Genomic DNA, 236,316 nt, shown 5'->3' on the forward strand with positions numbered 1-236,316 from the left:
GTAAATGCACTTAGAAACTGGGAGAATGAGTGGCAAATACAGGGATGGACATTTTTTCTTTCCAGGAGCAGTACTTTGAAAAATGTGCCAGGCCTGAAAGCAATTGCACTAGTCCAGACCTAGGGCCAAGTTCAGAGTCAGGGTAAGCTAGACTCTGTTACACTCAGAGGGCCAGATCCTCATCTTATGTAAATGGGAGCAGCTCCTCATCCAGACTCTCAGACTTAATTACACCCATTTTCCAGTATAAAAGGGAGTCTACACGGGTGTCATTTACATGCCAAAGAGTCAGAAGAAATTGGGGCGGGGAGGTGTGGGGGAAATTTAGTTTTACTTACACACTCCCGTTAGTGATCTTTCTTGCTACATTCCTTTTTTTGTGGCCTTAGCATGTGAGTTATACCAGCTTGACCTCCCTTTGGTCTCTTAGTGAACCAAATTCAGAGATGAGGAGTAAGCTAAATGTGGGTATAAGTTACTTGTTGGTAAATGGGTTGTCCCCATATAAATGGAAAGGAGTCTAAAGGACATCTAAGATGGTGTAACACGGAAGAAGCTATCACTTTGCCAGCTTAGACTCTTCTCTGGATGTGGCCCAAGATACCAGCTATCATAATGCACATAAAATACATTTTTGCTTTTACTCTGCTTCAGTTCTGAAATGACTAACAGCAGATCTCTCACAGAACATTGGAGATGGAGATTAATGCTTTAAACCCTTTGAAAGATGGGAGTTTAAGATGCTCTCAGAAAGTAGAAGCATTGGCTTCTAGCTTTAGTGGTTGCCAAGATAACAGATACTGAAGTCATGTCACAATTCTAATGAAAAAAAACCCAGCTGCTAGTTAGAATGATGTGATTATGAGGTCCCAACCTGACAAGCCTAGAAACAAATGCATTAAACCACTAGAAAGCCGAGCCTCCAGGCTTTCCAGACTATAAATGCATTCATATCTAACCATTATTGTTTGCGAGGATCCCACCATCTAGCAGTGCCTCTTTTGACAACGGTCCAACACACTTTGCCTTCCTTTGTCAAATATATCCTTAAATAAGATTACAGTTGGGAGATGTTTATATGCAGCCATGTGCTTTTAAAAAAATGTCTTATCTCTAGTCATTAGTATTTAGTAACTTGTGTAAATGGCCAGCAACCACAAAGCAAACAGCTGGGACCCTTGCCACTCAATTTGGTTATACACAAGCACTCTTTGATCCTTAAGGAAATGTGCAGTTTTCTCCTGCGTCAGAACAAACCATTAAGAAGGGTGTGAGTCTCAGACCTGTTCTAGCTTTTGTGAATAAAGGAGCTAGGCAGCAGCATGTGTGGGGGTTTGGGTTTTTTCACATGATCTCTAAATTTTAAATTCAGTTCAGTGGTTTGTGTTTCCTGCCACTCCTTCCTAACTTTTTCTTCTCCCACGGAGGTGGAGTCAACTGATCTCTACTTACCTCAAGGTCCCCTGTTGTAATGAATATCCTAGCCAAGGAGGACAGGATGTGGACCCATCAAAACTGCTCCTAAATGAGACAGAATAGTCACTTGAAGGAGCAATGGATGGCATCTCCCTCCCTTTCAAGAGCTGACTGTACTGCATCTACAGTGCTACTCATCATGGCTCACTCAAACAAGGGAACGAACCGTATGATGCATGTTGCTCCCCACATGATAAAGAAAAAGAACTAACATTTCACAAACTCAGAAAACTGACAGACAGTGATCACTTCTTCCACTACTTGAAAGAAACTCGGGGACGGACGTTAATAGAGCATACCCAAGCAGCAACATTACACAACAGTTTAGGGCAAAGAGTGAAGATACATTTATCCAGAACCAAGTATGGGGAATTGTGTTTTGCTACTCTACTCCTAAATTTCAAGGCCAGCGCCCTAGTTTTTGTTTGGTTTGGCTTTCATACAAGTTGAGACATTTTTCTGGTAAGGAAAAAACCTGGTGTATAGAGTTAAGAGATGGCATATTAAATGAATGATTGGTAACTGACTCAGCTCCTTACTGTGCTGCCATGTGAGACCAGGCTTCATGTCTCTTCCTGTTGGATTAATAAGGCCAGGGATCACAGCTCCTCTTGGATTTTGGCTGATAGTTATTGCTTCACCTTTACAATCTAGCCCTTGTCCTCCTCCCCCATCATTAATCCACATCCCTTCTGCCTCTTTTCTCAACCTAGACTATAAGCTCCTCTGGGCTGGGTCCTTGTATTTATTTGTAAAGGGCCATGCACACTGATGGCGCAGTAGGAATAACAATAAAATGCCCCTTTGGAGCGATACAGCAGAACAGATTAGAACTCAAGCCCTGAGGGTGTTGAGGTCATAAGAAAATAAGGTAACAAAGGTTTCTTTCATTCGACCTAAAGTCACCCACTTATGCAATGCAGCCACAGCTTAATTACCACGTCTCCCCCGAAGCACAACTGGTTTCTATTGACTTCCTAAAGACAGGAAAGTGAAATCAGTTTTAATTATGTCCAAACATTATTGCCTCAGCCAGATTATAAACCACTGAGCACTGGCAGAGCAGGCAAAATTGTCCGGAAATAAATCCACACCTTCCAGCCCCCTCATCCCATTGTCACTGCAGGTCTCATCCACCCTTATGGGCTAAGCACTTTTGCAATATGCCTGTTTGTTAAATTTGATCATAATTGTGAAACATTCTTAAATCTGCACTCCTGATCTGTATGTCATAGCAATAAACATTCTCATAGATATTTAAACAATGTACTCATTGCTGTGGTCCTGTAACAAAGAGTATTGCAATCAGATCCGCACAATGCAACCTGTTGAGTTTAGGCTGAATCTAAAGACACCCATCACTGTGATATCTAAGCATCAAATTCTTAATGAGCATATGCCTGTTATAACCTAAAACTCACTAAATTCCAGCTCTGGTGGCCTACCAACAGAAACCAGTTCCACTGGTACAGATCCTCAGTTGTAAATGCCCTATTAGCAATATTATCCCAACAGATGTTAATGACCCTGTCAACTACCTGGTACTTGGCGCATTCGGCCGTTTAGAGAACATACCCAACAACTATAAGTAAACAGCCAGCACAGAGCATCAGAGTGACATGTTCACAGAGGACCACTCTGCACTAGCTGAAGCTGACAAATGGTCTTCATGGGTAACCAAGTCAAGTTCATTGCTATAAGCTAGCCTGAAGGTGATAAGCACCTGGATTGCCCTGAAAAGAGTCCTGTCACAGAGTACTAGTGTGGTCTGTGAATTCCGTCCCACAATTGCTATGTAAACCTCGCAAGACTCATAAGCCAGGTGGACACAATTAAACCACCTCCACACAGCTTCTCCTTATTAAATGCAAAAAACACTCCCACACCTTCTGGCAAACTTGGGTTTATGCTGAAGCAAGACTACGGCCAGAGGAAACAGAGCTAGCAGGTCTCAAAAAGACAAGCAAAGTTGGGCTCCTCCTCCAGATATTATGGATGGTTTGTTGCCTTATTTCCCCACCAACCTTGCAGTGAATAGCACGAACTGAACAGTGTGCCCCTACAGTATATACGTTCAGCTTCAACTAATGGACACAAGCCATTTCCACAATTCCTTTTCCCTGTTCCTTGGGCAAAACCAATACGTGCCACTGGCCAATGTTCCTTCTAATTCTGTGTACAGAATTACAGGCTGACTGAGCACAGATTTAATACTTCTGAGTGCAGCTCCTTCATCCCTATTCACCTTCTCAGGACGTTTCCTCTCCATCCCCTACATTCAGTCTAACTCTTCTTAATCACTTCCGTCTTCCCGCAATCTTTCTTCATCTCTCTCCTCTCATTCACATACTCTTCCCCGCACCCCCCTTCACATTCATACACTGGCTAGCTCCCTGCACTTACTGTCCCCCATCCCAACATACACACACTCTCCATTTACAGATGGGTAGGGCTTGAAAATACTACAACTACTACCTTAAGGACAGAAGCCTAGTGGACATTAGAAAAAGGATTGCTGGTATACTAGAACAGCAAACCCTCCTAGTAGAGATGCTGCTTATACCACCAAAAGAGTGATTTTGCTGGTTTCCCTTATACCAGTTCCCCGAGTGAAAACCTATGCTGCAGAAGCATGTTTATGCTGGTGTAACTGCAGTGGTTATAGAGTAGGGTTTTTGCCAATATAACAGTGTCATTTAAAAAAAAAAAATCATGCCACTACCCAACACTGCTATGCTGACAAAAGTTTCTTGTGCAAACCTGGCCTATGCCTACAAACATAGGTGAAAATACCTGCACTTTAACACACACAACTAGCCACACTTCTATAATTTTTAAATGATTAGGTGCTGTTTGGGTGCTGCATTTAATTGTAGCAATCATCTTTCTATTTAATCAGTTCATTCTGACTCCTATGCTAAGCCTTGTCTACTGAAGCTCCACTGGTTTAACTTGAATTGGTTTAAAACTCAATTTAACTAACCAGTGTAAATCTGTGTGGACACTCATCAGCTTAAGGCTGTTTAGATCAAATTTAGCTCACACCTATAACTTTACAAGTAATACAAAAAATAAAATATAAATAAGTAAATAATATAGGTGTAAGCTAAACTGACACAAGCCAGGTTTAAGTCCATTTAAGAGTGTTCATACAGAAAGTGGCACCAGTTTAAGTAAACTGGTTTAGACTCACACCTTTAGTTAAACCTGTGCAACTTTGCATTTAGACCAGGACATTGTACTCCTGGCGTAGTTATCTCCTGTCCTTTTGCTAGATGTTCCTCCCCCTCCTGGCTTCACTCCATTTCTCCTTTCCTTTTATAAAGCATGTATCTTGCCGTGCACGTGCTGTTCCCTCTTTTCATTCTCTTTCCCTCCACTTTGCCCTGTTCCCCTTTCTTTCCTTACTTTATTTTCCATTCTCTATCATCTCCTGTATGTTTTCTCTCTCCTTTCTTCTCCCAAGGGTCTCAAAAACTTTATTCCCACATACACACACTCTTATCCACTGAAGCCACAGGTATCCCATGTAATTTTTTTTTACCGTTGTTTTGCAACTCAGCATGTCTAATAATTTACCAGAGTAAACAAACCCAAAAGGGGTGGATGAACAGATTCCATTTCGGTCCAGAGTAGGTCTGAAATTTGTTTTCCTTGTCTACAAGACGGCTGGCCAACACAGTTACAGCCTGGAATGAAGCTGTTTGCCCTCCTAGTAGCAGGCTGGATATAGGATACTGGGCTAGATGGACTACTGCTCTGACCAAATATGGCCATTCTTATGAATGCAGATATTACAGCAGTTTGGGGAAGTAGGACGGGACAGGAGATTTAAAAAATATTGTTGTAAGGAAATACAAAGATAATGAGCGAAAGCCTTATGTGTGGGTAACTCTTCCTCGCATGGGGAAGTTTAGGCCCTTCCTACAGCAATGAAAAGGCTCCTACCCAAGGTTCTCTACTACATGAAGGGTTAGACATTATAGTATTTGTTTATTTACATCTGTAATTTCAAGGGAGAGTGGTCCCTTCATTTTTCAGCATAAAATATAGGGAAGAAAACATTCCAATTAACAGTAAGAAGCCTGCTGTGAATGCCCCACAGAGCAATAAATAACCAGTGGGTTGCATCCAGGGATTGGTCATTTTATGCCTAACTTAAGCTCATCAATCACTCTTAAAGATGACTCATCAGACAGAAGTTTTGTGGTTAAAGTCTTATTTGGTGGTGTGCAACACTATCATGGCAAAAAGAACAGATTACAAAAATCACTTTAGATAATATATACAATATTGTTACATTGAAGAGACCCAGAATTCTGGATACCTCACACCCTACCTGGCAATTAGCCTAGGTATATTACCACCTGTCAGTTATTTTAGCACTTATATAGCACCATTCATCCAAGGATCTCAGAATGCGTCATACAAGTGGGCAAGCATTATTACCCACTGTACAAATAAGAAAGTTGAGGCACAGAGAGTTTTTCTTGATTAGAAAGAGTGGTCAAGTTCAGATCAGGCTTGGCTAATACAGGTTAGCGAAACCTGACTTTTTTTCCTAGTGTAGATGCAGGGTAACATCTTCTAGGCTACAATTTGACTAGCTAAATGTGTCTACAGTAGGAAAAGGGTCAAATTTAGGTTAGGCTCAGCTAGCACATTAGCTAAGTCCAAACTAAACTCAAGTACTTTTCCTAGCGGAGAGAACCCCAGAGAGGTTGAGTACCTTGTCCAACATCACACAAAGCAGATCACTGGCAGAGCTAGGAATTGAACCCACACTGCCAGAGCCCTGATCTGACTAGCAGACACACTGCCAGAGCCCTGATCTGACTAGCAGACCATGATACCACCTGGTAGATATTTGAAGCCATCACTCATGCAGATCAAGGAAGCTGAGGGAGGAAAACCACCAGCCAACATCCCTGCCAGGTTGATGGAAACTTCACGCAGTCAGTGTGAGCCATGTGCAAGAGTTGTATACATATATTCTTCACTTCCGAACACAACTCCCCATCCCCACTGAAGGAGCAGGCTCCCTGGAGCAGAGCATCTCCTTCCCATCACAGCCTACGGGGAAGCTTTCCTCTCTGCCAGCTCAGCCAGCTGCTTCTGGCGCCTCTCCACCACATCTTGACGCTTCTTCTCATAGCGCTCATACTCCCTAGCACGGAGCTCCTCCACCTCAGGGAAGAAGCGGTGCCTGAGACAGAGAAAGATGTCACCGCAGTGAAATGAGCGTGCCCCCGCCACATCCATCTAAGTCCCCCACACATGCTGAGCCCCTCCCTGCCGCCCAAGGCCCCCAGTATCCCCCCAGCTGAGCCCCCCCATCGCTGCCAGCCAAGCCCCCAGTGCCCCCCAAGCCCCCAGTGCCCCCCACACCGTTGAGACCCCCATCGCTGCCAGCCAAGCCCCCAGTGCCCCCCACACCGTTGAGACCCCCATCGCTGCCAGCCAAGCCCCCAGTGCCCCCCACACCGTTGAGACCCCCATCGCTGCCGGCCAAGCCCCCAGTGCCCCCCAATCCCTGCCAGCCAAGGCCCCCCAGCACCTCCCCTCCGCTCTCTGCCGGCCAAGTCCCTCCTCCCCGCACCTGTACGCGAAGGCGGTGGCCAACGCACACAGGATACTGCCGAAGAGGAGGGGCTTTGCCAGCCGCTTCCGCGCCGACATACGGCCCACCATGGCGGGTAGCAGCAAGGCCCCGTTACGCGCCTCGGGGCCTCCCGCCCTCCACAAACGTCACATCCGGCCGCGCGCTCAGCCTGGCCGCCTTTCTGTCAGGGTTGCCCTTACGTCATTTCCGCCCCGCTGCCTAGGTCTCCGTGCGTGTGGCGCTGGGAGCGGTTAGTGGCGCCGCGCGCGTGAGGACAGGGTGGCGGGGGAGCCTGGGGTGACAGAGCCAGGGGCCTGGTAGCAGCTCAGCAGGTCCCGTCCCGGGTCCCTGCCCTCCTAGTCTGTGCCCGGGGCATGTGGGCCGCTGCTGGGCTGAGAGCTGCGCCCCACAGGCCCTGACCCGACCGCCCACTGCTCGCAGGGCCTGGGACAGCGCTGGAGACGGTGTAAGGCCCGAGCTGGATTGCAAAGCAGGTTCCCCCTGTAACTGGTTCAGGAGGCACCTGGGTGGTGACCTGGACCACGTCGCAGTGTTGCCGGCTCTTCTGATTTTCAGTGGGAGTCTTGCAATAATTGGGGGTAGTTCTTAAAGCCCCAGCTCCTGGAGTCCTGTGACTATGTGAGAATCTTTCATTTTTAAAAAGGTCAGATTCTATCCCTAGTTGCGGAGAAAAACATGAAAATGTGATCCAGCCCCAGCCCCTAGTGCAGCCCAAAGGTTCAGAAACCTCAGATTTTTTTAAACCAATCTCATTTTTTTGTGCATCTTGACTCATAATTTTTGAATGTTTGGGATTGGCAATAGTGCATTTTAAGATTAGAGGGAGCTTCTGCCCCATTCAAACTGGCCTCATCTACTCTAGGGAAATCAACATAATAAATCCACCAAAGGTTGCAATGATGGAAACTGGAGTGTAGGTGAGGATCAGGGGTTTTTACCAGCATTCATCTAGCCCTACTCAGAAAAGAGTTAGAAGACACTACAGTAAAAACACTCATGGCTAGTCTATGCTACCACTAATGGAGCTGCACCTATGCTAGACCAAACATGGGACAATTATCAGTTATTCTCAGTGCAGATAAGGAATATTTAAACCCCACTGTAGCTAGCATGGTTCTGATCCAAACATGGACAGGGCCTGAGCTTGTAATCCTGCCACTTGCAGTTCCCTCAGTGAGTCTGAAGGGAGGCAAAAGAAAATCAATTGAATATTTTACACTTATTAAAATGTTTTTATTAACCTTGCAGTGAAACTGGGGCCATTCAGGACATTGTTGTGAACAAAACTTAATTTTCTGTCTCTAGCACCATGTCCCAGAAGCAGCGGGATCTGCTGGAACTGGGGCGGCTTGAATACTTGCAAGCGCTGGTCACCGAGTTCCAGGTAACAGAGAGTCCAGGTGAGCTTATAAACCTTTTTCTTTTTATTAAAGTATATTCCAAATGTCAGGATCATAACTGGCTCATCAGTTGCTGGTTGATTTTTTTTCTTCAGGAATTAGAGAGCCCAGCCCATCTCAGCTGCCTCTTTTGTCACCTAAATGCTGCTTATATATTGCAGAAGCCAAGGAGCAAGTACTGGCTAATCTAGCCAACTTTGCCTACGATCCCAAGAACTACGAATATCTCCGACAGCTTCAAGTCCTTGACCTGTTCCTAGATATGCTCACAGAGGATAATGAGACCCTTGTGGAGTTTGCAATTGGTAAGGAGTGGATTTAAAACTATTTGTAAAATGAACAATAGCAGTTCCAAGCACTGGTTGGATATATCGCTGCTTTGATTCTGTAGTCCACTTGAATTTGGGAGAGAGGATCAATCACACATGACAAGCCATCTGTGGCAGATGTTGAACAAACTACTTAATGCACTGCTGGAAGGCCCTCAGATACTATGGTGATGAGGACAGTATAAAAACCTATATAGAATACCTGGAACAGGTGAGAGAGATCAGGATAGGGGCTTGAGGTGAATTATTTCACGTTAAGGCAAGTCTCCCCTTCACTCCACTAACATGCTGCAGTGCTGAAAAATAAACAAACTTATTTATAAGACTAGGTAAAACCCTGAATATTGGAACAAAAACTCCAGTTCAATGGTAATTTGTAATGCATGTCCCTATTGTAATGATACAGTCATTGAGAACAACTAAGGTTTTTCCATAGAGCATGAGCAGGTCCAGTATTGTTACTATAGCTATTTTTGACAGTTAATCCTCTAAAAGGACCGGTTCTAAATAATATAATGAAGTCTTCTGAGGAATCCCATTAGAGCCAGTCAGGGTGGATTCAATACACACTGGGAGCCAGCCATGCCAAATTCAAATCCTGAATGGTTAGATGATGATGTAATGGCTAAATACACATAGCCCTGTGTACTTACCACAGCTTCCACTGACAGAGCTGCACTGGGGGTGTTATCAATCAAAATGTTGCTAGTATGGCTGCACCCTAAGTGCAAAGTGTTAGTACAGGATACATACTAGTATTTGCACCAATAGAAATAATATTTACAATATCTTAATTAGTATTAATAATGCCATGCTACTTCTAATAGCACCTCTCATAACTAACTAAGCCACAGGCCACTTAAGCCTGTGCAGTACAGAAGGTATTTCTAGGAATCTCACACTCTTTACTGGATTATAGCCACCGTAGAGGTGAAATAAGGCAGTTCCTTAACAGAAAACCAAGTCTTTTAACCAGAGGATTTTTAAATGACAAGTTCTGTTTGTTTAATCTCTTGTGAAAGATGTTACCTCCAACAGCATAGTGCCCCCTAATGTCATATAGGGGAATGAGTGCTTTGGTTGAAAAATCACCTTGACTTCTGAGAATAAACTTAGCCCGGGAGCAGGGGAGACACAGTTTTCCAACTACTATAAAAATATTCTGGGCAGTTGATTCTATATGGGGACAAGGGTCTCAGTGAAGTGCAAACCAGTATTTTGTTTCTGGTATTGTATGTACTTTATACCAGTAATAAGCACATTAAATTGGGTGGAATTAACACCTGTAGTTAGTTCAGTGCAAGTGTATGTATGGACACACTTATATCACAATAGTATGCTCTTGTGAACTAACTTAAGTAGGTTGTTGGGGTTTTTTTGTTTTTAAAGAAAACTGTTAGACTTGCTCTGAACTAACTAAAGGCATAAATGGCAACGATCAGTTATTTTGATCTCAGTTACCATGTAAACAAGTCCTAAGAAAGAGCTGAGGATCCTGGGTGAAGCAATGCCACTTAACCTCAACAGGGAGTTAGTTAGGTATTAGTAAGAGGAGGATCTAAGGTGGTGGTAGCTGGTGCCACACTCCCTCTCTTTTCTATTTCAGGTGGTCTTTGTAACCTCTGTCTGGATAAGACAAACAAGGACTATATTTTGGAGGCAGATGGGGTGGCACCTGTAATAAACTGCTTATCCAGCTCAAATGAGGAGACAGTGATGTCGGCAGTGACTACTCTGATGTACTTGACCATGCCACAGTCTCGCCAGCAGACCACGGCACTCCCGGTGGTGGAGTGCATGTTACGTTTCTCCCTCTCAGCTAACAGGAGGCTAAGCAACCTGGCAAGGGTCTTCCTTGAGGATTATTGTTCTCCTGTGCAGGTGGAGGAGGCCAGGAACCTGAGCAAACATACAGCTGTAGGGATCCCGCTCCCAAAGGACTGATGTAGTGCAGAGCAGAGGGAGTAGCTTGAGACTGTTATTGCGTGAGAAGAGATATTCTTGATTTCATCTTTAGAGCCCCCTCCACCTGCAGGACTGGTGAAACTAGTGAAAGACATTGCTAAAATTCTGCCTCAGTTTGAAAGGGGCAGGTGGGGAGCCAGGACATGGGTCCAGAAGTCAGGATTAGCAGCTAAACTGTTGTTAATACAAAACATATTATGGCTGTTAGAGAGCAGGCCAAGCAATTCCTGAACCATCACCCAAATAACCATTTCTGATGTTACCCTTCCCAGTGTGGTTGTCAGGTAACTTAAACACACAATTCTAACACAATTCTTTTGCATCACCTTCGCCGTAGCTGCAACTATTGCTGCCCGTCTTCTCAATGGTTATAGCTTTGAAATATGTTTAAATCATATGGTCTTTATTTCTCAATAGGAGAGAACACTCCTCCTTCCCCCTACAATTTGCAGTCTGATCACATACCTCAGGACTAAGTATGAGCCAGCATCCTCATACCACAGGCACCTGGCCAGTTAATTAGGATACAGGACTAGCCCTACTGATGTTAAATATCAATAGGAATAATATATTCACCACAACATAGCTGTTGAGAAAGATGCAGATTAAGATTTAAAAGGGAATACTAACAGCAGACTTCAGCTCAGAAGGACAACTGGTCTTGTGGTAGCTTTTGTAAAACTTCCTCTTACGTTCTTTATTAAGTGTAAACTGTTCTGGATCAGACATTCACCAACTACAGCATTTGCAACCTAAATCTTAGCAGCTCATATTAATGCAGGAGAACCAGGAAGTGAAACTATCTACTTTCATTATGAGCCAAGTAGGGTAAAAAGTGGAAGGGTGCTGAACAGCCAGTCTGGCTCAGTATGTGAGATTATTAAAATGGTTAAACTGTTGAAAACAAGATTTCCTTTCCTAACATGATGGTGTCCCTCATACTTACAGCTTCAGGTATTTGAGTGAATGGGCAGAGAGCAGAGTACTTTCATGGAGTTTTACAGCCCTACTTCCTCTTTCTAATTTCTTCATCCTCCCTTCCTGCCAACCCAAAACATGCTACCTAGCGTTATAAAGCAGCTGCTCATCTCTTGTCAAGTTTCTCCCTCCAAACGTCATTAATGACTCTCCATAAAGAGTCAGTAATTTAATTGCAACTACATTTCAGAAATAGTCTAAAGAAGACACAAATCTTAAAAAAATAAGCTTTGTATCTTTGGCCCTTAAAACTGCCCCTACCCAAGTCAGTGCACTTTCTTTAAATGGGATTTCGTTGCCAGTTCCTAACTTATCAGTTCCCATTGGCAGTGAGACTAGCATAGCATTCTTTTTCCACATTGTTTCTGCGTTTGCTTTCCACTATCCCCCTCCAGTCATCGGCCCACGACTGCAGCCGCCTGCGTGGGGTCTGAAGCTCTAGATGCTTGTTATGGCAGCAAGTGAACAAGATGTGTTCCCAGCTTGGCTTAGGCTCCGCACCTGAGAAGAGCCAGAATGGAAAGCTGAAGTTAGTCGTTCTTTTCTCCAAACAACAGTAAATCATCTGCTGTGAAATCTCCACCTCAAGTTTCCCAAACCTTTAATGGTGTCTTTGTCATCAACCAGGAGGTCAGCTGACACAACGGTTTTATCCCGGGTCAGAATCAGTCGCTCCACAAACTTAGGACCCAAGTATTTTTCCACCCAGCTGTACTGTTAGGGGAAGAAGTAGAGCATTAGAAGAATTTTACTTAGTAGCAAGTTTGACTATTTATAGTATAGTGATCTCATGCTACAGGCCCAAATCTCTTCTAGGAGTGTTATGAACCCTGCAGTTGGGCCGTGGTGCGGGCCACTAAAAGGACTGATGTGAACTGTACTTTCAGTGCTCTTCGCTCATGACTGCATTGGGTACCATGAAGTTACACTGGCGTAAAGCAGCATGAGAGGAAGTCAACCTAGGGCATATACCAGGCCCTTCATTATCTAACCCCAAAGTACTTGAGTAACCCCTCTCTCCCTACATTTCTGCCTGGCAGTGATCATCTCTCAATTTAGTCAGGATTTTCTCAGAGGAGGAGCCTCTGGCATGCAGTCCCGTCCCGGTGCAGTGCATTAGAAACCCCTTGGTTGCCTCTGGAGTATGCAGTGAGTCAAGGCAGCGTCTACTTGACCATATTGCATCTGTTCTTTTACCCTTCCCTACTCTTCCCATGCCATTTCTTGCAACTGTGGGTATGAGTTGCTGAAAGTTGTTGTTTGTTTGTCTGGTTTGGTTTTTAAGTTTTATATTCTGGCTTCCATTGCGTAAGACTCAGATGCCTTGCAAAAGGCATGACACAGTACTGCTCCTGGCCTTTTATACTTCCTCTCAGTCTGAAAAGCTGCCACTCATATGGAGTATTTTTGCATGCTGGGCCCTACAGACTTCACAGGCTGCAGCTTGGCTTTGTTCACATTGGTATGGTACTTGGGCATGTACTAACAGTTGAAAGAGGCTAGATTCTGCAATAGCAGTCTTAAAGCGAGGGTAGGGGGAGATCTCCAACCTTCTCCAGGATGCAGTGCTCATACTTCATCAGGGGGCTCGTGCAAATAAAAACTTCAGTGCTAAAAAGAAACAGCCCTGATTAGTAATCATCAAACATGGAGAATATAAAAGAGCTGTGTACTGCAAAGTGTCCTTACTCCTGCATATGGATCATTTCCTGCATGGCTTCAATGGCTCCTGGAATCGGCTCCAACCCCAGAAAGAAGCCAGGTGACTCATAGACACTGGCTACCTTAGCCTGGAAGAGAGATGAGGAGAATTAGCATTTTTTTTTATTGTAGGGTTCTGCATAATAGCTATTGAATTTACCCCAGGGGTGTTATTAAACATCAAAAGGATCTATTTTGTCCACATTTCAGAGGGAGATCAAGTGGCTGAGATAATTGGTAATGGGTTACACAGTCTCACCTACTGGTTGCCAGGACAAATCCAGGCCAAGCAGATAAAGACTGGAAGTTGTTACCATCTGGTGGCCTGTGTGAAGTGAGGAGTTGGATCTCATTCCAGTTCCAAGTAGATATATATCCACCTCATTACAAAAACAAACAAATGTGCCACCAGACGAACACCCCAGACCACCACACTATGATAATTGGCACCCTCAGCAGAGGGGTCAAGGACAGACTGGGACACAGAGACTCAGTCATCCTCATGCTTTGCCACTGATCCTGCCAGACCACAACTGAAGCATACTGGAGGGAGGGTTGCTGTGTTGCTCTCCATGCTGTTGTATATGTGCTCTCTAAAGCCTCAGGCAACAAGATTAAAATGTCTTAAGAGCAGATTCTGGCTTCAGTGTAACAGTTTCCCCATGGTGATAACATCAGTGCAAATTCTATTTTAAGATGTTTAAGTTAGTGGCAAAATGACCAAAGCCAGGAAATTCAAAGCTTAGATAGTTACTTGTACCGTGAGGGTCAGCGTAGGCAGTGTGAAGGCTGGGAAATTAGTCTCTAGAAAGTTCAGCAATGGAGTGGGGTGTTTCTAGCAGTCCTGTGCAATTCAGTGCTAGTGACTGGAGTCCCTCATCCACAGAACCAGTTCAGCAGTGAGAGCAACTGCACAAGCTTTGCCAACCCCATCTCACCTGACCCTGACAATAAAGGTGCCACTTAAAACCAATTGTGGTAGTGGGTTTTGGGAGGGGCACCTGTGCACTGGCAGAGACCCACCATAGGCCAGTCACCACCCACCTGGAACAAAGTGACTGGTTCAGATTTGAAAGACAACAGAGATGACAGGCTTTTCTGAAACAGGGATGAGAGGCTTGTCACTGACTGTTTGTTTCATATACCTGTAGCCAAGGGCCTGATTTTAGAGGCTGAAAGGGACCAGGCAGAACAATGATGAATGTAGTTTTTAATATAATGCAGCCTCCTCCTGTGACTTGCTGCCACAAAGACATTTCAATAATGCAGGGCATTTCCTGGTCCTTAATCCTCATTGCCCCTGCAAGGTAGATTTTATCCTGACTCTTCCAGATAAAGAAATGGAGATTAAAAGCACTTGTCTGTGGTCACTGCAAATGGCAGAACTGGCTCTGAGTCTGGTGAGGTCCTTGTTCCCAGTCTCATGCATAGTTGAGACCATGCTGACTTTTCTTGTCCGTTTCTGGAAGTAAATAAGTGACAGAATTATCACTGTGCTCTGGCCCCTTTGTGCTAGCTAGGTAGGCTGGAGAACAGTAGTGCTGCAAGTCAGGTAGAAGGCCGCTCTGGAGAACACCCAGCTCAGAGACTCTTACACCAGGTGCAGAGCCATCTCCAGCAGCCACAGGAGCAGGGACTGTTCTGGAACAGAGTGGAGGCAGGGAGGGGGTATGAATGAAGGTCCTGGCCAGGACAGACCAGCAGCCTGGTGATTCTGCTCCCCTGCTCATTGAAGGAGGGGAACAAGTTACAGCAGCCCTCATTTGCATGGGGGGACTCCACTGGCCCCCACAGCCCATTAGTATGGGAGCACAAGCTGCTTCCCCCTTGCTCCTGGTGCCTGTGTTCCAGGCACAGGGATGAGCCTGCTTGTAATAATATCAGAGTTTTATCTGCTTCTATTCCACGCTGTCCCTCCCCTGCCAGAAACAGGACACTCCTAGTCAGCTCCACAACTGACAGTTTTCAGGGTGGGGGAGAGAGGGGAAATTTACTGCTCATTTCTCAGCAAAAGGAGCAAGAGGCAGTGTTTTCATGCAGCTGCCCGAGCTGTGATGATGTGGGGAGGAGGGGGAATAACATGTGACAAAGACATTTTGCAGTTAATGGAAACCAGACCTTTAAAAGGAACAGAGGAAGCTTTTGACCTACATCCAGGCAGGGTTTAAAAGAGTGATCATAAGCTAGGAGAAAGTTCACTTTCAGAGGAGAATCGTTTAAGGGTAGCAAGGGCCTGAAGTGAGGCAAAGGCACAGAAAAGGTGAGTTAATACAGCTGTACTGTATGGTTTGCTATATGGTTCAGAGGCACCTTTGTCCCCTACGAAGAAGCTACACTGCCTGAGGTGGGGGTACAACCCTCCATTCATTTAGTGATGTGCTTCCTCCTCATTTAAAACACAGCAAACAAAATTAAAAGGGTCATTCATGCACCTTTTAGTTGGAAATAACTGGTCTGCATCCAACTCAACTTTTTTTTCTTTTTTTTTTTTTGGTAATTGACTTAAGACTGGGTGGTTGGTCAGTGACCTGGGTGAAATCACTTGGGGAGTCTCAGTGCTGGTGGTAGCCGAACGCTACTCACATCACAAAACCCACCACCACTCTTCACCCTCTCGTTAGCAATCACAATAGTCTAAAGGATTGAATAGAATGTGGGGACTAAGCTCCCACTCACACTTTGGGTAGGTTTACATGGGAGCTTGGGGTGTAGTTTCCAGCTCCAGGAGACATACATGCACTAGCCCTGATTGAGCTGGTGTTCTAAAAATAGTAGCTACGGTGGCATGAGTGTTGGGACAGGCTAGCTGCCCCAAGTACATGCCTAGGGTTTTAGACAGGATTGTACTTGGAGTGGCTAGCCTGTCATGCCACTTGCCTGCATTGCACTCACTCTGCAGCAGCAGCTCAGCTCCTCAGGTTTGGTCCGACAGCTCTTTCATCACCAAATTTTAGTGAGTGGTATTGCGTCCTGGTGCGCCATGTCACAATACAACTCAGTTTGGGGGCCTGCAGCAAACTGCCCCCTTCTCTTGGCTTCCCCAAGTTGTTGTTTGTTGAGTTATTTTTTTAAATACTTATTGCAACTCTAGGTATTCTTGTTATGTCTGCAGATGTCAAATCCTTTTATTGAATCTGGCTAAGCTAGGATCCAGGTGTTGTATTGTGAACACTTGTCAATTGAGAAGCAGAACCCAGATCGTTTCACACAGACAACTTGGCAGTCAAGTACAGTAAAGAGAAAGGAGTTAAACACAAATAACTTTTAAAAAACAAAGCATTTACAAAGTGGAATTAGGTCATCTTATATTGTGACCATTAATAGAAAGGAAACAACATTTAATATTAAAACAAGAATTAACAACTAAAACTTGGTAGTAGGCAATGGTTAAAGTTCAGAACAAATGGACAGTTAATAAAATACCTATTGATTAGGCAAGGATTAAAATACCAAACATTGACATTTAAACACCAAAAGGTACAAAATGGGATTCAGTAAAGGGGCAGAGTGGATTATTTAAATATGGAACTAAGACACGTGCCTATCATCAAATAAATTAAATCAGCGTAGCAGCTAGTACCCCCAGTCATGCTAGGTGGGGTACAGACACATACAAAGACATGGTACCCGCCCTGGGGCAGAGACAGTTTCTTCTTACATGCATGTACAACACCAAGCACATTTTGAGAACAACCACAATTAAAATTAACAGTAATCAGATGGTAACAGCTTTCTTTCATCCTGACCTCAGCTGGATTCAAACCAGTGATCTAGAGGGGACTGACTCTGTATCCCACTGGCACCCATGAGTTTTGGGGGCATGGGCAGTATTGGTATGGATCAGTAACAGGCTGACAGACCCACAAAAAGGCCACAATCCATCTTGCCACCATGAGGTGGATTACAGACTCACCACATAATAATGTATAGGCTAGCAACACGGACGAGCACTTAGCCTACTAGAAGAAAAATGTTTGCCCCAAAGCATTTGGATACCAGGGTCAGATTCACTCAGAGAACAAACTATTTTCATTTCAATTGGGTTGGGATCCTATTTACTTGAACGTAGGGGACAAGGAAGGTGCCAAAAAGTTTCTAGTATGACATTGTGCATCAACTATGAGAAAGGGACCGAAAGACTTTTTCCATTGGACCATATGAACTGGAACCATAAACTCACTGAACATTAAATCCCACCAAATGAGGGTAAATCCATCCTCATCATCGTAGTCACTCGTGCTCCACACCTGAACATAGCCATTATATGAACAACATACCCTCATATCTCAGTGTCTGTACTTTGACCCGTTAACCTTTTTCCCCCAGTCGGGGATATTGCAGATTATGTATTCCTTACACCATCCGATCCTAAATCTAACTTTGCACCTCTTGATAATCTGTACCTTATTCCCTGATAACCAGAAACTTCTACGCTTAAACTCTGTACCATTTTTTTATCATCTTCATAAAATTATTAAATCTGTTAAAAATAGCCATGAACTACAAACAAGTGAATAGCCTGATCAGATTAAACCTATGAAAAATCAGACCTGAATTGAGTGATCCAAGTACCTAGTTCTGGTGACAGAGAAAAAGAGGAACATGAATAATGGTCTTTTAACTGCCAGTTACAGGCATGGGTGGTTTTCTAGCCTATTTGGGACTTTAAAAATAGAAGCAGTGGATGTCTCAGGGAAGGTATGGGATGTGATTTGGTCCAGCACTCCTCTTACTATCTGTAGAGGGCATTAAATATTCTGTAAAGAAAAGAAGGCTTCAAATCCATGCTCCTAGTAGTTTTATTCTTTAATGTTTACAGTTTACTTAAAAAACAAACAAACACACAGCCACAACTCTCATTTTCCTCTGAATGCATGGGATGAAGTGGGCTGTAACTCACAAGCTGATGCTCAGATAAATTTGCTAGTCTCTGAGGTGCTACAAATCCGCCTTTTCTTCTTGCGGATACAGACTAACAGGGCTGCTACTCTGAAAACTCTCATTCAGTATCCGACATTAGGGGAATCCACCAAAGGCAATAGTTTAGGCTACTGGAAGCTTAAAAGATCTGGGTTCATTTGCAGCTTTAATACATTGTTTCCCGTAGCTGCTCTGTGCACTGCAGTTCCCTCCCCAGTACCCCCATCCCAGGTCTGGGGCGAGACTCAGCTAACCTCTATAGCGTACTTAGAGATCCTTGGATGGATGGTTTCATTACCGCTGCTGTGTAGCAATAACAGGTTGTCCGAGTGGGTGAATGAACGCAATGATGATGCTATAGTGGACAGATTTTCAGCTGGAGTATATTTTTACTGGCTGTGGCTGAGTGAGGAGGCAAGACTGTTCGTCCCGTCCCCGTCCCCCCCATCTTGGGAAGGGGCTGGCACGCTCACGGTGAGCCGATTATGCTACAACTGAAGGTTAACAGTGGTAGCATTCAACAATCCTCTCTACTACAGGGTCGCCTCCATTTTGCCCTTACCGGTAGTCTAGGAACAGCGCATTTCTCGCTCTCCACTAAAGCGGAGAGAACTGCTCAGTTGCCCCAAACGACACTCACGCTGCGCTCCTTCTGGGTTTGCTCTAAAGCCGATCCGCTGGGGTCGGACCGCCCGCCTTGCTCGGTGACACACCTACCCCGCATGACCACTCCCCCGCCCCGGCAGCCCGTCTGCCCAGACCGGGCACGCGGCCCCCGGCCCGCCGCGCAGTGCAGCGCACCGGCCAGCTGGGCGGATACTTCTGCCCACGCCCACTGCCCGCGACCCAGCTCCAGCCCCCGGCCTCTCACCGCCAGGTCCTCCCGCAGGCGGCGGTACTGGTCGCGGACCGAGAAGCCCCTCCGTTCCGCCAGCTCCACGTGGGGCTCCCCAGGGTAGCGGGCGAGGAAATGCCGCAGCACGCCGCCCTCGAAGTCCGCCAGCACCCCGTCCATGTCCACCAGCACGCGGAGGCGGGACGCGGTCGACCCAGCCATAGCGCTCGGGGCCGGCTGCCGGGTCTAGACTGGAACCCACGCGGTAGCAGCCGCCTCCTAGAGCCCCCAGAGGCTGTTAGTCAATAGGACTGGGCGGCGCTTGTCTTTATGAATATTCATCCGTCCCTGGCAAGCCGCCGGCGGCAGGGATCTGAGCGCTCGCGGCCCTGGGGGCTGCAGTGAAGCCCGGCCGGCGGGGCGCGCAGGCGGGGTTCCCAATGGATGGATGGATTCACGGAAGAGGCTGGGCTCCGGAGCAGCGAGTGGGGAAATCCTCCATCGCCGCAATCCGCTCCTGCAGATCGTGCCGAAGCTCAGCCGGGACCGGGTGCTCACCCGGGCCAGGTCCTGCTGGGGGGCTAGGACGTGGGGCTCGGGAGGTAGCAGGCTTGGCCAGATCAGTTGTGGGAGTGCTTTCTTGCCCATGCCTCTCCTGAAGTCATTAAACCACCAACCAACCCTGTGCTCCTGCAGCTGCCTGAACTTTAGGCCTAACCCGTTTCAGGCCTGGCTTCCAGGAGGCCCCACACTTCGTAGAGAAGAGAACTAGAGCTTTTCACCTACACAAGCTGAACCCATCACTGTTTGACCTAGCTGCACTATCCCTTCATGGGGCAGACTGAGAATTAGGAGGAGAGCAAACAAGTTTAAGTCTTTGCCCTTCCACAGCACTTGTTGAAGAGTCTCAACATCGTTACTTGACTTTTCCTAGTCTGTCCCAAAATCCAGTTAAGTTCTGATTTTAACACTGTTTGTTTTGCTCTTTCTGTGTGTAACACATGCCTGTATAGTGATGGAAGAGCAGGCTTGTGCTAAATCTGACCACTGCAAAGGAACTTCAAAGTGATGAAGCTAGACAAGGAATACTAGAGCCCCTTTTCTCTGTTCCATTTGAAAAAATTAAGAGGTTAGCATATATATATAAGAGGAAAAAAATAGCAACAAAATAAGTCTTGATATGCTTGCCTCTGGACCATAGTGATTGGTATCAAATTGGTCCATCAGCCACTTACTTCCCTTCCCCTCCCCTCCCACAGGAAAATGGCTGCAGAGAAGTAATGAGCCCGTGGAATTCATTGCCACAAGTTGTCATTTGACTAAGCTCTTAGTACCATTCTGAGAGAATTACACATCTAGTTACTTTTTAAAGGGAATGTAAGCCATTGTGCTTCAGATCATGGGCTAGCCCTAGCTGACAGGATACTAAGTAGGTGGAGTACAAGGGTGATCAGAGATGACCCTTCTACCATTTCTATCTGAACTCTGGTGAGATGTTCCTTGATTTACAACCTGCATGTGTTTTTGTTTATTTACATGGAGGTTAATTAAACTATTGCTATAACAACAGAGGGAAGCATTTCAAAGGAATGATCAGATATGCTGTACCAGTAGTAGAGAGAACACAGAAATAAAACCCACACAGGAAACACTGCTTCAAAACTTCTATATTATTTACTTTTAAGCAACAGTCCAGCTTTGTGAAGTTACAACACACATTTTAAAAGGATGAGATTTTCACCTCATGGTCAAGCACCAGCATGATCATGCACAGCATTGAGTCATTTATAATAAAATGCCCCTGTAATTTTCACTTGGTATGATCCACACCTCATTCTACCTTTACTGGATTAAGTTTCTGCTGTACACCCAAATCCCTCCCCAGTATTAGAACAGGCATCTCAGCCCTAAATATGGCACATGCCCGATTTCATAATGGTCCAACTCTAAGATACTCCTTATTAAAGGCAGCATGGCATACACTAGATCACACTTCTGTACTGTTCTTAGACATTTACCACATGGAAGTCAATTAAGTTTTGGATAACCAACAGTTGTGTGTGGTGAAGGGAGTCTGCTTTCGTTCATTGTTTGCTGGCCTGGTCAACTAGAATTCTAAACCCTTGTAAAGGCTGACTATAAGAGGTTCTAAAAATCTCCGTACAAAAACCCTCTAAGCACACTTAGAGCCAATTACTATCCCTCAAAGCTTTCCCTCATGTTTACTACTAGAAAACACATGTCATTTCCAGTAGATCCAGGGGAGACCAAACAGAAATTAAAAAAACTTGTTCTTTAAAAAAACAACAAAAAAAAAGGCAGTACATAAAGTGCTTCTTTTTAATGAAAGAAATTAGAGATGTACAGTCAGGCTCAAGTTGTGCAGTTCACAAGCATGGGGGAAAAGAAACAGACACGAGTTCAAAACAGTCAGAAAGGAACGGGTTTAACCGAGGATTAGGCTGGACTTTCCACCAGGTGGATTTCTCCTGGATGGTGCAGGTACTGGTGCTACTGGGCTAGGAACAGGTGCAGCAGGCAGGGTTTTTTCTTCACTCTGGCCTGGAGCAGCTTCTACATCAGCCTCAATGTTTTCTAGAAGAAAAGATTTTAGGGTGTTTGATATAGAAAAGAAGAAAGGGAAATCTGCTCTCTCAGGTACTCCCCCCTCCACTAGGGTACACCTCTCCCCCACGTTCTGCTTCAACACCTGCTGGCAAGACAGCATTAACTTTTTGGTGGGTAACACGTACATCTTCTTGAGAGACTACGGTCACATCGTACACTTGACTATAGTCATTTAGGGGCCAATTTAGTTCCATTGCCATCAAAACAGTACTTGCCCGCAATTCATGGCAAGAAGTAACCTGTTAGTATGATCATGCATAGGTGCTGTAACTAGGGGTGCCGCTGCACGCCCAGCTGGAAGTGGATTCCATTAGATATGGGGTTTACAGTTTGGTTCAATGAATCTCAGCATGCCCACTATACAAATTGTTTCGGCACCCCTGTGGTCATGCATGTTATGGATCATCAAACCTGTTAACGGCTTCTAGTGAAAAGTCTCAGCATGCGTTGAATACTAATGCAGATCTGAACCCGAGTTCTGCATTTAACAGTTTTAAATGCTACATTCACAGAATCTGGAGCCACAGAATCTAGGCTGAGTGAGATAAAATGCCTAATCCCTTCCTAAACCTCTGTGGTCTGTGTTTACAGTTTGTCTACAAGCCTCCAAAAATTCACATTAAAGTGTGTGGGCCTGCTTGAAAAGAGTGGGCCATTTCATCTAGTTCTAATGCTGTTAAAAGACCCTAAACAGGAACACACATGCAGGAACTCTACACATGTAGCACATTCATTAAAGTGCTGCTTGCTAGGGTATCAACTCTATTGAGTTTTCTATTCATTAGAGTCAGTTATGCAGCTTGTCTCATTGATAGCCATTTCTGGGGAAGAGGAGTTTTAATTAAGTGAATCTTTGTGCAAGGAGGGATGCACCTAGATCAGTTTCTGCTGCAGCCTGGGACAGCTTCCATGCAGTTGTCCCAGAACATCAGACCCTCTACTCTCTTAGGACAATCCACATAGTTAATCTACAATAAGTTTTCCTACAGACAGGAGTGTGAGAGGAAGGATGTCACATGTTTGATCAAAATCCAGCCATGTGTACCATGAAGTCCAGAAAAAAGCTAACAGAAAATGCATCCCCCTTCTTCCCCAAATTTATCAGTTATTTAGAGGTCTAGTCTTGATTACTTAGTTTATTTCAGTATTTTTGGAAGTATGAAGAGGATTGTGGGCTTTGCTGTTACTAAACAGAATAGGTCAAGGTTGAGTGGCAATAAGCATCAGTGGTAGCAAAAAACAAACAAACAAAAAAACCCACGAACCACACCTCCCCCCCACTCCTTTTGACAAGTCAATCAAGTCTCGTTTTGATGAAAGATTCCTGCTGGACAAAGATTATTATTCAGATCAGTAGACTAAATGAAAGGTATTTGATCAGCAAATTTTAATCAAGAGCACAGCTTTGAGCAGGGCATTTTAAACATCTTGAAGCAAACCTCACCTATATGAGACCCAGGGAAAAGAATTAATTCTTATGTCAGAAATATATAAAAAGTCCCAATGATCCAGCAGAGATTAAGAGTAACAGCTGTGTTAGTCTGTATTCGCAAAAAGAAAAGGAGTACTTGTGGCACCTTAGAGACTAACCAATTTATTTGAGCATAAGCTTTCGTGAGAGCTGTAGCTCACGAAAGCTTATGCTCAAATAAATTGGTTAGTCTCTAAGGTGCCACAAGTACTCCCTTTCTTTTTGCAAAGAGATTAAGCTCCTCTTATATAGTAAAATCCGCAGTAACAATGCATGATTTGAAACTGACTGGATAAATGGATACCACACTTTACAAAATCCTGCAGAATTACAGATTACATCCATATTCCTTTGAAGCAGCAGAATCTTGAAAGGGGTCACTATTTCAGACCAGTACACTACATACAATAGTATGTACAGGAAAGTCAAGCGCTATTTATTGCGATGGTGTTCTCAAGCTTTTCCAAGTCTTGATCATATCTTATATCTAAGTCTCATCAACGCTCCTATGGCAGCTGGAGCCACTGCTTGTGGATAAGTGGTTTACACTGATGTATCAGCTAGAAGTGAGATCCAGCAGCTCTCCAGGCCACTGACCAGTTTGGAGCCACTGGCTTAAGTAGACCCTGACAGTTTCTTCCTGACATTGTCAGAAAATAGCCCTAGTTAAAATATCAGTAAGACAAATTTATTTGAAAGAGCAAATGTGGATGTTAAAATGGAGAGGGAATCTACAATATAATGATTTACTTCCAGAGCCATTAGCTCATAGGCACATTTAAACCAGGCAGCAGACTTCTAAATTCTTTGGAAGCCTCAGGCTGACTCATGCTACCAACCTGCCACACTACTCAGCAGAACTGAGAAATATTATGACAGACTGCCGATTCATGTTGAGAACTGAATGCTCTCTTGTCTGCACTTGCAGCAAAGAGTAAATGAATCCTATGAACCCAGTTCTAGGAGCCATGATGCAGACAGATTATACCCCTTTGAAAACACGTTTTTCCTTGAGGACCCCATTCGATTTTGTCCTGAAGATATGCATGCAACCTGATCAATGTAAAACCAGGGTCTACTCCATGTAAGCAAAAACTAAAGATTTACTAAGCACTCACAGCAGCACTGTTCATCATAAAGCAGCTTATCTTAATTCAAAAGAGTAAAAAGAATTGTTCGGGGAGGGACTAGATTTGAATATGATCCATTTTAGAGAGTATCCTTTAAGAGACACTTACCCATTAGGATTTAGCGCCACCCCAAACTGAGATGGGGAACTTTAAATGCAGAGAGAAAGCTTTCCCCTTCAGAGGTGTCTAAACTCACTCCTCCATGAGCCGTTCAGAAACCAAAGACAGATAATACAATAAATATCAGAACAAGACTGGAAGTATGAGCAACGTGGGACATGGAACATTCACCTACATGACTGATGTAACATTTCACATGATAGGAATATCAAAAGACATTGTGAGATAGCTCAGTGACACTGCTGTGCAGTTCTGACCATACTCTATTTGCTTCGGGGTATCCACAGCAAACTGGTGGGGGGGAAGAAGAGGAGAAATTGAGTGATTTGCCAGGGTTCACAAGGGACTTTGTGAGATGCCTCCCTAGCATTTCTGCTCTTGCTTTGGAAGAGTGTAAGAACCTCTACAACTCACGTCAATGGCATTAGGTTTAAGTGTGAGTGGTTTGCCTGTGTCTTCACAACTTATTCTGGCCAGTCACAATAGTTTATTAAACTAAAACATTTCCACTAATGTTGCATCAGGAAAACCAACTCCAGTTCACTTGCCGCTTAAATAGCTGTTTACTTCACGGACATGGCCACCTACAAGAACTGAACCAAGAAGTGAGAAATGGGTTGACTGACTATCCAGAGCAATTGGAAGTAACTATTCCAGTAGCCCTGGGGTTTCAATTACAAGCAGAGCTACAAAATTAATATTTTGTACTAGTCAAATTTTCTGCTAGTAATGGTGTTGGTTGCACTGCAATGCTAATTAAACCACATTAGTAATGGCTCATAGGAAAACATTAAGGAAAGCTGCATAGTTGAGTCAGGGGCATTAGATACTCTTCCCACACCAACACTAGCTATATGGCTATCAGATGTCAAGCCCAGCCCATAGCTGCTACTTAAGAACAAAGAGGAAAGATTTTTCCTTCGGGAAATGTATCTATTAACAGGTTTGCTGATCTTTATCCTGAAGCTAAAGCTTACAGGTGTGAAAAGTAGCACGGAGGGAAGTACTGGGGTAAAAAGAAATGAGTATTTGTTCTAATCAGGAAATGGGCTATTTCTAGTGTAAATTTAAGAAGGTAGGAAAGGCATTAGACTTCAATCATGAATAGTCTTTTCCTCCAGGGTCTAGGTGAAGGTATGAATGCTTTTCCATATTTACATGGGCTATTTTGCTAATAATAAACTCCTGCTCAGCAAAACTAGTTGGTAAAAGACATTAAAAATAAAGAGTTAAGAATCACTTTACAACTATACTTGTTTTTGAGTCTTCCTGCCAATGTGTTATTTTTTGGCAATCATTTCTCTATGTTTAAAGAAATCTGTTGGTGTGAAAGGACCACATGGAAATGGAAACTGACTATACTGGTAGATCTGTGAAAATAATTACCAAGTGTCATCCAATACACAAAATTTAAAATACAGAAAACTTATCAGGTTATAAAAAACGCTTATTACAAGTATTGTTTAATTTGATGGTAACCATTTATATCCACCAAGGAAAGGCAAGTTTCCTACTTGAGTACCATCTGGCTTTTTCAAAGGACATTAGGCTTGCCCAATCCTGGAGAGGTTTTGTGTAAAGCATTTAAGACTATGTCCCTGCCAAAACGATACTGAGTGAAAAGATCGATTAACAGAGTTGAAGCTAAATCTATTTGGTCACTGAGGAACAGATTCAAGCTGCCAGTGCCCCTAATGACAGGCCACAAGGCTTTCAGTTACCTCCAGGTGGAGAAAAGGCACTATAAATCAGCTTCAGGAGGAAGCATGCCCTCAGTACATGAATAGCAAGGCTATTCAGATGATAGTCCAAATAAAGTAGAGTGCTAGACCAAGAGAAAAAACTATTAGCTTTATGAACTTGAAATCAGATTAAAAGTTTCATGAATACACATGAAAAAAGAGTGAGCCTAGGATTTCAAGGGGCTTGTTAAAAGATTACATGAATATTAATAGCACTTTCAATTTATAATCAAATACCAATTCCACTTAACAGTCACCCTCCTCAAGGGCCATAATTAAGAGCCTTAATGGGCATGGAGTAGACACCATTGCCCTAAGGAATCATGCACAAATCCCGATTGTTACTGAGTATCCATTTGGCTTAGTGAAGAAAGCTCAGCTTTGACAAAAATATGAGCCTTATGCATGCTCTGAAAGTTCTTTCTGGAAGCAGGAAACTGACTCATGTTCAAGTGTGGCTCTTTAAAGTGTTCAATTTCAAGTGTGCAAATCCTGTCTGATCAGAGGACAGTGTAAGGAGCTGCATATTCATTTTGGAACAGATTTGCAAGTTGCATTTTGCACTAAACAGATGGATTTTGCTTCTTGTGATTGCTGCCAACTTGGGACACTGGCAATTACCTTCACTCTGTCTCCATTTAGGAGATTTGCTGCAAGCAAATCCATATTGTGCACCTGGCTCAACAGCTAAGAAACCACTTTTGCCTGTATAACGGCATATACTGGACAAATAGCTACAAAGATCAGCAAGACAGTCACATTTCATCTCACTTTATTTTGAACTTACGCTAAATAAAACTAAACCCAGAACTTAATATTTACATGATGTCTGAACTCAGTATCTTTGAAGTGTCAGCAAAATGTTCAGAAACTAAAAGTCATTTACAAAGCTTCATCTACGTTGATTTTAAAATCCTAGTACTAATGATCCATTTGTGGCATCCCCGATAATTAAGGATGCTAATGATAAGTCTTAGAAAACTTCATAACTCCTATAGTCACACATTAAAGATTTATTTGATTTAGGTTAAATAAAATGTAGGTATTAAACTTAAAATGGTGCAGTGCAGCAGTTAATAGACCTAGGGATTGTCCCTCCTCAACTCTATTTCCCTTGTAATATTAGTCCCAAATGCAGACTTCTTGGCTCTAACTTTACTGCTGGCAAAAGAACAGGCTGTGACCCCAAATCCAATGGGTTAAAAAAAAAAAAAAAGCGGGGGGGAGGCATTCTGCAATTAGACTCCATCTACATCTAATCAAATATTGGAAATATTCAAGTCACCACCCTTTTGAAGGACCCAAGAGGTAACCACAGGCTGGATTATATTAGGTATCTCCTTCCAACACCTCAAATGCACCAGAACTTCATTTGTTCCTGAAAGACTTTACACAGGTTAGACACCAGAAAGGGACAGAGTTACTCACCAAAAGTTTCACCGCTTTCCCCATCCTACAAGAGACAACACATATTACTTCCTGTACTTTGCAATGCATTTTCAATATTAGATACAGTGTGCGGCACTGAACACCCAGGCCCCACCTAGCAACAACTGCTAAACAAAGCTAGTCTAGCATGCTTCTCTATGCCTAGCAGAGCCCTCTGAGTTGTGGGAATGCAGAAACAGGAAGCAATATTGGGATGCTGGATTTTCCAGATCAGATGTCAAGGCGGCACCGTGGACAATGCATGTATTCTGCTGATCAGAAGAAACATTGCCAGTCACACCTATGGAGGTTTCAGAGTAACAGCCGTGTTAGTCTGTATTCGCAAAAAGAAAAGGAGTACTTGTGGCACCTTAGAGACTAACCAATTTATTTGAGCATGAGCTTTCGTGAGCTACAGCTCACTTCATCGGATGCATACCGTGGAAACTGCAGCAGACTTTATATACACACAGAGACCATGAAACAATACCTCCTCCCACCCCACTGTCCTGCTGGTAATAGCTTATCTAAAGTGATCATCAAGTTGGGCCATTTCCAGCACAATTCCAGGTTCTCTCACCCTCTACCCCCCCCCGCCCCCACACACACACAAACTCACTCTCCTGCTGGTAATAGCCCATCCAAAGTGACAACTCTCCCTACAATGTGCATGATAATCAAGGTGGGCCATGTCCAGCACAAATCCAGGCTCTCTCACCCCCCCCCCCCCTTTTCCCGGGGACGGATGAACGGGGACACACACACACAAACAAACTCACTCTCCTGCTGGCAATAGCTCATCCAAACTGACCACTCTCCAAGTTTAAATCCAAGTTTAACCAGAACGTCTGGGGGGGGGGGGGGGGTAGGAGAAAACAAGGGGAAATAGGCTACCTTGCATAATGACTTAGCTACTCCCAATTTCCCCTTGTTTTTTCCTACCCCCCCCCCCAGACGTTCTGGTTAAACTTGGATTTAAACTTGGAGAGTGGTCAGTTTGGATGAGCTATTGCCAGCAGGAGAGTGAGTTTGTTTGTGTGTGTGTGTGTCCCCGTTCATCCGTCCCCGGGAAAAAGGGGGGGGGGGTGAGAAAGCCTGGATTTGTGCTGGACATGGCCCACCTTGATTATCATGCACATTGTAGGGAGAGTGGTCACTTTGGATGAGCTATTACCAGCAGGAGAGTGAGTTTGTGTGTGTGTTTTTTGGAGGGGGGTGAGAGAACCTGGATTTTTGCAGGAAATGGCCCACCTTGATTATCATGCACATTGTAGGGAGAGTTGTCACTTTGGATGGGCTATTACCAGCAGGAGAGTGAGTTTGGGGGGGGGGGGGGGCGGAGGGTGAGAAAACCTGGATTTGTGCTGGAAATGGCCCAACTTGACGATCACTTTAGATAAGCTATTACCAGCAGGACAGTGGGGTGGGAGGAGGTATTGTTTCATGATCTCTGTGTGTATATAAAGTCTGCTGCAGTTTCCACGGTATGCATCCGATGAAGTGAGCTGTAGTTCACGAAAGCTCATGCTCAAATAAATTGGTTAGTCTCTAAGGTGCCACAAGTCCTCCTTTTCTTTTTACACCTATGGAGGTGATCAATTCAACCAAATGTCTAGAATGACATTTTGCTAACCGATCAGGGAAACGAATTAGATATCTCTGTGTTTTTAAATACAGACATGTCTGTTTATAAGAGCATAGTGGTAAGGATTGAATGGGCATAGATGCTACTCACTCTAAAGGCCAGGATTACGACGACATGAAGAAACTTGTCTTGTGCCCATGTGTGCAAGAACCAGATGGCTAGAGCACTAGTGCAATACTGTTCATCTAACATCTTTCATTAGAAAGAGTTTACTTTGATAACTTTACACAAGTTACATTTTACAGCCATAAAGCAATGAAGTTAGTTTTAAATATATTGTGGGTAATTATTTTCAGTTTGTCCCCCTCTGCTTTAGGAAGCTTACCCCTCCTGACACTGGCTCTCTCAAAAGGTGGCTCACCTTCCACTCAGTCCCAATTACATTTTCTGTAACAGCATTGAAAATTTCCTTACTTGCTTTAGGAGATAGTTTAACACCAGGTTGGGGCCCAAAATTAAACTGTTGCTGGCAATCGATACACTACTAAGTCATTTCCTTGATGCAGATCAACCCTTTAACACAGTGAGCTAATGAGTCTTATCAGAATTGTGTGCGTGTTGCTAAGGTGTAAGCTGACACAGCTCCACTGATCTCAACATAATTATATGAGACAGGCTGAAGCATGTATATGTACCTCTTAAATTCTGGGCTGGACTATACTAGACAAGTTTAAACTGTTTGCAGATACAGCTACTGTGCAAGTGAAGGATTGTGTGTGAGGAATTATGTTCACAAAGTCAACCTCTGCAGGCTACAGAATATGTAATACAATTAAACAGCTAACAGAATTAAACCAAAACAGCTTACTTTGGTTTTCTGCTGTAATCACTAGATGAAATTTACAGCTGCTATGTTCCAATTTAGCAAGCAAGACATTTCCTACACACACAAATCTTGTTGTGGATCAAAAAAAGCCAACTTTAATCTGTCTTTGTGACTTAGATACCATTTAAAATCTGTATTTGCAAAAAGAGAAGGAGTACTTGTGGCACCTTCGAGACTAGCTGTAGCTCACGAAAGCTCATGCTCAAATAAATTTGTTAGTCTCTAAGGTGCCACAAGTCCTCCTTCTCTTTTTATTTAAATAGGAGTAACAGAAGGTCTCCAGACACTTATCTGTTGTCCTATCATCATACCTGGGGGCTATACTTTACCCAGTTTATCTTTTCTTGAAAATTACTGAATTTTAGATTGTGAGAGGACTAGTTTTTAGAATTGAATCACAGATGTGAAGTCTGCTTTAGCCCCCCCAATTTTGCTATCTGCAGAGAAGCTACTATTCTATATCTCATTTCTCCAGGATTTGGAATCACATACTAAGCAAAAACCTGTGCTAGTAGCATGGTTTTGTCGTCGTCCCCCTGGCCCCAAGAAGCCAGACCACATACAGAGGCTAGTGCATCTGCTGCTCCCTGTAGATGACAGCCATGGAACTCATTACACAAGCATCCAGGCTACTTGTTTTACACGCCAGCACAAAGCTGGCATCCCCAACACTTGTCCCCCCTTCCCCCCGCCGATTAAAGAGCCCTGCAGCTTGAACTTTACAAGCAAAAATGCTGGTAATGATATTGAACTTGTGGCTAAGGCACGGATTTCCTCACCATTACCGGATTTTAGGATGGGACAAGCCAGAAAGTTTTACTGAGCACCCAGTTTAAAAATAATCTCGAACTCTGTATTTAGTTTGAAAGCCCACAGCATGTTAGAGATGCAGGGAGATTTCATATTTTCTCCAAGTAGAAAGTAAGAGGCCACAATAAAGCCACCTACCTGCCTTTAAGCCCTTTTCCTACCATACAACCTTACTAGCAGTGGTTAAGCAGCCACAAGCACAGCACAAGCTTTTGATAGTCACTGACCTTTGGATCTACAGAGTCCCCACAGTTTGCATCAGAAGAGCTTTTCCTTTGGGGTCCAGACGGTTCAGAATCTTCTCTGACACCTCTGGGCATGGCCCCTGAAAGCAGAAGTTTGTCTTAGTTAGGATGTAAAGTCAGCCTACAAGAAAGCAGACTGGCACAGTTATCCAAAGCTTTATTTCTGATGAACTAGCAAAATCCTAGCAGGCCAAGATTTCATCCTAGGCATCTAGGCTTCTCATCACTGCAGTATTAAAATGCCTCACGAACATTAGTGAATCTATCCTCAGTGTCTCACCATCATGAAAGTAGTACTACTTTTTCCCCATTTACACAGAGAAACTAAGGTCCAAGATCACACAGAAAATGTGTGGCAGAGATGGGAGATTAATCCACATTGCCCAAATTCCAGGCCAGTGGTTTAACTACTAAGCCATCTTTCCTCTGTACTAGGAGTCATCAGTTGCATCCACTACAGGATGCTAATGATTCTGCTCCACAGTTCCAGGGGTCACCCACAGCCTTTTCCATAAAGCATTACAAAATTAGAATATAGTCACTAGAATAGACACTGAAACCAAAGTGAAGCTGTACCTGTTGAGCCATCCCTAGAAACTGGATTCTCTTCAGGAAGACCAAAGATGTTGGATGCCATTTTGTTCCTTCGCACAGGCTGCTCTTTTGGCAAATCAAAGCTCAAGTTGAAATTGGAACCTCCACCTGGAGGGCGCAATACCCTGGAGAAAGATTCACTGTGACAATCTTATATTTCAAGAGTTTTACCACCACTGTTACTGAAGTATTATACAAAAGGTGGTTGGGTAAGCAAAGGGATTGATGGCTCTGGGAACAGTAATATAATAGAATCACATGGGTTAAATTCAGCCCAGTTTCATAATGGTCTAAAAGCTACTCATAAGGCAGTTAGTTTTCACAATGAACCGGTGAATAACACTGACCAGCACTGCACTTGTTGGCACTCAGAAGCCAAGCACCAGATTGGCACCAAGAATGGGTTACAGTTGTAGTTCACTCCTGGACCTACAACATACTTCAGGGCAGCACAGACACATTTGTTCTGTCACTGCTATTCATATTTTTGGTAGCTAATCGGAGGACTGTAGAGATACTGTACAATTTACAACACTAAATATTAAAGACAGCCAAACAAGGAAAAACAGCCAGCTCCATTTATCCTTGTGTCCCAGGATCAGCGAAAGATGCTACATTTTTCAAACTCAGAGCCAAAAAAGCCTTCTATTTATCTTAGAGTCCAATCTTTCAACTGCTAAACAGCCAAATTCATTAGAACACCCCATCGAAATTAATCTTGAAATAAGCAATGTGGCAGAGACCAACATTTGACTCATGAACCACTGTACTATTTGCATGACTGATCATGTCTAGATTCCAGTCTATTTGTAACTGTTCCAACTTTTTTAAAACCCAAACATGCAGCAGGTTCCTGAATTAAAGAGATGAACCAAAAAGCTTTAAAGTAAAAATTGCCTGAGTGCCATCTGTATTGAGCAGGGATTATTAAGGGGCAGAGTTTAGCTGCAAAGCAAAAAAGTCCTGGCATGTCTATAGAGCTCAAAAATAAATAAATAAATAAATAAAATCTAGCAGTGAGATCTTGATCAGGAAGACACATGAAGAAGCCTGTTTGGTACCTCCTCCTGAAAGTCAAGAAGTGAAAGCAAGAAAGCTCAACACTTTTATGGCTGAAGGAATTCAAAGCTTATTTTCTTCAGCATAGCATCCCTTTAGCTCAACAAAAGTAACAGCTGAGGAAACCAAAGAAATCTCAGATTACCACCACTTATGAGGCTACATGAGAAACATGAACAGCGCTCAGTTGAAGTTCAAAATACTGACAAAGTTGTTGATTCAGGGTATCAAATGAAGTTGCTTTCATATAAAGTTCAGATCCAAGTTATGAAAAATGGACAGTCTATGATTCTACGATAGTGAAGTGGACAGCATCCCAATCCTTTTTCGTGCAGTTTCCCAAACTTTTGGTCCTTAGCCTACAGTAGAAAGAGGTCTGTAGAGTCTCACTATGCAAAAATTCAAACACAAATTCAAACACAGCTGGAATAGTGAGCCTTTGACTCAGATATGGCTGTTCACTGCCAGGAATTAATTCTGATCTTTCCAGACCTTAAGCCTACTACACTAAAGGCAGAACACAAGACATCACTTCTTTACCCTGCTAACCTCAAATACAGCATAAGAGCAAGCAACACAACACCTAAAAATTCATTTGTTTAATATCCTAGAACTGAACTGAGTTTTTAAACTTATTTGTAAGAAATCTTTAGCAGGGAAAACCTAACATTTGCACTGCTCCTTAGCGTATGGTGGGGGATTCTGTACAGCATCCAATTCTCCCCTACAAACAGAACATACAGTAGGGGAATCCACAGACTACCAAGTGGATCAAAAGTAACAGCTTTTAAGAATGCACATATACCTTTATGATTTCCTACTCCCCCTTTGTGAGTTATGTAGTTTGGTATAACTGTTCAGATATTCAATAGATTATTTTTAATGGACTCCTATATTTGATAGAGAAAAATTATCCTTCTAGGGAAAGTGTTCAAATGTGAAAACTTCCTTTATTGTCTTCCATATCATCAGTTGCCACATTTATTAGTTCTTAGAGCAGAGTGTTCAAACAAGGGCTTGCATCCACAACCCATATCCCCCCCACTTTACAGGGCAGTGACAATCATTTCCTCCGCAGACTTATGTCAAACAGACTTAAGACATCCTGGTGAATCAAGCAGAAATACAAAAGGGTAGCCAAGCGAATTGCTAAGCGTAGCTTCCATATAAGGTCTGATATTCTATTCAGTCACCCAGCTAAGGGTGAACTGAAATGCTTTTTAGTCGTCACCCAAATCCCAGGATTTTACATTTGCCCTGCAACAGCTGACAGCCACACTTTCAGAAAGGCACTGCTCGCTCTTTGCATGAAATCCAATGTGTAACAGGCTGAGAAACCAACATAAGCGCCATGAAGAAAAAGCTCTTGCAACAGAGAGACCTTTTAAATTCCCAAATCCTCAATAGGAAATTTCTGCATGTTTAAAACAATGACTTACCAAAAAACATCTGCCTCAGTTCCACCCTGCCCAGAATAGCATGATTTATACACTGCCTCATCTTACACTGCACCACTGAAATCCATGAGTTCAATTTAGTTTGAGAGGATTCTTATAGAATGCTATGCATTAAGTTCTCTTTGTTTCTAGACAAACCATGGCTTCCCTGATCTAGTAGCATGCTCTCTCTTGTCCCCTTATCCCTTTCTTTTTCTACAGCAGTCTCATAGCCCTTGTTTGCTGCCCCCTCAAAATGGCTCCCTATGTGGGAATCCCCCCCCCCTCCAAGAATAGCCAATGCAACACTGCAGGTTGTGATCAGTGGAGAAAGGATGTGCAGTGTAGTGCCTTCACTTTCCCCCAGCACTAGATCACGCTCTTTGAGATCTATCTGCCTGTAATCCATTTGAAATAACGGTACACAATGAGCTTAACAACATAGACACCTTAAACCCTGGCAGGATCAAATCTTCCATAAAGTTGCAGCAACTGTCTCCGAATAGGAGCAGCCTCTTAGATGAATGAATGCGTGATGAGTTACAAGTGTACCACTGCCCCCTGCTAAGGTTAACAGGTAGAGAGGCTACAGACAAGAGACAATAGAACCTGCTCCAGCCCCACCCAGTATGGGAAGCCCTCCCGGGGCAGCTCCGCTAGGGTAAGGAACAAGATACGAATAGCAAAGGCCAAGCGGCACAAGGGACTGCAGGGAGGACAGTGCCGGGGTTTTGGGGAGGGACTGAGAGGCGAATCCGGCTGCGTGGCTGGGCAGCGAGCTTCCTTCCTTTGTTCGGCGAGCAGCCACAGCCGCCCGCAGCAGCCCGGGGCGGGTCTGCCGCGCTCCCAGCCCTGCTGCTGCTCGTCCCCAGGCAACTGCGTCAGGGCTTCGCAGCGAGAAAGAGCGAATCCCACGGGCGGCACATGCCGGCTGGGTGCGGCCGTATCCCCGCCGCCTGCCAGCCCCGGGAGAGCAGCCCAGGCACCCGCACGGCTGAACCAGATCTTCCCCCCCCCCTCCAACCCCAGCTCCTGCCCCGGGGACGGGGCTTTAAAGCATCCTGCCTCCCCCTGAACCCCGGATGCACCCCATCCTTCGGGAGAGGGAGCCCCTCACCATTACCCCAGGGACGGGGGGGGGTCCCTCAGCGCCCGGCCCCCGCTGGCTCACTCCGGCGGCCCAGCCACTGGTCTTCCCCCCCTCCCCCCGGGGAAACGGTCCCAGAGACCAGTCAGCCCTGCCCCCGCCTGCCCCTGGAGCCCCGGGCCCCGCACCGCTCCCCCACGGCTCCGGGGCACGCACTGACCCCCATCACCGACCTGGAGCTGTTCCTGCCGTTGGGGTCCACGCCCTTGTAGGTGGTGGTGGTCGTCATGGCGGGGAGAGACAGGCGAACGCTCCGGAGCGAGAGGCCGGCAGGAGATAATTTGCACTCCCCGCCGCCGCCAACAAATGCCAGCCGCCGCCGCCGCCCCCTGCCCCAGCAGCTGGTTTTATACCCGCAAAAAGACGTGCCGCCCTCCGGCTATCTCATTGGACGGTTCAAACGCGATCCCATCCGCCATTGGGCGAAGAGCCGCCACTCTGTGCTTTGTCCGGCTTCAGCCTGTATTCTGAGTGGTAAGAGGCCGCCCTCTTTCCTATCCCTAAACTTGATTGGTTGAGAAATACGTCCTCTCGCAGACAATCGTCTGCCTTTGGTGCCGGGGTCCCTTTGTTGCTGAATGGAAAGATTGGCTGTCACTCACCTGAGTCCGTTCTGATTGGCTCAACTACATAAGGCCAGACAAATTCCCAGTCTCTCTCCACAGCTTTTTCCTTATGAGGGGGCAAAGTTGGAACTGCTGGATCCCCCACACAGCGAGTGACTGGGTCTGGCCTGGCTGCACTACAGTTTGAGATGTGGGCCCACAAATTTAATCTTTAACCCAAGCACCACCCTGCACCAAACGCCTCAAAACGGCTTTCATGCTGTTGGTGCTGTCTCAGAAAGTCACCACACCATGGTGTCATGATCTCATGCCATGTCATTGCCTCCAAAGGTCATATTCCTGTGATCCAATGTGAGGCCACCACCTCAAAACAGTTACACCAGCATACCCACCTAAGACTATCATCATGCTGTAACAAAGCAATGACTCCCACTGCCTCAAAATGCTACCGTTGTATTGCAGCAGGACGCCTCAAAACATTGTGATGAGATACAACAAGGTAGCACCATCTCAAGACCTGATCACACCAAGATAATCATAGTGCAGCCTCAAACATTCACACAAGTAGATCTACAACAGGACTTCAAAATGTAACACACCGTACTGATTGTGTGTCAAAAAATCCACATGATAATGCAGTGAGATGCTGCTGTTTCAGAATCTCATTCTGTTGCAATACATTGGCACTGCATCAAACCAGATTCTCTTCTATCTTATATAGGTTCTTATACCATGCTCATCACCATAATATCCAAGCACCTTCCAAAAGTGCATTAAGAAACATGACTAATATCTGTCACATATTTATTCTCTCATGACATCTCACAAAGTACCACGGGCAAATGGATATCCTGGAATGACCTTGCACCTAGTAATGTGTTATTTGGAAAATGCAAATCCTGACTGGCTAGTTAGTGCTCCATCCTGGGTAAATCACCCACTATACTTACATAGGTTAGAACTTTGTATCTGTCTAATCTCAAGTAATAGTAATATATAGTATTTCTAAAACACCTTCCATCCAAACATTTAAAACGCTTCATAAATATTAACTGATTAAATGTCCCAACCCCCCCCCCCCCCGGGGGGAGGGGGCAGGGGGAGATCACAAGTATTAGCCCAAATTTACAGATGGGGGGAAACAGGGACACAGAGAGACTCAATGACTTGACAAAGGTCACAAAGTAACACAGAATGGAGATCAGAAGCCAAATTTCCAGTCCCCCTTGCTTCTCTACTCCCCACCCTCAAAATCATGTGCCCCAACACAGCTACATGGCCTCCTTATCACAGTTCCTCATTCTTCCTGCAATAACAAAACAAACAAACAGAATGCATCTCTGGTCTGAATACACTGACTTTGGGGACGTTGTTACAGTAGAGATTAATCTGTCTATAGTGGTGTCACACCCACCTCTTGCAAGCACCCTTTCCAGTCGAGTATGTCTGCAGTTTTTTTTCCTCCGCTCTCAGTCCCCCCCCTCTCCCGGCATCAGCCGCTGCAGTCATCAGGCAAGCCTTTAGTGACTCAACCCTCCATCCAAGTTACACATAGTCCATGTACGAAACTAAATAAAACAAACCCCTCCTGGGGTATACTGTCCAACCGGGCCTATCCCAAAATCTTCCAAAACATCCTGCAGCTCTTTGGGCTCAATCCCTTCACAATCCAACAAACCCCATCACTTTACCCCTCTATTGACAACGTCTCTGCAGCCCTCCCTGATCCTCAGTCTGACCAGCAGGGCCTATCTGAGTACCTGACTAAGCAAGCTTATGTGCAAAGGTTCCTGTTCTGGGATGGAGCAGTACCCCCAGGACTTCCTCCCAAGTACCTAAAAGGTTTGTTACAAGGAAGAGAGAGAAAAATTGTTCTCCTTAACTTCTGAGGATAGGACAAGAAGCAATGGGCTTAAATTGCAGCAAGGGCAGTTTAGCTTAGACATTAGGAAAAACTTCCTGTCAGGGTGGTTAAGCACTGAATAAATTGCCTAGGGAGGTGGTAGAATCTCCATCATTGGAGATTTTTAAGAGCAGGTTAGACAAACATCTGTCAGGGATGGTCTATAAAATACTTAGGCCTGCCATGAGTGCAGGGGACTGGACTAGATGACCTCTCAAGATCCCTTCCAGTCATACAAGTCTATGACTCTTCACCTGACCTTTAGTCTTCTGGCCCTCTAGCTGAGTCAGTCTCTGTCTAGCCCCCTTCTAGGAGTAGGGTAACAGTTCTATGTTCAGTCCCTTCCCTGAGCCTGTCTAAAACTCCCTTCTCTCATGGTACAGCCACGTCCGCAGTGGTTATTGTGGGGGAGAACCTAGGCCCACCCACTACTCCAGGCCCCAACCCAGAAATCCTCTAAGTAGCAGCCACATCCCTTTAAATAACTGTCAATTCCCCACAACCCTTATCTTTGTTGAGTCCCTGCAGCCATCCAGCAGCACCTTCCTTGTTCCCCTGGTTCCTAGCAGCAACTACCTGCCTTGACCCTTACAGCCTGCCAGAACCACCTCTTCCTCTTCCAGTCCACAGCAGACTGAACTCCTGTTGGCCCTGCAGCTCCCTTTATACAGGCCTGCTGGGCCCTGATTGGCTTCATCCCATGCAGCTGCTCTAGGGAGCTTGGAGGACCCTCTCCACTGTCATTTTCTGTGGGTAGGGTGTGGTAGGGAGGAGGCTTCATGGCCTATTCCACCCCGTCATGCTGTCCCTCTGTAAATAAAGCACAATAATAATTACATAGAGAAAAGTATTAGATTAAAACATGATTAAATGTGGAAGTAATAAAAATTTTAAATGGTACTTTGTTTTATTGTTCCAGAATAGCCCATCACACTAGGGGATACAGACATGTACGGAGAAGAGACCACAATCTTGAATTCTATCTTAACAAAATCTCCCATTTTTATGTTCACTTTATATTTAAAATGTGAAGATCAAAAGATGATCATCTTCCTTTTAGCTCTGAAAACAAATAACTATATCCTTAGAAATCCACTAGTTTCTGATTGGTTGAAGCACAGAGAGTCAATTCTCTGGGCTAATCATAAAATATATTTTTATGAATGGTCCAGTAATGATCACCATATAATCAACATCCATCAGACAAAATGACAGCACTTACATTACACTGGCTAGGCCATATGAGTAATGAAGTGAAGTTACTGGAAAAGAATATTTTTGCAAGAAAAGTATCGGCTCTGAGCGTAGCTATCTTTTGCCAAGATGTTTATTTTATATCAGTATCTTAGCTTTGACTTTGTACATATTTTGCAGCATCAGAACATGCTATATTTTATTAGCATTACTTGATTTAATCAGCTTTTTTCTTGAAAGCCAACTTGAGAGCACGCTACATGCCAGTACAATCTGATATAAAAGAGATACTCTTCTTGAGGTATTCCTTGCCCCCTAGAAGTTAACAACTATTCAACATGTTCCATTTCAGAACATTCAGACAACAAGCACGTTATAATACTTTGCATTTCTAGGACCCCTTTCACACGAATATCTCAAAGCATTTAACAAACATGAATCCTCAAATCACCTGTTACATGGATAGATATTCTCATCATCCCCATTTTGCAGATAGAGAAACTAAGGCATAGAAGTTAAGGCCAACATTTTCAAACTTGTGTGCCTAAGGATCGACACTTAAATCCATAATTAGAGGCCTGAATAAAACGGCCTGATCTTTAGGTATTAAGTACCCAAAGCTCCCGCTGAAGTCAATGGGAGTTAGACCTCCAACTCAAGCCACTTTTCTTCAGGGTCCCTATATATGGATTTAAATCTCTAATTTTAGGCACTCAAGTTTGAAAATGTTGGCATAGGTTATTTGCCAAAGACAAGACTGAATCAGAACCCAGGACTCCTGCTAGTGCCCTATTTTAACTCCTAGATTACACATTTTTATTAAGACAACAGTTATGGGGAAATAAGTCTTAGGGTGTCCAAAAATTGACATTGCATATTGTTTGGTGGGATAGCCGTGATTTATGAAGAGCCAGTAAAATTAAACTGTATCTTACTGAGGATCTAATGCGGAGTCTGTTGCATTAAGATTTTTGTATTGAAGGAGGTCATGTGGTCCCTATTGTATGTAGCTAATATGCATTGCCTGCAACATTTCTATCCTTTATGGGTCTATTGACTTCATATCCTCATTAAGGAAACAAATTTGGGGGCTAAACTACATGACAATCACTTTAAAATAAGTGTTATTTAGATGTTTGAGTGAAATCTCAAAATGCCCAGTCCCTTGAAGATCCCAAATGTATCATATATACAAAAGACTGCTGTCTGCACTAGGAAAAGCATCTGTTGACCAATTCTCCTCTGCCTTTCTTCAAATGGGGTTGAAAACAGTTTGGCTGCTAGTGTAAACAGGAAAACCATTTGGATGGGGTCTGGACCTAGCAACCAAACCATTTTCATCCCTGACCCAGTTTTAACCAGTTTTTTGAAACAATGCTGAACATTTGTTCTGATCCACACTGGTAGAAAAGCCATGTCCAGATGAACCTGTTCCTGACACCCATCATCAGCAATAGGTTATTTTCCTCACACAGGCAGCACATTCAGACTGTGGGAAGCAGGACTCAACAGCAAAACCTCCAAGCTGTTTGGCAGTCTACAAAGGAAGTATCACTTAAGTCAAAAGGATACAAACTGCAAGAGCATACCAGGACAAATATCCTAAGGACAAGTTTGTGGACGTAAAAAGGATTTGATATGCTATCCCTGCTACATTTTATATGTTGGAATGAATAAGCGCCTTCTATTCATCAGTTTGCAAGACTAGTTGAGGGGAAAAAAAATCTCTGAAGGATTTGTGGACAATAGTTTTAGTTATCAAATGTTTTTAAGACAATAGGAGTTTGTACTCAAACAGTCATCTTCCAGTACTACTGAAGACAGCTGTTTGAGCAGACACTTTCAGGCAACATCAACTGGAGAATGAGGTACTAGACACAAAGAAATTGAAGTTAACCGATTGTGGCTTTTGTTTTAGTAACATGTTGAAATCCTTCTGCAAGGACTTAACATAAGATGTAGAGGGATATTCTTAAAGCTACAGCACCTGACTCATTGCTACAGAGAATTATATTTTTCCTCCCTCTTTTACACAGTGAAACATTTGTAAATTGGATATAAACCCATTTTAAAGGTCTAGTTTCCTTGACTACTCCCCTTGATATTGACAGGAATTCAATGGGCAGGTTAATGACAAATGCAGCACCATTGAACTTCTGTATGAGGTTTAAGGGATACCATACCACTTTTGAAAACATATGGGTGCTCCCTGCCTGTTTTTTTTGTTTTTGTTTTGTTTTGTTTATTTTTTTAACTCCTAACCCCTGAGGGAAGAAGGAACATAAATCAAAATGCAACTGGAAGTTTTCAGCCTACCTGTTGGCAGGAGAGATCAATAAATGAAATGTAAGAAGACCTCATCCTCTATTTTAGAAGCTTAAGCAAGTTCAAACAGATCTCTTCCGGATGAACAGAGAGCTTTTTCCAAAGAACTAAGTCTTGGCATGATACCATCCAGATGAAAGAAATTGTAGAGACTCGGGGTGGGTTTTCAGAAATGTTGGGCTAGACAAGTCTTTCCTGGCCAGGTTGAATGGCAGAGCTTTTGAAGCTCTCTCAGAATCCCACATAGGAATCTGAAGGAGGAAACAAAGACTAAACAGAGTCATTGAACTATTTTTTAAAAGGAATCATTTTGCCTGTGGCTCCAAATATAGAAATATCTGCAGCAAAGAGCAATTTCATCTCTGCAGGACAATGTAGATCAGAAGTGCAGTCCAGAACAAGTGCATGCTGAGGAAGGAAAGACTCTGCTTACTAGGACTGGGGATTCCTTAAAATTAACTGAAGTGGCCTACAACCAGAAACTAATACTCCCAATAGTTATTTGAAAAATTACCACAAAGCACAGGCTCGTTCAGTAGTTTATTCTTCACAGATGTTTATGAGTCCTCTGAAGGTGGGTAACAATGTGTTACCAGGTGATCTGAGAAAACACCATTCAATCATCTAACTTTTCTAAAGCATAGAGGCCATATCATTCTACCATACATGGAATCATTGTGAGTGAAATTATTTCATTTGCTTGGGCAGCAGGCAGAGGGATCACTCACACAATGATCAACTCTTGGGGCTATTTGTCTTCTTGCAAAAGCTGGTCATAAAGGACAGGGCTTTACTTCCTACTTCCTTTATGCATAAAGGACTATGACTAGCCAAAAGCCTTAGGAGACTCCTGGTGAAGTAGAACAGACCTAAAGCCAAACAGGAACATTCTATACAGACAGTGAAGGGAGAAAGTAATAAGAGATCTTCATGGTCTTTCATTGAAGTCTTGGATTACAGCTCCACTCCACTGTAGCCCTCATATTTTGTACTCTTCTTTGATATATGACTCAGTGCTTAAATGGGGCTTGGACTCTTTCTCTTTCACCCTGTAACACAGCATAATGTTGAAGCAGGGTTTGGAACCTTCTTTACAATAAATGAATGCACCCATGGACAGAGATCAAGTTTCTGATCTATCTTCTATACTTCATGGATTCTCACCTTGATATTCCAAACATATCTCCCCTAATCCACATTAATGTAAACTGAACACTCTTCCTACCTCAGTTTCCCCATCTGTAAAATGGGGACTATACTTATTTGCTTACCACATAGGGTATGTCTGCACTACAGCTGGTAGCCAACCTCCCAGCGTGGGCAGACAGACTTGCACTAGCAGAGCTCAAGTTGGGTGCTTCAAAATAGCAGTGTGGATGTTGCATCTCAAGATGACCCCTTAGTTTGAGTTCTGGTGGCTAGCCTGAGCCTCTGCCGGGGCTGCAACATCCAAGCTGGTATTTTCAGGGTACTAGCTCAAGCCCCACTAGTGCAAGTGTCTACCTGGGCTGAGAGGCTTGCTCCCAGCTGCAGCGTAGACATACCCATACAGGTATAGGCGTTTGAGGATTAAAGTTTGTAAATCGTTGTGGAGATATAAAGAGCTACAAGTGCTAAGTATTATCACTATGCAGAAAAATAAAGAAAAACTGATTATTTTAAACAAGAAGTTTATTTAAACAACAAGATGCTTTACTTGAAGGGAAAACTATCTAGGATCAATGTTTTTTGGAGTAATTTACCCCTACTTAGACAGAGATTGCTCTACATGTAACAGCTACGTACAAAAAAGTTATAAAATCGTCCTTGGTTTTACAATGATAAAAGAAAAACATTGAAATTATCCAATCAAACAAAGTATGCAATATTTTTGTTTGTCAACAGTGAGAGCAAAATAACTTACTGGAATATAAAGATAAAAGTTGAAGGAGCATGCCACGATGGAGAAAAGGGGTATTTTCACAGAACCAGTTTTTTTTCCCACCCCATCTCCGTTCCATGTTGATCAAAACATACCATTGGCCATTTAGTTAAAAAAAATATGCATTGTGTCTGTGCACATACACCAGTTACTTTATGTACAATAGAAGGAAGAGGGAAAAAGAGAGAAGAGAAAAAACTATACTGCAGTAGTCAGGATGTGGCTGAACCAAGTCTCATTTTTCTAATTGTGAATGTGTCATCTGTGGGAGCACAGTTCTGGAGAGGAAAGTAGCAGGTTCTCTTTTTAGTAGACTCCTCCTGTCTGCTGCTGGAACACATCAATTGTATCTTCATCCTCCATTTCCAACTGCATCAGAAAGAAAGAATTGTTTTCAGCTCAGCTGATTAAATATTAGACATATTTGAAATGTTCTTAGTTTCACATCTACCTCTAACCACAACTTAAAATCAGAACAAACTCCCAACGTATTGCATTCACCCTGCTTCATAGGAACATTACATTTAAAGAGTGATATAAAGAATGGTGGATAACTATTTAAAATAAAGTAAGATACATGAGTATAGTGATCTACTCCTCTCTAAAGGCCTCACAGACATTACTATGTTTTAATCTTCTTGCCTGCTCCATCAGACCACTTCATCCCTCCCATTTCCCTTAGAACACCACCTCCGTCCCACTTCGTGGTTGTTCAAACGCACAGCATCTAAGTGGCTTAAGCTACAGTACTAAAAGCAAATTATTATGGCCAAAGTCCCTACATCCAGTAAGTAACAAAAAAAGAAAATGGGATACCAGTTACTAAGTACGAAGAATTTGAGGATAGAGACTGTTTCTAGACATGTTATATGGTAAAGTAAATAAAGTACCAGAGTACTAAACTGCAGGCCATATTACTATAGCAGTCTTTTCTATAATGCAAGTCTCGCAACTGGCACTCTGGGGCCCTTACAGGTATGTTTACACCGCAAAAAAAGGCGCGCGGCATCAAGTCTAAGATCAGGTCTACAGTACATCGGAGCCGCTGCAGCACTTCTAGTGTAATTCTAAGGGCCAGATTCTGCATCTATCGAAAGTCCACAGTGTTTGCTGTTTTCAATAAACTGATTTAGCTTTAACATAGCATGCATAGAGAGGAGTACAAATTGCATATGATTTTAATTCTCAGCATTTCAGGTTCAATCAAAAGTTTAAATTTAAATAGCTAGAGTGGCAAAAGTCTGGAGACAACCACCCTATGACAACATTGGCAAAACTGTGAAGTCCCTTATTTATCATGAAACGGCATGCTGAAAGCGTGAACTTCAAACAGCATGCAATTCAGGGGCAACTGCTTGTATGCAACTATAGAGAACACTCCAGAAAGACATTCTTGGGCATCCCCACCCATTACTGCCACAGTGAACCAGCATCCTACATTACTGGATTGATTTTTGTCTTTAACTTACATACTTCAACCAGCCCAACTGCACAACATTTGGTAACTTCATATTACTGAGATACTAACAAACTAGAGATACTGGACAATAATTTTCACATTACAGCGTACAGTTCCACAATACAGAACCATCACCTGCCAGGCCTGTCAATATGCTAACGAACACAAATTATTATTTGAAGGAGAACACCAATACTTACCTGCCAGGACTATTAACCCACCACAATCATTGAACCCATAAAGTAATATCCTTACAGGGCTTAGAATCAGTAGAAGCTGTAAATCAACTTATCTGGCACTGTGGTGGTATAAAATTAATATTCTAGATGCAGAATACAGTGTGATTCTATTCCCAACAGTTCAGAACTAGTTACTGTAAAAGTCTGAAGTTATACCAATGGTCAAGTTCTGTTACTTAAGCATCAAGAGTTACATGGCTGTTTCTCTTTAGCAGTAGTGTTATACACAACTATTAATTTCTGTAGCAAACTTTAAGTATAATTTTTACCTGTGCAGGTGTATCTGTTTCATTGATTGGCTGCCCATCGAACCGGAATCTGATTTGCCTCATTGACAAACCCTGGCGCAAAGAGAAATAAGTGACATGTTAAAAAACTGTTCAGTCTTCACTCTGACTTGTAACTGGAGCTATGTTTTGATTATGACCTGTTTTGAATAACAAATTGCAATGTGTTTAGTTTCTGAAAGATGCATCATTGTCCCTACTAACTGGGCATTAAATAAAGTGTACTAGAAATCCCAAATCAAGTCCTGAAGGCCAGAAGCCACTGAAAAAAAATTTTTTTTTTTTTTACAAGAATTTTAAATAATTCAGTTGGAGGAAAGTTAGAAGTAGCACTTTGGGTGATAAGTGTCACAAGGGGAATAATATCCCTGCTCAAATGTTCAGCACAGCTCAATTTCACTTTCTTTAAAAGCAGCAATATTCTATGAACCCTTTCCTTCTTCTCATGGAAAGCCCACATCAATCTGTTAGTCTGAAGTGACTCAAGAAGTAGCTGATTAATCCTGAATGGTTACTTTTGGAATTAATTTAAACTTCCAGCATCTAATGCTGATATCAAGTCTAACCTCCTTATTGAATTTAAGAGACTCATGAGATGAAATTACAGAACCTTGACTATTTAGAACACACACAAGATGAGAAACCAGTAGAATGAACCATTTCAGAGAGCAAATGAAGTTAGGTTTTAAGGGAGTCATATACCTTCAGAGGGAGACTACCCAGATAAGATAATTTTAATTAAGAAATTTCTATTATCACTCTCACTAAAATCATTTGGCGACCCTTTCCATCCCCCAAAGTACTGTTTCTCATTCTCACGTGGGCTGACAGACTGAAAACAAACTAGCTAAATAGTAATCACAACTCTGCACTTTGTTTTCGAAGAGCATTACAAACTAAACTTCACAGCACCCTTCTTCAGCTGGCCTATCCTCATTCTACACATAGGGAAAGATTAAGGGTTGGTCTTCATTTAAAACTTATAGCAGCATGACTATGTCAGTCAGGGTGTGAAAACAAACATCTCTGAGCAACATAGCTTTGCTGACAAAACCCCTTGCGAAGATGCAACTATGACAAGAGAAGAGGGCTTCTGTTGGTATAGCTAACACTGTTTAGGGAAGTGGTGTTCCTACAATAGCCTAAAACTCCTTCTGTCAGTGTCCATTATGTCTATGTAGAGCAGACAGCCCAAGTGAGTTAGGAAAGGATACAGTCAATGGCAGAGCTCTGTTGTCTCAGCCTCCCAGTTCTGTCCTCCACCTAATATATACTGTCTAGTTTTCCTGTAGGAGTCCTGAGCATTCAGCAAGATTATTTGTTTTTCAAGTGAGGTTAATGTGGTGGAAAGTGCTGGACTGACAACCCTGATGAGTTAAGTCCTCAGTTAGCCACGGAACAGATATAGGAGAGGAAAAAGAAATCTGTTTGATTAATTACTTGTTATGGGGGATTGTGTTGCCAGGAAAAATGTTTTAGCAAGAATATTCAGATTAGCAACATCTTACCAATTTATAGTTCACAATGAAGGAATCTCCCCACTAGGGTAACATCTCACCTTGAAGGACTGAAATAAGTTTTCAGATTCTGGTATTGTTCATCCATAAGCTCATCTGAGTTTAAGATATAAGCCTGTGGCTGACCAAACAGAAAAGTGGCTCCAGAACCCTCTGCTGCATTTGCCGAATTTGGTTCAAGCTCCAGTGTCAAAGGACAGAGTGCTGCATATAGGCATCTTACTCAGCCCTTGGGATGAAGCAACTGATGTTGCCAGCCTCTTCAGGAAACTAAGTCTAGTTACTAAAATAGTGTATTTGAAGGGAAGGACTAACAAGAGATGGAAACTGGAGGCTCCACTCAAGAGAAAAAGAACATACTACTTTCTCTGATGTTGTGGATCTTATATGTTGCATTCTGAAAAAGTTAAGTTATTTTGTAGTGGTTCCTGGCAATTTTGTACGGGTCCCAAGTGAGACTTAACAGAAAAATATACATTTGAGAACTCCAATCTCACAAAGAGATGGATTTTTCTGCATTTCAATATATTGGAACAATTTCCAGTAATACATTCTTCCCAGAAACAAATGATCCTCAATAGCCTTGATCTTCTGAACCTATATCTGAAGACCATTATATACACTACATTACTTCTACTCTTTAAAGGTATCTAGTCCTCTGCATTGACTAGTTTTTGTGTCTTCTCAATATGCATGAAGTTTTTTGCTTCAACTTTATGTTTCTTAGCCAAAATTTTCAAGCTTGGGAGTCTACAGCTAGGCACATAAGTTCTGATTTTTAGAAGTGCAAAGCATTCACAGTCCTCAATGACTTCAGATGGAAGTTGTGGGATCTATGAAAGCACCTATGAAAAATCTGCCCACCTGTTTAGATGCTTAAATATTTAAATGGATATTTGTCTTTAGGCCTTCAAGTTTGAAAGTCATTGCCCTTGACTTGTGAACCCTTTAAAATAGTTGCTTACCTCATTTCCTATTTTAACAGGATTTTGTACGTTACTTTATTCAAAATCTGGTTTCTGCTCATTGCAAAAATTGCCTAAATCCTAGTACTCATCCTGCCTCAGAGCGAGGGATGGGCTAGAAGACCTCTTAAGGTTCCTTCCAGCCCTACATTTCTAGGATTCTGATGGATTATTTTTCTATGGGAAAGCCAGAGTTTCTTGCATGAATTTTAATTAAAGAAATATGAACTCAACAAGCATTTTATACTGACTAATGTGGATATGAATGATACTTTCCACACATAATTAATATCACCTTTCATCCAGAATTCTCAACACACTTTACAGCAGTTTGATATATCTCACAACACACCATGAAGGTGGTGATATCCATATTTTACAATGGGGAAAACTGAGGTCAGATAACTTACCTAAGATAACAATGAGCCATTAGCAGGGCTAGAAAAAAAGATTCAACTCAACCATTCACTAATTTATCCTCATAACACCTAGTGGGGTAAGGAAGGTGTATGGACGGCACTCCTTCCCTTACATACTGGGACAGAAAAGGAGTACTTGTGGCACCTTAGAGACTAACAAATTTATTTGACCATAAGCTTTCGTGAGCTACAGCTCACTTCATCGGATGCTGTAGCTCACGAAAGCTTATGCTCAAATAAATGTTAGTCTCTAAGGTGCCACAAGTACTCCTTTTCTTTTTGCGGATACAGACTAACACAGCTGCTACTCTGAATACTGGAACAGGGTGCTTATAGTGCAGTAGTATTCCTAAGTGAAAGGATGCACCATTCAAAATGGTCTCTGATTCTGTCAAGTGCAGTTGTCACTCAAACCAAATCCACTCTCACCATTAAGCAAGTCTGCTGAACTCCTCCTGCATAATACCTAGGTTTCCTGAGGCTCCCAAGATTAGCTCAAACCCGGACATGGAAAAAAGTACATTATAAGCACCTTTGATCATATGTTATACATTGAAATCATACAACTAAAGCAGAATAACTTAAATGAGACAAAAAGAAAAGGAGTACTTGTGGCACCTTAGAGACTAACCAATTTATTTGAGCATGAGCTTTCGTGAGCTACAGCTCACTTCATCGGATGCATAAGTGAGCTGTAGCTCACGAAAGCTCATGCTCAAATAAATTGGTTAGTCTCTAAGGTGCCACAAGTACTCCTTTTCTTTTTGAGAATACAGACTAACACGGCTGTTACTCTGAAACATGTCCTTAAATGAGACAATAGCTTTCATTTGATCTTATTGTATAAATCCCTTGAAATAATCCCATCTCAGCAGGAGAAAGACCGAATTGCTAGATTTAGGCCTGGCCTACACAGTGCTTGTATCAATGTATCTGTTTTGGGCAGGAATCTGATTTTTACTGAAATAGTTATACTGGCACAACATGCAATGTACATAGAGTTATAGAGGTATAAAGGTGTTTTAACTATACCAATATTGTTAAAGCTTGCATGTACAGATTAATGTTGAAAACAAGCCTTTTAGAGAAGGGGACTTTTAAAAAACACATCCATGAGAAACTTCTGGACCAAGTGTCTCAGACAACTTTTCCCACAACTATAGCAACAAAATAGGTGTCAGTAAATTTCTTAAAATAAGATGATATTTCAAGCTCTGGGTATTCAACTCATCAAAAAAATAGCTTCTCTGCTGTCATTCTTATTTCTGCAACCACTGTTTGAAAACTCCTTTCTTCCAATATCTATTTACAACTTATACGAAGACTCAGTTGTTTGTATGATAACAGACTACTTGTTTACTCAGATGAGTTACTTAATCCACTAGACAACTAATCCACTAGAGCAGAGGTTCTCAAACAGTGGTCCACAAGCTCCATTCATGTGGTCTACTGATAGTTCCCTCTAAGGTGCGTGCCTGGGCGGCCGAACATGAGAGAATGAAGGGCCACCCACCCAATTAGTAGAGCCATGCAGGCGTGGCTCCACTAATTAGGTACCTGGACCCTGGAGAAGATGCACATGTAAGGTGAGGTGGTGGCCTTGGGGGGAATAGCAGGTAGGCAGGAGGGAGGAGAAGTGGGGGGAGAAGACGGGGTGGGGGGAATTTGGGATGTGCAGGGCTGTGGCAGCCAGAGAAAGAGGCGACTTTCCCCAGCTCTGGGGCTGCAGCTGCCAGGGAGAGACGCCTCCTCTTTCCCAGCCCTAGCTCGGGGGTTGCCACAGCGGGGGAGAGGGCACATTCATCGCATTAGAAAGGTAAGACTACTGATATTAAAGTATGAGTTGTGCGCTTTTATTTGTAGAACAAAAAACGATTATTATTAAGGTTTTTTTTACATAGCGCTTTTATCCAAAGCGCTTTACAATAGTTAGCTAACAGTACAAACAACATTTGGAAAGATCATTAAGTGGTCCGCTGAGACCCTCAGCAATTTTCAAGTGGTCCATGAAAAAAAAAGTTTGAGAACCACTGCACTCCAGAAAATGAAACTGATCATAAAGTCCACCTGTTCTTTCCCAGCCCACCCCCATATACTTTTACATTTCAAAGAAATCTATGACCAGCTATTGGCACTTCCTATCTCAGTACAGTAAAACTAAGGCCACAAATCAGAAGTCTGAGATAAGATCAAGACCAAACAAACAACTGTTATAGAAGTACCATTATTACTGTTCAACTGCCTAGCCACACTTCCTTCTTCCACACCCTCTCTATGTTTTGGAAGATAGCAACATTAAAGCTGCCTTCCAACAGGAGGGGGCTGTAAAGGAGATAAAGATAATTTAACAAAAAGAAAAGGAGTACTAGTGGCACCTTAGAGACGAACCAATTTATCTGAGCATAAGCTTTCGTGAGCTACAGCTCACTTCATTGGATGCATCCGATGAAGTGAGCTGTAGCTCACAAAAGCTTATGCTCAGATAAATTGGTTCATCTCTAAGGTGCCACTAGTACTCCTTTTCTTTTTGCGAATACAGACTAACACAGCTGCTACTCTGAAAAGATAATTTAACTTTATCTATTTCTTGAAAACTTTCTTCCAGTCTATTTAGCAACAGACCCTTGAAGCAATACATATTCGGCAACGTGATATGTTTTGTTAAATATGCAATACTGTGATAAGACATTTACTGTCCTCATCCACCTTAATGAAGATGACCCCTCTTATGGACATTACTTCCTTTAGTGTTCACACAAGCACCTCACCTGTCGTTCACAATAAGCTTTCATTAGTTTACTAAGTGGCGTGTGCCTCTTAATCTTAAACTGCACCACAGACCCATCTTGCCCTGCCACCTTCAGATTAATGTGGTCATTGTTTTCAGTCTTCACTCCTTCCTGTTGAGGAGAAAAGAAAGAAAGGAGAGGTATGATTTAAAAAGTATGAAATAAGTTAACATTTTACCATGTGGCAACAGGCCATTACAGAGGAGCAAAAGTACTCTACAAGCATCACACTTTGAATTATGAAATAACGTTAGTCTTTCAATTTTCCTAGTGTGAAACTCTTCCTAATTTGGAAAAGCAAAAACCCAACAGTATTGAAATTAACAAATTCTTTCTAGGTCTACTGAAATTCATTAGTACAAACAACGGTGATGGAAGATAAACTTGAAAGGAAGACAGACACATACTAGCTGTTTAACTACAAAAATTCTTCAAAGCTAAAGAAATAAGAATATTGTTGTCATGTGTTCATATACAACAGTACATTTTATCCTTTTAAAGAAAACTAAATTTACATTTAGGATTATAATCTCAAATATCCTATAAAATCTCTCTCTCACTGTATTTCAACTAAACCAGTAAAGCTATTTCTGCCATTTACAGATTACAGGAAAGTTTAAATTTAACGTCAGTACCACAGCTCTCAAAAGGAAACAAGTTCAGACCTTGCATCTTGTTAGACTTCCATGAGAGTCCTTTAAAGTGATTAAGTCCTGAAACTGGCAGTTCTATTCTTTTTTAAACAAGTAGAAACAATTTAAACCTTCTGCTTCAATATAAACATATTATACACAAATAAAGCAAAAACTACTTTAGGGTTTTTATTTTCATACATTGATAGATTCCAAAGGCCAGAGGGATCCATTATGATCTAGTTCAGCCTCCACAAGCCATAGAATTTCTCCAAAATAATTCCTAGAGCTTATCTTTTAGAAAAAAACAAACCCAAACTCGATTTAAAAATTGTCAATGATGGAGACTCCACCATGACCCCTGGCAATTTGTTCCAATGGTTAATTACTCTCACCATTAAAAACGTATGCCTCATTTCCAAATAATTTGGGGGTGGGATGGGGGAGGGCGCTCTCTAATGCCAATGATAAAAAGCTACCCAATGCAATAACACAACAGGAGTCAGTTCAAACTAAGCATCAGACAGCTCTTTGAGGCCTTTGCGTTTAATAAAAAAGTAATACCAAAGACACTGAGCACAGGGGGCTGTGTTCCAGCTTCACCCCATGCCACCCTATTGGGCCAAGTCCTCCCAATTCCAGCCTCGCATAAGATTTCAGAAGAAACAAGGTATAAACAGGGGGCCAGGTCTGCGTGTGACAGATTCTCCAGCAAAAGGGGGGGTGGGGGGAGATAACCACAGCCTGCTGCCTAGGGAGAGTTACAGTCAGAGCCCTGGAGGAGAGGGAGGATGGGTCCTTTAAATGGGAGAGGCTTTTGGCGCCTTCAAACTCCATTTAAAATGAAAACGCAGCAGCAGGGACTCACAGGCTGCTCCATGCTGCTCTCATCCCCCCTGCCAGGCCGCTCAGAGCCTCCTGAGACCCGCCCAGGGCAAGGGGCGCTGGGCAGCAGGAGGCACAAAAGAGCGAGGCGGGGTTGGGGGGGGTGTTGATCAGCCTCCCCAGGCCCAGAAGAGCTGGGACCGCCGCGCTGTTTCAGGGTCCCTCCTTCCCAGGGGAGGCCTGGGCAACGCCAAGGCTGGGCTGAGCTGCCCCCCTCTCAGAGGGGGAGGGCTGGGAACTGCCTCAGCTCAGGGTAGGTGCGGGATGCTGCAGCCCGTCTCCCCCTGCAGAGCAAGGCCCGGGCCCACATGGGCGGAGGATCCAGCCCCTCGGGGAGGCGGGGGCCGCAGCCGCGCTTGGGCCTGCCTCCCTGGGGCAGGGGAGGAAGCACAGCTTCGGTTCGCCCCCCAGGGATCCCCCTGGCACGGAGCCAGGTCCTCCACCAGGGGAGACAGCGGGGCCGGGGCGGGCGGCCCTGCGGGGGCCGGAAAGCGGAGCACGAAGACGGCCAGGCCTGGTCGGAGGGGGGAGGAAAATGGCGCGCAGAGCCGGCGCGGCAGAGTCAGGGCTGCTCCCCCGCCAGGCCGGGGCCGGGCCTGACCTCTCCTTACCCCCGTTCGGGGGTTTCTCCCTCACCTTGGGCTTTTCGTCGGCCATGGCAAGTCAGTAGGGTCCGGGCCGCTCCGAGCGCTTCACAAAGGGGGGAGAAAGACCGAGCGAGGCGAAGAGAGAGAGAGGGGGAGGCTTGGGTGAGCGCGCACGCACTGCCGCGGGGCCGCGCCTTACCTTGCGTGCGCGCGCCCGCGCCGCCCCCCAGCCCGGGCCCCATTGGGTCCGGCCGCCGGGAGCGCGCTGATCCGTTACATAACACGGCTGAGAGAAGGAGCGTGCGCGCGCACGGGCATCTCCCAGCCCTGCGTGCGCGCCCCCCGCCCGGCCGGGCGCAATGGGCTGTGCCGTGCCCGTGCGGAGTGTATTGTCCTCTCAAAATGGCCGCCGGTCTGCGGCTACGGCCTCCATTTGCCCAAGTGCCCCACCACACACCCCTCTACCCTCCTATAGCAGCCTTCCTCAGCCTTGCGCACTGTGCAGGTCTGGCCCTAGGTGGGTCCCCTGAAGTCCCCTAGATACACACCCAGGGGCCAAGGGGGCTCCTAACCAGTCCCTCCTGGGCTACAGACCTGACTCAAGTCACTCCAAGGTTCACCACACTCCCCTCATATACAGCTCCTTCTGGGCCCACACATGCCCCTGATTCACATGTATCCCCAGCTGGAGTCCTAGCCACAATTGTACTGTGGCCCTCATACACTGCCATGTCCCCCATACCCCTTTATTCAGCCCCCTTTGCACAGCACCGTGTAGGCTCTCAATTCCCCCCTCCCTCCCCCGTCTTTGCTACACAGTCCTCTGAATGCCCCCTTGTAAACCCACCCTTGGACTACCATGTCCCTCAGGTACACCTGCATCTCCATACATAGGAAGGTGCAGGTAAGGGTGTACATACCTATATGCCACCCTGAACCCACATCTGCAGCACCACCCAGTCCCTGGCCTTTAGAGATATCACCCCCCATCACTGCTACCCCCAGCCACCCGCTTGCGCCTCTGCCATATAACTCTCACTTAGGCCTTGTCTACACTAAAACACTACAGCTGCACTAGCTTTGAAATCCTCCTCCCCAAGAGCTGTTAGCACTCAACAGAAGATTTTTTTCCATTGAACTGGTGCTGGCTACAGCCAGGGTTAGGTTGGTATAGATACATTTTTCAAGAGGTGTGGATTTTTCACACCCCGAGAGACACAGCTATACTGCTGTAAAATACTAATGTAGACCAAGCCCTGTACACCACTTTGTGGTTGTAATGCTATCATCCTTCCCATTTACTCCTATACTATTTCCCGACACAGTATTACCAGCTAGAGTAGCAAAGTCCCAATATAGTATCATTACATTGATCCTTTTCAAACCTTCTTGTCCAGTGCTTCTCAAATTTTTTTTTCCCGCAGACCATTTGAAAATCGCTGAGGGTCTCCGCAGACCACTTAATGATTTTTCCAAATGTTTGTACCATTAGCTAACTATTGTAAAGCGCTGTGGATAAAAGAACTATATAAAACCCCCCCATACTTATTTTTTTGTTCCACAAATAAAAGCACACAACTATTTTTAATATCAGTAGTCTTACCTTTCTAATGTGATGGATGTGCCTTCTCCCCACTGCTGCGGCAGCCCCCGAGCTGAGTCTGGGAAGGAGGGGTGTCTCTCCCCCCACTGCAGCCACAGAGCTGAGGCTGGGAAGAAGGGCTGTTTCTCCCTGGCAGCCGCAGCTCTGGAGCTAGGGAAAGTTGCCTCTTTCTCTGGCTGCTGCAGTCCTGCACATCCCAAATTCCCCCCCAACCCCTCTTCTCACCCCACTGCCCCCTCCTATTCCCCACAAGGTCACCACCTCACCTTATATATGCGTCTTCTCCACGGTCCAGGCACCTAATTAGTGGAGCCACGCCTGCATGCCTCCACTAATTAGGTGGGTGGCTCTTCATCCTCTGTGTAGTCGCCCAGACACGCACCTTAGAGGGAACTATCCACGGACCACCTGAATGGAGCTTACAGACCACTGGTGGTCTGCTGATCATGTTTGAGAACCTCTCTTCTATTCTTACCCTTTCTCATTGCTAGTGGAGGGTCCAATACATTATATAAAGTGTTTATAAGGGGCTAGTTCAATTGTGAAGGACAGAATTCTCCCACCTCAAGGAATTCTGTGCTGGCTTTCCTCTCAAGAAATCGTAGGCATAAATCAAATCTGGTGAGATTCTTTCAAATTTAGTAGCTTCTGCTGAAGTCATGGGGCCTGTCCTGCATGTACACCGAAGGCAGAATCTGACTCAATTTCAAAGTTTATTTTTCAGATCCTTGAACTCAGGAAGAATGTGATATGATACTTAGAAAAATCACTTGATAACAGATATACTGGGACTAACTCAGAGCATTCTATTGTGAATCTCATTGATTATTTGACCCTTTCAAGTCACTGCTGCCATGCTTAAAAATGTCCTGGGACATTCAGGTGTTTCAAATCCAGCTATACATCAGAGAACCAATGATGTCTCAGTATATTTTGCTGGATCCAAACGACTCACAGTGACCGTTGTCACACATGCCATCTGGAAATTCATCCAAGAATTTATCAAGGTGATGGGAGACACCCATGGAATTGATGTTTGCACTTGTGAGACCTTCAGCTGATATCTAACAGCCTGAGACTAGGTTCCATCAAAGCTGTTCTTGAGTCTTTAAAGTTTAGGTCTTGCTAATGGAACTGTTTTCATCATATCCAGCTGTTTCAAGACATACTTGGGCTATGAGGCAAAAAACAAAACAAAATGTGTACATTTTTAATACATAAAGTTTGTGGGAGGTGCATTTTAGGAGCAGATACATTACAAAAATTGCACAGATGAAAACATTGAAAGTTGTGCAATGTCAAATAAGAAAACTTCGATTCACCAGCAAAACTCAACCTTCCTTTCAGATTTCCCCAGTATTGTTTCACTATGGATGCTGCTCCCCTTTTTTTATCGTCTTTTGCCATGGATTTTTCTTCTCTATTAGTAGTCCGCTTCTCAAAGCCCATCTAACTTAGCCTTACACAAGGTTGGCTGCAAACTGAATTCTCACACCCACTTGTTAGGCGTTGTCTAGAAATTAAATCTTCACACTAAGCTAGGTCCAAGAGTTTGAGGTAATCACAGGGCATCAGACCTACAGGAGGGACTTGGCCTATTGAGTCATACACTCTGTGGATTGACTGACCACTACCTACATCCAGTGCAGGGAACATAAATTTGCTTTGGGGAGCTGCATTATAGTCTGGCCTCCCATGTACTGTAACATTTTCACTCTATCACAGCACTGATAGTAGGAATCTAACATCAGATACCATGCAACCTTCTGGTCTCAACATTCTACTCCTTTTCATGTTCAAGGGGCCCCAATATGGTGCCTTCATAACATGGCTTGGATACAAACACAGGAAAGACCAAACTGTATTTGAACACTACCAATGTACTATTCATTCTGTATCCTGCTATGGAACACTGCATTCAGTTCTGGGCAACACATTCTATCAGAAAGATACTGGCTACCTGGAGAGAGTCAGAGGTTGAATTGGGAAGGGAGTGGAAGTGAGACATTCTTCCAAGCTGTATCTGCTTGAGGCACAACAACACTCCACTCACAGTAGATTGGGCAGATCTTCCTACAATAACTGTTCTTTCTTACATGTTTTGATCAGAAGTTAGTTATCTTTTTTGTTCCATGTTTGTATATCAACAAGCGCAATAGGATCCTGGTCCATGACTGGGGCTCTTGGGGGGGGATGTTTATAATACAAACAAAATAATCTTTATGCTTCAGTCTATACTCCGAGACAAGAGGGAGTTCATATCTCAACTATTGTTCCAGGTTTTCTGTCAAATAGTCAACAGTTTGAAGATTAACTTAGTAATCAAGCACTCCAGACTTGTAGGCTTTTTTTTTTGTGTGTGTGTGTGTGTGTTAAACAAAAGATTAGATTCTGGAACTCAAGATGACCAGGTCCACAAAAGGTACAGTTTGCAAAGATGCTACAAGCTGATGCAATTCAACTGCCAGAGACAGTTGAGTTTCAGGATGCGAAGGGTTAACATGCAAGGAATAATTTAGAGATAAAAGGGAAGGCGTAACAAGAGTCCACAAATTCTCAAAGGATACCAACACTAAGGAGGGAACAAAATTCTTTAGCGATGTACAAAAGTGTATCTACCATAGAACCTCTATGAACAGAAATTCCATGCTTGAGCAGTATGAGAATACTACCAACAACCTGACCAAAATGGTGATGTGACTGTGAAATATGCAGGGAAATTAGAGAGGCTACAAAAACAGAAAACCCAGTAACAGGAGATTTCAACTATCCCTATATTGACTAAGTACATGCTACCTCAGGACCGGATGCAGAGATAAAATTTTTAGACTATATTAATGACTGCTTCTTGAAAGAGCTAGTCCTGGAACCCACAAAGGGAGAGGCAATTCTTGATTTGTCCCAAATGGAGGATAGGATCTGATCCAAGAAGTAAATATAGCTGAACCACTCAGTAATAGCAACCATAATACAATTAAATTTAACATCCTTGTAGAGGGGGAAATACCAAAGAAACCCACCACAGTAGACTTTTACCTCAAAAAGGGGAACTACACAAAAATGAGGAAGCTAGTTAAATAGAAATTAAAAGGAAGAGATACGAGAGTGAAATGCCTACAAGACACAGGGAAACTATTTAAAAACACCACAATAAAGGCTCAGACTAAAGGTATAATCTAGATTACAGGTAAATCTAGGTTTCAGAACCCAGGATGAATTTGCATTGTTGGTAGTTATTAAAAACTAATATGTACCTGTAAATTAATCAAATTTGACCTAGAAATCATAGACAATAAGCGAGTCTCCTCACAATGGTATTTTTATAGGGTCACATTTCAGATGGAACCATACTTTAATGCTTCATGTGATTAGCCAAAGTGCAGCCATATTAGCTTTTTAATAAGGAAATTTGAAACACTAAATAGACCTCTTCACAACCAGATCTCAGGATCTCTACATCATCCTGAGTTTCCCCTGAGCTCTCAGCTGCTTTTGAGACCATCTACCCTGCCTTCCTCCTCCAAATCTTCTCTTCCTACCTCTCTGGTTGTACCTTCAGTGACCCCTCTTACCACCCTGCTCCCCTAACTCCTTCCTAGTCTCCATTTAGACACCACAGTTTTCATGGTCCCTTCTCTTTACACTCCTTGGGTGACCTCTTCTACCCATACAGCTCCAATTACGTTGATGACTTGAAATTCTATCTTTCCACTTCTGACCTGACTCCCTCAATCCAATCCACACCTCAGTCTCTCTGATAGCTCTTCCTGGGTATTTCATGTCAATTTAAATCCATCCCGGTTAAAAGTGAACTAATTTTTTAATCACTACCTGTCACTATGAAAACACAAAACAACGAGGAATACTTGTGGCACCTTATAGATGAACAATTTTATTTAGCATAAGCTTTCATTGGCTAAAACCCACTTCATCAGATGCATGGAGTGGAAAATACAGTAGGAAGATATATGCTAAATAAAATTGTTCGTCTATAAGATGCCACAAGTACTCCTCGTTGTTTTTGCTGATACAGACTAACACAGCTACCACTCTGAAACCTATGAAAACACAATCACCTTCCTTGTTACTCAGACCAGTAACTTTGGAGAGCGCAGCAGGAGAGATGCATTTTTATCTCCTTTGCTATCCCTTGACCCACACGTCCATGCTGTGCCTAAATATGACTGCTTCTTCCATAACATTTCTAAAATCCTTTCTGTCCACACAGCTAAGACTCTTGTTCAGGACCTCATCTCCAAACTTGATTCCTCCTTTCCGACCTCCCCAAAACCAACATCACCCCATTTCTGTCCATACAGTTGCTAAGATCATCTTCCTTACCATGGGACCTCCCCACCCACTCCCATTCCACTGCATAAAGTCAAGCTTCTTGTTCTCATCAAAACTATTCACATCTTTGCCTCTCCCTACTTATCTGCCCTTCTGCTCTGGCAATGCTGCCTTAACCTGCTCTCTGTTTGTTTCTCCTACAAACAATTTTTGCACTTTATTCTATACTACCCCCTAACTATGAAAGAACTTGCCTGAACTGTGATGCCAGTGGTACTTGTTCTGGTGTAGGGGCTGAATCTGCTCTTAAAAGTTAAGATTTAAAGAATGATTCAAAGTTGATACCACAAATCATTAGAAATATTACATGGTCATATTCTCTTTGGGTTTCTTGGTTAGTGCTCGTGGATGACAAAAATTTTTTAAAAACCAAGGACATTCACAGACAAAAAATAATGTTAACAGAGTTCAACTTTAGAGAACATAGTAGTAGTTTAAGGATAAAATATATTAGAGGGATGTGCTATAATTGTCCCAAAATCAAGTGTTATAAATTCAGGAAATCAACCTAGAGCTCTAGATCTTGGGCTGCCAATGAGCTAGGAGCCAGGCAAGCTGCTGTGCGGTCAAGAAGTCCAGGCTCCTTTGAAGCCCCACCAGATGGGCTGCTGAGTAGCCAGCGGGTGAGGTGGCAGAAAGCCAGTCAGCTTTTCTGTCAGAACCTTCCCTGAGTTCCAGCAGAACTTTGTTGGAATTGAACCACCCCCATGGAACGTTTTGTTTTAGATGAATCAGCAAAATTCTGATGAAAATATGTTTTGTCGGAATTTTTCCAACCAGCTCTGTTAAGGTGTGGAAATACACAGTTAGACTCAGACTTTAAAGTCAGAAGGGACCATTATGATCATCTAGTCTGACCTCCTGCACAATGCAGGCCACAGAATCTCACCCACCCACTCCTGCAATAAACCTCTCATCTATGTCTGAGCAATTGAAGTCCTCAAATCATGGTTTAAAAACTGCAAGTTAAGGCACCCAACCAATCTTAATTCTGCCCTCTGCTGACACCATAAAGGGAAAACTTCTAACATGTCTTTAAAAAAAACAGTTTAATCTAATCTGGGACTACAAACAAAATATCTTAATCATAACATTAGTTATTGCAGAATGTCACTACAAGACAGAGTTAAGTTTGTTCATTTCCATATGTGGATTGTTTAGAAATTAAATGCTCTCATTTCAGTAAGAGCCATAGATATCACTCTGTCACGTGTCCTTTACAAATGTGCTGTACAATTTCGTGCTCATCTCATCAACATCTGAGAAAGATCTTATTTTGTTTCTGTCAAACTATGTTCTAAAGGGCAACAAAAATACCCTCATCCTTCCTTAAGTGTTGTGCCCAGAACTAGACAGTACTCCAGCTGAGACATCAGTACTGAATAGGACAATTATCTCTGTATCTCACATATACTCGTTAATACACCTCAATGATTTTAGCTTTTTTTCCACCTGCATGCCATTGACTCATTCAATTTGTGATCCACTATAACCTCCAGCTTTCACTTTGCATTAATTCTAGTTCTGTGCATGAAGTAGAAAATGCCACTCCAAACCTTCATCATTCACAATCAGACCCTCCGCCCCCCCCAACTTTATGAGATTGGTTTAGAAAGTATAAGATTTAAAAACTAATCAATCACTTCATTTTTCAACAAACTTCACATTTTCCAGGACACAATGCTTTTTTGCTTCTTGGCTAGGCAAGTGGTGAATTCAAGAAAGGGTTTGCTCTTTGTCATGTTCCCAGATAGCTTGAAAAGCTTCAAGGTCCCCAAAAAGGGCAAGATGAAGTTTCATGCTGACCTGACAACTCCCTAGCTTGGCCTAGGTAGGCATGGAGGCTAGGACCAGCACCCTCTGGCCTTGGCCAGATACTGCATGAAAGGCAAGGCCTGTCTGGGCATCTGGGGCTCTTAGAGAAGTTAACTGTCAGACCAAAGGAGGGGAGAACAGAGAACCTGAAATCCCATGCTAACTTCATGATCCCAAGTCAGCCTGGTGAGACGGATGGAGGCTAGTAATATTTCAAAGCGCCTAGCCATCTGCTGTCCTGTTTGTCATTGTTCAAGACCACCTGTGTAGGCACGGCAACCATTAAGAAGTTTCTCTGAGCCCCTTCGCAAGAAGAAAAATTTTAACAATGACGATCATAAATGGCGAGGCATATGCCAACTTAAGGTCCCCGGGTGGCAAGGGATGGATAACTACACTCTCCACACCTCAACTCACACAGATAATGATACCCATCAGTGGGCAGAATAGACTACCAGCAGCAAGGCCCAGGATGTGGAGCAGATCAGGCAGCCCCTCCATCACACCAATTTACTCCATCCTCCCCACCTATGCAGACGGAGAGAAAGACGAGGCCAGCAGACAGGGTTTCTGCCAGCCCTGCTGGGACAACCATCTCTCTCACCCCTGAGCTATTTCTGGGCTCACAGGGATGGGGAAGTACCCCCCCCCCCCACACACACACACACGGGAACACACCAACACCCCCGGCGCTCCCGCTCCATCCTGAGGGGGTGCGGCTGCCCACTGGCGCGATATGAAGGCGCCCTACAGCCGTCACCAGGATCAAGGGAGACAACCACAGCACGGGGCAACGTCCCGCCGCGAGCAGCTCAGCTGCCCTGCCAGCGCTAGGGAGGCACAACCAGAGGCCTGACCTACGGACAAGCCGGGCTCCCGAAGAAACCCCAGTAGCTGACCCAGGAAACGGGTAACAGCCGCCAACTACCCCACCCCCACTCCATCCACACACAACCATAGGCCCCATCACACACTGATTGACTGGCACGCCTCCGCCGACTCTCCCGCCTATATACCTTCGCGGGGCCCTTCCGGAGCCCGTCGCACCACCGGACTGTCCAGTTCAGGGCCTCCCCAAACGCAACATAAAGCCCACACAGGGAGGATTTATCCCCCCCACACACACTTTCTAACACACACTAGTCCCCACCCCGTCCCCGGGAGCTGATCGAGAGGGGAAGCTTGAAGCAGTGAGGGCCCGGAGGAGTAGAGTTCTGCAGGCATCGCCAGGGCAGCCCCGAACCAGGGGCCTCTGTCTCTGCGCGGCGCCCGGCCTGGCGCCTGGCGTTGGGCGGGGCTCCCTGGGTGCGGGCCATCTGTTGAGGCGGCGGAGCTCGTTCTCTTCCGCTGCCTGTCGCCGTCCCCGGCTCGGCGAACCCGCTGCTGACATGGAGGAGCTGGACGTGGAGCCGCCGCTTACTGTAGGGCAGAGCGAGCCCCCGTCTCCCGGGGGGGGGCGGACACCCTCTGCCAGGAGCACTAGGGTGGGGGAGGGTACGGGCAAGGGGGCACGCTGGGCAGAGGGGAGCGGCTGTGCGGGGCAGGGAACTGTTGTGGCTCACTTCAGCTTTTCGACCTCGGGAATGTGCATTACTGGTTGTCTTCCTTCATTAGCACAAATGAGTCCTCCCTCAAAAAGATGCAGGGATAATCGGAGCAGCACCCAGCACCCTTCTGCAGTAGATCTCAAAGTGCTTACAAGGGAGGGTAGTATCATTATCCCCATTTTACAGAAGGGAAAACTGAGGGCATGTCTCTACTGCATCTGAGAACAAGACTCCCAGCCCGTATAGACAGACTTGTGCTAATGGGGCTGGGCCTAGTGTAATAAAAATGGCTGTATAGATGAGCCTGTGGACCGAAGTTGGGAGGTTCACTCCCGGATGAAGGGTAAACATACCCTAGAAGGGGAAGAGGAATCCTGTTTGCCTGTTCAATTCTCTTAGAGAACAGCTGCATTCTTGACAAACCCTCTGCCCTATTTCCTAACAGCTGATTCCTGGGGTGGACTCCAACAGGAAGCAAATGTGTTTTGCCTGGGGACCTGGAGAGATGCTGGTGTATGAAACTTTGTTCCCAAAAGGTGGATAACTTCTTTTTCATTCTTGAGTGTTTATCTTGGTGGATTTTACTAACTACTAATGCAGAGTAAATAGGGGTATGCCTAACCTCAGGTGTTCAGAAATTGTGAGTTAGGTCCCAAAATAAATTAGCTTAAAATGAGATATCTGAAAATAAATTTGGGGTTCTTTTTATTTGCCTTTCCAAGAGTTTGGGGTACTCTCAGATCATGTTCTTTCAAGTTTTCTGCAACATGAGAGCTAGAAACTTCCTGGGCAGTCATTTGACTCCAGGAATTGAGGCTTCAAGAACACCATCAAATGGTGTCAGAGTTGAGAATTCAGTCAGTGTTTATAAAGCATAGGTGATCAGACTTAAGAATTAATATATTGAAGAGATTTGTATTTGCATTATTACACACAAATTATTAGCGGTTTTTGTTGGAATTGAGTTTTACAGAGTGTTTGATATTTTATCAGTAGTTCTGTGCCTCTTGCCCTGTTTTTGTGCTGACTCTTAGACTTCTTACCAAATAAATTGCTAGTTAATATTTTAAGAACCATTACTGTAGGCTTTAACTTTTGAAGGGTTGAGATGGATTATCTGCATTAGACACTGCAGAGCATTCATTTGGTTATTTTATGGTTTACATGCTTCATTTCAGAACATGCAGAGAAAAGGCCAGGCTGTCCCAACATTTTCATTGTTCGCAAAGATCAAGATGTGTACTCGCAGACCTTACGCAAACTCTTCAATGAATCCCATGGGATCTTTGTTGGACTCCAGAGGAGTGAGGAAGAGTTGGCTGGGAAGTCAAGGAAAGCACAGTGAGTAAACAGAAATGATAGATAGTTTTGAAACAAACAGAGAACATGTCAGCTTCCCTGTCCCCCATGGAGAACTTGTCAATAGTGAGGTGCAATTCAGATAGTCTGTTCTGTGCTACTTAATAGTGGAGGGTGAAGGCAGGTTGGGAAGGGTTCCCTCAGATCTGTTTCCCAAATAGTGTGGTGTCCATGCATCTCCTTAGGTGGTAACCTTGTGAGAGTTATTAAAGGTACAGTTCATACAGTACATACCTGTGTACATACCTGTTGTTCATTTTCTGAATTTATTAAAGAAACATATCTTATCTTGATTGTTCCCTTTATTTATACCCAGTCTCCTTCACTGTTGATGGATACTGCCTCATCTAGAGACATGAGGTAGGAGAGCAACTCCCCTTTGACCGGTGTATTTGCCTTTTACAGATTGTCTTGTTAGGAAGCGAGGCAAGGTGATACAATAATAATTATACTGTGCAGGAAAGGACCAATATGTTGCTCCCCTTCTACCAAACATATGAATCTATATCCAATGAGGAAGATAATGAAACTGAAATTCTCTCAGCAGCTGATCCTCTGTAATATTGTGAAACTAATGTTTCCAATATCCATTTTACAAAATTAGGCCCCAATCCGGCAAGTAGACAGACCTCTTGGCTGTGTGGAGCCCCACTGACTTCAGTATAGTGCAGAAGGGGTCTGCCTCTGCAGAGAAACGTGCAGAATCGGGGCCCTATTAGCCTATAGGTACAAGCTAACAATAAATAAATCTCTAAAGAAAGCCTTTGTATTCTTGGCAGATTGGTTCGAGTGAGTAAAAACTACCGTTCAGTCATAAGAGCCTGTATGGAGGAGATGCACCAGTTGGCTAGTAAGTTCTCCATTTAAGAAGAGACTGTATTCGAGACCATAAAAATAACATTTGCAATTTGTTATAACTGCTGTAAAAGTGTTTTCAGATTTCAGTAACTGTTGAGACTGCAGTTTCACTCCCTTGGTGCCATGTCAATTTGTAAACCTAGGGAGAGACTTTGTGCATTATTTTTTAATTGAATTTTCAAAATTTACTCTTGCACTCACTTTTTAAGATTCTTATTCTTTCTAATTTATTTCTCTACTCTTTGATTCCCTCCTTAATCTTTTCAGCTGCTTCACAAATCTGATGTTTTTCCTTTTCTCAAGATGCTTTGTAATCTCCCACTTCTAACTGCCTCAAACAGTCATTCTTATTGTCCCTCTGAGAATGCCAGGCTTCTCATTATTTATTTGTCACTCCATTAATTTAAGATTCCTTCTCATCTTCTCTGCTGGGAAATGCAGCTTCTAACTCTTAGAGTCAGAAGAGTAGGTAACCATACTGGATCATTATTACAAGTGTAATGTCCCTGTTTTGTTGTCACTTTTAGGCAGAGTCTGATGACAGTTGGTTCCATCCTTGTTCTGTTTAGTTAATAGGCTCTCTCTTGCATGTGGCACCCCATCTATAACTTTGCTGTCTTCCTTACTCCTACTCCTCTTGTACCGCTGAGCATCGTATATCATATATGTAATAATGACATTTAGCAGGACAGTTACCACAATCAATCAATGTTGAAATACAGTCCAGCAACCAAAATTGTTTCCAGATATAACATCATAGAAAGTCAGGTCAGGCTATGCGTGCTACCATAATGAGAGTAGATGTACTACCTCATCAAATCCACTGCCTTGTGGGTAGCCCGGGAGGGTGTAAGGCTAAGGGAGCAACCCCTGACAGAAAAGCCCCACTGCCTTGTTGAGGAATGCAGGGCTATGAGAGTAAACTCAGACAGAAAATCTGGAGTGGAGCCCTAAAGGCGGTCGGGTACTAATATTTTAGTATCTTTCCGGCAACTCCAGCAATAGATTGGGTACCAGATGTATTGGTTCTTCCTCTCGTCTGGATTTACCGGTGATGTCGAGGAGGGTGGGGGGGGCTGATGCATGGGCAACTCAGGACCTCCATATCATCCGTCCAGGCTTGTCCCTGGAGAGGTACTCCAGCTTCACCTCGAGCATCGACACGACACGGGAGGCAGCAGTCCACCAGTTCTAAGCTCTTACTCGGTTGGCATAGATCAGGGGCTGTCTCCAGTGGTGGGAGAGATCATCATATCTAACTAGACAACCACCGCCCGCATACAACTGGGCAGTCTCCAGACAATAGGGTGTTGTCCTGCCACAGTGTGCCTGCTTTAATGGGTGCTTGGAGGTTATCAAAACATCTTTAAATGTAACCGATATGGCAAAGATTGTCTCTCTCGAGTGGGTCTCTTCAGCCACGATCGCAGCTGCCATAAAATCAACTGAGTAAATTCTTTACCTCTCAGGGGTGCATACCCCTGGTCTCTCGAGACTGAAGGATGCTTACTACTATAACATCTTATGAATATTATCTTTTCACAGATCTCTCAGAATGATGTTATGCATTCTGTCACACTTATAAAAGAGATCAGAACTTATACAAAATTAATAAAAGGTGCTAAGTGACTAAGGAAATACCTAATAACATTTAAAAGTCTATGATAGCGAGACTGGAGAATGACCACACATATCACTGGATCCAAACGTGAAACTGCCTCATTTCTGAGCAGTGTCAGAGGGCTGGAAAAATGTTTTTGGGGTGTTTTGACTTCTTTCTCTCTTCCCTCAGTTTCTACCCGGGACCCTGAGCTGCAATGCCAGCACAGCACCCAGGTAATTTAAAAAACATTGTATTATGAAATCTAGTCACAACCGGAAAAAAAACCTATTGCCGGCAAATACACCAGGCAAGTGTGTTGTGACAATGATATGCTCTAAATCTGCTTCCTTAGTCTTTTGCGTTGGTGGTATAGGCAGCAATATGCTGCTAATGTTGCAAGAGACACAAGTTGTAGGAGTTATCTGAGAGCTGTGGTTGCTCTGATGTAATCTATGTATAGATCCAATTTTAGAGACCTCCGATACTGTCACCCTCTAACAAAGTCCAACCATGAACTAATACCCCAGCCTCCCCCCCCTCCCCCTTAGAGCCTACCTCTCTGATGTCCCACCCCAAAACTGCTGAGGCCTGTAGCGAGCCTTGAAATCATGCACTTGAAGCAATAGTGGAACTATTGTCCAGGAAGAGTAAAGAATGCAAGCTGTGGCATTATCTTGTCAGCATTAATGTTGCCATATTGGCCTTTTCTCTCTATCATAACTTTTCCTTGGGTTATAAATTCAGATCTAAGTTATCTTTATAGAACCAAAATAAACATTGTAGCTTTCAATTGAGGTCTCACTGAGAACCAAAATAAACATTGTAACTTTCAATTGAGGTCTCTTAGATTCCTGAGCTTTAATGTCAGAAAGAATTCCTGTACTATCTTAGTGTTGACCACAGATGGGAGATGTTTTATTTTAATGCGCAAGCAAAATATGGTATATTTTAATGTGCGAGCAGCATTGAAACTTCCTAAATCAAATATGTGGCCCAGTGTCTCATTTGACTACTGATCTTCTCTGAAATGTTAGTAAAACACTTCTGTCCAAAGTAGTAAACTTATCAGAGGAGTGGATAAGGAGGAAGGCTGATATTTGACATGTTGTGGTTCAGATGTCTCTTTGGTTGCTATGTTAGGAAACTCTGGAGTGATTGTTGCATGTGAAACCTGTACCTGTTGCTCCTCAGGTCTCTATTCTGTCCGCGATGGAGCTGATCTGGAACTTGTGTGAGATCCTTTTCGTTGAAGTAGTGCCAGGTGAGAATTGGAGTATGATGTTTTTGTTTGCATAGGTATTTGTTCTAGAAATGTATAACGTGCCCATCAGAACATATCTTGGCATGTCTCTAAAAGTCATACTAATGTTGCCAGGAAGTGGCAACAAACCCTACCCCTAATGCTTCCTGTCTAGGACAAGAGTTGTCTTCTCTGTCTTGCACTGTGCCCTAAACTAATAGAGCTCTTTCCCTTTTCTTTTCTGTTCCAGTTTTTGCCTTCCTCTGTACTACAGTGGAACTGGAGTGGGCTCATAGTACTTGAAATTAATAGAGAAGTGTGATATCAAACAGAATTTTTTTCTCAGGTTGTTGAATTTCAAGCATAAACAACCTCTAAGTACAAAATACTATTAAATTCATAAGCATAGACTATATATAAATGCTAAGTATCACTTACCCATTAGGGGCCACGTTCTTTGGTGCAGCTCCACTGATTTTAGAGTGTCTTCACTGACGTCAGTTGAATTACACCAGGAGAGGATTTGGCCTAGGATTTCAATCCAAGTTACTTTTTAGGCAGTCAAAATATGTAAACATATGATGCCTATTCACTCACACATTCCAGAAGAGAGGTTCTCAAACTGGTTTGTTGAGAGTAAATGAATTACCTGGTACTAGTTTTCCTCCTCGTTTCCAGCGAAGAGAAAACAGATTGGAGAGGAAAATAAAATGAAGAGTAAAACTATGTGCATCATGTGGCCAATATAAGATTATGATAATTATTCATCTTCTTGTTTTTGAAGTGCCTGTGACAAGTGACAACAATGTTGTTAGCTAGCAATCTTAACTAGCTTTGTTTTGTCTCTGTGTCATGGAGCAGGTTAATAGACAAAGGAGCAAATCCCCTTTCAGTCTGTAAAATTCTGAGTTTGTTAATTTGGCAGCAGCCTGCTGTTCTTCCAAGGCCTTTGGTGGATTGAGCCTGGCAGATAAAAATCCTATGAATGAGCCAGAGGACTAGGTAGACTTGTCCTCTGCTTTTGCCTGCGGGAAATATATTATGAAACTAATAATGTTAGAATCTTAAAACAACAGGGATCTGATGGAGAGATGTATTCTCTGCCTACAGCTGGTCATCTCCTGCTTCACCTTCTCGACTGGGTTCGTCTTCATATTTGTGACGTAGACAGCATGGTCCGTGAAGTTCTGAGCAGTGAAAATCCATCAAAACATAAAGACTTCTGGAATGCTGTGAGTAAAGAAATTAGTGCTCTCTCCATCAAAGGAGTTTATACATTTGCATGCGTGTTCTGTCCCTCCTTCCTCATGAGTGGCTTTGTACACTAGATTGCATCTCAGAAACTCACATTTGGCAGAGTTGCTAAAGCCATCATGAAGACTGTTACCTTCACCCCTAGAGAGGATTTCAGATCAAAATAGAGGCCAGGGCCAGCACAGTATAGGGATATGTTATAGGGCCACCCCACCTGGGGTGCCCTCCTGCAGCAGGACCTGGCATGACAGGTCCGTCCATAAAAGGACCAGTCTCTTTCAAAGTCTGATTCAAAAGCCCACCTTTAGGCATAATTAATTCCTGCACATATACAATAGTCTACAGTATAAAACCCTTCTCCCTGAAATCCACAAGTACAGCAGGTTCATAGCAGTTTTTCATGCCCCCTCCTGGGACACCATTTCCAGCTCACCCTCTTGAGGGAGAGTCCATCGCCAATCTTCTCTGTCTTTTCACCCTTATTCCAAGGCATCACTCTCCAGGCTATCCACCTGAGAGCTCCCAGTGTCAAACTTCCCCCCATGATGCTTCTCTGATCACTCCAAGTCTGAGAGAACTCCCTGCAGTGTTCCTCCCATGCAGGCCTCCCTGCCTGAGAGTCCTACCCATGCTCAAGGAATGTCCCTGCAGGACCAACCCCTTGTTCTGGGTGTGATTTCCCACAGTTCTCCATTCAGGAGTGTTGCAGGGGGTATTCCTGTAGTGTTTCATTCACCCCAGTCCCCCTGCCTGTGAGTCCTGCCCTTGCTCCTAGGATCCACCCTCCAGCATCAACCTTCTTGTTTTGGGTTTGGTTTCTCCTAACCAGGGCTGGTTCTTCCCCTGGTTCCTAGAGGCCTCTGCATGAACTGTGCTGTAACTTGGCAGGGGTTCCCCAGCTTTGGCCAGTCCCCACCACCAACATGCTTTACCTTCTTCCCGCTGGTTCTGTATACCAGCTCTCCTCTGCTACTTCTTTTTCTGTCTGGGTCTCTCCTCCCCAAGCAATTCTCATCTCCCCCTGTCTTGTCTCTCTCAGGCTCTTTTCCTGACTGATTCCTCCACTGTCTGTCTCTCCATTTATATGATCCAGGTGCATTTAAACTCAACTGGGAAGCAGCTGAGGAGTCATGGACTCTCCTCCCTCTTAAAGGGGCCCTTCACCCTGTGCCAGGAGGCTTGTGCTGTGCACGCATTTGAGTTAACAGGATCTGTAGTTTAAGCACTTTTGGCTCCTTTAACTTTTCTAAGCCACAAATGTTAACTCAGTTAAAATTCACCTTTGGTCTGATTCTGCATGAAGGTGGTGTCTCAGCATTGCTTCTGCTTGGTGCTCACAACTGTGGTGGTTTTTGCAGGTGGACATCTTCGTGCTGCAGGGCCGGATGGATGATGCACGGCACTTACTCTCTAAGGAAGCCAGTGCCAACCCCACGTCGATGGGCATGTGCAAAATTCTGGATGACCTGATGAAGAAGATGCCCATTCTTACTGTATGCATGCAGCAGCTTTCTCATACAGTTCCACTGGGGAATAATGCATGCAGTGGTCTGTAGTGGGGGTGGCATTTGTAGTCCACTCTGTATCATCTCACCTGTGGGCCACTATAACATAACATCCTGGCCTACTGACTACTAAAATGTCTGAATTCTGACGCCTTCTGGCTGAAACATACATGTTCTATAACAACCCAAAAGACCCATATGCAGGGAGAATGGCATATTATGTTAAAAGGTAACATGGCCTTGGCGGTGATTCCTGTTCTTACTCAACGCTGGGGAGGGGGAGTCATTTTTCTAGTTCTTCAGAATGTTCCAATTGACAGCTCTTATACAACCTCCCAGAGAACTTTCCTTGTAGATTTCACCCGCACATGCTGCAGTGGTCTTTTCATGGTGAAAAGGCAGCAGATGCTACATTGTGGTCCCCTGTGGGTTCCTGTACATTCTGTCACTTTGATATTTAAATGGCTGAAATGATGGAGAAGCTTGGTAGCAGCACACATCAAAATCCTTGCTGGGGGCCAGTGTTTTGTTCTGCCCATGAAAGTCTTGTTTGAGAGTCACACTGAATGACCATTGTAGAGGTTGGACTTTGCATTTGCTTTATGGTATGTATGTATCTTCCCGGTTCAGATTGGCAACACACAGACGTTGACTGAGATGGAACTGAAATGGCAGCATTGGCATGAAGAATGTCAGCGGTACCTCCAGGATGGGACCTTTGCTTCTAATCCCCACATGGAGTCCATCTGCAAGGTGTGTTGTGGCTGGGAAGGAAGGAGGTTATGGTCACACATTGGAAGGCACCAGTAGCCATCCACTGGGGATTGGGAGTGCTGTGTGGACACAGGTACGGTTGGTCTGCTGGTTAAAGCAGGAAATCTAGAGTGTTGGACTCTGCATGACTTTGGGCAAATGGCTTCCCCTTATTTCACCTCTCCATAAGTCGGGCAGCAATGCTGGTTATAGAATTGAGCTCACAGGCATGTTTCGAGGCCTGATTAACTGTTGTGAAACACTTTGAGGCTCTCTGCTGAAATCTGCTATCCTAAGTGCAAGGTTGATACCATCAGCTCAGACTCTCCCCTCAATACAATGCTTTGGTCAAGGGCGTGCCCAAGAGCTGCTGTTCTTTTCCTCTTAGTTATTTGGTTTTAATTAAGTTGTTGTTGATTGCATGTCCTGTTAAGGGCGTGATGCCAAGAGAAGCAGAGCTGAGGGATTAAAAGGAATGAAGCTAGTAATGAAGATGTGAGTCTTCGGGGGCTTATGGAGGTGTTTCTCTTTTGTGCTAGATCCTGCTGGGAGATGAGAACACCATACTGGAGAAGAAGGAGCTCATGACTACTTGGTACCACTTTCTGGTCACCCGACTTGTCTACTCCCATCCAACTGTGAAGCCAGTGGAACTTCGCTTCTACGCACAGGTAAGTCTGGGGTTATTGCATTCAAACCACATTGGGAGGGCTGAAATTTTACAGGGCCCAGATACTTGTGTGATTTTCCTACAGAGTTTGAAAGTGGAACAGCAACCTGCAGGGAGTTCCACACATGTGCTATGAGTAAAAAATTTGCAGCTGACCAAGAGTTTTCAGTGTGCCATGTAACTGGTTCAGTTTCTACGTGAATGTTGCAAACTGCAAATACCTATGCTAATTTCCTTAAGTCATAGCGTTGAATCTGTTCTAGGAAAACACAGATGAATCCTGTTTAACCCTTTCAGTCACTTTTTTTTGTTTATCTCTCAATCTCCCCCCCCCCCTAATTTTTTTCCAAAACGGTCTAAATAAGGCTGATGCAGCCAAACAAATTTCTTCTCCTGCACTGTCCCCATGGCCCTTTGCATTGACTGTGTCTTGTCTTTTTGGGGCTTCCACAGTCTAGCCTGAACCTGTTCCTGGGAGGAGAGAGCAGCCCTGAGCCTCTAGACAGCATCTTAATGGCAGCCTTTGAGTTCGAGATCCATCAAGTGATTAAAGAATGCAGGTTGAGTTTTAGTAAGACTTTGACTTCTTGGTTATACAGCACTGCTTCTCTGTGCCTTCAGTCCAACAGCAAGCTGGCATCTCTTGTGGAGAGGAGTCTGCCTGCATGTGAAGATATGTGCACATAAGAAGAATGATTGAGCCTTTCTGATCTACCTTTTAAAGACTTTGGCAAGAACACCTAAGGCCAGACAGCAATTAAAATACCATTCCATTAGGTCTGTGACATAGTGTCACTCGTCTGCAAGCCTGCTGGGTTAGGGCAGTGTGTTGCTTCTATGACAGTCGGAAATGTTGCCAGAAAACATAACATGTCACTTGTCAGTTACAGCAGTGTTTCTCAAACTGGGGTCTGTGAGGGTACTCCAGGGGAGTCTGCAGGCCCCACTGATCAACTCCTCACTCTCTCCCAGCGCCTCCTGCACCCTGGGGAACAGCTGTTGAACACTGGGAGGAGCAGGGATGGGGCATGCTCATGGGAGGGGGGCGGAATTATGTCTGGGACCACCAGCCCTGCTGATCAACTCTCCTCTCCCTCCCCCCCCGTGCCTCCTGCACACCAGGGAACAGCTGTTCAGTGGTGTGCAAGAGGCACTGGGAGGGGGAGGGAGGGACGGGGCATGCTATGAGAGGGGGCAGAAAGAGGGGGAGAAGAGGAGGTGCGCGGGGGGGGGAGGTGGGGACTCGGGGAAAGGGATGGAGCCTGGGGCTGAGAGAGGGGCTTGGCGATCTGTGAAAAATTTTAAATCAAAATAGGGGTCCTCGTCGGGTTGCTAAAGTTTGAGAACCACTGATTAACAGGCTGATATTTTCTTCCTTTGTTTTTTGTAAATGCAGCATCGCCCTGAGCAACTGGTGGTTTGTGGCTCATCTGGCTGACCTGCTGGATCACTGCAAACTCCTGCAGTCTCACAATCTCTAGTAAGTGCCTCTGCATTGTTTACTCAACTGTCCAGAGGCCAGAGGTAGAAATAAGGAGTGGTGATAGAAGGATAATGTAGTATTTTCTTGGTGAAGAACCACATATCAGAGATTCAGAGAGAGGGGATGTGCTGTATATTCCAGTGAAACCTGTGGAATAGAGAGGAAAATCCAAGTGCTGCAAGAAGTAATATTGCAGGAGAGAATGCCAACCTGCCACACCTCTGAGTTGATACTGAACCAGCGCCTCAGAGTGATGTTAGGGTCTTCTGTGCTGATGGCAGTGAAGTTTTTCCAGGTGAACTATAACTGACTGGTTATTAGAGATCTCATGGCACATTTTGAATGAAGTAGGAGTATTAATCCTCTTGCCTTTGCTAAATTCCAACTTGAGTAATTGCGTTCTATCTAAATTTCGCTTGCAGTTTCAGTTGGCTAAAGGATCTTCTAAATTATTTTTTAGCTGTGGAATGTTATGCAACAGCTGTGATGTCTCTCCCAAGAGGTGGCCGATTTTCAGTGGAGTTTGTAAACCACACTCAGATACTCTAGGATGAAAAGTATTTATTAACAATAGCTTCAGCAGAGTCTTTTCATTGAGATACAACCTTGCAGCTGTTAATGGGTGTGTACTGAGGGATCCCACTACAATAAAAAACCTTGATGTGCATGTGATGTAAAAAAATAGACTAGTTTAGAGACTTCTTAAAAAAACAAAAACAACTTGTAGCCTGGACTGTGTGAGACACTTAATAAATTATCAAAAAGAAAAGGAGTACTTGTGGCACCTTAGAGACTAACAAATTTATTTGAGCATAAGCTTTCATGAGCTACGGCGCAGTAGGTCTCGAAAGCTTATGCTCAAATAAATTTGTTAGTCTCTAAGGTGCCACAAGTACTCCTTTTTGCGGATGCAGACTAACATGGCTGCTACTCTGAATCCTGTCATTACTAAATTAGGTAATCACATGGTAGTCTGAGTATACGTTAGGATTAAAATGTGTTACTTTTCTGTTGCAGTTTTGGTTCCAATATGCGTGAATTCCTCCTGTTGGAGTATGCCTCCGGGCTCTTTTCCCATCACAGGTAACAACTCCTTCTCTGCTTTCAGATACCAGACTGACATTGGGCAACAAAAGAGAAACCTTCATGTTAATGATGTGAAAGGCAGCACAATTAAGTGGCTCGAGTTATGGAAAGGGATATCGATCAAGCTGTTTGACAAAGCCTTTGGGCTGCTTCTGCTAGAACCATGAATTAAAGAGGGAAGAGATCTATTAGAGTCCATCAAGTCCCTATACCATAGTTTTAGTGCTTTGTCTTTTCTAGTTATAAATGTCACAACCCAAAGTGTGCAGAGCAGCTGGTGCAGGCGGCGGTATTCCAGAGCGGTTACTATAGGATCAGTACTAGATAAAAAGTAAAAGCCAATTTAAGTCTCAAAGATGAGTGACCTAATCAGGGGTCTCCTACAGAGTGTTACTGTTCTTAATCTGGACTCAAATCCCTCTTGTGACTATAATAAAGTGCTTTAATTGAGAGTTCTCCTTAGAAGGAACATTTGACCTTTCCCTCCCCTCTTTTGTAGCCTGTGGCAGTTGGGGGTAGATTATTTTGATCATTGTCCAGAGTATGGCAAGGTTTACCTGGAGCTTCATATTGAGCGAATCCCCCTCAACACAGAGCAAAAAGCCCTCAAGGTGCTGAGGATCTGTGAGCAGAGACAGATGCACGAACAAGGTGACTAACTCTTCATGACATTTCCTTGCCTTATAGTGGCCTCGGTGTAACTACTAAAAACTGACTCTCCATTTCTCTCTTCTCCCCACTTCATCCCAAAGTTCGCAGCATCTGTAAAATCATGGCCATGAAAGCTGTGCGGAACAATCGCTTAGGCTCAGCACTGTCCTGGAGCATCCGAGCCAAGGACGCAGCGTTTGCTACGCTCATATCGGACAGGTGGGTCTTTGTTCTCTGAGCAGAACCTTTTAAAGACATTGCAGTAATGGTTGGGGGAGGGGACCACTGTCCTGAGAAGGCTCTTCTGAAGGCTAGTTGAGACAATCTGTTTTAGAATAGAACCTTCCTCCCCTTAGGACAAACTAGTGCAGCACCTGTGCTAGTGAATTAAATTCTTGATCCCTTTCAGAGACGAAGGATTATGCAATGTTTGCAACATCCTTCTTCCTTAGCTCTTTCTCTTTTCCTTACCACTCTCCTCCCCACCTTCTGCAATCCTGAGAGGACAAGAATAGGGAGATAAGACCTACAGATTGACTTAATCTTAGGTAACAGAGGAAGTTAACCTTATTTCACAGAGATCCTAGTTTTGAACTGAATAAACTATTCAGCACTTAATCTTGTGGGCAGTGAGGGGGCTGTACGGGAGGAGGAACACCCTACTAGTTTGAACACAGGGCTGGGAGAAAGGAGATCTGGTTTCCATTTCTGACCTGCTCTAGGCTTCCTGTGTGATCTTTGACAAGTCGTATCATATACCTGCCTCATTTTTTACAGCTGGAGGAAATGGGGAAAGTACCCGTGTCTCAGCTAGGATTAAACTGTAACTTTGAGATCAGTGGGTAGAAGATACTCTAGAACATTAGTTCCCAAACGTTTTGCTAAGGTGACCCACAAACTGCATTTTGTCTTTTTTTTTTTTTTTTGTGATCCACCATTACCTACATGCGCATTCTGCCCTGCCATCGCAATCCTAATCCTGGGCAGCTGGGTGGCACTGCAACCCTGTGTGCCAGGTCACAATGCCCCAGAGCAGGAGCTGGGCCCAGCCCCTGGGACAGGAGTTGACACTGTTGGGCGAGCGTGGGGCAGGCTTGATCTCCAACCTACACTCCTTGGGGGCCACCCTGCTCTCTGGGCTGGGAGAAGTGTATGTTTGCTTAGTGTCCTGTGACCCATCTAGAATCTTCCCACAACCCCCAGGACCCATTTGTTTGGGAAAAACTGCCATAGAAGCCCAAGGTATTATTTCACATTTCAGGGCTGAGTAACCTGAGAAAGGAGTGCTATTTTTGTCTTGTTTTAGGAGGGGGAGGGACTCTATTTACTTGAACAGAATGTGGAAGAAAACCAACCCAGGAAGCAGGCACTGAAAGCAGCAGCATAATAAAGGCTCCACTGGAAAAACTCTTAAGACTTAATTTGCTCCTGCTGCTTATCACCTCTTCTGTGCAGCAGAAAAACAAAGCCTTTGTTATGAGCTGGCAGAGCTGTTTATGCATCTCTTTGCCTCAGGACTGCTTGCTGTGCTGCTGCTGTTCCACCTTTGCTTTGAAAAACAAATCCTGGTGACTGCAAATATCCTGAACAAAAACAGAAATAAAGGGTGCATGGACGGGTGTATTAAACATACACAGTAACATCTGAATGGGCCCTGCCTCCGTGGACTGGTTTTGGCTCTTTGGGCAGGTGATTAAAACAGAGTGACATTGGGTAATTAAGCTTCTGGGAAGCGTAGGCTGAACCTGGTGAACACCAGTCTCTGACCTCCAGCGTGTGCCACTTCCCTGTAGGTTCCTGAAGGATTATTGTGAGAGGGGCAGCTTCTCAGACCTGGACCTTATCGACAACCTGGGGCCCTCCATGCTGCTCAGTGATCGGCTGACATTTCTTGGTAAGAATCTGCTGCCTGCAGACCCTTCCTAGAACTGCTTTAGAGTGGTGGTCACCCTGCAACCATTTCTCTGGAGCTGCTACTGGTTCTCTTAATTTCTTCTCCCCTTTACATCCTGAGTCCATTAGAGATGTCAGGGAGAGAGCAAATTACTGGGTGTGCTTTGGGGTGCCATCCTCTCGCTGTTGTTGGCAGACTGTTTTACCTCAAACTGCATTCGCAGAAGGTCTCTGATGTTCCACCGTTTGTGCCGGGCAGTCTAGGGCTCTGGGATTTATAAATCTAAACTAAAGTCTAACTCAGTAAGCATTTAGTTTTCCCATCTAGCGGTGCTTCCTGTGAGGAGTTAGTGTTCAGAACCTGGAAAAACGTATGTGCCGATTTTCCTAGATCCACACAAGGGCAACCCCCTTGTGCTAATTACCTTGCCCATAGGGTAGTTCTGCCCACTACTCAGAGCTCTCCAGAGTACATTTCCGCAGCTCTATTTGTTCCGCATGGAACTCCAAGCTCACAGTGAGGAGGAGTTGACTCCATACAGGAACTAGGGGGCTGGCCCTCTGCCAAATAGCACCGGAAGGGCTCCATCCGCTTCCTTTGTATATGCACAACTTCTTTCCCTTGGTGGCACCAAACCATACGCTGTCAATACCTGCCTGTCTTTTGGTGAAATCCCTTCCCTCCTCAATTAACCACTTCACTTCCTAGGTGTCAGATCTTCTCCTAACCAGGTCCTGGGGGTTCCGAGACTTGCAGGTTAACAAAGATCTAAATTTCCAATATAAGCAATCAGAAAAATCAATGCTTTCCGGAAAGCCTTTCAAACCCTGTTATGTTCTAAAGCAGGTCCACAGGGCAGAGGCCCATTTCTTCCCTTGCAGGCCACTTTTAAAGGAAATGGTGACTTGCAGAATGTGTTTGATTTTAAAACTGTTCTCTGAGCTATTCTGGAAGATGCTGCACAGACACTCGCTATATTGCCCTGAACAAAACTGGGGTGTTGTCCTTTAAGCAGGTTCAAGTGGTAAACATCAAAAAAAGGCAGTTTTCCTTCTGTTCTCACCCAGTATTTATTAAGCTATTTAGATGTATAAATTGTACAAGATTCCAGCGTCCCTCTTTAGCCCAGACCTGCCAAAGGGCCCAGTCTTCCACCCATTTAAGTTCTGGGAGTTGTACCACAGGCTTTGTATTAGCAGGATTACCCTCTTATTTTTTTTGTAACCAAAGCCTGGGATCTTCTGACTGCAACTAACGTTTTACTCCCCTCGCCCACCACACGCACAGGGAAGTACCGAGAATTCCATCGGCTGTATGGTGAGAAACGGTTCTCTGAAGCTGCCAAGCTGCTCCTGATGCTGATGACGGCTCGTATTGCTCCGTGTTCCTTCTGGATGACCTTGTTAATTGATGCTCTTCCCCTCCTGGAGCAAAAAGAGGTGAATGTGGGTTCTGATGCAACGGCAGAACCACCATACTTGTTGACCCACAGGCACCCCTCTTTTTCCTGACTGGAAGTAGGTGTACACAAATATGACAGGGAATCTCAGAACTACGTGTCCACCCCTCATGACTGACACAAGCGACTCTCCATACTTCTCATGCAAATGAGTTAGATTTGGCTGTTCAAGAAATGTGTGGCCATGTGAAAGTCATGGCCAGTGGTGGCGAGGAGTATGCAGAGGCACTTAGGACAAAATTAATCTCTGATGCACATCTTGTGAAATTCTTATGTTTACACTAGGATTGCAGGTGGTGAGGGATAGGGGTGTAAATCAGCACTAAATTCAGCCCTCTCCTTTCAAAGTAGCAGACTCTCAATGCATTGTTGAGGATTTAGGTTTGCTACAGACTTGCCCAGTTGTTTTTGGTGCTTGAATTTGGGATTTTCCAGTGTGCATTCCTCTGGCTTACGGTCCATCCAGAAAAGTACAGCCTTACAAGTGCAAGACCCACGATTTACCAGGTGTTAAGTGGTCCAAATGGAGTCATGGGCATGCAGAAGCATTCTCCACTCGTTGACCTATCCCTCTGGAGCCTCTCATTCTGGATCTCCTAGATAAGTGGTTAATGTTTTAAGCAAACAGTCTCTTTCCCACAGGTAATATTTTCAGCAGAGCAGACCTATGAATTGATGCGCTGCTTGGAGGACCTGACAGCTGGAAAGACAGACAACCAGAAACTCCAGGTAATGTTGGCCTGAGGTCAACTGGATGATTCAACTGGGGTAGCATGGGAAAGAGGAAGCAAGTCTCCATAAAACTATTCTTGTTTCTAGGTTGATGACTTTGAGACCACCAAGGTGGAAATCCTGAGACTTGCTCTTGCACGAAACCTTGCCCGAGCTATTGTCAAGGAGGGTACGTTGGAAGGATCATGAGAAGGGGCTACTGAAGTAACTGTGGCATACTGTACATAAAACTGACTGCTTTTCTAAGAATAAATGTCTTGTTTTGCATATTTCTAGCTGTTCTTGTGCCAGTGTTGTTTGTCTTCTCTAAATGTTGTTTTAAATGACAATGAACATGTAGGAAGTCTCCTCCCACTCCACATTCCTTTAGTGATAAACTGTCCCCAACATGCATTCTGTGGCCCTAGATTCCTGTGAAGGATTTGGTTGCTATAAGTCAGCTTGCAGGGGGATGCTTGCCCGGCTTACCTACATGGTTAGTCAAGTAGCTAAACGTGTAACATTTGCCTCTGATACCATTTCAGTTGTGTCATCTCTTGTAACTAGAACTGAATTTGAATAGCCCACCTTTCAAACCTGATGGATGTAGCAGACACCACCTCCTTGGGGTTGGTGGATTGAATCTCTTGGCTTCCACAAACGGCAACCTACTCCTTAGTTTGTCACAAAGTGTGGCACACAGAGCAAAGTAGGGAAAACAGTTTATTTAACATGCAGCAAAACAAATGCATTGGAGACATATTTACAATGACGGCTCAGTATGAAGCTGCAACCTCAACCTATGAACAAGTAACATTCATAAATAGTTTAATTTCCAAAGCTTGTACAATACTTTTCCCCGCAGTGAGACTATGGTACTTTGCCCTTTGACTGTACAGCATGGGCACTGTGGTGCCGTTAACAAGGAGGATGAAGCCATTCTGCAGAAAGCACTTGTGCTCTTCTGATTTCCTCACAGCCACCGTGAGAGTCACGTCTAGGCATCTAAAGCAGTGAAATCTGCTTCCTAACAATACGTTACAGCACCTGGGCAGACTTAAAGAGCTAAGCGAAGCCCCTAAATGTATTGTCTACAATGCCAGTGAGGCCCACGTTGAAAGCAGAAAGACTGTTCCTTGCTCACCACCTCTTTCCATCAGTTTAAGAACACAGCTGCTGCTTTTTTTTCAGGATCCAGGAGCATCTTCCACTCAAAGACAAGTGAGGAGGCCACACGCCTTGGTCCTGAGTGCCAAACCAGTGCTGACATTCAGCGAGCTGAGTTTGGATTTTTACTTCTACACTTACCTTTCAAGGGCTAGTGCCCCCTTCGCATCAGGGCATCTGCTGTGTCTTTCACGTCTCCTTGTGGTTCGTATTTCTCACTACTCTGAAGAAAAACATGGAGCCACAGTGGAAAGTATAAGATGGCTAGAAAGAATTCTGAGCTCTACTTACAGTAATGTGTTTTATAACCTCCACTAAATCCAGCAGCACTTCCTCATTTTAGCTTTATTCTTATAAGAGGCTGGAGTATCTTCCTGCTGTACTGAGTCTGGACAGTCAGGCTGACTATTCCCTTCACCATTTAAGAGCGGTTTGCCTGTACCTTGCACTGCTAGAAATACTTTGTCTAGTGTAATTAAGTTTCCATACAGCCACCCCACATGCTGTCTTCACAGGAGTGTAAGGTTACAGACTTAAAACAGGAAAAAATGCTTCTTTAAAACAATTTGCTAAAAGGTCACTGAAGGATTGTGTAGGTTTTAAATTAAGGGGGGTGGGGGAGACTGCTGGAATCAAACTTTCAGTGTATTGAACTACGTCTCCTAAGTCATGTAGATAGCGGGCTCACTCGGCTGAGCCCCATGATTTAAAAATACAGTTGGTTTTCCCCGTGTGGAGACAATTGCACTGAGCCACTTAATACTGGGAACAAATAAAATAGGGTTCTAAACCCAGCAGTGCACTGTCACAGCCTCGTGGATTCTGCCTTACTTTCGTCAATCTGCTCACTTATCATTAGATGTCCTCTAGCTCTACTATTTACATCTTGTATTCCTAGTCTTTTTGAGAGAACACACTATTCAACTTTAATAATAATAATACCGCCTGCACAAGGGAAACTGAGAGGCTTTTCTCCGTACCCCTGGTCCAGCCTCTGCACCTGATTAGTGGTTGCACTGAGGCTGCTGCACTGTAGTTGCCATCCTTTATCAGTGTAACCTATGCTGCCCACTCAAAGACAACTGGAGCCCTTTGGCCCTGTTGGTTTTACCTCCTCGCTACACACATTTCCTCTCCCCCATACTATGGAATGTGATGAAGGCAGAAGAATATTCAGTACAGGCATGTGAGTACAAAAATTAGCACAAGCTGCCTGGAAGACAGACAGTGCAGAGGCAGCTGGAAGTATAAAATAAAAGAAAGCAACTAAAGAGAGTGTCACACAATGCACAATTACTGTCTGAACGGGCAGCACTGGCTTAGGCTGGCCCTTGGAGAGGAGAACAGAGGGGGCAAGAAGTGTCATTTTACTGTAAAAAAACCCTCCCATCTTGGAGCCAATGGTTACTGCACAGCATGCCTAGAAGGTTCAGTTCTGGTGTCAATGAGACAATAGCCTTAGGGCAGGCACAGACATTAGGGTTCTGCACCAAGGAAACTCGGGATGGCATCATAACCCTACCAGCCTGTAGGCATCTCTGCACAACAGCAAGGGAGGAAGCCAACCAGTCCCCTTCTGGCTACAGGTCTCCCTTCCAGAACACCATAATTTCAAGTTTAATAACAAAGTGGAAGATAGAACCAGATTCACCCAGAGACCAAGATAAAGCAGCCAGCAAAGCCTCTCTCTGGCTGCCACTCAGTTCATTCTTGGCATAGATGCCCCGGGCCCACTTCAACCCGAGGTAAAACATTCCAGACTAAAGCTACAAGCGAAGTGGTCAGGACATGTAAACAAAGCTAAACATCACCAGTGGATAGCATGTGTGCCCCTTCCACGCCACATTCATTTCAGTCCCTTTGGGATCCTTGCCTGGTCCTCTCATGGAGACTGTGGCAGACTCGCTGGGTCATAGATTACCCCATTGATCTACTGGGGGAAACTGATCCACTTCCCCAACTTCTGTGCTGGGCTGGTCTCCCAAAGTGAAAGTCAGTCTGTACCTCAGCCTCACCTTCTCCTGCAAGGAAGAAGAAAAACAAGATGTTAAAGTAGCAGCCTGCCTTGGAGCAGGAAGGCCATGATATCAGTAGCAGCAGGAGAACAATGGTAGTGCTTCCAAATGACACACTTCTCTGTAATAACATTTTAGAGCCCACAACAGCTCTGTCTGGACACACCATATGGGGTAAGGGGCCAGCATATGTTAATGGAGCATTTCTAGATACTTAATAAGGCTGATTTATTTATTCTTTAGTTTGTAAATATGAGAGATCCATCTCTTGGAGTGAAACAGCAGAAGAAAAGCACTTACATTGCAATACAGATTCATTGTATACACTGACCAGCATTCGTAGTTCAGCTGCTTCCCAGTGATCCTACTGAACACATGCTTTAGTAGTGCTAAAAGAGTATGAAGCTTCAAAACAAAACTATACTGCAGGATGTAGAGGAAGGATAAAACCTGACAGATTCCTATTCCTTAGAGAATGACCCGGGGAAAAAGAAATCTGCCTTCCCCTGGTTACATGGCTTTTCTAGATATTCCACAAAGTGAGTTTATAGAAATCCAACAAAACCCCATTATCTTTGTACCTTGGGATCCAACACTTTTTAACTGATGCTGTAAATGCCACTTTTACCATAATCTTCAAAAATAGTAAGTAGCAAATGTCCAGGTTATCTGAAAAATCAAAAGACTACTTGAGTTCAGACTCTGAACTTTATATACTCTAGCAATGTAGGGCTGGAAGGGGCCTCAAGAGCTCATTGAATCCAGCATTCTGTACTGAGGAAGGACCTAGTAAACCTAGACCATCCCTGAGAGGTGTTTCTTCCAACCTGTTCTTAAAAACCTCCATTGATGGGGATTTCACTGCTTAGAAGCCTATTCCAAGACTTAACTACCCTTACAGTTAGAAAGTTTTTCCTAATATCTGACGTAAATCTCTTACTGCAGATTAAGCCCATTACTTCTTGCCCTACCTTCAGTGGACATGGAGAACATTTGATCACTGTCCTCTTTATAACAGCCCTTAACACATTTGAATACTGTTATCAGGCCCCGCCTCTGTTTTCTTGTTTCAAGACTAAGCATGCCCAGTTTTTTAACGCTTCCTCATAGATTGGCTTTTCTAAATTTTTCATCATTTTATTGTTCTCCTTCGGATTCTTTCCAATTTGTCCACATCTTTCCTGAAGTGTGGCACCCAGAACTGGATGCAGTACTCCAGCTGAGGTCTCACCACTGCCGAGTCGAGAGAAAAAATTACCTTCTGTGTCTTACATACAACAGTCCTGTTCATGTACCCCAGAAAAATAGCAGCTTTTTTTCCACAACGGCATCACATTGTTGGCTCCTATTCAAAATGTGATCCACTATAACCCCCAGATCCTTTTCAGCAGTGCTACCACCTAGCCAGTTATTCCCCATTTTGTAGCTGTGCGTTTGATTTTTGCTTCTTAAGTGTAGTACTTTGCACTTGTCTTTATTTAATTTAATCTTGTTCATTTCAGACAAACTCTCTCAATTTGTCAAGATTGTTTTGAATTCTAAGCCTGTCCTCCAAAGTACTGGCAACCCCTTCCAGTTTTGTGTCATCTGCAAATTTTAAAAGCATACTCTCCACTCCATTATCCAAGTTATTAATGAAAATATTGAATAGTAATGGACCCAGAACTGACCCTTGGGGACCCCATATGTGTCCCCTCCCCAGTTTGACAGCGAACCATTAATAACTACTATTTGAGTATGGTCTTTCAAGCAGTTGTGCACCCACCTCACAGAAAATTAATCTAGACCACATTTCCCTAGCTTGCTCATGAGAATGTCATGTGGGACTGTGTCAAAAGCCTTACTAAAATTAAGATATACCATGACTAATGCTTCTCCCGCATGCACTAGGCCAGTAACCCTGTCAAAGAAGGAAATTAGGTTGGTTTGGTCTGATTTGTTCTTGACAAATCCATGCTGGCTATTCCTTATAACCCTATTACCTTCTTGGTAATTACAATCTGATTGTTTAATAATTTGTTCCAGTACCTTTCCAAGGATCAAATTTAGGCTGACTGGTCTATAATTCCCTGGGGCCTTTTTGTTCCCCTTTCTAAAGGTATTATGTTCGCCCTTCTCCAGTCCTCTGAGTCCTCACCCTTCTTCCATGAGTTCTCAAAGATAATCACTAATGGCTCCAAAATTGCTTCAGCTGGTTCCTTAAGAGCCCTAGAATACATTTCATAAGGCCCTGCTGACTTGAATATATCTAACTTCTCTAAATATTCGTTAACCTATTATTTCCCTACTGTGGCTTGTGTTCCTTCCCCCTTGTTAATATTAGTTGTGTTGAGTATCTGATTTTGGAACATCTTATTCAAATAGATAGCACACAACTGGGATAGCAAGGTGCTCCAGGTAAATATGATAGCTGAATGCTTCTAGTATGATGATCAGAAGAGAGGGGGTTAACTATGTTATTTAAGTGGTCATAATTAAACTTCAGTTAATATCGCAAAGGTACAGGGGAGAAGGACCTTTCTAGGTGCTATTAGGTCAACTTAGTCTGGCTACAAACTCAATAAAGCAATAATATTTCTATTATACCCGATCACTTTTTACAATTCATGTCACCCTGTAAACTATCACCATATATAGTCACGTGAATGTTATCCCATAAGGGGTGAGGGAAGAGTCCCTGGTGGAGCCCTAACTGTTCCTTGCCACTGAAGTGTTAACATTATGGGGAATTGTACAGGAACTGATCTAGAAGGATTGCTGTGGAGTGAGGCAAAAGCACAGTCCATCTCTCCCTCCCCTGACTCTCTGTCCCTGGGGTGAGATACTGCTAATATACCAACATACTCCTCCGCGATGATTAATCTCACTCTGCCTCAAGACAGCACTCCAGGGTAATTCCTCTTTGGGGACAGACAATCACGCTTGTACAAATATTTAGTCTAAACCCACATGGAATTTGATCCTCATCAGATTCGTAAAACAACAAGAGAAGTCACTTTTGCTGAAGTTTTGAGCCCCTCTCACCTTCACAGGGTTTGCCAGCAGCATGACTTGGGTGATGGCAGCGGGTGCCTGGATGGGGTTGAATGGAGAAAGTTCTGTACCCGAGGGTGGCTGCAACTTCACTTTCATGGACTGCAAATGTGAAACAAAAGGAACCCTCAGGTACCATGACCTGCACTGGGGTAACAAAGGGTTTACGCACAGGCTGCACACCCAAGCTGTGTACATGAGCAAGTGTTCATTTGGGAGGAGCAGGGGACACAGATAAGCCTGGTCTATACTGAGCATATAGTCATAGGCACATACTAAAATAAATCAACACGGAGATAATGCACTGGCTGGGAAAACCATGACAGCACCTTTCTAGCACAGCGGTGTCCTTGGAAAGATTTTAATACAGATTCCCTAGCCCAGTGGTTTTCAAACTGGGTTGCGGAATGTGAGGCACTGGGTCGTGGTGGCTCTGGTCAGCACCACCAACCGGGCCATTCAAAGTCCCGTCGGCGGTGCTGCCTGGCTAAGGGAGGCTAGTCCCTACCTGTTCTGACACCACGCTGTGCCCCAGAAGCAGACAGCAGCAGGTCCGGCTCCTAGGCGGGAGGGAGGCCACGGGGCTTCCCATGCTGCTCCCACCCCGAACACCAGCTCCGCACTCCCATTGGCCAGAAACTGGCCAATGGGAGGTAGGGGGCGGTGCCTGCGGGCGAGAGCACCTCTGCCTAGGTGCTGGACCTGCTGCTGGCCTTTTCCGGGGTGCAGCACGGTCTGTGGTGCCAGCACAGGCAGGAAGCCTGCCTTAGCACCCCCGCTGCGCTGCTGATGGGGAGCCGCCTGAGGTAAGCCCCAACCCCACGCCACCCCAAACCCCTCATCCCCGGCCCCAGCCCAGAGCCTGCACCCCCAGTCCAGAGACCTGACCCCCTCCTGCACCCTGACCCCCTGCCCCAGCCCTGAGCCCTCCCAAACCAAAGCCCCCTCATGCACCCCAAACCCATCCCCAGCCCCATCCCACAGCTCTCAGCCGCGTGCCCCAATCCTGAGCCCCTCCCACACCCCAAACCCCTCATTCCCAGCTCTGCTGGGTCACGGGCATCAACAATTTTCTTCAACTGGATCGCCAGAAAAAAAGTTTCAAAACCACTGCCTTAGCCAATGCAGACAGAATACAACCAAGCTCCGAGCTGATGTTCAAACACTATAATCAGGCATCCAAAACTAGAGAGAGCAAAAATCAAAAGCTCACATTGAAACCTCTCCCAGGGCACAGCGCAAAATAATATTAGCCCCTGAAATTGTCTCGTTTTTGTCTCTTCCCCTTTCTAAAAACATGACCAGGAGCTACTTCCACTGGGGCTCTATGTCTTTCAATCCCCTTCTGTAAACTGGACACACCCCTCCCCACCCATTTGCTTTGTGTCTGCATTTTAGAAGCCAGCTTTCCTATTCTGTTGAATGACACTCTCTGACGTTGGTGGAGGAGGGATTTCAGAACATGGGATCATTGCCCCAATGTGATCAGAAAAGACAAGAGGAAAAGCCTTGTTAGATCTTCTAGTTCAATCCTGGCCAGGACAGGATTATTCCCCATTGTATATTTTCTGGTCGAATGTCCAGTTTAGTTTTAAATGTCCCTTTCAATGGGGTTTAAACCCACCATTTGGGAGTTTATTCCATTTGTTGATCGTGCTGTCAGGAAGCTGAGGCTTTAACCCAGTTACAGGGACATGGGTAGCTCTCAGCTACACCACAACTGTTGGCCAAGTTTTAACAGGATCCCTGATGCTGCTATGAGCTGACCTTACCCTGCAGGGGGTACATGCTCCCTACCAGCAGTATCTGTTGCTGTATGTTACTTAGGATACACAGAGACCGTCTCTCCTCTCTTCTAGGGCTCTTTGGAAGCAGAAAAAGTAGAGGCCCAAGAAAAGCTAGTATTGTAATGTCATGTCTGAGTCCCAGAGCTCACACCCATTGTGTCGAAGTATGATCCCAATCTATCTTTGAGTCTGTGTGTCCCTACCTTTGGTACTGCAGCCTGCAGTACAATGTTCTTCACAGGAAGAGGTGCTGTGTTTAACATGGACACCACCACAACCAGCACGTCTGACCTCCCCGGTGGGCACTCCTTGGCAAAGTGTAAGAGGATCCTGAACCCGTTCTTATCGTAGGCTGTCACTGGAAGAGCACGGCCTGGGGACGGAGGGAAGGGGAAGAGAAACACAAGACTATATATGTGGTAGGAAAAGCCAAACGTTTTGTGCTCTGAATGCAACAGAGCTGACAGAACAACCTACTTTATCCAAAGTCCAATCGCCTGTTCATCAGCACAGACACCCTGCATGTCGCTTTCCTGCTTAGCCAGGGCTGGACTGGGCTTTAACATAGCCCGATGGTTTTTAGGTAAAACACAGTGGAGGTGTGTAATGGCAGTAGCACAGGCAAGAAGCATAGTGGGGTGTGTGTCAAGATGACAGCACTGCTACACACTAGGGACCCTGGCTCAAAGCTAACCACGGTTTGCAGTATCAAGAGTGAGGCTCTTAGCACCTGGGTTGAGTGGCACGTTGCAGTGTGTTGTTTCAGAGCACTCCAGCGCTGTAAGTGGCAGCACAATCTCAGAGGCAACTGTCGGCTCTATTGTACGCATACGGCAGTATACCGAGAACACAGGCAGGGGATTCCAAGGAGAAACAGTAGTTTCAAATTAAGGGACTTAAAAACCTCTTGATTCTCTTGCTGGTTGGAAGGAGTTGGCCATAAAACCCTGGCCTGAGACCCTACAATCTTTTGCACATATTGTATTGTGGGCAGGACAGGACCACGTGAAAGAAAGTCCATTCCATGCTTAGCTGCCAACAGCCCCATCCTTGGGAACCAGAAAGCTACAACCAGAACTGGTTGCATAGCCTCCCTAAATGCGGTCTGTGCTGAGGGCTGGATTCTGCTCTCAGTTCCATCCCTGCAACCCCATAGACATGCTTCAGTGTTATCTGGGTGCTACAGAGAGAATTTGGCCCTATACCGCTAACTGACAACGTCTGAGAGTTAGAGTATTGGAACAGCAACAGTCCAGGATTGGGAGCAGGCTGAAAAGGGTCTGAGATACTTACTGGGTTTAATGGATTCCAGTGGAACATGGACATTGGCCAAAGAAGCATCAGGCCCTTTCAGAGGGCTGCCCTGCTGTTGGAATGAAGCTGGCTGGTATAGAGGGCTTCCTGAACCTGCCGTGCAGATGCTTGGAAAAGGAATAGTAGGGGCCACTGGAGCAGCAACTGGCAATCCTGTGGTGGATATTAAAGGGGCAGAGGTGACAGTGGCTGGCAAGGTAACCCCAGGGTGGAATACTGAGGGCGCTGACTTCACTTGGGCTGAAGGCCTAGGAGGGAGACAAAAACAGAAGTGGCAAATTAAGAACTATATTGGCTAGCGGAAGTGGCAGTGACAGCACTGAGCGTGAAGCAGGCTTTCACTCCATCTCCCGCACTACCAGAGACAATGGCAAATCACTAGAGTGAAACCAGGGGCCTGCAATCATACCCTCGTGTCGTGACACTGTAAAGTCTTCTGTGTTGAGCAGTGTTGGGCTGGGTGAACATTACGCAATGTTTCAGGGAGTGGTGGTGATTTGGGAGGTGTCACTCCTCTCCAAATCAGCAATGAGCCAGTGCCTCAGCATTGTGCTGGGACCCAATACTGCTGGAAGATGAGATGAAAACAAGGGTCCTGGTCACTTACGGTCATTTAAGGATCTCAGGGCACTTTTCACAAGAGTAGGCCCTGTTAGCCCCAGTGTTCTGGTCAACTTACCAATCTGCCTACCTAAACCATTGTGTAGTGTAGCTGTGCAGTGCAAAGCAGATGCTGTGCTTCACCACTGAGATGGCTGCATTTCAGTGGTGGGTCAGTGACCTTTGGGTATAATTTGTATATCAGTTTGTAAAGTGCTTGAGATCCTTCAAGAGGAGAGATGCTAAATAAATGTAAGACCATCACTATCCAACAGTAAACTTCCATCAAACTAGAGCGAGAAACAGGACATCCTTATTGTCAACCTGACAGCTATAGCAAGGATAACTTTCAAACGGGAGAGAGGAAGCAAAATCCAGGACTTTTACCCTTTGACCTCTTCAAGAAGATGTCCCAGTGCATCCATCTTATGCAAAGCATTGTCTCCCACGGCTGAACTGAGGTACTGAACTGGCATAGTCTTTGGCGGGTCCAGAGGGGCTGCTGGTCCAGCAGAGAACAAGAACGGGGCTGTATTAGGTGCAGGGATATGAGAGGCTGTGAAAGTGGAAGGCAGAGGCGCTGATGTTCCACACACAGACTGTGATGTGTGATGAAGAAGAGGGTTCACTGCAGTATTGCAGCCGACAGTCACCAGCTTCGGACTAAAGAAGTCAAGGTCCATTTGGTCATTCTGCAACAGAGGGGACAGGTGCATGCTATTAATTCCTGCCATGCCTTAGATACCATGGTAACTCATTGATATAGGCCTTACCCATTAGGACATGAAGGGGGAGGAAGCAAGCAGAAGAATATGTTGCATCTGTTGGACTACATCCAATTTGTAGTTTACTTGACAGCATATGGTGCTGTGCTCGACTGGATACTACTAGTGGAAAGGAGCTAAGTGGGGAGGAGTCAGAAGTTGAGGTGGCCATGTTTATTATGGGCATTTGGATGGGGATTCCTAAGGGCAGTATCCTAACAGAGCAGAGAAACTTACAATAGCCTACTCCTGGGGGAATTCTGTGCCACTGTGCATGTGCAGAAATGATGTTCCCCGCAGATTTCTTTGCTTTCATGCAGAAAAATGACTTTCTGACAGGGAAGCAAAGGGAAGCCACAAGAGCGGTCATCCAACCCTCCCCAGCAGTATGTTTTGGGTGCCCAGGGCAGCCAGCAGAGTGGTAAAACGCAGGGGGCAGGACTGGGGAAGACCTGGCTGTTGGCTCCTACCTTGCACTGAGCTCAGCTACTAGTCCTGGCTGTGCTGGGGAGGACGGGACTTGCAGAATTTTAAAATATTGTATGCAGAATTTTTATTTTTTTGGCATGGAATTTTTTAATTTTTTGGCGCAGAATGCCCTCAGGAGTAAATAGCCAGAGCAGAGGGGAGAGAAGATGGACAGTACATTTCAGCGTAGCAACAACTGAAGGGTGCTAACTGTTCATTCAGCAGTCCCAGTCTCCTGGGACGATGGACTCTGCCTTTGGCCTCCGAGTGTATTCAGTCCAGAATACAGCTATTCCCTTGCAAACTGGGTGCATCCCTTGTGTTTCTATTCAGTCTAGACTTACCGACATCCTCCCCATGTGAAAGGGTAGCTTTTGTATCAAGGTTTGTTAAGATACCAAAAAGCAGCACATACAAAGAAGGAAAGTGAAAGCAGAGATATCTTCTCTGTACTGGTTCAGATATCCCAGTTACACAAGGCCAGAGGCAAGACACAGGCCTTCACGTCTGGAAGTTATCATCTCTGGCCTGCGTGTGAGCACTCCCACAGGATATGGTAAAAGCATACATCGAGAGTGCTCAGAGATCTCCCACAATGACAGTCTTTCTGTCAATAAATCCCTCTCTTCGTACCTGGAACATATTCCACTGGTTGTTTTCCGTCGACTCTTTCACTGTACTGGGGGCTGGGTCATTCAGGCCTGAATGCAGAAGAAAAGATTTGGATACTGGAGTAAAATTGCAAAAATTCTCAACATTAAAGTCAAGAGGCAATAAGAAGGGGAGCTCGACGGCTAGTTTTTCTAACCCTCTCCCACCTCCTATAGGGTGTTTCACCACTGTGGTAAAACTACTCAGTTCAACTCTGTACAGTTTGAAAGCTTCATTAAAGAGACATGCACATTCCGTGTCAATGATCAGCCACAGGCTCAATGATCTAATGCAGGTATGTCCTGCACACACAGGCAACCTTCTCCATGCAGCACTTCCAATGTTCCTGTTTCCTGACCTGTAGCATCCTCTGTTATTCAGTATCAGAGTCCCAAAGGCAAGTACTGTGCAGGCTGCTGTATGCAGATTTGCTAATGCACTTTTCTTCTAAACATAGCACCCACTGCTATTTCAGTCCTGAAACTTGTAACCAAGTGTGGTGGTGGTTTTCTGATGTCAACAAGCACCCGTAGAGATTAGACTGGGATTACAACAAAGTCACTGCATTTGTGACCTACCCCTATTTCAGGAAGAGTCTCCAGAGGTTTTAACTCTAGCCTACTGCCAAATTCCCATTCACAGGGCCACTCTGTGGAGGGAGCTTCTTAGGTGTCCAGTGGATGATGACATCCAAAACAAACCAGAATAAGAAACCACAGAACTGGCAATCTATGGCTAGTACTGATACACTGTTCTCTGCAGCCCAGCTCAAGAACCAGGCTCCATGATAAAACCCTTTCCCCAGAACATACCCTAGCCACACCAGCCTCTTACCTAAACACAGCAGCTCCTCATCCAGCAAGAAGAGGGAACTGGCCGTGCTGCTCTGATGAGTCAGAGGAGCTTCTGCTTGGCTGGAGGACCGGCTCCGCGAGTGACCAAACTTTTGAGGAGGAGGTGGGAGGATGGGGATTTCTGATGAAGCTTGTGTCGGCACTAGCGTTAGTGTTGCAGGTGGCATTGGTGGTGGCGGGGTGCTGGAGATGTCCATGCCAGCGAGGTCAATGAGCGCACTGAGATTACTGGTGGGATCGCTCCCTGCAGAGATGGGGAGAAAAATTATAAGAGGGACTGCAGTCAGCTGGAGCAAAGGCTCTGAACAATGTGAAGGCAATAGCCAGGGCAAAGTTATCAGAGAGATGCTCTGGGTAAGGGGGTTTCTCTTTTAATCAGAATTTTGGACTCGTCAGAAGAAAGGAAACCTAGATATTTTCCACTGGAGGATTTGCTGTTACACTGCTACTGAGCTGGACACTGTATAGTTAGGAAACTTCTGTATAAAAAGAGGAGCCCAATCCAGCCACTGCTCTCTCCACTGCATGCACTATGTGTAGTGTAGCTGGCAATCCTTTCCATGCCTGCTTAGCTCTGGCTAGAACTTGGGAGACCCAGTGTGGTGACAATAGGCAGCACAGGTTGCACTCAGTCAAGGTGTTACTAGCGAGCCAAAAAGAACTACGGGCTTTCTCTGTGTCCAGAGTCCCCTTCAAGTTCATCACAAGCAAATCCTCACTCTTCCCTGTGACAAGGGACACCATTCTGTACAACGATCATTTCCCTCATGTTTTTCATCCAAGAATCTTAAGAGTGTTTTCCAAACAATAATTATGCCTCATGGCACCCCAGAGAAGTGGCTATTGTTAGTCCCATTTTCCTGATGGGGAAACTGAGGCAGATAGTGGCAGCATAAGGGACTTGCCTAAATTCACAAACTGAGTTGCTAGCAGAGCCAGAAACAGAACCCACATCCCTCGACTCCTAGGCCCTGCTCCAATCCCTTAGATAATGCTCCCAACCTTACATTTAAGCACAGAGAACAAGATAAACAATAAATGTATGTTAACTTCTCCCCTGATGGTATTTAACCCTTCAGGTGGGGCCAGGACGGTTGAATAATCTAACTAAAAGGTTGCATTCCACATCAGCTGTTAGTAATCCAGACAGGAAAGCCAAGGTCACATGCAGGTCTGCTTAGTCAGAACGTCACAAGTCATAAAGTTTCATTATTAAAAAGCCAGCAGTGCAAATGGCAGAGCCTCCCAAGTCAAAGCATTGTCACCGGTGGCTAGAATTATAAACTCATCCGTGTGTCCATCATGGCTGCTGTTTGGGAGCTGATTTGTCATTCCTACCTGGGAAGATTTTAGCCCAAACAGCTGATAATACTGTCCTTTACTGCAATTAATTGGACACCCTTCAAAAGAGGAAATTCAAAATGACAGGATTCAAAACCGAACCAAACAGATGGCTACTCACCTTCTGTTGCAGACAGTGTTGGGATATCCACTTCACCATTGATGACTTGACCCTCGATTATTTTTTTATAGGAATTTATTACCCAGGATAAATTGTCACTGGCCTGCAGAATTTCCCCTAGATGTGGGAGAGAGGCAAAAACTCCAGTAGAGATTTCAGTCACTTTGCTCTCTCTACTGCTTTGGATGCTCAATAATCATCATCAACAACAACCCATTATTTAGACTGCAAGTTCTTCAGGGCAGGGGCTGTCTGTGCAGCACCTCACACAATGGGGCCCCATTCTCAGCTGGCCCTGAGGCACTGCCGTAATAAATAATAACAACTCAGTGATTAGCTCCCATAGGGACATCTCCCCTCCTCTAAGAGCCGTATGCCCCCTACCTTGTGTTCACTGAGATCGTTTCCCACACAGCCTCCCTCCCTACCAATTCTTACTGCCAGGGCCCTGCTCTAATTTAGATTGTAAGCTTTAAGGGCCTTGGGTTTTTATCTGCCTGTTAGAGGCCACTCACATCCATGGAAGCACGGAAAGAAGTAATGTAACATTAATAGCCCCCTTGCTGTATCCCTGCACAGTTACTGGCCACACCAGCCTGGCTGCAAACTCCTCCTTAAGCCACATACCCTTCCCACCAAAAAGGGGAGATGGTTGTTTTACCCAAACTGCTGTCGTTATCCTCTGTTTCACTGGCCAGTTTGAATAACATCCGTCTTTTGGTTTCACACCTTTCGTAGAGCTCCTGGGAAGAGAGATCAGGAGAAAGCATCTTATTAGCCAAAAGCCATCGACAGCAACAAACCCTGCTCTTGCAGTCAGCATGAAATGATTCATCCGCATGGAAGTCCCAGTATGAAGGGAGACCCAGAGTCTTTTCTTGATGCGAGTGCTGGTCCAACTAGGTGTCCAAATTCCCCTTTCCCAGTCCCATAGGGAGCTATTCACCATTTTAGCAGCATAAGGAGACCAAGTCCGATCTACATTCTCAGTATAATAAAGATGAATACCAGCCAGTGGCATGCTATGTACACAAGGCACACACTACATGCCCAACTGGTTGTGCATTGTCCCACTGGCAGATCGCAGGACTCTTCTGTCCAGCCCTCAAGGGGGATGCCATTTTGTAAAGCTTGCTGTACTTGGAAGGTCATGCTGAATGGAGGACACCATTTGGACCACATAAGGCATGCAAGTGAGTTGTTGCATGTCTTATTACAAATGTCATGGCCTGCCACTGATATCATCAGTCCTCCATGCTATTGGCATTTATACTTAATTCTCTTTGTACTCCATATGCTGGACTATTTTAATCATCATCTCTGCTACAGTAGCTCCTTAAGACCCCAAATGAGGATGGGGTCCCATTGTGCTAGGTGCTGTACACTCCCTGCCCCAAAGAGCCTACGATCTAATTGGAAGAACGGAAGTATGGTCATCCCCATTTTACAGGTGGGGAACTGGGCACAAGGAAACCACATGACTTACTCAAAGTCAGAGCTGGGAACTGAATCCAGATCTCTTTAGTCCCAGTCAGTGCCATAACCAAAATTCCTGTCTTCAGTCCAGGGAGTGGTCCATGAGCACACAGGTCACTACCTCCACTCTGGTGGAGATGGGTTCAAGGAAGGGCAAGTTTCTGAATTAGTTGTGGGGTTTTTTTACCATCACCTGAGGTGCTCATGTATGTATCATTTTTATTTTTTATATTATAGAGTGAAATTTGCATGTACAGCCACAGAGAACCCCTGGTGGATTAAAAATCTGTGTCTATTATAGAAATTAAACCAATCTTTACAGTCCTTTTCGATTATTATTTTCTTGGTGCTCTCTCCATTAAATACAGTGTCGACAAGCTCTTCCCCTGAAGGGAAGGAAACCTTTTTGTTTGGATCAAAGATTGTAAGTTTATTTGAATATGGTCCTTTGAGAGATGACTTTTTCCACCACAAGCAGCGTGGCCAGTGGCACTGGGAATCAGAAAATGTGACTTCCTGATTCTGCCACTGACACACTGTGTGATCTCAACAAGTCATGCATTCTTGGTGTGCTCACTTTCACCACCTGTAAACAGAGATAGTGCCGTTAAGTACATAGTATTATCATCGCCAGCTGATTGTTCCCATAGATTGCTCTCAGCTCTGGTTGCTGCTCTTCATATCATTGACCACTTTGTTCTGTGTATTTGCAACTTTGTGCAAAGGTAAAGCTCCATAAAGTCTGGAAGAAGGAAATGCTGAAGGACTCCTATGCAGAGCGATGAGCTTGTACTCACCTTCATGAGCTCCTTATCAGCCTCCGACGAGTCCTCTTTGCTGTAGTGAAGCAGCATCTCATTCAGCAGCTTCACGTTGTTATTCACTTCCTCTAGAGTGTGCATGCGTTTTGTCACCTTCTGGATCCGAGCCTCATCCTTCAAGGTTTAAAACAAAAAGAGGAGAGTGAATCTTCCCACAAGATCTCAACAGCAGGAGCTCAGCTGTGAGTCGCATCAGATGAAATGCTGATGCGTATTTGAAATAGAGCTGGGCAGGAACTAGATTTTCTATTTTGCTGGAAATTCTGCAATTTCAAAAAAGCCTTCCATTCTGACACAGAACAAAACCAAAACAAATTCAAAACTTCTTGTGAAAGAAATTTAAAAACAAAATTGTTTAGGGTCAATTGAAATGTTTTGTTCCCATTTTGACTTTTTTAAATGTTATATTACACAACATAATATTTTTTAAAATTAAACAAAAAGGCATTTTGAAATAGAAAATCAAAACATTCCATTCCGAAGAGTTAGAATTGGAATATTGGAATGCTCCATTCTGTTTTTTCCCTAAACAAAATTTTGTTGAAATCAACACGTTTCCGCAAAATGATTCACTTTCAACAAATTGGCATTTTCCATTCCAAAAACATTCCATCAGAAAATTTCTAACCCATTCTAATTAGGCATGTATGCTGTCAAGGTTCCTTCCCCACTCTGAACTCTAGGGTACAGATGTGGGGACCTGCATGAAAGACCCCCTAAGCTTATTCTTACCAGCTTAGATTAAAAACTTCCTCAAGGTACAAACTTTGCCTTGTCCTTGAACCCTATGCTGCCACCACCAAGCGTGTTAAACAAAGAACAGGGAAAGAGCCCACTTGGAGACGTCTTCCTCACAAAATATCCCCCCAAGCCCTACACCCCCTTTCCTGGAGAAGGCTTGATAAAAATCCTCACCAATTTGCATAGGTGAACACAGACCCAAACCCTTGGCTCTTAAGAACAATGACAAAGCAATCAGGATCTTAAAAGAAGAATTTTAATTAAAGAAAAAGTAAAAGAATCACCTCTGTAAAATCAGGATGGTAAATACCTTACAGGGTAATCAGATTCAAAACATAGAGAATCCCTCTAGACAAAACCTTAAGTTACAAAAAGACACAAAAATAGGAATATACATTCTATTCACTGCAGCTTATTTACCAGCCATTTAAACAAAAGGAAATCTAATGCATTTCTAGCTAGATTACTTACTAACTTAACAGAAGTTCTGAAGAGCATTCCTGACCGGGTCTCGGCAAAAGCATCACACAGACAGACAGACCCTATGTTTCTTCCCCCACTCCAGCTTTTGAAAGTATCTTGTCTCCTCATTGGTCATTTTGGTAAGGTGCCAGCGAGGTTATCTTAGCTTCTTAACCCTTTACAGGTGAAAGGGTTTTGCCTCTGGCCAGGAGGGATTTTATAGTTCTGTACACAGAAAGGTGGTTACCCTTCCCTTTATATTTATGACATATGCTCTCCACCAAAGATAAGGGAGACCCCTCAATGTGATGCCTACAGTTGCATGGGAGCAGGGTTAACTTATACAGAAAAGAGATTCCAGTGACTTGTATTCTCTCCAAATTAGAAACTGTATTTCTCCTTGCCAGAACAACATTGGGTCACTTGAACTCCATGACGCCTGGATACTGGAGTGGATGGACACATCAGAATTTCATTAATAGGTAGGGTTGGATGTATATGTGCATGTAGACAACTTGCGATAAGTGCCAGATTGACGACCCTGGAGACAGTCCTCTGTATCCATAGATCAGATATTACAAAGACAGCAGCAATTCAAGCTTCTCCCTCACCAATCCCTGATGCAGAGTGCCCCCTTGAGGAGTGAGAAGGTAGTTCATTCCCCATGGTTCATTTGATCCTTGCCCTTTCTGCTATTATATTCCAACTAGGGAACCAGCTATAGAGGTTTTGTGATGCAAACACCTGCTAACTAGGACCCAGAGTGAAACTCACCAACAAATTCATTTCACACAGCCCACCCAACAGCCACTGGATGATATCAACTTTCAGTTACTATGGACTGGATGTGACTGGCAATCCTAAAGGTGAAAGGTTCTAGACTTCATTGCTAATTCCCTTGAGTCATTCAGTCCCCAAAGCTTCAAGCACAGATGAGCAGGCCGGTTTAAATAGTTGAACTAGTGCAATACTAATGGAGAGTGAAAGAACAAGTCCAGCGATTCTGCTGTTCACGAGTCACTAAAGCTGTGTACCAGCTGGTGTTAAAATGTTTACAAATGACAAAGCAAGCCCCTGATAATGATCATTACTACAGGGGTTTCTTAAATAATTCTATTGTGTTTTCTTACCTCTTTTACCATTGATTTAATAAGCTTGTTCGCCTCTTGTAAGTCATCTGGGTTTTTGCTTTTTAACAGTTTGGCTAAAAGCTGCAAGAAGAGAAGAGAACTTTTTAGGGAAAAGTAGCTTCTTAATAAAGGGAGGCAGAAAGATCATGTATCCAATGGCTGCTGCACTGGAGAAAGGGAAGTGGACAGTTCAGAGAAAGCAGACTTAGGTCAAAGCTTTTCCAACTACAGTAACTTCTTTAGGAGTCATTCAATGGATTTGCTATTTTGGTTTTTGTTAAATTACCAGATTTTCATTCATGTACAGTACAAGCACATTAGGATCTTGGAGACTTTCTGATACTAGACAAGAATTCCTCCCGGTGCAGAAAGGTGAAAAGCTTTTTCTCTCCTCCATTACAGCAGTTGGAGAGCGACTTAACTAGAAATGGCCAGACAGTGACAACACTGAGATGGTCTCTAACTCAGGATTTCAACTCTGAATCTCCAAGTGGTAAGAATCAAACCCACAGTCCAAGTGAAATCAGGCCCACATACCAGCAGATTAGAGCTGAGTCAGAGCACTTCCTTTTACTTTAAGTTGTTTTGTTTTGTTGGTGGGTATCAAGATTCCAGCCTTCACTTTACCTTGGATTTCTCCTCATCATCAAACACAGGGTTTTTTGGGCGAGGTGGTGGAGAGGGGATCAGAGTTCTATCCACTGGAATTACAGGGTCACACATAACAATACCTGAGAAGAAAGAGAAACGAAGTAGGTTTGTACATGCAGTCACTCAGGATAGTGCTAATATCTGTATACAGGCAGCACAGAGAGGGTGCAGCGCTGCTATTCACATACTGGGTTCAGAGGGAACATGCAGCCCAGCTCTTCGAACACTGAGATGGAAGGATATTTCAGTGAGGATTAATACAGCAGCAAAATCCCTGTGCATGTTATCTGGTGAACTGAGGGATGTTTTCCTTAGGGAAAGGCCAACACTCCAGGGGTTAGTTTGCCACATCCTTACAACCCACATAATCGATAGCTCTCCACTCTGGGTCTTTCTCCTTTCACATTGGCCTGGGAACTCCAATGTAAGGCCCCATGTAATCCTGCTTTATGCAAATCCAAAGCCATGTGTATTTTTAGCATAAGGGAAGCAGAACAGACAAGCAGAGAACAATAATGCAGGATGCGGTATCCACAGACTCAAGCCACTAGTTGGAGAAAGGATCAAGTTTCACAGCCAGGCCCCACCACAAAATCCTTAACTTTGCATTATACTCATAGAGGCTTCCGAAGGCAGACTCTTTGTGCTGAAGCTATGAGCGTCTCTTCTGACCACTTTAGGCCTTGCCTATGTGAAAAAGATGCTCTTATTTTGGTTTAAACCAGGCTTGTTTAGTTTAAATTAATTAGGAATCAATTTAAGCTAAATCAGGATAATTCACTCAAACTAAAATAAGAGCGTCTACACAGAGGTTTGCACTAACTAAATCAGCTTAAAAACCAATTTAAGTTAAACCAGTGTAAAATTCTCACATAGACTTTTCTAGGTCTTTTCTACCATCTGATTGAACAAGTCCTGCCCCCAGATACAGGCTGCTTTCTTGACTGACCCCACTTTGAGACATTCCTGCTTAAACATGTAGGGTGCAGGAATGCACGAATGAGAAGCTGCTTCCCACCTTGTCTCTTCAGCATATAGTAGGCATCTTTGATTTTGGATTCCTCTGGCAGTGCTACTGTCCAGCTGTACAGCAACTCAATAACTTTGGTTTTCACCTTCTCCGAGACTCTGTCTCCCAGGTACTGAGGGGGCAGGGGGAAGAAAGGAAAACATGTCACTCTCTCTCTCTCTCTTTGTAAAAAAAACAACAAAACAAAAAAAAATACCAACCCAACCACTCAATATGGGAATTCATTATGTGCTCATTAAAGTCTGTTTTCACATTAGATGGGAGTATGAATATCCCCCTGTATCCTGTCTGTGCTGATCTGGGATACAGTTTTGTAACACAGATGGCCAGGAGCACTCATCACTAACTACACTGATACAAGATGAAGTTTACCATGACATAAACCTCCCTTACCTCTTTAAAGTAATATTTACATTGTGTTTCATGATAAAACATCATCTTGTCTCCACCTGCCTGAGACAACATGAGACAAATTCAGTTTGGAGTTCTTCCATGGCTAAATGGGATGCTCTGGGCCCAGTCCTGCTCCCAGTGAAATCAGTAGGAGCTTTGCCAGTGACTTCAATGGAAGAAGGATCAAACCTCCTGTTAGTATCCAGTTGCTTTTGTTATAAGAAAATGATGGTGATGATAATACTTTGCACTGACATCACCTTTCACCAAAGAATCTCAAAATGCTTTCCAAACATGAATGAAGCCCCATAAGATCCCTAAAAGAAATGTAAGTATTACCCGCCTGCTACACTGATGCACAGAGAGGTTAAGTGACTTGCCCAAGACAACAAAGCAAGTCAGTAGCAGACCCAGGAACCAAACCCAGGAGCCCCAACTCCTAGTCCCTTTCTCTAACCATTGAATTACGATTCCTCTCCCTGCTGATGATCATGTTTAAACAAAATGAGTAACACAAGGTCTAAAAGTGCTTGCACCACATTAAGGGAATGAGCAATGCTAAGTATTGCACAAGCAATGAGAAACAACTGCTGCTTGCTGAGAGAACTAGTAATCACAGTGCAAAACACCCAGCAAACAAAAGCTACAGACTAATTCACACAGTGAGCCAGATACTGTGCTGCACACTTTGGGAGCTACTTGTGGTTTTAGAAAGGCCAGACTGTTACAAAATAGGTATAGAAAATAGCTTAAAGACTGACCTTTGGAGACACAACTTTTATTAACTCGTTTAAAAACCGAAACTTCCCTACTTCATTATGAAATCTTCTCCCACAGTTCTTCATACAAGCTTCCAGCACCTGTGTTCAAGCAACAGAAACAGGTGGTGAAATCAACACATCCCAAACCCAAACACATCCCACACAGCTGGTTTCTTCTAAGGGAGGCCCCAACTAGAACAGGTGACAGGTAAGGGTCACATTTCATTGAGATAGAGGAACTTCCACCCAAGGACACAAGGCTTGAACCCCACTTCTTTGACTGTGAAATTATCGAAACAGGCAGCTTCCCCAATCTCGAGAGAGCATGCTGAGGAGCCCTCTCCTGCGGAGGGGTGGCAGCGGTGGGAAAAAAAAAAACCTCCCTGAAGGTAACAAACCAAAGGACCTAGAGTGAAACTGAGTTTTTCTGGCTCCAATACAGTTAGTAAACTAACTCCATGCTTCAGTTACATGAGTCAAGTATCCTTCTTTCTTGGTCTTCCTCCCCTTGCAGAGGAGGAGAATTAAGGAGTTGATTGTGTCAGTTTCAGTGAGCATGGGAATGATGGTACTAGATAACCCCACTGAACAGTAGGGATCGCCCCCCCATAAATTCCTCATTGAAGAGCCCAGCTGGGCTCTGGGCTTTGAGAGAGGAGATAAGGACTACCTACTGTCAAGGCCTGGACTGCCTCCCATTCCTGGGGTGACTGGATTTTATGAGCCAGCAGTCTCACCGCTATCTGTGGACTGAAACAAACCAAGGTGCCACATTATAAATAAAACAGACACAGGGATTTTAGGACTTTCTAGACTTTCACAAAATCTTCTGATTAGACAAGTATGGTATCACAAAATTAAAAGGAAATGCCACTTTGCCCTTCTATAGCTTTACATCTTCAAAGCACTTTAACAAAATAATCCTTACAGCATCTATGTAAACTGGGGTGTTTACACATGTAAAAGGGGAACATGGTCTAGTGCACATGGTCTGGGCACAGGACTGGTAGCCAGGAATTCCTGAGATCTAATCCTGCTTCACTGAATGTTTCATGGTGTGGCCTTTAACCTTCTCTGTGCCTCACTTTGCTTTGTCTGCGGTAGAATAATACTTCCCTACTTTGCAGGAGTGCCATGACTCATGAGGGTTCGTTAGTTATTGTTTATAAAGTTTTCTAAAGATGTAAAGCTTTATATTAACTTGTAAATGGCTTAGTCAGAATGGAGAACACTCAATATATAAAAATTGCAGCCAGGGAGGTTGGACATTATCCTAACTATCATGGTAGTTAAACACTGGAATAAATTGCCTTGGAAGGTTGTATACTCTATCATTGGAGGTTAAGAGCAGGTTAGACAGGCACCTGTCAGGGAGGGTCTAGATAAATACTTAGTCTTGCCTTGAGTGCAGGGGACTGAACTAGAACTCTTGAGGTCTCTTCCAGTCCTATGATTCTGTGAAATATTCTATGAAAATAAATGATAAGGATTATTATCCCCATTTTACAGATTGAGAAATTGAGGCAGAGAGGTTAGGAAAGATTCCCAAGGCCAGATAAGCAGTCAACGTTAGAGGCAGGTTTAGAACTCATGTTTTCCTGGCACCCAATCCTGCGCTCAGATCACGTTGTTTTTCAAAAAAAGAGGAAGAGGTTTGCTATATGCTTCCACATTACCCTACTTCCTTTATGTTCATGTTTTCCTTGTAATATCAGCATACTTTTTCAACATAAAACATCAACAGCTGGACATAAAATTTTGTTTCAATTGAGAATGTTAAAATACAATACTATGTCTGACTGACTTGGAACACACACCCTTCAAGTTCTTTGTTGATCTGGTCACAGAACCCAATGATGTACTCCCAGTCTTCTTGCCTGTTAGACGGGTTGGTGGCTTTATCTTTAGTAAAAAAAATAAAAACAGAGAACACATATTACCAAAATACACGAAGCAGAATAACTGGCCTTTCCGAGGGAGAAGCGCCAACTGCCACCCATCAAAATTGAGAAATGAGTTCACAATTTCCATTCCCATATATTTGTGGGTGCTCAGTCAGGAAGGCGTGTCAAAGTCAAGTCAGGCCACCCAAAATTAGCAAAACACCTAATACAGTTTTCTGCAGAACCAGGCAACGAAGCTCATGTACTTACAGATTCAGTATTTTCTAGTTACTGAATAGAAGAGAACAACCTCACAGTCGTATCCCAGCTAGGCAGGCTTGCAATGTTGTCTCTCTCCTTTTTGCCCGTTTACTTAGGGCCAGAGCCTTCAATCCTGTTGTATGCAAATCTCCCTTTGCAGTCACTGGGAGTTTTGCATGTGTACAAATTGCAGGATCTGGGGTTTAACACAGTACATAGATCCTTTACCTTTGATGCCTTGTTCTTGGAATACCACAGAATTTATTAGATGCCTTTGCATTTCTTACTGGAAATGAGATTCACAATCCAGTTTGTCAATACCTTACTTTGGGATACTCCCTAGCTCACAAAGAAGCAGGTTGCAGAATCCTGAAGCTATTGAGATCTATTTTTGTTAAGAATTTATCTGCTCCGGATAAGTCAACTCAGATACAGTGACCAAGGCTCCCGCTTCAACCTAATTTTACAGCAGAGCCAACTGAGGCATGATTGTAGTCGAGCGGAAATTTGTTTGTTATAGGGGCAGCAACAACATGCTGCAGTTTTGCATTACCAATCCGGACTCTCTCCCTCCCGCAATGACTAAGTTATCAACAGCAGGAATCAATACCAAGGAAGAGAAATATGTTACAAATCCAGCTGAAATACCACAAATCAAACCATAGTGAAAGTATGTAAACATGCATGTACTGTAGTCTTAAATGCAAATGTAAAACAATAAGTTTAAGTGCACACTACTCTACAAACTGTCATTAAATATCAGCATTAATTTAGAAAAACACATCCTTCCACCGGTCCACTGCCATAAATATAACAATTGTCAAACTACTGCACTGAAACGTCTGTTTTAAAGTGCATCCGAACCCTCTTGCTGTTGTACTCCTACAGTTTCAGAGTAGCAGCCATGTTAGTCTGTATTCGCAAAAAGAAAAGGAGGACTAGTGGCACCTTAGAGACTAACCAATTTATTTGAGCATAAACTTTTGTGAGCTACAGCTCACTTCATCGGATGCAGTGAGCTGTAGCTCACGAAAGCTTATGCTCAAATAAATTTGTTAGTCTCTAAGGAGCCACTAATACTCCTTTTCTTATTCCTACAGTGTTTTCTTGGCTTTGCTTTCCCCAGAAAAATGCTCCCATAATCTCACAGGCCCCAGTCTTGTGAGATGCTCCACATATGTGGATCCCTGTGCCCAGGCTGAGCCCTAGTGGCTTCTATGGGACTCTGGGAGAGCAAAAGGGCACACACTACAAAGCTGCTTCCCTTAGTCTTTAAATTAAGCTACCGAGCTTTGTTTTAAACTCAAGAAAGTTTAGTTAAAAATGTAGTGCCATGTATTTGTTAAAAACACTAAAACCTTATTACCATGCCCTTGATTTCTAAACACCATGACAGCAGCATGAAAAACCAGGCTTACAAAACAGCCTGTTATCTTCATGTAAGCAAATCGGCATTCTGTATGGCTCTGTGTTCCAAAGCACCCTTCCATTGCTAGCGCCACCAGCTTGTGCTGCTCTTTGCATAATGCAGACTTAAGAAATATACAATGGGATGTACTATTATTACCAAAAAAACAACTAATTCCTTTCAATCAATGCACATTTGGGTGGCTGCGCAATCTGACACCAGGAGGGAGATCTGGTCTGGGCAATGAAACATAAATGACATTTCCACGGTAGTCACTCATTTTAAAGCTGCTCTGCTTTTTAACTCGAATGAATTCTCCCAACATCTCTTGGAATCTCAGAGGGTTGCATATTCTCAGTTTAGGCTTGGAGTCACCTCACAAGCCTTGTTGTTTTATACTCTGAACTCTCATGATAGTCAATTCCAATAAGAAGAGACACATTATTAGGGGGAGATTACATTCCATATACGGAAATCACCCCTTACAAATATCAATGTAATATCTGCATATCATCCTATTTCATAGACGTCAACATGCTCTATCAGAAATTCTGTCCTGGCCTGGAGAGTGAAATCCTCTGTCTACAGAGCAGGTAAAGTGCAGGCAGCAGCAGAACAAGCTTCCCCACGTTGCCTCATTAAGGTGCCTCAACCATGATCTGGAAGGGTCACCTCTAGGAGGAGAGATTTACTCCTTAGTGTTCTCAGTCCTTGGCCTCTCTGTTAATACTGCCAGACATGGATCCAGTTAGCACCCGTTGTGGAAGCAGATTTCATGTGAACACTTGGTCTACTAGGACACAAACTAAAACTTATCAGCTGATTTCACATCAACCACTGAACAGCCCTCGGTACATCTGAACCAGCACTTAGAGGAAAGGGCTCTAGAACACATTACCACAATCCCATCACCATCCAGCCCCTTGGCTTTTAGAAACTGAAACATTTGAGTCACACCTGATGGTATAATAATGTTATCTCATACCTGATCTGAGTGTCAAAGCCACTCAGCATTTCTTTGCTGTTCTAAATCCTGAAACACTAAAGAGGTGACACTCAGCTGTAAACCAAGGGTACCTACTTCATTTATATAACAATGCTTTTGAACCCTGGGGAACAGAGAACTTTAATTGTCTAATGAATTATTCATATTTTCACTGTTTTACTTCTCTGTTGAAAGAAGGAAAACTTACAAGCCAACATTCTAGATGCCTATTACCAGATTGAGGGCCTGAATTGGGATGCTCAGCTCCTAGCAGCTGTATGTCTGGTGTTCTCACTCTGTCTGTATCCCAGGTAGAATAAGCAGAATGCTAACTGATATAACATGGAAATAGTTGACAGCATTTACACACACTCACAGATATAGTAGGTTTTATCCCTCTTTCCCCTCCCTCTTCTTAGATTATGAGCTCTTTGGGGCAGTACACAATATATTTACTATATGTGTGGACAGTGTCTAGCACATCACGGAGGTAACTATAATATAAATAAGCTACCTTGTATGTGGGCATCAGACAGAGCAGACAGTGTTAAGTAAAAGGATCCAGCTGTGTGAGAGCAACTGAGATTCATTTATTAACCTCCTTCAGCTAAGGCTGGATGTGGAACCGCATGCAGGGAGAGAAAGAGCCCTGTCATCCCAACAGCCAAAAGTAGGAAGGGAGAGAGGATAAAGATGCTGGGTCATCACATATTGAAGCACATCTCCTGCTGCAGTGTGAGGACTGGAGGGTGAGATTACTGTGGCTTTGTGACTCCAATCTGATGACAGAATGGCTCTGCCACTCAGCTGAAGGGCAAGTGCCATTGATTCAGAAAATTCCTGGTAACACAAGTCATGTTCTGTCCTTTCCTTGATGTGGGAGGTTGGTCCATACTGCTGTATGGATTTTGCCCCTTCCTTCAGTAAGGACACAATGGGTACAAATCTTCTAGCTTAGCATCTAACACAACACTCTTTTTTATAGAAAGTTATCAGAAAAACAGTCTAAGCCAATGGTTCTCAAAGCTGGTCCACCAAGCTTGTTCAGGGAAAGCCCCTGGTGGGCCGGACCGGTTTGTTTACTTGCTGCGTCCGCAGGTTCGGCCGATTGCAGCTCCCACTGGCCGCGGTTCACCGCTCCAGGCCAATGGGGGCTGTGGGAAGGGCAGCCCCTTCCCACAGCCCCCATTGGCCTGGAGCGGCGAACCGCGGCCTGTGGGAGCCGCAATAGGCCAAACCTGCGGACGCGGCAGGTAAACAAACAGGTCTGGCCCACCAGGGGCTTTCCCTGAACAAGCAACGGACTGGCTTTGAGAACCACTGGTCTAAGCAGTTCCGCTTCCTAACCAAGTTTCCCACTCCCATAATCACACAATTACCATGAAGTAATGAACAGTTATACAGTGTCACACATTCCCCTCACCTTTATCCAACAGAACGGCCAAAAGGCACCAAGTACCTCTCCTGTATATCTCCATTGTGACCTTTTCCTCCCAAAACTCCACTTCCCTAAGGGAGGGCGTGTCATTTGGCAAAGACACCCGGACTCCCCGCACTAGCCCACATACATTTCTTCAATGGCCAACAGAAAATAAATTATCTGTGCTCCTCTACAATGGGAGGATTCTATAATCAGCCCAGCATGAGTCACTGTACCAGTGATCAAGCATAAACGTATTTTTTTAAATTAGGAAGCAACATTCAAGTCTTATATCTAGGCTTGGCATATTCCATTTTCATTTTTGTTGATAATTTAGATGGATAATATGTTTATTTTTAAGCTTTTCTATTTTTATTGATTTAAATATTCACACCTGTGGGAAATTATGCGGAGGGTCAGAAAATATGGGTCATCAGACAATAATTATTAAAAGACAGTAGACACTGCCATTCAAAAATATAAAGCTTTAGAATTATTAAAATGCAAATTTTCAATATCACACATAAAAATACACAAAGTAAATATCCTTAAATCAAACTCTATTAAGTTCTCAAGCAGTGTTTTTCTTACTTTGCCTTTCTGTACATTTCAATTATCATCCATGGAAATATTTTTGTCAGTTTGTGCATGTGAGGTGAAATCGACATTTACCAATAAAAAACAGATCCTTTCAAGCCCACTTATGTCCCATGAAAAATATGCCCTGCCCTCAGCCCCCAATCAGGCTCACGGAAGTTAGTGATATGGCCTATCTAGTTGTAAGTGACCAAGCCATAGGATATCCGGTCCCTCAACTTTCACTGTCTTAAAATTCAAACTATTGGGAAACTTTTCCTGCTACTCAACCTAAAATTTCCCTCATATTAGACATATTTTCATACATGAGCTGTATTCCATTAACCAGTTCTCTTTGGGGAGAGAAAGAGAGAGAGACTGGGTGTTTCTGATTATGTCACTGGCTATAATTAATACATAGCCAGAAAGATACTGACACATTGTGAGGAGCTCACAAGATCAGCCAAAATAATCAGCAGGCAAGAAGAAATGATGTAAAAGAAAAGACTAATAGCTAAAAACAACTGACATAACTACAGATATAGATGATAACATTCTACACCTATTTGAACAGTGTAAACACCATGCTGGAAGAGGAATTATTTAAGCTAATGTATGGAAATACAACTAGGAGTAATAGATTTTAGATTGTAAACTCTATAGGGTAGGGACTATGTTCTGTTCTACATTTGTACAGTACTAGACCCTGGTTGGGGCTTTTAGGCCCACTGTAACACAAATAAAGAAAGAAGTGGGATGAAATAAAGAAAGGGAAAAATCTAGGCAGTAAGATCTAGTGGCTTGTGGAGTAGTCTCCCTAAAGGAAGTGGTGGAAGCCCCAGACCTTGGAACATTTAAAAACAAATTATTACCATTATTATCATTTATTTGTATTGCAGCAGCACCTAAGAGCTCCAGACATGGACCAGGACCTCATTGTGCTAGACGCCGTACGAACACAGGACAAAAAGACAGTCAGATTGTACAGAATAATGTACAACTGGGAACTGTTCAGCACTGGCTGGGAGATGGACTAACCAAGACTTTTTCTACCTTAACCTTCCAGGATTCTGTGAATAGAGAGTGACTTGCCCTTAAAGATATGATTCCAAATACTGAAGTCTGTAACAGTTCCTGTTATAAAATCTTTTTAAAAGACAAACTCTATTTATTTCATCTGAAGCCTGTAAATCCTACTGTGAAATGATAGCTCTGAATAAGGCCTGGGTTTCCCATGACTGTATAACGTATCAGAGAGATACAGTCGGTGAGGTTGTAGCTGTTGTAGCTCAAAAGCTTCTCTCTTTCACTAACAGAAGTTGGTCCAATAAAAAATATTACCTCACCCACCTTTTTTCTCTGATATCCTGGGATCAACATGGTTACAACAACACGTATAAGGTATGACTGATTTAATGGAGAAAATCCGATAGGTGTGGACTAAGACAAATAGCACATTGTAATTGGCCAAGCGAAGCGAGGTCTCACATTCAACTCGGTGGCATTTCTCCGTCATCTATCTATTACAATAACTTTGAATGGTACACCTGATCTATTCCAAAATTTTAGGGAATGTTCTAGGCATCAGTGGGCAGAATCCTATTGTTTTAGGTGAAAATCAGAAAACTGGAAGGAGGAAATGGTAGGCACATGGAGCTCCTTCCAGCTAGTCAACAGACCCAGCTGCTTCAACCACCTCTGTAATTGTCTATATATCCAAGAACTAGTTGATGACACCAATTAACACTTTCCAGCAAAACTATCTCCCCCATCTCATCTCTGCCCATCCTTCCAATAGAGTTTAACATGTTGACACCCTGAATGACTTCCCATTCCCTCCCACAAAGAAATAATAATGGTGTGTAGAAGGCATTATAAAGGAACACACAGAGCTCCTCACATGGAGGGGTAGGGGGAGCACACAGAGCATTTAGTATGGGAGGGCAGAATGGGGGAAGGGGACATAAAGACCATGGAAATTGGAGGGCCCACAGAATCCCTGCTATAGTGGAGAAAAATGGGGGACAATGGTCTGGGGGGAGGTGGGACAGACAGAGCCCCTGACATGTGGCTGAGGGGGCAATGAGGGGGGACACAGACTTCTGTCACTGGAGAAGAAGAGGGCCCCAGTCATGGGGGCAGAGGGAGCACAGGGATCTCTAGCATAGGAAGAATGGGGGAGTATGGGGACACACACAGAGCTCCTGGCAAGAGGGGGTTGCAGAGAGTCCTTGAAATAGAGGAGGGTGGGAAAGCAGCACACAGGGAACCTGTGGAAGGGAATGGAGGAATGCAAGGAGCTCGGCTTACAAAAGCTACAAAGTGTGTGGCCACCTAGTACAGTATACTTTGCATATGAGAATCCAAACCACAGGGAAATTTAGAGAAGAAGTGAATACTGACCTTTTATAGCCAAAGAACTGGTAGTTTGGAGGAGGTGGGGAATGAGTAAAGAATTTCCCTGGTTCACAAATGAATCACCAAATAACAGGCCAGACCTGCTGTTGTGGCCACTGCAATTGCAGCTCTGGATTTCTGCTTCACTCATGCAGACACGATGAGTACATTGAACACTCAGTTGGACAAGTTATTGGTGGGGATATTTTTGAGAGGAGAATCATTCCTCCAGTGTGAATACATAACAAGCCGTCTCCCCTTCCGCCCCAGCTCTAGCAGAGAGCCAGTGTACAGAGTAAGTTCCTCCTTGGCATTACCCCATAAGCAGGCAATCCCCTTTAGCAACAGGGATGGTGGAGCGGTTGAGCAACAGGAAGTCAGTGGCAGGAAAGGGACAGGGAGTGAGTGACAGGGAGGCAGACAGAGAATGGGAAAAAGAAAAGGAGTACTTGTGGCACCTTAGAGACTAACCAATTTATTAGAGCATAAGCTTTCGTGAGCTACAGCTCACTTCATCAGATGCATATCGTGGAAACTGCAGCAGACTTTATATATACACAGAGAATATGAACCAATACCTCCTCCCACCCCACTGTCCTGCTGGTAATAGCTTATCTAAAGTGATCATCAGGTGGGCCATTTGATGATCACTTTAGATAAGCTATTACCAGCAGGACAGTGGGGTGGGAGGAGGTATTGGTTCATATTCTCTGTGTATATATAAAGTCTGCTGCAGTTTCCACGATATGCATCTGATGAAGTGAGCTGTAGCTCACGAAAGCTTATGCTCTAATAAATTGGTTAGTCTCTAAGGTGCCACAAGTACTCCTTTTCTTTTTGCAAATACAGACTAACACGGCTGTTACTCTGAGAGAATGGGAAAGAAAGCCAGGCAGTGAGAGAGAGAACAAGCCAAAACTGAGTGGGGCGAGTAGGTGGAGATAGCCAGCAGGCACTGGGAGAAGAGGGGACAGGCACAAGACAGGTCAAGTACATACTCAGAAATTATCAGACTTTCAATTTAAAAGCAATGAGGAAAGACTGTGCATGACTCTAGGTGGGGGCTGGAAAGGGGAAAAGGCAGCAGAGACAGCATCAGGCTATTAGATAACCTGACAGGGACTCAGAAATGGGCAGTAAGGACAAACAGACACATGGGATAAAACCCCAAATGCACTGGAAAGCCCTATTCCAGGCAGATGCTTGGTACATTGTTTATAAAACAGCTAGTGTAATAATAATTGCATTCATAATCATTTCCCTTTGCAAGAAACCAGAAGGCTCTGTCCATCTACACACAGAGAAAACACCTCTATAGCCCATCATGCTGCTAAGAGTATTTTTTCATGTGAGCTGGTGGAGGTGACAGAAAGTGGGTGGAGGGGGCATGGGCACAGAAGGGGAGAGGGAACTGGATATGGAGTGGGAGGGCATGGAATGGGCATGGGAGCATTTGGCAGAGGGGGAGACATAAGCAGAGAAGCAGGGAATGATGGATATGGGGGCAACAGGGGCATGGACAGGACGGGGGGGACACGGACAGGGAGACACAGGGGCATGGACAGGATGGGGGGGACACGGACAGGGGGACACAGGGGCATGGATCAGACGGGGGGGACATAGGGGCTTGGACAGGATGTGGGACACGGACCAGGGGACACGGGGGCATGGACAGGACAGGGGGACACGGACTGGGGGACAAGGGGGCATGGACAGGACAGGGGGACACGGACTGGGGGACAAGGGGGCATGGACAGGACAGAGAGACACGGACAGGGGACACAGGGGCATGGACAGGATGGGGGGGACACGGTCAGGGGGACACGGGGGCATGGATTGGACAGGGGGACATAGGAGCATGGACGGGATGGGGGGACACATGGATAGGATGGGGGGACAGGGGGACGCTGGGGCAGGGCTGGGGCAGTGGGTGGCAGACAGGGAGACACAGGGATGAAGGGGTACTGATGAGGCGGAGGGCTGCAGACAGGTCACCGACGGGGTAGAGTGGGGACTGGACAGGGGGACATGAGCTCCGAGAGCAGCAGTAAGGTGGGCACAGAGGCATGGAGGGGGCGGAGAGCAGCGGAAGAGGGGCGCGGAGGGGACATGGCCAGGGAGGGCGGCAGGCGGGTGCTGAGGGGACAGGGGCTGGGGGCCGCGGTCGGGGGACGGGACGGGAAGGGGATGGGGACGGGGGGTCACTCACTGAGCCAGGACTCCAGACTCTCCCCTTCCGCCTCCGCCATGTTGCCGGCCGGGCCCGAGACTCCGCCCCAGCCGCGCGAGAGCCGGGCCGGGCCGGGCCGGGCCGCGCTGGGGGAGGGGCGCAGGGGGCCCCGGCGCGGGCGGGGCGGCAGATCTGTGGGGCAGAGGAGCCTGCAGGGCGGGGGACTGGCCCCCTCCCCGCTGTGGCCCCCTCTAGTGCTGTTCTCAGAGGGTTTCATGAGCCTCCCGCAGCAGGCTGGGGGTATTCTAACTCCCAAGACCAAATGGCTAGTCAAAGCTCCCCCCCCCCCAACTCCTCGCCCTAGTGGGCCTGGGGCTCAGACATCCCTGATCAGTGGGTGCGCACAGCGCCCCAGGCTGAGCCGGGGCTGTTCTGATTTACTCACAGTACCCAGGAGCTCCCTCTACAACAGGCCCCAAAGCTTGCCATGCCAGGGTGCGTGCCCTATGGCAGCGGAGCTGACCCCTGAACTGGGTGGCAGAGCTTTTGGCCAGGGGAGCCGGCCCCAGAACTCAGGCCCCGGGGGCTAGTTTCGCCTGGGTTCTCTTATCCACAACACTAGCCTAACCGGCCAGTACGCAGCTATGTCTGAAGTGGAGCCCAGAGCCCCTTATGTGGCTTGGTTTTATTTATTTTGTCAACCTTAACTAACAAACTGAGGCCCCTTCCTGGCAAATAGGTCCCCGTCAGTGGACTCTGCACCTGTATGACTCCAGTTGCAGGACCAGAGCCTGAGTTGCTACCCAATTTTAGCTCAAAATCCAGTGGATGGAAACTCCATGCATATGGAAAATGCATATTTTGGACTTGAAATCTCTAAACTGTGGTCTGGTACGATGACAGTAATGTAAAAAGTGATCATAAGACAGGCTTACATTTCATCCTACCAAGACATCACACTGGACTAAAAGCACAGATGCTGGCACTTTGGGTGACATTTTCAAAAAGCCCAAGTGACTCATAGGACTTAGGCTCCTAAATAGTTTTTTGAAAATGAGATTTAAGCTCCTAATTCACTTTGCAAAAAGAAAAGGAGTACTTGTGGCACCTTAGAGACTAACAAATTTATTTGAACATAAGCTTTTGTGAGAATAATTCACTTTGGTATTTTTGAAAATATTACTTTTTGCTCCTTAATATGCAGAGCTGGTGCTGAGATATCCTGAGTGCTCCAGTCTGTCTCCACAGAGCACTATGCAGGGGTCAGGGCCCACAGAGATGTCTGCCAATGCTTAGCCTAGGGTTCTCAAACTTCATTGCTCTGCATCCCTCTTCTGACGACAAAGTTACTACATAACGCTTGGGGAGGGAGTGTGGGGGAGAAATGGAGACTGAGCCCCACTGGCCTGGTAGGGGGAAGAGGGAGCTGCAGCTGGAGCCCTGCCACCCCGGGTCGGGGTGGAACTCAGGATTCAGCTTCAGCCCTGGGTCCCAGCAAATCTAATGCTGGCCCTGTTGGCCACCCCTTTAAAATGGGCTCCCGACCCACTTTGAGGTCGTGCCCCCCCAGTTTGAGAACTGCCGCCAGACCGCTGGCTGAGATCAGATGCCAGTATTTGAAAGCTGTAAAGAGGGGGAAACTGAGTCACCATGCCTGATTCTGATCGCACACGGGGGTAAATCAGGATGCACTCCACCCCAGTCAATGGAGTTGCATTGGAGTAAAACTGCTATGAGAGGAGAATGAGACCCACATTTCACTCTACTGCAATACACATGACGGGGGGGGGGGAGTGACAGAGTGGGGAAAACAAGATCCTGCTACCACAGGAAAGCGGCCTGCCCCTCATCAGCTGCGCACGCAAGTGGCAACCGGGCGGGCAAGACACAGCAACGCAGGCTGCGGCCGGGCAGCCTGACGGGGTCCTGCAGCCCGGATGCAAGATGGCGGCTCCCACGGCGGGGCGGCTCGCGGCGCTGGGCCGTCGGCTGGCCGCTCCCGCGCGGGCCTGGCTGCCCGGGTAAGGAGCAGCCCGGCGGCGGAGGCTGGGCGAGGGCGGCGGGGCGCGGAGCGGAGCGGCTGGGGCAGCGTCACGCGCTGCTGGACGGGAGCCGCCGCCGCCCTGGGCTGCCCCCGCTGCCGGAGCAGGTTGTCCGGCAGCCTCGCTAGTCCCTGGTCTCCGGGAGGGGACAGGCCGCTCTCCCTCTCCCCAACTTCGGCCCTGCTGCCGGGGGAAGAGCGGGCAGCGGGACTGCCCCCCGACCTGGACATTCAGGGGCGCTGGAACAATTTGTATCGTGGGGGTGCTCGGCCATTGAACCAAACTAAACTCTGTATATCAGAGGTCCCCAAATTGTGGGGCGCGTCCCCCTTGGGGGGTGCAGAGGAACGTGGGGGCGGCGGGGGGCGTGGCTGGGAGCTAGGCCAGTCCCCATGGGGGTACCCAGCTCTGCTTCCGGTCTCACGTCCTTTCCTGTCCCAGGGCCCTGGCTGTGGCCTTGGCCCCCTTACTCCCATCTGCGCCCCCCTCTCCGGAGCTGCGGCCCTGCTCTGGGCCCGGGGGGGGGCACAGACAGGGGTTGGGGGGGTGTGACCCTGAAAACTTTGAGGACTACTACTGTATATCATAGAAACCACTTTAAGCAAGTATCCCTAGTTCCAGCACACATGGGGGACATATGTGTAAGGCCGGCCTCGGGCCCTGGCATCCTATGGGGGGAAAGGGTCATTCTAATGATGCTTAGTAAGGCGATGGCAATTCCTAGCTTCCAAGCTTTGTGCATGCACTAGCCACTCCGCGCAGCACCCCGGGGAGGATGGTAGGTGAGCAAGTGAGTGTGTTCTGGTGGTGGTGCCCCACTGCAGAGTAAGTGCCACTGTAGATTTTGGTCTTTTGAGTTGCCAAATCTCACTTATTATGGATTATTTTAAAATCATTTTTAGAGCATCCAGGGAGGATTTTGTTGGGTGTTTCAAGAAAAGGCTTGAAATCTTACTGACATTGACCTGGCTTTGCCTATTACGCCAGTGGAGTGATTTTTCTCAACATTTGCTCTGCTCTCAAAGCCTTTCTGCCCTTCATCTGTACTGCCTCTCAGGCCTGGAACCAATCTCCCCTCTCCTCATTCAAATCCCTTCTTGGAGCTTGCTTCTCTTTTAAAGCCCTTCCATTGCTATTCCACCAGTGAAAGATGTGGGCTAGTATAAGATGTATTGTTGCCCCTGTACTGCTAACAACTTAAAAAAAAGTTTCACTGTTAATGTGGCAGAGGCCTGTGCTTTTGGAGCAGGAGGATCTAAGGTCTAGCCCTACTGTTTCTATGAAGTTCTGAGCAGTCACGGTAGGCTGCACAAAAAACGTTTATTTTCCACTCCCTCTTGTGGGTAGCAGTCCATATCCTGTGGTCTGTTCTTTCACTATGTTTTTGGTCTGACTTTAGTCTCCCATCCTGCAACTGGTTTTACACAGGTGGAAATTTGCACCCATGCTGATCCAGTTGCAGGATTGGGATCTTTGATTTCAAAGGGTAACCAGGATCTTTGCTCCCGAGGGTAGGTACCTTGTCTCTGTATTTGTCTATAAAGCACTGTGCCCTCTAGTGTACCTCTAACAATAAGGTGGCAGACAACTGCAGGATAATTGTGATCAAAGCAATATTACTGAACTGGAGACTCTGATTTGTATGTTAAAGCTCAGGGCTGCCACTTCTGTTTTCTTCCTTGAACTTCAGTTGTATTTTTTGCTATTGCCATTCTTGTATGTACTTTTAATTACTATTATAACGTTCACAAGTGTACCCCACTTTAAATAATGAGCCGGATCCCATTTCCATTGAAGTTAAAAGGGACCAGGATTGGGACCAGAATTTTAAATTCCTCCTAGAATTGAACCCTTTTGCATTTATTATTCTGTGGATTGTATCATGGATACGTTACTAATGTTACATTATTTGGAGAGGCTTTGGTGGTAGGATCCAGAGGTAACCGTATTCTTCCTTTGTCCCTCCAAAAACCCCCATAGTTCCCTGTTAACAGTAACTAAAAGGGAAAACATCACCCTATTTAGGACCCCTGAACAAAGTACATCTATATAACTTTTGCTTTTACGGAGGAGCTGTTTTTAAGAAATGCTCCCTCCCCACCCCCCATATCTGTCAAAAGTATTAAGAACATAAGAATGGCCATACTGGGTCAGACCAGAGGTCCATCCAGCCCAGTATCCTGTCTACCGACAGTGGCCAATGCCAGGTGTCCCAGAGGGAATGAACCTAACAGGTAATGATCAAGTGATCTCTCTCCTGCCATCCATCTCCACTCTCTGACAAACAGAGGCTAGGTACACCATTCTTTGCCCATCCTGGCTAATAGCCATTAATGGACTTAACCTCCATGAATTTATCCAGTTCTCTTTTAAACCCTGTTATAGTCCTAGCCTTCACAACCTCCTCATGCAAGGATTTCCACAGGTTGACTGTGCGCTGAGTGAAGAAAAACTTCCTTTTATTTGTTTTAAACCTGCTACTCATTTAATTTCATTTGGTGGCCCCTAGTTCTTATATTATGGGAACAAGTAAATAACTTTTCCTTATTCACTTTGTCCACACCACTATTAAAATAACTTTACTCTTTAACCAAGATTTGTTTGTATTGGAGCCAGTGAGAGGTGATGGCACTTGGAACCTCACAGTTTCAGGCCTTTAATTTTTTTCAGACTTTAGGGCTTGTGGGATTAGCATCCCTGGTGCCTGCACAGAAAGGGGTTGGCAGCCTCTCAGGAGCCTTCTGTATATCCTCGCGGGGGAGAGGGCACCATTGCTGTTTGGGAGTAGCTCAGGTGAGTGGTTGGCAGAGAGGGAGAGACGCATGCTGCTATCCAGGCGCTATATTCTTGTTGGCTTTATATTAATTATTAACTTTAACATTCAGCAGTTTATGGGTCAGTTTATGGGTGACCAGAAGTTCACTGTTTGCCATGTGGACATTTTTAGAACCTATTGATATTGCAGTCTCTTTCAGGAAGGGACTCTATTACAATGTGTTTCTACAGCACCCAGCACAATGGGCCCTGATCCTGACTGGGGCCCCAGAGCAATACTAGAATACAGATCTCGCTAATAAAGGTGGAAGGGTGCATATCCCCAGTACCAGTCTCTTTCCCTGTCTCTTCTGAGACTTGTTCCATAACACTGGAGATGGACTTGGTGAGCCAGACTGAGGAATGCTGTATATAATGATGCCAATTTACAGACCCCTTCATCCCATCTTACTCTTTGCAGGCTGACCCAGGTGAGATGGAGCCGGTATGACCCCAGTTACCTCGAACCAGAAGTGAACAAGGAGCTGTACCGCAAACCCCTGGAGGAGCTGTCTGAGGAGGAGAAAATGCAACAGGAGCTCAAGGCCCTCCAGCCTATAAAAGCTACCCCTTCTAATGTCACCAGCTCTGTGTTCAGTGACCCTACAATCAGGTCAGAAAGCTGTTACACCAGCTGTCTCCCAAGGATCATGGATAGTTGATCCTGCTCCCACTGAAGTCACTGGGAGTTTTGCCATTGACTTCAATAGGAGCAGGACTGGGTTCATTGCTCAGAAGTGCTGAGCAGCCACAACCCTGGCGGATGGCTAGAGGTCAGCTCCTAATAGGATCATGTCCACAGAATTCTCTCTTCCCCTCTTCAGAATGAGGGCAGCAGATGAGTTGGATGCAGAGGTTTGTTAGTGAGCTCTCTTTATCTGGATAGGGATTTGCTGTTTATATTTGAATAAATAGCTCTTATTATGAAACAATGTAATGGATGGAGTAATTGAGTGCTCTGCTTCTGAGCCCACTACTGCTAAGAAGTAAAGCCATTGTAGTGCCTCCCTGCCCCCAATCAGCCTTTGTCTACCTGGCTGCCCATTGCCTTCCTGTTACTCTGTGTAATCCCTTTATTTTGATTAATCTCTTTCCATGAAAAAGATCCATTGAATAATAGTGGTTAAAGATGAGCACAGCCACCCAAAATCTAGCAGGGATAGGATTTAATCACAGGAACAACACAATTAGGGACCTCTGGTGATGGAACCAAAGTTCCAGTTATATCATGTTTGGTTTTATGCTTGCAGTAAATTCACCAACATGATGATGAAGGGAGGAAACAAAGTGCTGGCCAGATCCATCGTTACACAGGTGAGGGGCCTGGACTCTCTCGTGTTTAAATATTACATGCCAAAAAACAGCATTAAAATAACCTTATTAAACTTGCCAAGGGAATCACTCAGAAATGCCGGAAGTAAGGTTGCCTGTGCAGAGTTTGTCCCCTCTACAATCAAATCGGGTAGCTTTCTTCATGCTACCTGGGCCAAGTAGGAGGGTCATTGAGAATACAGGAGAGACATGCTCCCTGCTTTCAGTTCTGATGCCCATCACTGGCACAGACTGCAGAGGCACAGAGCTGCAATTGCAGTGAAAGTCTTACTCAGCCTTGGGATGGAGCATGCCTACTGCAGATGGAATCTAGCTGCTAAGCTCTAGCTAGTATCTACTGAGCACGTGCAAACTGCAGTTTTCTTCAGTGGTTTATAAATTGGCCACATTTGGGTGAATTTTCACAGGGATTGCAAAAAGCACATCCCTGACGCAAAGACCACCCACCTTCCAAATTTGAAGTCCTTGTTCCAAAGCAAGGGGGAACTAGAGCTTAAAGAAAAGATTGCAAGAATTTTTTAACATGTACAAAATGTTTTTTCCCTAGCATCGCTTTCAGAACTGTTCTGGATAAAAATTTCCCCAAAAAATTCATGCTGAGGCAAACACCCAGCATGGAAAATGTCAGCCCAAAGAGTTGAAATTTGGCCAAGTTATAAGCAACTGAAAATAGTGGTATTATGAGAAGTGTTGGGCAACACTAATAGGTGGATACTTCCTTTCTATAATATAATTATTTAGCACTCTTTATCTGAGGATCTTTAATCTCTTCACAAAGAAGGGGGATATCATTATCCAGTTTTACCGGTGGTAGTTGTGATACAGAAAAGTCAAGTGACTTGCCTAAAATCAAACAAGACAACTGGGGCAAAGCCAGGCATCAGAACCAGGTGTCCTGCCTCTCAGGGTATCCTCAACTCAGTTCACTGAACCAGGCTGCCTCCCTTTGGCTATTAGTTGATGTAGAGCTGAAGTCTAGAAGCCTTCTAATTGCTTCAGTACCGAACTGCCACAACTTAATGGGCTTCAGGAGTCCTGATTTAGGGGGCATCCACTGGTGCTGTAAAGGGCAGTGTGTGTTGCACGGTCAGTATGTGTTGGATGGTAGGTACAAGTTGACCAGAAAATTGGTGAATGCAGCATAATCGTATGATATGTAAACTGGTGTAACTGATACGCTGAGGAGATAGAAGTGCATCTTGGGAAAATCTAATAGGTAGTTGTAAGGTGAGAGTGAGGGCAGTAGTGCTTTATCGCCTCTCTACTACCCCCCATTTGTTGGTGATCACTGCTACACTTCACACCCACCAACGGGCTATAAGAGTGAAAACCAGTGAGGACTGGACTCCAGCAAGGGAATGTGTCTGTGTGTGGAAATCTGGGGTAAGGAGGTGAGAGGATTGAGTAAAACCTGTAGTTGCTCAAGAGCACTCTCTACTGGCTTACTTAAGGTGTAGCAGGGTGGAATCCTCCATGGTCCAGATTTCTCAAATGAAGGGGAGGGTGTGTCTGAAATTATCCTGATTCTAACTTCACTCTGTACACTGAGGTTCCGGGGCATGTTTCCTTGTGTTTGTATTTAGACCCTAGAAACCATTAAGAGGAAGCAGATTGAGAAATACCATCAAGCCTCTGAGGAGGAGAGGGAGAGCATTGAGTGCAACCCTTACATCATCTTCCATCAGGCACTGAAAAACTGCCAGCCCATCATTGGACTTTGCAACATCCAGAAAGGAGGCAAAACCTACCAGGTAAACAGGAGAGGGACCTGAAGACCAGCCCAGGATAGAAAGAATTGGACAGGGGGCAAAACTACCAGTGTCTTTCCCACCCCTCCAAAAACTTGCTTGCATTTCCCTTGGAAGTACCATTTTATTATCATCTGTATTATAATGGCACAATGGGGCTCTGATCTTAGCTGGGGTCTGTAAGTGCTGAGTGCTGTACTTACCCATAATTAGAGAGTTCCTGCCGCAAATTGCTTGCAATCTGAATGGATAAAGTGCGGGAGGGGAAACTGAGGTACAGGGAGGTGAAATGACTTGTCCAAGGTGACTCAACATACCAGTAGCAGAGCCAAGAAACCCCCCCAGGTCTCTGGAATCCCAAGCCAATGTCTTATCGGCTAGACCATGCTGCCTCTGTGTAGAAACAGCAGAGCAGTTTAGCCCCTGCAGAAGGCAGGTTAGCAAATAGAAAAGGTTCATATAGATACCTTGTTTTATGTAAAGCCTGGACAAAGGCTGTCTCTTCAGCTTTCCTAATTAGGTAAATGCACCTAGATAACCCATGGGATTGTTAATGAAATATGGAGTGCTTCACCAATCTCCTATCCAGCCAATAAATTACTGCCCTCTGCTGTAATGCATCCGATGAAGTGAGCTGTAGCTCACGAAAGCTCATGCTCAAATAAATTGGTTAGTCTCTAAGGTGCCACAAGTACTCCTTTTCTTTTTGCGAATACAGACTAACACGGCTGTTACTCTGAAACCTGCCCTCTGCTGGTTGATCAGAGACCTGCAGGAAATATCTTGGTCAAGTTCCCATAGACAAGAGTCTACATCGCAAAAACCAGTCTGTAAGTGGCAGTCTCTGCAATGAGGCCAAGAACCAAATGGAACTTCCCTCTAGTCCCAACACTGCTACTGCTCTTGGGCAGGTTTGAGGCAAATGCTGCCTACTGCACCTGATCTGTGGATTGATAGAGGCAGACAGTTTGCTGCTGCTGGAGTCAGAGTGGAATGTTTCACCAGTGCTAAACTCACTCATTCTTGGCTGGAGTTAATTTCTTCTCACCCCCTCAACAGCAATCACTTTCTTTTTAATCACCTGGGAGTGTTAAACAATTGAAAAAAGGTATTTCAGCATATGGTCCTATTGTGAGGTAAGGCATTTTTAACCGTGTTACTGCTTGAATGTCTGCTAGGTCCCAAGCCCCCTGAAGGACAATCGGAAACGCTTCCTGGCCATGAAGTGGTTAATTACTGAATGCAGGGAACATAAGCATCATCGGACATTCATGCATGAAAAACTATCCCAGGAACTGCTGCAGGCCTTCAATAATGAGGGCCCTGTGATCAAGAGAAAGCATGACATGCACAAGATGGCCGAGGCTAACCGGGCGTATGCCCATTATCGCTGGTGGTAGGGGATCCCTGAGAGCGAGAGAGACCTTGCCTTACAACAACAAAAACATTTTGTCACGCTCCTATACTTGTGGAGCCCAGACCTGTGAAGAAGTAGCCTCCGTCTACTTTCTGGAGAGATGATGTATAGGGGAGGTTGTCTGCCAACTGCTGTTAACTGCTTCTAGACTGGGTCCTTAAGCAGATAAAAATCAAGATGAAAAATGCACCCATAAAAGCTTCCTTTCCTTTAGATATTTTTCTGAGCAACACCATATAAAATTTCCTCTTTCCTCCATGTACCTGCTTTCTGAGAGCAGGGGAGGGGATGTCTTCAAGTCAGTCTACTCACATGACAAACAAGTTTTTGCTTGTTAGCATCCAAGCCAAGGGTGAGCAAGCTGGAATGTATTGTGAATGTTCTTTGTGTGTATCAATGCTAGAGACAGAAAAGAGCCCAGTTTGAATTTTAGATTGTTGCAATACTGTCTGTTAGCAGAATCATTGTTTGACTGAGCACATGTGACCTGGATGTTAATGAGAAAATAAAAATGGAACCTCTCTATCATCCTCAGTTTGACTATCACCATATTCTAGTGGTGGCTGTTTGCCTTAGGGTTTTGTACTGATGCCCATCACTCTACCAGAGCAGCAATATTTCTCAGCCCTCCAGCGGCTCAGCCAAAGGAAGGGTTATTCTCTAGGAGATGCCTTCCCACCTACACTCTGCTAGACAGAGTTGAAATCCTTCTCTTGTCCTGTAAAAGAGCTGCTAGCACTTCTGTACCTGTTGTGCTTTGCTAGAAAGCACAGAGCACTTTTGCTCACTGCAAAGGAAAGACCGATTAGTTTGAGGAGGAGGACGGGGAAGAATTCAGTACCACAAATTTTGGCCTCTGTTTTGATTTAAAAATCTAATTCTGTGCTCACAAGCAACTGTGCCACTCTGTACTAGAGGAAAACTAACACATGGCAATCTTACAGAAGAGATCTTCATGCCCTATTTGTAGCTACCTCCATAGTAGCCCAACTCCCTAGAAACGTTACAGAGCAAGAGCTCTGTGGAGAGAGAAAACATGGTGTTCATTAGTGTAAAACTTTTATTAGAAAAAACCTCAATAGAACACATTATTTCCCCTTTACCTCTCCCTTTTGTCAACAGAAATGTACAATATTGAAGTTCATTACATTGCTTTTTAGAAAAAAAATTCCATAGTGGTTACTATATAAAACTCATAAAAACAGTTTCTAGCTACATGTGCTCAAGGAAATTGCTGCTATGACGAATGTACACTGGGTGGTGTCTCCTTCCTCCAGGAGCAGGTGTTGCTTCTGCTTTCCATAGGCACCAAGCCTCCCAGAGGGCAGGGTTGGGAGAAATAATAATTGATTGCCTATGTAAAGGGCCCTTGATTTCACAGGGAACAAGGTGAGACTCATCCTGGAGGACTGTTTTTAAAACTTGGTTTTTGTGTAATGGGCTCAGATTCCATGTGGCATAAGCAGCAAAGAGGGGAGTTTTCCAAATAAGCTGCGACCACTTGTCTTAACTCGGTTGGTGGCTGACAGAGTTGATACAAAAGAGCTGACCTCAGTATAAACCATTGGCTGTGCTTTCCTGACTGCTACTGTAAAATGGTTTGAGAGGCATTAATTAACATGGGCCATAGGTAAAGAGAGTGGAAGCTCTGACTAGGTTAAAACTGCCCTTGCCCCCAAATCAAACTGTCCCCTGTTGCAGTCCAGCAGACACAGTACAAAGGGTCTACTGGGAGTAAACAATATAAATCCTATTTAGAAAAAGCATTAGAAAAAATGTTAACTTAAAAATATCAAACATAATTGTGACGTTTGCTCGTGAAAGTGCCAGGGTGAAACTATTTGAGCCCCTGGGTGAGAGTTCTGGCTGTGGAAGGTTTAATCTGTGACTTCACTGTAATAGTATTTTTGAGCTGCATCTGTCATCTTCCAGTCTGCAGCCCGGAACTCTATGATCTCCAGCAACAGGAGCTGAGAGAGCGAGCTGAGCCCCTCCTCCAGGAGAAAACCATCTCGCAGAAGGGAGAAGAGCTCATCCATTGGCTGGGAGTTCATCTTTTCCAGCTGTTCACCAATGCGGTGCAACTGCAGCACCAGACAGTCCACCTTAAAAGAGGAAAGGAAAAGGCCACCTTAAGATGGAGTGTGGGCCTATGATGTTTCTAAATAGAGCTCCTGCCCCAGCACCTCTAAATTAATCCGGGCGGGTTCTCCCCACCCTGTTCCCCTATATTTCTACTACATCTACTCTTTGTTGCCATCAATCTCTGGTAGTGACTAGGAACCTGAATGTTGATAGCTGCTTGGAGGGGGCTCTCTCAGAAAGAGGTGTCTCCATGAGATCCCACAGCTTCACACATGAAATTACTGAAGAAACATGCTGGCAGTAATTCACACCATTAGACCTGCATCAACTCATACTGAGGGTCCCAGCAGGTGGCAAAAGCTATATCAGCATTTCCTCAGAGCTCCTTCAATGGGTGCAGTGTAAGCACCTGAATAGAACAGACAGAACTGTCTGAACCATGCTCTGTTTCCAGGGTGATTTGGATTCTTTTGACCATATGGTGGTTGCTCTCACAACTAACAAGGAACAGCAGCACCTGTGCTATGAGCAGGATGCTGGTAAGGCTGAGCGCTTGAAGGGTATGTTGTGGTAGGATGCCAGGGAGAACATCAAAGCAAAAGCAAAATTCATGTCCAGTGGCTTATGAACTTTATAACAGTCCTTTGGTTGTTTCAGTGCTTTTGGCATTCAGAGGCTCTGATCACTGCACAGCTACATGAGCCACAGTCAGATCTGGAGCTTGAACTAAAAATGTTTGGAATGAGGGAGGAGAATGGAACCTTGGTTGCAACATAATTATGGATGCACCAGCACCTCCATAATTCCTCCATTCTGGGGCTGCAAGGAACGTCCCACCTTACAAGCCTCCCTTGTTCCCTACCCCCACCCCACTTACAATAGGTACAAGGGAAAAATAAGTTCTGTTTGGCTTTATGCCTCCCTTTTGGTCTAGACATCAGTTCAAACCTTTCTGAGCAGCCCTCACAGGACAGTATTTTTGCCAGTCACTTGGCTGTACAAACTCTCCTTGCATGTTAGCGTCCCACCAGCACTCACCTCCTCCTCCTTCTTCAGGCTATCAGGTTGTGCCAGTCGGAACAGGCATTCATAAACTGGGTTCACCAGCGCCATCATGGGCATGTTGTTCACCTGTTAATGGGACGGATGCACATATCAGCTCATGGGTAGAGGAGGAAGAGTTTTATTTTTAAAGAATTGTTCCTTCACTGTTCTCAAATGGGACGGGAACTGCTCCCCTGGAAACCGGTCACAGTGTCACTCTGGCTCAGAGCTCCTGTTAGCAGGATTTGCCTAAGAGACCATATAGACACATCTCTCTTAGCCAGAGGACCAGGGATCTTTGCATGGGGCAAAGGTACCAACAGAGATGGGACAGTGATGCAAAAATACACATTTTCCAAAAATGTTTGGTTATATTTTAAAATTAATTCGCTACACCCATGCTTTTTTCCCACATTTCAAATGTGTTCACAGTCCTTTCGCCTTCACTGCCTACCAGTATCTGAGCCCATGAGTTCTATGGCCACAAAGCTCCCAGAAAACTATTTTCAGTATGCATGCTGGGAGGGCTTTAGCACTCGTCCAGTCAGGGAACAGGAAATAATACCATGGAACTTCCCCAACCAATTGCAATTAAGCAACGAGACTTGAATTTAGAGATCAGTTGGAGCAAAGAACTCCAAAAAGTGTGTGCCAACCAACGAATAAAGGTGTGCGCACCTGTTCCAGGAGCTGTGAGGGATGCTAAATTTGTTCAAAGTTTGTTTATTAAGAATTATTTGCTCAGCTCTATATACCAACAACTCTTCCTTCATCCCCTACTTTATTGATAAGGGGAACAGCAAGCAATGGTCTCCAATATGCAGAGGGCAACATAACAATAGTGAAGAGCCTGAACTGTAATGTTTGAATGCAGATCCCCAGTCCACACAAAGAGTAAGGAGTTCAGAATCAAGATTTTTGGGTTTAGCCACAAAATTCAGAATTCACTCCAGGTTCCAAACTCTGGCCCCTAACTCTGGAGGGGTTTGGTTCAGATCCTCTTTAGCCATAAGGCAGCAGATAGGGATGTCCTCTGCATAGGCACCTTACCCTCAGGTAGTCAAAGATGTTACAGATGAAGGTGACATAACAGATCCATGCCTGGGGTGAGCGGGCTCGCAGCTCTTCCCGGTCCTTATACTCCTGTTGCAGTCGGTTAAGCAGACTCCGTCGGAAAATGCTCTGGCCCACCTGCTTGCTCTCTGCCTACGACCCCAGAACAGTGAGGAAAGCGGGGGGGAGACAATGTGAGTACCCACATTACTAGCGTCTTTACATATCACTCATTATCAGACTCCCATTGTTGCACAGAGAAAGACGACTGGTGGGAGTCTAACTGCAAGCAGAGTTGAGGCTACTGTCATGGCCTGCACATCCCTTCCCATTCTCATCCTCTATTTCACTGCTTCACTGGAGCTAGAGAATCTCCTCCCAGCATGCAGAATTCCATAGGCCAGACTCACTCCTGATCTTATGGAAATAAACCTTTTATATATGCTGGATAAGTTCCTCTGCCATGAAGGCCACTGCCCCCAAGATTAGGGAACCCTCTTCCAGTTCAGCCTGAGAAACTGCACTCACAGACGGGTTTGGATTTCTGCATATCTGTGGCAGATGGGGCAAGTGGTGGTAGCCTCCATTAAAACATTTACAAAGACAGAGAGCAGCTGGTCTGGTGATCAGAATGCAGGACTGGGAGAAAGGAGGTGCTGGGTTGTATTCCCTGCGTGACCTTTTGCAAGTCTTTCCTTCTGTGTGCCTGAATTTCCCCTTTCTTTGAAAAGGAGATGATACTCCTCTAGAGGGTGGCATTGGATGACTCAGTAGTGCTAGTAAAGTGCTTTGCAGATTAAAAGTTCTCTGTAAATGCTGTAGGACTGAGGCAGGCCCAGCTGAGATGCCAGGGTACCCACTAGCACTAGCTGTGATCTGGAAGGGCAGGCTGTGACTCACTACGGATTTGCTGTCAGCATGCTGACATCCTCTCACCTGGATGATGGTGTAGCAAATGCGCCCAGCCTCCTTACTGAACACAGAGTCTTTGAGGGACTGATCCACGATTATATTAGCCACTTTCTCCAGGTCTACACTGCTGGGGTCTGCAGGGAAAGAAATGATACCGTCAGCACAGCACACTCACTTCCCAACACTGCACAGATTTCCAACTTCACACCCTCCCTGCTCGTGCTTCAGACCACCAGCAAAGCAGCTACGGTGCACATGGGAGTGTGTTGAGCTACCATGCTGTAAGAACTCAGGCTCACTCCCAGGCTGGCAGGGACCAGAGACAATTAACTCAGCTGCTGTAGCCCCCCTACAGACTGCATCAGGGTTGGCATCTTCAGAGGGTGCTTAGCATTTTTTGGCAGAGACAGTCATCACAATGGGAGGGGAAAGGGGAAAAAGAGTGAGAGTAGGGGGCTAGTTTAAATTTGAGCTGAATAGGCAAATTTTCATTATGCTTTGAATACAGATGCTATAGCTGAGAAGCCGGGCTGGCTTTTCCCTATGAGGCCTCCAACCCCAACCCCTCCTACCTGGGCTTTTCCCTAGGACACCAAACTTCCAGAAGGGGGAAAAAATGCTTAAAAAGGATGAAAAACAAATGAATATGGCAGTGTCTGTTAAGCCCCTGATGAGGGGAGGATGCTGGTAACAGGCTGAGGAGTGACCAGAGCAAGGGTACAAGAGTCAGGACATTTGCACTTTATTCCTGCTTCTGTCACCAACTCTCTGTGAGACCTTGGGCAACTCACTTACCCTCTTCGTGCCTAAATTTCCACACCTGAAAAACAGGGACAATGTCCTGTCCTACATTTCTATGATTCTATACTGCTCTAATTCACAGGAGGCTGCAAGAGTTAACGCCTATAATTGGAAGCCACAATGAACTTCACAGTTGTCACTGTGCTGCACCATCAGGGCCACCTGAGATTACATGGTGACAATGGACACAGAATTAAGATCCTTCTGGTCAAAAGCAGAAGCCCTAGCCACTTGACCTACAGGAGAATTTGTTAGTGGCACAGAGCCTAAAACACAAATGACCAGTTCTAATTCCACCCAGCTGGGAGCAGTAGTATGTATACACACAAACACATTCTACAGTTATTGTAGGCAGCACCCTTAGCGCTGCCTATAGTTAAGGTTGCCCTACAACAGTGGTCTCCAACCTTTTCACACCCAAGATCATTTTTTGAATTTAAGGGCAACTCAGGATCTTCCCCGCCCCTTCCCCGAGGCCCCACCCCTTTCCCAAAGCCCCGTCCCACTCATCCCATTCCCCCAATCCGTCGCTTGCTCTCCCCCACCCTCACTCACTTTCACTGGGCTGGGGTTGGGGTTGGGGAGTGGGCTCTGGGCTGGGGCTAAGGGGTTTGCAGTGTGGGAGGGGGCTCTGGGAGGGAGTTTAGGTGCAGGAGCGGGCTCTGGGCTGGGGCAGAGTGTTGGGGTACAAGAGGGGGTGTGGGCTCTGGGAGGGAGTATGGGTGCAGGAGGGGGCTCCAGGCTGGGGCAGATTGTTGGGGTGCAGGAGGGGGTACAGGGTGCTGGCTCTGTGAGGGGGTCAGGGCTGGAGCACGGGTGCAGGAGGGGGTATGGGGTGCTGGCTCAGAGGGGGGTCAGGGCTGGGGCTTGGGGTGCAGGAAGGGGTTTTTGGGTTCTGGCTCTGGGAGGGGGCTCAAGGCTGGGGCTTGGGGTACAGGAGGGGGTTCAGGGTGCAGGAAGGGGTATGGGGTGCTGACTCCAGGAGGAGGCTCAGGGCGGCTGGAGGTTGGAGTGTGGCCTTCCGCTGGGCAGCACTTACCTCCAGCAGCTCCTGGTCTGCGGTGCAACATGGCTGCTGCTGAGGCAGACTCCCTGCCTACTCTGGCCCCATGCCGCCCCCGGAAGGGGCCAACATGCCCCTGCAGCTCCTGGGGTAGGGCACGTGGCTCTCCGTACTGCCCCTCTCTGCAAGCATCACCCCCGCAGCTCCCATTGGCCACAGCTCCCCTTTCCTGGCCAATGGGAGCTGCGGGGGCGATGCTTGCAGAGAGGGGCAGCATGCGGAGGGAGACCCCTGTCCCCCCTCCCACCCAGGGCCGCGCTGGCCACTTCTGGGAACGGCGTGGGGCTGGGGCAGGCAGGGAGCCTGCTTTAGTGGCAGCCCTGCTGCACCACTGGAGATTGCGATTGACTGGGAGATCCTCTAGGATCGACCAGTCGATCACGATTGACCGGTTGGTGACCACTGCCCTACACTTTCCATTATAAGACCTGGTTTTCAGCTGCTAGCTTTGCCAAACAAACTGTTTGACATGAAATTTTCTATGTTGGATGCCTGCCTTAGGCTGAAGTTTTTGAAATATTTCAGCTAAAATGGTTCAGCTGTTTCTAAGAATGAAATTAGGGGGAAACATGTTGTTTACTCATGTTAAAAAATTTCCTACAACTGTTTAGTTGAGATGCTGTAGTATAGGGTCTCCATGCTTTGAGGCACAGACCCACACATTTGTACACAGTCCCACATGACATTCTCAAAAGCAAACGAGGGAAATGTGGTCTAGCTTAAAATTATTATAAAATAGGTGCAAAATTGGTAGAAGGACCATAGCCAAAGAGTAGTTATCAATGGTTTGCTGCTAAACTGTGGGGATGTAATACTGCAGGGGTCAGTCCAGGACTATTCAATATTTTAATGAATGACTTGGATAATGGAGTGGAGAGTATGCTTATAAATTACATTTGTGGATAACACCAAGATGAGTGGGGTTGATAGCACTTTGGAAGACAGGATAAGAATTCAAAACGATCTTGACAAAGTAGAGAATTGGTTCGGAAATCAAGAAGATGAAATTCAGTAAAGACAAGGGCAAAGCTACACATTTATGAAGGAAAAATCAAATGCACAACTATGACACAGGGAATAACTGGCTAGGCAAGAATACTGCAGAAAAGGACCTGGGGGTTATAATGCATCACAGATTGACTGAGAGTCAACAATGTGGTGCAGCTGCAAAAAAGGCTAATATTCTGGGCTGTATTAAAAGTGGTATCATATGTAAGACACAGGAAGCAACTGTCTCGCTCTACTCGGCACTGGTGAGGCCTTAGCTGGAGTGCTGTGTCCAGTTCTGGTTTCCACACTCTAAGAAAGATGTGGACAAACTGGAGAAAGTCCAGAGGACAGCTACAAAACTGGTAGAAGATTTAGAAAATCCGACCTCTGAGGAAAGGTTAAAAAAACTGGGCTTGTTTAGCTTTGAGAAAAGACGACTAATGGAAGACCTGCTAACAGTATTCAAATATATAAAGGGCTGCTACAAAGAAAACGGTGATCAATTGTTCTCCATGTCCAGTGAAGATAGGACAAGAAGTAATTGGCTTAATCTGCAGCAAAGGAGGTTAAGGTTAGCTATTAGGAATAACTTTCTAACTATAATGATAGTTAAGTACTGGAATAGGCTTCTAAGGGTGGTTGTGGAATCCTGATCACTGGAAGTTTCTAAGAACAGGCTGGACAAACACCTGTTGGGAATGGTCTAGGTTTACTTGGTCCTGAGCGCTGGGGACTGGACTAGATGACCTCTTGAGGTTCTTCAAGCCCTACAGTTCTATGATTCTGTGCTCATTAGAAACGTGTGGAGAAATTCTCTGCCAATTCTGGCTGCACTGAGCACACTTCAACCTAGGTCTGCAGCGACTGGTCAGGACTCTCCTTGCAACTGCTTCTTCTGGCTGTCAGAGGCCACTGTGGCAGCAGGCACAAGAACTGAGAGCAGGGAAAAAACAACGAGGAGCCCCTGTGGCACCTTCAAGACTAACAAATTTATTTGGGCATAACCCAAATAAATTTGTTGGTCTCTAAGGTGCCACAAGGACTCCTCGTTGCTTTTGCTGATACAGACTAACATGGCTACCCCTCTGAAACCTAAGAGCAGTGAAAAAAGAAAAGGAGTACTTGTGGCACCTTAGAGACTAACACGGCTGTTACTCTGAAACCTGTCTTAAGAGCAGTGAGACACTCTCCCTTGTGCTCTCAATGTTCCCCCTGCTGGTGGGCCCAGGAGATGGAGGAAGCACCCTGACTGCAATGCAAAGGAGCGAGGAATGGGGTGGCAGGGGGAAGAAGGGAGATTGCAGGAGCAAGAGGTGGGGAGAAGCAGAAGGGGAGCAGTTGCCAGAGGGTGAGAGATGTACAGAGGGCAGGGGAGGAGAATGGGAGAATATATAGGCACAAAGGTGGAGGGGGCAGAAGGCAAGGTAGGGGGTTGGATAGGAGCAAAGGGAATTGGGCAGGAGGAGGAGTGGGAGTGCAGAATCTGGGATTGGAGGATGTTGATTATTTGCTGAAGGGGATGGGGAAGTAGCTAGGGATGACTCGGAGCACGGGGGAGACAGACAGCAGATGGGGGGACTGGGCAGGAGCAGAGGCTGGGGGGATAGTAGCAGGATGGGAGAGCAGAATCTGGGATTGGGGGAGAATGAATAGAGGGATGGCCGGTGGATGGGAACAGAGACAGTTTGAGGGCACAGGAGCAGAAAGATTATAACCACTAGAGGACGCGCCCCTCCAGAATCTGGAATTGAACTCAGACAACTGTGCCTTAAATCTCAGGGAGGAGGTGGCAGGGAGTAGAGATTGTGTGTTGCAGCACTAGCTCACCCATGGTGGGGAAAAGGCCTTGGGGGTCAAGCAGCGGCCTAATGGCATTTCTGACGTAGCTCTCCTATTCGGAGCCATCAGTGTTAACAAGACAAAACGGCATCTGGTTGTTCAGGAATGATCTGCCAGCCAGCCTGGGCATGGAAGCCATGGCACGGGGGCTGGAAAGACAGGTGCTTGCTGACCTTTGAGAGCAGTTTTCAGTAACTGCTGCGTCTCGGTGTCGAATGACTGTATCTTATACTCTTCTTTGCCCGTGTCTCCCATGTCTGGCCTGCTCCGACAGCGCAGTTAGGGAAGTGGCTGTTAGTGGCAAACCCTGAAGAAGAGATCAAACACGGCTTAGTTAGACAGGGAGATGGGTGAGGGTAAGTGTTGGTGTTTTTGTTGCCATTTGGGGAAACGCTGGAGTACTGTATAGTTTAACCAATTCACTAATGTAAAGAGCACTCAGTTATTTTGGGGTTGTAAGATTTTTCCAAACTGCACCCCCCCAAATCCTGGGAAACCATCACTACTATTTTTTATAATCCCTTCCGTCTGCCACACTTTCACAAGGGGTTTTGGGCCAGTGGGCTCTCTTTGGTAGACCATATATTTTCTGATATAATAACCCATTTAAACTGTTGAGCTGCAACTTCAAAAACAAACAGCCCACCCAGAGGCAACAAAAATATGTTATTTTAAAGGGAGTAACAGCCTGAGCCTGTCACAGGGAAATGCACACAAGAGCACGGCATGGATCTGCTGATTCATTTGCTCGCATGTGGCTTTGAACCCACAATTCAGCTGATTTTGCTCAAAGACATAAGAAAGATTCAAAACATACGGATGATCATCCAGTCCACCTCCCTCCTGCACTGTCAGTTTATAGCAGAGCTGCTTTCACACAGTAACATCCACTTCAGAGGGGCTGTGCCAGAGATGAATCTTGCTTACTGAGGCAAACAGAGATAGCGAGCAAATTCTACAGCCAACAACATTATTAAGTCTCTAGTCTCCTTTAGAGCTCGCAGTATTCTCCCTTGTACGAAATGATCCTAAAAACTCCTGGGTTTTCTTCTGCTTAGTTATTTTGGGGGAGTAGTCATTTCACATACGCATCCAGTCTTACCTAATGTGAGACCAGCCACTGGTCGGTGCGGCACCAAAGGTTTACTGCAGGGCTGCAGTGGCCTGTGTCACAAACACTGGGAGGGCAAATGTCCAAGTGGAGCATTCAGTGGGTTTTGCCAGCTCATCAGAATTCCACAGTCGCTGTGCAAACTGCCCAGGAAGCAGATATCAGGGATTAGCGAGATGAAGGCCTATATAAGAGGTGTGCCAGAAGTAAGAGGGTATAGCCCTGCAGCCCAAAAGCAGCTTGGGACAGGCTGCTGTAAGTTAGAGCAACCCCTCAATGCTCTAACTGACACAAGCGCCATTTTGGTTCCTGGAGCAGCCCAGAAACTGGAGAGTGCAAAGGTGGGGTAAAGCCACCTTTGCTCCCCGCTCGGCTGTACCCGAAGCACAGCACAGAATCAGACCCAGTCATTGCAAGTTTCCTGTTTTCAAACACAGCAGAGACCTTCTAGCTCTCTCACAGCTCTGTGTCTGACTATATTCCGGACAGCAGAACACTCTCCTGTAGTCAAACATGTTGCCTGCCTAGAGACTTGGGTTTAGATATAGTTTATACCCCCTAATGCATTTATAAGGAGATGGGAGGTCCCTTTTGGTTTTACAGCAATGTTTAATTAGCAAACATTCTCTGGTTCTAAGTTACGGAAATTCACACAAGTTACAATCTCTTGCTCCCTGTCCACAAGGTGTCTCTTCCAGGTAAACTCCTCCTTGGTTTTATACCATGTACTTACTCAGATCTCTGTGTGTATTCTCAACTAAATCGTCTCCATGCCAGAACTAAAGTAATATCGTCAACAATAACCGAACTTCTGTACGCACATGATTGTGCTGTAGTTGCACACTCAAAGGAGGATCTACAAACAGCCCTGAATTGCTTCTCTGAAGCTTACAAAAGCCTAGGACTAACTCTAAACATCAGCAAAACAAAAGTTCTCCACCAGCCAGCAAGGAAGATCTACATTGAAAAAGAAGAACTGGAAAATGTAGAATACTTTGCCTATCTTGGCAGCCATCTCTCACAGAGAGCAGACACAGATGTTGAGATTCAGCAATGATGATGACTCACACAGAGCTCTGTGTGCATTCTTGATTAACCTTCTCTTTCCTAATGAGGATGTGATGTCATTCTATCAGGCAGAGCTTCATGAATGGCTGGTAGGGTAAGCAGTAGTGGTAGTCCACTTTCCGATTGCTGAGTCTGGCCTGGCATTTTGACACACCCTGTGTGGTAACACTGTGCAGCACCTCCACCTTAGGCTGCAAGCTAGAGCGCTAGGAGGCTACAGGATCTGGTTCTCCCCTAGCCTTTTTCCCCTGAAGCATCCCACCATTGCTAACACAGGAACAGCTCCCGGCCAGTGGTCACCTTAGTGTAGAGAGCCCATAGCTGCTGGCCTTTTTACCACTGCATCAACTAACCCTGCTCAAAGCAAATGCAGATAGCCTGATAGTAAAAATGCCAGTGCTGTGTCTATCAAATGATCCTACTGTGGTTAGCACTGGTGGGATGTTTGGGGAGAAAAGGGCCTGTGAAGACCAGCCATGAATGCTCAGCGTAATAAACAACAAATCCCAGTTGTGTTCACTACTCCTGAGTCCTATCATGTCTCTATTCCAAGGGACACTGCAGCATCAATGACTCTCAGTGCAGTGAAGATCACGGAGCAAAGGGGAGCAGGGAATACAACACCCAAGTCTTTAAATCAAGATTGGGCATCTTTCTAAAAACAAGATTGCCTAGCTCAGCCACAACATATGGCACCAGTTGTCAAACTTTTTGAGCTGAGCCCCCAGTTTGAGTTACAATTTTTGGTTGCACTCCCCAATACCTGAACCTCCCCCCCTCAGATTTTCAGGGTGGAGGAAGGTGTGTGCAATGGTCTTTTGGGGCGGAGCCATTGCTGGGCACAGAGGTGTTGACACTGACTCTCAGGCTGGGTGGCCCACTAAGATAAGTCGGGTTTGGAGGTGGCACTCTCTCCCCAAGCCCCACCACCCACAGCCAAAGCCTGAGGCACTTGGCATCACCACTAGCACCCCCGAACGTTCCTCCGTGCGCCCCCCAACATGAAAACCTCTGACATATGGGCTCTATGCAGGAATCAGTGGATGAGTGTGTCTGGCCTCTGGCTACGCAGGGGGTCAGACTAGATCAGGGGTTCTCAAACTGGGGGTCAGGACCCCTCAGGGGGTCATGAGGTCATTACATGGTGGGGTCGCGAGCTGCCAACCTCCACCCCAAACCCCACTTGCCTCCAGCATTTATAATGGTGTTAAATATATTAAAAAGTGTGTTTAATTTATTGTGGGGGGGTTGCACTCAGAGGCTTGTGATATGAAAGGGGTCACCAGTAAAAAAAAGTTGAGACCCACTGATCGTAATAGTCCCCTCTGGCCTCAAAATCTATGACTGCATTCAAGTATCTGCCACCTGGTCCCAATACCCCTCCCCCTTGTTAACTTCAGCATTTGGCAGTCAGTTCAGTAGTGGCCAGCCACACAGCCTGACTCCAGTTCCTTGTGCAACGCAGATGGGCAGGAACAGAACACAGAGGCTGGGGCAGACACATACACTGTGGATATGAAGAATGGAGCTTCTATTGATTGACAACCAAACACCCCCATCATAGGTGCTGACTCCACGGATGCTCTAAGGCTGGAGCACCCATGGAAAAAATTAGCGGGTGCTTTGCACCCACCGCCAGCCAGGCTCCCCCGCCCAGCGATCAACTGCTCCCCCTCCCTCCCGGTGCCTCCTGCATACTGCAGAACAGCTGTTCAGTAGCATGCAGGAGACGCTGGGAGGGAGGGGGAGCGGGGATGGGGTGCTCTCGGGGGAAGGGGCAGAATGGGGCAGGGAATAGGTGAGGTGGAGTGGGGGCAGGAATAGGTGGGGCCAGAGCGGGAGCAGGAAGACGCAGGGTGGGGGTTTAGGAGAAAGGCAGGGTCTGGGGCTGAGCAGGGATTGAGCACCCCTAGGGAAAATTAGAAGCCAGCGCCTGTGACCCCCATTGGCCTCTCAGGAATTTCAGGCCACAGCTTGAGATGTCCCTTCTTTTATTAAATCCTCTAAAGACTCAGTCACATTTCTCCTCTCTTGGTCCTCTCTCCCTCTGTTTCCTACCACAGACATCTGGGCCAGAGCACAGTTGCTGCTCATTCTCCAGAAAGAGGAGGATGAGAGTGTTTCAGAGGATGTGTGGTGAGAGCACCCAGAAGTCAAGCGGGTTGGCTGGAGAGAAGGCCCAGCACTCTTACTAACTGTGCAAGCACTCAGCTTCATCTGAGCCTGTTCAGGTTTCTGGAGAATAGGAGGGTCTCACCCCTCCAAATGGGGATGAGCTGCCTGCTGCTGCCAGCTGAGTGCAGAGTGAAGCCACTTACCAACCCCAGCATGTGGGCTGCTGCCCTGGCTAGAAGCACATCACTCTGCACAATGCACCTTCATAGATTTAATACTGCCACAGGGAGGTGGGGGGGGGGGGGGATGAGCTCCTGCCTACCTTCCACACCCAAACACGGAGCTTCCCAGGTCTGGATCAGAGATCCTCAGAAGCCCAGGAGAAAATAACTCAATTTAAGATGATAACAAGTGATCCCACCAGTAACATGTTTCATCTGTCCTTGAAGATCCTTTATCCACCACAGAAGAGTCATTACATGGCTGCTGGGGAGGAGCAGGATAAAACACAGGACTTGGTACATTTGAAACTGTCCCAAGCAACTCAGTTTGCTGCTGGTTCCTTGGTATATTTTATAACACTGCTGTGGGAGTCCCACCTCCACTACTCCCAACTATGTCCTGTCAGTCCAATACCAGCCTCCCCACATTAGAGCTCAGAGAAGGCTCCATACAAACAGTAAGAGTGAGCAACAGAATTGAGGTTCCTTCACTCAAGTGACTGACTATAAATACCCTCCCCAAATCTTGGGACTCATCTCCTGACATGTGGGCAGGAAAAACAGTAGGGCAGCATAACAGGGCTCTCCCAACACTAAAATCTCCGATTCCAACTAAAACCACTACAAAAGAGAGGAAGAACAGTCCCAGTGATTTGGATGCTAGCCTGGGACTTGGGAGACCTGGGTTCAACTCCCTGCTCTACTACAGGCTCCCTGTGTGACCTCAGGCAAGTCACAGTTTCTCTGTGCCTCAGTTCCCAACTGTAAAATGGAGATAACAGCACTGTCCTGCCTCATAGGGGTGCGGAGGATAAAAACATTAAAATTGTGAGGCGTTTTGATACTTTGGTAATGAGAGCCATGAATAAAAGACAGAACAGGGGGTCAAGATTTTCCCCTTGCCAGGACTGGGTTATCTATAATGGGTGTGGGTGTGGCTGGTGATAATGGTGGTGGGGTTGAAGGTCCATCCTGAGAGAAGGGGTTAAATACCCAGAACTTGATGTGGGTTGATTTACTTCATAACACAATTTTAGGGGCATGTCTCTCTATCCATTTACCTTTTAAGAAGGAACCCCATCACCATGGTACCTAAACAGCCACCTATATATTAATTTACAGCAGGGGAACACTTTCCCATTGTTTGTCAGCAGGAGGGGGGGAAATCAGGATATCAATGCAAATTTCAAGCATAAAACAATTATGAAAGTGCCTGCCCTATCACCTGTTTTTAGGAATTTATCTATCTAGGATAGCTGGTTAAGAGAAAAAAGTGATTTTAGGCCTCAAAAACTCCAGAAAAATTGCCTCAAATTATGGCCACCATTAAAATTACAAACTCTCTCCCTAGATGAGGAAAAAACAACGAACAAAAAATTTACTGAAAAACCCTAGAACGGGATCAAGGAATCAGGTGTTTGGTTTGCTTTAAAAGCAGGACAGCAGTCGAGAAAGTCAGTAGAGAAACGTCCCGGCTTGAAAAATAATTGCTACTCCACCCAAAAGCAGCAAAAGTTTGTTTCTGAGCAGCCCAGCCCAGCCAGATTTGCAAATATCACCAACCTGCTCCGGCTTTTCTCTTCACTCTGCCAGAGAGTTTTTTTCAGGGCTCGAGCGCTGGCATCTTTGGTGCCTTCTTTGCATTAGAGAAGAACCGCCCCTACCCCTAATTCTTCTTGCTTTCAGGTTCGGGTTTTTGGAGATAGATCAGGAAAAAACCCAGCGCCAAGAACAGCAGCAGAAGAAGCAGGAAAGGCAGCAGTTCAAGCATGGAATGCAAATGCAAGATAGGCATCCTTCGTACATTCGCCCCTCCACCAGGAAAGTGCCCTGAGAGACCCCAGGCGGCACAATCAGGCGGCAACTCTCAACTGCTGCTCTTACTTTTCAGCTTCTTTGGGGTCAGTGATTACCACCAGACGGATTCTTTCCATTGCAAACCCGCGGGTTTCCTCTTAGGTCATTTCCTAGCAGCCAGAGCCAAGGGGAGGAGGAACTTGGGAGTGCTGAAACAGCAGCGCCACCGCCTGGAAGAACCAGGATGTACGCAACCTTCTGCATTCACCTATCCATCTCTTTCCTTGCAACCCCCTGCTCTCTTTCACCATCCTAGGACTTGGGGGAGTGAGGGTCAGAGTGTGCCCGTTTCCCTCTGACTCAGACTGTTGTCTCCCAGTCAGAAGATCTCTTCGTCCATAGCTGTATTTTAATACTCGGTTTTGACCATACAATCTTTTGACTTTTCTATGAACTTAGCCCTAGCGAAAGGCTACATCCCTCTGTTTAAATGCAGGACAGATACAAAACAGCAAAAGAAGCTGCAGTGCAGATTCCCCACACTGTCCTGCAAACGTGCCCCACTCCTGCCCTGTAGGGATCTACTTTCCAGGCATGTGAGTCCTTCCCACTCCATGGTCCATTCAACCTTTGGCCTCTATTGGCACTACCAGCACAGGAAGACGGGGTGCACGATTTTCACTAGTGGTTATGGTGATTAATGAAACATGAAAAACTACTCACTGGGAACTGGGCATGCCTATATCCAACAGGCCTCATGTGCCTCCAAGCAGACACCACACGGTTGTAACTTTCAGATCAGTTCATGTACTTGAAGCTGACGGTTACTTTTCCTCTTTTCAGGCTATTCCTTTTGTACAGTAGTAGTCCATGGCTTCACATTCTCCTCTGTTAGCTTGGAAGTCTGGGGTTTGCTCATAAACAAAGAGCTGAACCTCTTATTCTTGCTTTCGTATTTTCCTTCACAGTTTATAAGCGAACTTCAGAAGCTTGAAACTGAAATCTATTTACTCTTCTATTTTTCCTTCCCTCTCTAAGATAGGCACCTTGATGAGTATGTTGGAGCAGAACTGCTCAGGTCTTGGCACTAGGGGTTTTACTTGCAAGGTAGGAAAAAACGTTTGAAGAATTTAAGAATGGGGAAAATATATGAGCTTTAAAAGAAATAAATAAATGGGGGGGGGGGAATATGCCAGCTCACGCTTTAACAAGGTCTCAAAAGAGCAGGTGCTGTAGAACACACTTTATGCTCCAAAAAGAAAAGGAGTACTTGTGGCACCTTAGAGACTAACCAATTTATTTGAGCATGAGCTTTCGTGAGCTACAGCTCACTTCATCGGATGCATACCGTGGAAACTGCAGCAGACTTTATATACACACAGAGACCATGAAGCAATACCTCCTCCCACCCCACTGTCCTGCTGGTAATAGCTTATCTAAAGTGATCATCAAGTTGGGCCATTGATGATCACTTTAGATAAGCTATTACCAGCAGGACAGTGGGGTGGGAGGAGGTATTGTTTCATGATCTGTGTGTGTATATAAAGTCTGCTGCAGTTTCCACGGTATGCATCCGATGAAGTGAGCTGTAGCTCACGAAAGCTCATGCTCAAATAAATTGGTTAGTCTCTAAGGTGCCACAAGTACTCCTTTTCTTTTTGCGAATACAGACTAACACGGCTGTTACTCTGAAACCTGTCTTTATGCTCCAAAGTTACCAAGTGCTTAATGTGTGATGAGGGCTGGTCATTACTCCTTAGCATTAGCATATTTATAAAAAGTAGAACAAAGCATACTCTTGAAGCTAGAAAGCAGCTTTAGTGAATGAAGAATTAGCAGCTGTTGATAACATTCTGCAACACTGTGTTACAGATACATATAAACTAAGTCTGAACTTGTCTACCACAGATTGGCGAAGTAGGTCAAACATCTGCTTCTTTAATTCTCACACCGTGGAACGATCAAGCTTGTGCAAATCCATTTGTACAATCACTAGTTATTGTGCAGTAATGGATATCTAAGCACTGAAGCCATCTCCTGCTTTGCGGTTGGGGCAACGGTACCCTCTAGTGACCAAGCCCAGGAACTTTGGAATTCTAATAAAAAATATGGTTGCATCTGCAGTATAATTCATGAGCCTTGATCTCACTGCAGGCAACAGGAGCAAGATCAGGCCCTTGTTAGAGGGTGTTTGTACAATATGATCCAACAGCATCACCCCATCATATACATGGTTTGAGTGCTTCAAAAGAGATGAAAGGAAAAGCCAGACAGGAACATAATAAATATTTAATGTTTTCTTTCCTCTCTTTAGAGACAGGCACACGTTAAACATATATTGTGGAAAAAACACAGCTGGTCAGAAGCCTTAAATCTACTGCATTTGCAAAAGGTCCATTCAGATGTTCGCTAGAAATGCTGCAGAGGATTAAGGCTCTGCATTAACAATGAAGGCTTAAAATCAAAAGGGAAAATGACTCACTTCAGTAACCAATCCTAGAACATTTGTTTTTCCTCACTGAAGCACCTAATACGGCTCTGTGTAAACATCCTGAGAGATGAATGTTACTGTACATGAGTTCAGGTAATCAGTGCTATTGGAAATAATACACATGCTACTGGAAAGTGTTCATTGCAGTATTTGCACATAGAGGATTTACTGGCCAAGGCTAGGCGGCAACTGTTGTGGATTCCATTACAGCTACTGTAATATTAGTATGTTGTACTTTGCTTAGTAAAGTTCTTTGCTTTACCCAGATGATAAAAGGCACTAGGATAAAAACAAATGCAATTGCTGAGCAGCTTGTGGGGTGAATTTCAGGCAAAGCAAATCCTCACTGATAGGATTACATTAGAAGAAAATTCCAACAATCGCCACCAGTTAGACTGGGGCACAGTCTCACGAGGGAAGTGGTGCAAGCCCTATTGATTTGAGTCACTGGAAACTGGACTGAAGTCAGGTATACAGTCAAAAATAACAACCCTGCACTTGCAAGTGGGAGGAACAAGGTGACCTAATGAATCTTTTCCATCACTTAATTTATCTGATTCTAGGAAATACAACCCCGACGTACTGATCCTGCAAAACTCAACAGGAGCAAAATAAGACCCATCTTGCTAATTCTTTGTATTAAACCAGTATCTCTCTCCTTTACGTAAGGGGAATCAATGCTCTTGTTTTTAGCCACTTCCCCTCCTTATGATGTGACTCATGTTTAGAGACTAGTGATTGGCACATTAGAAATACTTTAAAGACACAGACATCAAGGATGGGAGATGAAATGACTGTCTATCATGGTTTGTCTTTTCATTCTATTACAGAGGCCACTAAATCCCTTCCCCACCAGCTAAATGATCATATTATATAGACCCATCACATGTATCATCAACAGCCCAGTGTGCAACAAACCATGATCAGTGTGGAGGCTCTCTGCTCATTCATTCCCTCCTAGTGCAAATAGAGGCTCACCAGGCTGCTTCAGAAAAATTAAAAACAAAAACAAACCTATACATAAACAACTCCAAACTCCTCAAGCTTCTTTGCCCTTCAGTCCTGACAAGGGACTGTGACAGGTTTAGATCATTTAACCCACAATAGAAAAGGTTTGGAAACATTTCCAGGGAGGAAGATCTGCTCCAATGCCCTGCACAGAGCAACTATGTCATTTCTTTCAGTCTATCTGGCAATTCTCAGGTCTCTCTCAAGCCTCAGCAACAGATCCAAAGAATTAATCTCCCAAGTGCACCAGGTGCTCAGCAATTCCTTGGCTCTCTGATGACAAAAGAGTCACTAGTTTCCACAGGACTATCTTTATTATTTTAAGGTAGGTTAAAAAAAAAAATCTTTATAGCATCTGTTTAATCATGACAATCTAATAGCAAAGCAGAGCCCCAACATGTCAGTGCAAAGCAAGAATAGGTTTTGTGCATTGAGAGACCTTCCTGACAGCAAACAGCATTAGACCTACAGACCTGTTTGTAAGAGCATTACACTAGCAAAGTAGAACCCTAAGAGGCCCACAGCAGAACTCACAGGCAAAATAAGGGACACTTGTAAAACAAAAGTAAGCTTGCCACTTGTAGTGAGAAAGCAAATCAGGGTTGGCATAAACATTGCTAGATGATGCTATGTTTAAAGTGGCTCAGGATGTGAAGCTGGTAAATGTCAATGGCAAAGAGAAGACAGGTGTCTATGCAGAATAAGGAAGGGGTTACCTGTACAGCAGGGAGATGAGAATATGCAGCCAATAGACAGGCCCTAAGCAGAGGGCTGAATCTTTAAAGATGTGGCATCATTAGACACTAGTCGAGTGGCACTAGCAAAGTCAGATGGGTCCCTGTGCTTGAAGGATTTCATATATTTGATCAGATGCCACTTCAGAGCATGTTGCCAGACGGGTAGTAGCATTAGGTTTTTATAAAACCCCTTCTCCCGAAATGAATGCTGATACTATAGGAGATATGATGGAAGATGCTCAGTGTACCCCAGGGCTCAGTGTCCTCAACAGAAGCCGCAGTCACCTGTTCCTTTGGTTTTGTTGCAAACAGATCTTTCCTCCAAAGCTAGTGGACACGTGTTTTCAGAGCCCTGGCAGGGAGGAGCCATTCCCCACCCCACTCCATGTGACAATGAGGCCACTAGTCTTACTCCTCCACAGAATAAAACTGCAGCTGATGAGTCCTGCCTCTTCAGCCCTCCTACCCCTTAGTGCTGCCAGTGTCCTTCAGGGCATACAGCAGGTTGCAGAAGAACTCATACCAGAAGAAGGTGAAGCCAGTAGAGAGAGCAGCCTTCAGCAAGCTGGGGGAGAGACCCTTAAACAATCCAACAGGCCCCTCCTCTCGCACAATTTGCCCAGCACAGTCCATTAAACCCTTGTACGTCCGCACCTGGGGGGAGAAGAGTTGAGACAGTAAAGAGAGCAATAGCACAAGCTCAGCTCATCTGGGCAGAATTCTCTCAGAAAGCTCTGTAACATATTCCACACATCCAGGAAAGGGACTCAGAGGACTTGAAAGAAAGCCAAGGGCTGTTTCAAAAATGTACTCTCGATAACTGTAATGGAGATTCTAGGGATATTCACTATGACTAATTGGCAGCGTTAAAGAATCAGTCTGAGTGTACACTGATTTGTAGATGCAGGCACCACAGCCACAAATTACATTTACCATTATCAGCAACAGCTTACACGCCAACTGAATGACAGGAAATCCTTTATACCACACCTCATGCACTGTTCATGCTACAGAGTTTGCAGAACAACTGTTTCAGAATGTGCTGGTATTATTTTCCATATAGACTCAGACACTTTTAGGCCAGAAGGGACCATCATGATCATCCAGTCGACTGACCTCCTGAACGTTGCAAGCCATAGAACTTTACCCACCCACTCCTTAATAGACTAATAACCTCGGGCTGAGTTACTGATGTCCTCAAAACATGATTTAAAGACTTCAAGGTGCAGAGAATAAACCATTTACACTAGTTTAAACCTGCAAATGATCCCTGCCCCATGCTGCACAGGAAGGCAACCCCCACCCCCACGGTCTCAATCAACCTGACCTGGAGGAAAATTCCTTCCCAACCCCAAATATGGCAATTAGTTGTACCCTGAGCATTTTAGCAAGACCCAACAGCCAGACACCTGGGAAAGAATCCTCTATAGTAACTCAGAGCCCTCCGTATATAGGGCTAATAAGAGGATTCTCTCATATATAGTATATTGTGAACAAGTCAACCAACAATGCTTTGGTAGGCTTGGAGAGGAAATAAACAGAACCCTGTTCAAAATCAGATGTTATCTGGGTAATGAGTTTTCTGGGTAACGTTGAAATGTAGACCAAGAAATAAACATATGAAAACCAGTTGATCAAAACATCTCTCACCTGCCCAAAGGCTGCCCGGGCCTGCTCAAAGCCTCCCACCTGCAACCGCTTTTTAAATAGGTCAAAAGGGTAAGTAAGGGTTTTGCTGATAACTCCGGCACAGCTGCCACACACGAGGTTTTTAACATTACCTGAAAAGCAGAGAAGTGGAAAGAAGATTGTACGGAGGAAATGGAGGATTAGAATGGAGTTCTGATTTACAAAAGCATCATGGAAAGTAAATCAGACCCATTTATTCATAGACTGTAAGGCCAGGAAGGACCATTATGATCATCTGGTCTCAGCTTCTGCATAAAACAGGCCATGGAACCTCACCCAAGAATTTTTGCATCAAGTCCACAACTCCTTTGAGTGACAGCATATCTTTTAGAAAGATATCCAGTCTTAATTTAAAGACTGATTTATTCTGCAGCTTTGTCAAATGGCAATACACAAAAGAAACCATAACAGAAGGGTTTATCATCAATAACCAGGCAAGCTTTCACATTGCTAGGGAAAAAAAGTACTGGAGATTGGTAATAGGGTATGGAACCTTGTACTTCCAGTTGAGGGTTCAAATCAGAACAGGTTGGTAGAGATCATAAATTGGTAACATCTGGTGGTTGTACAGAGGCCAATGGGAAAGGAGTTTGGTAGTCTTAGTTCAGGTCCTAATTGGCAGGTGGCCTCAACACAAAACTACCATCATAACCTGCTGTCTAAGACTCAATAAACATTGAGGATGAGCTGCTCTCACGCATAGGAGGTAATCTCTTTATTTGAGAACACTCTGATGGAGCAGAAACTTGCAGTGATCCTACCCATGATGTATGTGCTCTGGTGGATGGAGGTCCCATCTCCAGGGCTGTCAAGGTGCCACTTTTCATGAAATTCTCTTAAAAACTCAGAATAGCCAAAGAGCAGGAGATTGATATTAGAACAACTTGGGAGATTTAACCTGCACCAGATGAATCCTCTTGTACAAGCCAAAGAGGGGAAGCAACTTTAGAACACACACTTGTTCAGAGATCCTGTACTCACTGACAGTCCTATCCTCACAATATTACTGAAATTGAAAGAAATAAAGGCTGTCTCAGCAAGGTCTTTCCACTGCACAAGCCGCGTGACTCAAATTGAGAAATAATATACTGGACTGGAGAGTTCATCTTCCTGTCGATGGTACTTCTATGGGCCTCATTACCACAATATCTGAGTGCCTCACAGTCTTTAATGTATTTATCTTCACAACACCTCTATGATGTAGGGTATTTAGGTATTTTACAGGTAACGTATTTAGGCAGAGAGAAATTAAGTGACTGGCCCAGGGTCACACAGTAAGTCTGTGACAGGAGAAGAAATTGAACTCAGGTCCTAGTTCTAGACTAGTGCCCTAGCCACTGGACCACCCTTCTTCTTCCTCCATGACTGAGTATTTCACAGTCCCAAGCACCCACCTGCATTCCTTCCTTCTGATGGCATCACCCATTTATACAATTGTTGCAGGAGATTGTAAAAGGAGAACTGGAGACCAGCATATGGAAAGACAGCAATGATAGTGGGGGTCAAACCCCTGTAGAAGGTCAGAGGCCCTTCTGTTTGGTACATGGTCACCACAGCATGACGAAGATTTCGATAAACCTAAACAACAAGAAACAGAAACAGTAAAGTTCTCCTGTTAGATACACTTACAATCAGCTATTCAGAAATCGGTTACATTCCTGATACAGATCATGGGGATTCCCATCTCCCAACATATAACAGGTTGATTTTTAGCACAAACAGATTAACAAAACCATTTCACGTATCATCACATGAACACTCACTGCTGAGTCTTTGAAATCCTGATAATAATTAAAACAGACTGACAGAATAAACATGGATCTCTGCCACATGAGACTAACTGAACCAACAAACCCTCAGTTCTGCTGGACACTGAAAGGCATGTCTGGACATTGTATCCTGAAGTTGCCTGAACTTTGGCTCTGGTGGGAAGCAAGCCCCAGAGATGGGTCCCCATGACTGAGAACACCCTAATCTGAATAGCTTCAGAAAGTGACAGTAAGGGGAGACTGGCAGATTAGGACAGCTATTATGGGGCAGGTGGAAAGCTCTGGGTAACTGAGCAAAACACAGCTGAACTCACAGATAGCGTGTCCTTCAAAGATTCTTAATTTACAAGAGTGATGTCAAATATGCCAGTCACAACTCTTTACTCAACAAGCTGAGAACATTTCTTGTCCAGTCTTCTTTGACTGTAGCTAGAAAACACCAATTCTCAAAGACTTATCGTACTAAAAAATCTAACTTCTCATATTTTTGGTAATTTTCCCAATGGCTTTAGCTCCAGCACTTGTATTTGTATCAGAGGTGTGATTTCTTCCTCACAGCCTAGTTTCACCATTACTCCTGCAGTGAAGCCCTGACTACATGGGAATGGATTGCGATTCCATTACAAGTCAAGCAGAAACACAATGAGAAAATGGCTCTGATTCAAAATTAAGTGTCTCCAGTAAGAACAGAGGGGAGACAGAACTTGGTTGGGGGGAGACAGATCCTTGTATAAACAAGGACATAAAACTGGATTACTAGAGGACTGCTTTAAAATCTTCATACCTGTAAGAACCTGCACATGACTCTTTGTACACTTTGCATATTTATGAGCCAACAATGTGACGCAGTTGTGAAAAAGGATATCATCATTTTGAGGGTGTATTAACAACAGTGTTGTACGTAAGACAAGGAAAGTAATTATTCCACTGTACTTGGCACCAGTGAGGCTTCAACTGGACACTGCGTCCAGTTCTGGGCACCACACTTTAAGAAAGATGTGGACAAACTGGAGAGAGTCCGGAGGGGCACTATAAAAATGATGTAAGATTTAGAAACCTGACCTATGAGGAAAGGTTAAAAAAACCCTGAAGATGTTTAGTCTTAAGAAAAGAAGACCGAGGGGGAACCTGGTAACAGTCGTCAAATATCTTAAGTGTTGTAAAGAAGATGGTGATAGATTGTTCTCCATGTGGACTGAAGGTAGAACAAGAAGTAATGGGCTTAGTCTACACTAAGGGAGATTTAGATTAGATATTAGGAAAGACTTTCTAACTATATGGATAATTAAGCACTGAAATAGGCTCCTAAAGTGATGTTGTGGAATCCCCATCACTGGAGGTTTTTAACAACAGGTTAGGCAAATAGCTGGTAGGGACTGTCAAGGTATACTTGGTCCTGCCTCAGTTCAGAGGGCTCGACTAGATAACCTCTCAAGGTCCTTTCCAGCCCTACATTTCTTTGATTCTTTGTTTGAGACATGTCCCCTCAGGAAAGGCCGAGGAATAAATCCCTCGTGCAGCTGAGTACCAAAACGAGAGCCAAAGCAGCCCTGCCAAAAAGAAAAGTTCCTCCTTCTCTCTGCCAGGACAAAACATGTGTCAATGGACCAAAGGATAACTTTGCAGTAATGACAATACCACCGATTAAGGGCTCCAGCCTTCCCAGATCACCTGCTGGAAGTTGTGATGTTTTCTCCACACTAATTTGAATGAAACATGACTACTGGCAACAAATATAACAAAGCTAAAGGTCTTCTCCCCTAACTCATACCTTAGGCTCGCCCTGAGCAGCAAAGCGGGTGCGTAGTGTGTCAAGAGGCTGAACTGTCATGGTGGCAGTGCAAGCAGCCAGGCCGCCACACACAAAGTGCACGATGCAGTTGCGGGTGTTGTATGATGTGGCATTGTGCACCAATTCCGTCAGGCACTCAAAGGTCACAAACTTAAAAGAGAAACAGAAACATACGTCACAGAGAAAACTCTTATCACCCACAACCCTCCTAGTTCCAACACATTCTAACAAAAATAAATAAATCCATCATTTGCAACCTCCAAGGATGCAGCCATCAAATTAGGGAATACTCTTGGCATTCAGAATCTTCAGTTCTCCCTTTAGGAGAATACAGTCTGGGATTTAAAACAAAAAGGCCTCCTAGGACGATCCCATTTTAACTCTCTCTCCTCTCCACAATTTATTAATTAAATAATACACATTTGGCTCTTATACATCACCTTTCAATAGATGGTCTCAATAGGTTTTAGAAACATTCATGAATTAAGCTTCACAACGACCTATGAATCAGTATCATCAACACTGTCATCCTCAATGAACAAAGCCAGTAAGTGAACCAGAAAGATAAGTGACACACCCAAGGACTCATAGCATATAAGTACGTCATCTGAGACTAGAACCCACATCTGTCCTCTTGGTCCACTGCTCTATCATCACCTAATCACACTGCCAGAGTCTTTACTTTGGCATACAAAGTACCCTATGAATGGTCTAGCCCTACAGACAGCTGGGTAAGTGATGGGCAGCTATGACAGGATGAGGCTGCTGACAAAGCCACTATAGGAACTAAAAATTTCAGAACAAAGCTAGCCCTGGATGATTTCCTGACACCTTACCTGGACAGCTCCATAGCTGACTGAGAGGAGCTGAGCGGGCACATGCCCCTTCCAGAATGCTGTTGGCCCTTCCTCATGGCAGATCCGGTGCGCCGTTTGCAAGATGCCATAATATTTAGCCAGTGGGTTTCTGGGGGAGAGTTGTTCAATCTGAAGCTGAAAAAGAACAAAGAAATTACTTTACTCTGTGATCTGCTTCAAGGACCTGAACTGATCTTTGAAACGCTCAGTGTCCTATATTAACTCAGACCCCTCTCCTTGTGTGCCCTCATGGCAGCTACAACTGGCTCAGATACCACTGCTGCTCATCCTTAAGAGTTGGGGGCAGAAGAAGAGGTATGTGCAATGCTAAAGAGCTGTGATATTCAGCAAAAATGTTAATAAAACTAAATTAGGACAGGTAGCTAGGGAGGGGGAAAAAAGGAAAAGCAAGAAAAACATAAGAGCTATGTACAAGAAAATAAGACAGAGCAGAAAAATACATTAATTTGTTAACAGAAAGCAGAAACGGCCCCCAAAGAGAAATAGATCTGTCTACCTTGTATAATCTGTATTTAACTCACACACAGAGGTTTAATCAGCTATGTAATAGCTTTTGGGTGTATTTGTGACACTGGCAATGATTTATTTAAATACTATAAAAGGTTAAAAGAAAAAGCATTGCTTCTTTTTATTCTCTGCATGTTCCTCTTCCAGGTGTGTCACGGGGGGCTGTTGGGAAAGGTACCTGAAAGCGAATCTTGATGACATCCACAGGGCTGATTAGAGCCCGAGTGACAAACCCAGATGCAGATCCTGCCACAGCCACCTCCACAGCGGAGATGGACTTCACTTCAGATTTGGGGTCATAGCCGACCATCACTACCTGGTCCACGGGCAGCCTCCACTTGCATCAACCTCCAGGAGTGCTACAGTCCAAAGACAGAAGAGCATGAGGAGTTTTCAGTGAGAGTCTACTTCTGACCTCTCGCAGAGGAGCAAAGAAGTCTCTGTCACACAACAAGCTAGCCTCAGGCCTGTGAATATTTTTGATCCCAAAAAGGAACCCCCGACTCCGAAAACTGCTCCCGCCACCAGAACACACGGACTACTTAAACAGGATCAATAATAAAGCAAAATAAAAGGTCTTCATCCAGCCTAACAAAGGCAACAATAAACACACCTTGGCTTGGGAGGATATAACTTTTGGAAGAGACATGCTGGCACCAGCCCTACTGGAGGGGAGGGTTGCTGGTGTGGGGCTCGGGTGGATGGGGGGCAGAAGTGATGGTTACTGGTCGGGACTTGCAGAAGGGACACTTCGCGGGTTGGACCGGGACAGGCTGGGGGCAGAGGCGCCGGTCGCTGGTCAGGCTGGGGACGCGCCGCGAGCCCAACGGCCGGTCGCCCAACGGCCGGTCGCCCAACGGCCGGACGCCCAACGGCCGGACGCGGGGACGCGCCGAGGGGACCGGTCGCTGGTGTGGACGGGGACGCGCTGAGGTCGAAGCTACCCGGGGTCACCGCACCTCAGAAATTCCCCCTCAAGCCTCTGCCCCACAGCGCCCTCCCGAGGAGCCATTCACCACCACGACGCTCACCCCGGTGCTGCCCAGGCCGGCTCCCGGACGCTGTCGCCTCCTCACGTCGCTGCCCAGAGCCTCTCCTCGGCTGCTTGACAATCCAGCCAGCGCCCGGCCCTGATCCGGGAGGACAAAACACACTGCGCATGCTCAGGATCATCGCAGGCGCCAGGCCTGGTGGGAGATGTAGTCACGCCAGACCTCGTAGCGTAATGCGGGGGGGGCGGGGCGCGCATGCGTGCAGGGCAAGGGAACTCCCCTATTTGCTGGGCTTATAGGGTGCGGAGGTCTTGGCCACTGCGCCCTTCACTGCCCAGGAGCCCGTGGTGGGTGGGACCTAGGCACTGAGAACACACAGGAGGCGCCTGGTTTTCAACCCCCTCTGCTCCCATCCTCCCCCAGTCCCTTACACTGGTCCAAAGGCCCGATTGCATTGCAGCAGCAGCAGGCTCCCAGTGCCACCGTCTCCTGCTCCCTGGCTGATGGCAGCAGCGTTACAGACAAGGCACCAGCACCCACGAACCACTGCTAGGGAGAGGGAGCTTTTGCACACCCCACCCCAGAGCAAAACCTTTACACAGTTATAACGTGGCATTGGGCCACTGTTCCCCTTAATTCCTTCCCCAAACTCAGGCTCTAGCTGGACACGTTCCCTAACATTCCGGCCACCAGGGGCGATAGGGTGGAACTGAACTCCCTTCTCCCAGCCTCTCCATCCCCTCATCCCAAGCTGTCATAGGAAAGCAGTTGGGGTGATAGGAGGAAAAAGGTCCCACATTCATCTTGGTCTTTGCAACAGAGAAGAAAAAAAGAGGGACAGTATAACAGGGGCATCTGCCCCTTTGAGAACCTGGAGCCAGCCAATCCTAGTCTCAGGCAGATCCCCCTTTTCAGAACATGTGCTTGGGCCCCCAGAGGCAATTATCACACCTAGCTCAGAAGGGGCCAGGCATTTGCTATAGAGGATCAAATCGCTCAACTGAGGGAAGTCCCAGGTAGATGGCCTGTAGAAGGATGGGGGAAATACATTTGTTTTGTGTTGGGTTTGTGTTCAAACCAAAGATTCACAAGTTTTTTTTTTTTTTAATTCAGCACACCTACTGCCCGCTAGCCACCATGCAGACAGGCAAGACATAGTAAGCCATTATCAAAGGCACAGACCAGCTGTGTAGACAGAGCCCAGATTATTATGTGGATGTTAGAGCACAGAAGCATATCAGTCTAGCCCTAAGATTACTTTCTTTTTACCTTTTCTCCCAATGGGATTTTATTACTCACACTAATCAGTCCAGGAGAGCCACTCAAACCAAGCAGATCATAGAATACAGCACTGGCCCACCTGCACCTGACAGAGCAACACCCTTTCATTAAAAGACAGGATTCCCTGGCCCACCCCTTAACTCCTTCTACCCAGCTGGTTTTCCATGGTTTTAGTTTTCTAAATTAATGGCAAGCGTGATAAAGCAAATGCATGCGCTGTGCAGATTGTACTTTAAATAGGAATAACCCATCTTCAAGGGTTGAAGACTATTTCACAGCTGGAGAAATGGAAGCAGATTAAAATGACTCTCAAAGGGCTATTTAGGAGGCCATAGCAGAGCTGGTAGTAAAAGAAAAGTTTCTGGCTCTTCATTCTGAACGTAGTGATACCCAGGCTTTGTACATACTACCACAAGAGAGGGAGGAGCTAAGAACCGCACCTTTAACACTATGTACTACTCACAGTGGCAAGTCATTGATTAGTCATGCTGCTTTGGCAGCAAATATTCAGTCACATCATTCACTCACCTTCTAACATTGCCAGCTCATATGTTTTTTTTTACTTGTGTTAAAATAAAGTGAAATACTGAAATCAGACTTTGAGTCTCGAGGTAAGTGCTAGGTTTTCTGTTTGTTTGTTTTTTAAATGCAGAATTAGGATTATCGTAGTTTTAGGTGGAAGCTGATTATTTCTTAAAGGAGTCAAAAAGTGTAAAATATATTGCTAAATATAACAGGCATCAGCTGCATTTTATTGTATGCCTCATCACATTACTTTGTTCTGTGCCTACAACTCCAGTTCAAACAATCCTTACATATAGCATCAGCAGCCGAAGCAGTTGCTGTGGTGGCAGTAGATATTCAATGGATACTTAAAGGCCTTTTATATATAAGCTGACTGCCAGGATTTGAAATTTTGGCCATATCACTTTTGCTTTGCTAGTATCAGGTAGGATAACAGTCAGGTATGTCGAGATTTTTAAGCAGCTTTTTAATTTTTTCCAGCGGGGTGGGGGGAGAAGAGGAAGGAGACCTTTAATCCTAATTTTGACATTTGCATGGTCAGGGGAAGGGGGTGTATGTGCGCACACATGGTGGTCGTATGTGCATGTGGGAGAGACAACCTTAACCAGATACATGATTTACTCAGAAGGGGTTTTGACCAAAACCAAGAACCAAGCACCATCATTAATATTACACAACCATACAAAATGGCAATAAATATGTTTTGCTTCCTTTACAAGCCATAAGGAATTTTTCTAAACTTTCAACAGAAGATAAAGACCACTGAGAATGTGAAGGTGTCCCAGTTCAACATTATAAATGATGTCCACCTCAAAGTCACAAGGCAAATCATTACAAGGTTGGTTGGGATACTGACTAACATAATTGGCACAACTCAGGAAAAACAATGAAAAATTCTCACTGGATAATTTAGATATTGCCAGAGACAGCAGGCTCCAGAACAGATGTGGTGAAAGAATTCCTAACCAAACAAGAATTTTCTTTGACAATTCAAAGGAGCCTTTCAATTGTTGTGCTTTAAATCCCACTATGGAGTTTGTGAACATAACCTACACAGAGCACAGGGTTCATATTGATGTAGACAGGTTTTCAAGGACCCCATTTCCACCACTGCATTCAGACAGCTTATTAGCATGATCCAGGCAAGCCATTCTGGTCCCATTTGAAAGTGCTTTTGGAACCAACTCTCATAATTGGGTGTAATCCATAAAGGCAGCTAGGCTGAGGTGGAAATCGAGCAGGAAAAAAAAACAAAACACTCATTTGTCAGTTGGAAATACAGTTGCTGTTCTCACAAGTCAGATTCCAGTAAACCCCCTCCCCCCGTCCTTCAGTAAAAGAGCAGCAATAAACTACTCAGACTATCAATCAGAAGTCAGATCGGATACACCAAAGCATCTTCCACAACTGGTTCCTTAATATGTGTCAGCAATTCATGCCCATTTGTAGAGATCAATAAAGAGTTTTGAGCAAGGAACAAAAACATCTAGGCTCCACCTACTGTTCAGATAATGGACAAAGGATCTTTAATGTCTGCAAGCAGCCGACAGGATTTTTATCTGAACTCAGAAGGCCATGCATGCTAACCTATGCAATTCTCAATTTATCTATCTTGGTAGGATGAAGGACTAAGCTATCTCCTCCTTCCCACTGAATTACATGTTATAAATTAGTTTGACTGGCTGATGTTTTGCTCCGTTAATGGAAATAACAGACAGATGCTAAAGTGAAGAATTCATTGTATATTTATTATTCACAGTTAATTACTATCTACCAAATGCTGCTGCAGAGTTAAAGGATTAAGTACATAGGCCTTTTTATTTAAACACTGATTTTTTTTAATATATGTACACACAAGACATATGTCTGCAAGGCTGTATGATATACACCAATTTCAAAATAAGGAAACAATCAAATGGTCCAGGTGTAGAATGCCATAGATTCCTTTTCCAATCATTTTAGAAAGAAGACAAAGTGAATGACAGCTAGCAAGGACAGGGAGAGAAAGTAATACTCTACAGGGTAGCTCTCTCTTTCATCTGCTGGAGAAATGAAGTGTAAGGCAGAGTCCATCTCAGGAATAAAACGTTTGTAACACTTAGTACAAAAAAGGCACCCGCCAACACAGGAACATCTCCACTTGGGCAGGAGATCTCTGTTGCAGTTTTGGGGTTCATCGTTGGGGTGAAGGGTTCAGCCACAGGGCTGCCAAGAGGAAACAATATAACTGAAGATTGGCACAAAGCTCTGCAGTTTGATTTATCTCCTTTTTGTCCACATCAACGTCAAACTGCTCTGGCAGAGGAGCTAATGGCATTAACGAATGCCACTGTGGTGAGGGAAGGGGGAATGCAGTCACCACACAGCCTGCTGTGAACTGGGAGTGAAAAGTAAGAATCAACTTCTTAAATTGTGTAACACTGGCATGAGGAGGAGGAGGTAGGGACAAAGTGGAGAACAGTGATGCCACCCCCTCTTTTCAAGAACAAGACATGATTGCAAATATTCCCTACCCCAGCCTAAAGGAAGCCAGGCTCTTGATTACATGCGTATGTATGGACATTCACTAATACCTTAAAGTGTACTTAAGTACTATTTCTTGAGGTTTCCCTGTAATATAAAGCTTCCTGTCAAGAGGAACGTACATTTCGTCAGACACCTCAGCACTATTCTCTCCCATCGTGGTACTTTGATAGAATATCACCCACCTTCACCCCCAAATATGTTTGCCCATTTCCCATAATACTTAGTCCTGGCTCAGTGCAGGGGACTGGACTAGATGACCTATTGAGGTCCTTTCCAATCCTACATTTTTAGGATTCTATAAACAGTCCTAATGAGGCAATCCTTCTCTTCCCTTTTTCCTGAGGCTCCTGGCTGCAGCTCCCCACCTCTGAGCAGCCTGTGCTGCCACTTACAACACTGTATATGCCTTGTATTTTTCCTTGGAATAAAGAAAGTCAGACGGTAATACAAATATTAAAGCTCCATCTTTTTTGGAGATGTCTTTTTATATTCATGGATAAAACTACCCCTTCTCACCCTCAAAAAAATATTTACACGTATGCAGAAAAAAACCTCTGGACTGTCCTTTTAACTTAAAAATAATAAAAAAGGAAATAAGGGAAAAGGCACTATGGAAAAAAATTACAGACTGTGCTCAACCGTACACCTTTAAGAAAAAAAGCTGTCACCAAAATAAAAGAGAACAGACTTTGATTGTAGTTTGGAATTTCTCAGAGCCGCTCTGACTTGTGAAAAAAAGCTGGTCTCCTCCACTCTGCTCTGAAGCTGCTGAGCCTCAGAGGGGAGAGTGGCTAAGGAGAATGAAAAATAAAGAAAACACCATTTTTTCCCAACCAAAAAGAGCTGAATGCTGAAGGCAAAAAGCAGTTTTGTTTTTTTAAAGGCAGGACAGTGGATTTGGTTCTTCTCTCAAGTCCCTCCATGTCAAATGAAGACTGTTTGCACAGAGAGAAAATACCAGCAGAGTTTCTCCCTTTTCCTTTATCAGCATGGCTAGGACTTTATATAGCATTAAACCTTCATGCACTGATGGACAGAGGAGGGGGAAAAAGGAAGAGTGAATGAAAGGGACAACCCAGGAGCAGCTGAGGAAATCTGTTAATTTTTTTAATTTAAAGGTAAATTTTGGCATGTAAGTTGAACTCCCAACCCCAAAGTTCCATACTGAGAGAAGGAAGATCACTTTGTGGTAAGAAGTGATTCAGGTTTTACCATCTTGTGATTTTAGATCACTGGCTGTAGTTAGACTCTGTATGTGTATTTACTGTTTCTCTGGTTTCTTTAAATAATCTCTAATATTTATCTCTAGATGTTCCGGTTCACGGGGGTCACATAGTTGCGTGGAAACATGCCCGTCTGTCCGTGACAGGCTCCTTTCCACCAGTTGGGATCAGAATTGTCGAGGACCTGGATAAAGTCTCCACGGCGGAAGCCGAGTTCACCTTCCTCCTGGGGGTCGAAATCGAAAAGGGCCTGAACGTATGTGGGTTGCTGCATGGGGAAAAAACCAAGAGTGAGAGTCATTCACAGCATACAAATCTCCCACTGTCCCAGGTAGGCTGCATTCTACCTCTGCAATATAGTTCAGGTGCCACTAGTAAATATTTGGGCTGTTTCATTTCTCTGCAAATTGCCTCTTTCATCAACTGTGACAAGATGCTCAAAGGAGAAGTTTAGAATACACAAGGCCTTTGAAAATGGTCAAAATTAAATAAATGAGTTACAATAAAACTCTACAAGGTGGAGTCTCTTGGGCATTTTCACTGTAAGACATCCCTTTGTAACCATGTTGTATCAGAGGCCCATACTGTATATGCTACTGGGTCTCCACTAGATATTCCCTTCACCTCTGCATCCTTGTCCCTCTTCTCCATTTCCTTTCTGCATCCCAACAGCTTCATTACTCTTATTCTTCCTCAGTTTGCTTCCCACACAGATCACAACATTCAGTGAGTATTCTTAATCAACCCTAAACCGTGACACTTAATTTTCCCCCTAAACAATGACCGTTGGATCACACTGAAATTTTAAATGCTTCCATTTCAAGTTTTCTAACCACCATTCATTCATGTTGAGTGAAGATTTCTGGACAGACTTTATCCAATATGTTTTCTGCAAATCTGCATACTGTGTTCATGAAAACGAAAGCTTCATTTTAAAAATGAGTTTATGGTGCTAGGAAGTACTTTTATTTTAATTTTTTCTGTATTTTTCAGGTCTCTCTCTTTTGATATTGTTAATTTAATACTGGTCCAACAGCCCTGATGTCCTGTTTATCTATAGACTAGGTACAGCATGGACAGAGCAGCATAAAGTATGTCTGCACTAGAGCTGGAAGGTGTAAATGTCAGCTTGAGGAGACATACACCCACACTAGCTCCGATTGTGCTAGCATGCTAAAAATAGATGTGTACCCATGGTAGGACGAGCCATGAGAGGGGCTAGCTGCCCCAAGTCCATACCTCTGGGCTCAGACAGGATCATACTTGGGGCAGCAAAACCCTCCTGCTGCTTGTGCCATTGCAGCTTCATTTTCCATTTTTAGCACGATAGGTAATCAAAGCTATTGTGGGTATATCGCCTCAAACTGGAATTTATGCCTTCACACTCTAGTTTAGACATACCTTAAGCTTCCCCCACTCAGCCTTTCCAGCATGTCTCAAGCCTGGACTGGAGGGGCCACATCTAATGGTGAGATGGTCTTCTTGCAGAGCCCAACAGACACCAATTGCCAACTGTGATGGTACTTTGGTGTGCCTGGGAGCTGAACTAAAACCAAGAACTTCCATTAGACCATAACTTTTAGTCACTACCAGTTTGTACTAGATTCAAACCAGCAACCTAGAGGAGATAAGTTCCATATACCAATATCCTTAACTATTCTCTACAGTGTGCTTCTGAAGAGGAATGTGCATTAAGATATCGAGGGTATGCAGTGTACTGCTGAGGGCACTGCGGGCTAAAAACTAATTCAAACAGACATCAAAATTCCATGAAAGCAACAGGTGGAAGGGAATATAACATATGATTACGACCATTTCTACTGGTGGGAACAAACACACTGCCTCACTATAGTGCTTTATGTATTGAAGGATAGGCATAATCCAAAATTATTCTTAAAGATGTGACCTGAATGATCAAAAAGTCATAGGGACATCCTTTGCCAGAACAAAAGGGGATTTACAACTTTTTCATAATGGTACAAAGCCCATCCAAAAGAAGGCAGAAGGGCTGCATTTATTTTTCAGTACAATTAGTCTGCAGAATCCAGGACTCAGAATTGTACAAGCAGACAATTCTACATCAGAGAGGGAAAGTTAAAAGGTTAACTTCTCTCTCCCCACATCTTCCTACTGAAAATTCAAGCAATCCTTCAGACCCTGGGCTATTGACAGAAAGCTCTCATTTTGGTTATAGTGGCAATGCTCCTCTCTCCCACCATCTTACCTGTGGCACCTGCTCAATGTCCCGAAGGAATATCTGCTGGTTCCTGGAGACAGAAGTGGATCTGTGATAATCTACCAGCTCGTTCAGTGAATTGAACTTCACCACCCAAAGGAAATACTTGCCAGCCCCATCTCGGAGCACCTTGAAGTGCTGCACATCATTTCCAAACCTGGGATGTGGGAGAGGGAGAGAAGACAGACTGCATGTATCAGTCATACTGAGTCTCTCTTCCTAGAATGACATGAATGGAAACTGATTAAATCCAGGAAAACAATTCCAAGCATAACTAGCATAAAAATGTCTCCCTTCTTAATGGCTGTGAACCTAGGTCTCAAATGACATTAACCCACTGTCATCTGTGCAAGCTAAGGATTGGTGGAAAGGAGCTTTTGCATTTCCTCAGAGCTTGCACAGGGAAGAAGTGATCATAGAGATGATCAGTGTCTGGGGTGTGTTTTAAAAGTATAAATACTATAAAAAAAAAGCTTGTGACGATAGCTTTCATGAAAGAGGGAATGAAAATACTGGCTGGAGAGGCAAATAGAATGGCAGGCAGATGGAATGCAGACTCCTTCCATATAGCTATGCCAAGGCACTCAGTCCTGACCTAAAGCAATGGCTGCTCTCCCACCTCAACAAAGACAAGTGTATGGGGCTGGAAGAATGTCATCTTGGAACCAGAAACATTCCACTCACAATATGAGCCAAGATTGAACCCATATTTATAGAAATAAAGTGCCACCTTTCCAGAACATCCCCTATGCATATCACAGGCAGGCGTGAAAGAGCTGAACATGAAGTCAGCAGAAGATTTAGGTTTTACTTCTAGGGACAGGAATGAAAAACTGGTTCTTTCAAATGATTCCAGATAAATAGCTGATAATGATCTCTTTTTATCAGCACAGCTAAGACTGTAGAAGGTGTTACCATTTTATGTGCTGACAGAAAAGGTCGAAAAAAGAAGCTACAGAAAACAGGACCTGTTAAAGGAATACCATAGAGTGATTAGATACTCCATACTTAAGGTTGCAACAGGGTTTTGCTTTAAAGCCAAATTTTCAAAGCTCTCTAAAGTCCATCAAGATCTATGGTGCAAATGTGGTCAAGAGGTTCCCAAGATACAGCTCCCTACCAATGATGGCATTCCATGTGCATGCACATTATATATTTATGTGCATCATACATATGTACACCATAATCACCTGTACTCCTGGGGAGATCACGTGGGATGTTTGAGTTGTAGAGGCCATAGGTCCATGTTGTGCATGGTGCAACTTGCTTTTTTATTAGTAGTGATTAGGCATTTTGTCAAAGTAAAGAGAGGACTTGAGAACTGCCATGCATGCAGGCTTTTTCTGGTGCTGGCTGTTTCTGAAGCACCTGAGTTGAACTCCCCAAGACTCAAATAATGTCTAACATTGTCTACTAAGGCTTGATATCCCAGCCTTGAGAGAGTAAACCCATTCTGTTGACAGAGATGTGAATGAGTCAGGCTGGCTGGAGGTTCTCATGGGTTTAAAACCAAAAGAAACGTACTTATAAAATACTTTGTTAAGGGGGAGTTAAGGTTGCTGCTGCACAACAGCACCTTTCTGTTTCCCATCCCTTCTGGGTGGTTGAGTTTGGGATTTTGAAGTCTAACTTCAGAACAAGTGCTCAACTAAAATCTCCCCACACAAAGCCTGTTAGTGCTACGAGAAAAAACCAAAACCCAAAATACTTCTATAGACTTACACAGCAGTATCTTTAACTCAACTTTAACTACATCTTTTGGTATGCGAATAGACAGAAGTTTTGATATTTAATAAAAACCTGTCTCTTGCTTCCAATAATTTTCTTCTGAAGGAAGAGGAGATCCAAACAGGCTACCAATAGAGAGTATACGTAGACAGAATTATACCATTTTTCCCTTTATAGCTCTAAGAAATGACAAATGCAGGCAGCAGTTCTCATTTGGTGTTTAGTCTTTCAATACCTGGAGATGTACAGTCTACCGTTGCTATGAGCAAATGTCAAATCTGCAGCAAGTATTTCATGGCTAAATGCTTCAAGTCTCCCTTTCTCAGTCAGTTTCTTTCCATTTCAGATCCTGCAGATAAGGTTTTAGTAAACCTTTAAAAGAGCTAATCAGCAAAAAAATCCCCAAACTGAGAAATGTATCAGTAGGTGAGCTATCACTGAGCTACTAGGCAGACAGAGATGACCGTGGTCTCCCAGCATTTCGAATACATTTGTTATTTGTTGTAAAGAAATATGCTTCCTGGAATGAAGGTTCCATTTACATCTTGTTTCTGGTAATTCATATCGCCTTTTGTGTACCCCAGCTTATCTGATTATTGTGCCAAAGACACAATATAAATGCACTGCTAAAACAAGCCAACATGATGGCAAAACTGTATGCTGCCTCACATGAGGTCCAGAATGTAATCACAGAAGGAAAGGGCTGGAAACACTCCTGAGGTACTGTGTTTGATGGGCATGGAAAACTCGGTATTCTGTAGCAACATCAGCTGGATAATCAAAATATGATGCTTAGGTTCCAAAGGATATCTTGCTCAGCTCTTCCAGGCAAAGGGCATGCAACTGGAAGTGGAGGGGAAGAAGGGCATCAACTGCTAAAGGACAAGAGTTTGTTCATTTAAGTACATGACCCATACTGTTAAAGCTTGTAACATTTCCATTCTATTTCATGGCAGCCGCTTGGGGCTCTCCCAGCTTGTGAGGGAATATGAGAGACTGATACTGACACAGAAGCTACTGTTAAAGCTATTTAAATAAGCATCTCTAGATGCTACTGTAATAAAAATATTAAATAATAGCTTGTCAAGATTCCTTCCCCACTCTGAACTCTAGGGTACAGATGCATGAAAGACCCCTTAAGTTATTCTTACCAGCTTAGGTTAAAAACCTTCCCAAGGTACAAACTTTGCCTTGTCCTTGAACAGTATGCTGCCACCACCAAGCGTTTTAAACAAAGAACAGGGAGAGAGACCACTTGGAGATGTCTTCCCCAAAAATATCCCCCCCCCCCCCAAGCCCTACACCCCCTTTGCTGGGGAAGGCTTGATAAGAATCCTCACCAATTGGTACAGGTGAACACAGACCCAAACCCTTGGATCTTAAGAACAATGAAAAATCAATCAGGTTCTTAAAAGAAGAATTTTAATTAAAGAAAAGGTAAAAGAATCACCTCTGTAAAATCAGGATGGTAAATACCTGGGTAAACAGATTCAAAACAGAGAATCCCTCTAGGCAAAAACTTAAGTTACAAAAAGACACAAAAACAGGAATATACATTCCCTCCAGCACAGCTTATTTTACAAGCCATTAAACAAAAGAAAATCTAATGCATTTTCTAACTAGATTACTTACTAACTTTACAGGAGTTGTAAGGCTTGCATTCCTGATCTGTCCCCAGCAAAAGCATCACACAGAAAGAACCATTTGTTCCCTCCAGCCTCCAGATTTGAAAGTATCTTGTCCCCTCATTGGTCATTTTGGGTCAGGTGCCACGAAGGTTACTGTAGCTTCTTAACCCTTTACAGGTGAAAGGGTTTTGCCTCTGGCCAGGAGGGATTTTATAGCACTGTATACAGAAAGGTGGTTACCCTTCCCTTTATTTTATGACATAGCTCCTTGCAACACAGCTACATCTCCAAAATGAAATAGTCAGGTCTGTGCCAACATGGAATCTACTGACAAGAGATGGGAAGCATGCTCAATTTTACAACTCCACATCTCTATGCTGGAGAACAAGGACATTCCCAAAATATGTGCCTCCCACAGAGTTATGAAAAACTGCACATTTGAAAGGTGCCAGATAGCAAGAGCAGAAGGTGAAAAGAATTAGAGCCTCAGAATAGTAAAGAAGAAGAGCAGAAAGAGGGAAAAACAGCATATCATCATTCCTCAGAATCCACTGAGTCATGTCGTCCCATTCCCCTGCTCTCACCACTGAACCAGTATATTGTTTCACACAAAACAGGACAATATCTTGTTACCATAATCTCAGCAATGTAACTCTCAGTAGGATAGAGCACCCATATTTATTGTTACAAAAGACAGCATGGGTGCATGTCACTGGAAGAGAAGAACTGCTACTACACATGTGGGAAACAGTGTCAGAGGTGAAAAATAGGAATACTCATTTGTACTTTTATCACACAAGGGGTGTCCTAATTAGCACACTGGATGCTACAGAGCATTACTCACTTGACTGAGAGAGAGAAGTCCCCAGGAGCACTCTCACTCTCCCGGATGAGAAAGGCACCATCGTGTCTCTGTTTGCCTAACATCTCCTCAGCTTTTGCTCGGGGAATCTTCCCAAAAAACCATCTGTGGAAGAAGAAAGATGAGAATTAAAGTCAATCCCCTCTCCATGGAAAAAAATCAGGATTGGACGTGTACATAGCTGTGAAGTGATTTCAAAAGAATGGTAATGAATTGAACTGCACCCTCATACTACTCTACAGAACCTTCACCGGCACAAGTAGCTTGCCCCCTCATCTTGAGAGCAACGACTGCCATGATTCCACCAGGAGGGGCTTTACACTAGCCTTTTTCTACTATATTGGGATGACTCGGTATGTCTGTAAATTAAATCACTGAAATTGCAGAATTTAAAAGAGCAGAAAGAGAAACTACTGTAGGAAACCATGTAGCACTGTGCCCCACCTGGATGATGTTGAATCTTTCCAGTTACTTAACTAAATCTAAAGGCTATAGAATGGTTCTGGAGAGTATTTTGGTAATCAGGACCCATAACTTTAATTGTTTTTGTTTGGTTTTTGTTAGACTAAACAGCTCCCCTTTTTGGGCAAGCCAAGTGCTAATAGAAATCTTCCTGTACAACTTCAGGTGTAGAGGCCTGTGTTTCTGAAGCAGAAGATACCCAGTTCTACTTCCCCATGTTGCGCATACACAGTTTAACCAATGACTACCAAGAAATCTGCATCTACGTGGGTCAACAGAAAGTAATTATACACATTCTTTTATTACTTGAGTTTGCTAAGGAAAAATGCAGTGCCTCTGTACTGACTTGCAAAGTAGACACTTTGCAAGATTGATGTGATGGTTCTTGGGGTTCCCAGGACAGATCAGTCCCCTTGTCACTCCCTGCCACCAGTGAGGAGTCGTCTTGCTTGTGCTTAGGTTGGTATCAGCTCAAACACCACCAGTCAGTCAGCCCCTCAAGCACACTCTTCTGGGCAATGCTAGCCCTTCCTTTGCCTTGCAGATTAACAATAAGTGTATCCCAGACTCAGTCCCTTTGAAGCATTCCCCTGTGATATTCATCCCAACATTGGCTACTCACAGAACTACCAGGCTTCCTGTTTCCAAAGGAACAGTATATACACCAGTTTAAGATTCAGCTCAAGACAGCACTTAGTGTAAAACCACTGCACTGAGATATATTTATGTGAAAACAAAAACAAGTTTATCATCAAAGCCCCTAGAGATTCAGGAGACAGTGAACAAAAATATTGGAAACAAACAGTTACACATAAAACAAAATTGTAACACGCTCTCTAGAGACAAAACTTCCAGGTTACCCTTACTGTCAAAAGGAATTTATCTCACCCAAACTCTTTAGCAGCGTTTTCAACCAAAGCTATCCTGTTTTCATGAATGGCAGCGCACTGCCCATCTCCTTTTTAAGTGCAGGATGAGGTGTCTTCTTTGCTTTTGACATATATCCACCCTCCCAAGTTCATTGTCTGTACTCAAAGAGGATAACCACCCATGGCCTTCTTTTCATGTGTGCTGCTTCCCTGTTGACTTCACATCTCTTCACTAACATCTCACATTGTACATCAATGGGCATCCATTGCATTGGTTTACAATGCTTAATTTACATCCCAGGAGAGATACATTTCTTACCTCCTGTCTCAAGGAAGACCTGTTTTTCACCTCAGCCTTGATACAGACTTTAAAACATATTTTCAGTATATATATCCCCGAGTATCTGTATATACATTTCTCAACTATATTAATGATCAATGTGACTCCGGCTGTCATTTAAGACCTCACATGACATTCTTTGGTGAACTAGAACACACACCAGAATCAGTGTATTCCTGTAACTCCCTTGCCAGTTGGCATTAAGGGGATCTTGGGTCACAATAGATTATACTGGATTAAGCAAAGAAATCTTATGGGAAAAACAACAACTGTCGCTTTAGTAGCACTTAAGGGAAAGCAACAAGATTTCTTCTGCTTTTAAGTAAATTGAAATGCAGACTTCACCCACAGGTTTCTTCAAAGGCTACACTTCACAATATAGCTGTAAATAGTTGAAACAGGAGCTTTTCACGCCTTAATAGGGGCTCCGCACCACTACTGCACAAATGGAAAATGCATTTTGTGCCAAAGAACAATTTCGAGCCTGTTCTGGATCAGGTGATTATGAATAATTCATACAGAACTGCAGTGAGCAAAGTGACTACATTCAGTCAGTAGCTGGCTGTTCCTGGGCCAGGGTGAAATTAAATCACAGGCCTAGTCTGTTAGGTGCTGCCCACAGCTCATTGATCACAGGTTTCTAATCCAGACTCCAGTCCAAGAATAGCAAAAACAAACCGGGTTTGGGATGCTGGGCACGTGCTGTGTTGGGAAAACCAGAGCTACCTTCAGTTAGAGACAGAATGGCTAAAATGCTGAGTGATAGGTTATCTCAAACTGGGTCAAGAGACACTCATTGCCACAATACATGAGCATGCGGGGTATTCCTGTTGGGGGCCCATTTCATGGCTAAACCGCAAGGGCTCCATACCAAAGAACTTCCTTTCCATTCCCACACCAAGGTCTCCTTTTGCAGGGAGGACACAGATCTGTAAGACTGGGCTTTATTTAGCTGATGTTTTTTGTGAAATCCTCAGAGATGGAATAAGAGTTTCTGCTCTCCAGGATCAGGCATGATCTAGAGGAAGAGAGACTTCACCACACCATGAGCAGATTCTTCTGTAACTGGCAGCCCCAGCTCCTCTCACCATCTGCCTATGGTGTCTGTCTGATACAATGCACAGTATATAAATGACATCACTGATATAAAGGACACCTGATATGTTCATAGGGATATTTTTGCTATAGGCAGCATGTCTGAAAATTGTTTCCACCACTGAAAACTTGTGAAGAAAATTTTAACTTCACTCCAAGTAGTTCCATTTATGGAGAGTTTTCAGATTGGAGGAAACATCCTCTATTACAAATCCCAGACATTACTCATCAACTACATGTATATTACTTTACTGTAAGTTTTGTGTGCGTGTGTGCGTTACACTTTTTCTCCCTCCCCCAAACAGAAAGGACAGGCTAATTCCCACCCCCACCCTGTGTCCAATAGCAAAGGAGCTGCTATCAGAGTAGCAGCCATGTTAGTCTGTATTAGCAAAAAGAAAAAGAGTACTCATGGCACCTTAGAGACTATTTAATATTTAATTTAATTTTAATATTAATTTAATATTTAATGTAATATTGCCTTGTTTTTGCAATAACCTCATTGAAATCAGCACTTTGTTGCCACAGAACCAGCAGAGGGAGCTCCTACAACCATCACATCAGTGTGTTGTATTTTTTTCAAAATCAGTTGTGAGCAACCGTTATCTGCGACTCCTTCAGAACTCACTGTGTCAAGATATTGATAGGGGGTTCCGTTTCCCACATTCTCGCTTTTTGGTAATAGTAAAGCATTACATTTTACTTTATCCTAATACTGCACTTTGCAAGTTTTATATTAAGAATTTGAGGATTCTTTCCATAGTTTCTGCTTATGATTTTCACTATTGTGTGATTGCTCTGTTCTAATTCTCAATTACTCAGATATGATTGACATTTTATCACCATGTTTAAAGTTGACCTGCAAAAGGTAAAAAATGTTTTTGTGCATTTTTTTTTGGGCTGGTTTGAATCAGAAATATTAACATTAGTTTTCCCTGGTTTTGCTGGCTCATTAGAGATTTCAAATGTACATTAAGAAATATCTCCGATTATTGAAGAGAAACAATTTTGAACCGAATCCTCAGCACAGACATTTTTAAATAATTTCCCAGGTATCTGAGTTAAATAGGTGAAAAAAATTATTAAAAATCCTCTTTACAATGGCTCAGCTTTGTCTCTTGTGAGGTCATAATTCTACTAGCTCTCTAGTCATCCACAGATTTCTCAGGATAGAGAAGACCTGAATTTTTAAATGTAAAAGCAATCAAACACACAATCATAAAAACACTTTTCAGGCATTCTTCACATATAAAAAAAGAAAAGAGGAAATCTGTATTTACGGAAACATATCTGACTGCTCAGGAGCACACATCCAAGGCACCAATAAAATTTCTGGCTTTACAGAATATTGCACACAAATCTTTTCTGTAGGTTGGTTCAAAAACTAGCAAAATCCTCAGAATAGCCAAAAAATTTAAACCAAAAAAAAAAAAAAAAAAATCCACACTATTCCAATGACAGGTTTCAGAGTAGCAGCCGTGTTAGTCTGTATTCACAAAAAGAAAAGCAGTACTTGTGGCACCTTAGAGGCTAACAAATTTATTTGAGCATAAGCTTTTGTGAGCTACAGCTCACTTCACCGGATTTCCACTGAATGCATCCAATGAAGTGAGCTGTAGCTCACGAAAGCTTATGCTCAAATAAATTGATTAGTCTCTAAGGTGCCCCAAGTACTCCTTTTCTTTTTGAGAACCTGGAATGATTTTCAATTTAAGACCTGTCAGAGGGGGTGGGCTTTAAATCCTACAGTCCAATAGCAAGCCTTCAAATGTAATGTGGTGTTTTCCCCAGATCACATGGTACAAAACTTCCAATTTGCTTCACAATTATTAACAAATGAAGCCTGAAAGAAAAGAATTACTCCTCCAGTTGCCAAATTCAGAAACCCTTTTAAAACAAAGGGTAGTTCACACCAATTAATACAGTAGAGAGAGGTGAGATACTCAATGAAGAGTAGCAGGAAGCTCTGGGAGGGAGACTTCCTGCTTTGTTCAGCTCTGCATTTCATTGGCAAGGCTTGCTTTTTTGGGGTTGCTTTCATGGTGTGGTTTGTGTTAGACTTTTGGCCTGTACATCTTAAGTGCTTGTGCATGCATACTGGGTTGTTCACACAGATCTTGTTGGAATCTCTCTTAACAAACATTGTGACTTTTATGTATGGAGGAAATGCAGCCAAGCTATATGATTGCAAAGAGTGAGGCCAGAAGAACTGCCAAATTGCTGCTTGCACAAGCAAGAAACTAGTCTGTATGCCTGGTGAACTTGATATTTTACCTATTTCTACAGAATTCCCCCAGCGTAGACAAGGCTTTAAATGGTTATAGAGACCCTTCACAGGTCTTAACTGACCTCTTGCCATGTTTCCTACCTAGATGATCTACCACTTCTGCGATATTCCTCACCACATTCTTAGCGCACTTACTGGGAGAATCTTCATCCTTCTGTTTGGAAGGCAGGCCCCACAGAAATAATTTCTGTTCAATATTTAACTGCAATTTCTTCTTTATTATTTAAATACTGAAGCCAACTATTGACAAAAGCAACACCAACACAGTGTTTAGCAACCCCGGTGACAGCTTTTATTGGACTGCCCAGAAGATTCTTTGCTCGACAGAATTGCACTGCACAGAGCTACTGCTTTCTTGTCAAGCACTTCAACTAGCTAGAATTTCAGTATAACCCGAGAACAAGAGAAGATGCAAAAGTGTCTGAAAAGAAATGATCAAGAGGCCAGCCAGAGTCATGGAACAGTATTGTTCCTATGTGCTTATTCTTCAGTATTTGAGGAAGGACGTGTGTTGAGAGGCTACTCAAGGCAGGCTTCCCTGGAAGTGGGAGCCAAGTAACTACACTGGTACATTTAGCATGGACATTTCACATCATAAAGGTTTACCTACAAAAGTAGCTTTATTTAGGTGACATGCCAGCAATTTTCACTCTTACTCTGTTAAAATCTATGTTGCAAAAGTATCAAACACAAAGGTCAGAGTTAAGGTGAAACACATGGCATTTCTGATTTTTGCAGCACTTAACCATACAACTTTGACAGTCTCTTAATATACAATTGGGTTTTAAATAGTCTCCTATTTTTACCAAAAAAATATAGAAAATTACATAAGGAGCTACACTAAGACTTTGAAGCTCTTCTGGCTGCCAGATTTGACAACATCGTGAAATTTCCAGCCAATTTATTTAGTTAGGTTCCACCAGGACACTTTTTCCCCTTGCTCCTCAAGAGGTATGCAGGAGAAAGTCCCACTACTACAAACTATAGGAGCTGTGCAATTAAGATTCATCACAATAGGACTGATTTCTGGATGCAGTTGCCAGTAGTAACCTCTTTATATCTTTCAAAGTCCATAGGATTGTGCCAGTGACTAAGGTCCTGCACTCATTACAATGTGCTCAGCAGCCCTCCCTATTACTTCAAGGGCAAATGAAAACAAGGTAGAGTGAGGGAAGGGGATCAGTGATGCTCCACTTACGGATGTGGTTTCATTTCTATGTAGTTCTTGGGAATGAAGCCATCCTTCCCATTGAGTTCTGCCTTGTACCAGTTCTGATCACATTCTTCATTCAAAACCTACAGGAAACAAAAACAAAGAAACCATTTACCATATTTTAGTATATAGCAGGACAGACAGAAATGTGCTTAGGAAACCAGGGTGCTCTTATGATAGACATCTGCTATTCTGTTCCAATGCACCCCATGCACTTTGAAAGCTATAGCAGGCAGGGTGAAGGAAAAAAAAGTCACTTGAAATCATCTGAAACTTCAATGTTGAAGTTGGGTGGTTTAGTAGGAAAGTCATAGGCTATGGCTACACTACAGCTTAAGTAAACATAAGTTATGTCGCTCGGGGTGTGAATTAACCACCTCTCTGTGACATAACTTATGCCGATTTAAGCGCCAGAGTGGACAGTGTTATGTCAACAGGAGAGTTTCTCTCACAAACACAGCTGCCACTAATCGGTGAGGGTGGATTAAGTCAACGAGAGAGCTCTCTCTCATCGTCTTAGAGCGGCTACACTAGACAGCTTACAGAGGCTCAGTTGCATCGGTGCAGCTGCACCACTGTATGCTCTCTAGTGTAGCCAGAGCCATAGTCTGTAGGTTCTATATTTACCCTCAGCAACTTCTCTAGATCAAGTTCAGTTTATAAATCCAGAGAGTATTTGGTTAATTGCCACCACTGCAAATTCAACCGGAGATCTGAGAAACAAGTTGTATTCTGTCTTTTATCACCAGTAATAGTTATTCATTCAGAATTTACTTGGCAATTCTGATGATAGTCTCTCTCTCCTGTGGTTGTACTGGATCAACAGGGTTTTAAATAGTGCTTATATTAGAGAATTTTTTTGAAAATTCCCTAATGGTAGCACTGTTGGGAGCCCAACTGTAAACAAAACTGGCACCTTCAGGTGTTTTTACCATTAATGAAACCCCGATGAACAGGGAGCAGCAGTGGTGAATTTTTTTGGTAAAGTTCCCTAGTGTAGACAAGCTGTACATCAATAAAGTGAGTCAATGGAACTCTGGCACTTATCAAACAAATGTAGGAACACGAAGGTTCCAATTTTTAATATGCACTTTTCTTACTATGACGACACTTTAAAATGAGTACAAGACCAGAAAGTCATAAGGGATGAAGCTGTATTAATGAAGGACAGTAGAGAGCACCAGGGACACTGTGTGTTTTAAGTGCCTTTACTCCCAAATACTTTGGATCCCCATTGTTTCTTGTTTAATTTATTTCAAAGGGATTTAATGGATAAGGCAGGAAGGAGTAAAACCTAGGCACTTAGGCTGAAAGTTGCTTTTTCCCACAGGGTAAGAAATCTCCACAGGACAAAAGTCCAACTGCATTAGTATTTGACAGCACATTTACCAGCACCAACATAATTTTTACTTGGTTTTGGAAATCAGATGGCACAAGATTACTAAAAAAGACTATAATGTCCGTGTGTGTGTGTGTGTGTGTGTGTGTGTGTGTGTGTATAATTTTACACTTTTGTCGTAAAGGTATGCTTTTTGGCCAACATCCTTATGCTTTTTTATTCCCTCCCAAATCACCTCTCTAGAGATAGTTACTCATCCTGGATGAAACAACAAAAAGCTGTCAATCTAGAAGATTAAAAATGCAGAGATGGCTTTGGCCCTTTGTAACAAAAGCATCATGGACCAGCAGGCTGCCTTGGTAGATGAAGCTGAGGAAAGACAAAAGAAGGAACAGGACATGCTACTATTAGGCTCTAAATGTGTGAAATGTATGAAAAATAAGGTATACTGGTGCACCCACAAAGCAGTTACACAGTTCACAAGTTACATCTGTGTTGATTTACAGCCATCTCTATAATGGAGAAATCCTCTCAGGAAAAACCTGTTTTCACTAGCAATTATTTCCACTTCAGATGTTTTGGCCACCTAATCACTTTTTCTTCTCTTTTTTTTTTTTTTTTGGGGGGGGGAGGAAAAGGGGGAAGCAGAATTACACAAAGCAAAGCTATTAGCACGTGCCTCACCAAGGCTCTTGTAGCTGATGACTGTGTGGCATTTTAATATCATAACCTATGCAACTCCAATAGCTAGATCTGGATAAGAAGGAAACTCCACTCTGGATTAAACTGGGCCCTAGTAAAACAGACAACAGTAAAATCTGAATAACTATGACTGATTTTAGCAAATGAGTAACAGCTCTCTAATAATAATGGATGATCATCTAATGGCCATTTCTTCCTTACTGCCAACACAACAACATAGACCAAACTACTCATTAGATAGGCATTGAGCAGTCATGGAATGTCCACCCTCTCCAAGAGTATCACAGAAAGGGTTGTCCCTTCTATGACGCAGACTCAAGAATAAGAAATAACACGAAAGTGAATTCAAACAATTTAATTTTAAAGGATCTTTCTTTGGACTAGCTTTTGTGCAGCTACTTCTTTGTTTTGCAAGTATTGTTTTAGTGTTTGTTAGCCTCCAGTTGCTATATATCTTGGCAGTCATCAGCAGGCTGACTTGCAGCATGTTTGCATTTAATTATATTGGTGTATTCAATAGTGTTCTGCACATGCTGAATGCCATGAGTGAATATTTACTTTGTGGGAATGTGCCTTTTTTTTTTTTTTTTTTAACCATAGAATCTATGACACAGATCGCACCTTTGAGAAGTTCTTGCATTAAGATCCCCTTATGCTGGATTTTTTTTGAAGTTTTATAGTGTGTAACTGAGGGAACATAACTGACTCCTCTTCCCTCCTCTACAATAAAAGTGAAGACTTATCATAGCTCAGTATTAAGAAATACTTCCAAAACTGTAAGGATGCATTAAAATTATTTGAAATTCTAATACTCAAACATACATGATTTAAATGAGCTTGATCTTGGCTCTAGAGATATGCTTAGATATGGAGATCCAAATTCTATATGCCTGTGAGTACTCATTAACATTTGGCCCAGAGCCAAATGCCAGGATGGGGTCATTGCTGAGGGATGCATTAGTGATAGCAATCAAAGGACACTGGTCTTTGGCTTCTGAAGGATGGGAGAGCTGTCGATCCTCGATGCAATTATATGACTCCAAAGGCCATGAGATGCAATTTAAAAAAAACAAAAACAAAAAAAACCCAAGCAGGAGTTACATAAAGGAATATTTTTAAAATGGCGGCAGTGGAACTGTCAAAAAGAGCCAGAAGCCACATAATTAGTTCAACGGATAACAGCTCTTTTAGTAGGCCCAATTTATCCCACAATTCTGCAGCCATGGACTGTACCCCTTACTGCAGAAGCATGCTGCAAAATTTCAGCTTTTATCTAAAAAAACTCCACACTTTTAATATTCATGGAAGTGAACACAACAATAAAAATGTGAACTGAGTAAACTAAAGCAGCGTTGTCTCTCCTGAGACTGCAGACAGCCTGAAACAACAGCTCTGAGGAGTAAGGACAGGCCCAATCTCAAGGGGGTGAACTTTGAAACCAAATGGTAACAAAGCGTCAGTTACCTATTTTGCTGCTGAAAATTTTCAGAGAAAAATCTGACAAACCTACATATCCCATAATCCCAAGCATTATTTTTATATCCCATATATTTAAAAAAAAGAAATCTTAATTTTTTTAAATTTCACTAAAGCTGCCACAAATTTTTCAGACTGTTTCACCAGAATGCTGTAAAGTACAGTAACAGTGCTTCCCAACCTCAACCAATTGTACAAACTAATAATCTGAAGGGCATACAGAAAAAGCTAAATCCTCCAAATGAAAGTGTTAAACCAAATTTTGTAAGCTTTGCTGTTCTAGATGAAGGTGGTTTGGGGAGCCTACAGAAATGTGGAAGCCCTGTAATCCTCACTGAAATGCATTGAGCATTCTTGCTCTCTGGTTAAACATGAACTTGAGTCTCTTTTGCAGCCAAATCCCAAATCTGCTATTGATGTCAAATGAGAAATTAAAAACTGTGTTCCTTTTACACTGGAGCATTTGTGCATGAGAGGAAGGAGGAGGAGGGATATTTCTAGCCATCATATTTAAATACAAATACTGCCACATGATGGTCTCAGTCTGTAGTCAGCCCTGTGTTACAGTAATAGTGGCTCAAATACTACCTGTCAGTTTCCTAGTTCCATAATAGATCACTTATCAGCAAAAGCCCATCTGTGCCCATGGAAACCAAGACAATTCATTGCTGAAAGGCTGCTCAGCAAGGCAGCTTTGATGAAGTTTTTCCTGCAACAGCTTGAGGAAAATATTCAAGATATTCCCAGTCCTACACCCCGTGAATATTTCCAATAATTTAAGAAATTGCAGAAAGGAACCTGTGATACTTTGTACCCCAAAGCAACACCCTGGCACCCCATATTCACCACTGTTATGTAATCACAACAAATCTTGTACAAAATAAGTCATGTGAGGGGTCAAGGGAAAAGTTATGGTTTGCTGAATATGATTATCCTATTTGTATGCATATATCATTTTTTTATCTGATGTTATGAATATTGACTATATACCTGCATTTCAAATGTGTTTGCTCCTGTTGTAACTCCCACACAAGATATATATCCAGTCTAGCCAGCACATTGTGAATGGACTATTCAAGTTGATGGCCCATCAATGAACACAATGGGCTATGGAAGAAGCTTATCCCCACCTTGATTATCATACATATTGTAAGTAGAGTGATCACTTTAGATAAGCTATAACCAACAGGAGAGTGGGTTTGGGGGGGGGGGGTGCGGGGGGAGAGAAAACCTGGATTTGTGCTGGAAATGGCCCAACTTGATTATCATAGTGAGCTGTAGCTCACGAAAGCTCATGCTCAAATAAATTGGTTAGTCTCTAAGGTGCCACAAGTACTCCTTTTCTTTTTGCAAATACAGACTAACACAGCTGTTACTCTGAAACCCCACCTGATGGACTTTCCTGTGGATATTCTAGCCAGAATATGGGTAATGGCCCCTGGTATGACTCATTGAAGCATGCATGGGCATGTGACTAGCTCATCTGACACTGGACTCCATCTTGTGCCTGGTTTCAGAGTAACAGCCATGTTAGTCTGTATTCGCAAAAAGAAAAGGAGTACTTGTGGCACCTTAGAGACTAACCAATTTATTTGAGCATGCCACAAGTACTCCTTTTCATCTTGTGCCTGTACTTTTCCACTAACTGTGCTGGGGGCTTTGTTCGGGACAATGAAGTTCCCTCCACAGGGCAGAAGCTATAAAAAGGGGGAAGTGACATCACTTGGCCTCATTCCCCCCACAACTCAACACCTGGAAACACCTCAAGAACAAAGACTGATCTGGCAAGGTGGTCCCAGGTGGCAAAGGAGGAATTCCAGCCTGTATATGGAAGATTGGTGGACTTACCATCAGGGTGAGACACTGCTTGATTCAAATCCTGTCTAGTTTATAGACCTTAGATTGCAATTTTGTTTTATTTCTTAGGTAATCTACTTTGATCTGTACATTTATTATTAATCACTTAAAATCTTTTTGTAGTTAATAAATCTGTTTTATATTTCACCTAAAAACAGTGTGGTTTGAGTTAAGTGCATGAAAAAAAAAATCTTAGATCAGTTAACAAAAACCTGCATGTCTTCTCCACATTGAGGGAGGAGCGGACTGGGTAATAAACTTACACGGGTCAGGCTTTTAAGTAGGGCAAGATGGTATAGCTCTGGGGTCCTATGCTGGGGAGCTATGGGGAGTTGGCTGGGGTCTCTCTATTGCTGGTTCATGAATGGCTGGCAAAAAGGTGTCCCTGCCTGTAATTGGTTGTGTGAGTGCAGGACCTGGAGGGGTCTGCAGCTTGTCACAGCATCACAGTGTGAGAGGGAGCCCAGGTTGGGAAGATAAACGGTTCAGTGGTCCCAGAGTTCCAGGTTGCACCACGCGGACCCATCACAGTGTTTCTGTCAAATTGAACATTAGCCTCTTCCTGACAGTTTCAAAACATAAGCTATATGTTTTGAGATGCCTGCAGAAACTGTGAATGGGAGAACTACAACCAAATCTCTAGCAACTGTAAAAATTGGAACCATATTAATTCCCAAACTGACACCCACATTCAAATATGCTGGTTGAGGGTGGGGATGCCCACAAATGTGACTATTAGAGTACAACTGCACTTTTAGCCATATTGGGGTGGCTTGTACTGATATACAAAGTGGTGGAGGGGAAGTATGTTGAGAATGTTTTCGTAGTTAGGTGCCATAAATGTGAAAAAAAGATACCACAAATTGCCAGCCCATTCTATTAAATTAACTACTGTTAAAATAACGTTGGCTGCATCAAGGTTGATCAGTAGGCTCAGGACAAAGCTGTTTATGTACCGAATGTTTTCTGCTTTATGTAGAGCTTGAGAACTGTATGTTGACTCCATGACTCACTTTTGTGGCAGTGCCTCTCTTAGAGGTAGCTTTGCAAAGTGACAGGGACTCCATGGAAAAAGACAGCAGCTGCAACTTGAACTTCATAATGCACCGTCTTGCAGTATATTGTATTTTTGGTCTATAAAAAGACAGCCCTATGTACTCCACAATTCCATAAGTGTAGAAACTTACTCAAAATCCTCCCTAGCTGTAGCTTTTTACTTTAGTATCTAGACTTCCTTAAAAAAAGTTAAATGCCTGAGAAGAAAATCTTCCAAACATTAACTGAATACAATCACTTCCTGAATCTGCAGACAGCCTGAAACAATTCTGAACGTTACGAACTGCGTAGATCATAATGAACTTTGTTACCTCATGAAAATTCCAGTCTCATCATTAACTATTGATAGCTAGAATTTCTATCCAGTTAGAGCCTCTTAGGTGCTGGAAATCCCGAGGCAGTCCCTTGCCCAACTTCTAAAACCCTTAGCTTCCCCTATCAACTTCTATTACAGTGTTATGAATTTTCAATACAACCTTCTGCAGCATACTGAACATTAGTTTAGAGAGAGGATAAAATTTAACATAGTTCAGGGAACATTTATTGATTATAGCATTCATTTTCATATTCAATTAACCTCATTTTAAAATTTCTTTCTAATCGCCATGGTGTCCCCAGACTGCTGCACTGGAGTTCCACAAAATACAAGACTCTTGCAGCCTTACCCCCGATGTACCCCTCTTACCTCCTCGTGTCCTCTTTGTGCAAATTAAGACAGAAAAAGCAACTGAACAGCTCTTAAATATATCCTTGATAATCAGCTGCTGATGTGGTTTCCTGCATTTACAATGATGGGTTGGCTTAATTACAATGAAAACAATGCAGCATATTGAGAACTCTTCCCTCAAGTCTCAGGCATCCAAGCCCACAGAGCTCCACAACTAGAGAATGAGAATTCTCTCAAACTCAGAAAAGCAAGCAATTGTTACAAACAATCCCAGCAAGGCACAGAATGTTTTACGCAAACTACATCCTTATGTGGAACAGTGGCTAGGAGCGGATTGTCAGCTGACTCCTGGCTGACATCAAAAAGCACTAAGAGGCTCCAAAGACAGTCAGGTCCAACCCTCCTCAGGAGACTGACTTGATAAAGGGGCTTTAAAAACAAAACCAAACCCACAAAGAAGGATGATGGGATTAAAAAGGGATGGCCCCTATTCCAAAAAAACTGGACCAAATTAGCCCAAATGCAAGCAAGCACAATTACCAATGACTTCAATGTAAACTGAATCAGATTACAACAGGGTTGAATCTGGTCCACTGTGTTTAATTCCAAAGAAGAAAGCAATTGTGTAATTTAGCACCACAGAATACTAAGGCCTTGTCTACACTGCCATTTAACAACGCTGCAACTTTCTCACTCAGGGGTGTGAAAAAACATACCCCTGAGCACTGACAAGTTTCAGCGCTGTAAAGTGGCAGTGAGACAGTGCACCAGTGCTGGGAACTACTCCCCTCACGGAGGCAGGTTTTTTTAGGAATAGCAGTAAGAGGACATAGCGCAGAAGGGTGTGTTAAGGAAACAGTACCTTATAGCCAAGGGTAACCTGTACATCAAAATAGCCAGCATTCCAATACGAGCAAGACAAATCAGGCTATAAACCACAAAGCAAGTTCCCCTTCTCTTGGTTTATGCCCACCATGTCATAATTTCACTGCATTTAATTCTAACTACACCAGGTCAAATATTAGACATTAAAGAATACAGTTAAACACCTGAGAAGAGAAGGCTGGTTCAGGAATACCCAACTTTCTAAATTTCACTTTTTTGGCTTTTCTTTGCATCTCAAACAATTTATCCTCACCACACCCCCTGTGTGCATGCATGAGGGGGAAAGATAGGGCAATATCTCCATTTTACAGACCAGGAGCTGATGCACTGAGCTTCTTGGACACAGTTGCGTAACAAGAAGAACTATAGGTTTCAGAGTAGCAGCCGTGTTAGTCTGTATCCGGAAAAAGAAAAGGAGTACTTGTAGTACCTTAGAGACTAACCAATTTAGTATCTGTTATTGTTAGCAGAGCAACATCCAGACAAATGCAGAGGCTGTGAAAAATGCAGACCATAAAATGAAGGCTTGAAACAGCCATCAGATAATGAGTGTAAATACATTTTGTATAAAGCCGTAGTCAACAATCAAGTAGCATAGCTTAACATCTCAACAACTCATGTCAACTGATATGAAAAAGGTTCAAAGGTTTGTCATTTTCCACCCCAGATTTCCTGTAGCCCATACCTCCGTATAAATACTTTCCCCATCCTCATCCCTTAAAAAAAAAATAAAATAAAATAAAATAAAAAATCAGGCCCATGCAAAAGTAGCTAACAAGAGGGGCTCACATAACAACCAATCTGAAAAGTGGGCAAGGGTAGCCCCGTACTTCAATGCTTCTTTCTATTGGAAGGTTTGGCCAAAGTCTTGACTTACTACTTCAACATGGCATACACATTGTTGGGTTCTCATATTGACACCATTCACTGCAGCAAGAGCCAGGAAGTTTAAACACAACTAGAGCCAAGGAGAACTGGTTTTGTCGTGAACATTCTGAAGTACTTTTTTTGATTATACTGTGTTATCCCTGGACATTTTCCTCTCTCCTCAGAGGGTAACTAGCTGTTTCTCTCCATCTCTGAAGGAGGGCATTATATTGGTCAGCAGTGAAATATAAAACAAAGCTGAAAGTTACCATAGACTTCCACTGTTCTGTATGTTACAGAAACCAGCCGTGCCAGGACCCATGATTCTTTCTTCACACTGCCTAAAAAGGACAAAGGCTCTCCCCGTGTGGGTCACACCAATTCATACCTATCACTACAGTATCATGCTGCAGGAATGCTTACAGATATGCTAAAATAATATCCCAAAACATCAAAGAAACGAGAGGGAAAGACAGTTTTGTAATGGATACCCTTTCTAACACGCAAGTTAGAGACAAGTTGCAAGTACCATTCTATCTGTGACAGCGTGCTAAGCAGAAAACTGCTTAGCCAACCCCTCTGTCACTCCAGCTCCAATTATGGGAGGTAACTTGGAGCTGGGTAGATCACCTAGCCCTGACTGGGGAAGCTAGAACAGCTGCTGCCTCATCAGGCTGGGGCTGGATAAGAGCCCCAGTGGGAGGAAGCCAGGGAGAGGAGCTGGAAAGAGGGAAGATGCACTAGAAGAAAGGCAGTGAGGGGAAGCAGAGACAGATAGCTTGCCCCCTCTTGCCTGCCAGTGGATTGTAAGCAGGGGACTGTGTATGGTGGAAACATGGTGGGAGCACAGCCTGTAAATAAAAGCACCAGGTGAGCACTGCACCAAAAGGTCCCTGTGCGACTTTCTCAGCCCTGCAGGAGCAGGAGCCAGGAGGGCCCTGCAGGGACCCCGTTACAGCATCATTTAAATTGCAAAACTCTGGACAGAAACAGAGTAAGAATTATGGTGGACAGGAAACCTACAGCATGGTGCCTAAACATTAGGTAGTATAAGAAATGCAGTAAGAGTGGAAGAATCACAGTCAGGAACATGTCAGGCAATCAGTGCTCAAGGTCCAGTTCAAAACTGCCTTTGTTTTTAAAATCCTACATGAATTTGCCCAAGCTAACCTCCCAAACTTTCCTACTATGCCCCTCCCTAGCACCAGCCTTCCAAACCTTCACTGACAGCTGGTGAGAGCCCGCACTTCTCTGTAGTTCCAACCATCTGGACTATTTTCTGAACTCATCTAAAAAGATAGATGATTCTCTTTCTCCCCAGCCTACACCTCTTGATTGTTCTCTTTGGCTTTTTTCTATCTGTATTTAGCTTTGTAAAGCAAACACCACCATAAAAGCCACTATACTAAATCAAGTTGTATAGCAGTACAAAAGACATACTGAGTAACACTACCAGTTTAGCCACAGGCCTCATCTACACTAACTTTTCACTAAAGTTTCCCACTGTTGCTACCATTGACATAGGTAAGCCTAGATCAAGTGCCAATGTGTTTACTGTTGTGTTGTCTAGACTCCCTGTAAAGGGTAGGCACAGTGATAGAAATGTGAGAGATTGCAATAGCTTCATTTATACTACTCCTCTCACTGTGACTAGTGTAGGTGGAGCTGAACCACTGATAAGAAATTGTATGGAAAGGCTAGTGTACATGTAGTCAGAGTGAGTGCTAGCAATATAAGTTAAAATGTCAAACTACTAATAGGCCATAATAAGAATAGCTTTATGGAGTTCGAAGTAGTTGTAGCCAATACATTTCTCTGGTTGGGCCTCCTTCCACCTGAACGACTCCCAGAAGTACCATTAACATACTGACAGGTTTCAGAGTAACAGCCGAGTTAGTCTGTATTCGCAAAAAGAAAAGGAGGACTTGTGGCACCTTAGAGACGAACCAATTTATTTGAGCATGAGCTTTCGTGAGCTACAGCTCACTTCATCGGATGCAAATGCATTAACATACTGAGGAAATCCAAAAATGAGCTTCAAGACAGGCACCCCAGATAATGTTACCAAGCATAAAAACTCGCCATTTTAGTTCCTATGATTTTAGGACCAAAGGAGCAATGACTGTTCAGTAGTTCCAGGGTGCAGTAAACACACTGCACTTTCATTACAATCCGATATGTGGTATAAAAAGAGCTTTATCGTAGATCTAACTCGATAGCTTGGCTCTTATATGTATTAAATCCCATAGCTATGCTCTCAAGAACAATTTCTTAAAAAGAGAAAGGGGAACAGTGTTTTCCTCCAAGAGATCACAAACTAGTTTACTCTGACTGAAGCCCAGAACCAGCTGCCTTTTATAACCAACTACATCGCTCAGGATGCTATTACGGAAACAGAAGATCTTCCTTAATCTCAAACCCAATCCACATTTAATTGAAGAACACAGCACTTCCCCAGTTTGTTGTTATGCAGAGTGGATTAATTTACTCAGGTCCTGCTTAGATAGCCATTTATCTAACACAAAAAGAAAAGGAGTACTTGTGGCACCTTAGAGACTAACCAATTTATTTGACCGTGAGCTTTCGTGAGCTACAGCTCACTTCATCGGATGCATACCGTGGAAACTGCAGAAGACATTATATACACACAGAGAATATGAAACAATACCTCCTCCCACCCCACTGTCCTGCTGGTAATAGCTTATCTAAAGTGATCATCAAGAAATGGAAATGGAAGAATGGATGGAAATGGCCCAACTTGATGATCACTTTAGATAAGCTATTACCAGCAGGACAGTGGGGTGGGAGGAGGTATTGCTTCATGGTCTCTGTGTGTATATAATGTCTTCTGCAGTTTCCACGGTATGCATCCAATGAAGTGAGCTGTAGCTCACGAAAGCTCACGCTCAAATAAATTGGTTAGTCTCTAAGGTGCCACAAGTCCTCCTTTTCTTTTTGCGAAGACAGACTAACACGGCTGTTACTCTGAAATTTATCTAACACGTTTCCCTATGCTGAAGTTTCATTAAGTTGACAGATAAATCACCACTGTTTAAGCAGGCCCCCTAAAGAGAAACTATCAATGAAGCAATTAAAAAGAACCACAAATACAAGTTCTTAGAACCTGTAGATACCTCTTCCCTAGTTCCTACTTACTCACTGAAGAGCATGGACAGGCTTCACTAAGTCTGAACACAGTACAGGTCTATCCTAGACCAAGGCTCAAGAGGACTAGACTGAGGGTTAGTCTACACTACGCAGGCTCTGGCAATACAGCATTAGGTATCCCAACAGCAGCACTCCGTTGGCACAGCTGTGTCTGCACTGGGGGTTTTGCTGGCATAGCTATGTCGGCTATAGTAAGGCTTGGAAGGATTAGATTTTTATCAATAAATGTCAGTAAATATCGATTTCACTGTGTACACACAAACAGATGAAAAAATATTTCCATTCATAAAAATTTACAGAAAGGCAAAGAAAGAAAAATGCTGCCTGAGAATTTACTAGCCTCAAAATCCAGTGATTTAGACTTTTGAAATAGGCTTGTTACAGTGGACTATCAAATGAATAGCAAAACCAGATACGATTTGCTGATTTAAAAGGATATTTACTTTGTATATTGATAAGTGAGGTTGACAATTTGTGTTTTAACAGTTTACAAAGCTTTAACTTTTTGAATCTCAACATTTCCTATAATTAAACAGTCTGACTTTCCCCCATAATTTCCTGAAATTGTGAAAATTAATAGTGATTAAAAAAATTAAAAATGCTTAAAACCCATAATTTTACTTAACTGAAATTTAAGTGAAAATCTAAAAAAAAAAATGCTTAAAAACAAACTCATATTAGTCACAGAAATTATTTAAAAAAAAATCAAATTCAAATTTTTTCATACCCCGAACAGACACAGCTATGCTAACAAAACTTCATAATTTAGACTTGGTCTGACTGTGATGTACCAATCAATTCTATTCACTTAGATGAGATTCACTTAACCAAACATTTAATAAAATCTACAGTCACTTCTGATTCAATCCAACAACACGTGTCAAAATGAGAAGTAGTGTTATCTAGCAGTCAGGGTAAAGTCAGTCCTCCTGGTTCTATTCCCAGATCTGCCACTTACATCATAGTCTGAAAAGCTGCTGTCCCTCCCAGTCTGCTCAAGCTGCCTGTTTAAGTTTAGGAGCACAGCTATTGAGCACGAAATACACGTTTGCTGTTGTACATTTTTAGAACATTTAGACAAACACAACTCTGACCATAACTTCTCAGAGCAGCCTTTAATGAAATTGCAAGGCCTTTGTAAAAGCTCTTGGCAGAACTTCTGAGGGATGGAGGTTGAACGTCATTGCCAGAAAATAAAAAAGGGGCCATCAAACACATTCCAGTGAGTGTGTTTTACAGTTCCTTTTAAGTTCATGGAAGAGACTTTGCAGAAGCCTAACAGTGGTCCTGTGGCATTTTGCAAGAATGTGGGATCTTCTCAATTTTGCAATTTCCATTCAGCAAAACTAATCTGTCGCAAGCACCATTACTAAATGACATGTCAGAAATAGGACAGCTGAAAAAAATAGTGGAGGACAGGGACATGATCAGTACATACTAACTGTTGTGACAATTCAAACTCAGAGCTTGCCCTCTTATTACACCACACTACAAATGAAGCAGGTCTGAATTAGGAAAGCTAAAAAACAGATATCCTGTGGAAGAAAAAAAAAAAAAAAAAAAAAAAAAAAACATGGTTCACTAGTCACAGCAGGGTTGTGATACTAGATTTATAATCCGGGGAGTCCAGTCCTCATTTTGCCCTGAAAAAAACTGGGAGGATTTCACTGATTTACCACCTTACTGTAGCTCCTCTTTTATGACCCTAGGATTTAGCATTTGTAGTATTTTACAAACAATGTTCCTCAACATCTCCGTGGTAAATCTCTCCATCTTACAAAATGGAGGAAGAAACAAAGGTTAATGATTTGCCCAAAGTCACACAGCAAGTGGAACAGCCAGGATTAGAATTTGGAGTTCCCAACTACTGGACACACACTCAGGTCACTAAACCACACTATTTTATGCACAGAAGTAGTCTTGCGATTAGAGGACAAATGAAACTTGGCTTCCATTTTAGTGAAGAGGAACAGGATGTTATCCTCCAAAGCAAACCACTTCTTCAAAATCTCACCCTTGGTGCCCCAAACTTCTAACGTAACACTCCCAAAAGTCCTCTTCCAAGACTGAAAAGCATAAAGGATATAGGGGCGGAGATACATTTCCTTCTTATTCCAAAGGTGTGATGGACCCAAGCTACCTGATACAGGATTGAAACAAAAAGTACATTTCAAATGGATTTACCTAAACTAATCATTAGCCCTTACGCACTTCACTCTCCAGGGAAAAAAGACTGTTACTTACCTGTTTCGTAACTGTTGTTTAAAAATGTGGATGCACGTGTATTCTACTCAGGTGTGCGCGCACCCAGTGTGCCAAAGCCAGAGAAATTCACCTGGCAGCACCCATAGGGCTAGCACTTGTGCCCTTTGCCTCTTAGATCGTCCCCTGGCTATACTGACAGATTCCAGGATCAGCACTGATCACACAGTAGGCATAGGGGCTCGTGGCCTGTCCATTGATGCTTTACTCACATCCACAGCGGCCTTGGAATCCACAGGGCCCTCCTCATTCCTTTAGCTCCTGATCTTCAACCCACTCTAGATAAGATCACCTAACCAATCTGTGACGCAGCCACCCATGCTGCATAGTCAGATGAAGGATGCCACCTCAGCGCAGGTACAGCCTGAGGCCATTGTACAGTGTTGCACAAAGAGTATCCAGTGACTCAGTGTCCTTCGTCCTCCTTGCCACCAGACAATGCCATGGGACCAGATGCTTTCTCTCCAGTGGTAGGGGATTTCTGGGCACATGAAGAACTTTTTACCTAGGGCTGACGCCAACCTTCTATCCAGACTGAAGGTATACAGGAAAACACACAAATTAGTGGCCATTCTCCAGTCCTTGTCCCCAGGGAGAGTAGCTCTCCTGATCAATGAGGCATTTATTGGAAATAGCCAGAACTCTGTGAAACACCTGTGGCAAAGCGCAAGGACAAGCATTACCGCATTACTACATCCCTACTGAGGGATTTGAGTGCTTATATATGCAATGCATCCTGCTCCTAACTTGCTTGCCATGACAGTGACCAATAAAAGATGTCATGGGAGGAACAAATCCACGCCCAAGGATAAAGAGGTTGGATCTCATGGGCAGGAATATTTATTTGACCTCCTCCTTACAAATGAGGATCACAAATCAACAGGCATTGCTCTCAAAATATAACTTTCAACAGTGGGGTTCTGTGGCAAAATTCACAGAGCAGTTGCCCAACGTTTCTAGAGAGGAGATCAACAAATTTGTGATGGAGAATCATCTGGTGGCCAAGCCCTGGACTTCGCCATAACTCTGGCAGCTGTGTCAGCTACAGTGATTACAGTGAGAAGGTGACTGTAGTTACAGAATTCAGCAATGGCAACACCTATACAACAGGCTATAGAGGTCCTTCCTTTTGATGGTTGAACACTTTGACAAAACAGACGAAACCTTCCATTCATGGTTAAAATACTGACATGCTAAGCATTTGTTCCATGTGATCTGCAGATTCAGGAAGACTTCAATGCACCCATCAGTTCAAACTCAGTTCACATTTTTCACGTTAACTTAAAAAAAAGCAGAGAGCTTGAAGCACGATTCTGCAGCCCTTAAAATACAAGGGACCCTTATCTAAGGCTCCAAAAATACCCATTTATGCAATCAACTTAATAGTTCTGCTTTCCCGGAACAGCACAGATTTTGCCCAGGCGGTGAGCTGAATGGGGCAGAGAAGTCTCTAGCTGCTCTGAGGGGAAAGGGAAGCAGCAGAATGGTCCAAGTGTTGCTGTTCCTCTAACAGAAAAGAGGGAATATGGTGGATGAGGTAGCAATAATTTGTGAGGGAAGGAGCAGGGAAGCAGTACATCCTAGTTGCTGCTGCTTCTTCAAGAGAATAGAGTACATGAAAGAAAGCTAGGACGCATATGGTTTCCTGAATGTCTAGGAGGGTGGCAACAGTGACAGAGCCATGCAAAGAGGTAGTGGGAGCCCCAAATTAATTTACTGGTGAATGTGGAGGGGAAGAATAGAGAATTGTTTTTTACTCTTTGGAGGGGATGGAACTGATTAATCAGGGCTCCCACATTCCTCTGGGCTGACAGGCTTAGTCCTTGGGTGAATAAATGTCAAGGCAATTTTTCAAACTCTCTATATAGACAGATGTTCAATTCAGTTCTGTCACGTTTCTGAAAATCATGACCTCTAATTGCTGAGATAGGAATAAAAGATATTTCTCAGGTCAGCCAGCCAGGCTGAGCTAAGCCTTAATCCTGATCCTGGAGACAGACACTGAAGGTCTCTACAGCATGAATGCTGAAAACACTGGCCTCACACATAAGACAGCTGCAGAGTTCAGGGCCACTGAGTTTATTATAATAATGGATGGTAGACTGATAAAGCCTTTTTTTTTTTTTTTTTGCTTCATAATCCAAGTGACATGCCTGCCCTCAAGTCCTTAGGCAGGCTTGTTTCTCTAATCACCTCCTCATTGGCAGGCACAGTAAATAAGGCCAATCTACTTGATCATGCATTACAGACCCACACAAATGGAGAAAACTAGGGCTATATGTTGACATGGTAAAAACTAGACTTTATTAATACAAGTGCATGAATAGTGAGACTCCAGTCAATCAGAGAAGAGGGTTTTGATATAGCCATATAATGATGACTGCCATATCCTTTCAGGTAACATTTACATACACTAGATCTTTTTGAATGTTATACGTTGACGTGTAGTTTTTCGTCAGTCCCTAGAACACACTGTATGCATGATTACATATGAAAGTAAGAAAAAGCCCACATTTCATTATCTAGAGACAGCTGTCCCAAGTGTTGTCACTAATCAAATTACCCCAGCAGAGAACTCCAAAAATTCTGACCAATGAATTGGAAGATTGCCATTTTTTGTAATCACCAAAACAGGATTTACAGCTTTAGCACTCCATGAACACAGTTATCACAATTTCAGCTATATCCCCTGAACTTCAGAATCTCTCTAAAATCCCCACTTCCAATTAAGCGAAGTAAAAACTGGCTGACATCTCAGTTTTTGATTGAGGCGAGGATGGCAAATAGCAATCTCTTCTTTTTCTTAAATAATCTAAAGGGGATTTTACTTGAGATCCCTGCTGAGTGATATCCATGCACTGAACAAGGATGTAAGAAGTTCCTAAATCAAGAATTAACACTTTGGACAGAGAACCCATGATTCACTATTGCTGTCAAGAAGTGCAGTAGCAACTATATCTGCACCTTTTGGGACCACTGGAATAGCTTGGGCATTCAGCCGCAAGATTAACAGGAAAACTAATGGAGAGGAACAGGACACAGATGAGCACTGGGAAGAGGACAGATCTTTATTAACCTGACCTAATGCACTGGCAGCAGAGATCCTGAGTAACGAGAAGTAGGCTTTAAACCACAATTAACATACTGCAGAAAAAAATCTCACCGCCTCTGTTTTATGCAAAATATACGTCTGAATAAATGACGTGGCTCTTCTGGCTGCAAAATTTGTCCTGACTGCTTTAAAAACAAGCAGTTCTACAAATCAGTCATTACTTGCCTCCTGCTTCTTGTAAAACGAACCTCCAAACCTCCTTTTACTAGAATTTGATGGATTACTAAATCCATCATCTGCAGGGGCAGCTCCCTATCCAGACTGATTGCAGATCATCTCCTACCTCTGGAAGCAAGGCAAGACACCCATTAAAAACTCTTCTACTGCAGTTTTGTATCGACTACAACATGGGTTCATCAAGCTTGTTTAGATTATTTTCTCTTTTTGAGAGGCATGATTTTGACCCATTGATTTTTAGTGACACCTGTCACAGATACGGTAATGACCTGAAATGTCTTTGGGAGAGCTTACTGTATTAAGTCTATGCACCATTGTGGGCCAGGGATTGTATGTAATTTCATGGGGGAGGGTGACCACAGCCCTCCAGAACTAATAAGAGTTGGGAGTGATCAGACAAATTCACTCAGGTTGTAACACTTCCAGAGAGCCACTTGGAGAGGCTTGCATACACTAGTTCAAACTGGATTCTCCAGAAACCAACAGACAAAAAAAAGTTTAAAGTCAGATTATTTATCTAACAGTCCTAAAATCAGGGCCTCGTTTCTGATCCAGCAAACAGACAGAATCTTTGGCCAAGAGCGGGGGGCCCCCAACCCTTAGGGAAGGGTTGAAAAGACTGACACCTGCCAGAAGCCCCCTGCTGGAGATAGGGGTAACCTTAATTTTTTTTTTAGTATGTTTTATCTAATGCTTTCATTTCACCTTAATAAATGTGGTTGCTTAGAAAGACCTGTGTGGTAAGTCATAATTGCTGGGAATTATGTAGTTCATCACTTTCAAAGAGTAAGCAAAAGTTCAGACATGAGCCTTTTAGGCCATCTGGTGTGTTGGGGATATCACAGTGCACGCAGGGAACTTTGCAGCCTGGAAAAACCCCAGTAAGGTGAGACACTCACATGGGTCTCCATCCAAGAGAGGTGACAGCTGAGGAACCAAGAGCCTAAAAGTAGGTGCCCTTGTGGACCGTGAAGGGAGCAATATTGGTGTAGCTGCCTTGAACTGTGATAACACCAAAGACAACAAACCCCCTGAATTTGTTAGTCTCAGCCATCAGTTATAACTGCTTGCAGACCAAAAAAAAAAAAAAAAATTATTGGAGAAGTGTCTCCTGCAAACTCCCCTTCGCTCCATCCCATTTCACCCCCACCCTCCAGGAACCCCCAAAATGGAAGAGACATGCTATCACTGGACTAGACCAGATCATGCAATTCTTTAGTCTTTGCAATTTCCCACTACTCATTAAACAAATACTTCACTTATCTAAAAAAGTATATATTAAAACAACACTGACTGCCACATAGCTCTCACAAGCAAAACCACCATCACCACCTAGCGTGAATGCACAATTGAGGCAATATTTTTTGGTAAGGAAACAAACACCAGTTTTGTGTTTCTAAGGGATTATTCTAAACAGTGAGAAAAATAATTAAGTAATTAAAATAATGGGCTGTCCCAGTGACTACAGGAGAACCCTGTTCTGCTGTGGGAAAAACCCAATTACATTCGTACTCTCTTGCTCCCTAGGCCAGCAGCAATAGGATTGTAGTGAGGGCAGACTGCTCAGCTGTGTTGATGAATGGCAACAAATCCTAATTAAAGAATCTCACGACCAATATGTTCCAGGGAGATAATGATGTGGGATCAACCTAGGCAAGACCATAAAATATTGTCTTGTCTTCACTACCATGGGCATGGCCTATGAGAAGTGAGGAGAGAACCAGGAAAAAAAGGAGCGGTAAAAGGAAGGAAAAAAAACCTTGTTCTCCTCCCTCCCACCAAGCCTGTGTGTTAAATGCCACAAGGTTGTGGGGGTTGTCCTAAAATTTAACAGTATTTAATATTTCAGATTACTTGCCTTGTGTTGGCTGCCCTCATACTGCAATAAGGTACCAGGAAAAAGACAAAGGCACTGTTCTCTCAAAAGACACGCCCAAGATTCATTGATCTGGAAGTCTAGCATTATGGTACAATATAATCTCAAATGCCCCATGCATGTGTTCCAATATAAGTTACAGCAAAATGCACTTTTAAAGCCATCAAGGAACCAGACTCTTACTTCTACCCACAACTACCAAGTGTAGCAGCTGTCAGCTAATCCTCATTTTATCATATTACCTTCCTTACGTACACAGGCCCAATCAAGTGAAAGAGTTTATTTCATAACCTATGTCTGGGATCGTCCAGGAAGAACAGCGCTTCCTTCACAGGTTAGAGACAAAGGCCTCTTGTAAACCTGAGTCCACCTGACAAAGTTTGCACTAGGGAGTGTTTACAGTACGACATGCTAGTCCAAGGCATACACTAATCCTTTTTTCGGTCACAAATACAAGCACCATAATTTAACCTTCTGCAGTCAGCTAAAGCAAACCCCCCAGGAATGTCAATGCACTTCTGCACCAGGAATGGAAAAATAGGGACTGCTTGCTCAAACTTCAGCCAATTTTTCCAAAGCATAGAACGTGTACCTACGTACCTTAAGTACCAGCATGAAACAGGTAAGGAATTGACAAGTCAGTGGATCACGGTCACATTGAAACAAGACCACAGGCTGCTCCACTGTGAAGTCTGCAGGGCCTCAGAATTTTCTTCAAAGATTTGGATGAGGGTTGGTAAATTAAGTAACCATTCTACCCAAAAAACTAATCTGAAATTTCTGGTCTACCATGAACTAGTACTGGCATCTCTCCAAACTGTAAATCTCTACATCACTTATTTTAGATCTAAATTTAACTTTGTCCCACAAGGATCTGATTTTCAGAAGGGGTCATATTTGATATAAATATTCTGAACCCAGAAATTAACATTATAGAAAAATGTTAGTATGTTGAAATGTTAATCTATCCCTTTAACATCCCTTAGCTGTTTGCTGCACCATTTTGGGTGACAATCTTTTAGAACTCAAATGAGTAAACTATGAATCACCCTTACATGGCCTGCTGGATAACTAGAACTTGAATAGGTTTTTCACCTCAAAATAGGAGTTTGTTTGGAAATTGAAGAGGGGAAGTAACTGCTTGCTCCAGGAGCAAACAGCACACCATGCCCCATAATTACCATTTTACACCATTTTTGTTGCTGTTGAAGAAAGGGTTAAATAGAGGGAATTTTCAAATCCAGAAGACTAAATGTAATGAGATCAGCATAATGAGATTATCTGATTCTGCCTCACACACATAGCTAGGATAAGTCCTAATCTCTTCATTTCAAGACAGATGGAAAGCATGAAATCAGAGATAACAGGAAGCCAATTTCCTAGAATAGGCAGCTTTTCAAGGTTTACTTCAGAGTAAATCAACATTTTGCTAGATCCTTGCCTATTCTGACCACTTCCAATAGGCTGGTGGAAGCAGGTATCAACAGCACCACACTGTACATTTCTTATTAGTTGAGTTGCAGCAGAACTGGAAATTTCAAATATTGGAGAATGGCAGGGGCACAGGTAGAGATTGTATTCTACTGCAGCTCTACCAGACCTCTTCCTGATGCTTTAATTGGAAGCAACCAATAGGAGAAAGACAGACATGACCTCACTTTGCAAAATTAGAAATTATCTGCTTATCAATTTTCACTACAAAAGTAGACATGCAGTACTAAATTACTGGTGATCACTAGTGAATTTGTATTGGTGGCCAGCAATGATTTAAGACAGTCAGATACAGCAGGTATCAATTGGTTTTCTTGCATGAACGAGCCATTTTCAGGGTCTTTGCTCAAGGCAGGAAATAAAGAGAACGTGATATGCAACAAACGTATCTTTTCCATGTGGAAAAGGCTGAAAGTTTTTTTTTCCAGCAAAAATCTCATATAGAATGACCTCAGAATAAAGAGTCAGCCGAGTGATCAATGAAGGTGGCCAACAGACAACTCCCACAATGGAATATATCTGGCTAAGAGTCAGTTATAGAGCACGCTATAATAGAGGAAGGAGAGGTAAAGAAAAGCAAGATATTAAAGCTCTAGCTATAATCACTAGGATGGCATAAGACTAAACAAAATTGTTCAGAGAAATCAGCGGTAAATAAGCACTTAAGCTCATTCACTGCTTATGGGCTTAAAACAAATGGGACCAATGGTTGAATTACGCTACTGGAAAAAGTTTTAAAGAATGAGTTAACAAGCCATAGCTGCTTCTACGAAAAACCAAGTATTATGTAGGTCAGCAAGAGAGCTATAGCCCACTTTCAATCACAGCTTGTGATGCATGTGACCTTTGTAGTTCACTCTACATTTTATCAGCATTTTAAACTAGTTCTACAGAGGGATGGTGAAAAATTTAAAGAACCCCACAAGATGTAATCTTTCTGAATGGACTGGTAAATGAACATTGCTTTCACCACCATTTAAACAAATTAGCGATTTACATAGATATGCTTTTAGACAGCAACTGCACAGTATGTCACAAGACTATCTTAGCTGACAATGAGCCTGTTCACACTATAGCCATAACCATGATTTTGTAACTGATTGCAGCATAACCACAAGTAACACAATTTGGTTTGTAACCATACAGCAGCTTTTCTGCCATCATAACCATATTTGCATGTCCATACCTGCTCCACAGCCTCAACATGTTTGCATCTGCATTCTAGGCCAGTGATGCTCTCACCTCAGTGGTTCAGGAGCCACATTAGCAATCAACATTACCCAAACCACCATAGGGTGAATTCATTATTTCATTTACTATTTTATGCATATTATTCTCAGAGCAGAATGACTGACCGAGTATTCTAATTTAGTATTCTTAACAGTTAATGGTTAAGAACATAGTACAAACATCCTGAATGGTTAAAGACTCTAATTGGTTAATTAAAATCACACCACATTTTAATATCATGTGTTGCAAAGAGCCACTTGAGGCACCTGAGCCTCAGTCTGAGGATCACTGTTCAGGCAGTTATCCCCCACTCCCTCAGTAGGGGGAAGACATGCAGAGCAGTAAGTACAGCTCATGAGGTAATGCACTTTGGGATGTTTTACCACAAGGACTGCTGGAAGGAATAAAGGACTGGTCAAAGCAGTTTCAGAGTCTTGGTCAGAAGATCCCGTCCACATACTTTGCTAAACTGACTGGAGGAAGATAGCCATATACCAAGTTAGGCATCTGGCAAAGGCAACCCATTGCTTGCTGTTATTATTTCCAACAGAGTCTTAATGATGCCATGCATGAACAAACCCACATTTAGAGCCAGCCACAGAATCATAGAAATGTAGGACTGGAAGGGACCTGGGAGGAGAGGTAGATACGCTGTAGGGTAGGGATAGGATACAGATGGACCTAGACAAATTAGAGGATTGGGCCAAAAGAAATCTGATGAGGTTCAACAAGGATAAGTGCAGAGTCCTGCACTTAGGATGGAAAAATCCAATGCACTGCTACAGACTAGGAACCGAATGGCTCGGCAGCAGTTCTGCAGAAAAGGACGTAGGGGTGACAGTGGACGAGAAGCTGGATATGAGTCAACAGTGTGCCCTTGTTGCCAAGAAGACCAATGGCATTTTGGGATGTATACGTAGGAGCATTGCCAGCAGATCGAGGGACGTGATCGTTCCCCTCTATTCAACATTGGTGAGGCCTCATCTGGAGTACTGTGTCCAGTTTTGGGCCCCACACTACAAGAAGGATGTGGAAAAATTGGAAAACATCCAGCGGAGGGCAACAAAAATGATTAGGGGACTGGAACACATGACTTATGAGGAGAGGCTGAGGGAACTGGGATTGTTTAGTCTGCGGAAGAGAAGAATGAGGGGGGATTTGATAGCTGCTTTCAACTACCTGAAAGGGGGTTCCAAAGAGGATGGATCTAGACTGTTCTCAGTGGTAACTGATGACAGGACAAGGAGTAATGGTCTCAAGTTGCAGTGGGGGAGGTTTAGGTTGGATATTAGGAAAAAACTTTTTCACTAGGAGGGTGGTGAAACACTGGAATGCGTTACCTAGGGAGGTGGTGGAATCTCCTTCCTTAGATATTTTTAAGGTTAGGCTTGACAAAGCACTGGCAGGGATGATTTAGTTGGGGATTGGTCCTGCTTTTTAGCAGGGGATTGGATTAAATGACCTCCTGAGGTTCCTTCCAACCCTGATATTCTATGATTTGTTAGGCTATCTAGCATAGTCCCCTGTGCTAAGGCAGGACGAAGTATTATTATCTAGACCATCCCTGACAGGTGTTTGTCTGATCTGTTCTTAAAAAAACTCCAAAATGATGGAGATTCCACAACTTCCTTAGGTAATTTGTTCCACTATTTAACTACCCTTACAGTTAGGAAGTTTTTCCTAATGTCTAACCTAAATCTTCCTTGCTGCAATTTGAGGACAGGACAAGAATTAACAGGCTTCGAGGTTAAAGAGAACAATTTATCACGCTCTTCTTTAGAACAATCTTTTACGTAATTGAAGACAGTTATATCCCACCTCAGTCTTCTCTCCTCCAGACTAGTTAGTTACTGATTACAAAGAGAATTACAAGTTGTAGTGTGGACAGAGCTCAGGAATGAAATTCATGAAACACTTTTCCTTTCGGTAGCCAGAGTCCTCCTGAAGTAGGACAAGTTCATGCATATTACTAACACAGCTCCTTCTCAGTGTGACATAAGAACTCAGCTTTCCAGTGTGTGCTTGTGTGTAATCCATTTAAGACATATTGAAAGTACATGTGCCAGTGAGGAACCTCAGTTATATGTATCAGATCAGAGCTTCTTGTTTTCTTTCCGTTCTGTAAGGTAACTGTTCATAGGAGTTGCCTAAAACAGAAATAGATGGGGCATGGGATGCATATTCTATGAAATGTATAAGTGGCTACAACCAGAAAGAAGTTAGAAAGTTAACTGTACACTACCTAAATTAGTATCAGTGGCTTTTCTGCCAAGTTACACTGCATGAGGGAGCAACAAAGGGAATAAAGAAGTGTTCCAATGGGGAAATATTTTTAAAGGACTCAGATGGCATGTTGCTATATTCTTGTGCCAGGGCTTTAACAGATGGGTGGAGCTACAAAGCAGCAAGCCAGTTAGTCACACTTATTTACAGGATTATGCTGGGGACACAGTAACAGTTTGAAGTTCAATGAAAGTTCACATACAGTCCATTCTTCCACACATCTCAAGCCATCGCTAGAGGGTATCATAAGAGCTACACAGCATGTGCTTCATTTTACTTAGCACATTCAGCCATTTTCACTGGCAACATTCTGCTAACAGAACAAGACCCAGCATGAGGAATACAGACTCTAATGTAATTCTTTACCTCCCAATTCTTAAGTTCCAAAACACACTCCAGGAAGAATTCTTAAGTGTTGGAAAATGTCAGCAAAGTCAAGGACTAAGACCAAGAAAGGGCACAATTAAGGATGCTAGTCAGAAGCCAGGCCTCTATGTATTTTGCAGCTAAAGAACTTACTGCAAAAATCTACCTACAGAACTGTGCTCCAGAATCTAAATCTTTGGCATAAGAAATGTTTTTAGCCCTTATGACTTCAAAGAAAAGCTTGAAAACACAAACTGAGCATACGGTGATGAAGCAGTTATCTTCCTGAGTCTGCAGAAAGCCTGAAACACAAAACTCTGAGATATGAACTGCTCATTTCATCTCGATGAGATTCTTAACTCTCAACCTAAAGAGGACAATTTAATTTCAATATTGGTAATAAAAATCAAGTCAATTTATTTATTCTTCTGATGGTTTAGGGTATCTATGTAGAGTGTTTGAATGGTTTGATATTGGTGACTACCTGTATCCTACTCTCTAGAGCTTAATTAAACATATGCACAGAGGGCTGGGGTGTGAATTCAGCTTTATGTACAGATGAGACTGCCTCACACGCTTCCCCAATTGCCACAATCTCCAGCTTTCCTCCCCACATGGCTTCCATGATGCAGTTGTGTTGTCGATTCAGATACGCTAAAGGCATTTGTGAGTGGGAGTACAGCATAAATAAATTGTAAAGATCAAAAACAAACATGGTTACTGTAGTATTCATTTTTAAATATTTCATAAGAAAGTTTCCATTTTAAATTTAAAATGAAGCTGTGACAGAAGTTTCTAGTTTGCTACAAGAATGTGCTGGAAAACCCTGAGATCTTGCAGCAGAATTTAAGTCTAGCTTGCTATAAAGTATATAGGGCCTCAGAAGTAGGGAATCGATCTAATCTATATAAAATAATTATACAGGCAGCAGAACACATACATGTAAAATTGTAAGAAAATCACTCCTTTTTCAAGCACATCACTGGGACTGTGATTCCATTCCTGCTGGAGAACCAATAGTGTGTACTGCAAAGCAGACATGCTTCTGTGCATACAAAAGAAAAACATGGGGTAACAGCCACCTCACTATGAACAGCAAAAACTCCACAGCTTCCAAGCAAACACAGGAGGACCCAACCTGTAAAGCATGCACATTTCTCTGCAGCCAAGAAAACAATACACTTGGATCTGGATTTTCGACCGAGGCCGGAGGAGCGGGAGAAGGAGGGATGGCACAACCACAAAAAAGAAACTGGATGTCCAACAAGGATACTTAAGATTTTAGATTATTCCCTTTAAAACAAAGAAAGTTATGACAGCTAACTGGCCTAAACACACTTCAGGGAAGAAACCAGTAATGATTTTAAAGGTGCCACGGGAGGAGGAAAGGAAGGACTTTTGACCTCAGGGAATGAGAGGCTTCTTGTGCTGCTACCCTCCCACTCCATCATATAAACCAGGCCTAAATCTCTGAAGTTAGGTCAGCATAAGCCACCTTGCATCAACCTACTGATGCACATGTCTACACTCAAGTTTCTCTCCCCCGACATAAGTGTCCTGTTACGGCAACGCAGTAAAACCACCTCCCCAAACCGTGATGAACATGGTCGACCTACAGAGGTCGACACAGTGCAAATTTAAATACTGCATGACCTATGTCAACAGTAAAGCTATGTCTACAGTACAAACTTCGGTTAACAAAGTGAGTATCACTGGTGCATGTGCACACTTGGCTGCTTGTGTCAGTGGTGTGTGTACACACCAGTAGTGCTTATGTTAACGCAAAGGGCAGTGCACCATGGGTAAATATCCCAGTGTGCGTCATGTTGCCACCTGGGAAATTTTTGTAACATGCCGTGGGATAGAAATAACTCACTCCGGGATCTCTAGGAACTAGGGTTCAAGTTCCCAACATGCAACTTTCTCCATCCTACAAGGACATCCATATCCCAACACTTTTTTTTTTTAAATCTCACAAACCCACGAGGCAACGTTCAGAGTCTACCATCTCTTACAGAAGCATAGAACCACATAGCTCCACACTATTCTAATGAATGTTGCAAATATAGGAGACACAAATTCTCCAGTATTATCAGAGCTGCAGGAAGAATCAGAACAATGGGGGACATAAGGATTTCTTTGGAGGACACATTGTTAAGGGACATTGCGAAAAACTATTCAGGGTTGTTGGTGACATTCACAGAGCAGCTTCAGATGAAGCACTGCTTCTGGGCCCGAGAAATGAGTATCACCAACGGGTCTGCATTGCAATGAGACTACATTGCAATGGAGCGCCAAACAGTAGTTGCAGAACTTTCGAATATGAAAGGCCACATTCCTGGATCTGTGTGCAGAGCTCACCCCAGCCCTCCAGTTCATGGACATCAGAATAAGAGCTTTGTTGAGAACGGAAAAACAAATGGCACTCGCACACTGGAAACTTGCAATGCTGAATTGCTACCAGTCAATGGAAAATCATTTTGAAGTTGGAAAACTCAAAGTGGGGACCACTGTCATGTAAGTGCATACGGCGAGTTGTGTCCTGTTATGCAGGAACGCGACACTTGGCAATGGTCAGGACATAATGAATGGATTTGCAGCAATAGGGTTCCTTAACTGCAGTGGGCAACAAATGTCAAGCACATACCTATTTTGGTACCAGGCCACCTTGCTATAGAATACGTAATCAGAAAGGGCTATTTTTCTATGGTTGTGCAAGCCTTGGAGGATCACTGGGAATGCTTCACTGATATTAGTGTGGGTTGGTCAGGAAAGGTGCCTGATGGTCAGAGCTTTAAGAACTCAGAACTGTTCAGAAAGCTGCAAGCAGCAACTTTCTTTCCTGACCAGCGGACTTCCACTGGCAATGTTGAAGAACTAACAGTGATCCTGTGGGACCCAGCCTGGTCCCTTGCTCATGAAGCCATACGCTAGCCAGCTTGATCACCCCAAGGAAACGACCAGCTCAGCAGATGCAGAATGACAGTTGAACTGCTTTGGCAGATGGAAGGGATGCTCGCAGTGTGTTTACTCACAAGACAGGATCGCAGTGAGAAAAATATCCCAATGGTTACGCAGAACACAAGAGGCAGATATAATGTAGGTAAGGCAAAGGGAGGAAAAAAGAGTTGCCTTTGGGGTAGAAGAGAAACAGCTGTCTGCTGAGTGTTAACAGCCAGACACAGGAGCCCAGTGTGGAGCTATGCAGACACAGAAGGCTATGAAAGAGCACTTTAGCAGTCAGCCACGTTAATGTGCGGTCTTTGTCTGTGCTCTGATCCTGAAGGTTTGTGGCTGTTAGTAATTTTGTAGTGCTTGGTGTACATTTATATAAGACAGTGTTATATGTAATGAACCTATGAATTATCCTGTTTTGCTGTACGTTTATAGCTATTACACTGGTTTCAGAGTAGCAGCTGTGTTAGTCTGTATTCGCAAAAAGAAAAGGAGGACTAGTGGCACCTTAGAGACTAACCAATTTATTTGAGCATAAGCTTTCGTGAGCTACAGCTGAATGCATCCAATGAAGTGAGCTGTAGCTCATAAAAGCTTATGCTCAAATAAATTGGTTAGTCTCTAAGGTGCCACTAGTACTCCTTTTCTTTTAATTATTACACTGTCTTACAGTGAAACTATGAATATGCAGTACTTGCTGTGTATTTACAAATGACTGGGTGTTTTCTTGAACCTATGAGCTCTGTACACTTACAAGTACTAGGTGGTTTGCATACTGCTATCCAATACGTCGGGTGAACTAAAAAGAATTTATTTTAAAAAAATATGATTTTATTGATGGACAAAAGCAGTAAACAAACCAATTTGCAAATAAAAAAGGAAAAAATACAATACAAACTTTTAACAAATTCACTGAACCGAACATTCAATTTAGAAGGACAGAACTGTTTGCAGCCTCTCTCAGTGCACAAATGCAGCCCACTTTGGCTACATATACACCAACCGTCTCTCTTGTAGGTCAGGGTATGTGAAGCTGTAGCTGTCCCTACTGTTCCTCGGTGTGCACTGATAATGATAGTTGTGACCCTTGAAGCCACGTGGATCATTGGGGGGTGTAGGGAGCTGCCAACATGGAGTTCTCCAGAGACTGCACAGGGTGGTGAGTCCATGGACCTATAGGTCAGTAAGAACCTGCAGCATTTCTGTTTGTTGCTAGAGAAGCCCCATTGTGTCCTGGTGCATCTCCCTTTCCTTTTCCTGATGGGACTCTTGGGTTTCTCTCCTTTTCTCCCATCATCTCTAGCCCTCTCCATGCTGTCTGCCACGTTGGCCTGCCAGGTCCTTTGTTTGTGGTCTGATGCATCAGTGCCTTGCAGGATCTACTTGAACATATTCTCCCTAGTATGCTCCCTTCTCTTTTGCATCAGGCTCAGGTGTTCTGTGGGTGTGGAGGGGGCATCCCTCAAGACCACAAGGTCAGCAGCTACACATAAAACAGACAGTTGTATCGTATTTACAGTTACAATGGAAAGTTAAAGTTTCAAAACTCCATTCCTTTAGTCCCAATTTTTTTTTTTTTTTTTTTTTTTTTTAAAATAAGACCGGTTTATTGACACTTCAGCTGTGGAGTGCCTCTACCCAGCCCTAGTCATGGTGAGTATCACACACCAGAGGGTGCAGGGAGAAAAAAGGAGGGTATTAACATTTTCAGTTGAATGAAACAATTCAGTCCCTACTTCCACTGGTACAAGTATAGCACAACAATACAGAGTCCTGGCACTATGTTCCAGAGGTGGTGGTGATTTTAGCTGCTCTCACTCCTGAAGGTCACAAAAGGCACAGAGGACACAGCTGCAGCTGGCATTCCAAAGCCACCTGGGTCCATACGCCACTAGGCTGTTTACTACAATAGTGCCAGCCAAACTCATCATAGAGCGGCATGGGAAAGCGTCCCATCATAAAGGAAGAAATAAGGCGGCCATCTGTAGAAACTCTTGGGAGAGGATTGCAGAGTACCTCCATGAGAGTTTCATTGCAATCTCTCAGGAGGATACGAGGGGTATCCCTATGTAACCTCCCCCCATCCCAACTCAATCATACAGAGGAACAAAAAAACCAAAAAAAAACCGATAGCTACCTCCGTTTGTAGTATCACTACCTCTTCTTGTACATGTAACAATGAAAAAAGTAGATACCTGTATCTTCAGTAACTTGGGATGGCCCTGGTGCCATCTTTACATTTAAACATTGTAAAGGAAAACGTACGCACACACTTACTAGAGGTCCCCTCCCCTGTGTTGGGCTTGCCTGGTGGTATTGGCTAGACTGAGGCAGAGTCTCGAAGAAGTCCTAGCTCATGGCATAGCCAGGTACCCGCCCATGCCTCTCCCCTCTTCCTCATTGTTCACAGTACGGGTCTGCGTCTCTGGCTCCACTGAAGTATCCACAGTGGCCTGAAGGGTGCTGGTGGGCTCTCTGCCATGTGTGGCATGCAGCTCATCGTAAAAGATGTAGGTCTGCGGCTTTGTACCAGTTCAACTGTTGGCCTACCTGGCCTTGCAGTATGCTTGTCACAGCTCCTTCACTTTCTCGTATCACTGCTGCTGATCCCCTTCAGAGATGTCCACATTTCTATAACTGGTCCATATCTGTATCCATACAAACCCAGGACATCCAATACCTCCTCTCCACTCCAAGCAGGAGCATGTCTGCAGGAGGTAAGCGGCATGATTGGCTGGGCAGCTGCACACAACAAGAGAGAGCCACCAGGTGTGCTCACCAAACTGGTCAGTCAGGGAAAGGCATTTCAAAAATATGCAGGATATTTTGAGGGGGAAAGGGTGGCTGCCAGTCTCTGTGACACCTAAAGCAGTAGAGTTCACAATTGCGCCCAGAGTGATCACTGCTGGGCATTGGGGGACTGCTGCTGGAGGACTGTTACATGGAGGAGACATTATCCCATTACACAGTAATAACTCTGCCTATACAGCAGTACTCAGGTATGAGCTACCTCCAGTGTCAGAATAGTTTTCCCAGTCCCTGTCCTTACCAGGAAGCAGCGAGGGCTAGAATTTCCACATGTGAGCCAGGCTGATTTTTTTTTTTTTTTAAAGTCACAATGGCAGAGGGTTACAGTAAAGGATCTTCTGAATTATGCAATGTGGGGAGAGGTGAGTCGGGCTGAAACTGGTGACACCTACATGCTAAAGCAGATGCCCCTGAAAGTTTCCACTAGGCTAAAGTTCCTCTTTCACTTCTAAGGGTAATAAATAGAACTGGATGTGAACAAATTCTCTATAAAGAAGAAAATGTTTACATGGAATTTTCTTACACCAAGTTAATATTAAAGCAGGCAATTAACATTCAGAGCATCCAACTGATGGAGCCTATAGCAATCATTACAGCTCACTGTTATGGGGGTTGGGGAAAGACAGAAAATAAAATACTTGTATTTAGGTCACTCACCATTAGAAATGGGTACAGAAGGATATGGCATATCATAGCATATTTTTAAATTAAGAAGAGCATTCTTTCCACAAAGAGACAGACAAGACTGACTGTCTATTCTGGTTTCACACATGTAGTTAATTATACTGTACCTCAACAATTAAAAATGAATTATTTTCAGTCTCACGTTATTGATAGTACCATAAACTTTTTTAAAAAAAAGTTATTTCTTCCTTGGTCCCTAAACTCACTGAAGTGTGTGGGCAAAATCAGAATGTCCTTACATGAACAATGCAGATACGTAGACACTAAATGCAGGAGAGCAGCAACAAGGCCCAGAACCTTAAGTCAGACAGCTAAGGAAACAAATTTTTAATGGAGAAAAAAAGATCAGGGCTAACTAAAACCCATCCCAAATTAACAGAACTGTTCCAGGTCAAGAACAAATTAAAACACAAGAATAGAACATTTTATAGCTGCAATGCAATAGCCTGGAAGGAATATCATAATGCAGGTCACTGACACCCCGAGGGCATAGTTTTTGATCACAGACTAATTTTAAGCTCCCAAATACCTGATAGGAGCACAGTATTTCCATTGTAAATCTCAGCAACGCTAAACTCTTCTCTACTGGCAGATTCCAATCAGGAGATCAATGGCCTGACCTGTGACCCTCTCTAGGCCTTGGGGAGAGGGCTTCCTAATTAATAGCCCCTGCACAAGAAAATAGAAGTTGTAGATCAAGTGTCACATGGATACTTTTACAAATCATTCTCCAAATCTGTGGTGGGGTTATTTTCACAAGATTGAACTCTCAAAATTCCAACAAGCACAAATTCATGCCACTAACTCACTAACGTAGGGATCTGGCCATAGAGACATTAGAGGTTGATATGACACAACAGGATGCCAGCTGATCCCAGGTCGTTTATAGCAATATTGCTAATATGCAGCCATAAACCTCCTTGGAAATATAGCTATCCAATTAAGCTGAGTTTCAAACAGCTGTTTGGAAGCTGAGCTCTTCAGCCAAGGTTATAAAAGGAAGAAGAGCAGTCCTTCACCTCAGACCTCCATTTAATCAAAGTGATTAAACAGAACGAAGAGTCAAGCCCTAAGCAGAGGGCAGATTATTCCCCTAATTAGTGAGACAACCCAGAGTGGTTTCCAGCAAGTTTCAACCATCTAGGTTTCATGTGGGTTATTTGGCTATGGATCCCCTCAGATTCCTAGGCTACTCACCTCTACAAATGCACTAGTTAAAAATAATGTAGCAACAGCCATTATTATAAACAAAATGTGAAGAGCTCTTTTTTACTCTTCATCATGAAAACTGCATATAAATTCATTTCACCATAGGTTGCACATTCAGGGGTAAACTGTTCCTAGAGTGACCTACAAAACTGGACAGTATGTTAAAGAGCAAAAAGATTAGAATTCATTTCTTCAGTGCTACCAGACAAAAAATCTGTAGTAGTTATTATACTGAAGACTTTCGGCGCTGTAGATTAATATGTGCAACCTCTTTCGTTTAAGGCCTTTCAGCTTTGAGAGAAGGAAAGATAATTCAACTACTCTCAATACAGAGAACAAGTCGAATCATGTAAGTGTTAATGTCCCTTAACTTTGCAGGATGTCTTATTACTATTTATAATGTAAATAGCATCACAGTTGTGTATGGTGCTGTACAGTGATTGGAAACATGATCCCAACACAAAAAAGAAAGGTTTTGCATGACAGTGCAAGAATGGAGGATAGCAAAGGGGAGAGAAGGAAGTGAAGTTATGGCGTTGCTGGTTCCTTTTTTTAATATTACTTTTATTGTAATGGATTGAGTGAAGGCAACTGCTGGAAAGATTATAGAAAAGAGTGGGCTCTGAGGAAATGTCCACTCCAGGACACAAAATGTGGTGAGTTTGTGAGAGGCATGCTTGGCAGTGTTCAAAATTTTTCAAACAAAATTTGGAATGTAACATAACTGAAGAGATTGGATGGCTCAAAGGATCAGTAGACAGTGCATTTCCCTTCTGGATCTCTGGTATAAATAAAGCCCAGGTCAGGAATGATCAAACCTAATGACCTTTCTTGTTTTCTTGTGGGGGCCTACATGGAGAGAGTTGAAGGTCTCAGTCCAGTTCCTAGAAGACACAAAAATCTAATCGTTCCAAGCCTATTTATAATCTCTAAATGTTGGTAAATGTTGATTTCAACAAACACATGCAAACGGATGAAAAAAATATTTCCATCGATAAAAGAAATGTACAGATAGGAAAAGAAAAATGCTGATGGAGAAGAGTCCCATCTTAATAATGTATATATAATGTATATAATGAATGCTGCATAAAGCATGGATTTACAGCTCTGCTAAAACAGCCAGCTCTGGCATTAGCTGAGCTAGATCTGCAGTCAAATATGTGGCATTCATAAAGCTTAGCTTTTGGATTCTCAATGTCAGTCCTTAAATATTGTCGGACCCCTGCTCTCCCATAATTAAAAAAAATTTGAAAAAAGCTTAAACACAAACATTGACACCTGCTGAAATTATAAAAATAAAAACTGAATTCTGCCGAACCTAATTGTAAATCACAATTTGCATCCTTCTTGGCAGTCTCGGTAGGGAATAAAGACTGAATGGGCTGGGTGAGTAAGTTGTCCCCTCAAGCCTAGAAGTGGTCTTCTCCAGGACGAGGCTAAGGCATACTGGCTTTCTTTTGCCATGGGAGTAAAACTGTTTTGAAAAACAGTTTAGCATTGCATCAGACTGTTTAAACCCAGGTCAGCTGGTCAAAATAGAGAGGGCCACTGCATTTACACTGAATTTAAAAACAGTGATCACCTTAAACATTGTTTGTCCCCTGATCACTATGCCTGGCTAAATCATGTTCTGGCAAAACACAATTTTAGTACCACTAGAGTAGGGGCCTGAGTGGAGCAAAGAATGTGTAGCTGAAGGGGGCAAAGGGAAGCCTGCATTGGTGGTCTGTGCTGTACCTGTTCTGTGGCTGTAAGTTTCCAGCTCAGTGTGGCACTTTTCATAAGCACTAAATAAAAACACTATATTTAAAAGACAAAAGGAAAAGTTTCAGCTATGTAACATTTACACAGAGATGTTCAGGTACTCTGACCAAACAAGGAAAGTTGATACACATTTGATTTTTTGCAAGGTGACTATTTGGATGTCAGGTTATGGAAGGTATCCGTGAGTACTTAAAAATGAGTTTCAGCTATCAGGCCCCATTACCACTAGCACTTCCTTCCCATTTCCCTCTCTGTACTTCTCTGGCTTTTTCTTCCCTATCCATAGCTTTGGTATATGCTTGTCACTCTTTACCGTCCATCTGTTAGTCTTTCACAGAGTGCCGTCAGGATGTGCTTAGACAGTGGTTTCTCCGGCAGCACTATTAAGACCAGATGAAACCGACTGGAACTGCACAATACCAGTTCTGCATGGAAACAAAGGTACAATCCCACAAGTCATTTTGTGAGATTTTTCCAGAGAAGCTATGTGGTGGGAGGAAGAGGATATATAGGATTTCCACAATTCAATGACCAATTTTAACTCCTTTCTGATAAGTGAATTGATTTCCAGTATCAAGGCATATGTCTGGAATTTAACTACCTAGTTAATCAGATCTGAACAGCTATTTTTAGCATCTCTAATCAATAATTCTTTTACTCAATTAAACCATAATCCACAGGTAAACAGCAATAACTGAAAATCAGACTGAAGTTGTTGAAATGCCATTTTTGTATTTATCATGTCCAAGGAATAGAGCTCCCATAAGCATATCGTATCTGAAATCTGACTGTACAGAAGGATAATGGAAAAACCTACTCAACCTCAGCTAGAGTGGCATGGCTAGAATTTGGTGCTGATCATGCAAACCAAAGAGCAGACTAGCTCAGACCACAAGTCATCTGCATTAACCTAGCTGCTATTAGTGGAAGCTGCTGGGTCATACGTAGCTCATGAAGTATTCCCCCTCTCCCCAAACCCCCAGGCATATTTAAACCTGTAATGTTTTGGTACAAGTTAAAGCAAGACATAGTTCAGAAAATGTAAATTCCAGAGAAAAATTATTTAAATCAGAGGGTTTTAGAGAGTAACAATATAATTATAGTTCATCTGAACTGAAAGAAATGCTTTCTGCTCTCTGCACAGAGCTCTAGCTGCTGCTGCTATATGAACACGCAGTTCACAAGGACACCGTGTGCATGCTGACCTGAATACAGAGAAGCAAACCAAATTCAGCAGGTACAAGCATATATTTTCCCTTCCATATTTTATTTATATAGGTTAGCACTGAACTTCAGGATTATTTATAAAATTATTGCTTGATAGTAGTCTGTTTTCTAGCCAGAGAGGGAGACCCTAAAACTTTGTACTTATTCCAGCTGTTGCCTTAACCTACTCCCCAAGTAGGTCTAAAGATGAACTGATTTGTTCTGCCTTTGAAATGGAAAGAAACATCTCTTGTTCACCAATGCAAATTTAGAGAAAAATTTTTTCATAATCTTCAATTAACATTCTTTTCTTTTTTCCTGAGTTTCTTTCACCATTTATGTTTTTAGGATAACTCAAGTAGGATTTTCATTGTGCTATTTATGTCTTAGAAACTATTCACCTAGTAAAAGGAATGCAAGCAGAGGAAAATTATGAACTCTGAAATTAAAATGCAAGTGTCAGATGTATCTACAAACTAAATCAGAGTATTACAGGCTAGCTTCCTGATTTAAGATTTTTTAAAGGCTTTATAATTCCAATCACATACAGTTTTGAAGACTGTCAGTACACTTCTTGTGCCCTATTGAAAGAGGTCAGTTGTACCTTTCCATATGTTTAGATTATATCCCATACAAAAATCAGTGGAAAGTTTCTTTCAAATAATTCACTGGAATTGTCTTATCTAGTTGGGCAGTTCCACCACCAACATAGTAACGAGGTCATGCTACATCAAGCATCAGTCTATTGAGCACCCACTTTCTTCTCCACTTAAGTCATAATCTTGCAAGATGTGACAAGACTGCTTCATGAAGGAACTCAGCACTTTGTGAAATCAAGCCATTAAACATGTAACAGGGCCTGCGACTGAAGCAGAAATGCTTAAATACAGCCTGACAAAAAGGCAGGTTGAAGCTTGGAATGCTATATTGGGATAGTCAGTACTCATTTTAAGTGGAATAGCAGCATTTAAAATAAAATGTGAAACTATTTCTTTCTTTACTCTCCAGATAAAAATCTTGAAAGTGCAACTTCCTTTCTCTTCTCTCCTTCCCCCTCCCCCCCCGGAAAAGTTCCTCTTCTCTCATTTTGATTCCCTCTTTCCCAAGTTTATAATGAAACTTCAAATGAACATGGCTTTATTTACTTCCTCATGTGCACACCACTCACTGATGTTAGCCCAACTTTGGCGATGACATTTAACCACTACTGCAGAGCCAGCAGAGGAAACTAAACAGCAAAAACGGTTGTGGGATAAAGCCGTAGATAAGAACCTGTGCACCACATCTAATGCAGTATCAGTTTGTTGATCTGTGAAGAAATGCAGAAGGCATGCAATTCACCCAGTCTTGTGTGCTGCTAAATCAACAGAACAAACTGAATATAAAATGTCAAGAGCCAGAAATCAGGTATCTTAATATAAAATCCCAGACAATTCACAAGAATTCTGAGCCCTATTAGACACCACAAGAGAGGATTACTACCTGAGATTTAATTTTACAGCTAAAAATAAATCTATCAGAGAAAACACAAATCTGGTTGCTGGGTCACTTTCTTATGGTGGGGGGGGGGGGGGAAAGGGGAGGGAGAGGGTGTGCCACAAACCATGACCAGTCTTTACTGGCTAGCAGCTGAACTGCCAGTTAGTAGAAATGCCACACATGGAGCCAATATGCAAATGTCCTGTCTGGATATCAGTCCACAGTTATATCAACATATTCAAACATTAGTGTGTCAATGAAGAGCTGGCTGTTCACACTCTGAAAAGGATTCTCTGTACAAAGTCTTTCCAAGCTCAGTTCACATTGGAATCCTGAGAAGCCTCCTTTGTTTGAGCTGTTATGGCTGCGACTGCTCTTCCTTTGACTAGGAGTGACTTCCTTACACCAGAACTGCTCTACACTGAAGGCGAGATTGTGGATAGCACTCAAGTAGCACCCGCTCATCTTGTCCTAGTCTCTTTTAGCACACCTCCTTTGATACTTCCAATAGATGACCTTATCCAAGTGCTGCACCAGTATCTAATATCCTGCACCTCTGCTGCATGCAGTACTGGACTAAAAAACACAGAAGATTTCACTCTACTCAATGAAAACTGCAAGAACTTCACATGAACTTAAGTCATTGAGATGAACATGACCACTAGGCTAGACTTCCACCTTCTAGTCTGATGCAATGCTTATAATAAGTCTCCAATCCCAGAGAGCAAATAAAGCAAAGATTATTACTGTTAGAGATAGAATGCAACTTTCAGCGATGAGCAGACACTGATGGTATAATGAAGATGCTACTCTGAAAAGCACTTGTCAGAAGTCAGACTCTTTTGCAAAGGCCTGTTTTGACAGGCCACTTACACCTACCACTCCGCTCAAAACCATCTTGATTTTCGTGAAAGTCAGAAAAATTGGAGAATTTATGCTTTTCTGGTTTTCATCACAATCAAGAGGGTTTTGAGCAGAGATATGGGTACATAGGGCCCTATCCCACACCCTCAGATGACTGCCTCACCCCTATATAGAGGGACTGCTTTTCTTCCACAGGCATCTGTGAGGTCACTGGCTCACCTCTTTATCGTGAGTGACCAAATGGTGATTTTACTTTTCATTGAAATTGATGCCTAGAACATTCCTTTAAATTTTGGATTTTCAGAAGTTATTGCATAACAAAAGGGAGAATTGCCACAGTGTAGAGTGCAGAACCTCTCTTGGCCAATGAATAAAATCACACAGATGCACCACCGTTTGTAGCAGCTTAACACGTATGTTGAATAAGGCATACCAGATAATCTGAAAGAGCCAAAAGCTGTTCTGTGAGTGCTTATTTTTGTACTGAAAGATCAATTTAAGAAGTTGAGATGACAAACAGCTATGGGACAGGTTGGGCCTTGTAGACAAGCCAGCAGACATAGCCAAATCTAGCAGGAGCCATATGGCTGATAGATTACAGTCCAGGAATGATTATCAGTATAAATTATAGCAGTGTACACAGTTCTGCATATTATGACGTTAAAAGCGGACTGTCACTAGTTTTCATCAGTAGGTCATCTGGCACCATCTAGCCAAAGAGATAACCGGCATCCTGAATCACACAGAGTTAAATCTACTGGGTACAGAGCAGACCAGAAGGGAATTACTCTGTTCTGCTTTCAATGACAGCCCTGGAAGGAGACCTCAGCTGGCTACCAAATAAAGAAACAAAGAAGCCATTTTCAAGGAGGAATGCATTTATTCCTCCTGCTCTGGATGCTGGTAAAGATTGCTTTACACCTTCAACCTGGAATATACCATACTTTAACTTCATTCTTGCTACGAAGGTTTCTGAGGGAAGCAACATTAAATGTCACCTCTTCCAAGACTGTCCCCAGCAAGATCATATATGCCAGTTTTTGTACGTTAGATTTTTTTGTAAAGTCACTCAAGTTTAAAAGGCCTCCTTTACTAATGCAAGTGGTCCTGTACAGGGCCAGAAACTTAAGAGTATGTTCACTAACTACTTTTTCTAATATGTGCCCTTATGGAGGGTTGTGGGGAAGAAAAGCAATTTAAAGGACTTGGCTAACGGGACATGTATCATAATCTCAAATTATCACCAGGTGTAGGTAACAATCTTTGGGAGGGCGGGGGGGGAGAGAAAACCTGGATTTGTGCTGGAAATGGCCCACCTTGATTATCATACACATTGTAAGGCGAGTGATCACTTTAGATAAGCTATTACCAGCAGGAGAGTGGGGTGGGGGGAGAGAAAACCTTCTGAAGTGATAAACACCCATTTTTTCATGATCTGTGTGTATAAAAACATCCTCACTGCATTTTCCACTTTTATGCATCCGATGAAGTGAGCTGTAGCTCACGAAAGCTTATGCTCAAATAAATTGGTTAGTCTCTAAGGTGCCACAAGTACTCCTTTTCTTTTTGTGAATACAAACTAACACGGCTGCTACTCTGAAACCAATCTTTGGAAAGAAGTCCATATGAAAAATAACTATTTAGTATTCAAGGCAGTACAAGACATCAGGTTAACTTTAAAATATTGATCTACAAGTCTATTACAAACAAAAACATTCTATGTCTTCAGAAGATATTTCTTCAAATGCCAACATCTCAAAACCCACCCTTCCCGAACCCCCCCCCCCCCGCACATTACTACAGTTCTCAGTTGAACATCTTTACAGTTTTCAGTGGCTTGCTGACAGCTTTTCTTCCTCACATCAGACCACAATATTGGCCTATTTGGTCTCTCTACTTGAAAGACAGCAGCTTGAAGATGTTTAAGTCAAACCCCAATTTTCTCTCACAACAATCAAGCAACATACCTCAAGTACACCTACACAATGGACTTTCACACACTTAATGCAGACATCAGTTGTATCTGATTCACTCCAAACCCCACTGCTTGAAGCTAATGTCTTGTTTCTGCTTGCCAGTACAAACATCATTACATAAAGGAAAACACAGGTGAGGTCACTGAAGGTGTGGGAGAAGGAAGTATAGACAGAAGACCTGCCACCCTTGCTCATCTCACCCCTCCTGTACACAAACATGTTACTCTGTAGTCAGGCCCAAAAATGGTTTTCATGCAGGAACTGAAAATGCAGTCTCAGCACTACTATTTGGAAACACTCAATCCTGTTGAGGTCTGAAGGGAAAGAGAATGAATCGCGCACGCCGGGGGGGGGGAGGGAGGAAATCACATGAAGAGCAGGCAATTGTGGAGCCCAAATGACGAACTGATCTCACTGTTCAGAATAGGAAGAAGCCTTGATAACTCAGTTAAAATAACCCAAGTCTCAACACTGCAGAAATAAGAAAACACTAACTGTAGTTAAGTTGATTTAGGTGCAACAAAGAAGTTACTGAAAAATGTAATCGCCCATTAAGGACTTGAGAAAAACAGCAAAGTGCAACTCAAAAGTAGAGGACTCTTACATTGCATTGCATACTTTTAAAATTCTTGCAATAAGCTGCCCCTGAACTATACTGACATCTACAGGGAACAGAACGCTGATCTTCTGAAGGATCTCCAGACTTGTTAACCTCCCAGGCATGCCACAAAGCCCATCTTTTTTTGGGGTGGGGAGTGGATGTTCTTTCTGGATTCAGGAGAGGAAATGGATCAGGATGGTTAGGGCTTTTGTATTATTTTATGTGTTTTTAATATATGGAATAGACAGAGTATAGGATTGGTGCCTATGGATATTTTTATATGTTTGAAATAAAACACAATTATTGCAGTAGCTGTATATTTTAAACAGGGTGGGGGGAAGAAAAGAGCCTAGCTTTGGCTAATGGAATCTTTGGACAATTTCTTCTCCTCTCCCCACCCCACTGCCAAACCAAAAGCAAGTATCAGCACACTTTAGGTCTGGATACTTGCCAGCTGGCACACAGGCCAACAAAACTAGAAGCCACCAGAAATAAATTCCTGAGAAACTGTAATGTAAGACCTAGACTCAATGAACGTAGGCACAGATTGAGAGTAACTGGTCCTAACGGCACCAGACAGCATGTGAAGAGAAAGTAGAGAGTCTAAATGCATCATGATGCACATCCAGACACAAAAGCATAAAATGGCCAGATGAGTACATTTAAAACCGGGACCCTCTTGTATCTGAATGTGGGCTTTTTTTGGGGGGGGGGGGGGCAGGGGAACAGACATGAACCTTCCAGTTTTCTTCACTTTTTTCAGAGAATGCCATTTACCAACACCCTTTTTCATATTGCAGTATCCAGAATGTGGACAGAAAGATGGTCTTGCATACACACACAGTGAATGACTGAGAAGCAAATAATAGGGGACACTGTGTGGAAATAGCACCCCTTCCTTTTTCTGGGGGCAGACTGAATGAATTCCAAGCTCCGCTTGCCCAAAGGTCAAGTCTAAAGATAGACGTCAACTTGAATCTCCTGCACAGTAATACCATGCACTGCTACAGAATCATCTGACAAAAAGAGTTACAAAATCATACAAGCTTTTTATCACAGTGCCCACAAAGGAAAAGGCCAAGCACTTTTCCTCTTCACTCAGCTGTTTTACAGAGTTGCAAGTCAAAATTCAATTATCTTCACTCACTTTTGGAGCATAGCCACAAGATTACTAACAAGCAGCTTAATGACTACAGTTCAAATGCTATTCAATCAAGTCCAGAATATGTGGGTATACTGCAATAATGGTACCATGACATCATAGGCAAGTTATCTGCTGAAATCAGATGAAGTTAGACAATTGCAGCTTTCTCTTCCCTCCTCAGAGACAGCATCATGAAAGTACAAGCAGCGGTAAGCATTTTAGATTTAGCTTCATTCCTTAACATGGTACAAACAGTTTCTAACAGTTCTCTGTACAGCATTCTAAGTCACACATGCCATCAGAGGGCGATGTTCACCACTGTTTCAAAGTAGGTATCTAATTATAGCAAGTCATGAAAAGATGTAAGAAAGGGGGTATGTATTTGCTTGCAGGATATGTAATTTTTCTCAACAACCTAAATTTTGTACAGCAGAGAACCGTGAAGAGTGAGAAATACCTTCTTCTGGGAGTGCATTAGATTTGCACCCTGTATTACTGTTTATTCCCCTTTGAAGGTCTTACTCATTTATATGCACTTAAGATTGACCTGGTTTCAGGATAGATAGCTACTAGGCATGACAATGGGGAAAGGGAGAGTTCAGCCAGGATCTGGTGAGATTATCAGAGATCTCTCAATCAAGAGAGAAAAGGAATACTTGTGGCACCTTAGAGACTAACAAATTTATCTGAGCATAAGCTTTCGTGAGCTACAGCTCACTTCATCGGATGCATTCAAGAGAGACGTGCTAACGGATTTAGTGTGCTTAGCACAACCTACTTCCACAGCCCAAATGTACTAGTCACTCTGAACGTCCTCACTCCAGATGTGCCACAAACACTGTTCTGAGTGAAGTGACTTGTACAATCTCACACTGCTGCTGAAAGTTTTTTGTTCTGAACACCGGAACTGCCCTCACTGTGGTGCATTGAGGTGTCTATCGTCAGAAGAACTGATTGGAAGCCAGGGCTCTTGGGTTCTATTCCTGGATTTGTGTGCAACATGAGCAAGTCAACTTCTCTGGGCCTCAGTTTACTCTCTGTGAATGAAAATAATTTTCAACCCCATACAAAAGCACTGTAAGGCTAAATTTATTATAATAGTACTGAGTATTGTTCATGTCACATACATTCAAGTGTTGTACAAAGAAATGAACTTAAGACTAGGAAACTACAGGCAAACATTTCCTTAAAGTTATAGTCAATATCACCTTTCCAGAAACAGAATCATTAAGGTTACATCAGAAGATAAAAGGTATCTGAGCTGGAACCAGAGATACAGTTTGAGGGTTGCAAGGACTCTCTCAATGTCAGCCTTGCTTAGGCTAGAAAAATTAGTACCCATATGCAGCTCGGCTGTTGCCAGAATATGTGGTAGCAAGAGTGTACATATTTTTGCCACAATCTGACAAAAATAATAATCATGAGATGGCAGTAAGAGTGCCTGAGCCCTGTATACGTTAGTATAGTACTTAGTACCAATAGCAGCAGCTGTAATACAGGTACTAATTTTTCTAGTTTAGACAAAACAAAAAATCTCTACAAATATCCTGCTTTATCTCTACACTATGGTGCTGTTACAGAAGGAAGCACCTTTTGAACATGTGATAGTTCTCTCTATGCCAGCCATTTTCTCATACCCTTAACTAAACCCAAACATCTAGACAGGACCAGATTAAAATAACCAAAAGTACATTTCAAACTAAAAAAATATTTAAGTACAGTACATGTGCCCTTCAGTTTTCCTTCCTGGTCAGCATTTTCTATGAGTTTTACAGATGTTTCTACAATTTTTAACCTGAATTGTGCTGTTTCAAATATAGCATACAAAGCCAAGGCAAGATACTAAACACAAACCAACAGACTATAGCTCAGGTTAGCAAATTTAAAAATTAGGGTCAGTGTAAACATTTAAAAATCTGATGCTTACGCTTCCACAGCAGATCTAAAATTGATCTAAAAAGGTTAAAGCTGACACTATTCTGAGCACACAGTTGCAGCAACAATGGATGCAGCTATTGCAGTAACTCACGTAGATAATATAATTAAGGTATATAAATCCTAAAGCAATTTGTGGGTAAGAGACATGTGAATGTGCAGGAGCAGATTTATTCATTTTAAAAGTCAAAGCCATTTTGGTTTACATAACTACAAGAGAACCACCCCAAAATGGATTTTTTGTAACCACCATACATTTAATTGAATTGATTGGCCTCCCACCTAAAATATGTAAGAAACTAGTTTTCTAAGACACTGTAAACTAAATTTCAATCCATTTTATCTAATACACTCGAGAAATCATGGTTTATGATAAAAATACAAAGGTGACTGCACAATCCATGCATTTCTTGCATGTCTGTCAATGAAGTAGTCAAATTCCAGTTTTGCAAAAGAATCACACTAAATTCTGCCACTTCACCACTCTTTGAATAAGCTGCTATTTCTTAGGTCCCAGCTCAGAAAAAATGAAACATGTTTGTAACTTTATGCAGGTAAACAGTTCCAGTGAAGAATATTCACATGCACAAAGTTACTTATGTGCCTAAATCTTTGTGGGATTGAGGCTTTAATGAGTGTGTTTTTTAATTATCAACCTTCTACCTGAGGTCATTTTGGAGAGTAAAGATCTGGACTTAAACTTTTTAAAGCTAAACTGCTAAAGGCTCAATTGCTTGGAAGAAAAAAAAGATCTCTCTCGTTTTATATTGATAACAAACATGTATAAATTAACTACAGAAAAAATAACTTATGTGAATACAACACTAGACTTTTTTTTCTTATTTTGAAGGCTGTGTAGTTTAGAATCTTTATAAAAACCATGCACTATAATCGGTTACAAAAAAAAAATCACATTCTCTGTTTTTGTTGGATGCATTGTTTGTTATTTTTGGATCCTTTTTCAGTTTTAGGCATATAAATATTTTTTAAAAGCGAACAGATAACTTTATGCTGCCAAGCTGGAGGGGACTCAAAGGTCTTTGGTATATTGAGTAATCTACACACAAAACCCACCTAATCCACCCCAGGCATTCACTTACAGCTTCAGAGTTCCATTAAATACTCAGTGTTGCAGATTTATCACTGAAGTTTATCAACACAGAAGATAAAATTCAGTAACAATATTTGACAAGTGTGGTGACAAAAGATTATCTAATTATTCTTTGATGCAAGAATTTCTGGCAGAAGGCAAAGGAAAGAAACACTAAATTGGTGTCAATTATTTTAAATGTTTATCTTGTAGAAAATAATTCAATTAATAATAATATGTTCAGCACTTCACATTTACTTGATACTGTCTATGGTATAGCTAGCTCTCAGCTGTTAAACAGTCTGAAAAGATGGAAGATGCTGCTATTATACACTGAATAAACACAAAAATTTAAAATTGTGTCCTTTGCAATCAAAGTGGCTCTGGGGTGGAGAGACTGGAGAGGAAATGGGTTATGGGGGCAAATGGGGGGGGGGTGGAGACTCAAAAGATGCTGCGGACCGACTGTCTCAGGAAAAGAGTGGAAAGGAGGAAGTATCGCTGATCCCTTCCCCTGCACTTACCTTGAGGACATCCCCCCGTTTGAAGCTCAGCTCATCGTCTGCAGTGGCTTTGAAATCGTATTTGGCGATGGCTTCCATGCTGGGGCTGCTCAGCGTACAGCAGTGCGGGGGGTGGGAAGGGAGCTCTCTCTGAAGCCTCCTCTCCTCCTCCGGGGGCTCCCGGCTCAGCCCTCCCTCTGTCCGGCTGCTGCAGGGACTCTGGCTCCGTCTACCACATGCAAGGGAGAGCCAGGGACGATCTGCCCTGATGGAGAGAGAGACTGATCACCAGGGGAACTGTGGCACGGATGGATGGCAGGGGCCGCGCCCTGCGCCTCTCCCTCCTCCCGACCCAGACCTGGCTGCCGCTTCCTCTTTCTGCCGCTTCCTCCTCAGCTCCGGGCTCAGCCAGGAAGCACCAAATGACACATGCTGTGGCCAATAGCAGCAGCGACGTCTGCCGTGCAGCGGGCACAGCGCAGGCTCCCCCACTCCCAACGTGCGGGGAGGACGGGGAACTGAGCCAGCCCCACGACACCAAGCCACAGCAAGAGCAAGCACTTCCCACAGCGCCCTCACGGCATGCGGCTCCATACTCCGGCGGCACCTCAGGCTGTGGGGAGGCGGATGGGGGGAAACACACAGGCAGCACATGGGAGTGGGCACCCTGCCTTGATGCTCTTATCCTCCATGTGACACGAAGTCTCCCCCTTAAGAGCAGTGCGCGCACACCCCTTTTCACCCGTCAGGCATCACTCTTACAGAGAGCGGAACCTTCTCTGCCCAGACCAGACAGATGCAGGGTTGTAGCCATGTTGGTCCCAGGATATTAGAGAGACACACGGTGGGCAAGGCAGTATCTTTTATTTGACCAACTTTTGTCACAGGTGCTGGAGCTAGGGTTGCTGCTGCTGCACCCCCTGGCTTTAAGTGGTTACCATTTTGCCCCGCACTGCTGACTTTTGTTGGTGAGAGAGACAAGCTTGTGAAAAGAAAAGGACTTGTGGCACCTGAGAGACTAACAGATTTATTCGAGCATCAGCTTTCGTGAGCTACAGCTCACTTCATCGGATGCAAGCTTGTGAGTTACACTGAGCTCTTCTTCAGGTCTGGGAAAGGTATTTATCTGTACACTCTGGGTACAAGATCAAAAAGAGATGTTAACTGCTTATGCTAAACTATTTCAAGGGACCATTCAAGGAGAAGTGCCCCATTAACACTTCTCCAGTCATGCAGGGAAGGAAAAAAGAGGCTGAGGTGGAGGGTTAAGTGGGTTACAGATTGTTCTAACAAGCCATAGATTCATGCATCCGATGAAGTGAGCTGTAGCTCATGGAAAGCTTATGTTCAAATAAATTTGTTAGTCTCTAAGGTGCCACAAGTACTCCTGTTCTTTTTGCGAATACAGACTAACACGGCTGCTACTCTGAAACATAGATTCAGTGTTTCTGTTCAGTCCATGACTTTTAGTATCTAGCAAAGTTATGAATTTACACTCCCAGGCTTATCTTTTGAAGGTGTTGTGTAGGTTTCCTTTGAGGATGAAGACTGTGAGATAAGATAGAGTGATCACTTTATGAACTGTTCACCCATTGGTGGTATAGTGTTTTTTGTCTTTTACCTTTTCCTGTGCAAGTTCATTTGAGGGGAAAAAATTGTCACATGCTTACCACCCACTAGCAGCCAGATCCCCACCTACTCCTCAGTGCCTCCCGCCCACCAGTGTCAGCTAATTCACGGTGTCCAGAAAGCACTGGGAGGAAGGGGAGGAGTGGGGACGGGGCACGCTCAGGGGAGGGGACAGAACTGGGTGGGAAGAGATGGGGTGGGGGCAGGGGCAAGACCTGGGGCAGAACGGGGGGTTGAGCACCACCCTGGGCCCGAAGGAAACCAGTGCCTATGCATTCTGTGAAAACGTAGAAGGAAAGACAGACATGGGTGACCAGTGTATGTACATCTGGGACTACACCCAAGTAGGGATGTAAAAGTTTAACTGGTTAACTGATAACCGAAACCGTTAAGACTGATGCTTAACGATTAAACTCTGCTACTGGCCAGAGCCCAGGACTCTGCTGCCATCCCAGAGCACGGTGGCCGGTGGCCCCGCGCCTGGCATGCCAGCGCATGACAGTAGGGCCCTGCATAAAACTTTTACACAGTTACTTTTTAAACCACTATTTACATCCCTACACCCAAGGGCATAATAATTTTCATATCACAGGGCAAAATTAAAGCAAATTAGCCTACTCCACCCTAGAAAAAGTTTGCCATTTAAAAATGTCATTAGAAAACCTGCACAGACAGCAAGATTACATGCCTAAGCAACATCTTCTATATCAGCAAAAGTTTCTAGTGTAGACCTGGCCTAAGACCTTTTGACACACCATTCCATCAAAAAGCAAATCAAATGGACTGACGCCCCTTAAAATGTGCACTCCTTTTTCTTGATCTGTGGCCCATTCCCAAATATCCCAAGAGAACCTGCTTCAATACAGAAATAAAATCCCCTTTGACTGCTCACCCCTAGTTGTCACCTACCACCCAACGATGGAACCCATATGTGGGATCAAAACTACAACCCATAATTTATGGGAACCCCAACGTGAACAAAAATCTTTCCTGAACCCTCACTTCTGGCCTTCAAACAACCTCCCAGCTTCTCCAAACTCATCATCAGAAACAAGCTCCCCACAGGCGAACCACACCAACTCAAAGTGGCACCAGACTCCACCAGAACAACAGATGCAAAAGCTGCACTGCTACAACGATCATCACACAAATCTTTCAAGATCCCTGGATCCTATACATGCCTACCACAATATGTGGTGTATCTCATTCCATGCACTAAATGCCCAACAATTATCTGGGTGAAACCAGACAATAACTACATTCTCGAATGAACTCACAGGAAAGACAAAAACATCTTATCACCTGTGGGTGAACACTTCTCAAAAAGAAAAGGAGTACTTGTGGCACCGTAGAGACTAACAAAGCTCACTTCATCGGATGCATTCAGCTGTAGCTCACGAAAGCTTATGCTCAAATAAATTTGTTAGTCTCTATGATGCCACAAGTACTCCTTTTCTTTTTGCGGTACAGACTAACATGGCTGCTTCTTTGAAACTTCTCAAAAAGCGATCACTCTGTATCTGATCTATCAGTCCTCATTCTCAACGGAAACCTGCACAACACTTTCAAATAATATCACTTTTTACAGCAGCAAATTTGTTAACTAGCTGGGATGTAGTGAAAAATGATATTAACAAACATACAAATATCACTTTTCACAGCAGACTTACTCAGCCCTGGCAAGCTGGGGACAAATTAAGCCTTCATAGACTTTCAGGTCAGAAGGGATCATTATGATAGCCTAGTCTGACCTCCTGCACAACGCAGACCACAGAAACTCACCCACCCACTCCTGTAACAACCCTGGATGAGGAAGTGAGCAGGGAGGTAGCAGGGGCCAGAGGCGATGAGGGGGGTGGTGAGCCTGATGCCAGCACCAGACCCTTAAGTCCAGCAGCCAAGGGATGGATCACGCCACTGTGCAGACAAAGCCCTGCAGACAGAGCCCACGGCCAGAGCCCGGCACCGCACAGCTGGAGCTTGCCACCTGCCACCCCAGGGCAGAAGTCAGAAGTCTGAGCCCCACCACCCCTGGGAAGGTGGGGAACTCACACTGACTGTCTGCTCTTCCAGTGTTTGTGGCTCCAAAGGGGGGTAGGGCCCAACCCCTCCTGGCAGTCCCAGAGAAGGGGACGCTGCTTTGCCCGCCTCCGCCCCAATCACTGCCCAGGAGGCTATGGCCACAAGAAAAGCCCCTGGTGGCCACATCTGAGAAACACTGCCTTAGCATCACAGCTAAATGCAAGATGGAACAGACTGTTTAGCGTAAGTAGTTAGGACATATTCAAAGGCAGCAGTTCTCAACCAGGGGTATGCATACCCCTGGGGATACACAGAGGTCTTCCAGGGGGTACATCAACTCACCTAGATATTGGCCTGAAAAGGGAAAAGTTGAGAACCATTGTTCTAAGGCAATGGCTCTCAACCATTTCAGACTACTGTACCCCTTTCAGGAGTCTGATTTGTCTTACGTATCCTCAAGTTTCACCTCACTTAAAAACTACTTGCTTAAAAATCAGTCATAAAAATACCGAAGTGTCACAGCACACTATTACTGAAAAATTGTTTACTTTTTCCATCACTACCATATAATTTTAAATAAATCAACTGGAATATAAATATTGTGCTTACATTTCAGTGTACAGTATATAGAGCCGTATAAACAAGTCATTGTCTGCATGAAATTTTAGTTTCTACTGATTTCACTAGAGCTTTTTATGTAGCCTGGTGTAAAACTAAGGAAATATCTAGATGAGTTGATGTACTCCTGGAAGACCTCTACGTACCCACCAGGGGTATGCGTTCCCCTGGTTCAGAGCCATTGCCTTAAAATATGTGTTAACTACTTATGCTAAATGACAGGTTTCAGAGTCTGTTAGTCTGTGTCCGCAAAAAGAAAAGGAGTACTTGTGGCACCTTAGAGACTAACAAATTTATTTGAGCATAAGCTTTCGTGAGCTACAGCTTAGGGTTAGGGTTAGCTACAGCTCACGAAAGCTTATGCTCAAATAAATTTGTTAGTCTCTAAGGTGCCACAAGTACTCCTTTTCTTTTTACTTATGCTAAACAATCTGTTCCATCTTGTATGTAGCTGACACACTTAAGAGTGCCCTTCCCAGACCTGAAAAATAGCTCTGCATGACTTGAAAGCTTGTCTCTCTCACCAACAGAAGTTGGTCCAATAGAAGATATTATCTCACTCACCTTGCCTATACCCTGGGATTAACACAGCTACAACTACACGGCATGTAACATACATGTTGACTGTTGTAGGGTGACACCTCCTTTATTTTGAATGACAGAACTCAAATGGAAGAGGTCTCCCAGCAGCCACACTAATTAGCAATTGCTAGTTGCTACACAGAACTAGTTTTTGCTACCTAGCATTCATAACTGTGGGTGAGATTTAGCTGAACATCAGGCACTACAGCTACAAGCAAGTTAGAGAAGGTTTTTTTTAATAAATTTGTATAAAAATGATTATGTAGTGAGTGTCACGAGAGAGAGAGAAATGAGAACATGCATTGTATGTCCAAGTCACTCAAGAAACCTTTTCATCCTCTTTGTTACTATCAAGTAAGATAGTGTAATTATGTACTTTGCCCAACAGAAAATGCATCACAGCATCAGCAGCCCCAAAAAACAACCAAACTGAGTGTGACTGACAGATGATTTCAATCAGGTTGAACCAAGAAAATAATTCATGAATAAAAAAAATACACCCACCATCCCAGGCTTGTGATAGTCTTTGCCACACCACCAGCTAAGTGTGATTGTGGGTATTTGCTTTTGACCAGGTACTGGCACCAGCAGAGATGACAGACATTTTGCAAAAGACTAGAGTTTACTTTAACTCCATCAGCACAGAGAGATAAAAGTACAACCAACACAAGAATACATGTTACTAAAATTAACAGATGGCCTAATCAGAAAAGTGACTAAAATTTTACCAAAAGATTTATACCACTAAAAGGTTTCTTATATCTCACCTTACTTTAGGGTGGGGCAAGAGATTTCACTCACACTTTCAGTTAAAGTCAGAGTGTTTGGGGGACAGGGAAGAAGGCAGAGAATAGAAATAAAGGTAACTTCTTATTAGGAAGATGAATTTTAAATTTGGGTTGGAATGTAAGTATTTACAACGCACCAAGCCCATTATATCTTAGCAGCAATCAAAACTCTTATGATTCCCTCTGCTTCACTGTTGAAATACCACAAGGGAAGGTAGAAATTTTTATGCTGCTCCTGCAGCAGCCAATAGTGCTACAAGCTCTTCCTTGGTTTTACTCCCCATTCTTGCTGTCCTAGGAAGTAGCAAGGGCAGAAACAGAAACATAGATAGCTTAGGAGGGTGGGAGAGAAGGGGGGGGAAAATTAGGTCTAGTGGCAGCACCTAATAATTCTGAACTGGATTTGTCCCCATATTCTGATAAACAGTAGAGGAAGTCTACTGCTAGGGAAGGAAAGCCTGAGTGGTGGGGAAGGTTGTGTCATCTTGGAAACACACAAAGGGAGACCTCAAACAACAAGGGTAAAATGAAACAGGTGAAAGGGGAGAGTCCATGCATTCATCTGAGTTGCCTAAATAAGTGGGTATAACAGTATGAGCTAAGTATAGTGAGGCAGTGTGCAAGTTCAATTTTAAACCTATAAATGCAAAGATATTCACAGTTAGAGAGGATACCCCAATCTGTAAGGACATAAGAATAGCCATGCTGGGTCAGACAAAAGGTCCATCTATTCCAGTATCCTGTCTTCCAACAGTGGCCAATGCCAGGTGCACAGAGGGAATGAACAGAACAGGTAATCATCAAGCGATCCATTCCATCGCCCATTCCCAGCTTCTGGCAAACAGAGGCTAGGACACCATCTCTGCCCATCCTAGCTAATAGCCATTGATGGACCTATCCTCCATGAATTTATCCAGTGCTTTTTTTGAACCCTGTTATAGTCTTGGCCTTCACAACATCCTCTGGCAACGAATTCCACAGGTTGACTGTGCATTGTGTGAAAAAAATACTTCCTTTTGTTTGTTTCAGTTGTGCTGCCTATTAATTTTATTTGGTGACCCCTAGTTCTTGTGTTACGAGAAGTAAATAACACTTCCTCATTTACTTTCTCCACACCAGTCATGATTTTATAGACCTCTATCAATCATTCCCTAACTCCCTTCCTAACTGTATTTCAGTTGTCCCAAGGATGCTTTGTCAGAGAACTGACCATCACCGGATTTTCAGCCTTAAATAAGCTTCCTGTTTTTTCACTGACTGCTAGAAGCTGGGACTAGACAACAGGGGATGGATTACTCGATAAATTGCCTTTTTCTCTTCATTCCCTCTGAAGCATCTGGCATGGGCCACTGTCACAGGATACTGTGTTAGATGGACCATTGGTCTAACCCAGTATGGCCATTCATATGCTCTTATACTGCTTTTTTGATGGACCCCATCAGGCATGTGATCACCTCAGCAGGTGATCCTCCCGGTCTCCAGTCACTGTGGGATGCTGGGGCTCCGCTCCAAGCAGCCCCAGTGAGCCCAGTTTCTCCTGAGAGCCCCTCTGGCTTCTGCTACAGCCCTAACAGCAGCTCTTGCAAGACTGCCCCCAGCACCAGCAGGGACTAGCGCGGTCAGGGCCACAGTGCATGCACAGCCTTCCCTGGCACCCTTGGCGGGAGGGCACTTGTGCCCGGTCCTCTTTTCTACAGCTTCCTCATTTTTTCCCCATTGACATTATTTCTTAAATCAAATGCAAAATAACTATTTAAAAATCACCTAGTATTCTAAAATGCTTTAACACAAGATGATGTCATCTTAAGAGACAAAATGAAAGTGATTCAATAACCATCTGTTTTGTGCAAAAATTTGAATGCCAAGAGGTTGGCTTAGAAATGAGTGAATACAGGTAGCAACTGGTTTGTAGGAGAAAGCTAGGATATTCCCTACTCCCAATCTTCCAAACTCTGCTCCCTGACTGTTAAGTGTTCAATCATTTCCCAAACAGGGGATGAATTCCCCTTCTATCTATTTTGCTCTTTTTTAAGTTACATTATTTACCTTACTCCATAATTGAGATCTCTGTGTGACTTCCTCCACTTCTATGAGTTTCACAAATTACTTAAGACAAGGGATAGAACCTGCTTATTAAAACTGTATGAAAAAAAACACACCCACAGACCTCAACCAGGAAGTGACAGCAAAAAACCCACAACCCCTCCCCCCACAAAACACCACATGAACACAAAAAAAAAAAAAAGAGAGAGAGAGAGGGAAATCTGAAATACCTCTCCCTACCTCCACCCCAAAGACCATATGTGAAGCATGAGTTTATGGACTCTTATCAGAAGTGGTAAACGTTCACACCTTCCAGGCCACAACCTGCCCATAACACTTTATCCTCAGAACTGGCCTGAAGTCACATGGATCCCCAACTGAATATCAAAAATTGGCCCATGCACCCAACATAAGACAATGCAAACTATAACACTCAGCAAGCCTACAAATTGCTATAGTTGCCAATGATTTCCCTCCCAAACCAGTTCTACCCTCAGAAGAGTACTGAACTGGCAGTAGGGTTCATCTTTCCAGTAATTCACCAGGAACCAGAGAATGAAAAAAACCAGGACAGTATTTGCATCTATTACTTGGGTTGAACCAACCCTGCTGCTTTCAATTCACTCCGTGCTCCAATGAGAAGCTTCTAGCTGTAATTAAGTAATGACAGGAGCTGCAGAGGCATACGGCCTGCAGCTCGGGGACTAAGGAGATGAGCCACTGCGGAAATACCCAGAGGCATGGCCCTATGCTGTCAGCCTGCCCCCTGCCCCCGCCGGGCACGGCGCTGGGAATGGGTCAACTCCCGGAGAAGAAGTGTCCGGCTCCCAAAGAGCTAAGGGCTTCAGCGGACGAGTGACAGGGCGGTCACAGGCGTGAGGCAACGGCCCTAGGAGCCGCAGTAGGCTCCCTGGGGGCCACGGGTCAGCGGCAGGCTCCCCGGGGGCCGGGGCCTTGACTCCCACACCCGGTCGGGGGCCGGACCCCTCGGGGCGGAGGCCCTGGGAAACGCCTGTGCCCCCGATCCGGAGTCCACGGCCCGGCGGGTGGCTCCGAAGGCGGCGCCACTGCCCGTCCGAGCCCCCCGTGTCGGCGCCCCCCGGCAGGGCCTCCCCGTCCCACTCACCGTGTGGCGCTGGGGCTCCGCTCCGAGCGGCCCCGCCGAACCCAGCTTCGCCCGAGAGCCCCTCCAGCTTCCGCTACAGCCCTCCTAGGAGCTCTCGCGAGACTGCGCCCAGCACCGGCAGGGGCTTAGTGCTGTCAGGGCCACAACGCATGCGCAGCCTTGCTCGCCACCCTCGGCGGGAGGGCATTTGTCCACAAGCGCGCGTGCGCGCGGTTTTGCGGGTCTAGCCCCGATAGCCTTGAGGTGTGTGGGAGTAGCGTTGTACATGTCAGTGCGCAAGCGCAACATTTGCTGCGTTACTGACGCTGCAGATACCAGTACGCCTGCGCAGGACCTTGCCAGTGCCAGTGCAGTAAGCTATAGAGTCCCTAGTGAGGCAGGATCTTATTGTGCTGGACATGGTGCAGACACAGTGGGTCCGTACCCTGACGAGCTGACAGGCTCACGAAGGGTGGGGAGAGGGATCCAATCAGACAGGTTTAATAGACACATGTATTTGCATTTTTATTACAGATTAAATGCCAATTCTCCCCATCTGACCCTCATCTCAGCCATCATCCACTGGTAGGTTTCTCACAGGCATCACAGCAGAAATGGGTTGTGAGGAGAGATTTGAAGGAGGGGGAAAAAAGCAGGGGCCTTACAGAGGGCAGCACTCTGCAGGCAGAAGGGGTAGCATGGAAGAAGGCACAGAGACATTCCCATGAGAAGCTGACAAACAGGTGAATAAAGCTGGTGTCCTTTGCAAAAGTGTGGGGAGGATACAAGTTCGGAAGAGGCAAGCTGGCAGGTAGAGGTGATCAGAGCTATAAAGGGCCTTGTTGAGAACAAGGAGCCTGAATTTTATTTGGTAAAGCAGAAGAAACCAGGGGTGTGATTCAGAGACTGGTGTGGCCAAGTCACTTCACCCTTCTGCCCTAGTGTCCCCATCTGTAAAGGTTTCAGAGTAACAGCCATGTTAGTCTGTATTCGCAAAAAGAAAAGGAGTACTTGTGGCACCTTAGAGACTAACCAATTTATTTGAGCATAAGCTTTCGTGAGCTACAGCTCACTTCATCAGATGCATACTGTAAAGGGGGATTAATAATATTTATCCAGACATATTCCAGGGTGTTCTGAAGATTGAATAGTTAATGTCTGTACAATGTTTTGAACAATGAATGTTTGTTATAAAACACCACAAAAATGCTAAGTACTCTGAGTAATAAGGCTCTAGCTGTTTCAAACTGAGCATCCAGCATTAGTGGGGACTTTTGCAAATGTTGGCCTTAATCTCTCTGTGCCTCAGTTCCATATCTATAAAATGGGGGTAATATTTCTCTCCCAGTGGAGCTGAGATAAATTCAATACAATTGGTGAAGCGTTTAGAAACTATAGCAATGTGCACCATAGAAAAGCCAATGAGAACATTAATAATATCATATTCACAGCAGAGGTGGGACGGTGTGTAGTAAATAAGATGTGGGCAACACATTTAATTATGAGGACAAAAAGAAACATTGTATAGCTACCCATTCAGTGAGTACCATCCATCTTGTGCACTCAGTGAGACGGGGGTCTCATGGAAAAAAATATAATGTGATCAGGTAATTAAAGAGTGCTTCATGATGCATATGCACAAGAGGGCAGAATTCTTTCTCTGTTGTTGTTTTTGTTTGTTTGTTTTTTGTAATGTAATTCTTAAAAATGTAATTACAGTATACCCTGAAGCAGTTGCCTAGGTAAAAGTCTGGCCTGGATTCCTTGACAAAGCCAACCCTTTTTAGAAGAGTTAGCTTTCTCTGGCTCTCAAATTAGAAGGCTCCTTTTAAAAACAGAAGCTTTTCTACAGCTGTACTCCTACTCCCATGGCCCTAGTGCATGGAAGCAGACCTCAAGTCCTTATTAATCAGTTTTTGGAAGTAGTTATTAACTCCCAAATAGACCAAATAGAGAGGACTTTTTTTTTCAGGATTCCAGACCTGTGAATGTGGGTTCTAGGTGTGGCATACATGGTATTAACTAGAGATGAGCCCATGCTGCAGCACTGAAACCTAGGTTTACCCAAATTTCAGGGTGCCCTGGCTGCAAGTTTTTCATTCAAGTCCCTCTCTAGTGTTGGAATAGATATTGAAGGTTTTAATTTGTATTTTTAATAATTTTTAATTATTTTTAATTATGTATCACAGAAAGTCACATATTCTGAGTTTACAGCGAGGCTGGACAACATTGGCCTTTTTATACCCGTAGGTCTGTTGGTCTCCCTGTGAATATACTGGAAAGATTTACAGATCCATACACAGAAAGAGTAGGCTAGCGTATCAAAATATGCACCCTAAAATGGATCATGGATGTTTTCCTCCTTGGTTGTGCTTCTGCAAAGATCCAGTCTGCTAATGTGTCAATTCTAAATGTTTGAACAGTTGGAGACAAATTCTGAGATTATTTGGAGATGAAGGTTTGTACCTTAAGTCAATGGAAAGACAACTTCCCCCTCAGAATAACACTATACTTCATGGGTTTGAATTTCATCTTGGTCTAGCTTGGAGTCACATCTTCCCCCTACCACACACAGTCTTTTAATGGTGAACTATTCAAACCCTGATCTGGAGAGGTGAGTAGAATTAATGTTAAAGAGGTTGAGGGTATTCCAAATGTTGTCATAATTATTATCCTGTATTTTACATATGAAGCAGGCCTAGAGGTTAAGTGACTTATCCAAGATCATATAATGAATCAGTGCCACAATCAGGAATAGAATCCAAGAACCTTAGTTCTCAGTCCCCAACGTTAGGCACTAGAGCACACAATTAAGTCTCTGGTTTCATGTATGATCTCAAAGTGGCAATTTGGGAATCTTGTGAGAAGATGCCATACCAGTTATAGAAAAGGAAAAAATATAGCAGGTGTTAACTAGCTGGAAAAAGAGGTAGATATAGCCAACAGCTGTCAGTTGTAAAATGGTTGTTTTAGGGCTGCAGCTGCTTGCCTTTGCTCCAAAAAGGCATTATGGGGGGAAAAGTCTTATAAGAGGGGAAACCTGTAATAAGAATAGTTAGTAGGAAGTCAGAGGATTGTACAGAAGGTGCTGTTGATAAAGGAATTGCTTTAGTATTTGTTTGTCATATACTGATTAACTGAGTAGGTACTAACAGTATACACACAAATCAATGGATAGTGGTGGTTTTTGTTTTGGCTTTAGGTACTGTAGTATTCTCTTGTAACTACAGTGGGGAAGAGAGTGCTGCTATAGTTAGAATGGAAATCCTGACACAACCTTAATGAGTAAAAAGGAGAGTCTGTGACTGTGTCTAAAGGATCAGTTTTCAGAATTTTATTGTAGTTTATGAATTGCTTGAATATTCTATTGTAGTTTGTCGTGATAAAGTGTAATCTCAATTAGTTATGACTATTTTAAGAACTGCCACCTGAGTAAAATTTGTCTAATGTCTGACATTTCCTTTGGATCCCTTTGTAAAATGCTCTAGAACAGTCAGGGGTACAAAATTAAAAGTGTAATTCTTTGCTATGAATAGATTGGAAGAATGTTTGTTGAGAGGTGAAACATATTTTTGTATAAACAGTTATTTCAGGCTTAAAATTACTATTTGGAATGTTGAAACAATGTTACTGATCAAGGTCAACATAGTAACTGATGACAAGGTATAATTATAGTATAGGAGTTATGTTGATACAGTGTTACTGTAGACACAAGTCATAAAGATAGCATTAGTGTTCTTTTGACACAATGTGTTTGTCCTAAGTCTGTTAATATATGAGACCTATTGGTAGGGCCCTACCAAGTTCACGGTTCGTTTTGGTCATTTCAGAGTCATAGGATTTTAAAAATTGTAAAAATCACGATTTCAGTTTTAAAATCTGAAATTTCAGGGTGTTGTAATTATAGGGGTCCTGACCCAAAAAGGAGTGGGGGGTGGGGTGTCTCAAGGTTATTGTAGGGGGGGTTGTGGTACTGCTACCTTTACTTCTGCACTGCTGCAGGTGGCAGCGTTGTCGCCAGAGCTGGGCAGCTGGAGAGAGGCAGCTGCTGGCAAGGAGTCCAGCTTTGAAGGCAGAGCTGCCACCAGCAGCAGCACAGAAGCAAGCATGGTCTGGTATTGCTACCCTGACTTCTCTGCTGCTGCTGGTGGGGCGCTGCCTTCAGAGCTGGCCACCTGGCCAACAGCCACTGCTCTCCGGCTGCTCAGCTCTGAAGGCAGCACAGAGGTGAGGGTGGCAATACCATGATCCACCTAAAATAACCTTGTGACACCCCCCCCCCCGCAACTCCCCTTTGGGTCAGGACCCACAATTTGAGAATGCTGATCTCCCCCGTGAAATCAGTATAGTATAGGGTAAAAGCAGACAAAAGATCAGATTTCACAGTCCATGATGTGTTTTTTATGGCTATGAATTTGGTAGGCCCCTACCTATTGCTTACTGCTACACTATTGTAACCCAACCTAACACAGTGTGGCTTTGTCCCTCTGTAGGGCTAGATCACAGAGTGTGGTTTTTGAGTCTGCTTCTGCCTTTGAAGTGGTCCTTTCTCGCCATCAATAGAGGTTTATGCTTTTAGACCCAGAGCTGCCAGGTTCACTACAATATAATGTAATGATTCTGGATGTAGGGATGACTGGGATGCAACTTCTCCTAAACTACTAGAAGTTGGAACACATGCTACATGTCATTCAAAGGTTAACTTTCTCTAGAGTTGCAGTAAATTCATTAATGTAGCCTGGGGCCTTTCTTAATATACCCGTTCCCTCAGTAAGTATCTCCATAGTGTACTACAGAAAATGTACAGTTCATGCTCCTGACCTTTGCCACTACATCGGTGCTGCTGAGCACACTAAACATACTTCTTCTGTGGAGTGCTAATGTGACTGGCTAAAACTAACTAGCAAGATATTCTAGACACGCTTTCTTTGTTTTGTTTTAAATTAGTGGGAAAATGGCCTGTTACTCCATCTTGCTCAGAGAGGGTGACTCATTAAACTTCCAAGCCAGTGTTAGAAGCTAGCTCAAAAGTGGCAAAGCTTGAACTGGAGCCCAGAGGCCTCAGCCTCAAATGAAGCAGCAGCAAGGAGTCTTTGTCCTCCACAGTGGTGGGGAAAGCACTGGAATAAAAGGGGAGGTGTAGTCAGAAATATAAATGTGCTTCTTAAAGAAACAAAACAAACAAACCTTTATAACCCACATATTTGCTGTCTGTGTGTCTTTTACTCCTATCTGTTCCATCTAATGCCAAACATAGGCCATTATGTATCACCTATGGAACTGATACATCTATGAAAGAGGAAGCTATAGTGTGTTCCACCTCATGCATGATCAGCAAAAAATTATTAACAAGGTTATGATGGTAGAATCTTTCAGTGGTGATGTTGCAAGAAGCAACATCCCATTGGGGTTGTCAGATCACCAGGTGGAGCAGCAGGGCTGCAGCCAGATAAATCCTAGTATGACTTGTAAACTACACAAAATTGACCTGGAAAAGTCATTGGAGGTTGAATGTGGAACCCTGATTCTTGCTGCTTGTTAAGATGGAAAAGGAGATCACTAGCACTGTCTGAAGCAAGATCAGCTGTCTGCAAACTGGCACTGTAAAATGAGAAGTAGTTAGGAAAAAACTTGCTCCGTCTGGATAGGGCATTGGACTGGGAGTAAGAGAGCTGGATTCCACTCCCATCTCTGCCAGTGACTTGCTGTGTGACCTTGGGCAAGTCATTTCACTGCTCTGTACATCTGTTTCTCCTCCCATTCTTTGTCTGGTCTATTTAAATTGTAAGCTCTTGAAGGCAGGGACTGTCTCATGTTTGTTTAGTATCATGTGCAACTGATTTTAGCGGGGGCCTCAAGGTGCTACTCTAATAATTATGGTAAAGCAGGCTATTGGCTATAGGTGGTAGGAACTATCAGCAATAATCAAAGACAGATTTAACTGGGAAGAACCCTGGGGGAGATAACATTTATTCTATTGCCATTTACTGTAGTTCTAGGACAAAATTTTGAGTAGTTGCCCTACAGTTCCTTCCTGTTGCATCAACATTTAGTGCTGCTAAAAAGATCTTAGCAAATATCTAAAGACTATGCTCAAAAATTATTTTTAGTTGCTTGTTGCTTTTTTTTAAATTTTTTAACACATTTTTCCTTATCTGGGCAAAGGCACCAATCCTCAATGAGCCCTACATCCATACCATGTTTCAAGCCTCAGCCATTTTTACTATAGCCATATTTAATTATGATTGGAATTCTTACCCCCCCCCCCATGTAACTTGAAAACAGCTGAAGGGATTTTAATCAAGCTTTCAAAAAACAAAACAAAAAACCAACAACTTTAGGCAGAGTCCATACACTGAATACTTCATCCCAAAGGACAAATGTTCGGGACAAGTGTGAATGTAACAGAAACTGTTTTTCTGTCTTAGTTATGGCGAGGGTTACCATTACTTGCTTTAATGCTGCCCAGGAGAGGATAGGGCTATAGCAAGGAATAAACAGGTGAAGCTCCCAGGGAAATCTCTGAGCCAAAATCAGCACTGTCAGAAGCAGCCGTGCAAGTTACACATCTGCAGCCCAATCATTCCATTAATTGCATGTATAAATATAACAAGCCAATGGGGATGCTCACAAGTAACTAATGTGACTGCAAGTAAGTCTATCAGAAAAAGTGTGCAAGTGGTGAATGCATTGACTAGGCATTCAGCAGATTTTCAAAATGGGGGCCTAGGTGATGAAAGAGGTTGTAACAAAAAAAGCACTAATGTGTGCATGTATGATAAAACAGCACCCAACATGTGCACTTGCATCTGCATTCATATTCCTGCACTTTAACTTATGCCCAGACCATATTCAATGCTCCTGGAGCCAAATTCAGACTTGATGTAAGCAGTTGGAAATCTCACTAATTACAATGGAAGTTGCACATGCTTATGTCAGGGGCTGTGTTTGGCTTCCATAGGATACCAAGCAGGTACAAGTTACACTTGTTTTTTACACACCACCCTCCTCCTAAATGTTAACATGGTGCAAATTACACTGCTTTGACACTTACATTATTAACATGTAACTCACATCACCATTTATGTCACGGCTGAATTGTCTTGAAGGCTTCTGATCTCTTGAGAGAGTACCTCCAGCATCTTCCAGGGTCCTTTAGGCACAGATTATATCAAAGATGAAAGGGTGCTAGCATACTTTGCTTGGCCAGTGCAGCGATTTCCCCTGAGAATTGAACTAGACTTCCCCCTCTAAGCTGTCTATAGCATGGCTTTCTGATGTGGTTTATGTAAAGTAACATTTGTTGAAACCCTGCTCGCAACAACCCTAAACTAGATTGTTTCAGTCATAACATGGACAGGAACTCAATGGCCCACAGAACTGTTAAACTGATTAATTCTGTTCTGCACGATATGGGGTCAATGAAAACATCATGAGAGGAAGTTACAAGAATGGGAGATGAGAGCAAAATGTAGTTTTCTACCTAGACAGCAATTAGAGAGAGGAGGAAGAAAATGGCTGATGAAAAGTAGTTTTTAATCTTCTACCATTGATGTGTATTTAAAGTACAGGAATAGTTCAATATCTGTTGAAACCTTCATCAGGGGACTATATTCTACTTTGGAAGGGGAATGGTTTGGATTATCTAAATAGTCTTTTCTATCTTGGGCTTCTGTGGTTTATGTGTTTAAAATTACTACTCTTATTGTGTGGCAACTATATTAAATCTCTGTAGGTATGGGGAACTAAGATCTGCATCATCTTCGATCTTCCTATAGAATGAAGTATATGTTAGTTGAGAGGTATGTATATTTCATATCTCTAAAATGAGCTAGGGAGAGGTCTTATGAAGCTAAACACAGGAATGACTGTCAGGAACTTGTGATTTCTAATCCATCTCCAACACTAAATTCTCTCTGAATAGGTCTATACTGCAATTAATCAGCCATGGTTGGCCTGTGTCAGATGAGTTGGGCTTGGGCTACAAGGTTGTTTAATTGCAGCATAAACGTTTGGACTTGAGCTGGACCCTGTGTGGGGGGAAGGGCCCCAGACCCCACGCTCCAAACCGAGCCCGAAAGTCTACACTGCAATTAAATAGCTCTGTAGCCTGAGCCTCATCAGCCTGAGTCAGCTGACATGGGCCAATTGAGGGTGTTTAATTGCAGTGCAGACATACCCTCTGTGGCCTTATTGGGATCCAGGAAGTGGACGGGCGAAGCTCGTCCAGTGCTAAAGGATCCCCCCCTCAGCCTAAGGGGGAGATCCACAGGACCTGGGAAATCAAATAATTACGGGGGACAACTAATGAACAACAGGGACGGGAGTGCGGTCAAAGGGTCAAACGAAGGGAACCGGACGGGGACACCGAGTAGAGAACCCCGGACAGCACCCACCGCTCCTCAAAGGCGTCAAGGGAGTCAGTGGACGCCGCCCAGAGGAACTCTGCCCGGAGGCGTGAATGGACAGAGGATCGGAAATAGGCCCCGCAGTCGCAGGAGACTCCATCGGCCAACCTCCTCACCCTGGTTTTATAGATGGCCACTTTAGCCAGGGCCAGGAGGAGGTTGACCAGGAGGTCCCACGACTTAGTGGGGCCACGGACAGGGAGTGCATAGATAAGGAGGTGAGGAGAAAACTGCAACCAAAACCTTAACAAAATATTCGTGAGGAGCCGGAATAGGGGCTGCAACCTGGCGCACTCCAGATAGACGTGCGCCAGGGTTTCTCTCATGCCACAAAAGGGGCAGGTGTCCGGGATTGGGGTGAACCGCGCCAAGTACACGCCCGTGCTCACGGCCCTGTGAAGGAGCTGCCAACTGATATCCCCGGTGGGCCTCGGGACTAAGGCTCTGTGGCACTAGGCAAGTCACTTGAATTCTCTGCTTTAGTTTCCTCATCTCATCTGTAAAATGGGGCTAATACTTATGTCATAAATATAAAGGGAAGGGTAACCCCCTTTAAAATCCCTCCTGGCCAGAGGAAAAATCCTCTCAGCTGTAAAGGGTTAAGAAGCTAAAGGTAACCTTGCTGGCACCTGACCAAAATGACCAATGAGGAGACAAGATACTTTCAAAAGCTGGGAGGAGGAGAGAAACAAAGGGTCTGTGTCTGTATGCTGTTTTTGCCAGGGACAGAACAGGAAGGAAGTCTTAAAACGTTTAGTAAGTAATCTAGCTAGGTATGTTAGATTATGATTTCTTTAAATGGCTGAGAAAAGAACTGTGCTGAATAGAATGACTATTCCTGTCTGTGTGTCTTTTTTGTAACTTAAGGTTTTGCCTAGAGGGATTCTCTATGTTTGGAATCTAATTACCCTGTAAAGTATCTACCATCCTGATTTTACACAGGTGATTCCTTTACTTCTATTAAAAGTCTTCTTGTAAGAAAACTGAATGCTTTTTCATTGTTCTAAGATCCAAGAGTTTGGGTCTGTGGTCACCTATGCAAATTGGTGAGGATTTTTACCAAACCTTCCCCAGGAAGTGGGGTGTAAGGGTTGGGAGGATTTTGCGGGGAAAGATGTGACCAAACTACGTTTCCCAGTAAACCCAGTTAAAGTTTGGTGGTGGCAGTGGAAATTCCAAGGGCAAAGGGTAAAATTAATTTGTACCTTGGGGAAGTTTTAACCTAAGCTGGTAAAAGTAAGCTTAGGAGGTTTTCATGAAGGTCCCCACATCTATACCCTAGAGTTCAGAGTGGGGGAGGAACCTTGACAACCTATCTCACAAGTGTTTAATCTGTAAAATGTCCTCCCACAGACAGAGGAGGGAAGCACTTTACTCCTCTGCTAGAGTCCTCCAAAATTTCCTTTCTGTAATCTTCACCCTCATCCATAATATTGCCGCCAGTCTCCTCTCAAGTCAGAACCTGTCACCCACAGAAATTGTGACCCTGGTAGCTTAATGGGTAAGGCTCCCTGAAGCAGAGACTGTGGCCTTGAGTCAACTAGAGTGTAGTCTCTTAAAAACACCCAGCATGCACCTGGTGCTATACAAATAATAAAATACAGGTAAATGCCAATTATCTGTCTCAGAAGACACTTCCAGATTTAAAAACAATTTTTAACTTTTTTGAAATGACACTGATTTTGGGGATATTATTCCATATATCAGATTATCCAAATCATGTACAGACTGGTTTCTGATCACTAGTATTTGCATGTAATAAACTGTCTGAAGAGACTGAAGAAGAAAGATGTATTTTTCCCAAGGAAATGATTCAGGCAAACTGCTGTGCAGAATGTAGAGAGTGGGTGTGGATAATCCTTCGACATACCCCAGATGATTTTTCCAGTACGCTAAAAGTTTCATACCATAACATTATTCTGGCAGCTGTAGGAGAAGCTGTGATCTGTCTTATACCTCTGTGTCTACAGGAGAAGAAGAAATAAATTGGGTGAGGCAAATATGGGAATGCTGGGAATGTAGGCACAGCAAATAGGGAATGCTGGGAATGAGATTGCAGAGATTCTTGTTGCAAGAACATCACCTTTTTTGCCTCTTCCCTCCCACTTCAATCCCTGAGCTAGCAGCAGCATGAAAATCAAGCTCTTTCAGCCTATATGTCCTAATCTGAAGCCCTTCTATTAATGGGTCATTTGGTCCTTAATTTGGAATCTACTTTTTAAAATTTGTCCAGAGCTGCAAGTGTCTCATAAAATATTCCTCATGCCATAGAAAATACTGTGTATTTCCTGAACACTTTCAGCCTAGTTCTGAGAGTCACTAAGTACCCCTATCTCCCGCAGCAATCTATGTAAATTGTGTATTCTCAGTGTCTCTCAGGATGAGGCCATGTGCAAGTTTGGGGATGCTGTTTTTATAATAGAACATATGTGTTATGTAGCACCAATATGTTGCCCTTCTGTAGCCCCACAGGACTTTAAAAAACAATAATTAATGAAAGGTCACTGTCAAGTAATTTAGGCCCCAAGCTTAGGTTTTGTACAAATAACATTTTACAAAACCTAATATTAATAAATATATTACCACCATTTTCTAAAAATTAAATTAAAACTGGTTTTTGGGTCTGGATTTAAACATTCCCCTGCAGTCTAGGCATTGCAGGATTATGCTAATACAAGAGAACCAGACAATGGAAACTGATAGAAAAAAGAAAGTGACTAGTCTGTTTCCACTGTCCATGTGAAGAAAAGCAAAGTAATAAACAGCACAATTGAGGACCTACAAATGAGATGTTTAAAATTCTTTCAATTTTAGTAATCTAAGTTAGAAATAACACATATAAGGGCATTTGTGTGTGTGTGATTTAACCTGGTATTGCCCCTGCAAGTATTATAATCCTTATTCTACAGATGGGGAAATTGAAGCAAAGACAGGTTAAGGGACTTACCCAATATCTTACACTAAGTCAGTGTCCAAACTGGCAATAGAATAAAAAATTCCTGACTTCTAGTTCATTGTTCTAACCATGAGACTACTCTCTCTCTCAGGAAATCTTCATAACATAGTGCCATAGCTTATTTTATGTATATATTTCAACAGTCTTATAAACTAAGTCATTACCACAGTCTGTTTTTTTAATGGCCCATCTAAGTGTTGGTGCTTGTGAACCAGACAGAGCAGCCAATCTGCCAAAATTATGCTCCTCAAATTTAACAATTACAGATGTCAAGAGTGCTTGTAAAGCCACTTAAACATCACCTGCAATAAACAGGGATTGTTCTGACTTTTACAGGCCAGAAAACAAAACTCAGCCAGGCCTCTAAATCAGAAACTAAAGAAATAAAAATAATCAGGAGCCTTGCAATGAAACTGTGAGAGCCGGGGAGAATGTAATAAAGCTTACTATGCGTGTTTCTATGGTCACAAAGAGAAGAAAGGACATGACTGCTGTAAGAATGAGAACCCTGTGGCCAGTATTGCTATACCTGGGACCCAGAGTACACAATAAGAGTTAGCCATTGCTGATGTTAGGAAACGAAACAATGAAACTAGAGTTGGCTAACCCCTAAAGGATCTATTTATAACTCTGGAAGAACCTGTAAAAGGGAATTGGGTATAGCTGGAGTGTGCCATCTCCCTTTCTTTAGTACAAAAGGGGCTCCGCTTTCCTCCTTTTACCCAGTTTAATCATCTGTCACTTTCAGTACAGCTTAGAATAGTCAGTTCAATTTCCTTTCATGAGAAAAACAAAGCAGATCCCGTTTTTTAGTAAAGCCATAAAAAAGCAGAATACACATTTCATATGGAGCATGTAATATGTATCTTCTATATAAATATACATTAAGTTAAATATAATTTGAAAAAAACACAACACCCTACAATCAGTGTTGTCCAGATAAAATGAATATTCCAAGTACTGCCCACAATCACCCTTAGATGATATTAGTCAACTCTTGTATATTATTTTTTGTAAGTAACCCCTTTCCAATCACTTTTTTTTCCACTTAATTTCTCTCATCATCATACAAACTTCAAAATATTGTCCTTTTCTAACGTTTGACATAAAACATATAGAAAAAATTAGTTAGAGCAATTAATTATTTTTTAAATGTAAGAATTCCCCTCTACCCGTTTTAAGTTATTTTAAATTATTTTGCCTTATTGCTTATACACGCTACGCAATCAAACATTGGATTAAAAACCTCTTCAATGGCTTGCTACAGAGCTCCAGGTACCGTGAAAGAGAAAAGGAAAGGACATTTTGCATACAGTACCTGCTTTAAAGTGCTCTCACTCCAATTCTCATTTCTGCACTACCAGCAGCAGCACATTCTGACTGAGGCTGACTGAAAGGCACATGCAGTGAGGTCAAATAGTTCCCTTGGAACTGTCGCCTATTGCAAACCATTCGGAAGGCGGAAGCTTACTGCAAATTGAGCTGTAGCTCTATCAGCACATATGTTATCATCCCAAGAGGAGATAGTATATCCATACACCAAAGGCACTAGGAGCATGAATAAAATATTTTCAGACTGTGCATATCGGCTTGCAAAAATGAATTCCTATTACATGCACATCTTCCCTACCACAATGGCGCTGCAGGCCTGTATGAAGTGAGTCAATAATGAAAAAAAAAAAAAAGCATTTTGTAAATAGTTTTAGCAGCTAATTTGGAAAGTTATTGTAACTTAATCATCCTTTTCTATTCCCCTGTATAAATATTGCAGTTTTCCAGAGTAATCGTCCAAAACCACTATTATAACCCATAAAATTTTAGACCACTCTTCTAGAATATGATAGGTTTGATAGTATTTTTACAAAATAAAGATAAAAATCAGGAAATAGTTTTAAAGCTAAGACACAAATAAATCAGTGTATCCCACTGCAGAACAGGTCTGTGTTCTGTGCGTTTTCAAGTACTCAAAACAATTGGCATGATTTTCTTTTAATCTCAATTGTTAATGATTCTTGATTAGGTATTTTCTATTCAGTTTTCCTTCTCTATCCCAACCCAGGAATAGGTAGAAATGAAGTGACCTTTCTTTGAATTTCTTTCTTAATCCTTCAGAAATTACAAGAGGGTTTAATTTCTTTGGGTTCCTGCTCTTCAGAGCATCTTTATAATAATAATATTGTATTTCCATTATGCCTTTCATCTAAGAATCTCAAAATGTTTTACAAACATTATTCAGTTCAGTCTCCAAACAACCCCAAGAGGTGAATATTATTAGACTTATTTTATATATGGGGAAACTGAGGAACAGAGAAGTTAACAGTCCAATCCATTAACCCCTCTGAGTGCAGAATTCCCACTGACATCAATAGAAATTCCATATATGGAATGTTCATAGGATAAGGCCTATTAGTGATGTGTCCAAGATCACACTCTGAATCAGTCTCTGAACCAGGATTAGAACCCTGAAGCCCTGACTCTGGTCCCTTGCTCAGTATCTACTTTCAACCTGACCTTTAGATATTATTTAGAAAATATCTACAACTTAAAAGTACTTAATTTATTTTAAAAAATCGAAAGCGGAACTAAAAAGATGCACATGTAGCATTAAGTATGTCTCATGATCTTAAACTGTTACAGCTCTTGTACTCCTATACCCTCTTCGCTTCCCTTTGCTTGTCATTCCCTGATGTTATGTATAATCTAGATTGTAAAATATTCAGAGATCTGTCTTTTTATTTGCATCTGAAGCACCATGTAAGTACAGTAGAATCCTGATTGTTTTCCTAAGTGCTTGGGCTCCATCAAATTGGTTTGGGTAACTACAGGGTTCAGAAAATTGAGAGTTTGTGAGCCTCACTCATCAGCCTTCCAATTTATAGTCAGGTCCCTAAACTCAAGTGAGCTGAAGTTAAACTTCTATGGAACTCTTAAGATCTGCAGGTATTTAACTCCAACGCTATATAAGTCAGGTGTTCTGCAGAACTGAAGCTTGGCCTCTCATAATTTACCATATTCCTGTCTCAAACTCCTTACTTAACGGCCAGAACACTTGTAGTTCAGAAAGCAGGTTTTGATTATTAAGGTTCAGTAAATCAGGATTCTACTGTAATAAATAATTCAATCAATTACCACATCAACCTGGCTTTGGTATTTGCAGGATTGTCCCAATTTATTTTCAGACTTGAGAACATACCTATTAGCCTTTCAGAAACATGAAGTGGAATCAAAAGAGGGGATAATGGAGGCTGAGGACATTTACAATGAGAGAGAGAGAGAGTGTGTGTGTGTTTGTTTGTTTTCAAAACAGCCAACCCATCACAAATTCAAAGTGATGTGTAAAGCTTTCTATAGCTAAATAAAATACACTGTCTCTCTCCCTGCCCCGCACTTCCTCCATTTCCTTTTAAAACATCCTCATTCTTTAGGTTTCCATTTAGATGGGCTTGATTTCCCTTGTTTTTTGAACCAGCAGTGCTTTTTCATTTCTTCTCTGTGTCCCACTCTCTCCTCCTATTCTTTTGCCATCTAGATTCATCTCCCTTTGCATTCCTTTGCTCCTTAAACTGAGCAATGAGGGTGTTGCAGAGGCACATCTGTAGGTGTCACCCTCCCCATGCAGCGATTTGATGACCCTGTGCGAAAGACCCACAAAGTGATGCTTGCTACTTTAATTTGCTACGGGTTGACAATATGCTCAGCGCTGTGCAAGGCGCAGGACACGCTCCCCGCTGTGAGGAACCCGTTTGTGGGGTGTTCACTCCCTATGGGATATTGTCCTGGCCCTGTCACTTTGTGTTGTGGCATTATAGTGCTTCCTGCACACTGG

At 43.7% G+C, this 236,316-nt stretch overlaps 10 protein-coding genes across 24 annotated transcripts; 3 read left to right on the plus strand and 7 right to left on the minus strand.

Moving 5' to 3' along the window:
• Nucleotides 1–5,678: 5,678 nt before the first annotated feature.
• NT5C (5', 3'-nucleotidase, cytosolic) lies at nt 5,679–19,628 on the minus strand. 3 transcript variants are annotated; one of them, XM_073312033.2, is made up of 7 exons: nt 18,955–19,239; nt 14,618–14,934; nt 13,461–13,561; nt 13,322–13,382; nt 12,371–12,485; nt 7,076–12,272; nt 5,679–6,682 (listed from the first exon to the last, which is right to left on the minus strand). In XM_073312033.2, exons 2-6 carry the CDS (start codon nt 14,765–14,767, stop codon nt 12,085–12,087), a joined length of 615 nt encoding a protein of 204 aa, XP_073168134.1. In that variant the 5' UTR covers nt 14,768–14,934; nt 18,955–19,239; the 3' UTR covers nt 5,679–6,682; nt 7,076–12,084. The 3 variants fall into 3 exon arrangements, with proteins under 3 accessions (XP_073168134.1, XP_073168133.1, XP_073168135.1); XM_073312032.2 differs by lacking the exons at nt 14,618–14,934; nt 18,955–19,239 and adding an exon at nt 19,264–19,628; XM_073312034.2 differs by lacking the exon at nt 18,955–19,239 and having other exon boundaries at nt 14,618–16,687.
• Nucleotides 7,273–16,926, plus strand: ARMC7 (armadillo repeat containing 7). 4 transcript variants are annotated; one of them, XM_073312038.1, is made up of 4 exons: nt 7,273–7,328; nt 8,405–8,499; nt 8,661–8,804; nt 10,435–16,926. In XM_073312038.1, exons 2-4 carry the CDS (start codon nt 8,409–8,411, stop codon nt 10,770–10,772), a joined length of 573 nt encoding a protein of 190 aa, XP_073168139.1. In that variant the 5' UTR covers nt 7,273–7,328; nt 8,405–8,408; the 3' UTR covers nt 10,773–16,926. The 4 variants fall into 4 exon arrangements, with proteins under 4 accessions (XP_073168139.1, XP_073168138.1, XP_073168137.1 ...); XM_073312037.2 differs by lacking the exon at nt 7,273–7,328 and adding an exon at nt 7,337–7,742; XM_073312036.2 differs by lacking the exon at nt 7,273–7,328 and adding an exon at nt 7,337–7,717.
• Nucleotides 19,629–20,882: 1,254 nt separating the features above from the next.
• Nucleotides 20,883–38,785, minus strand: JPT1 (Jupiter microtubule associated homolog 1). Its single transcript, XM_073311308.2, has 5 exons — nt 35,682–38,785; nt 31,849–31,991; nt 31,255–31,352; nt 27,747–27,771; nt 20,883–21,822 (listed from the first exon to the last, which is right to left on the minus strand). Exons 1-5 carry the CDS (start codon nt 35,735–35,737, stop codon nt 21,674–21,676), a joined length of 471 nt encoding a protein of 156 aa, XP_073167409.1. The 5' UTR covers nt 35,738–38,785; the 3' UTR covers nt 20,883–21,673.
• Nucleotides 38,786–43,149: 4,364 nt separating this feature from the next.
• SUMO2 (small ubiquitin like modifier 2) lies at nt 43,150–53,386 on the minus strand. Its single transcript, XM_073311309.1, has 4 exons — nt 53,246–53,386; nt 51,072–51,203; nt 45,385–45,456; nt 43,150–43,786 (listed from the first exon to the last, which is right to left on the minus strand). Exons 1-4 carry the CDS (start codon nt 53,264–53,266, stop codon nt 43,724–43,726), a joined length of 288 nt encoding a protein of 95 aa, XP_073167410.1. The 5' UTR covers nt 53,267–53,386; the 3' UTR covers nt 43,150–43,723.
• Nucleotides 53,387–62,224: 8,838 nt separating this feature from the next.
• On the plus strand, nt 62,225–79,327 carry NUP85 (nucleoporin 85). 3 transcript variants are annotated; one of them, XM_073311858.2, is made up of 19 exons: nt 62,225–62,385; nt 62,957–63,047; nt 63,690–63,852; nt 64,650–64,720; nt 66,521–66,564; nt 67,523–67,592; nt 68,682–68,803; nt 70,184–70,318; nt 70,961–71,083; nt 71,623–71,754; nt 72,207–72,313; nt 73,150–73,233; nt 74,254–74,319; nt 74,822–74,973; nt 75,075–75,192; nt 76,767–76,867; nt 78,155–78,306; nt 78,969–79,055; nt 79,146–79,327. In XM_073311858.2, the coding sequence occupies exons 1-19, from the start codon at nt 62,353–62,355 to the stop codon at nt 79,245–79,247; spliced, it is 1,953 nt and encodes a 650-aa protein (XP_073167959.1). In that variant the 5' UTR covers nt 62,225–62,352; the 3' UTR covers nt 79,248–79,327. The 3 variants fall into 3 exon arrangements, with proteins under 3 accessions (XP_073167959.1, XP_073167962.1, XP_073167961.1); XM_073311860.1 differs by lacking the exons at nt 62,225–62,385; nt 62,957–63,047; nt 63,690–63,852 and adding an exon at nt 64,218–64,230; XM_073311861.2 differs by lacking the exons at nt 76,767–76,867; nt 78,155–78,306; nt 78,969–79,055; nt 79,146–79,327 and adding an exon at nt 76,280–76,481.
• Nucleotides 78,154–111,859, minus strand: GGA3 (golgi associated, gamma adaptin ear containing, ARF binding protein 3). Of its 3 annotated transcripts, XM_073311856.2 has the most exons (18): nt 111,757–111,859; nt 102,435–102,519; nt 101,292–101,367; nt 100,618–100,716; nt 99,452–99,575; nt 98,410–98,513; nt 97,783–97,863; nt 95,426–95,563; nt 93,814–93,895; nt 93,153–93,269; nt 91,671–91,934; nt 90,819–90,886; nt 89,341–89,645; nt 88,333–88,601; nt 87,243–87,412; nt 85,244–85,354; nt 82,078–82,225; nt 78,154–80,427 (listed from the first exon to the last, which is right to left on the minus strand). In XM_073311856.2, the coding sequence occupies exons 1-17, from the start codon at nt 111,794–111,796 to the stop codon at nt 82,115–82,117; spliced, it is 2,244 nt and encodes a 747-aa protein (XP_073167957.1). In that variant the 5' UTR covers nt 111,797–111,859; the 3' UTR covers nt 78,154–80,427; nt 82,078–82,114. The 3 variants fall into 3 exon arrangements, with proteins under 3 accessions (XP_073167957.1, XP_073167956.1, XP_073167958.1); XM_073311855.2 differs by having other exon boundaries at nt 78,154–82,225; XM_073311857.2 differs by having other exon boundaries at nt 78,154–82,225; nt 102,422–102,519; nt 111,757–111,834.
• A 1,747-nt stretch (nt 111,860–113,606) lies between these two features.
• MRPS7 (mitochondrial ribosomal protein S7) lies at nt 113,607–121,598 on the plus strand. The gene is made up of 5 exons (XM_073312005.2): nt 113,607–113,738; nt 116,995–117,186; nt 117,824–117,887; nt 119,489–119,656; nt 120,832–121,598. The coding sequence occupies exons 1-5, from the start codon at nt 113,662–113,664 to the stop codon at nt 121,051–121,053; spliced, it is 723 nt and encodes a 240-aa protein (XP_073168106.1). The 5' UTR covers nt 113,607–113,661; the 3' UTR covers nt 121,054–121,598.
• A 514-nt stretch (nt 121,599–122,112) lies between these two features.
• On the minus strand, nt 122,113–141,464 carry MIF4GD (MIF4G domain containing). Of its 4 annotated transcripts, none has more exons than XM_073312009.1 (6): nt 141,385–141,464; nt 131,031–131,164; nt 126,189–126,298; nt 125,250–125,405; nt 124,194–124,286; nt 122,113–123,175 (listed from the first exon to the last, which is right to left on the minus strand). In XM_073312009.1, exons 2-6 carry the CDS (start codon nt 131,110–131,112, stop codon nt 122,948–122,950), a joined length of 669 nt encoding a protein of 222 aa, XP_073168110.1. In that variant the 5' UTR covers nt 131,113–131,164; nt 141,385–141,464; the 3' UTR covers nt 122,113–122,947. The 4 variants fall into 4 exon arrangements, with proteins under 4 accessions (XP_073168110.1, XP_073168109.1, XP_073168108.1 ...); XM_073312008.2 differs by lacking the exon at nt 141,385–141,464 and adding an exon at nt 137,257–137,719; XM_073312007.2 differs by lacking the exon at nt 141,385–141,464 and adding an exon at nt 136,936–137,719.
• On the minus strand, nt 139,443–149,176 carry SLC25A19 (solute carrier family 25 member 19). Of its 2 annotated transcripts, none has more exons than XM_073312003.1 (7): nt 149,072–149,176; nt 148,219–148,399; nt 147,492–147,647; nt 146,635–146,805; nt 144,489–144,672; nt 143,056–143,186; nt 139,443–142,059 (listed from the first exon to the last, which is right to left on the minus strand). In XM_073312003.1, exons 2-7 carry the CDS (start codon nt 148,348–148,350, stop codon nt 141,868–141,870), a joined length of 966 nt encoding a protein of 321 aa, XP_073168104.1. In that variant the 5' UTR covers nt 148,351–148,399; nt 149,072–149,176; the 3' UTR covers nt 139,443–141,867. The 2 variants fall into 2 exon arrangements, with proteins under 2 accessions (XP_073168104.1, XP_073168105.1); XM_073312004.2 differs by lacking the exon at nt 149,072–149,176 and adding an exon at nt 148,654–149,051.
• Nucleotides 149,177–152,565: 3,389 nt separating this feature from the next.
• On the minus strand, nt 152,566–221,267 carry GRB2 (growth factor receptor bound protein 2). Of its 2 annotated transcripts, none has more exons than XM_073312001.2 (6): nt 221,148–221,267; nt 212,361–212,599; nt 167,293–167,390; nt 161,024–161,146; nt 156,812–156,980; nt 152,566–154,855 (listed from the first exon to the last, which is right to left on the minus strand). In XM_073312001.2, exons 2-6 carry the CDS (start codon nt 212,436–212,438, stop codon nt 154,670–154,672), a joined length of 654 nt encoding a protein of 217 aa, XP_073168102.1. In that variant the 5' UTR covers nt 212,439–212,599; nt 221,148–221,267; the 3' UTR covers nt 152,566–154,669. The 2 variants fall into 2 exon arrangements, with proteins under 2 accessions (XP_073168102.1, XP_073168103.1); XM_073312002.2 differs by having other exon boundaries at nt 212,361–212,604; nt 221,148–221,260.
• Nucleotides 221,268–236,316: the final 15,049 nt, after the last annotated feature.

This window comes from Lepidochelys kempii, chromosome 14 (assembly GCF_965140285.1).
Source record: "Lepidochelys kempii isolate rLepKem1 chromosome 14, rLepKem1.hap1, whole genome shotgun sequence".
Classification (NCBI taxonomy): Eukaryota; Metazoa; Chordata; order Testudines; family Cheloniidae; genus Lepidochelys; species Lepidochelys kempii.

Excerpts from the sequence above, each read along its gene's own strand:
- ARMC7 (XM_073312038.1), top strand. The coding sequence starts at position 8,409 with ATGTCCCAGAAGCAGCGGGATCTGCTGGAACTGGGGCGGCTTGAATAC. Across the intron at positions 8,500-8,660 it reads CCAGGTAACAGAGAGTCCAG|AAGCCAAGGAGCAAGTACTG; the intron begins GTGAGCTTATAA and ends TATATATTGCAG. Across the intron at positions 8,805-10,434 it reads CCTTGTGGAGTTTGCAATTG|GTGGTCTTTGTAACCTCTGT; the intron begins GTAAGGAGTGGA and ends TTTCTATTTCAG.
- NT5C (XM_073312032.2), bottom strand. The coding sequence starts at position 19,449 with ATGGCTGGGTCGACCGCGTCCCGCCTCCGCGTGCTGGTGGACATGGAC. Across the intron at positions 13,562-19,263 it reads GCCTGCGGGAGGACCTGGCG|GCTAAGGTAGCCAGTGTCTA; the intron begins GTGAGAGGCCGG and ends TCTCTCTTCCAG. Across the intron at positions 12,273-12,370 it reads TGACAAAGACACCATTAAAG|GTGCGGAGCCTAAGCCAAGC; the intron begins GTTTGGGAAACT and ends GGCTCTTCTCAG.
- JPT1 (XM_073311308.2), bottom strand. The coding sequence starts at position 35,737 with ATGACGACCACCACCACCTACAAGGGCGTGGACCCCAACGGCAGGAAC. Across the intron at positions 31,992-35,681 it reads AACGGCAGGAACAGCTCCAG|GGTATTGCGCCCTCCAGGTG; the intron begins GTCGGTGATGGG and ends ATCTTTCTCCAG. Across the intron at positions 31,353-31,848 it reads TTCTAGGGATGGCTCAACAG|GGGCCATGCCCAGAGGTGTC; the intron begins GTACAGCTTCAC and ends TTCTGCTTTCAG.
- SUMO2 (XM_073311309.1), bottom strand. The coding sequence starts at position 53,266 with ATGGCCGACGAAAAGCCCAAG. Across the intron at positions 45,457-51,071 it reads AAGCTTATTGTGAACGACAG|GGTTTGTCAATGAGGCAAAT; the intron begins GTGAGGTGCTTG and ends TCTTTGCGCCAG. Across the intron at positions 43,787-45,384 it reads AAACAGATACACCTGCACAG|TTGGAAATGGAGGATGAAGA; the intron begins GTAAAAATTATA and ends TTTCTGATGCAG.
- NUP85 (XM_073311858.2), top strand. The coding sequence starts at position 62,353 with ATGGAGGAGCTGGACGTGGAGCCGCCGCTTACT. Across the intron at positions 66,565-67,522 it reads AATGCCAGCACAGCACCCAG|GTCTCTATTCTGTCCGCGAT; the intron begins GTAATTTAAAAA and ends GTTGCTCCTCAG. Across the intron at positions 71,084-71,622 it reads ACATGGAGTCCATCTGCAAG|ATCCTGCTGGGAGATGAGAA; the intron begins GTGTGTTGTGGC and ends CTTTTGTGCTAG.
- GGA3 (XM_073311856.2), bottom strand. The coding sequence starts at position 111,796 with ATGGCGGAGGCGGAAGGGGAGAGTCTGGAGTCCTGGCTCA. Across the intron at positions 99,576-100,617 it reads TAAAAGTTGTGTCTCCAAAG|TACCTGGGAGACAGAGTCTC; the intron begins GTCAGTCTTTAA and ends CTGCCCCCTCAG. Across the intron at positions 93,896-95,425 it reads CTGATAAGGAGCTCATGAAG|GAGCTCTACGAAAGGTGTGA; the intron begins GTGAGTACAAGC and ends CTCTCTTCCCAG.
- MRPS7 (XM_073312005.2), top strand. The coding sequence starts at position 113,662 with ATGGCGGCTCCCACGGCGGGGCGGCTCGCGGCGCTGGGCCGTCGGCTG. Across the intron at positions 117,888-119,488 it reads CCAGATCCATCGTTACACAG|ACCCTAGAAACCATTAAGAG; the intron begins GTGAGGGGCCTG and ends GTTTGTATTTAG. Across the intron at positions 119,657-120,831 it reads AAGGAGGCAAAACCTACCAG|GTCCCAAGCCCCCTGAAGGA; the intron begins GTAAACAGGAGA and ends AATGTCTGCTAG.
- MIF4GD (XM_073312009.1), bottom strand. The coding sequence starts at position 131,112 with ATGGGAGACACGGGCAAAGAAGAGTATAAGATACAGTCATTCGACACC. Across the intron at positions 125,406-126,188 it reads TTTGCTACACCATCATCCAG|GCAGAGAGCAAGCAGGTGGG; the intron begins GTGAGAGGATGT and ends CTGGGGTCGTAG. Across the intron at positions 124,287-125,249 it reads ACATCTTTGACTACCTGAGG|GTGAACAACATGCCCATGAT; the intron begins GTAAGGTGCCTA and ends TCCCATTAACAG.
- SLC25A19 (XM_073312003.1), bottom strand. The coding sequence starts at position 148,350 with ATGGTCGGCTATGACCCCAAATCTGAAGTGAAGTCCATCTCCGCTGTG. Across the intron at positions 147,648-148,218 it reads TCATCAAGATTCGCTTTCAG|CTTCAGATTGAACAACTCTC; the intron begins GTACCTTTCCCA and ends GTTCTTTTTCAG. Across the intron at positions 144,673-146,634 it reads CTGCTCAGGGCGAGCCTAAG|GTTTATCGAAATCTTCGTCA; the intron begins GTATGAGTTAGG and ends CTTGTTGTTTAG.
- GRB2 (XM_073312001.2), bottom strand. The coding sequence starts at position 212,438 with ATGGAAGCCATCGCCAAATACGATTTCAAAGCCACTGCAGACGATGAG. Across the intron at positions 161,147-167,292 it reads ATAGAAATGAAACCACATCC|ATGGTTTTTTGGGAAGATTC; the intron begins GTAAGTGGAGCA and ends CTTCTTCCACAG. Across the intron at positions 154,856-156,811 it reads ACATTGAGCAGGTGCCACAG|CAACCCACATACGTTCAGGC; the intron begins GTAAGATGGTGG and ends TTCCCCATGCAG.